The sequence below is a fragment of the Leptodactylus fuscus genome, chromosome 3, assembly GCF_031893055.1.
Source record: "Leptodactylus fuscus isolate aLepFus1 chromosome 3, aLepFus1.hap2, whole genome shotgun sequence".
Classification (NCBI taxonomy): domain Eukaryota; kingdom Metazoa; phylum Chordata; class Amphibia; order Anura; family Leptodactylidae; genus Leptodactylus; species Leptodactylus fuscus.
The window spans coordinates 8,987,213-9,228,735 of NC_134267.1; the positions used below are offsets into that span (position 1 = coordinate 8,987,213).

General features: G+C 43.1%; 2 protein-coding genes across 4 annotated transcripts in view; both read left to right on the forward strand.

Moving 5' to 3' along the window:
- PRKCE (protein kinase C epsilon) overlaps positions 1-28,694 on the forward strand; it is a 273,352-nt gene extending 244,658 nt beyond the window's left edge. The window contains exons 12-15 of the mRNA XM_075267024.1: positions 5,460-5,598; positions 6,503-6,691; positions 16,125-16,271; positions 28,295-28,694. Coding sequence (XP_075123125.1) covers positions 5,460-5,598; positions 6,503-6,691; positions 16,125-16,271; positions 28,295-28,441 — 622 coding nt within the window. The 3' untranslated portion in view covers positions 28,442-28,694. The remainder of the gene's footprint in view (positions 1-5,459; positions 5,599-6,502; positions 6,692-16,124; positions 16,272-28,294) is intronic.
- A 73,110-nt stretch (positions 28,695-101,804) lies between these two features.
- Positions 101,805-213,842, forward strand: EPAS1 (endothelial PAS domain protein 1). Of its 3 annotated transcripts, XR_012715288.1 has the most exons (17): positions 101,805-102,194; positions 171,845-172,035; positions 184,700-184,851; positions 185,531-185,615; positions 186,889-187,007; positions 187,092-187,294; positions 191,855-191,961; positions 194,636-194,783; positions 196,214-196,419; positions 196,898-197,085; positions 199,581-199,691; positions 200,701-201,188; positions 203,157-203,280; positions 204,499-204,616; positions 205,890-206,063; positions 206,670-207,543; positions 207,635-213,842. XR_012715288.1 is itself a non-coding variant. In XM_075267021.1 (16 exons), exons 1-16 carry the CDS (start codon positions 102,169-102,171, stop codon positions 206,819-206,821), a joined length of 2,592 nt encoding a protein of 863 aa, XP_075123122.1. In that variant the 5' UTR covers positions 101,805-102,168; the 3' UTR covers positions 206,822-213,842. The 3 variants fall into 3 exon arrangements, 2 of the variants coding, with proteins under 2 accessions (XP_075123122.1, XP_075123123.1); XM_075267021.1 differs by having other exon boundaries at positions 206,670-213,842; XM_075267022.1 differs by lacking the exon at positions 101,805-102,194 and adding an exon at positions 147,317-147,463 and having other exon boundaries at positions 206,670-213,842.
- The last annotated feature ends 27,681 nt before the right edge of the window (positions 213,843-241,523 follow it).

Genomic DNA, 241,523 nt, shown 5'->3' on the forward strand with positions numbered 1-241,523 from the left:
CAGGCCTTAGATTGTTCTTTAGCTGGTCATCTCATGCCACTTATCTCAGGATATCTTGAAACATGAGAAAGGACAACTCTGCTCGTCCACACGGGGCGGATTATGGCGCTGAATCCACGTCATAATCTGCCCCTTCACAATGGAGGTCTATGTAGACCGCTAGCGCTCTTTTTCATTTTTCATTTATTTGGGCCTAATACAGAGTGGAGAGCCGCAACGAGATCCCATGCGCTGCACTGGCATCCCGTAGCGGCAGCTGCGACGCAATATGTCACGTGGAATCCCCGTGTGAACTAGACCTAAAGCAACTCCAACTATTTTTGTGAATGTTTCCCAACATTGAGCCAATGTTCCCTTGCCCATTAGTATAAATAAACCTGCGCTCCACTCTCCATCCATACAACACATGGCCATCCATTTTTCATTGGCTCTTTGTTTTCATTGCACACACAAGATATTTGATCAATGACCTCATCCCGTAAGGATAAGAACATGGTGACAAGAGATTGGCTCCATATGGGGTTGTCTTCTGTTGCATGGGACTTCTGGAGGCTCTTCTGGTTATTGGTTGTACATTTTTGTAGGATACATACAGACTACTTGTATCTAGTTTATGTTTTTGTTATTTTCATTCTTTGTATTGCCATATGCCCGATTCAAGGATAAGGAAGACATTGCAATATACTTATAACCCCTTTCCCTCAGTTCCTCGGACTACGGGGCCTCTTTACGAGTCTTGGCCTGGCGGCCCCTCTCGCCGGACATGTACACTATAGAGACTGATACCACATGGACCGGATGTATTGGTTGAAAAATAATTTGGAAGTGATGCGGAGCCTTAACTGATATATGAAAGCAAAATATTTAACTTAGATGAACCTCAGAACACACAAAACGCCGGAGGGAGAATGACATCACCAACAGCTTGTTGACATTTTTGTAGCATTCAACCATCAAGGCTTGATCTGACTCGAAGCCTACTAATGCCATTGGTTCCTTCTTTCATCTTGTATTTTTATCTAATAAATGATTTTACTTAAGCGGATTAAGAACACACAGAAGGTCCCTTTACATTCACAGTTCACTGACGATGGTACAAAGGCCACTTTATTATTAGGTCTCTTAATATATTGTTTTCTTTGCTCTTTTTTGCCATTGAAACTGTAAACGTGCAGGATAAAGTATCGTGTGGGATCGAGAGCGATAAGGAATTCATATGACCAGCATAAACCCCGAAGAGAAGATTGTATGGCCTCCACGGTGGGGAACGTGTTCTTAATGCACGTACTAGGCTTTACTCATTTACGTGTTGTATTCTAAGGTCTTCTTAGACTCCTAATATACATGATTTCTATCTTTACAGCCCCCTTACGTCTAGAACTCCTTATAGTCAATCTGCTCCTGTCTATATACCCTATTAGGTTATAGGTATATCATGGAGTGTGGTCAACCTCTTGGACAATCGGGGTGGTCATCACAATTCCCTCTTTCCTTCTGAGATGGATATTCTTATGCAGCCTACATTTCCTCTGACGTTGCAGAGATGAAGATGGCAGGGTGTCATCATGTTGCACTTACTCTGCTCTGAGCAGCAAGGAACAGATCATTGACATACAGTAGAACTGAGAGTCTCAGTGTATCCGATGTCTCTGCTGTCTCCTATGTGTGAGAGGTTCCTCCCCATCAGATCTTACAAGCAGGAGGCAAGGTAGAACACTGTGAGACGGCAGGAGTACACTGGAGACTCTGCACACAGCACACACAGATAGCATAGGCAGATAACATAGACATGCCTCCAGTTCTTCTCCGTGTAGTGCCCCAGCTTATGTTTGGACACATGACATTGTTCAGCTTCTGGACATATTATACCACGGCAGGCTGGCGCTAAAGAGGAAATGGCCCCTTGCAGGATTGGGGATCAGTGGCATTATTCTGTCAGGGGTCACTAAGGGAAGGGGGCGTAACTACTGTTGGGTAGTAGTGGTAGTGGCTGCCACAGAGCCTGGGATATTAGGGGGCCTGGCAGACACTTAACATTTGTTTTTTTTTTAATTGTTACCGAATCTCCCTCCTGCTCCCGGCCGCCATTGCTTCTCCTTCTGTGGATGAGGAGAGGGGATCAGTAAGTGGGACTGCGAGCCCGTGAACCCCACCAACACTGTCATCATTATACTCTTTTCATACCCCCAAGTATAATGATCGAAGGGCTAGGAGAGGTGAGGAAACCTAAAAAACGCCCGGCATTATACTATGTGCAACATTCCTATGTAAAGATTAAAGGGATGGAACAGAACAGGGAGCCTGACATTGTAGCAGACAAGATAACGCTGCATGCTTTTACATTACATGTAACAAAAAAAAAAAGTAGGATCATTGTGACACAAATGACATTGTGCTGTGTATGTAGGAACGTAGCAGAATGTCCAGTAGGGGGCACTGGGACAAACTCCAGTCAGTTTTGGAGTCTTTGCTATTTTTGTATCTCTATTGTCACCAAATAACGATGTTTGCTAAGAAAAAGGTGACTCTGTAATAGAGGAATGTGCAAGGTCGAGGAAATTTCCTACACGGCAGCTGTAAGTTATCGCTGGAAAGCCAAACCTGTAAGAGGAGCAAATCCAATAATCACTCGTGTTTGGGAAATAGCGCCGGAGCTTTGCATTGGAGCTAAAAAGTTTTCAAAATTCTAAAGTTTTTACATCTTTATTAAAAATTTCAGGTTTTGATATTTTGTTTTATTATTTGGGGTTCATGCCTAGCTTTCCCTTAAAGGGGATGATTTATAAGTAGAGATTTTTGGCACAATTTGCAGGCACAAAATCTGGCCAAGTCCACGACAATTCTAAGAATTTTCACCCCGGCTTTTCTTTCTTCAATAGGGTGACAACCACAGGAAATCGGCCACAAAATCCATTGCTAAATGTTGCAGAAAGTTTTACATCCCGTTTGGACATAACCTATCAGCTGGGGTCAATTGGGAAATTAAACAGCATGTCCTCTCTTAAAGGGGTTGTCCAACATTTTTATTTTTAATGGGGCTGATGAAAGGGGTGTGAACATAAAATCTTACTCACCTCTCCCCGATCCTCCATCTCCAGCATCGGCAACTCCAGTCTTCTATTGACAGCTACCCTGACTTTTTGTGGTAGGTGACCACCACAGCTAATCGTAGGCCTCAGCGGTGACCTCTTCGCGAACGGCTGTCATTGTAGTCATGTGTGAAGAGGTCACCGCTGAGGCCTATGATTGGCATAAACGGGACATCAACCAGGGAACCTCTAACCCAAATATTGGACTTGCCACTGCTAGAAACAGAGGATCGGCGAGAGGTGAGTTAAAAAATTTTTTTATGTTCATGGCCCCATCAGACAGCCCCTTTAATTTCTTCCTGGTTATGTCATCCTACTATCCTATCCTATCCTTCCTATCCTATCCTATCCTCCTATCCTATCCTACTATAAATGTAAATGTTTGGATGTTTGTTCCTCAATCATGCAAAAACGGCTGAATGGATTGGAATGAAATTTGGCACATAGATAGTTTGTAACCTCGATTAAAACACAGGCTACTTGTTATCCCTGTAAATGACATGGCTTCACGACTGTTATGAATTTATGTTCACGTACTATATTACACTGCTCCTGCAACAGCTTATCTCAGCCAGGGCTGTTATCTCTCTGTGTAAACGCACGCTAACCCTCAGTGTACATGCATTTGCATATTATCTGATCTGCTCCAGGCAGTGCTAACAAACTGACATGGGCAAAGACCTTTAATCCAAATTGGCAGTTTGTCAATTTTAAACATGCCTGGAAAAAGAACATCTAATTTGTTGGAAACAACGAGCGCTAAGAAGGCAGCCAGAAGTCAACAGAGTTCTCCTCAAGCGGAGCTGAAGGAGATCATCGACGTCAACAACACATGCATTATATCCAACAATCACGGGTACAGCGCGAGGAACGAGTTCAGCGGCAGGGCAGCTTGAGAGTACCCAAAACGCCGGAGCAGGCGGATCATCGACGCTAACAACACGCTCATTATATGGCTTCCCAGCGAGCTGCTGAGATGCTGGAACAATCACAGGAACAGTGTGAGGAACAAAACGCTGGAGCAGCCAAACCATTAACGGCAGCAATTTGCTGAATATAGGCGGATCATCGACGCCAACAACCGGCAGACGAAGTCGCGGGCAGAGGCGCGTGATATATAAGTAAGACATACATCACCCGGGAGGATGAGGAAATCGTCACCTTTTTTACTCATCTTTTACTAGAAACAGACCTAGTTGTCGTAAAAATAACTTCTTTTTATTGTGACTTTTTCTTCCATATCTGATAGAATACAGGATATGAGAAATGTCTGCTGTCGTAACGTCTTGTGCCGGAGTTTATGTGTAATAAGACACAACGACAAGTCTCTTAGTAAGGAAATGAACTATACCGGCAGGTGTCCCATTCAGTGGGCTCCTCGCCTTATACTGTAAGACTGGGCTCTGTTATGGACGCGGCTTTAAGCCGGAGCACACAGAAAAGCCAATGTGTTCCGTCTCATCATTTCTGCATTTGCACGGGCACTAAAGGTCAAACCGTTTGGCAGCGTCTGACGTGCCAAGAGAAAGGACCTTGAAAGCTGCAGAGGATTTACTAGACGTAACTGATCTTAAAGGATCCTTTTATCTGTAGAGAAAATATTTTGGGTTATGGCATTTATAACATGATCTCATGTTAACATGATGTTGACTTTTTCTGATGCCGTGGCCACTGTGCCAGTAAGGTGCGTACACTGGCCCTTTAAGTAACTGCAATCAAACAACAAATGTTACGATACTTGTTTGTCATTTGCATTTATTGTATCTTTCTTAAGGGTCAAAATATTCCTTAAGAGACAATTCTGGAATCCCAAGAACAGCAGCTACTATATGTGTGGGATACTAAGTATGAACACTGTCTAAAGCCAGAATAAACAATGAACAGACTGCAGCTCCCACAGAAGCCCCCGACCCTCTCAAACAGTCGATCAGCCGAAAGTCAAGACCCCATTAAACTAATAATAAGTTTTATGTTTTTTTGTTTTTTGTATTTTTTCTTGGAATTCTGCTAACGCACATCAGCTAACCAGACTCCTCCGATAGGAACATGCGACTGCCTACATGTCATCTGAAATAATTCGGGAGAACCTTTTCTTTAGAAATTTACAATTGTCAAGTTATTCGTATATATTTCCAAGAGGAATAACAGGAATGGAAGGCTTAAAAAAGAAATTCCAAAATTGATATTTTTTATGGGAAAGTATTTTCAAAAACAGTCGGGAGATCGACCAGGTCTATGATATATAGAAGATCCTAATGGATAAACCAAATGTGACACTGAATCCCCGTATGGTGTGATATACTAACATAATACAAATATTGTTACATATTATTAGGTGTGAATAATCCGTTGTTCTTATTCCTTTCACAGGGATCTTAAACTGGACAATATACTCTTGGACGCCGAAGGCCACTGTAAGCTGGCAGACTTTGGGATGTGTAAAGAAGGCATCCTGAATGGCGTGACTACGACAACTTTCTGTGGTACACCAGACTACATCGCTCCTGAGGTAGGTCCTGGCCGCGTGACATTCTAGAGAAGGACATACAATCTTGTGGCTTTATCCATCCTTACCGTTACTCAAATTTGGTTAAAGGGAGTCTATCACCAGATCCTGCATATCAATTCAGCTCCGAAATAGATAGTCTAGGGTCGCCTAAATCAAATGATAAAAAAACACGAAATTTCAGCAATGGAGGCAGTGATTCACAATGGAAAAAGAACATTTGATTGAGGTGACCTTAACCTATCGATAAGCTCTGTTGGGTTGATACGATGAGTTCTGGTGACAGACTCCAATTCTTGCAAAGCAAATTCAATATAAAATATTGCAACATGCTAGCAAAACCCTTGGCTGGCTGCAACGGACATCACAACAACTGGGTGACCATAGATAGACACATATGGGATAGGTATCTCTTGGCAGAGTATCGCAAAATCGCAACTATCATGTTTTTGGGGCTGATTTATGGTGTTGGGGGACGTAAGATTGGACATGTTTAATTTCTATATGTCTTATCCTTTGCTCTCAGGGGGGGTTAAGCCTTCCCCAGAGGTGTCTGGCATCGGGTGACTTTACTCTTCTCATTGATAACACATATATGCTCTACCAAACCTAGTATTTCTGAAGGTCTTGAGGAATAGCTCAGGCATTTGGCCAATATTTAGTCTTTCTTAGTCCATTACTAAATCCTATTATAACAGATCTTTAAGAATTTATGGTATATAAATGCCATTTGAAGGCCAGCGCTTCGTCTAGAACCATCAGTACGGTATGTTTTCACCATGAGGTCACCATTACACGTCTTTAATGGCATCACTCCATCTTCTGAAGTCCTCCCGATGTCGAGATTTTTAATGATGTCACCTGAGACTTCATATTAATGTCAATGATACAAATGTGTTTGTTCCAGATATTACAAGAGTTGGAGTATGGGCCCTCGGTGGATTGGTGGGCACTGGGAGTCTTGATGTACGAGATGATGGCAGGTCAACCACCATTCGAGGCCGACAATGAAGATGACCTCTTTGAATCCATCCTTCACGATGATGTCCTGTACCCCGTGTGGCTGAGTAAGGAAGCCGTCAGCATCTTGAAAGCAGTAAGTCTCGCGTTACATTTTTTATTTTTTTCCCAAAAACTGAAATTGACTAATAGAGAGCAGCCACCCTCTGGGAGTTCACGTGCAGTTCATAGTGGCACTGGTTGGATAATGGAGCCTGGGATAAATTACACTTCTTGTGGGAAAGGAACATAATGTTTGTGTTCTGTGCGCTTGTATGAAGTATGAACCGGAGCGCTGGAGAATTGTATTAAACAGGAAAATTCTGCTACGTAAACCCTGTGTTATCTGCCTGACGCTTTACAGCTTGCTGTGCCCCTGCCAGGCTGCAGGGCTCAAACTTGGTGGATAGATTGACTAAGCTCCTACTATAGTAGTCACCATGAAATGTAGGTGAAAGCCGATTTTATTCATTGGACTGAATATGTTACTGAGCGGATTACAGTTCCTAGAAATGTGTTGTGTACCCAAATATGCCAAGAAAGCAAGCGTGTCAACTTCATGCACCCCTCTGTGAAGGAGCAGCAGCAGACGAGTAGCTAAAACTCCTGAGGCCGATTGCAAAATCTGGAACCTGCGTGATTTATATTACTGGTGTCTTCTTATATGGCGGATGGGACCAGTACCTGGGAATGGCATTAACCTTTGCACTACTGTAGAAAAATTATTCTTTGTTTATTTCACTCCCTCCAGCCCCTGCATTGATCGCTATCTCTGAATCTGATCAAATCTGTACACAGTGTAAAGCCCCAGCCCTGTAAAGCCTATCGAGAGTGGAGGGGAAGGAGGTGGACAAGTGGCTACAGCATCGAGTAAGGGTTTTATCTCACCGCATAGCTGGATTATCTGGTGAAATATTATCCAATTTTGTCTTGAGATAAAACTCTCACTAGATACTGCAGCCCTGTCTCAGTGTCTTCCAGACCTCTTCCTGCCTCAGCAGCTTGTCATCCTGCTCGCCCACCTCTCTCCAAAGAGTTCAATTGGCCTGATTTGTACGCTGACCCTAAAAAAGGTTATTGTTAATTGTATTGTCTCAAGAATCTATCTAGAAAAAGTGGACATGTAAAGAACTATTAGGTAACTTTTAAATACATGTTCATAAATCAGTAGCAGTGTGTGTATATGAGGATTAACATGAGCTCTGGCCCTCACCCCATTCATAGACTTCAATTGTAAGCTGCAATATGGCAATTCTGTAACCTTCAGTTCATCTTGATTCCGCAATGTGGATTTCTTCGTGCCTAGATTTGAGAGTAATTGATCATTTAGGGTCCATTCACACAGACACAGAGGGGGCGGATTATGGCGCGTAATCCATGTCATAGTCCGTCCCCTCACAATGGTGGTCTATGGAGAGCGCCAGGCTACTTTTTTCCGTGAGCAGCATGCTGCCCCTTCTTCAGGCCAATTCCGTGGCTCAGTGAGCCGTGGCAGTTGCCTGGCGGCAGCAACCTCCGGGGTCAACCCATTCATTTGAGCCGACTCCGTGTCACTCTCGGTGCCAAAGTCCGCCCCCCGTGTGAACTTAGCTTTGGAAGGGGGGTAGGTTTGCAGGGAAAGAATCTGATAAGTGGAGAAAGAGGCATTTTTCTCTGATAAAATATATTACAAAGTTTCTTAGATTTGCTTGTGCCATTGCTTTATGCAAAGTTTTTTTCATAGTGACCATTAACAATATTTTTTGTGCAAAATTTTAAAAATAAAAAGCACATGGACCCCATTATAGTCTATGGGGTCCATGTGCTTTCACTGGCACATTGCTTGCAGTTGCGTTCGGTGTTCGGGGGGGGGGGGGGGGTCCTCATGCGGATACCAATGCAGATGTGAACGGAACAAGGCCTTACCCCATGTTGATACTGCGGGGAGGCGGTAATGTGTAGTCTCACCGGACATCATAACTAGTGCGGTAGCATCTAAAAGTTGGTCATGTGATCCAACTGAGCGAAAGATCTCAGGACTAATTGACATCATATGGAAAGTGATTCTCACACCGGACACTGGCTTTAATTTAATTTTCCGCCACTTTGTAAATTCTGTATTTTGGCTGTTTTATTGAAAACCAGTTCAAGGGTCAAAATCTGCATCCGATTATTTTATCCCACATCAAATAATGAGACTAAATGAGACTGAGAAGAGGCCCCAAAAATTCTGTCCATATTTTTTACATCATTTGGCTTATTTAGGGACAGGAATAACATATTTAGCAAAGTCATTTCTGTTCCTGGAAATATTTCATCCAACTTTCACTGGAGTAATTTCATCTGCAATAAAAAGATGTTTGTTCTGCTTTGTATTATCATGCGAATCTGTAAGATATAAAAGTTAAAGTGGTATTCCGGTATCTATTTTATTCAATTTGCCAACCAAGTCAGAAATTCCCACTGATCACCAAACTTTTATTCATCTATATTAAAATGATTCCATATTGAATAGATCCGTCCGATATTATCCTTCCAGTGTATGTCAGTGTATGTAACTAAATACAGACTCACTAAGGCTAATTCACTGTCTCTTTAAAGGGATCCTATCATTAAAAGTCAATTTTTTTGTCCCTAACACATAGGACTAGCCTTAAGAAAGGCTATTCGTCTCCTACCTTTAGATGCCCTCTCCGTGCCGCCGTTCGGTGTATAATCTGTTTTTTGTCAGTATGCAAATAAGTTCTCTCACAGCACTAGAGGCGGTCCCCAGCGCTCAAACAGCACTGGGGGCGTCCCCAATGCTGCGAGAGAACTCTCCAGTGCCGCCTCCATCTTCTTCAGGAACACGTTTTCTTCATGTCTCCTTCCAGCGGTGGCTTCAAACTTCTAGGCCTCAGGCCTAGGGCAAAGCCGACTGCGCATGACTACCGGCCACAGGAAATACTGTGCAAGTGGCCATTTACTTGTGGCCGGCAAGCATGCGCAGTCGGCTTTGCCCTAGGCCCGAGGCCTAGAAGTTTGAAGCGTGAAGACCCCGTTTCTGAGGAAGATTGAGGCAGCGCTGGAGAGTTCTTTTGCACCATTGGGGACGCCCCCAGTGCTGTTTGAGTGCTGGGACCTGCCCCCAGTGCTGCCAGAGAACTCAATTGCATACTGACGAACACCGGATTATATACACAACGGCAGCCCGGAGAAGACATCTAAAGGTAGGAGAAGAATAGCCTTTCTGAAGGCTATTCCTACGTGTTAGGGACAAAAAAAATGACTTTTAATGATAGGACCTCTTTAAGACAAAGGTCTCCCATAACGAGTCACTGCCAAAAACCGTGGCAGAAAAAAAATGCAAACATTCTAGAATAGAAATCGCCGCGTTCCCACTCTGGATCTTTTTCTGCAATGTGTGGATGGGATTAGCCAGAATCCCATCTACTTTGCAAGTAATATAAAACGTTGTGTGGTCGTAACGTGGGGCCTCGGCCTAAATCAGTCCCATTGATCATTTTATAATGACCAACCATTGATACCTCCAAAGCAAAGCAGCATTGTCTAAATTTTTACATAGTGACATAGTAGATGAGGACCAAGACAACTGTCCATCAAGTCCAACCTATAACCCTACGGAGCTGACCCAGATCCATTTTGGAATATCTTGGATTTTCACACCCTCCTTACATAAAATGAACCCTTTGCCATGGTAGTAAATCTGACCCGCTGAAAAGAAAGGCGTGGAGGGAGTAACTCAGTAATGATACATCGAGCTTGTAAACAGGAGGATTATTTCTGGATTTAAAGCCATTGAATATTTTGGACTCCTGGGGTTTGGAGGTAAGCCAGAGCGCGGTGTAATCTTCAGGCTTGTGAAATCTCTGCTGTCTGTAATGGAGAAATATAAGGTCAGTTTGTATTTTAAGCGCCTAATTCTCAATAACCGGGTCACATCTGAGCCTATCAACGTACTATTATAATCCATGGTATCAATTATTACTATACGTAGTATACGGTAACCATACACATACATGGGGCAGGTTTATTTAGGAATTTGCCACTGATTTGGGGACGGATTCCACCCCTGAATCTGCCTCCAATGTTATCAATGGAAGCAGAGCACTGAGACAATAAGATTCCCTACTGAATAGGCCCATTCATCTATACAGAGGCCGAACATGGCGGCGGAAAAGGAAGAGGGATTTGTCTTCCTTTTCTGTTGTGTGAACACACCCTAAGGGTCCATTCACACAGAGTTTTTGAGCGCTGATTTTGGCGCTGAATCCGCCTCACAATCCACGTGGAAAAATCACCTTCCCATAGAGTTCTATGGGTTCGGCTCCCTTTATTTTGCCACTCACGGAATTTTTCCACTAGCGGAAAAAAAAAAGCTTCCTACCGCCTGCAAAAAGCAATGCAGTCAATGGGAGGCGGAAAATCCACGTTACGTTTTTTGGCAAAAACCGCGTGGTTTTTTTCAAGGTCCGTACACTGTGCTGGAGGAAAAAAACTAAAAAAGCCTCAAAAAATGCTCCAAAAACCGCTTCAAAAAAAATTTCCTAATTCCTGAAGCGGATTTTTTTTCTCGCTAAAAAAAGTCAGTGTGAATGGACCCTTAGGCCCCGTTCATGCAGGGCACGGGACCGCGTATTTTGGTCCTGATTATGATGCAGGAAGCCATGTCAGAATAGGACCAAAATGCGCCTGTCGTGGTTTCCGACAGTCGCAGCTTCCCGCTCCGGAGTAGGCCCAAATGAATGGGTCTAGTCCGGAGGATGCTGTCGCGAGGTGGACGCCGGAGCTGACTGAATTGCGGAATCCGCCTGAAGAAAGGGCAGCTCGCTTCTTTTTTCCGTGAGCCGGAACATACCGCTCACGGAAAAAATGGAAGCTAACGGTCTGCATAGACCTCCATTGTGAGGGAGCGGATTCTGAGCTGGATTCGGCGTCAGAATCCTCCCCCTCTTGCCCCGTGTGAACAAACCCTTAGACTGACGTATCATACACTAGTCTGAGGTGCTGGACACAGCTGATTTACAAAGAGGAATGGAAATTTACGCCAGGTAGGATACGGCCTAGATTTCCAGGTCAGAAAACCGTCATCCGTTGTAATAAATGTGACGTTTCGAATGAGAGACCTGATTGGTTGCTATGGGCAACTGCACCCAGGGGCAGAGTAAACATCAGTGGGCAAAGGCCTCTCTATAACATAAGGCACCATTATTATAAATAGCACATGATAATATGGGGACCCCATTAAATATTTTGGTTTTGGGCCCAGGACATTCAAGTTACGCCTCTATCTGCACCACTTTTCCCTTGCAATGGCAGATTTATGAAGACGGGTGTTACTCACGGCACTCTTCATAGCCCCATAGCTGCATAAATGAGCGCACCCTCTGGTGGGCTGGGGAAAAATGGACGCCACTTTGTAGCTGCCGTACCTATCCCCTATCATGTATGACGTATTTCTGGTGTAAATGATGATAAATTTGGAGAAGCTGACGGCCTAACACTCTGCATGTCCTTGTCATGTCAAAGGTGCCCGAGAGGTAAAGAAAAAAATTAAAAAAAATTTTTCAAGACCATGTTTTGCATAAAAAAATTGCAATTTTGTATGCCTTGTATGGAGAAAAACTAGGATAGAAGGTAGAATAAAGGTAAGTTCACACGGGGAGCGTAAAGGCGGATTTTGGCACTGAGAGTGACGCGGCTTCCCCCTCCGACTGTCGTGGCTTCTGACAGTCACAGCTTCCCCCTCCAGAGTAGGTTCAAATGTATGGTCCGACTCCGGAGGTTGCTGCTGCGACCCCGCGGCTCAACGAGCAAAGGCAACATGCCGTTCACGGAAAAAAGTAGCCTGGCGGTCTCCATAGACCACCATTGTGAGGGGGCGGATTATGACGTGGATCCATAATCTGCCCCCTCTGTGCCCGTGTGAACGGGCCCTAAATCTACCCCACAGCCATCTGTAGAAAGTTGGCAATTAAAGATGCCCCAGAAATATCTGAGCGAGGACCTTTTATGTCTCCCCCCGCCTTGTCTGTAAATGATTGTATATTTGCCATAATATAACAATTCTGGAGCACCTTCTCTTTGGACTCTCCCATTCCTTTGTTGAACCTTCTAGAAATACAAATAAATTGACAAATGGGTGTTACCAGTTAGAGGGTGTCCCTGACTCTGTCCAATCAGTGCTGACTGTGTAGGGACACACCCCTTTGACATAGTAGGCAACAATTTGTTTTCTGTATTTCTCGGAGGAATAACAGAGGAACAGCCCAGAGTTCTAAACGTCTTTGCTGAAATAGACACATCAAAAATTCCCCGATATATTTCGTAGAATTATCCGTCACCTTCTACGAGAAGATCCTTTAGCTCGTACAATTTATCATCTGCAATGCCTAGAAATCTGTTGTCTCCCAATTATTAATAGCAGAGGAGCCGCTCGCGCTGTGCTCCAAGTCACATAGGCCAGTTATGTTGTTGTGTTCTACAGGAAAGGCAGCGGAAGCTCCAAGGCGTCTGTGCAGTTTACTGGAGAATGCTAACAAGGGATTAGACTTGGAACCCTTGATTTCCTTACATTGTGCGAGCAGACACTGGTTTGACTTTCTTTAGCCAGAAACAAGTCATTTAAGGCGGAATTTTGTACAATGTAAAAATTGCATTTGCTCGTTGCCAAGTCGCGCGTGCGTCCACCGTTATATCACTAGAATCCTGTCTGCATTGTATCTGCTGTGATGGAGGAAAATAGGGGGGAAAGACTTAGAGAATCTATTGACTCTAGAATTTCTTAAAGGGGTTGTCCAGGAATGGAACAGATGCCTGCGGAGGTGTAACACAAAAAAATCATACTCACCTGTCCCTGGTGCTAGACTGTTCGTTGTCGCTGTCCGTATAATCGTGTGCCGTGTCTTGGAACGAGACGGTTCGCCAATCTCTAGACATAGTAACTTTGCAAACACTTTAGGTTCTCCGCTGATTTTGGCTCCTTGTCTCATCATCCATGGCTTAGAGTTCATCTGATTTTTTTGTAGTCCTGAGTTCACATCTTGTTGCGTCCCCTGCTGGTTCAGTGTCTGTATGCAGCATAATGGTGTCTTATCGATAACTGGCGCGCTACAATAAATTGGTTACTTTTTATATTATTGTGTAATATGATGTCGGCTTGTTGGTTCTTCTTGTCTCGCAGACTCTGCTACTAAATTATATTATCATGTTTGTCAGCAAGGAATGGCAGCCCTGCTTTACTGTAGTTGTCATCGCTTATGGAGACGTAGAGCTTTCCTGCTGAGGGAAGCAGAATCTTGACGTTACATCAGTACGGAGCCATTGCCAAGCTTTGCCTTTTTTTTGTAATGTGCAGATTTTGATCCTTGTTTTCGATTTTTTTTAAAAAATGTAGTGTTTCATATGTTATATACAGTACTGTGCAAATGTATTGGGCAAAATTCTTCAACGTAAGAAAGCTTTCAGAAATAGCGTCAGGTAACAAAGAGAATGAAAAAATTTTAAATTTAAAAAAAACAAAATTCTACAATAATTTACGGCAAATTTATAAAATTTATACAATGCAATGTGATTTTCTGGATTTTCTTTTTGATATTTTAGCTCTCACTGTTAAAATTAACCTACCCTTAAAATTATACACTGTTCATGTCTTTGTTAGAGGGCAAACTTACAAAATCAGCAACGGATCAAATAATTATTTCCTTCACTGTAGATAGGTTAAGGTCATCAGAACCAGCATATCACCCCAGCCCTGCAGATAGATAGGTTATTGTCACCAGACCCAGCATATCACCCCAGCCCTGCAGATAGATAGGTTACTGTCACCAGAACCAGCATATCACCCCAGCCCTGCAGATAGATAGGTTATTGTCACCAGAACCAGCATATCACCCCAGCCCTGCAGATAGATAGGTTACTGTCACCAGAACCAGCATATCACCCCAGCCCTGCAGATAGATAGGTTATTGTCACCAGACCCAGCATATCACCCCAGCCCTGCAGATAGATAGGTTACTGTCACCAGCACCAGCATATCACCCCAGCCCTGCAGATAGATAGGTTACTGTCACCAGAACCAGCATATCACCCCAGCCCTGCAGATAGATAGGTTACTGTCACCAGAACCAGCATATCACCCCAGCCCTGCAGATAGATAGGTTATTGTCACCAGAACCAGCATATCACCCCAGCCCTGCAGATAGATAGGTTACTGTCATCAGAACCAGCATATCACCCCAGCCCTGCAGATAGATAGGTTACTGTCACCAGACCCAGCATATCACCCCAGTCCTGCAGATAGATAGGTTACTGTCACCAGAACCAGTATATCACCCCAGCCCTGCAGATAGATAGGTTACTGTCACCAGAACCAGCATATCACCCCAGCCCTGCAGATAGATAGGTTACTGTCACCAGAACCAGCATATCACCCCAGCCCTGCAGATAGATAGGTTACTGTCACCAGAACCAGCATATCACCCCAGCCCTGCAGATAGATAGGTTACTGTAACCGGAACCAGCATATCACCCCAGTCCTGCAGATAGATAGGTTAGTGTCACCAGAACCAGTATATCCCCCCAGCCCTGCAGATAGATAGGTTACTGTCACCAGACCCAGCATATCACCCCAGTCCTGCAGATAGATAGGTTACTGTCACCAGTACCAGCATATCACCCCAGTCCTGCAGATAGATAGGTTACTGTAACCGGAACCAGCATATCACCCCAGTCCTGCAGATAGATAGGTTAGTGTCACCAGAACCAGTATATCCCCCCAGCCCTGCAGATAGATAGGTTACTGTCACCAGACCCAGCATATCACCCCAGCCCTGCAGATAGATAGGTTACTGTCACCAGAACCAGCATATCACCCCAGCCCTGCAGATAGATAGGTTACTGTCACCAGAACCAGCATATTACCCCAGTCCTGCAGATAGATAGGTTACTGTCACCAGACCCAGCATATCACCCCAGCCCTGCAGATAGATAGGTTACTGTCACCAGAACCAGCATATCACCCCAGCCCTGCAGATAGATAGGTTACTGTCACTGAATCAAATGGTGTTCTCCCCTTGTAAATCGCTGTCTCCATGGTTGAGACATCACTATGCAAATGAGCTCTTTGGAGCAATGTGGACATCACCAATTATGTCTTTGGAGCACTGACAACGCCATCATTGCTCCAAAGAGCTCATTTGTATGTTGATACAAAAAGCAATATCTTGGCAACCAAGGATGCGATTCACAAGGGAAAAAAAAACGATTGATTCACGTGACCCTAACCTCTCTGTCTGCAGTGCTGGGTTGACATGCCGGGCTCTGGAGACAGACTCTCTTTAAGTATCATACATCTCATCCATGGGCTTTGGTATGTGTAGTATAGGGATACTATAGGGATCTGTGTGTGACTATACACAGCCTAGACTGTACATTTGCCACTCACCCGCTTTTATAGAGTTTCATAGTTTGGTTTTCTTACTGGTGTTCCAGGGTTTACCATTAAAATCCAATATACAGGGACTAATGATGGAAATATTTTCTCTCCATAGTTTATGACAAAGAATCCAAACAAGAGGCTTGGATGTGTGCCGTCCCAGGGGCTAGAAGAAGCCATTAAGCAGCATCCGTTCTTCAAGGAAATCGACTGGGTACTTCTAGAACAGAGGAAAATCAAACCGCCATTTAAACCACGAATTGTGAGTAGACGCAAAGCGGTCTGTGATGGGCGCTATGAATTACTGGGAGGCTGGAACCGCTGTGTAGCGCTCTTGTGCCGGATCCCTCCCTTTATTGATACATTGATATGTATGGAATTCTATATGCAAATCCCAATGGGCGGTACCACTGTGGTTACTTTGGGGGCGGTGTCTCTGAGTGCTGTATTTCATGCAATGTTACCACCCACTTGACTAATAGGCCCTAATATACATCAACACTATATGGGCTTATATCATTGGAATGGATTTGGATAAACAAAATGCTCAGGGTGACAGCTCCAATCCTAAAAAAAAGCTCATTAACATGGCTGTAAGACCAACAAAAGGGAAATGTATATGGATCTCTCTTAAGAATAAAGCATGGTACATGTTGCAACTCAGTATCTGCCATTGGGTACCAAGGAGTCAGGACTCACCAGCTCCAAAAATCGGTGAGTTCAGCCAATCTTCATCTAACGTGTATAGCCGACTCAAGCCTATGTTTACACTATTGGTTATAGCAACGGTTTGGAGATTGACTTATTGTATGTTGGATCCAAATGGCATCCAACGGACCCCCATTGGCTTATAATGACGTCCACCCATGTCCTGTTTCCCTGATTTTGACAGTAGAATAGGACTGCCATGTTCCCAAATATTGGTCATACCCACTGGTGTCCTCCGGTGACTTACTGATACAACATGGCAAGCTTCTCCATGGCATCCTCTTGTTTTGTTGCCGTAAGCGACGTGTTTCAACTGCGCGAGTGGCCGTTAATTTACTATTCTCCTTGTTGTGATGATATAATCTGTAGAGCTCCGCACATGATGTAATATTCCTGTTATTGTACCCTTAATCCTCCTGATATTTTATACTCTTCTCCACTGTTGTTCACAAATGAGAACAGCCCGAAGCATGCCAGTTTCGGCTGGGCACTGCCAGGGATTGTTTTGGCACAATGCCTTGGATATGATTAATGTTTCTTTTAATTGCATTTTGCGTTTGACAGATTTTTGATCTCATTGGACTGTACCAGGTGTTTAGTTATGAAGTGAGGTATGAGGCTGAGTGCTACATCTAAGGACTGGATATAGACCCCTCGGAAGGCCGATTTCTCATGGTCCAGTTCTGGGCCATATATTGATTGGCCGGATTTACGGATCTGAACTCGTCCTATCATTTTAGATCTGGTAAACCGTGTTTGGGCCAATTTGGGCTTACCCTGAAGCTCCTGGGCTCCAGCGCATTATATGCAATGATATGTAAACTAATATCTGGTAGAAAGACATGTGGGGGTCCCAGAGGGTCCAGGGCCCAGTAGCGACTGCTACTACTGCACCCTTAGCTATGCCCCTGAATTCGGCCGTGTGAAACCAGTCTAAGGCGTCTTCAAGGAAAGCCCATAAGTGCAGCCCCTCTCTGATATCCTGAACCAATGGTATGTCCAATTACAAAACTCCAGTATAATGGTGCACTTAAGGGGGGGAATCATCCCCCTGATGATAAACTGGAAACATGGAGCAACCCCGGCCATAAGTTTTTGCCTAGAGTAACCTTGTAGTAAGTGTTCTATATTGCTGTAGTGCCTCTACAGGTGAAATAAAGCATTGTATGGCGCCTATTAAAATCAATGGGCATTTGGGGGTCCAAAACCCAGATTCTGTACAGATCAGCCTCCAGGAACCGGAATCTGCTGCAGTAGTTGGGGAGCCGCAGCTCTGCTTCTATGACTGCAAAAGCCATGAGTTGTAATAAATTTTTTGGGCTGAGACATCCTTGTTCCGCCCCCCTTAGGTCCTGGCGTGCTACGCCCACTTTCTTAAAATGTCAAGCAGTTCGCAGAACCAAGTGCCACATCTTTAGCGACAATTGTGGCCACATCTGCCTCCGTGTACACCAGAGCCATTCTCAGCAGCTGACACACAGAGAATGGAGCAGGAAGCAGACAGCGCTGTTCTCTGTGTAGTGGTGGAACTAGGTCACTGCCGCTTAGCTCCCTTACAAATGAATAGGAGCCGATCTGCACTATCTTATCTGACCACTACACTCAGAACGGCGCTGTCTACTTTCGTCTCCATTCTCTGTGTATCGGCTGCTGATCTGTGGGGGTGCCAGGTTTCATACCCCTTTAAGCCTTTAATTCTATAATATAATTAAGGGCGATTATTCTTTATAACACTGCTTATAAAAATATATCACGTTGTTACAAATAAGCAATTCAGATGGAACATTGTAACTCGGAGCCGATGCACATGGCATGCCTGTTTCTACATGTTTGCATTCCTCGAACTATACATCTGCATTATCTGTTGTGTTATTATGTGCCGTGCCCAGTTGGGCAGGTTTTGTAGCCCTGGCACATAAAGTTTGTTTTTTGCAAACATCGATACATCTAATAATGTTACAGAATTCTATATTTGTATCGTACATCACACAGAAGTCTATGCAATATGGCTTACATACAGTAATGTTGTCATTCATTGTGTAAATTGAATGGGATCGAGAACTCAACCAAGTTATGAGATTTATTAGTTTTATTTTGAGCTTTTAAATTGGTGCAAATTAAAGGGGTTGTCTAAAATCATTTCCCTTTTTTTATACCAAAATAATGGCACCCTTGTCCACGGGTTTTGTCTTTGCGAATGGGGCTGTGCTGCAACACCTGACATAACCCTTGTACAAAAATCATTATGTTAGACAACCTCTATAAGATACAATAAGATATTTGGTTCCAAAGGTGGAACTTCCAGACTCAGCCCCTTGCAGTCGACCGATCGGAGAGTTTCCTAGATAGCACACTGACCCGTTCATTTCTATGGGCCCATACACGTGACCGTGAATTACATGGTCCTGTGTCCAGGCCGACAGTCCGCGCTGCAAAATACGGAACAGGTCCTATTTTCTGCCTTGCTTCTGTGGCTCATTCTGTTCATTCACGGTCACCAGTCGTGTGCAATCGGCTCAAGGCTAAGGTCCCACGCAGCAAATCCCTGCCAAAAAATGCTGTGGAAAAGATTGCGGCAGAAGCGTATTGTAGGTTTTTATAGAGAGTTTTTTGCAGAAAGTTCACAGAGATTTTCTCTCTGGACGTTCTGCCTCTATTATACCTATACGGAATACCCCAGTGTTTCTATAGGTGTAATGGTCATGCTGCCATTGGAAAATACGCTAACATTTTTGCAGAATTTCCAGTGTGGATTTTTTTCTGCAATTTCTGGATGGGATTAGCCAGAATCCCAATTAATGTAATATGCAGCGTTTTTTTTGCCACAGTGTTTTCTGCCATGTCGCGCAGCTCAGTAATAGTACGGCACTGTAATGCTGTCCGCAAAGAAGCTGTACCTGCGGCATTACATCCTGCTGTAGGCGATATTACACAATGGTGATCACAGCTTCCAGGGGGTTAATCCGCTGGAATCTCAGATCCCCTATGCAATGTCCGGCAATACATAATATTGCAGAACATTGCACAATAGTTAGTATGGGAACTGTGCAAAGGCAGTCAGGCCATGGCAGCCCCTTGGCACCGGCGATCTTATCTCAGGGGTCTGAAGGGTGACAGAGGGGGGCAATCTTGACCCTGGAACCTCCTTGATAAGATTGCGGATTCCGAGGAGCTGTCATGGCAGCCAGGAGGCCGGGCTACGCTCTCCTGACTGTCCATGCATAGTTTCCAAAGGAACTATTGTGCGATGTTATGCAATACATAGGACATTGCACAGAGGATCTGAGGTCCCAGCGCTAGTCAGGGAAAAAGTGAAAAAAATGCAAAAGAACATAGAAAAAAAATACACAGAAATAATAAAAATTAAAGAAAACCCTCCTTTATAGTCCAAAAATATAGAATGTAAATAAAAGTAGACAAACATTTTCGGTTTATATATATATATATATATATATATATATATATATATATATATATATATAATGCGTTGCGCAAATTAATAAATTTTGGTCACTTTGCTTTCCCCAAAAAATAACAATAAAAAGTGATCAGAAAGTCCTATATACACCGGGGCCACACGGTGGCTCAGTGGTTAGCATTGCAGCGCTGGAGTCCTGGTGTTCAAATCCCGCCAAGGGCAAAAAACCATCTGAAAGGAGTTTGTATGTTCTCCCCGTGTTTGCATGGATTTCCATCCCATATTCCAAAAAAAGACATACTGATAGGGGAAAATGTACATTGTGAGCTCTATGTGGAGCTCACAATCTTTCTCATAGATTGTAAGCCCTCGCGGGCAGGGCCCTCTATCCCACTGTGCCAGTCAGTCATTGTTAGTATTATATCTACCTGTATATTCTGTGTATTGTATGTAACCCCCAAATGTAAAGCACCATGGAATTAATGGTGCTATATAAATAAACAATAATAATAATAATACATTTAAGAAAAAAAAAAAAAAAAAAAAAGAAAGTCCTATATACCAAACACTGGTACCAATAAAAATTACAACTTCGTCCTGCAAATAAAGAGCCCTGACATATCTCCCGTCAACCGTACAGTAAAAAAAAGTTCTAGGTGTCAGAATACGGTGACCCCAGGAAAATCATTCAGCTTCAAAAAATGATGTTTTATTTGTAAAAGTCGTAAAACGTAATAAAAAACGATATATATATATAAAGAAAAATCAACGAACATTAACCTACAAACTACCGTGTGTCCTTAAGGGGTTAAATCAACTCCGTCCCCCGAGAGCTATTTCCCATATGATTTCTGTCTCTCTTGAATCTTCCACCTTGTGGTCGGTTCTTAAGACTCCTCCATGTGATGATTGCTGTATCCGACCCCCGGTTCCCGGACATGTTGCATCTACTATAAGTTTAGTAACGTGTCAAGCTTTATTTTGTAGGTGAACTTTTTCTCTTCTCTTCCCCTCTGTTCCATGATTCACGCATTATCTAAGCGCTCTAGATATTTGTTTGTGGTGAAGGTTTTACTGGAGAGATCTAGGCCAAGAATCTCGGTGATGTCACTACTTGTAATTTCTAAGACCCAAATTCTCATGAAGCTGATTCAAACCCAGCAATGGTTGTGGTTAGTCGACTATTGTAGGCTAGTCCGATGGAAAAGGGCCAGAATCTCATCACAAGGTAACGTAGAATGTGGAAATGGCTGCTGACGTCTGTAGCTACGTCCAACTGGACAAGGACCAATCCAACTGGGTCACGGATGGGTTTGACTTGGGACTAAACCAAGGAGAGAAGTCTACAAAATTATAATCCGTATAAAGTGTGGGGACCGTCATGTCTCCAGTACTTGAGATAAAGAGGTTGTGCTATGGTGTCTACGTAGACAAGATCACTGGCATTGGTTATAGTTTATATACTGCCCCCTCTACCCAATGACCTCTGCACAAGACAAGGGTTAAGTGTTCAATGCGCTTGCTTGACTGGCGCTCCATTAACTTCTATGGGGCTCGGGGCGCTTATGAACCCTGGGGTACTTAGGCATTGATTGAAGGTAGGGTGACCAGTGCCCAATGGTCCTCTAAGAGACCGTGACCATGTGCATGACCCAGGGCAGAGTAGCATGATGCAGGATACCCAGACAGGTAAGCTGTGACAACATGTACATCTAATGAGAGATAATTGGAATTAGGCATTGACTCAGGAAATACACACTGCATTAGCTATGTCTAGACCCAAGAGCACTTCTGGCCTGCAAGCAATACCAAGGTAAATCTAGGAAATCTGGGTCATCTTCATTGTATGTAGCAATTAGTGATATACAGTGTTGCAATGGCCTCCACACCTCTGTATTTTGGCCCCAAGGCTTCTTCCCAGCCTACAAAACAAGACTCTTCATGTTCACTCAGAAGGCGAATACTGAGAATTATTGTAAACATCCGCTGGTGGCATGCGATGAAACAGGAAAAATCTATAAACTATTTCATGTAGATAGCACTGATATCACATTGATAGACGGTGCACCCTGTATCCTCTATGGCCCCTGTCGCGTGTAGCCCTGTTCTCAGTCAGAGGTCAGGTCACTGGAACCCACAAGGTCAACACCGTCCTCTCCTGCTGCGGTCGTCATCCTCACATAGTGGTTGGCTCGGAAGTAATGTGCCCCCTTAAATCTACTGTGTCTATGGTCCAAGTGTCTGACCATCTTAGAGTTTGCAAGAGTTATAATTGAAGGATTTTTAGATTTTTTTATAAAGCCTGCTTCCTATTATAAAACAACTTTACATGAATGAATAGTACAGGTGAATAGAAGAAACTTTGTAATATATTATAATATAGAAAAATGTTTCCTTCTATCAGGCTGAGTTACTTTTAACATAGAAGTCTATGAAGAGGGGAGGTGGAGGAGGAGTCTGTTGGAAAAGACATACTAATAACTGCAGCTGTTATACTGTGAGTGAGAACCCTGACTCTGCTGTGTATTCAAGATAACATACAGCTTCCTCCTCCATCTCCATAGACTTCTGTGTTTGAGGCTAAGGAAGGTCCAGCCGGTCTGAATGAAGATAAGGAGAAGGAGACCAGTTTGATAAGTGGAGAAGGAAACAGATTTCTTTATTAGGTTATCCCCTATTACGTTGGAAAATCTAAGCTACTTTTGAACAAACGTTACGTAAATGAATAGATGATTATAAAATAATGTTATAATATACTCTGTCAGAGGAAAGTTCTTCTTCTTCCTCTTATTAGGCTTTTTCCCTGTTCCCTCTCCCTCTGATAAACTGAGTTTCACTTTGAAAATCACTGCTATATCCATCTCAAGACAGACTGCAGGTCACAGGACTTGGATTACACATCTGTAGAAGTCTGTGAAGGGGAGGAGTGAGCAGAAAGTGCAGGAGATAAGAAAGACAGAATAATCTGGTGCTGGAGCTAATTAGGAGCTTTCTATTGCATCCAAAGTCCGTTATTGGCATCTACCAGCAGGACAACGCGACGTGTCATAAAACTCGCCATGTACGTGCGTGGTTCGAGGAGCACCAGGATGAGTTTACCGTACTCCCTTGGCCAGCAAATTCCCCAGCCTTGAACCCAATCGAGAATCTGTGGGATCACCTCGATCGGGTTGTTCGTGCCATGGATGCTCAACCACGTAACCTAGCGCAGCTTGCCACGGCACTGTAGTCGGCATGGCTCAACATCCCAGTAACCATCATCACAGCATCCCCTCTCTTCCTGCACGTCTCGTGGCGGTCCGCTCTGCCAAAGGGGGTTACTCTGGATTTTGACAGGTAGTCACATTAATGGGACTGGACTGTTTATGTTGGGTCTAAAGTTCCAAAAGTGCTCATGTGCATAGTCCATGTGGATCTTCTCAACTCCATTTCAGTTGAGATGAGAAGAGTTGGACTTAATCTGGATCCGTCCACAAACCCATCGCCCTATCCACTGCGAGAAGCATGATACCATTGTGCATGTTAGTCCGTCCCTTTAGCGCTGTCCCCGGACACATGCATTCCCACATAACAATGCTCTGTCTCTCCCAAGAAGACAGAAATAGGTCTGTAATTGTCCTCATGTGGCACATTCTGCAGCTCGGGATTTCAAGTGTTCAATAAGAACAAAAAGGTCATGTTTCACATTCCTTTCCCGTTTGAGAAAAAAAAAATGGGCACTTTCATGTGGTTTGGCTGATTTAGACCAAATTCTCAACAAGTTAAAGGAAATCTCCATCTTTGGCTGAATACAAAATAATAAGTAGTCTGTTGTATGTCCATGCGAGACCTCAAGGTTGTTACGACAGGTTGAGTTCAGTCAACCAACCAATTCCTTCCTTCCAGTGCAGGTTGAAGATGAAAGTGTAACTCCCATTTTATGTATTTATTTGCTATTGTGTCAGGGAATGTGCGATGGAATTTGTTATATTATTTATAACCTAACTTCCTTTTAATAGAAAACAGGCTGTAAAGTTCCAGTACACCTGTACTCAATGTAGTATGTAGAGCTGAAGCATTTACCAAAGTGGGTTGGTCACTTCCACTGGCCGTATCTCTGGTTTTATACCGGCTAGAAAAATCCTATTAATATTATAAAGGTGAAAGTTTGTGAGTTTGGATGTTTGTGGGTTTGTGTGTTTGGGTGTTTGTTCCTCAATCACAGCCAAATGGCTGAATGGATTTTGGGGAAATTTCACACACACACACATATTTGCCAGGAAAAGGTAGTAGGCTACTTAAATGTGGGTCACTCACCCCAAATCGCCACCGTGACCCTCCAAAGACCCCTCCGGGCTCAGCTATAGGAGCAGGCATTCCGCCAGCGCTGGTCTGTCCACGCACCTCCTATTGGTGCATGGCAGGCTGTGGGCGGGCTATAGAGCCAGGGCTGCGGCACCATAGGTTGGGGGCTGAATGTGGGCGTGCCGATTGAGCAGGGACACAGTGAACAAGATGGCGGCAGCCCACATCGTCCCGGAGCCGCAGCTATACTAGGCCACCTGCACACATCGCGGACGGAGGAGACTGCTGCACCCGACACTCCACAAACAGGTCAGTGCAGCGGGGGGAGAAGGTGTCCTGGGGAGCGGGGTGTCCCGGGGGGGGGGAGGGGGTGTCCCCAGGGATCAACCACATTCCCCAGCTTCATGTTCCCCTCTTACATCGGCCCCAGTGTAGTAGCACTCACCTTGGCCATGCTCCCCCGAAACTAGGGGGAAGAGATGGGGGGGGACAAGGAACTGGGGGCAGAGATGGGGGGACAACACATATAAGCGGTTCAACGCCACCGCCAACCCGCAGACGAAGTCGCAGGTAACTGCTAGTGGTTTCATAAGTTAAAAACACAGTCGGAAATGCGATTTTTATATGAAACATGAACTGTTGTGAATAACATACAAATAACCTACAAGCAATATCTCACGTTATTCTATGGCTTAGAACATCAATCTTGGCCGCATATGAAAGCTGAGAACCTTAGCTTTCTTGTGATACCATGGTATAAAACCAGAGATACAGCCATTTGAAGTAAGCCTCCCCTTTCGTAAATGCTTCAGCTCTGCATATTCGCAACACAAAGGTGTACAGACTTTCCCTAGTAACAGTTGCATTGCTTTGGAGAATGTTACCGCCTGTTTTCTATTAAAAAGGAAGTTATATAGGTTAATAAAGTAAAAATGTGTATGAGGGTGGGAGGATGTTAGGAAGAGCGGTTAGGTCTACAGCTATAGCTTTAGCTTCAACAGGACCTTATGGGTGCTAACCTCACCTGTGCAATATCCTTCTTAAAATCTGATGGGAACAATGTCAGGTCTGGAATGATCGGGTAACGGTGCGTGGAACCGGCATAGATACATACTAAGACACCGCCATGCAGTTTCTGTGCACAGAACCTTACCTTGTGCATGGTATGATACATTTCTATACTGCGGTGAAGGACGGAGTCAAGGGCTGTGGTGCAAACTAAAGCAGGATGGGGACAAGCCCAGAAGATGTCATGGAAGAACACGGACCTCTAGCAATGCCACTACTTTGGGTCAGCTTAGTCTCTGACTACTATATGGATAAATGCTAGGTGTCCTAGGTGTCGCCACCTAGTAATGCGAGAAAGGCAAGCGTAACACTGTGATTCCATCAGCCATGGCTATACCTTACATATACGTGTAGCTACTGCATATGGATCCTTTATATAGTAACAACAGGCCTCGTATTTACTCTAGACTTGATTCACTTTCCTTATTCCGCAAACAATGGAGTGAGATGTTTACCCGTGTGATGATTGATGAGACTATAGCCTGGTGTGTTCTCCAGTGTCACTTTCCTTACATAAGATCCCGCCTGCGGTATGTTGTAAATGCAATATGGCGGTGATATATATATATATAAGCCACAGTAACATGTGGCAACTATGTAAAGGGATTGGCCACTTTATACCTGGATAGAAGAGTCCCTGAAAATAAGATGATTGCAGGGATCCCAAGGATCAGCTGTAATCTGGTGGGGGAAGGGGATGGCATTAAGTGTCTTATTTATGTCCAGAGCCCCCAATGGTGAAATTAGGCATTGCACATGCATAGGACAAGTTAGATCCTCCAAGAGAACATCACATATGTCTTCATGCTCTTTGTGTTCACTGTTTATACTGTTTGCTTATTTATCTTACCCATAGCTATGAGACCATAGTTGCCGACAGTCCTGAAAATGTAACCTGTCCTGAAAAGGACACCCAAAGTGAATGCTCCCGACCTGATGATTAATGGACTCCTGGCCCTGCCACAGCAGTAGCTTGAGCCGTAGAACAGCAGGTTTATAAGATGGTCTTCTCTATAGTTCAGTAAGATCAGTTCTATTGAACAAGGTTCGATGTATTAAATCAAATATAATTCTAAAGGCACAAAACATAATTTGTCCACAAGGGGCGCTGGTGAGCTATTGTAAAATGTATGACATTGTGGAGCATTTAGGCACCAAACACGAGCCCTGCCTCGTGTACAAAGTATAACAAGAGTCCTTGTAGGTTTTCCAGTGTTCTCCAGGTGCCCACGTTCTTGCAGGAGTTGCTCATGGCGCAGTCACCGGTGGAGCCCCGGACACTACAGGTGGCAGCGCCTTGGTGTTGCCGATCCCTGGACCAGTTTACTTAGTGAGGCTTCATTTTGGATGCTCATGTTATATATTTTGCATAAACATGTTGTTTTTGTCTCTTTATGCATTGACTTTGGGAGGGAAAGACACCTGAGGGAAAAGTGAGGAAGTCTAGGATCTGTGCATGAAAATAGCCTAAAATATCAGGGCGACAGTCAGTGTATAAAGGAGATACATACTGTGACATTCTAGAATATTCTGCACACTCACTGGAACCTAATAAGATCTATCTATCTATCTATCTATCTATCTATCTATCTATCTATCTGTCTGTCTATCATCTATCTATCTATCTCCTATCTATCTATCTATCTATCTATCTATCTATCTATCTCCTATCTATCTATCTATCTATCTATCTATCTATCTCCTATCTATCTATCTATCTCCTATCTATCTATCTATCTATCTATCTATCTATCTCCTATCTATCTATCTATCTATCTATCTCCTATCTATCTATCTATCTATCTATCTATCTATCTCCTATCTATCTATCTATCTATCTATCTATCTATCTATCTCCTATCTATCTATCTATCTATCTATCTATCTCCTATCTATCTATCTATCTATCTATCTATCTATCTCCTATCTATCTATCTATCTATCTATCTATCTATCTATCTATCTATCTCCTATCTATCTATCTATCTATCTATCTATCTCCTATCTATCTATCTCCTATCTATCTATCTATCTATCTCCTATCTATCTATCTCCTATCTATCTATCTAACTATCTATCTGTCTATCTTATATATATATCTATCTATCTCTATCTCTGTCTAATCGGTGGGGTCCGAATACTGAAACCCCCACCCATCAATGGTACAGGGGTCCTAAGAATTCCATTGTACACGAAGCCGTCACACATTTGCTGCCATTCCGTTCCTCTCTTTGAGATTGCAGCAGACATTTGCAGTCCAGCACTTATTTACCTTCATCAGCCCCACAGTATTGAATGGAGCGGAACTGCACATGCATGACCACCACTTTACTCAGAGACTCGGTCAGGACTCCCATCAGACACTTCTTGTGGATAGGGGGATACATTTTTGGCTCAATCCCCTTAATGTCATAACTTTATTGGGGTTAGAGCTCCATTTTTTCTCTTACAGATCCTTCCAAAGGGTTACATAATAAAACATGTTTCTGTCCATAGCCACCACTAGGGGAGCTCATGAGCTGACTGCATACAGATTTATTACTGAGTCAATGGAAGCTGTATAAACCTTTCTTAAAGGCGTTGTCCCATATGTTGTGTTTCTTGTTTGACTGGTGCACTGGTCTCACAGCTCCATTCAGAGTTTATGGGACTAAGGTAACTGAGCGAAGTACTCGACTATCTCACTACATTGTATATTGTGGCATTGTTTGGTATTGCAGCTTATGTAAGGCTCCCCCAGTGGACGTCACTGGAGCTACACCTTAACGTCCTCTTTAAATACCAATTTTTCTCCTTATTTTTTCCAGAAAACCAAGCGTGACGTAAACAACTTTGACCAGGATTTTACTCGAGAAGAACCTGTTCTGACACTGGTGGATGAAGCCATAGTGAAACAAATCAATCAGGGCGAATTTGAAGGATTCTCCTATTTCGGAGAGGAACCTCTGGCCTGAAGGAACGGGCGCGGTGGAATTTGGCCCTCATGCAGTAGTCCTATGGAGACATAATACGTGACTGAGATTCAGTGGATCCTTACAAACTTGTTTTATTATGAGCCTGCTACTTGTGTAAAGATACTATTTATTGTTGCTATTGTTTTTTTTTAACTTGAGGGCACTCCTACCTTCTGTTATACGGAGCGATGCGACGTTGCAGTTTGTACCTGTCGCTGTAACATTCTGCCTGGTTTGGCGACCACAAAAATACTAGACAATCTTAGAAAAAAGGTTTTTATTTATTTTTATTATTTTATTTTTTACTTGCAGAATGTGTACAATAGGAAAGCAATGCAGGGTGAGTTTTAGGTATTTTAAGTATTTTTTTAAGTTATTTTAACCCTTTCCTGCTTAGACACTGTTCCCTTTCAACCACTGAGACAGATGGACGTAACTTGTCGTCTGAAAAAAACAAACAAAAAAAACTTGGAATGAGGTCTGCAAAACCTGTAAATATTGGGGAAAGGTGGACGCTCTCTTAAGGCACCACCTTAATGTCTTCTTACAGAGCCCCCCGTCTTCATGCGTCTTCCCGTAAGAACGTAGGACATGCAAATGTCTCTTAAAGGGGTTTTATGAAATTAGAAAAACATGGCTGATTTTTATAGTACGTAGATACCCGGTACTCACCACTCACTAATAGGACCTAAATTCCCTATCAGTATGTTTTTGTAAAGATGGGGAGAACGTCCAACCTCCATGTAGATGTGCCCTTTGCTGGACTGGAACATAGGACCCCAATGCTATCCATTGAGCCACCATGTTGCCCTTAATAACACGATTTTTTAGTCAATATTTTTTGCAAAAAAATGGCCCAATTTATGAGAAAAATCAGTCTTGTTTTCTTATCTTATACAACCCCAGGTTGTCTTGGATTAGAAAAAACTTGCAACAATAGCACCACGCCTGTCCATAGGTTGTATCTAGTATTGCAGCTAAGCAAACTGGGAATACGGACCAGAACATTTGGAAATTTGCCAGATTTACCAACCTGGACCCAGTCAGAAGATTCAGACTCCAAGCAACATAGTGTGACCTATGCCATGAGTCCCTGCCTCCGATCAGCTCTTCTGTCCTGTGCAGGGACTTCAAGATAACTATTTGGCTTGGAGTCCGGGTCACCAGACTGGGATTGGGCCAAAGAATCTGGTCCTCTGTGTGAAGAAGACCATAAGTGAACGGGGCTGAGCTGTAATACCATAGACAACCTGTGAACAGTCATGTTTGCCAACTCTAGAAAATGTATCCAAATTTTTTGTAAACAATCCAAGCCCATGGCTTTTATTACCTGTGCCCATAAGGTTGGCCATTCCACTAGATTTCTGAGCAGCATTAGTGGTGCTGTTTTGGGAGAAAGCAGCCATGTTTTTCTAATCCCAGACAACCCCTTTAAGTTTGTCTTGGTCTTAATGGTGGGTGTTCCATTGGGTTTTCTGCTCCAATGGTGAAGGGCGTTCCAATGGAAGAGAAACCCCCCACGTTGCATCTATAGAAGTAGGGGCTGTACTATAAAGAGGACTCCTATAAAGGTGTAAATATCAGTGCCATGTGTTTCAGTAGAAGTAGTCACCAAGTTTTTAAGGGCTAAATTATTTTAGCAGTCGGCTAAGGTTTAGTGACAACTCATGAATCTTCCTTTTCGATCGATTATAGCCATGATCACTCCAAAGGACGGACACTCCACAAATCCTATAGAATAGTACTGTACAATAGTATATCCCCTTCCCCAGGATCAGAGCTTAAAGGAAAGTATTACTAGGATGGATTCAATAGCCATTGAGTAGTCTCCCATCCATATATCCCAGCATTCCCCATCAGCGATGGCGGACACGTCCTACTGATACCTTCACTCCTACAAGTTCCATATAAGAGTCTCTTTAGTGTGTTTCAGTCTTTTGTATGGGAAGAAATGGCTACCTTGGATATAAATCTTAATCCACGTGAATGTCCACATCCTTACTGAGACTATTTAAGCTTATGAGGACATTGTTATAGGGTGAATCTGGATTCAAAGTCTCTAGGACAACACTGATCAGTAGTGGAGCCAGGGAAGAAGTCTTGTCACTGTACCCGCATTCTCAACCCAGAAACAAGGTATCCATTTTTAATGGGTCTGACCACCCCTGTTCATATGCTTGACTAGGCCTTATGGACGTCATAAAGAGGACCCCCAGCCTTTTTAGTCAGTATGATTGCTGCTCTGTAGGACTCTAAACGACCGTGTATTATGAGAGTGGCCATCATGGGAATTGCTTGACGGGTGACAACTTTCCCTGGCAAAATCCGTTATTTGCTGGGGTCCAAGAGTTCGATCCAGGGTGATTATCCTGGGGGCCACATTCTGCAAGTGGTTGACTATGATCGTTCCACCCCTTTAGCTTCAGTGTTGTGTGATGCCTACAGAGTTCCTACATCTCCAATACGATGTAATGACGTGCCAACATATGGTGCATGTATATGGTGCCATATTATGCAGTTCTTTCCATCCAGAAGCAATGCTGATAGGTGTGAATTTCCCCATAATATGGCATCCAAAAGACCATGGGACAATTGTATCTCCTTGATTAAAATCATAGAAAAAAAATATATCCCACAGTATGAATTGATGGACTGCTGGGTTTCAATATGACAATGGGATACAACATGGTGCCATTATATGACTGTATACATGACGTCACCTTTCACTACCTTCACCGACTCCAGCTCTTTGCATCCTTTAATAGGCACCGCTCTGCTGATTCTGGCGCAGTTGGAATTTTTCCTCTAGCCCCCACCATTCCCGAGCAATCAGAGCAGATATTTTAGCATCCAGTATTAGACTTTCTCAGGTGGGCGGTCCTAGACTATCTGTTACAGTCTTGCACCTCCCACCTGATAGTAGAGAACATATTGGGAGCTGAAATTAACAACACTGATTGCTCGGGAATAGTGAGGGCTAGAGTAAAAATTCCAACTGCGCTGAAATCAGTGGAGAGGCACCTATTGAAGGACGCAAAGAGCTGTCGTTTTTGGAGGGGGTGAAAGGTCCCCTTTAAGGAACTTTTAGGACTTGTAGGAGTGTCCCTATCTCCAGTCCTCCATCTGACCCACCCCTCATCTTAACCTTATGATTTTTACGTATGAAACATCTCCCTAACCTCGAAAACCTCCATCCTGCACTCCTGTTGCCCTTGCACACGTTCATGAAACTAGAGCACTACTGTCCTGTTTTTTCTTCGATTTGTCTACTATCACCAATGTGACGTGCAGAAATGAAATCCGATTGATGGCACTTGGGGAATAAGTGTCAACGATCAAACTTCGTAAAAACTGACCTTCACGACCGATGTACATTGAAAAAAAAAAAAAAGTTCCGACAACGGAGACAAAAACCGTACCGCCATAGTTCAGTTACCTTGTTGTAAACGTGCTGACAGTGTTACTTATGTTTTCATTTGCAGAGTACCCTGTGTATTTGTGTATACCTGTATTGCAATTTCTGATGTATTTTACTGGACTGATTTTTTTTGTTTGTTTTTTTTAAAGGGGCGGCCGGGATTCATTTTAAGTGACAAAACGTGAATCCCTCCGCTTCTTGGAAAAAAGTATATATATATATATATATATAAATATATATAAAAATCAAAAATACTTGTGAGTGACGACGTGGCACTAAGGAAGCTTTATTTGCCTTTTGTACAGGTGAGATTTTGTAAATAGTGTTTGCGGCGAAGCCTGTGGAGTCTTATTCATTATAAAGGTATCAACTGCTGCATGTACCGGAAAAAAATAGAAAATGCTAGTCCATAAAGAATTTATTCTAATAAGGTCAATGTGCAATACTCTGTATGTGTATTGGTTCAAGTTTCTGTGAGAGATTATTATTTTTTTTATAATTATTATAATTATTATTATTATTATTGTTTCTTTTTCAGAGATGTAACAGATATTACGCTCTACTAGATCTATTGTATAGTATTTCAGAACTTTGTAACGAAATAGGAAGGAGCATTGGCTTGAAGCAACAGTGCTAGCACACACACGCACGGCATCGGTTTCGTTTCTTTGTTTTTACTACTCCCCGGTGGGCTATTTATACGAGTTTTTGGGTTGTTTTATTTTCGTTTTTTTTTAGAGCTTCATGTTCTGGCCTTGAAATTCCCATCTTTCTATCGCTTCTTGAATGGTTAGGTTTGAAGGGGTATCGCTTTATGATGGGTGGGGGCTCGGGCTTTGGAACCTTCACCGATCCTGATGAAGGGGCTGCAGTGTTGATTTCGATTTTTGGCCCCTTCGGTATCATGATCGGTGGTGGTCCCCATCAATCATTGAAGGATGGGATGACACGAGGTAGCCAGGGTTAGTTGCGGCTTTACTTGTTGATGGCCAGAAATCCCAGCGCTAAACGAAAGAGAACCTATAGTGTAACCAAGTATCTTTAACGGGTCCGGTAATATATGGGCAGTTAGCGTACCATTGGTGACGATGAATTTCTAAGCGTATTCAGCTATCTCCATCGGTCCCATAGGCTTTCAGTGGACAAGATACATTCACGACCAGCGCCGCACCTCCCATGAGGCGACCTGAAGCAACCGCTTCAGGCGGTGCTATACCAGGGCCTCAGGGAGGGCTGTCCTGGACTGGCTTAGCACCGAGCGGTGGATTGGGGAGGCCGCTGGAGCAGCGCTGCTCCAGCAGCCTCTCCTCACGCTCAGGCAGAGAGCAGGTCCTCTCCGTTCCTGCTCTCTGTCTGCGAATGCCGCTAAGCCCCGCCCCTTCGCTCCGCCACACACCCTCTGCTCCGCCCCCTCCTCCCGGGGGGGGGGGGAGGCTTTCTGTCATTCACCTCGGGCGGCGATAGGCGCAGGTTCGCCCCTGCTCACGACCATGTCTCCTTTTAAAGGGTGGACACAGAACCGGTGTTCTCGTAGACGTGGGACCCCCAGTTATTCTAAAGCTAAAAAATTTTTTACAGGCCCCATTTGATACATGTCACACCCTTTTTTTGTGACATGGGCAAACAAATGTCTTTTTGTGACCCGACAGGCCCATGTCACATAATGACCAATCCACTGGGACCACTCTCTGGGCATACGGGAGGTCGTCACCCCTCTTAGACCTTTTGGGAAAGTTGGCAAATACTTTCCTGAAGGGCAAGGGTCTGAAAGCAAGAACTAGTCAAGATGAAAACCGGCTGATCTAGGAAAACTTTTCGAAAAGTAAAGCCTGCCTTTGTTGCCCATAGTGCCAAGTCCAAATTCTGAGTTGTGATTGGTCGCCATGGGCCAGACGGGTTTTCCTTGAGACAGTTTCCATGTATTACCGGTGACGCTTTATTATTGCACATATATGGTACCATTATATTGGGTTCTGCTAGCACTGCTGCTGCTATGGTAGGACATCTTCTTCTTCTTGTTGTCCGCCATGAGGTGGGCCGCTTGCCCCAGCCTGTAGTAAGGTGGCAATACTTGTGCACTATTAGTATTAGCACTAAACCATTTCATCTACCAGATCTCCAACATGGCAATATGACTGGCCCGCACCATCCTACTGGCCTTACAATTCCGTCCTGTCCAATGACCACCTACCCACCATAGGCCTCGTCTTCAGTGCATTAACCTTTTCCACCCTTGTTCCCACACTACCACTGTTTTGGGGTGTCCCGATGGATTTCAGACAACGGGTCATGGAAAGCGGTATCTTTCTCCATTCTTTGCCATCCACCATGCTTTCCATGTAGGCCACCATCCTAGCACCTTCCTCCTGAACTACCCATACCTATGGATGCTCACCAATGTTGTAGTTGGTTGGTAAACTAGGGACATTTAAAGTCCCGTCCTTAGATCAGAAGGAGCTCCGGTAGCCACTTATGTCAGAATTGTCTCCTTTTGCCCCAAATTAGTGACTGTTCCGGCAAATTCATGGTTGGCTTGGCTGAGTTAAGTATGAGTTCTCAGTGGGCAAAAAAATCCCAGACAAAAAATTTCAGCAAGCCCAACTTTTTTGTCCAGCGATGGCTGTGAAAGAATAGCGGACACCCAATAGACCCCATTGTAGTCATTGGGGTCCATTGGGATCCATTGTTGGCCATCATTAGACAGACCTTTTTTTCATTCTTGTAATCCTGCAAAGGATCAGAAGAATCGAGGCAATGGTGTAGATGTGAACGCACAAGGATTGGGCATGTTGAAATTGAACATGCCCGATCCTTTTTTCCCCAGACATCTTTGGAGGAGACTTGGGACATCCCTATACATATTAGGCCCTGGTGAAATCAGCGGGTTCAGTTGACACTAATTTAATGTGAATGGGCACCTTAAGGGAAGGTTCACATCTGCGCCCGGGTCTCTGGTTTAGCCAATCCGGTCGGTTTCCATCTTCTGCCCCTGTGAAACTGGACAGGAGACGGAAACCTGGCAGTCAGTAACTGACAAAAAAAACCGCCTGACCTCTAGGTTTCTATTTCCTGTGCAGTTTCGTGCGGCAGAAGACGGAAACTGACCGGATTGGCTAAATCGGAGAATGGCCGCAGATGTGAACCCGCCCTAACCAGTGTCTGTCCAAGGGCAATTACCAGTTCATCAGGCCAGTACTTTACTAAGTGGAGGTATCTTACAATGGTGAATGCCCACATGGGCCGATGATACAATTCCAGTTCACATTATTTTATTTTTTTCATTTTTGTGTTATCTCAGGTGTTATATATCGTTATAATGGTTTTAAATATGGAATATTTTACCACGTCTTGGGTTGGCAGATGGGTCACGGGTTAGAATTCATTAAGAAATACTTAAAGGGATTCTACCCTTAAAACCTTTTTTTTTTTGTAGATAAGACGTCGGAATAGTCTTTAGAAAGTCTATTCGTCTCTTACCTTTAGACATGGTCCCCGTTGCGCCGTTCCTTAGAGATACTGGTTTTTACCGGTATGCAAATGAGTTCTCTCACAGCAATGGGGGCGGGCCACAGCGTTCAAAAAGCGAAGCGGACGTCCCCACCGCTGTCAGAGAATTGTCTCCAAGCACCGCCGCCTCCTTCTTCCTCCGCAGTGTCATCTTCAGTGTCTTCTTCCCGCGCAGACTCGTAACTTCTAGGCTTCGGGCCTTGAGCAGAGCAGACTGCGCAGGCGTATAGGCCACGGGAAAATGGCAGTTTGCACAGTATTGTTAGCGGCCATTTTCCCATGGCCTGTGCGCCTGCGCCGCCTGCTCTGCTCAAGGCCCGACGCCTAGAAGTTACGAGCCTGCACCGGAAGAAGACATTGAAGATGACGCTGCGGACGAAGAAGGAGGCGGCGCTGGAGACAATTCTCTGGCAGCGGTGGGGACGCCCTCATTGCTGTTTGAGTGCTGGGGCCCGCCCCCATTGCTGCGAGAGAACTTATTCGCATACCGGTAAAAACCGGTATTTCTAAGGAACGGCGCGGCGGAGACCACGTCTAAAGGTAAGAGACGAATAGCCTTTCTAAATACTATTCCAAAGTCTTATCCACAAAAAAAAAAAGTTTTTAATGGTAGAATCCCTTTAATTTATAAAATCCTGACATGCTTAGCTCAGATCAACTGAGCTGGGTTGGGACCGGAAAATCCAGTTGACACATGAACCAAGGTTCCCAGTCTGAACTCGGCCATGTGAACTTTGTATTAAAGGGGTTCTCCAGGGAATCTATTTTTTTCTTACTTCTTCTGAGGTTTTATAGATGTTGTATCGAGGAGTTCCAGCCTGATTCAGACTCCGGTTCATGTGATCTTAACCTACCATCGGCCCGCTCTGACTCCTTTCTACTCTTCCATGTTGGGCCAGACCAATGGTAAACATGGAATAGGACGGAGGAGGAGTATCCTGGGACCTGTGGCCCAGGTCGGAACCAGCCCGGGATCCCTGGGTACAGCATCTAAATTCCCAGAGGAAGTAAGTCAAAATAAGATTCCCTGGAGAGCCCCTTTAAGGAGACTTGTTCCTGGAATTGAGGGCAATGTCAGAAACGACTATTAAATTGTATCATCTCAATAAGATGGAGAATAGGGGTCATGGCTGGACTCTTGTCAGTGGGCGCCCATTAGGCGTTCAACAGGTCCCATGCAGTGGAAAAATCAAAAATTCCAGAAGACATTGTATCAGGATAAAGGTTGTTAAAACTGGACCTCCCCTTAAAAACAAAATAGGGATATCAATGTGACACTACTGGTTCTGTATTCTTCTTGGTCAGTTTAGTGCTGGGCTGCCAGGCCACCAACTCATAATGATGCCAAGTGCCCCTTCCCATAGTAGACCTACAAGCAAATATCGGCATAGACTGGAGGCCTTGTTATACCACCATGGAGATGATAGTGTGGCATTCCTAATGTCATAGTATGAGATAGCATGGACCCATTGGGTGTGTTGGCCTCACGTGACTGCTCCGACCTACATACATCACTCATTTCCATAGGATTAGTGTATTCTATAGGACAAGCCTAAGCTTTTGTATGGGCGGATGCTACATAGAACGCATACAGTTCATGTCATCTGCCTAACAAGTTTACACAAAGTTTTTTTTTTTCTATTAGGCTCCTACTATATTAGATTTGCCAAATCTCTTCTTGTCAGTAAGGCCATGATACATATATAAAGTATACGGACAATTCCTTTAATCCGGCATTCATAGGACCTGTCAGTGTATCAAACGTTGGACAAAAATAGAGAAGCTACGTAATGTTTTAGGCTTATTAATGGGTCACTCGACCTTTAGACTACACTGTAACGGCCATCTATACAGCTGCATGCAAGATGGCGCCCACAGCCTTCCATCCATGCTCCATTGGTTGGCGTATTATGGCGGTATTCTTCCCTCGGAAGCTCAGGGTGAGTCTTGTCTCATGTACACACCATTGGATATGGAGTTCCTACGGGTTTGTAATATGGAACTATGGGAAGTCTGTGTGTTGCCATACCGGCTCATATTGTAGTAAACGTTAGGGTTTCGATCCCATTATCTCAGTTTTACCTCTGGAATAATGGCGGGGAATACTTTGTTTAAAAAGTTGTCCTTCCGCCATGACAGAAGCTCCTTAGAGCCCAAATCCAACTTTAGGAACCATCCCTGGATAGATTGCCTGGTCCTCATCGCGTGTTACAGTCTGTGTTATAGATGAGAGATGCATTCACTATGTTGCAGGCTTCAGAGCTGAACTCTTCCAGAATTCTTTGCTGTCTTAGTATCTGGACAGATCATTCAAAGAAGTGTCAAAAGTAAACTATGATCTGTACAAGAACCTGGTGTTCACGCTGCGTTATAGGGGCTCAGCCATGCAGTTGGCGGCGTGTCTGTCAACAAGCTTGCTGACGGTTTCCAATAACGATTAGTTACTTTATAATTCAGGATCAAACCTTAAGTTATTCAATGTGAACATAGGAGTTTCTAGGCGTCTTCTCAGTCTTCCACATTCCTGTGAAATTGGGAACTTCCAGGCCGTTCTAATAAAACCTTATATCGCGAAGTATCAGAATTGCCAGATTAAAGGAATTGTCCATACCCACACAATGTGCCGTCTACGTGGGTGTGTGCGTTTACTATGGCTGTGATGGACGTGCTGTTACACCTAATCTACATTTCCTCCCATATTGTTGCATTCTAATAAAACTGCCAAAAACAAAGGAGAGGAACGAGCTAAACCCCCGTCACGTGTTCCTACAGATTTATAATGCAATCCCGTGTCATGAGAAAAATCCAGGACCTTTCCAAAAAAAAAAAAAAGCTGAGAATTACCTCTAATATGTGCAAATAGTTCTGGCTATATATAAATATATAAATAGTAAAGGTATTCCGTTTTTGTATTGTGATGCTTTATTTGTACAGGACACTTTTTTTTTTCTTATTGATGTGTTTTAAATCTATTGCCATTCATTTGTGTTACTTCATTGTAAACATTATTACTGTGCCAAATGTACTGTACTCGAGAGGATGTGAATGTGTATTTGTTTCAGAACCCAATAAATACAACAATATTAAATGGATACAAGGCTGAGTGTCGTCTCTTTATCAGGAAGAATCTAGAAGAGAATACGTCATCGATAGATAGATAGAATGATAGATAGATAGATAGATAGATAGATAGATAGGAGATAGATAGATAGATAGATAGATAGATAGGAGATAGATAGATAGATAGATAGATAGATAGATAGGAGATAGATAGATAGATAGATAGAAGATAGATAGATAGATAGATAGATAGAATAGGAGATAGATAGATAGATAGATAGATAGATAGATAGATAGGAGATAGATAGATAGGAGATAGATAGATAGAATGATAGATAGATAGGAGATAGATAGATAGATAGATAGATAGATAGATAGATAGATAGGAGATAGATAGATAGATAGATAGATAGATAGAAGATAGATAGATAGATAGATAGATAGATAGAATAGGAGATAGATAGATAGATAGATAGATAGATAGATAGATAGATAGGAGATAGATAGATAGATAGATAGATAGATAGGAGATAGATAGATAGATAGATAGATAGATAGATAGATAGGAGATAGATAGATAGATAGAAGATAGATAGATAGATAGATAGATAGAATAGGAGATAGATAGATAGATAGATAGATAGATAGATAGGAGATAGATAGATAGGAGATAGATAGATAGAATGATAGATAGATAGGAGATAGATAGATAGATAGATAGATAGATAGATAGATAGATAGATAGGAGATAGATAGATAGATAGATAGATAGATAGATAGATAGGAGATAGATAGATAGATAGATAGATAGAATAGGAGATAGATAGATAGATAGATAGATAGATAGATAGATAGATAGGAGATAGATAGATAGGAGATAGATAGATAGATAGATAGATAGATAGATAGATAGGAGATAGAGAGATAGATAGATAGATAGATAGATAGATAGATAGATAGGAGATAGATAGATAGATAGATAGATAGATAGGAGATAGATAGATAGATAGATAGATAGATAGGAGATAGATAGATAGGAGATAGATAGATAGATAGATAGATAGATAGGAGATAGATAGATAGATAGATAGATAGATAGATAGATAGAAGATAGATAGATAGATAGATAGAATAGGAGATAGATAGATAGATAGATAGATAGGAGATAGATAGATAGGAGATAGATAGATAGATAGATAGATAGATAGGAGATAGATAGATAGATAGATAGATAGATAGATAGAATAGGAGATAGATAGATAGATAGAAGATAGATAGATAGATGATAGATAGATAGGAGATAGATAGATAGATAGATAGATAGATAGATAGGAGATAGATAGACAGACAGATAGGTAGATAGGAGATAGATAGATAGGAGATAGATAGATAGATAGATAGATAGATAGATAGGAGAGAGATAGATAGATAGATAGATAGATAGATAGATAGATAGATAGATACATAGATAGGAGATAGATAGATAGATAGACAGACAGACAGATAGATAGATAGGAGATAGATAGATAGATAGATAGATAGATAGATAGATAGGAGATAGATAGATAGATAGATAGATAGATAGATAGATAGATAGGAGATAGATAGATAGATAGATAGATAGATAGATAGATAGATAGGAGATAGATAGATAGATACATAGATAGGAGATAGATAGATAGATAGATAGACAGACAGACAGACAGACAGACAGACAGACAGATAGATAGATAGATAGATAGATAGATAGGAGATAGATAGATAGATAGATAGATAGATAGGAGATAGATAGATAGATAGATAGATAGATAGATAGATAGATAGGAGATAGATAGATAGATAGATAGATAGATAGATAGGAGATAGATAGATAGATAGATAGGAGATAGATAGATAGATAGATAGATAGATAGATATTCCCTAGAAGCGATGTTTTGGTTAAATACAATCCAGACAACATGTATACAAGTGATTGAGGAGGATATCAATGGGACAGTCCATCGTATACAGTGTATGGTGCACAAGATACAATATTACAAGGATCCATATAATTGGATGGTTTTCAATCTGAAATATACATCATAGGTCTTGTACAATTTTATTAGTCCTTGACCCCGGTCTACAGTCTCTCACCCTGCCAAATTAATATCCCTATGCTGTGCTCATGAGATCCAACAGATCAAAACATTGCTGTCCACAGCTGGGAATTTGTTCCTTTTGGAATAGAAATACTAGTTGGGCAATATCCCCGCATTATGGTATTAGGGGATCTAAAAAGTCATACATGATGTATAAGGGGGCTGTCCCAGTGAGCAGAGACATTGTTTTCCTAATTACATCCTGGAAAACAGATTTGCATATTCCCCAGAATCCCCCAGTGGAGTAAAAATATCTTGTAAGTCTCCATATCTTGTAAGGCACGCTCCTTAAGGAGTTTTCTTAGTGCTTGACTGCAATAACTTTATTACATTTCTGGGGTTCGGGGCTCTGTTAGCAAATGCAAAAAACATATTCCAGTTTCCATGTGAATGAAAAAGTAATCCGAAAATAAATTTGAAACTTTTTAGCAAATATTTCACATTCTGTCCCAATGGCCAACTAGTTCTAGGTAAACGTCATAATAACAGTAATAGCTGGTTAAGTACAAAATCGGGTTGAACTCTGACCTCTCCTCAGCCCACGGCAAGCCCTGAAGACCCAAGTACACAAAGGAACAATCCGGGTAATAACAGAATATTCACAATTTACAGCTGTTTTTGCTATGAAGGTGTCAGGAATGTTAAATGAGACCCGACACAATCCAGAATGAAACTGGTTTTATGACTCGAGATTTGGAAGATTTGACAGATCAAATAGAAAAACACGTTGTTATCGCTGTCCCGATGACACTTAGAACATTTAAGAGATTCCTAAAACAGCAACAAATGAGTTCTAGAACGTGACCTCATAGCCAGGGCGTGGCCAGGGACGTGGTTATAGGGCAGGGGTCTCAAACTCAGACAGGTAAATAGACCGACATAGAAAAGATTTGGGGTTTATGGGTTGAATTACATCCATATTCTATACCATACAAATTGGCTGTTAAACAACTCAAGCAATGGCCCCATATACTCTAATGTCCCCCAACAGTGGCCTCATATACTGTAATGTCCCCTAGGACTAGCCCCCATACACTTTAATGTCCCCCAACAGTGGCCTCATATACTTTAATGTCCCCTAGGACTAGCCCCCATACACTTTAATGTCCCCCAACAGTGGCCTCATATACTTTAATGTCCCCTAGGACTAGCCCCCATACACTTTAATGTCCCCCAACAGTGGCCCCATATATTTTAATGTCTCCCGACAGTGGTCCATATACTTTAATGTCTCCCAGCAGTGGCCCCATATACTTTAATGTCCCACAACAGTGGCCCCATATACTTTAATGTCCCCCAACAGTGGCCTCATATACTTTAATGTCCCCCAACAGTGGCCTCATATACTTTAATGTTCCCCAACAGTGGCCCATATACTTTAATGTCTCCTGACAGTGGCCCCGTACACTCTAATGTCTCCCAGCAGTGGCCCCGTACACATTAATGTCCCCCAGCAGTGGCCCTGTACACATTAATGTCCCCCACAGTGGCCCCGTACACTTTAATATCCCCCACCAGTGACCCTGCATAGTTTAATGTCCCCCCAACAGTGGCCCCATAATAGCTTATTGTCGCCCACAAGTGGCCACCGGCCAGTACTACATCACCGCTCTCTTCCCCTGTTCCAGGGGCACATACATCACAGACCTAAATCAGAAATAGGGGAAGAGAGAGGGAGGTGCCAGGGAGCGGAGAGGTAAGTATATACACCGAAGCTGCTCCACGTTTCTAATCCACCTACATGCTTGAGACACTTTAGAACCGGGTCACAGATTGCAGCCTCAGGGTTTGCACACAATCCACAGGCCACGTAACTGAGACCCCAGTTATAGGGTTAGAGAGGTAGCGATCACTGCCAAAGTACTCACTACAGCACCTGAAGACACCAGTGTTATAGGTCACACATGGTAAGATGGTCCCCCCCTACAGATCTTACATTGGGGCCAGGACCTGGGGTGGAGTCGGTGGAGGAAAATAGTCACCAACTCCATCCGCAAAAGCAAATGATTCATTATTTTTAATTCTATAATATTATTGTTAATATTCTATAATGAATTAGATGTAAAGTTTATTGTATATTGTATTCATAGGAATAAATTACAACTTTTTAATTCATTGGAGGATCTTTACTGGTTGTGCCTGACCACGGCCGACACGTCAGTAGAGATGGGCAAAGATGAGAATTCTTTTCAACGAATATTCGTGGGTTTGCATTCGTGTTCCAGTTCGCGGCAAACAAGTTGATCCCAAAATGAAGCTGCTATTATTATACTCTGGGTTCTCTTCGGACCCAAGAATATAATAAGTGGAGACTTGGTGGACATAGGATAAAATAACAAACATTTACTCTTACGTTACTTCACTCCTTGGTGGTATCTGGTGGTACATCGGTGTCTTCTTCCAGTCTCTGGGCTCAAATCACGCGTCTCAGAGGACCTATGATACCTGTGATTGTCAAACGGGCGTGTCCCCACGTAATCTAATACTCTCAGCTCTCATTGGACGATATCACAGTCAAGTTATTCAAAAATCGTGTCAATTCCTTCATAAATTTTAGTAGCGGCACAATGCAGATTTCTAAGAAAATGGGAGACAGAATTGTAATACAATTATGTTCACATTTGCAACATTGTCTCGAGTCCAATGAAGAACCAGAAGAACAACAAAATTCATCTAATAACAAGGGATCCTGAGTGACACCATTGACTATAACAGGATCCCTACACCGGCTGGATCTCTGCAAGGCGATCTAGTTTCAAAAATTATAACAAAAACCATCCAGAAGAGTCTCAAGGATCGGTCGGCCACTAGATATACATAATATGATTTCCTTAAGCCAACATTCAGACGGAAGAGGACTTCTTATTTTTAAATACCGGTTTCCTCCGGTCTCCAAGTGACAACTTAATAAAAAGTTATATTTAGTATCGATGTTATTATGTTCTATAAGTCCTTCCATAGGACATTAGAAATCTGCTGAGACGGAACTTTCAGAAGTGACTGTTTCCTGTCCACGGCTACAAATTCACATTGACTGCTACATTCAGAAGCCGAAGAGGAAAAGGAATATCCGCTGAGTCTAAATTTATTTTGGTCGTTTTGGATTTTTATGGGAAGGTATCTAGAAGGTTCTGGGCTACTATGAATGATTGGGTCAGATTATCAGATTATCCCAATGCAGTCTAGAATTCGGACGTGTCCCATTTCTTAAGAAGCAAAAAATTGTCTACAATTCTGTCAGTTTTTTTGGTAGTAGTAGTGTACACACAGTGACAACAATACAACCTACTTTGGCTGAATGGCAAATATTTGTAGTTACGCTTTGATAATTCCCCTCTTTCTAATATACCTGCAATATTAAGTATGCTTACCTTTAAGGAGCTTTGGAAAGCTGAGTAACAACCAATGGGGAGGCATTCTGAATACAAGACCTCACTATTGCCCTGATACTATATATATATATATATATATATATATATATATATATATATATATATATATATATACTGTATATATATATATATATGTATATATATATATATATATATATATATATATATACACTCACCGGCCACTTTATTAGGTACACCTGTCCAACTGCTCGTTAACACTTAATTTCTAATCAGCCAATCACATGGCGGCAACTCAGTACATTTAGGCATGTAGACATGGTCAAGACAATTTCCTGCAGTTCAAACCGAGCATCAGTATGGGGAAGAAAGGTGATTTGAGTGCCTTTGAACGTGGCATGGTTGTTGGTGCCAGAAGGGCTGGTCTGAGTATTTCAGAAACTGCTGATCTACTGGGATTTTCACGCACAACCATCTCTAGGGTTTACAGAGAATGGTCCGAAAAAGAAAAAACATCCAGTGAGCGGCAGTTCTGTGGGGGGCGGAAATGCGTTGTTGATGCCAGAGGTCAGAGGAGAATGGCCAGACTGGTTCGAGCTGATAGAAAGGCAACAGTGACTCAAATAGCCACCCGTTACAACCAAGGTAGCCAGAAGAGCATCTCTGAACGCCGCACAGTACGTCCAACTTTGAGGCTACAGATGGGCTACAGCAGCAGAAGACCACACCGGGTGCCACTCCTTTCAGCTAAGAACAGGAAACTGAGGCTACAATTTGCACAAGCTCATCGAAATTGGACAATTGAAGATTGGAAAAACGTTGCCTGGTCTGATGAGTCTCGATTTCTGCTGCGACATTCGGATGGCAGGGTCAGAATTTGGCGTCAACAACATGAAAGCATGGATCCATCCTGCCTTGTATCGGTAACGGTTCAGGCTGGTGGTGGTGGTGTCACGGTGTGGGGAATATTTTCTTGGCACTCTTTGGGCCCCTTGGTACCAATTGAGCATCGTTGCAACGCCAAAGCCTACCTGAGTATTGTTGCTGACCATGTCCATCCCTTTATGACCACAATGTACCCAACATCTGATGGCTACTTTCAGCAGGATAATGCAATGCCATGTCATAAAGCTGGAATCATCTCAGACTGGTTTCTTGAACATGACAATGAGTTCACTGTACTCCAATGGCCTCCACAGTCACCAGATCTCAATCCAATAGAGGAGCATCTTTGGGATGTGGTGGAACGGGAGATTCGCATCATGGATGTGCAGCCGACAAATCTGCGGCAACTGTGTGATGCCATCATGTCAATATGGACCAAAATCTCTGAGGAATGCTTCCAGCACCTTGTTGTATCTATGCCACGAAGAATTGAGGCAGTTCTGAAGGCAAAAGGGGGTCCAACCCGTTACTAGCATGGTGTACCTAATAAAGTGGCCGGTGAGTGTATATATATATATATATATATATATATATATATATATATATATATATATATATATAGTACTAAATAGTAAGGCAAACCATACTGGTTTTTCTTTTCTGGGTCCCAGGAAATCTAGGTAGCATAGCAGGTAATAGGGACTGCTGAATAATAAATGAAGTTATATAATCTAAAATAACTATCATTGTTCTGGAGCAGGGGTAGGGAACGTACGTTTCTCCAGCTGTTGCAAAACTACAGCTCCCAGCATGCATACTTGCTCTGCTGTTCTTGGAACCCCCATGGAAGTGAATGGAGCATGTTGGGAGTTGTAGTTTCACAGCATTTGGAGAGCTGGAGGTTCCCTACCCCAGGGCCGCCATCAGGAATTTTGGGGCCCCATACAGCCTAAGTGTCTGCCCCCCCCCCCCCCCCCCCCGCTGCCGCCATTTTAAAGCTACTTTATTTTGCGACATACCAATTCTGTATTACATTTACCTTTATTTAGCAGCTTTACAAGGCCCCAGTTCCCTCTCCGCAGTGCCGCACACCCGATGCCCCAACAATCCCCCTTCCCCCCCCGTCCACCTTCTAACATCTTTCCACTGCCCCCTGTACCCATACCTCCCAACTTTTGAAGAACTAAAAGAGGGATCAAATGTGCGGCGCGCTTTGCGCGCCGCGGCAAATTTAGCCCCACCCACCGTTATGTTGACTCCACCCATTCTCATTAATTTTTCATGTGCCCGCACACAGTATAATCCTCCTACAGTCACCCGTACATTATATGTCCCCCCTCTATCTCTCCCCCAGCTTCATATACACCCTTCATCTGCCCCCAGTTTCATGTCTCCCACCCAATCTCTGCCCCCAGATTCATGTCCGCCCATCCATTTCTGCCCCCAGTTTCATGTCCCCCCCCTCCATCTCTGCCCCCAGTTTCATGTTCCCCCCTCCATCTCTGCCCCCAGATTCATGTCCCCTCCATCTCTGCCCCCATATTCATGTCTCCTCCATCTCTGCCCCCAGATTCATGTCCCCTCCATCTCTGCCCCCATATTCATGTCCTCTCCATCTCTGCCCCCATATTCATGTCCCCTCCATCTCTGCCCCCATTGTCATGCCGTCCTCTCTCTGCCCCCAGTTTCACGTTCCACATTACACTGACTGACTTACCTTCTCCTTCGCTCCCTCGCAGCTCTCTGCACGCCTCTGTCTCACTGGCGCACAGTTATAAACGCGATGTGACGTCATCACATCGCGTCTACAAGCCAGTAGCGGAGGCGGCAAAGCGAGGAGCTGACACAGGTCATCTCCTCGCTGCAGCCACATATGTGTCAGGGAGAGAGGCGCGCAGCGGCGAAGCGAGGAGCTGACCTGTGTCAGCTCCTCGCTTCGCTGCCGCCGCTGCTACTGGCTTGTAGACGCGATGGCTGAAGCGAGGAGCTGACCTGTGTCAGCTCCTCGCTTCGCCGGCTACTGGCTTGTAGACGCGATGTGATCAGCTTCAGCTGCATATGTGTCAGGGAGAGAGGCGCGCAGCAGCGAAGCGAGAAGCTGACCTGTGTCAGCTCCTTGCTTCAGCCGCATATGTCTTCAACTCAGATCTGCGTCCTCTGGATGCAGATCTGAGTTGAAATAGGACATACACAATGACTGCTACGGGCGCCAGGGGGCCGGCACACGGTGGCGGGCCAAAACCGGGCCCCCCCCATTTTTCAATTTGGCCGGGCCCCTGACGCCAGTACCAGTAGTACTGCCCTATCGGCGGCCCTGCCCTACCCCCAGTCTAGAGCGTGTCAGACTTCTGTGAAAGCTGGGTAACATGTAGAGCTGTTATAAGGAATACTGTATACTATATTTACTTACACAATTATACCTCCTTGCTCTATAGTATTACAGTAGTTTGACAGGATTGACCTTTCAGGTTTCTGGAAAAGCAGGTAATGTAGTAATGGAGACTGCTGAATGCTAAATAAATCCACCAGCTTGCTCCCAGATCATTCCAAAGCTTGCTTGATTTGCATTTCAGGGTCCTGGGAAAGCTTAACAGCAAAGCAATAAATAAATCCCACTCCTTGCCTCATCATTGTGCCGTATAGTACCGACACATTTCATTTAAATTATTTCACCTACAGTTTAGACAAGGGCATGGCTTAGAGAAGAGCAGCAAGACTTGAATGCACCAATGTGGGACAAAATTTGCCAATAATTTGGAGCAAACTATTGGCACAAGGTAAGCCATCCAAGAGGCGGCAAGGGGAAGTTAACGTGTCTGATGTGGAGTAATTCAATCTATTTGCATTGCAAAATAACCCTTATTTTGCAATGCAAATCGATTGGCTACTGTAGCAACCTCTACCTGTGCGAGGGGATGTTTCTGTGTAGAAGATTTACCAAATTTATCATATCGTGTGCACCACGGCATTGGAGACAATTATCCTTGGAAGGGCCGATGCGATATTTAGTATTTTGCTTCTGATTCAGACTATCTTTAGTTGAAGTGTGTAACCTGCACCCTGGTGTAGCTATAAGGAGAAGAGTGAAAACGTGCAAGGAAACAAGTTCAACAGTGCAAGAATCCCAAGGAGTTACTCAGTTACTATGTGAGGAGACACCTCAACATCTTCATGGTCACATTTTGTTTGTTGGCACATCCCATCACTCTACAGCATTGAGACATAACTTTACAGAAGGCCGTCCATAGCCGATGACATCACTATTCACTATTCACTATCAAAGAATAGTGATGGCCTTTTATGAGAATTAGGGGTTTGCATGTTCTCCCCATGTTTTGTGGGTTTCTTCCGGGGACTCTGGTTTCCTCCCACACTCCAAAAACATGCACATAGGGAACGTAGATTGTGAGTCCTATATGGGACAGGGATTGATATAAAACGCTGTGTGAGTATGCAAAATAAATAAAAGGCCACACTTACCCAATACCAGAGGAAACAGGGCTCTGAGCAGGGTGCAGATGGGCCTCAGTATATGACAAGCACAGGTGCAAAACATCTACAATCCATAAGGGTGGGGGCAGCATCTGCACACATAGGTAAGTCATACAGGGCTCCTCGTGCTGTTGTGGGTCTACTAGGATGGTCCTGTTATATTTGCAGGGTGCATGTATGGAGGTGCTGGACAACCTACCTGACTAATAGGTTCTATGAAACTGCATGCCTCAGATTATCATGTGAATGGCGCCATATGTGAGTTGTCTCTGTGTGTATGTGATATACTGGCGTCCTCCCCTATCATGGAGTGTAAGTCTGTGACTAGATGTTTTATTAGCAATTCCACCTGAGCTTTCCATACACTGCAATACGGCTTGTCTGCATCCTGCACAGCCATATATCATCTGCTATGGGGTAAGTGTGGACTTTATGCTGTGATATGGTGTTTGTATGTTATGGTCTTTGTTAGTAGATAGATAAAGAGAAATATGATGAATAGATAGATAGATAGATAGATAGATAGATAAGAGATAGATAGATAGATAGATAGATAGATAGATAGATCCCTACAAAGGGACTACACCATGGCCACCTACCTGGAGAGAATACGCCACCCCAAACACAGACAGACCCTGAGCCGGTACAGACTGAGCGCCCCCAACCTAGAGATAGAGACGGGGCGATACAGGCAGACGTACAAGCCACGGGAGAAGAGACTGTGCCAGCACTGTGACCAGGGGGCCCTAGAAGACGAGACCCACTTCCTGCTACACTGCACCAAATACTCAGCTGTGAGGGCTGTCTACTACCAAAGACTCTCTGCCCACATCCCAGACTTCATATCTGCAGACGAGAAGAGGAAACTCTACATCCTACTGGGAGAAGAAGAGGCCACTGTGGAGATCACTGCCCAATACGTGTCCAGCTGTCACCAAACCAGAGGAAGATGAGACTCCATGGACTGTTATATTTATCCCAATACACCCGCCCCACCCCACCCCCACCTCCCCATATAGCGGTCACCAACGAAGAGGAAGATGAGACTCCATGGACTGTTTTAACCCAAACCACCCCCCATACCCACCACCCACCCAACCCAACTCCCCCCCCCCCCGCCCACTTTACTAGCTTTGGCAATGCCAAATACCTATTCGGACGTGCCAATAAAGCTTTTTTGATTTGATTTGATAGATAGATAGATAGATAGATAGATAGATAGGAGATAGATAGATAGATAGATAGATAGATAGATAGATAGGAGATAGATAGATAGGAGATAGATAGATAGATAGATAGATAGGAGATAGATAGATAGATAGATAGATAGGAGATAGATAGATAGATAGATAGATAGATAGATAGGAGATAGATAGATAGATAGATAGATAGATAGATAGATAGATAGATAGGAGATAGATAGATAGATAGATAGATAGATAGATAGATAGGAGATAGATAGATAGATAGATAGATAGATAGATAGATAGATAGATACCGTAATTCAGTGAGACTGGCTGCAGGTTATGAGCAGACAGTAGGATAATGACTTTGTGTCTCCTGGATAATGTAGATCTTTATCTCACCTGGAAGCCGCGGATGTCTCAGTTATTACTCAGGTACATTCATTGTAAACATGATTTTTAGCCTCTGGAAAATTCCTGACGTCCCCACGGATGATGGAAAGTGTCAGAAAAACAATGACTCAGAAAAAAAGAAAGTGGAGATGTGTATGGTGACAAGGTAAAGAAAAACAATAAATTTATCACCAATATTATCATATTGACAAAAACAGCGACATCTCAGCAACAGAGGCAGCGATTTACAAGGGGAAGGTAATAAATGGTGCACCTGTGTACATCACATGACCATGGACTGTCTATCACATGACCATGGACTATATATCACATGACCTGGATTGTATATCACATGACCATGGACTGTATAACACATGACCATGGACTGTATATCACATGACCTGGATTGTATATCACATGACCATGGACTGTATATCACATGACCATGGACTGTATATCACATGACCTGGACTGTATATCACATGACCATGGACTGTATATCACATGACCTGGACTGTATATCACATGACCATGGACTGTATATCACATGACCTGGACTGTATATCACATGACCTGGACTGTATATCACGTGACCTGGACTGTATATCACGTGACCTGGACTGTATATCACGTGACCTGGACTGTATATCACATGACCTGGACTGTATATCACGTGACCTGGACTGTATATCACGTGACCTGGACTGTATATCACGTGACCTGGACTGTATATCACGTGACCTGGACTGTATATCACGTGACCATGGACTAATTTTTATGCCCTGGAAGTGAATAGAATGAATGACATCCAGCAGAGATTTAGGACATTGCGAGTAACTGATACAGAAAGTAGATTGGAAAATTGTACAACTTTTTATTATACGAAAAATTACATTTGTCTCTCAATATTGGTGTCTAATAAGGGGGGTTTTACGATATTTTTATGATTGACTGTATGTTTTAGGTAATGTGTCAATTAGGGATTACCATCTAACACACCTATGTACCTGCAGCCCAGTAGACAGTAGGATGAACCACAATTTTTGTTGGACCATAAGCCCCCCCCCCGTGCACAGTATAGTGAAGATATTCCAGGGACTATGTAGGCAAGTCAGAAACCATTCCAATAATAGCCGACCTGTCACCGAGCACCATCAATAATCGCGCTGTCAGGTAAGGCGGAGGTGATCGCACACAGGGAGAGCGACATTGTGCTGTCATGTCAGGCTTTACCCCGGACACGCACGACTCAGCACTATTTGGAGCATGACTGTGCATTTTCCTTTACGAACAAATCACAGTTTACAATTGTAAAAGTCAGTGGAGCGGAAACGACTCTGATGCTGCAAATCCCTGATCAAACACTCTGAAGACTCTCCATGTTTTAGAAACTATAACTTTTTCTAAGTTTGCAAAGCTGGTACAATCTTATTCATTTAAGACACAGGCCTCTTAAAGAGGACCTGTCACCATTTCCGAAAAGCCCAAAGACATACATGAACTGATTGCTGTCACCCTGAACGTTTCGGTGTTTTGTTTATTGAAATATGTTCGGCTATTCCAACATTATAAGCCCTTGATGCAAATTAAGGTATGGTAGTGGGCGGTCACACTGTGGTTTCCCTGGGGGCGCGGTCTCTGTGTGCGGTTTGCCATTCAATGTTACTGCCCACTAATTGACATAAACAATAAAAGGGCTTATAACTTTGGAATAGCTGAACACATCTCAAGAAACAAAACACCAAAATACTTGTGCGTAGACCATGCAGAAAGCACACGGACCCCATTATAGTCTATAGTCTTTCACTGCACACCACTTGCCAATGCGTTCGGTAGTCCATTCAGAGGGGTCCCCATGCAGACTCCCCGAATACAGATGTGAAGGAGGCCTCCTAATCTTAGGATCTTCAAGCACAAGCAGTATGGCCAAGGACATAGCTATAGGGGGTATACAGTCCCTGCTGGGCCTTGGACCCTGAAGGGGCCCAAAGATCCATCTGCAACATAAAATATACCACTATTCTAAATGGCCCAAAATAGGGACCTCTTTAAATATTGCATTGGGGCCCAGGAGCTTCAAGTTACACCCTTGAGTACTGCCTAAAATCCTACTCTGTGAGGAAGTTAACCTCATTTACACCAACATGGTGTCCCTGCATCTCTGGCCCAGAGTCCACTGCAAATAATCCCCTCCAAATGTGGCATCTAGGGCCGTATTACATGAGCCATAGGCCAAGGAAGATCCACCAATATATATAAACACAGCCATAAGAATATAAAACATTGTACAGTCTGTACCACTTCTGGGGGGTTCCTCCGCGCTTTACAAAATTTTACTATTACCAGAAGAAGAAAAAAAAGTAACTGTAGCCAACACGAGAATCGCGGTGACATTTATGATGGAATATAAACTGAAGCCCATGTTGTATATGTAACGTCCAGATTCCATGTATGTATGTGGTCGGCTCCCAGCAAGCTCTGCAGGAAATAGGAGATCATTCGTTAATGTGGGATACTGACATCTGGACTCTCTCCAAGGTTTCCCTCACAGCTGGACTTTGGGTTCTGGATAAAATGTGGACGTGTGGGTCAAATAGATTTGTGTTATAATGAGATTATCAGAGACTGAAGAATGCAAGAACAGTCCCAGAATTCTACAAAAACGAAAGACAAAAACGCAAGGGGCCACACGGTGGCTCAGTGGTTAGCACTGCAGCCTTGCAGCGCTGGAGTCCTGGTGTTCAAATCCCGCCATGGGTATAAAACCATCTGCAAGGAGTTTGTATGTTCTCCCCGTGTTTGCATGGATTTCCATCCCATATTCCGAAAAAAGACATACTGATAGGGAAAAATGTGCGTTGTGAGCTCTATGTGGGGCTCACAATCTACATTTAAAAAAAAAAAAAAAAAGAAAGACAAAAACGCTCAACCTTGTCCAGTTTGTAGGGGGAGTATCGGGATATGGGACCTTCTATAGGGACTCATCTTCTTGAGGCAAACACTTACCAATGGGCCACTGTGGGGATAGGTTGTAGTTGGTAATTTCCAGTATCTGCCTTCTCTACAGAAACACAAAGTCCACCCTCTTTGAATATTTTTGGTTTTACGTATCGGAAGATAATAAAAAAAATCTCTGGTCCTTAGAAGGTGTTAAAGTGAGATAAATCCAACCTGAAGAAGAACAACCTTTCTCCGGGCAACTCTTCCAAACAAGCCCTACTTGTCTAATTGTATTGTCAAGAGCTTGAACTTTTAATATGCTATCTTGAGACCTGTAGAGACTTGTACTGTAGATTATAGATTCAGCCCTTGGGAATTTTTGCAACTTATCTGAGCCTTGCACAGTCTGACCTCAGGGTGAATTTGTCCAACCGTCCACTCATGGGAGGATTGTCCACTGTCTTAAATGGCTTCCACTTGTGAATAATCTTTCTCACTGTAGAATGATGGACTTTAAATTGTTGGGAAATTGCCTCATAACCCTTTGTAGATTGATCGGCAACAACAATTACTTCTCTAAGATCATTGCTGATGTCTTTCCTCCTTGGAATTGTGTTAACACATGCCTGAATGCTACAGACCTGTAAACTGCCAAAACATCTGCTGAAATATCAGAAATTTAGTTAGGAAACTGTGGAACATATTCTGCATTAGGGATCATACACTACCATGTCATGTCCACATGTCTCTTTTTGGGAGTTGGTGCTGGGCTGTCACTAGGGTTGAGCGATCGTGCTTGGAAAAGAACGGATTCCGATCGGCGATCGAGAAAATTTCACGATCGCCATCAGAATTCCGAACACGATCTTTTTAAGTGGGATCAAGATCGGTGATTATTTCCCACAATGCTTTGCTACTGGGCAAGCATTGTGGGAAAAGCTAACAATGTTAGCCTTCACACTGAGTATACGCTCTGCTCATTCTGAGCGGAGTGTATACTCAGTGTGAAGGCTCCGCTGCAGTGTCATAGGAATGAATGGAAGCAGCCGGCAGACAGCCTTAACCTCCTGCGCGCCGGCTGCATCCATTCATTCTAATGGCAGACTAGCTAACATCTCTAGTAGCTACTTACCTTAAGAGATGGCTGGTCCGGTGCCCAGTGTTCTCGTTCTTCTTCGCCTCGCTGCCCCCGCCTCCCAGGTTAGTATTAAAGAGCTAGGAAGAAGGCGGGGCTTGTGGCTTAGGAGAGTGTGGGAGGGGAGACGTTATGTCTCCCCGCCCTGTACCCGCCCACACTCTCTTAACCCGCCCACACTCTCCTAACCTGGGAAGCGGGGGCAGCGAGGCGAAGAAGACCAAGAACACCGGGCACGGCACCAGCCATCTCTGCAGGTAAGTGGACACCAGGGGGGACTAAGTAGCCAGAGGATTAATAAAAAAATCCTCTGGCTACTTATTGATTCACTACACAGTGTGGATTCTAACAATTAAAGCGTTCAATTGTTAGATTCCATGCTGTGTAGTGAATAGGATTGTTTTAAAAATCCAATCTCCGATTAGTAAAAAAAATCCCATTGACTTGCATTGGGATCGGAATTGGGATCGAGATCGGGTTCGAATGAAAAATGATCGGAAATCGGATTTCAAAATCGATCCTGAAAAGTCAAGATCGGCTCAACCCCAGCTGTCACCCAAGGTGTCCAATACCAATGCTGAGAAGTTTTGCACCAACAGGTCCAAGTATTTTCAATGGGAATAGACAGCATGTGCCACAGTGTGGGAACCATTGCTGGGTCCATGTGGAATGTGGAAGGGCCAGTCCAGAGTTTTAGAGACAGGCTAGTGGCTAGTAAGAGACTGGTTGTCCTGAGGCCTAACGAAAGGATTGTTTATTCAAGTCCTGAAGAGTAAGGAGGCCGATATGGTCCCAATGAAGAGCGACAAGCCTAGGGGGTTCTTGAAGCTGTTTTGGGTGCTTCCCCATTCTAACGAGGATTTGGACTAAGACAGTATTGGGTAGTCCATGGTCACATCCCCTTTGACCCCTATGAACCTATCTGGTCATGTGATCGCTGCCCAGCAGAATTGTCATCAGTTCTGGAACTCCAGTTTTGGCAGCAGAGTTTGCACTTATATTGAAGCAGGTCTTGCCTAGAGGGTCGCCTCTCAAAGATTCACAGCAGCACAACAGGATGGCGCTGGTAGTCCTAGTGGTGTATCTCACGGTCCTCGGTCCTGGTGTGAGGACCTCTCTGAACAGTTCTCACCTCCAAGTCCTGCCTGGTCTCGTGTCATCGTCTGGGAAGCATTTGTACCAAGTGGGCAGTGAAGGGTCCCAGAGCCCTCGCTATACTCCAACCTTCACCAGTTACTGTCCAACTATACCCTTGTTTGTCTTCGTCAGTGAGTGACGGTACTTTGGAGATTTGACCTCTTTATGGGTCTTTGCTTGGATATTTTAGCAATTAATCAATTCAATTCAATTAATCAATTAAAATCAGTTTATTTGCAATCAGACTTCTTATGTTAATACTGTAATATAATAACACATCGCTCGATAATAATATCGATTGCATAATACCTTCAGCTTATAGTTACGGCTCAGTCAGTCCTTGTGATGACGGAGGATCCATAAATCACATTTCAGTAATTGCTAATGCAACGTACAGTATTTGTGACCAAAGCCGCCCAGCTAATCTATTGGTGTCATCACCACCAGCATATGGAACTAAATCATGTCATGGAGGAGCGGCCCGGGCTTCAGTTACAGCACGCCTGTACAGAGCAATGGACCAACACTCAAAACTTGGCACCTCCAAGACTGTTTACAAAAGGACTTTCAGGGTTACGTTACCAGATGGTAAATCAACTCCTGGGAACCTTATTCTTTTATAGGGAGAAGGAAATTAAAACGATTCCTTTAGTATGCAAATGGATTGACCAAGGTGTTGAAAGGCTCTATGGGGTTTTCCTAAAAATTGACACTCTGGGTCACCTGCTTTGGGTAATTCTATTTTTTTTTTTAGAAATAAGCCAAAAAATGGTTTCAGTGATAAGCTACAATCTGCAGGGGACCTTGGTGGTTAGAGCTCCATTCCCCTGCAGCACCAGCGTGGGGAAAATGGAAGTATTACACAATGGAGAAATCAATGACAAGATATCCATGTAGAGCATGAACAGGCTGAGATGCGGTCCTCTCCAGGTGGAAGTCACACATGAAAGACGTCTATCAATGCAAAAATATCAGCAAAAGAATATGCAAACAAGTTCTTATTCTTGGAAAAAGGGAAAGTAACTCTAGCGCCATCTTTTGGAAGGTAACACCCTGTAGATCAATACCCAACATGCTAATAAATCTTGAGACTGCCTGAGATTACAACTAAATCAATACACAACCTCCAAAAGTGAGGAAGACCCATCCGTCAACAGCTGTTTCAGGGATAACGCCTCTCATCAGTAAGATGCAGGGTACTGATTTGGCCAGGGGAGAGATCATAGATGTGGATCAAAAGAGGTACTATGTCACCTTAGGTAGATATTGCCCTTATCAGACCACCTTGCAGTGTCTGGTCTTACAGACCATACATGTTCTACTAGAGGAATCTGGGAAACAGATTTGCAAATAAGTCCTCCTTGATAGATAAAAGAAAACTCACTCTAGCACCACCTTTCAGAATGAAGCTTAATATTGATTTTCTACGAAACCTAAAAACACTGGACGGAATTTATTAAGACTGGCGTTTCCTACAGTTATGAGGCTCTGGCGTCTTAGTAAATCAGGTGCACCAAAATTGTAACCTAATAAATAATTTCTCCCAGATGTTTCTAGGTTTCTTTGTAAACTAGGCATTGATCTCTAGGGAGTTACCTTCCAAAAGGTGGAGCTAGAGTAAGCTTTCCTTTTTCCATCAAGGAAAACTTGTTTGCATATTTCTGCCCCAGAATTCCTGATAGGGCATGTATGATCTGTAAGACTCTACACACCACAAGTTGGCCTTTAAAGGCGATGTCTCCTTAAAGAGGACCTTTGATGTGAATGGGCAGTTTTATACAGTACTGGAAAGCTGACCGTACATTGAATTCAGCACACTGGTATATAATACTGCGGGGGCCAGAGGACGTGAAAGGTTCTCTTTTGGTACACATAGACATGGCTACTATGACCTCTCATCCAGCCAAATGAGTCCCCTGTTTTGCATTGATGAGCAGCAATAACCCTGAAATAGTTGGCGGTGCATGAGCTTCCTTTTGGAGATGTTCTAGTTTGGCTTTTATCCCAGGCAATGTTTTTAGGTTTCATAGAAAACCAATTGTTGATCTATAGGAAGCTTTCGGTTTCCCGTCAAGAACAATCTATTTGCCTATGTCTTTCCTAGAACTCAATAGAACGTGTACAGAAGACTCTACACAATAAAAGGAGGGCTCATCACATCTCCCTAAGGTGACACAATCCTCCTTACCCAATGGATGCACCCTAACAGGTTACTTAACAATGAAAGGCTGAAGCCCCATATTGCAAGAGCGTTGCATTCTACAGTACCTGTAAAGTGATGGGACCCTGGCTAATCCCACTTACACATTGCAGAAAAAAACCCGCAGCATAGATTCCCATTCTGGCCCCTGATTTGTTACGAGACCGCCAGTCAAGGACTTTCTTGCTGTTTCCAGTCTTAATAATTCCCCCCATTATATCTGACCTTTGATATTTTGTCTTATTCTATGTGTCATTGCCTTGCATTATGAAAGACTCCAAGAGATACAAAGTAACGTCAGCAGATTGATTGTTTCACACCTCGGATTATGTAAATGTGATGGATGTGATTTGCATATGATTAGTTACATAATGCTTATACATAGGTAAGTGTTATATAATAACGCCTATAGGACAATAGCCCTCTGTATGTTCTAGGAGTCGGATACTACAGAGGTGTTTTCAGGACATGCGGTATAAACGTGTTCTGCAGGTTGTGGGTGTGCCATGATCATTGTATTCTACACCGACTACCCCCTACACACAAACAGCCCCTGGGCGAGAGTAGCTCTGTCCCCGCAAAACGGCAGCAGTTACTTTATAATGTCATACATGTGCCTTAAAGGGGTTTTGTGGGACTGAATAATTGATGATGTATCCTTGGGATAGCCCAATATGTGATCGGTGGGGACAGGATAGTTGGCACCCCGCCCTACACATCTTCCCTGTGCTCATGACATCACGTTCATCAGTCACATGGTATAGCAGCAGCTCAGTCCCATTCAACCATATCTTATACACAACATAGAACGCTGTCGTCCGTCAGGTATACATAGAGCTCAGCAGACCATATGGACTATAATGATGTCTGTCGGGTAGCCATCCTTTTAAAACTGACACCATCGGAGGAAAAAGTCCCTTGTGCAACACTTTTTCCTCCACCAACTTTCATGCTTTATTGATAGTGCAGACATTATGTAACAGGGCTCAGAACAGGGAAGAAATATGTTACTGACCCGGGATAATGATTGGGCATATCCAAGTTAAATATCTTCCCAGCTGTCACTAAATGTATTTACATGGATAATACTGGGTTCATCCAGTGGGATGAGTTGGGGCCACGACAAGTACTGGTTCATCAGTATGAGTTATCATCGGGATTGTGGAGTCGGAGTCGTGGAGTCAAGGTCTGTATTCGGTGGAGAAGGAAGTTGGAGAAAAGATATCAACTGCAGCTTTAAAATATAATGATTATTTTTATATTATACAATTATTAACATTGTATAATTCATTAGATATATAGATTGTTACATATTTACTTTCACAGGAATTACAAATTTTTTCAAACTTAGAGAATCCTTACCGCTTCTGTCTGACTATGGCCTGTTGCTGCTTTGGCCTACCAACTTCCAATTCACCCGGTGGGCGACCGGGTCACTGGAGTCGCAGCAATGCCGGTATACTGTATATATAGAAGGGACACACTTGCTTCAGGCATTTAGAACAACTCTTCGGTCCACCCTTTATAATTTGGTGATCTGTCAGGACATTCAGGTTATGTGACCACAAGCTTGGACTGATCGATCACACAGATGATTACTGTACTGTAGCATTGTCCTGGAACGACAAGGCCTTCATTATCCTTCATTATCTACCTGCCCATGTGCTAACTGCATGCACAAGGTGTATGAGAGGTGTCAGGTCCGATGAGCCGTGTCACATATACAGTATACACTCCAGACGCATTGTGTAAACTTATACATTTATAGTTATATATATTCGATTGACTAGGAGCTGATTTGCAGTACCTGGTCTGGCCACTACAGAGAACGGTGCTGTCTGCTTCCTGCTCTGTTTTCTGTATATCAGGTGCTGAAATTTTATGATTGTCATTATCTATTTGGGGGGTCAGGGGCGCACATTTTGCGTGGCAGCTTATGAGATTGACCATCTGTTACGGTGATAGAAAGCAGAAACCTCTGGGCGCACTTTCTTTTTTTTTGTTCCATTGACAGTTCAAGGAAAATTTCTATCAGAGATTCCGCTTCTGCCGAGGCCATTTCAGGTAAACAAGTAAAAGTCCACAAACCAAATGGAGTCAATGGAGGGTTTGACTGACAGGAAGGTCGGGGTTGTCAGCCAATGCCAAATATAATAGGGAGGAAAATACTTCTCGCATGTGAAAGCGATCTGGACTTTTTTTCATTATAAGTAGCAGGAAATAGACGCAGGAAATCGAACTTTATATAGATTACAAAGAAAAGCAAGAAAAATAGGAAAAGTCTGTATTGTGAGAAGATTGTAGGACAAGGTGGAATAGATTAATGAGTCACCCGGAGAATACAGAAAGCAATGACATGGGCTTGGGGCAGCGAAGGGCAATGATATACATTTATTATTGCTACATAATTATTGCCCTATGTAACCAGTGCAGAGACCAGACCAAAAACTGATCACTTCAGCAGCACAACTTCCCATGCAAATAAGATGTGGTGTCAGTAATACACAAAGGTTATGGGACAAGACCATCAGATTAAAGGGGTTTCCAGGCTAAATATACTGATGGCCTTAGAATAGGTCATCAATATCAGAATGGAGGATGTCTTACATCCGGCACCCCCTGTTCTCTGTAGCTTATACTCACAAATTGAGCAGGAAGCAGTCAGCACTGGGGTCAGCGCAACTTACTGCTCTGCAGTACCTGGCCTGACCACTAAACAAGAACAGCGCTGTCTGCTTCCTGCTCAATTCTCTGTGTATCAGTTGCTTAGATCAGCTGAACTATGGGAGGTGCCAGATGTCAGAACCCCACCAATCTGATATTGATGACCTATCCTTAGGAGTATAATGCTTTAGCAAACGAGCAAACGCTCATCCTCTATATGGTTTGCATCAGCCTGTGCACAATCCCATTTTATATCATCTTATTATGACCAAACATTGGACGATGTAAAAACAACATTCATTTAGCCATATGGAACCTCTACGGACTTTCTTTGAAAAGTGCTGTGGGAAAAACCGCAATGTGTTGCTGCCACAGTGTTTCCTGCAGCACTATTTTGCTGCAGCTCACTATGTGGGGCCTTTGCCGTAAAGCGGTTGTCCAGGCAGTGGCAGCAGAGGTACAGTGTTGGCCAAAAGTATTGGCCCCCCTGCAATTCTGTCAGATAATCCTCGGTGTCCCCCAGATAATGATTACAAGCACAAACTCTTCGGTGATATCTTCATTTATTTTGCTTGCAATGAAAAAACACAAAAGAGAATGAAAAAAAAGTCACATCATTGATCATTTTACACAAAACTCCAAAACTGGTGCGGACAGAAGTATTGGCGCCCTCAGCCTAATACTTGGTAGCGCAACCTTTAGACACAATAACTGCGCACAACCGCTTCCGCTAACCAGCAATGAGTTTCTTACAAGGCTCTGCTGGAATCTTAGACCCTTCTTCTTTGGCTCCTGCTCGCGGTCCCCCCTGAGATGTGAAGGGGGCCTTCTCCAAACTGCCACCAAGAGATCTCCCCTCCCCCACAGGTGTTCTATGGGATTCAGGGCTGGACTCATTGCTGCCACTTTACAAGTCTCCAGGGCTTTCTCTCACCACCATTTTCTAGTGCTGACCTGAAGTGTGTTTTGGGTCCTTGTCCTGCTGGAAGAGCCCTGACCTCTGAGGGAGACCCAGCTTTCTCACACTGGGCCCTACATGATGCTGCACAATGTGTTGGTCGTCTTCAGACTTCATAATGCCATGCACACGGTCAAGCAGTCCAGTGCCAGAGGCAGCAAAGCAACCCCAAACCATCAGGGACCTCCGCCATGTCTGACTGTAGGGGGCGTCTTCTTCTCTTTTTTCCCTGTAATCTCTATGTTGAGGCCTTCTCCTACTTTTGTCTCCTCTGACCAGAGAACATTCTTCCAGAATGGTTGTGGCTTTCTCAGGTAAGTTTTGGCAAACTCCAGCCTGGCTTCTGTCTGTGGGTAAGAAGTGGGGTCTTCCTGGGTCTCCTACCATACAGTCCTTTCTCATTCAGACGCTGACGCTGGATAGTACGGGGTGACACTGTTGTACCCTCGGACTGCAGGGTAGCTCGGACTTGTTTGGATGTTAGTCGAGGTTCTTTATCCGCCATCCGCACAATCTTGCATTGAAATCTCTCGTCCATGTTTCTTTTGCGTCCACATCTAGGGAGGTTAGCCACAGGGCCATGGGCTTTACACTTCTTGATGACACTGCGCACGGTAGACACAGGAACATTCAGGTCTTTGGAGATGGACTTGTAGCCTTGAGATTGCTCAGGCTTCCTCACAATTTTGCTTCTCAAGTCCTCAGACAGTTCTTTGGTCTTCTTTCTTTTCTCCATGCTCAATGTGGTCACACAAGGACACAGGACAGAGGTGGAGTCAACTTTAATCCATTTTAACTGTGCATGTAACCTTGCTGTGCACCACTTATTACATGACTTATTTTCTGACCAAAAAAATTAATACTTTTTGACACATTTCTTAGTGCACAGTGTTGCATATTAAATCCCGCCTGCTTTTAGCAAACCCCACCCACTTGTTGGTCAAGGTGTAGAGACTGTTAAACCCCCTGCTGAACGGGCACTACAGACAGCAAAGACCAATGTTAGTGCCTATGATCAGTGCCTGTACTGATTGTGGGCATTAAAGCCCCCGGTGCTAAATCTGGGGTCAGCAATCTGTTGCCGTGACTGCTCACAACGCTATGAAAGGCTCCCTGGCTTGTCTGGCAGTCTGTCATATAAATGCCAGTATTTTGCAATGCATTCGTGATCAGATCCCCTGGAGGTCTAATAATTACAATATAAAAAAATAGAAAAGTTAAAAAAAAATTATAAAAAAAAAATTAATAAGAATTAAAAATTTGAATCACCCCCTTAGAATACATAAAAAAATAAAAAACTACTATGAAACACATGCACATTAGGTATCCCTGTGTTCAAAAATACCCGGTCTAAAAATGTGTAAAAATATTTTTCCATATGGTGAACGCTATAGCAGAAAGAAAAAATTCAAAAGTGCCGGACCGCCGTTTCGCATCTGATAAACATTTGAATATAAAGTGATCAACGCGATAGACATTCCCCAAAATAGTACAACTAAAAAGTACACCTGACCCGGCCAGAACAAGACGCTCTATATATCCCCGTACACAGAAACACAAAAAGTTACGGCTGTCGGAATATGGCGACTTTAAGAAAAAAATTTGGGGGCAAAATTTGATTTTTGTTAAAGAATTAAAATGTAAATAAAACTAAATAAATTTGGTATCCCAAGAATCACAGCGAGGCATAAAACACAGGAGATGTGTCATTTCTGCTGCTCAGTGAACCCTGTAAAAAAGAAGCCTGTAAGAATGTAGTATAGTATAGTAAGTATAGTATTCTGTATTGTGTGCACTGTGTATAGTATACTGTATTGTGTGCACTATGTATAGTATAGTATTGTGTGCACTGTCGATAGTATACTGTATTGTGTGCACTGTGTATAGTATTCTGTATTGTGTGCACTGTGTATAGTATACTGTATTGTGTGCACTGTGTATAGTATAGTATTGTGTGCACTGTGTATAGTATACTGTATTGTGTGCACTGTGTATAGTATTCTGTATTGTGTGCACTGTGTATAGTATAGTATTGTGTGCACTGTGTATAGTATACTGTATTGTGTGCACTGTGTATAGTATACTGTATTGTGTGCACTATGTATAGTATACTGTATTGTGTGCACTATGTATAGTATACTGTATTGTGTGCACTGTGTATAGTATACTGTATTGTGTGCACTATGTATAGTATACTGTATGGTGTGCACTATGTATAGTATACTGTATTGTGTGCACTATGTATAGTATACTGTATTGTGTGCACTATGTATAGTATACTGTATTGTGTGCACTATGTATAGTATACTGTATTGTGTGCACTATGTATAGTATACTGTATTGTGTGCACTATGTATAGTATACTGTATTGTGTGCACTATGTATAGTATACTGTATTGTGTGCACTGTGTATAGTATACTGTATGGTGTGCACTATGTATAGTATACTGTATTGTGTGCACTATGTATAGTATACTGTATTGTGTGCACTGTCTATAGTATTCTGTATTGTGTGCACTGTGTATAGTATAGTATTGTGTGCACTGTGTATAGTATACTGTATTGTGTGCACTGTGTATAGTATACTGTATTGTGTGCACTATGTATAGTATACTGTATTGTGTGCACTATGTATAGTATACTGTATTGTGTGCACTATGTATAGTATACTGTATGGTGTGCACTATGTATAGTATACTGTATTGTGTGCACTATGTATAGTATACTGTATTGTGTGCACTGTGTATAGTATACTGTATTGTGTGCACTGTCTATAGTATACTGTATTGTGTGCACTATGTATAGTATACTGTATTGTGTGCACTATGTGTAGTATACTGTATTGTGTGCACTATGTATAGTATACTGTATTGTGTGCACTGTCTATAGTATACTGTATTGTGTGCACTATGTATAGTATACTGTATTGTGTGCACTATGTGTAGTATACTGTATTGTGTGCACTATGTATAGTATACTGTATTGTGTGCACTATGTATAGTATACTGTATTGTGTGCACTATGTGTAGTATACTGTATTGTGTGCACTGTGTATAGTATACTGTATTGTGTGCACTATGTATAGTATACTGTATTGTGTGCACTATGTATAGTATACTGTATTGTGTGCACTGTGTATAGTATACTGTATTGTGTGCACTATGTATAGTATACTGTATTGTGTGCACTATGTATAGTATACTGTATTGTGTGCACTGTGTATAGTATACTGTATTGTGTGCACTATGTATAGTATACTGTATGGTGTGCACTATGTATAGTATACTGTATTGTGTGCACTATGTATAGTATACTGTATTGTGTGCACTATGTATAGTATACTGTATTGTGTGCACTATGTATAGTATACTGTATTGTGTGCACTATGTATAGTATACTGTATGGTGTGCACTATGTATAGTATACTGTATTGTGTGCACTATGTGTAGTATACTGTATTGTGTGCACTATGTATAGTATACTGTATTGTGTGCACTGTCTATAGTATACTGTATTGTGTGCACTATGTATAGTATACTGTATTGTGTGCACTATGTGTAGTATACTGTATTGTGTGCACTATGTATAGTATACTGTATTGTGTGCACTGTCTATAGTATACTGTATTGTGTGCACTATGTATAGTATACTGTATTGTGTGCACTATGTGTAGTATACTGTATTGTGTGCACTATGTATAGTATACTGTATTGTGTGCACTATGTATAGTATACTGTATTGTGTGCACTATGTATAGTATACTGTATTGTGTGCACTGTGTATAGTATACTGTATTGTGTGCACTATGTATAGTATACTGTATTGTGTGCACTATGTATAGTATACTGTATTGTGTGCACTGTGTATAGTATACTGTATTGTGTGCACTATGTATAGTATACTGTATGGTGTGCACTATGTATAGTATACTGTATTGTGTGCACTATGTATAGTATACTGTATTGTGTGCACTATGTATAGTATACTGTATTGTGTGCACTGTCTATAGTATACTGTATTGTGTGCACTATGTATAGTATACTGTATGGTGTGCACTATGTATAGTATACTGTATTGTGTGCACTATGTATAGTATACTGTATTGTGTGCACTATGTATAGTATACTGTATTGTGTGCACTGTCTATAGTATACTGTATTGTGTGCACTATGTATAGTATACTGTATGGTGTGCACTATGTATAGTATACTGTATTGTGTGCACTATGTATAGTATACTGTATTGTGTGCACTATGTATAGTATACTGTATTGTGTGCACTGTCTATAGTATACTGTATTGTGTGCACTATGTATAGTATACTGTATGGTGTGCACTATGTATAGTATACTGTATTGTGTGCACTATGTATATACTGTATTGTGTGCACTATGTATAGTATACTGTATTGTGTGCACTATGTATAGTATACTGTATTGTGTGCACTATGTATAGTATACTGTATGGTGTGCATTCTCTATAGTATACTGTATTATGTGCACTATGTATAGTATACTGTATTGTGTGCACTGTCTATAGTATACTGTATTGTGTGCACTATGTATAGTATACTGTATGGTGTGCACTATGTATAGTATACTGTATTGTGTGCACTATGTATAGTATACTGTATTGTGTGCACTGTCTATAGTATACTGTATTGTGTGCACTATGTATAGTATACTGTATGGTGTGCACTATGTATAGTATACTGTATTGTGTGCACTATGTATAGTATACTGTATTGTGTGCACTATGTATAGTATACTGTATTGTGTGCACTGTCTATAGTATACTGTATTGTGTGCACTATGTATAGTATACTGTATGGTGTGCACTATGTATAGTATACTGTATTGTGTGCACTATGTATATACTGTATTGTGTGCACTATGTATAGTATACTGTATTGTGTGCACTATGTATAGTATACTGTATTGTGTGCACTATGTATAGTATACTGTATTGTGTGCACTATGTATAGTATACTGTATTGTGTGCACTGTGTATAGTATACTGTATTGTGTGCACTATGTATAGTATACTGTATTGTGTGCACTATGTATAGTATACTGTATTGTGTGCACTGTGTATAGTATACTGTATTGTGTGCACTATGTATAGTATACTGTATGGTGTGCACTATGTATAGTATACTGTATTGTGTGCACTATGTATAGTATACTGTATTGTGTGCACTATGTATAGTATACTGTATTGTGTGCACTATGTATAGTATACTGTATTGTGTGCACTATGTATAGTATACTGTATTGTGTGCACTATGTATAGTATACTGTATTGTGTGCACTATGTATAGTATACTGTATTGTGTGCACTGTGTATAGTATACTGTATGGTGTGCACTATGTATAGTATACTGTATTGTGTGCACTATGTATAGTATACTGTATTGTGTGCACTGTCTATAGTATTCTGTATTGTGTGCACTGTGTATAGTATAGTATTGTGTGCACTGTGTATAGTATACTGTATTGTGTGCACTGTGTATAGTATACTGTATTGTGTGCACTATGTATAGTATACTGTATTGTGTGCACTATGTATAGTATACTGTATTGTGTGCACTATGTATAGTATACTGTATGGTGTGCACTATGTATAGTATACTGTATTGTGTGCACTATGTATAGTATACTGTATTGTGTGCACTGTGTATAGTATACTGTATTGTGTGCACTGTCTATAGTATACTGTATTGTGTGCACTATGTATAGTATACTGTATTGTGTGCACTGTCTATAGTATACTGTATTGTGTGCACTATGTATAGTATACTGTATTGTGTGCACTGTCTATAGTATACTGTATTGTGTGCACTATGTATAGTATACTGTATTGTGTGCACTATGTGTAGTATACTGTATTGTGTGCACTATGTATAGTATACTGTATTGTGTGCACTATGTATAGTATACTGTATTGTGTGCACTATGTGTAGTATACTGTATTGTGTGCACTGTGTATAGTATACTGTATTGTGTGCACTATGTATAGTATACTGTATTGTGTGCACTATGTATAGTATACTGTATTGTGTGCACTGTGTATAGTATACTGTATTGTGTGCACTATGTATAGTATACTGTATTGTGTGCACTATGTATAGTATACTGTATTGTGTGCACTGTGTATAGTATACTGTATTGTGTGCACTATGTATAGTATACTGTATGGTGTGCACTATGTATAGTATACTGTATTGTGTGCACTATGTATAGTATACTGTATTGTGTGCACTATGTATAGTATACTGTATTGTGTGCACTATGTATAGTATACTGTATTGTGTGCACTATGTATAGTATACTGTATGGTGTGCACTATGTATAGTATACTGTATTGTGTGCACTATGTGTAGTATACTGTATTGTGTGCACTATGTATAGTATACTGTATTGTGTGCACTGTCTATAGTATACTGTATTGTGTGCACTATGTATAGTATACTGTATTGTGTGCACTATGTGTAGTATACTGTATTGTGTGCACTATGTATAGTATACTGTATTGTGTGCACTGTCTATAGTATACTGTATTGTGTGCACTATGTATAGTATACTGTATTGTGTGCACTATGTGTAGTATACTGTATTGTGTGCACTATGTATAGTATACTGTATTGTGTGCACTATGTATAGTATACTGTATTGTGTGCACTATGTATAGTATACTGTATTGTGTGCACTGTGTATAGTATACTGTATTGTGTGCACTATGTATAGTATACTGTATTGTGTGCACTATGTATAGTATACTGTATTGTGTGCACTGTGTATAGTATACTGTATTGTGTGCACTATGTATAGTATACTGTATGGTGTGCACTATGTATAGTATACTGTATTGTGTGCACTATGTATAGTATACTGTATTGTGTGCACTATGTATAGTATACTGTATTGTGTGCACTGTCTATAGTATACTGTATTGTGTGCACTATGTATAGTATACTGTATGGTGTGCACTATGTATAGTATACTGTATTGTGTGCACTATGTATAGTATACTGTATTGTGTGCACTATGTATAGTATACTGTATTGTGTGCACTGTCTATAGTATACTGTATTGTGTGCACTATGTATAGTATACTGTATGGTGTGCACTATGTATAGTATACTGTATTGTGTGCACTATGTATAGTATACTGTATTGTGTGCACTATGTATAGTATACTGTATTGTGTGCACTGTCTATAGTATACTGTATTGTGTGCACTATGTATAGTATACTGTATGGTGTGCACTATGTATAGTATACTGTATTGTGTGCACTATGTATATACTGTATTGTGTGCACTATGTATAGTATACTGTATTGTGTGCACTATGTATAGTATACTGTATTGTGTGCACTATGTATAGTATACTGTATGGTGTGCATTCTCTATAGTATACTGTATTATGTGCACTATGTATAGTATACTGTATTGTGTGCACTGTCTATAGTATACTGTATTGTGTGCACTATGTATAGTATACTGTATGGTGTGCACTATGTATAGTATACTGTATTGTGTGCACTATGTATAGTATACTGTATTGTGTGCACTGTCTATAGTATACTGTATTGTGTGCACTATGTATAGTATACTGTATGGTGTGCACTATGTATAGTATACTGTATTGTGTGCACTATGTATAGTATACTGTATTGTGTGCACTATGTATAGTATACTGTATTGTGTGCACTGTCTATAGTATACTGTATTGTGTGCACTATGTATAGTATACTGTATGGTGTGCACTATGTATAGTATACTGTATTGTGTGCACTATGTATATACTGTATTGTGTGCACTATGTATAGTATACTGTCACGGAGCAAAGGTATACGTCTTCCTCCGGATGGTCTTTTGAATCAACACGGACGCAAGAGGTCGGGAGACAACAGCAATTTATTGTAATCCACAAAGTTAGTAGCCGGCGGCGGTCACATCAACCGTAATAACAATAAGTCCACAGAAGTCACAATCCAATGATAACTTTGGTTCCTTGGTCCTGTAACTATATCCTGGCTCTCTGCAGAGCTGTGCACAGGCCGGCTAACACATACTAACTCCAGCTACATCTATATACTAAACTGTTACTTCCTATATCTGTGGGTGGGAAGGGCTGAGTCACAGATCCTTCCCCCCTCACCTATACCAAGGAGAGCAGACTCCCTGTCTACTATGGACAATGCACCATCCAACATCTTCTTGGAGACACTGATCAGATTATCTCCACCCATTGTCCTCACTGGTCCTCACTAGTTAGAGGTATTTGCATACAATGTGCTAACACACTAGACCCTAATCAGCCAACTACACACTGATGTTTACAACAGGTTAGAGAATACATTCCACATGAAATATATATTACACATGGCCTATAGTATAGACTCTAACCATCCCGTGACAACCCCTCCCCCTCTCAAAACATGTGCATGACACAATTGGCCTACACAGGTAAATTGGGGAATGCACATCAGTCTCTATAGCTCATATGTCCTCCTGCCGGGATAACCCATCTGCGTTCTGGTGTTGGTTCCCTCGGCGGTACTGAATGGTAAAGTTGTAGGTTTGAAGGGCTGGCATCTGGCAGAAAATCCGGTCGATCCATGTTGGCGTCTCTCTGAGCTTGGCTTCGGGTCACTGCTCCCACAAAGTGGCACTGTAGATTTCCAACATCGTTGCCTAACAGAACATCGGCCGGCAGCCCGCTCATCACACCAATTGTGCATCGTTTTGGTCCATAACCATAGTCGAGTTCCACGGTAGCTTTAGGAATACGTCTTTGAGTACCCCCTGCCAACTTGATAGAAATGCCAGGGCCCTCCTCTAGGGCCTCGGGTCGCACAACTCGGGGGTCCGCTACCGTTAGGAAAGCTCCCGAGTCCCGGAATCCAACAACTGTTCGGCCATCCAGTAGGACCTCCTGCAAGTGCTTCCTCTGAAGGTTTGCGGGATGTGTGGCGGAAGGCTGAATCCCATAGACCCCTGGAGGTGGAACAGATGGGTCATTCATGGAGTCATCTGGAAATGGGGCCAAACTTTCTGTCCTAGGGGTGGTTCCCAGGTAGTGAATAGGCCGGGATGCCACGGTGGCCCGTGCCCCCATGTTAGCAGGGCAACTAGCTTGCAAATGTCCAGGCCGCCCGCACCCAAAACATCTGCGCTCTAGCATTCTTCCAGTGGGTCGTTGTCTAGGGACAGGGTTGTTCATAGCTGGAGGCCGATGGGCTGGGGCAGGGGTAGAGGGGGAATTGTAATCCTGAGGCCGGACACGAAAGGTGGGTGGCTGGCTGAAGGGTGTCTGGCGGACTGTGGTAGTTTTCCGCTCCTCTGCAAACAACCTCTTCCACTGCGGCTTGATGGTCAGGCCCTCATCTGCAAGAGAAGCAGCTTGCTCCACTGTGGCTGGGTTCCGTTCCAGCACCCACTCACGGATCTCAGCGGGGCACTGGGAAAAGAACTGTTCCTTAAGTATGACTTGGAGGATCTTATCGACTGTGACAGCCTCCTCTCCTTCTAGCCAGCGCTTGCATGCTTGCTTCAACTTGTGGGCAAACATGTGGAAGGAGCTTCCCCCATTGTAAGACAAAGAGCGGAACTGAACTCGGTAGGTCTCTGGAGTGACTGCATAATACTTCTGCACCGCTCTTTTAATGGCCTCATAGTCCCGCTGATCACTAGGGTCCATGGCTCTGAGAGCTTCCGCAGCCCCATCTCGTAGGTGCCCCACCAGATACCGGACCCAATCCTTCTCTGGGACTTCCATCAGGTGGCACTGGTGTTCGAAGTCCTGAAAATATCCATCAACATCCCCAGCCGCTTCATCAAAGGTCTTGAAGTGTTTCTGGGAGACATATGGTGGTTCTCTCACTGTTGGGCTGGGGGTCGGCGTTTGATTATAATTCCTCTTAGTTATCTCAGCCATTCGCCTTTCATGCGCCATTCTTTCCTTTTCATGCGCCATTCTCTGTTCCTCCTTCTCCGTTTCCTGAGCCCTCTGTAACGCTCTACTCCTTTGCTCTGCAGTTGCTTCTAGCCCCAGCACTGCCAATTCCTCCTCATACAAAACAACCCATCTGCTCTTTTGGGTCTGTACCTGCCACTCCCGTATCTCTCCAGTCTCCTGGGGGCAGCCCTCCTCATGGTCGCTTTGCAGGGTCATCTCCTCCAGTGCCTCGATCAGTTGCTCTTTCGTTCTTCCCTGGTAACTCAGGTTTAGTTCCCGGGCCCTTACTTGTAGACTTGCCATAGTCCAGTTCCTGTATTCTGAGGTTGTGGCTCCATTAATCGCTGAGCTGCTGTAGTCCATCTCGCTGTCCGCTGTTGATCCCACTGCTGCCAACCAGTTGTCACGGAGCAAAGGTATACGTCTTCCTCCGGATGGTCTTTTGAATCAACACGGACGCAAGAGGTCGGGAGACAACAGCAATTTATTGTAATCCACAAAGTTAGTAGCCGGCGGCGGTCACATCAACCGTAATAACAATAAGTCCACAGAAGTCACAATCCAATGATAACTTTGGTTCCTTGGTCCTGTAACTATATCCTGGCTCTCTGCAGAGCTGTGCACAGGCCGGCTAACACATACTAACTCCAGCTACATCTATATACTAAACTGTTACTTCCTATATCTGTGGGTGGGAAGGGCTGAGTCACAGATCCTTCCCCCCTCACCTATACCAAGGAGAGCAGACTCCCTGTCTACTATGGACAATGCACCATCCAACATCTTCTTGGAGACACTGATCAGATTATCTCCACCCATTGTCCTCACTGGTCCTCACTAGTTAGAGGTATTTGCATACAATGTGCTAACACACTAGACCCTAATCAGCCAACTACACACTGATGTTTACAACAGGTTAGAGAATACATTCCACATGAAATATATATTACACATGGCCTATAGTATAGACTCTAACCATCCCGTGACATATACTGTATTGTGTGCACTATGTATAGTATACTGTATTGTGTGCACTATGTATAGTATACTGTATTGTGTGCACTATGTATAGTATACTGTATTGTGTGCACTATGTATAGTATACTGTATTGTGTGCACTGTCTATAGTAGTGTATACTGTATTGTGTGCACTATGTATAGTATACTGTATTGTGTGCACTGTCTATAGTACTGTATACTGTATTGTGTGCACTATGTATAGTATACTGTATTGTGTGTGCACTATGTATAGTACACTGTATTGTGTGCACTATGTATAGTATACTGTATTGTGTGCACTATGTATAGTATACTGTATTGTGTGCACTATGTATAGTATACTGTATTGTGTGCACTATGTATAGTATACTGTATGGTGTGCATTCTCTATAGTATACTGTATTGTGTGCACTATGTATAGTATACTGTATTGTGTGCACTATGTATAGTATACTGTATTGTGTGCACTATGTATAGTATACTGTATTGTGTGCACTATGTATAGTATACTGTATGGTGTGCACTATGTATAGTATACTGTATTGTGTGCACTATGTATAGTATACTGTATGGTGTGCATTCTCTATAGTATACTGTATTATGTGCACTATGTATAGTATACTGTATTGTGTGCACTGTATATAGTATACTGTATGGTGTGCACTATGTATAGTATACTGTATTGTGTGCACTATGTATAGTATACTGTATGGTGTGCATTCTCTATAGTATACTGTATTATGTGCACTATGTATAGTATACTGTATTGTGTGCACTGTCTATAGTATACTGTATTGTGTGCACTGTCTATAGTACTGTATACTGTATTGTGTGCACTGTCTATAGTATACTGTATTGTGTGCACTATGTATAGTATACTGTATTGTGTGCACTATGTATAGTATACTGTATTGTGTGCACTATGTATATACTGTATTGTGTGCACTGTGTATAGTATACTCTATTGTGTGCACTATGTATAGTATACTGTATGGTGTGCACTATGTATAGTATACTGTATTGTGTGCACTATGTATAGTATACTGTATTGTGTGCACTGTCTATAGTATACTGTATTGTGTGCACTATGTATAGTATACTGTATTGTGTGCACTATGTATAGTATACTGTATGGTGTGCACTATGTATAGTATACTGTATTGTGTGCACTGTCTATAGTATACTGTATTGTGTGCACTATGTATAGTATACTGTATTGTGTGCACTGTGTATAGTATACTGTATTGTGTGCACTGTGTATAGTATACTGTATTGTGTGCACTGTCTATAGTATACTGTATTGTGTGCACTATGTATAGTATACTGTATGGTGTGCACTGTCTATAGTATACTGTATGGTGTGCACTGTGTATAGTATACTGTATTGTGTGCACTGTCTATAGTATACTGTATTGTGTGCACTGTCTATAGTACTGTATACTGTATTGTGTGCACTGTCTATAGTATACTGTATTGTGTGCACTATGTATAGTATACTGTATTGTGTGCACTATGTATAGTATACTGTATTGTGTGCACTATGTATATACTGTATTGTGTGCACTGTGTATAGTATACTGTATTGTGTGCACTATGTATAGTATACTGTATGGTGTGCACTATGTATAGTATACTGTATTGTGTGCACTATGTATAGTATACTGTATTGTGTGCACTGTCTATAGTATACTGTATTGTGTGCACTATGTATAGTATACTGTATTGTGTGCACTATGTATAGTATACTGTATGGTGTGCACTATGTATAGTATACTGTATTGTGTGCACTGTCTATAGTATACTGTATTGTGTGCACTATGTATAGTATACTGTATTGTGTGCACTGTGTATAGTATACTGTATTGTGTGCACTGTCTATAGTATACTGTATTGTGTGCACTATGTATAGTATACTGTATGGTGTGCACTATGTATAGTATACTGTATTGTGTGCACTGTCTATAGTATACTGTATGGTGTGCACTGTGTATAGTATACTGTATTGTGTGCACTGTCTATAGTATACTGTATGGTGTGCACTATGTATAGTATACTGTATTGTGTGCACTATGTATAGTATACTGTATGGTGTGCACTATGTATAGTATACTGTATGGTGTGCACTATGTATAGTATACTGTATTGTGTGCACTATGTATAGTATACTGTATTGTGTGCACTGTCTATAGTATACTGTATTGTGTGCACTATGTATAGTATACTGTATGGTGTTCACTATGTATAGTATACTGTATTATGTGCACTATGTATAGTATACTGTATTGTGTGCACTGTCTATAGTATACTGTATTGTGTGCACTATGTATAGTATACTGTATTGTGTGCACTATGTATAGTATACTGTATGGTGTTCACTATGTATAGTATACTGTATTGTGTGCACTGTCTATAGTATACTGTATTGTGTGCACTGTCTATAGTATACTGTATTGTGTGCACTATGTATAGTATACTGTATTGTGTGCACTATGTATAGTATACTGTATTGTGTGCACTGTGTATAGTATACTGTATTGTGTGCACTGTCTATAGTATACTGTATTGTGTGCACTATGTATAGTATACTGTATTGTGTGCACTGTCTATAGTATACTGTATTGTGTGCACTATGTATAGTATACTGTATTGTGTGCACTGTGTATAGTATACTGTATTGTGTGCACTGTCTATAGTATACTGTATTGTGTGCACTATGTATAGTATACTGTATGGTGTGCACTATGTATAGTATACTGTATGGTGTGCACTGTGTATAGTATACTGTATTGTGTGCACTATGTATAGTATACTGTATTGTGTGCACTATGTATAGTATACTGTATTGTGTGCACTGTGTATAGTATACTGTATTGTGTGCACTGTCTATAGTATACTGTATGGTGTGCACTATGTATAGTATACTGTATGGTGTGCACTATGTATAGTGTCACGGAGCAAAGGTATACGTCTTCCTCCGGATGGTCTTTTGAATCAACACGGACGCAAGAGGTCGGGAGACAACAGCAATTTATTGTAATCCACAAAGTTAGTAGCCGGCAGCGGTCACATCAACCGTAATAACAATAAGTCCACAGAAGTCACAATCCAATGATAACTTTGGTTCCTTGGTCCTGTAACTATATCCTGGCTCTCTGCAGAGCTGTGCACAGGCCGGCTAACACATACTAACTCCAGCTACAACTATATACTAAAACTGTTACACCTATATCTGTGGGTGGGAAGGGCTGAGTCACAGATCCTTCCCCCCTCACCTATACCAAGGAGAGCAGACTCCCTGTCTACTATGGACAATGCACCATCCAACATCTTCTTGGAGACACTGATCAGATTATCTCCACCCATTGTCCTCACTAGTTAGAGGTATTTGCATACAATGTGCTAACACACTAGACCCGAATCAGCCAACTACACACTGATGTTTACAACAGGTTAGAGAATACATTCCACATGAAATATATATTACACATTGCCTATAGTATAGACTCTAACCATCCCGTGACAACCCCTCCCCCTCTCAAAACATGTGCATGACACAATTGGCCTACACAGGTAAATTGGGGAATGCACATCAGTCTCTATAGCTCATATGTCCTCCTGCCGGGATAACCCATCCGCGTTCTGGTGTTGGTTCCCTCGGCGGTACTGAATGGTAAAGTTGTAGGGTTGAAGGGCTGGCATCTGTCAGAAAATCCGGTGGATCCATGTTGGCTTCTCCCTGAGCTTGGCTTCGGGTCACTGCTCCCACAAAGTGGCACTGTAGATTTCCAACATCGTTGCCTAACAGAACATCGGCCGGCAGCCCGCTCATCACACCAATTGTGCATCGTTTTGGTCCATAACCATAGTCGAGTTCCACGGTAGCTTTAGGAATACGTCTTTGAGTACCCCCTGCCAACTTGATAGAAATGCCAGGACCCTCCTCTAGGGCCTCGGGTCGCACAACTCGGGGGTCCGCTACCGTTAGGAAAGCTCCCGAGTCCCGGAATCCAACAACTGTTCGGCCATCCAGTAGGACCTCCTGCAAGTGCTTCCTCTGAAGGTTTGCGGGATGTGTGGCGGAAGGCTGAATCCCATAGACCCCTGGAGGTGGAACAGATGTGTCATTCATGGAGTCATCTGGAAATGGGGCCAAACTTTCTGTCCTAGGAGTGGTTCCCAGGTAGTGAATAGGCCGGGATGCCACGGTGGCCCGTGCCCCCATGTTAACAGGGCAACTAGCTTGCAAATGTCCAGGCCGCCCGCACCCAAAACATCTGCGCTCTAGCATTCTTCCAGTAGGTCGTTGTCTAGGGACAGGGTTGTTCATAGCTGGAGGCCGATGGGCTGGGGCAGGGGTAGAGGGGGAATTGTAATCCTGAGGCCGGGCACGAAAGGTGGTTGGCTGGCTGAAGGGTGTCTGGCGGACTGTGGTAGTTTTCCGCTCCTCTGCAAACAACCTCTTCCACTGCGGCTTGATGGTCAGGCCCTCATCTGCAAGAGAAGCAGCTTGCTCAACTGTGGCTGGGTTCCGTTCCAGCACCCACTCACGGATCTCAGCGGGGCACTGGGAAAAGAACTGTTCCTTAAGTATGACTTGGAGGATCTTATCGACTGTGACAGCCTCCTCTCCTTCTAGCCAGCGCTTGCATGCTTGCTTCAACTTGTGGGCGAACATGTGGAAGGAGCTTCCCCCATTGTAAGACAAAGAGCGGAACTGAACTCGGTAGGTCTCTGGAGTGACTGCATAATACTTCTGCACCGCTCTTTTAATGGCCTCATAGTCCCGCTGATCACTAGGGTCCATGGCTCTGAGAGCTTCCGCAGCCCCATCTCGTAGGTGCCCCACCAGATACCGGACCCAATCCTTCTCTGGGACTTCCATCAGGTGGCACTGGTGTTCGAAGTCCTGAAAATATCCATCAACATCCCCAGCCGCTTCCTCAAAGGTCTTGAAGTGTTTATGGGAGACATATGGTGGTTCTCTCACTGTTGGGCTGGGGGTCGACGTTTGATTATAATTCCTCATAGTTATCTCAGCCATTCGCATTTCATGCGCCATTCTTTCCTTTTCATGCGCCATTCTCTGTTCCTCCTTCTCCGTTTCCTGAGCCCTCTGTAATGCTCTACTCCTTTGCTCTGCAGTTGCTCCTAGCCCCAGCACTGCCAATTCCTCCTCATACAAAACAACCCATCTGCTCTTTTGGGTCTGTACCTGCCACTCCTGTATCTCTACTGTCTCCTGGGGGCAGCCCTCCTCATGGTCGCTTTGCAGGGTCATCTCCTCCAGTGCCTCGATCAGTTGCTCTTTCGTTCTTCCCTGGTAACTCAGGTTTAGTTCCCGGGCCCTTACTTGTAGACTTGCCATAGTCCAGTTCCTGTATTCTGAGGTTGTGGCTCCATTAATCGCTGGGCTGCTGTAGTCCATCTCGCTATCCGCTGTTGATCCCACCGCTGCCAACCAGTTGTCACGGAGCAAAGGTATACGTCTTCCTCCGGATGGTCTTTTGAATCAACACGGACGCAAGAGGTCGGGAGACAACAGCAATTTATTGTAATCCACAAAGTTAGTAGCCGGCAGCGGTCACATCAACCGTAATAACAATAAGTCCACAGAAGTCACAATCCAATGATAACTTTGGTTCCTTGGTCCTGTAACTATATCCTGGCTCTCTGCAGAGCTGTGCACAGGCCGGCTAACACATACTAACTCCAGCTACAACTATATACTAAAACTGTTACACCTATATCTGTGGGTGGGAAGGGCTGAGTCACAGATCCTTCCCCCCTCACCTATACCAAGGAGAGCAGACTCCCTGTCTACTATGGACAATGCACCATCCAACATCTTCTTGGAGACACTGATCAGATTATCTCCACCCATTGTCCTCACTAGTTAGAGGTATTTGCATACAATGTGCTAACACACTAGACCCGAATCAGCCAACTACACACTGATGTTTACAACAGGTTAGAGAATACATTCCACATGAAATATATATTACACATTGCCTATAGTATAGACTCTAACCATCCCGTGACATATAGTATACTGTATTGTGTGCACTATGTATAGTATACTGTATTGTGTGCACTGTCTATAGTATACTGTATTGTGTGCACTATGTATAGTATACTGTATTGTGTGCACTGTCTATAGTATACTGTATTGTGTGCACTATGTATAGTATACTGTATTGTGTGCACTATGTATAGTATACTGTATGGTGTTCACTATGTATAGTATACTGTATTGTGTGCACTGTCTATAGTATACTGTATTGTGTGCACTGTCTATAGTATACTGTATTGTGTGCACTATGTATAGTATACTGTATTGTGTGCACTATGTATAGTATACTGTATTGTGTGCACTGTGTATAGTATACTGTATTGTGTGCACTGTCTATAGTATACTGTATTGTGTGCACTATGTATAGTATACTGTATTGTGTGCACTGTCTATAGTATACTGTATTGTGTGCACTATGTATAGTATACTGTATTGTGTGCACTGTGTATAGTATACTGTATTGTGTGCACTGTCTATAGTATACTGTATTGTGTGCACTATGTATAGTATACTGTATGGTGTGCACTATGTATAGTATACTGTATGGTGTGCACTGTGTATAGTATACTGTATAGTGTGCACTATGTATAGTATACTGTATTGTGTGCACTATGTATAGTATACTGTATTGTGTGCACTGTGTATAGTATACTGTATTGTGTGCACTGTCTATAGTATACTGTATGGTGTGCACTATGTATAGTATACTGTATTGTGTGCACTATGTATAGTATACTGTATGGTGTGCACTATGTATAGTATACTGTATGGTGTGCACTATGTATAGTATACTGTATTGTGTGCACTATGTATAGTATACTGTATTGTGTGCACTGTCTATAGTATACTGTATTGTGTGCACTATGTATAGTATACTGTATGGTGTTCACTATGTATAGTATACTGTATTATGTGCACTATGTATAGTATACTGTATTGTGTGCACTGTCTATAGTATACTGTATTGTGTGCACTATGTATAGTATACTGTATTGTGTGCACTATGTATAGTATACTGTATGGTGTTCACTATGTATAGTATACTGTATTGTGTGCACTGTCTATAGTATACTGTATTGTGTGCACTGTCTATAGTATACTGTATTGTGTGCACTATGTATAGTATACTGTATTGTGTGCACTATGTATAGTATACTGTATTGTGTGCACTGTGTATAGTATACTGTATTGTGTGCACTGTCTATAGTATACTGTATTGTGTGCACTATGTATAGTATACTGTATTGTGTGCACTGTGTATAGTATACTGTATTGTGTGCACTGTCTATAGTATACTGTATGGTGTGCACTATGTATAGTATACTGTATAGTATACTTCACTACCCCGAAACACATTGTCATACACACAGGCACAGAAGATCTCTCTGACCAGCCCCAACAGACAGCGGGCCAACTGGTCCAACTAGCAGAGAAAGCAAAGCAACAGTTCCCAGACAGTAGTATCATCCTGTCATCTCTGCTCCCACGAGAAGACATCTCTGAAGCTACCATCATAGGGATCAACAAAGAGCTGGCGACCAGAATCAGACAAACACCAGGCATCACCCTGGCACAACACCCCTCCATAGATAAGCGTCACCTATATGATGACAAACACCTCAATAAACATGGCGTCAGCCTCCTAGCGAAGGAATTCAAAGACTTAGTGCTCAACAGAGCCCCCGGGCCTAGACAACAAACAAGACAAAGAACCATGGAAATAATACCCGACAACCGCCAATATCCAAGACAGAACCCCCCAAAGATGTCACCTATCAAGAAAAAGCCAACCAGAGCAACCCAGAGCACCGACATAGAGACAATAAAGAGAATAGAGCATGCGGTCACTACAATGGCCACAACAGCAATGCACATAAACCAATACCTGGCCACACTGCAACCAACCAAGAACCCAGCCCGTCCTCTGCAGGACAGCTCATTACAAGGTTTACACACCGAAGATGAAATCACTAACTATCAGTAGTTGGAACATACAAGGGCTGAACGCCTCAGCCTATAGATCTAAATCAAAAGATCCAGACTTCATAGACAGACTAAAAAACATAGACATTCAAATCCTCCTAGAGACATGGACCCGGGCAGATGACGAGTCCCTAACACCCATGGGCTACAAGGAATTCTCAGTGCCCGCCCAGAAAAATAAGACCACCAAACATGGCCGCCACTCAGGAGGCATACTAATATGGTACAAGGAGGAGCTCAAAGAACACGTAAAAGCTACCAAACGTGGAACTAATCACATATGGATAAAAATAAGCAGCTCCATCCTCAGCGGCCAGCAGGACATCTATCTCTGTGCAGTATATATGCCCCCACCAGGGTCCCCCTACCACCACCCCGACACTTACGAGGTCCTACAAAGGGAAGCTGTCCACTTCCAACCCAAAGGCAGAGTACTAATATGCGGAGACCTGAATGCAAGGACAGGCACAGAGATAGACTACCTGCCCCCTGACGACAACCCACATACGCACGGTAGTGAGATCCACCACCCAGAACCCACACAGACAAGAAGAAACAGCCAAGACAGAATTGTCAACAAGAGTGGGAGACAACTGCTGAACATGTGCCGAAGCCTAGGACTGTACATAATAAACGGACGTACCACAGGCGATCCCAGAGGACGCTTCACACTAAACTCTCAAGTGGGCAACAGCGTGGTGGACTATGCCATTACAGACGCAGACCTGTCAGACATTGAAGACTTCACAATCGCACCTGACTCCCATCTATCAGACCACAACCAGATCCTACTATACATGAGAACCAGGAACAAAACACCCACACATGAGCCCCAACAGTCCGGCCTCTACAACCTACCAAGACATTTCAAATGGGCCAACCAACAGGCCATAGAATATAGCAACGCAACCAACCGACCCGAAATCAAGACACTGCTCACAAACTTCCATACAAACAACTATCAGCCAGACCAACAGGGAGTCACCAGAGCTGTGAAGGATCTCAAGTACATCCTACAGACCACAGCAGAACTAGCAGGCCTGAAACGAACCAAACCCATAAGACAAACCAACAAACAGTCCCACAAATGGTTCGACAGCGACTGCAGAGCACTACGCCATACCCTAAGAACAGCCTCCAACCAAAAACACAGGGACCCCAACAACAAGGAGGTGAGGGAAGCCTACAGCAATCTATGCAAGCAATACAAGGGCACCCTCAGAGAGAAGAAACAGAGGGACCTCTCCCACAAAATACAGCAACTAGAGGACTCCCTCCAGGACAGCTCATTCTGGGAGACCTGGCACCACATGGGCATAAAGCCCAAGAAAAACTCTCTCCACATCCAAAATGGCAATATCTGGCTCAACTACTTCAGAGGTCTCTACAAAAACATCCCAGAAGAAGAACTAACTCCAGAACAGCAACAGATAATCACCAAACTGAGGGACATGGAGAAAGTCATCAAAGACTTCCAGAACCCTCTGGACTCGCCAATCACCATAAAAGATATACAGGAAAGAATTGCCCTGCTGAAAGGCAAAAAGGCCAGTGGCCCTGACGGCATCCTACCAGAGATGATCAAATACAGCCCTCCAGCAATACACGCGGCACTGGCAAAGCTATTCACCCTCGTGCTCAATGCTGGACACTTCCCCGAAGACTGGAACAAAGGGCTCATAACCCCCATCTACAAGAATGGGGACCAATACGACCCCAACAACTACAGAGGGATCTGCGTCAGCAGCACATAGCTAGGGAAACTGTTCAACAGCATCATCAATAACAGAATCCTCACCTTCCTCACACAACACGGGGTCCTCAGCAAGAGCCAAGCAGGGTTCATGCCAAACCACCGCACCACAGACCATATCTACACCCTGCACAGCCTCATCAAGACGCACGTCCACAACACCAGAAGAGGCAAGATATTCGCCTGCTTCGTGGACTTTAAGAAGGCGTTTGATTCAGTATGGCACCCAGGCCTACTCCTAAAACTCCTAGAGAGTGGAATAGGAGGAAGAACGTACGACGTCATCAAGAGCTCCTACACCGGAAACCAGTGCAGTGTGAAGGTGAATGGGAAAAGGACCGCATACTTCCAACAGGCCCGAGGGGTCAGACAAGGCTGTAGCCTGAGCCCAACGCTCTTCAACATCTATATCAATGAACTGGCTACAGCCCTGGAGACCTCACCAACCCCAGGCCTCACCCTGAACAATCGAGAGGTGAAGTTCCTGCTGTATGCCGATGACCTCCTACTCCTGGCCCCCACCGAGAAAGACCTCCAAGAAAGCCTGTCAGTGCTGGAAAAATTCAGCACCACATGGGCCCTACCCATCAACCAGAAGAAGACCAAAATCATGGTATTTCAGAAGAAGGGCCACAATAAAGCCTCCACCACCCCACAATTCACACTGAACGGCTCCACACTGGAGAAAACCAACAGCTACACCTACCTGGGGCTGGAGCTCAGCCAATCAGGAAGCTTCAAAGCAGCAATAGAAACCCTGAAAGCAAAAGCCTGCAGAACCTTCTACGCCATCAGAAGACAACTGTACCACCTCAAACCATCGGTGAGGGTCTGGCTGAAGATATTTGACGCAGTCATCACCCCGATCCTTCTCTATGGCAGTGAAGTTTGGGGCCCAGCCACCTACCCAGACCAGTCAAAGTGGGATTCCAGCCCAACAGAGAACTTCCACCTGGAGTTCTGCAAATACCTGCTCCATGTCCATCGCAACACCACCAACATGGCCTGCAGGGCAGAGCTAGGCAGACTCCCCCTATGGCTCACCATACAGAAGAGGGCGCTAGCTTTCCAGGCACACATCCAGGTGAGCAAGCCCGACTCCTACCACCACCAAGCCTGGCTAAGCCACCTGAGCAAACCAGACACCCACCAACCAAACAACAGCCAACCACCAAACCAAAAACTCCAACAGATGATAACCAAGGCCGAAATAAAGGCGACCACAGAGGCAAACAGAGAGTGGTACATTGAAGAATGGAGAAATGAAATAAATAACTCCAAGAAACTCACCGTGTGCCAATCCCTACAAAGGGACTACACCATGGCCACCTACCTGGAGAGAATACGCCACCCCAAGCACAGACAGACCCTGAGCCGATACAGACTGAGCGCCCACAACCTAGAGATAGAGACGGGGCGATACAGGCAGACGTACAAGCCACGGGAGAAGAGACTGTGCCAGCACTGTGACCAGGGGGCCCTAGAAGACCAGACCCACTTCCTGCTACACTGCACCAAATACTCAGCTGTGAGGGCCGTCTACTACCAAAGACTCTCTGCCCACATCCCAGACTGGGAGAAGAGGAAACTCTACATCCTACTGGGAGAAGAAGAAGCCACTGTGGAGATCGCTGCCCAATACGTGTCCAGCTGTCACCAAACAAGAGGAAGATGAGACTCCATGGACTGTTATATTTATCCCAAAACACCCGCCCCACCCACCCCCACCTCCCCATATAGCAGCCACCAACGAAGAGGAAGATGAGACTCCATGGACTGTTATATTTATCCCAATACACCCGCCCCGCCCCCACCTCCCCATATAGCAGTCACCAACGAAGAGGAAGACGAGACTCCACGGACTGTTATACCCCAAACCAACCGCCCTGTCCCACCCCACCTCCAACCCCCCCCCCATATAGCAGTCACCAACGAAGAGGAAGATGAGACTCCATGGACTGTTATAACCCAACTCCCCCCCACACACACTTTACTAGCTTTGGCAATGCCAAATACCTATTCGGACGTGCCAATAAAGCATTTTTTGATTTGATTTGATTTGATTTGTATACTGTATGGTGTGCATTCTCTATAGTATACTGTATTATGTGCACTATGTATAGTATACTGTATTGTGTGCACTGTCTATAGTATACTGTATTGTGTGCACTATGTATAGTATACTGTATTGTGTGCACTATGTATAGTATACTGTATTGTGTGCACTATGTATAGTATACTGTATTGTGTGCACTGTGTATAGTATACTGTATTGTGTGCACTATGTATAGTATACTGTATGGTGTGCACTGTGTATAGTATACTGTATTGTGTGCACTATGTATAGTATACTGTATTGTGTGCACTATGTATAGTATACTGTATTGTGTGCACTATGTATAGTATACTGTATTGTGTGCACTATGTATAGTATACTGTATTGTGTGCACTATGTATAGTATACTGTATGGTGTGCACTATGTATAGTATACTGTATTGTGTGCACTATGTATAGTATACTGTATTGTGTGCACTGTCTATAGTATACTGTATTGTGTGCACTATGTATAGTATACTGTATTGTGTGCACTATGTGTAGTATAATGTATTGTGTGTGCACTGTCTATAGTATACTGTATTGTGTGCACTGTGTATAGTATACTGTATTGTGTGCACTGTCTATAGTATACTGTATTGTGTGCACTATGTATAGTATACTGTATGGTGTGCACTATGTATAGTATACTGTATTTGTGTGCACTATGTATAGTATACTGTATTGTGTGCACTGTCTATAGTATACTGTATTGTGTGCACTATGTATAGTATACTGTATTGTGTGCACTATGTATAGTATACTGTATTGTGTGCACTGTGTATAGTATACTGTATTGTGTGCACTATGTATAGTATACTGTATGGTGTGCACTGTGTATAGTATACTGTATTGTGTGCACTATGTATAGTATACTGTATTGTGTGCACTATGTATAGTATACTGTATGGTGTGCACTATGTATAGTATACTGTATTGTGTGCACTATGTATAGTATACTGTATTGTGTGCACTGTCTATAGTACTGTATACTGTATTGTGTGCACTGTCTATAGTATACTGTATGGTGTGCACTATGTATAGTATACTGTATTATGTGCACTATGTATAGTATACTGTATTGTGTGCACTATGTATAGTATACTGTATGGTGTGCACTATGTATAGTATACTGTATTGTGTGCACTATGTATAGTATACTGTATTGTGTGCACTATGTATAGTATACTGTATTGTGTGCACTATGTATAGTATACTGTATTGTGTGCACTATGTATAGTATACTGTATTGTGTGCACTATGTATAGTATACTGTATTGTGTGCACTGTCTATAGTATACTGTATTGTGTGCACTATGTATAGTATACTGTATTGTGTGCACTATGTATAGTATACTGTATTGTGTGCACTGTGTATAGTATACTGTATTGTGTGCACTGTGTATAGTATACTGTATTGTGTGCACTATGTATAGTATACTGTATTGTGTGCACTATGTATAGTATACTGTATTGTGTGCACTGTGTATAGTATACTGTATTGTGTGCACTATGTATAGTATACTGTATGGTGTGCACTGTGTATAGTATACTGTATTGTGTGCACTATGTATAGTATACTGTATTGTGTGCACTATGTATAGTATACTGTATGGTGTGCACTATGTATAGTATACTGTATGGTGTGCACTGTGTATAACATACTGTATTGTGTGCACTATGTATAGTATACTGTATTGTGTGCACTATGTATAGTATACTGTATTGTGTGCACTGTCTATAGTATACTGTATTGTGTGCACTATGTATAGTATACTGTATGGTGTGCACTATGTATAGTATACTGTATGGTGTACACTGTGTATAATATACTGTATTGTGTGCACTATGTATAGTATACTGTATTGTGTGCACTATGTATAGTATACTGTATTGTGTGCACTATGTATAGTATACTGTATGGTGTGCACTATGTATAGTATACTGTATTGTGTGCACTATGTATAGTATACTGTATGGTGTGCACTATGTATAGTATACTGTATTGTGTGCACTATGTATAGTATACTGTATTGTGTGCACTATGTATAGTATACTGTATGGTGTGCATTCTCTATAGTATACTGTATTATGTGCACTATGTATAGTATACTGTATTGTGTGCACTGTCTATAGTATACTGTATTGTGTGCACTATGTATAGTATACTGTATTGTGTGCACTATGTATAGTATACTGTATTGTGTGCACTATGTATAGTATACTGTATTGTGTGCACTATGTATAGTATACTGTATTGTGTGCACTATGTATAGTATAGTATACTGTATGGTGTGCACTATGTATAGTATACTGTATGGTGTGCATTCTCTATAGTATACTGTATTATGTGCACTATGTATAGTATACTGTATTGTGTGCACTGTCTATAGTACTGTATACTGTATTGTGTGCACTGTCTATAGTATACTGTATGGTGTGCACTATGTATAGTATACTGTATTGTGTGCACTATGTATAGTATACTGTATTGTGTGCACTGTCTATAGTATACTGTATTGTGTGCACTATGTATAGTATACTGTATGGTGTGCACTATGTATAGTATACTGTATTATGTGCACTATGTATAGTATAATGTATTGTGTGCACTGTCTATAGTATACTGTATTGTGTGCACTATGTATAGTATACTGTATTGTGTGCACTATGTGTAGTATAATGTATTGTGTGTGCACTGTCTATAGTATACTGTATTGTGTGCACTGTGTATAGTATACTGTATTGTGTGCACTATGTATAGTATACTGTATGGTGTGCACTATGTATAGTATACTGTATGGTGTGCATTCTCTATAGTATACTGTATTGTGTGCACTGTGTATAGTATACTGTATTGTGTGCACTATGTATAGTATACTGTATGGTGTGCACTGTGTATAGTATACTGTATTGTGTGCACTATGTATAGTATACTGTATTGTGTGCACTATGTATAGTATACTGTATTGTGTGCACTATGTATAGTATACTGTATTGTGTGCACTATGTATAGTATACTGTATTGTGTGCACTATGTATAGTATACTGTATTGTGTGCACTGTGTATAGTATACTGTATTGTGTGCACTATGTATAGTATACTGTATGGTGTGCACTATGTATAGTATACTGTATGGTGTGCATTCTCTATAGTATACTGTATTGTGTGCACTGTGTATAGTATACTGTATTGTGTGCACTATGTATAGTATACTGTATGGTGTGCACTGTGTATAGTATACTGTATTGTGTGCACTATGTATAGTATACTGTATTGTGTGCACTATGTATAGTATACTGTATTGTGTGCACTATGTATAGTATACTGTATTGTGTGCACTATGTATAGTATACTGTATTGTGTGCACTATGTATAGTATACTGTATTGTGTGCACTATGTATAGTATACTGTATTGTGTGCACTATGTATAGTATACTGTATTGTGTGCACTATGTATAGTATACTGTATTGTGTGCACTATGTATAGTATACTGTATTGTGTGCACTATGTATAGTATACTGTATGGTGTGCACTATGTATAGTATACTGTATTGTGTGCACTATGTATAGTATACTGTATGGTGTGCACTATGTATAGTATACTGTATTGTGTGCACTATGTATAGTATACTGTATGGTGTGCACTATGTATAGTATACTGTATTGTGTGCACTATGTATAGTATACTGTATTGTGTGCACTGTCTATAGTATACTGTATTGTGTGCACTATGTATAGTATACTGTATGGTGTGCACTATGTATAGTATACTGTATGGTGTGCACTGTGTATAATATACTGTATTGTGTGCACTATGTATAGTATACTGTATTGTGTGCACTATGTATAGTATACTGTATTGTGTGCACTATGTATAGTATACTGTATGGTGTGCACTATGTATAGTATACTGTATTGTGTGCACTATGTATAGTATACTGTATGGTGTGCACTATGTATAGTATACTGTATGGTGTGCACTATGTATAGTATACTGTATTGTGTGCACTATGTATAGTATACTGTATTGTGTGCACTATGTATAGTATACTGTATGGTGTGCACTATGTATAGTATACTGTATTGTGTGCACTATGTATAGTATACTGTATGGTGTGCACTATGTATAGTATACTGTATGGTGTGCATTCTCTATAGTATACTGTATTATGTGCACTATGTATAGTATACTGTATTGTGTGCACTGTCTATAGTACTGTATACTGTATTGTGTGCACTGTCTATAGTATACTGTATGGTGTGCACTATGTATAGTATACTGTATTGTGTGCACTATGTATAGTATACTGTATTGTGTGCACTGTCTATAGTATACTGTATTGTGTGCACTATGTATAGTATACTGTATGGTGTGCACTATGTATAGTATACTGTATTATGTGCACTATGTATAGTATACTGTATTGTGTGCACTGTCTATAGTATACTGTATTGTGTGCACTATGTATAGTATACTGTATTGTGTGCACTATGTGTAGTATAATGTATTGTGTGTGCACTGTCTATAGTATACTGTATTGTGTGCACTGTGTATAGTATACTGTATTGTGTGCACTATGTATAGTATACTGTATGGTGTGCACTATGTATAGTATACTGTATGGTGTGCATTCTCTATAGTATACTGTATTGTGTGCACTGTGTATAGTATACTGTATTGTGTGCACTATGTATAGTATACTGTATGGTGTGCACTGTGTATAGTATACTGTATTGTGTGCACTATGTATAGTATACTGTATTGTGTGCACTATGTATAGTATACTGTATTGTGTGCACTATGTATAGTATACTGTATTGTGTGCACTATGTATAGTATACTGTATTGTGTGCACTATGTATAGTATACTGTATTGTGTGCACTATGTATAGTATACTGTACGGCTCCACACTGGAGAAAACCAACAGCTACACCTACCTGGGGCTGGAGCTCAGCCAATCAGGAAGCTTCAAAGCAGCAATAGAAACCCTGAAAGCAAAAGCCTGCAGAACCTTCTACGCCATCAGAAGACAACTGTACCACCTCAAACCACCGGTGAGGGTCTGGATGAAGATATTTGACGCTGTCATCTCCCCGATCCTTCTCTATGGCAGTGAGGTTTGGGGCCCAGCCACCTACCCAGACCAGTCAAGGTGGGATTCCAGCCCAACAGAGAACTTCCACCTGGAGTTCTGCAAATACCTGCTACATGTCCATCGCAACACCACCAACATAGCCTGCAGGGCAGAGCTAGGCAGACTCCCCCTATGGCTCACCATACAGAAGAGGACGCTAGCTTTCCAGGCACACATCCAGGTGAGCAAGCCCGACTCCTACCACCACCAAGCATGGCTAAGCCACCTGAGCAAACCAGACACTCACCAACCAAACAACAGCCAACCACCAAACCAAAAACACCAACAGATGATAACCAAGGCCGAAATAAAGGCGACCACAGAGGCAAACAGAGAGCGGTACATTGAAGAATGGAGAAACGAAATAAATAACTCCAAGAAACTCACCGTGTACCAATCCCTACAAAGGGACTACACCATGGCCACCTACCTGGAGAGAATACGCCACCCCAAGCACAGACAGACCCTGAGCCGATACAGACTGAGCGCCCACAACCTAGAGATAGAGACGGGGCGATACAGGCAGACGTACAAGCCACGGGAGAAGAGACTGTGCCAGCACTGTGACCAGGGGGCCCTAGAAGACGAGATCCACTTCCTGCTACACTGCACCAAATACTCAGATATGAGGGCCGTCTACTACCAAAGACTCTCTGCCCACATCCCAGACTTCATATCTGCAGACGAGAAGAGGAAACTCTACATCCTACTGGGAGAAGAAGAGGCCACTGTGGAGATCGCTGCCCAATACGTGTCCAGCTGTCACCAAACAAGAGGAAGATGAGACTCCATGGACTGTTATATTTATCCCAATACACCCGCCCCACCCCCACCCCCACCCACCCCCACCCCCACCTCCCCATATAGCAGCCACCAACGAAGAGGAAGATGAGACTCCATGGACTGTTATATTTATCCCAATACACCCGCCCCGCCCCCACCTCCCCATATAGCAATCACCAACGAAGAGGAAGATGAGACTCCATGGACTGTTATAACCGAACCCCCCCCCCCATACCCACCAGCCACCCACCACCCACCCAACCCAACTCCCCCCCCCCCCCACCCACCCACTTTACTAGCTTTGGCAATGCCAAATACCTATTCGGACGTGCCAATAAAGCATTTTTTGATTTGATTTGATTTGTATTATGTGCACTATGTATAGTATACTGTATTGTGTGCACTGTCTATAGTACTGTATACTGTATTGTGTGCACTGTCTATAGTATACTGTATTGTGTGCACTATGTATAGTATACTGTATTGTGTGCACTATGTATAGTATACTGTATTGTGTGCACTATGTATAGTATACTGTATGGTGTGCACTATGTATAGTATACTGTATTGTGTGCACTATGTATAGTATACTGTATTGTGTGCACTGTCTATAGTATACTGTATTGTGTGCACTATGTATAGTATACTGTATTGTGTGCACTATGTATAGTATACTGTATTGTGTGCACTATGTATAGTATACTGTATTATGTGCACTATGTATAGTATACTGTATTGTGTGCACTGTCTATAGTATACTGTATTGTGTGCACTATGTATAGTATACTGTATTGTGTGCACTATGTATAGTATACTGTATTGTGTGCACTGTCTATAGTATACTGTATTGTGTGCACTATGTATAGTATACTGTATTGTGTGCACTATGTGTAGTATAATGTATTGTGTGTGCACTGTCTATAGTATACTGTATTGTGTGCACTGTGTATAGTATACTGTATTGTGTGCACTGTCTATAGTATACTGTATTGTGTGCACTATGTATAGTATACTGTATGGTGTGCACTATGTATAGTATACTGTATGGTGTGCACTATGTATAGTATACTGTATGGTGTGCACTATGTATAGTATACTGTATTGTGTGCACTATGTATAGTATACTGTATGGTGTGCACTATGTATAGTATACTGTATTGTGTGCACTGTCTATGGTATACTGTATTGTGTGCACTATGTATAGTATACTGTATTGTGTGCACTGTGTATAGTATACTGTATTATGTGCACTATGTATAGTATACTGTATTGTGTGCACTGTCTATAGTATACTGTATTGTGTGCACTATGTATAGTATACTGTATTGTGTGCACTATGTGTAGTATAATGTATTGTGTGCACTATGTATAGTATACTGTATGGTGTGCACTATGTATAGTATACTGTATTGTGTGCACTATGTATAGTATACTGTATTGTGTGCACTATGTATAGTATACTGTATTGTGTGCACTATGTATAGTATACTGTATTGTGTGCACTATGTATAGTATACTGTATTGTGTGCACTATGTATAGTATACTGTATTGTGTGCACTATGTATAGTATACTGTATTGTGTGCACTATGTATAGTATACTGTATTGTGTGCACTATGTATAGTATACTGTATGGTGTGCACTATGTATAGTATACTGTATGGTGTGCACTGTATATAGTATACTGTATTGTGTGCACTATGTATAGTATACTGTATTGTGTGCACTATGTATAGTATACTGTATTGTGTGCACTATGTATAGTATACTGTATTGTGTGCACTATGTATAGTATACTGTATTGTGTGCACTGTGTATAGTATACTGTATTGTGTGCACTGTGTATAATATACTGTATTGTGTGCACTGTGTATAGTATACTGTATTGTGTGCACTATGTATAGTATACTGTATTGTGTGCACTATGTATAGTATACTGTTTTGTGTGTGCACTATGTATAGTATACTGTATTGTGTGCACTATGTATAGTATACTGTATTGTGTGTGCACTATGTATAGTATACTGTATTGTGTGCACTATGTTTAGTATACTGTATTGTGTGCACTATGTATAGTATACTGTATTGTGTGCACTATGTATAGTATACTGTATTGTGTGCACTGTGTATAGTATACTGTATTGTGTGCACTGTGTATAGTATACTGTATTGTGTGTGCACTATCTATAGTATACTGTATTGTGTGCACTGTGTATAGTATACTGTATTGTGTGTGCACTATGTATAGTATACTGTATTGTGTGCACTGTGTATAGTATACTGTATGGTGTGCACTATGTATAGTATACTGTATGGTGTGCACTATGTATAGTACTGTATACTGTATTGTGTGCACTATGTATAGTATACTGTATTGTGTGCACTATGTATAGTATACTGTATTGTGTGCACTGTCTATAGTATACTGTATTGTGTGCACTGTCTATAGTACTGTATACTGTATTGTGTGCACTATCTATAGTACTGTATACTGTATTGTGTGCACTATGTATAGTATACTGTATTGTGTGCACTATGTATAGTATACTGTATTGTGTGCACTGTGTATAGTATACTGTATTGTGTGCACTGTATATAGTATACTGTATTGTGTGTGCACTATGTATAGTATACTGTATTGTGTGCACTGTGTATAGTATACTGTATGGTGTGCACTATGTATAGTACTGTATACTGTATTGTGTGCACTATGTATAGTATACTGTATTGTGTGTGCACTGTCTATAGTATACTGTATTGTGTGCACTGTCTATAGTACTGTATACTGTATTGTGTGCACTGTCTATAGTACTGTATACTGTATTGTGTGCACTATGTATAGTATACTGTATTGTGTGCACTGTGTATAGTATACTGTATTGTGTGCACTGTGTATAGTATACTGTACTGTGTGCACTGTGTATAGTATACTGTATTGTGTGCACTGTGTATAGTATACTGTATTGTGTGCACTATGTATAGTATACTGTATTGTGTGCACTGTGTATAGTATACTGTATGGTGTGCACTATGTATAGTACTGTATACTGTATTGTGTGCACTATGTACAGTATATTGTATTGTGTGTGCACTGTCTATAGTATACTGTATTGTGTGCACTATGTATAGTATACTGTATGGTGTGCACTATGTATAGTACTGTATACTGTATTGTGTGCACTATGTACAGTATATTGTATTGTGTGTGCACTGTCTATAGTATACTGTATTGTGTGCACTATGTATAGTATACTGTATTGTGTGCACTATGTATAGTATACTGTATTGTGTGCACTGTCTATAGTACTGTATACTGTATTGTGTGCACTATGTATAGTATACTGTATTGTGTGCACTGTCTATAGTACTGTATACTGTATTGTGTGCACTGTCTATAGTACTGTATACTGTATTGTGTGCACTATGTATAGTATACTGTATTGTGTGCACTATGTATAGTGTACTGTATTGTGTGCACTATGTATAGTATACTGTATTGTGTGCACTGTGTATAGTATACTGTATGGTGTGCACTATGTATAGTATACTGTATTGTGTGCACTGTGTATAGTATACTGTATTGTGTGCACTATGTATAGTACTGTATACTTTATTGTGTGCACTATGTATAGTATACTGTATGGTGTGCACTATGTATAGTATACTGTATTGTGTGCACTATGTATAGTATACTGTATTGTGTGCACTATGTATAGTATACTGTATGGTGTGCACTGTGTATAGTATACTGTATGGTGTGCACTATGTATAGTATACTGTATTGTGTGCACTATGTATAGTATACTGTATTGTGTGCACTGTCTATAGTATACTGTATTGTGTGCACTATGTATAGTATACTGTATTGTGTGCACTGTCTATAGTATACTGTATGGTGTGCACTGTGTATAGTATACTGTATGGTGTGCACTATGTATAGTATACTGTATTGTGTGCACTATGTATAGTATACTGTATGGTGTGCACTGTGTATAGTATACTGTATGGTGTGCACTATGTATAGTATACTGTATTGTGTGCACTGTGTATAGTATACTGTATTGTGTGCACTATGTATAGTATACTGTATTGTGTGCACTGTGTATAGTATACTGTATGGTGTGCACTATGTATAGTACTGTATACTGTATTGTGTGCACTATGTATAGTATACTGTATGGTGTGCACTATGTATAGTACTGTATACTGTATTGTGTGCACTATGTACAGTATATTGTATTGTGTGTGCACTGTCTATAGTATACTGTATTGTGTGCACTATGTATAGTATACTGTATTGTGTGCACTATGTATAGTATACTGTATTGTGTGCACTGTCTATAGTACTGTATACTGTATTGTGTGCACTATGTATAGTATACTGTATTGTGTGCACTGTCTATAGTACTGTATACTGTATTGTGTGCACTGTCTATAGTACTGTATACTGTATTGTGTGCACTATGTATAGTATACTGTATTGTGTGCACTATGTATAGTATACTGTATTGTGTGCACTATGTATAGTATACTGTATTGTGTGCACTGTGTATAGTATACTGTATGGTGTGCACTATGTATAGTATACTGTATTGTGTGCACTGTGTATAGTATACTGTATTGTGTGCACTATGTATAGTACTGTATACTGTATTGTGTGCACTATGTATAGTATACTGTATGGTGTGCACTATGTATAGTATACTGTATTGTGTGCACTATGTATAGTATACTGTATTGTGTGTGCACTGTCTATAGTATACTGTATTGTGTGTACTGTCTATAGTACTGTATACTGTATTGTGTGCACTATGTATAGTATACTGTATTGTGTGTGCACTGTCTATAGTATACTGTATTGTGTGCACTGTCTATAGTACTGTATACTGTATTGTGTTCACTATGTATAGTATACTGTATTGTGTGCACTATGTATAGTATACTGTATTGTGTGCACTATGTATAGTATACTGTATTGTGTGCACTGTCTATAGTACTGTATACTGTATTGTGTGCACTGTCTATAGTATACTGTATTGTGTGCACTGTCTATAGTACTGTATACTGTATTGTGTGCACTGTGTATAGTACTGTATACTGTATTGTGTGCACTGTGTATAGTACTGTATACTGTATTGTGTGCACTGTGTATAGTACTGTATACTGTATTGTGTGCACTGTCTATAGTACTGTATACTGTATTGTGTGCACTGTCTATAGTACTGTATACTGTATTGTGTGCACTGTGTATAGTACTGTATACTGTATTGTGTGCACTGTCTATAGTACTGTATACTGTATTGTGTGCACTGTATATAGTACTGTATACTGTATTGTGTGCACTGTCTATAGTACTGTATACTGTATTGTGTGCACTGTCTATAGTACTGTATACTGTATTGTGTGCACTGTGTATAGTACTGTATACTGTATTGTGTGCACTGTCTATAGTACTGTATACTGTATTGTGTGCACTGTCTATAGTACTGTATACTGTATTGTGTGCACTGTGTATAGTACTGTATACTGTATTGTGTGCACTGTCTATAGTACTGTATACTGTATTGTGTGCACTGTGTATAGTACTGTATACTGTATTGTGTGCACTGTCTATAGTACTGTATACTGTATTGTGTGCACTGTCTATAGTACTGTATACTGTATTGTGTGCACTGTCTATAGTACTGTATACTGTATTGTGTGCACTGTGTATAGTACTGTATACTGTATTGTGTGCACTGTGTATAGTACTGTATACTGTATTGTGTGCACTGTGTATAGTACTGTATACTGTATTGTGTGCACTGTGTATAGTACTGTATACTGTATTGTGTGCACTGTGTATAGTACTGTATACTGTATTGTGTGCACTGTGTATAGTACTGTATACTGTATTGTGTGCACTGTGTATAGTACTGTATACTGTATTGTGTGCACTGTGTATAGTACTGTATACTGTATTGTGTGCACTGTGTATAGTACTGTATACTGTATTGTGTGCACTGTGTATAGTACTGTATACTGTATTGTGTGCACTGTGTATAGTACTGTATACTGTATTGTGTGCACTGTGTATAGTACTGTATACTGTATTGTGTGCACTGTGTATAGTACTGTATACTGTATTGTGTGCACTGTGTATAGTACTGTATACTGTATTGTGTGCACTGTGTATAGTACTGTATACTGTATTGTGTGCACTGTGTATAGTACTGTATACTGTATTGTGTGCACTGTGTATAGTACTGTATACTGTATTGTGTGCACTGTGTATAGTACTGTATACTGTATTGTGTGCACTGTCTATAGTACTGTATACTGTATTGTGTGCACTGTGTATAGTACTGTATATTGTATTGTGTGCACTGTGTATAGTACTGTATACTGTATTGTGTGCACTGTGTATAGTACTGTATACTGTATTGTGTGCACTGTGTATAGTACTGTATACTGTATTGTGTGCACTGTCTATAGTACTGTATACTGTATTGTGTGCACTATGTATAGTATACTGTATTGTGTGCACTATGTATAGTATACTGTATTGTGTGCACTATGTATAGTATACTGTATGGTGTGCACTATGTATAGTATACTGTATGGTGTGCACTGTATATAGTATACTGTATTGTGTGCACTATGTATAGTATACTGTATTGTGTGCACTATGTATAGTATACTGTATTGTGTGCACTATGTATAGTATACTGTATTGTGTGCACTATGTATAGTATACTGTATTGTGTGCACTGTGTATAGTATACTGTATTGTGTGCACTGTGTATAATATACTGTATTGTGTGCACTGTGTATAGTATACTGTATTGTGTGCACTATGTATAGTATACTGTATTGTGTGCACTATGTATAGTATACTGTTTTGTGTGTGCACTATGTATAGTATACTGTATTGTGTGCACTATGTATAGTATACTGTATTGTGTGTGCACTATGTATAGTATACTGTATTGTGTGCACTATGTTTAGTATACTGTATTGTGTGCACTATGTATAGTATACTGTATTGTGTGCACTATGTATAGTATACTGTATTGTGTGCACTGTGTATAGTATACTGTATTGTGTGCACTGTGTATAGTATACTGTATTGTGTGTGCACTATCTATAGTATACTGTATTGTGTGCACTGTGTATAGTATACTGTATTGTGTGTGCACTATGTATAGTATACTGTATTGTGTGCACTGTGTATAGTATACTGTATGGTGTGCACTATGTATAGTATACTGTATGGTGTGCACTATGTATAGTACTGTATACTGTATTGTGTGCACTATGTATAGTATACTGTATTGTGTGCACTATGTATAGTATACTGTATTGTGTGCACTGTCTATAGTATACTGTATTGTGTGCACTGTCTATAGTACTGTATACTGTATTGTGTGCACTATCTATAGTACTGTATACTGTATTGTGTGCACTATGTATAGTATACTGTATTGTGTGCACTATGTATAGTATACTGTATTGTGTGCACTGTGTATAGTATACTGTATTGTGTGCACTGTATATAGTATACTGTATTGTGTGTGCACTATGTATAGTATACTGTATTGTGTGCACTGTGTATAGTATACTGTATGGTGTGCACTATGTATAGTACTGTATACTGTATTGTGTGCACTATGTATAGTATACTGTATTGTGTGTGCACTGTCTATAGTATACTGTATTGTGTGCACTGTCTATAGTACTGTATACTGTATTGTGTGCACTGTCTATAGTACTGTATACTGTATTGTGTGCACTATGTATAGTATACTGTATTGTGTGCACTGTGTATAGTATACTGTATTGTGTGCACTGTGTATAGTATACTGTACTGTGTGCACTGTGTATAGTATACTGTATTGTGTGCACTGTGTATAGTATACTGTATTGTGTGCACTATGTATAGTATACTGTATTGTGTGCACTGTGTATAGTATACTGTATGGTGTGCACTATGTATAGTACTGTATACTGTATTGTGTGCACTATGTACAGTATATTGTATTGTGTGTGCACTGTCTATAGTATACTGTATTGTGTGCACTATGTATAGTATACTGTATGGTGTGCACTATGTATAGTACTGTATACTGTATTGTGTGCACTATGTACAGTATATTGTATTGTGTGTGCACTGTCTATAGTATACTGTATTGTGTGCACTATGTATAGTATACTGTATTGTGTGCACTATGTATAGTATACTGTATTGTGTGCACTGTCTATAGTACTGTATACTGTATTGTGTGCACTATGTATAGTATACTGTATTGTGTGCACTGTCTATAGTACTGTATACTGTATTGTGTGCACTGTCTATAGTACTGTATACTGTATTGTGTGCACTATGTATAGTATACTGTATTGTGTGCACTATGTATAGTGTACTGTATTGTGTGCACTATGTATAGTATACTGTATTGTGTGCACTGTGTATAGTATACTGTATGGTGTGCACTATGTATAGTATACTGTATTGTGTGCACTGTGTATAGTATACTGTATTGTGTGCACTATGTATAGTACTGTATACTTTATTGTGTGCACTATGTATAGTATACTGTATGGTGTGCACTATGTATAGTATACTGTATTGTGTGCACTATGTATAGTATACTGTATTGTGTGCACTATGTATAGTATACTGTATGGTGTGCACTGTGTATAGTATACTGTATGGTGTGCACTATGTATAGTATACTGTATTGTGTGCACTATGTATAGTATACTGTATTGTGTGCACTGTCTATAGTATACTGTATTGTGTGCACTATGTATAGTATACTGTATTGTGTGCACTGTCTATAGTATACTGTATGGTGTGCACTGTGTATAGTATACTGTATGGTGTGCACTATGTATAGTATACTGTATTGTGTGCACTATGTATAGTATACTGTATGGTGTGCACTGTGTATAGTATACTGTATGGTGTGCACTATGTATAGTATACTGTATTGTGTGCACTGTGTATAGTATACTGTATTGTGTGCACTATGTATAGTATACTGTATTGTGTGCACTGTGTATAGTATACTGTATGGTGTGCACTATGTATAGTACTGTATACTGTATTGTGTGCACTATGTATAGTATACTGTATGGTGTGCACTATGTATAGTACTGTATACTGTATTGTGTGCACTATGTACAGTATATTGTATTGTGTGTGCACTGTCTATAGTATACTGTATTGTGTGCACTATGTATAGTATACTGTATTGTGTGCACTATGTATAGTATACTGTATTGTGTGCACTGTCTATAGTACTGTATACTGTATTGTGTGCACTATGTATAGTATACTGTATTGTGTGCACTGTCTATAGTACTGTATACTGTATTGTGTGCACTGTCTATAGTACTGTATACTGTATTGTGTGCACTATGTATAGTATACTGTATTGTGTGCACTATGTATAGTATACTGTATTGTGTGCACTATGTATAGTATACTGTATTGTGTGCACTGTGTATAGTATACTGTATGGTGTGCACTATGTATAGTATACTGTATTGTGTGCACTGTGTATAGTATACTGTATTGTGTGCACTATGTATAGTACTGTATACTGTATTGTGTGCACTATGTATAGTATACTGTATGGTGTGCACTATGTATAGTATACTGTATTGTGTGCACTATGTATAGTATACTGTATTGTGTGTGCACTGTCTATAGTATACTGTATTGTGTGTACTGTCTATAGTACTGTATACTGTATTGTGTGCACTATGTATAGTATACTGTATTGTGTGTGCACTGTCTATAGTATACTGTATTGTGTGCACTGTCTATAGTACTGTATACTGTATTGTGTTCACTATGTATAGTATACTGTATTGTGTGCACTATGTATAGTATACTGTATTGTGTGCACTATGTATAGTATACTGTATTGTGTGCACTGTCTATAGTACTGTATACTGTATTGTGTGCACTGTCTATAGTATACTGTATTGTGTGCACTGTCTATAGTACTGTATACTGTATTGTGTGCACTGTGTATAGTACTGTATACTGTATTGTGTGCACTGTGTATAGTACTGTATACTGTATTGTGTGCACTGTGTATAGTACTGTATACTGTATTGTGTGCACTGTCTATAGTACTGTATACTGTATTGTGTGCACTGTCTATAGTACTGTATACTGTATTGTGTGCACTGTGTATAGTACTGTATACTGTATTGTGTGCACTGTCTATAGTACTGTATACTGTATTGTGTGCACTGTATATAGTACTGTATACTGTATTGTGTGCACTGTCTATAGTACTGTATACTGTATTGTGTGCACTGTCTATAGTACTGTATACTGTATTGTGTGCACTGTGTATAGTACTGTATACTGTATTGTGTGCACTGTCTATAGTACTGTATACTGTATTGTGTGCACTGTCTATAGTACTGTATACTGTATTGTGTGCACTGTGTATAGTACTGTATACTGTATTGTGTGCACTGTCTATAGTACTGTATACTGTATTGTGTGCACTGTGTATAGTACTGTATACTGTATTGTGTGCACTGTCTATAGTACTGTATACTGTATTGTGTGCACTGTCTATAGTACTGTATACTGTATTGTGTGCACTGTCTATAGTACTGTATACTGTATTGTGTGCACTGTGTATAGTACTGTATACTGTATTGTGTGCACTGTGTATAGTACTGTATACTGTATTGTGTGCACTGTGTATAGTACTGTATACTGTATTGTGTGCACTGTGTATAGTACTGTATACTGTATTGTGTGCACTGTGTATAGTACTGTATACTGTATTGTGTGCACTGTGTATAGTACTGTATACTGTATTGTGTGCACTGTGTATAGTACTGTATACTGTATTGTGTGCACTGTGTATAGTACTGTATACTGTATTGTGTGCACTGTGTATAGTACTGTATACTGTATTGTGTGCACTGTGTATAGTACTGTATACTGTATTGTGTGCACTGTGTATAGTACTGTATACTGTATTGTGTGCACTGTGTATAGTACTGTATACTGTATTGTGTGCACTGTGTATAGTACTGTATACTGTATTGTGTGCACTGTGTATAGTACTGTATACTGTATTGTGTGCACTGTGTATAGTACTGTATACTGTATTGTGTGCACTGTGTATAGTACTGTATACTGTATTGTGTGCACTGTGTATAGTACTGTATACTGTATTGTGTGCACTGTCTATAGTACTGTATACTGTATTGTGTGCACTGTGTATAGTACTGTATATTGTATTGTGTGCACTGTGTATAGTACTGTATACTGTATTGTGTGCACTGTGTATAGTACTGTATACTGTATTGTGTGCACTGTGTATAGTACTGTATACTGTATTGTGTGCACTGTCTATAGTACTGTATACTGTATTGTGTGCACTGTGTATAGTACTGTATACTGTATTGTGTGCACTGTGTATAGTACTGTATACTGTATTGTGTGCACTGTCTATAGTACTGTATACTGTATTGTGTGCACTGTGTATAGTACTGTATACTGTATTGTGTGCACTGTCTATAGTACTGTATACTGTATTGTGTGCACTGTGTATAGTACTGTATATTGTATTGTGTGCACTGTGTATAGTACTGTATACTGTATTGTGTGCACTGTGTATAGTACTGTATACTGTATTGTGTGCACTGTCTATAGTACTGTATACTGTATTGTGTGCACTGTGTATAGTACTGTATACTGTATTGTGTGCACTGTGTATAGTACTGTATACTGTATTGTGTGCACTGTCTATAGTACTGTATACTGTATTGTGTGCACTGTGTATAGTACTGTATACTGTATTGTGTGCACTGTGTATAGTACTGTATACTGTATTGTGTGTGCACTATTTATAGGTCTAGTCTTTAGTGTGCTGTTTGCTCGGTGTGACCTCTGCCCCTGCACCCCTCGTCCAGGAATAGTCCGGGAAGGTATATAGAGGCTTCTCTCGCGTCCGCTGTCAACTTGCTTGACCCTGACAAGCAGTGCGGTCGGGGGAGGGGCAGCAGGTGGGCGGGGCATCGCATGTAAGTTGTGTCTTCTCTTAGATCAGGGCAAGTTCCCGAGAGCCAGAGCTCCTCCACCCACCCAGAGCAGGGGCAGCTCCAGCCTTGCTCCCAGCCTGCTGCCGTCTCCTCTCAGGATACTTCGTGCATTGGTCTCTTCCTGCTCCCCCCCGAGCGCCCCCTGCCCTCCCCCGGGCGGCTATACAATCCTCAGCAGTGACCTGAGACTGTATAGCAGCCCCGGCACCGCACACACCGCACACACCTCGCTCTGTTTTGCTTTTATATTTTTTGTTACTTTTTATTTTTATTATTTGTATTTTTGTGTGTTAACCCCTTCCCCTCCCCGGACCCCCCGACTACAGGTGCTTATACCTCTCCATTCACTCTGCTACAAACTGTCAGGAACTATCTGTAACATTGTGGCAATCTGAACAGCTGACAAGTCACTATGACTGCGGACAAGGAGAAGAAAAGGTAAGCTGATCCCTGCGATCCCTACACATGACCCTATAGGACTGTACTGGGGGTGTATAGGCGATGGTGGCGACCCCTCCAATTCCTAGACATGACCCTATAGGACTGTCCTGGGGGTGTATAGGCGACTCTGTCATATGTGGCGATGGTGGCGACCCCTCCAATCCCTACACATGACCCTATAGGACTCTCCTGGGGGTGTATATGCGATGGTGGCGATCCCTCCGATCCCTACACATGACCCTATAGGACTCTCCTGGGGGTGTTTAGGTGACTGTCATATGTGGCGATGATGGCGACCGCTTACACCGTATGATTGCTGAAATCTTTTCGGATGTGTGTGATGTTTCTCTTTGGTTTGGAATTTCCCATATGGGTTAATACAAAAATATCAATTCCATGGGGATATTGCCCCGATGATCGCCAAATATCTTTACGTAAATGCGATGATAATAAAATATTGTCCTAGTAATCTGACCTATGACTGTCTGTGATGATTATTGTACATGGAGTTCAGTCATTGACCCCACTAAGTAACATAACTCTGAAACATAACAGATGTAGCAGAGGCGAATTTGTCACTTAACTGTTTTGTTTGAGAATAATCGGAGTAGTGGCTTTACCGCCGGTCCTGTGTAAAATCTCTGCCTATGACAGGAGAGGTGTTGCAGCTTACAAACTCGGGTCTGCTACATCTGACTAGGAAGTGTCAAAACTTTCTGAATGATGCACCGTGTGATAATGCGTGAAATATAAAGCAGCGCTATATCTAATGCTGGAAATAGAATATGGATATAGAAGGCACATCATGTTCTGTAGATAAAGCTCTATATATAACATACTCTGTACATATAATACAGATAGTGTACTATATATAGTGTCCTGCAGATAACATATGTAATATACTGTATATAATATACTATATGTAGTACACTGTATGTAATATCCTGTATATAATATACTATATGTAGTATACTGTATGTAATATGCTGTATATAATATACTATATGTAGTATACTGTATGTAATATGCTGTATATAATATACTATATGTAGTATACTGTATGTAATATCCTGTATATAATATACTGTATGTAGTATACTGTATATAATATACTATATGTAGTATACTCTGTGTAATATACTGTATATAATATACTATATGTAGTACACTGTATGTAATATACTGTATATAATATACTATATGTAGTATACTCTGTGTAATATACTGTATATAATATACTATATGTAGTACACTGTATGTAATATACTGTATATAATATACTATATGTAGTATACTCTGTGTAATATACTGTATATAATATACTATATGTAGTATACTCTGTGTAATATACTGTATATAATATACTATATGTAGTACACTGTATGTAATATACTGTATGTAATATACTATATGTAGTACACTGTATGTAGTATACTGTATGTAATATACTGTATATAATATACTATATGTAGTAGACTGTATATAATATACTATATGTAGTATACTGTATGTACTATATTATAAGCTATATTGTACGCTATATAGAGCGCTATTGGTGACATATTGCGCTATAAATAATGCGTTATAATGCACCATATATAATATACTATTATACCTATATATAGTGCAGCAACATGTGTATGATATATTGTGCTATAAATGATGTGCTATAACCTTTCCACCTGCTTGGTTTAGCTGGTTTGTTTTGCAAAATAATATTGCATTTTTTCACCAAATTTGTATCTTTACCTATATATTTGTATTGTTTTGTCTCTTATTGAGTTTTTGTGGATGTCGCAGGGTGTCCAGGAGTGTGACGTCATCTTATGTTGTGTATCTTGTGTATTTGGTATTCCTAGACATACATCATTCTTTTTTTGATGTATTGCAGATCTGGGTTTGTCATTTGGCATCACTCATTATTTTAGTTACTTTAAGAACAAATTCAGCTCTGCTACATCTGTACTCATCACAAGCCGTATACTCAATACATATACAGCACTGAAGGGAAAGGGAGATAAGAAACTGGAAAGAAAAGTTGTTGTTTGTCATAGAAATGACACATGAATGGGCCAGCGCCTGCTCTCTGTTATCAGCAGGCGCTCAGAAGGTGCTGGCTTGTTGCTGTGACCGCCGCGCTCATTTGTTTTTGGCAGGGGTGATTATTATCTGTACAGACAAGTTCTTTCTTGATGGGGTTGATTCCACCCTGACAAAAGATGTAAATGGTGTGTACATGAGGGTGACGGACTGCCATAAGGGCGATGAGACAGGAATAAAAACACCCCTTACCCTCATTATGGTCTGGGCAGGTCGGATGGAGAAGGTGGGATGTTTATTGACTAGTCTTAGGTCTAAGTGGAATATACTATAACTCCCATCTTCCTCGTAGTAATGGATATACAGTCGGAGCTATTACCTTATCGTAGGATGCAGCAGAGGTGAACTTGCCACTTATCGCCTTGGGCTTCATTGTTTGATAACTTTGAGTTACAAGCTCAGCTCTGCTGCATCTGCAAATTCTATAGTGGATTCCAAGAGGAAAATAAATAAAAAATGCTATGGCTTTATCTTTATTTCAGCGATGTACACGTCTCTGCTGCTCCTATAGGTACTGGGTGATGCAAAGGCCTATAGGAAAACATCAAATTTTGTGGCGGTGTCTCTATAACCCTTAAATACTATCAAGGTGTCTATCATACACCGCTATCATACCCATATCATTATGATAGCACTTAAGGGTTAATATTCATGTTATTGCAACAGTGTAACAGAGTTCTAGTTCTAGTACAGTTGTGTCTTGCATGTAGTAGTGCAGAGCTGTCCTATGTAGCAGAGCTGATCACGCCATTACAAGGCGCCGTGTGATTTTACAAGGTTTCGCCTCCTTCCACCTAATGTTTTATCTTCTATCTCAACTCATCCTCCAAAAAAAAACTTAATGGCGAATCCAACTCTGCTACATCGACAGAGCGGTTCTTTCACTTCAGCCTTTTTGGGAATCGTTTTCTGATGCATACCTAGAAAATATGTGAACCCCACACCCTTTTAGTCATAATAAAGGAAGCCGGCTATTGGGAGTCTTTCCTTTGGGGCAGTTTCTTTCACAGAGACTGAAGTCTGCTGCAGGAAGACTTTGCTGCTCGCTCCGATAGCTTATTTCCTTCTATTGAGACCTGCCAAGCCAAGTCAGAGCGCAACGCGTATTCTGTCCCAGCTAGACCTGCTCTATATCATTGCATTAGCACAGAATAAACCCTCGCTCTGCCGTGATCTTTGTGCATTTAACAAATATGTTGTTGCCCATTGCAACCAAACATTACAATGTATCATTTGGCCTAAAAGGCAGTCTTTGAAATAGACAGTTATAGTGTTCATTACTTAGCGGGGTGTCTTATTTGGCCACCCTGTCACTACATGAGAACTTGATGATGACCATCTGGTTGCAACTGAAATCCTGGCGATCAGCTGCGATCGCTGGAGACAGCTGGACCTTTTTCTTGCAGTGGCCTCTACTGTAGAAATGTGGTATTACAAGGTGTCCATTGAACTGAATGGACAACTGCTAACTAGGAGTCCTCCAGTGCGGGAGCTGCTCTTTACTAGGTTCATGGAGGGGGCTACTATGCCGGTGACCCTACTTCTATGTCCTTATTAGTCGCTTTGCCAGTTTGCAAGAGAAGATTCCTTAATCTTGTATTAGATTCCAGTAGGCCAAGAAAGTGAGACATGTACTTGGAGGTGTAGAACTTGGCCTTTACTTGAAAATGGATGTAACCATGAATCTTTAAATGGGATAGACCAATATTTGACCAGTTGAGGTTTCCCGGGCACTGCCCTCTCCCACAATTAGCTGATCCTATGGGTGGCAGGATTTGGACCCCCACCAATCTGATATTGACAACCTATCTTCCTACTTACCAAGAATTCTCAGGGAACGTCTTTGAGATGTGCACATTGGGCCCTTTGGAAATTTTGGCCCCCATTTGTGACACCACGCCCCTTTTGAGATATGTGAAAGTGTGCTGGCCGTGGCCCTTATTTGTGACGTGACCGCCATGTAAGACCCTCACGTCACAAATGAAGTGACAGCCCCTGGATGTGGGAGAATCCCACCGGGCCTGGGAGACCTGACCACTCTTCTGGAAATCTGAGACATCATCCCTATTTTTGGGAGCGTCCCCAATGTTCTGGGACATATGGCATGTATGGCTATCCTAAGAATAGGTCAAACGATATTAGTCTTGGAAATCCCCTTTAAGCACTTGATACAAGGACCTATACAGAGGAATCTACCAATCAGAGAGCAGCTTTCATTTTTCAAGAGCACTGTATGTAATGTAAGCTTTGCTGTGATTGGTTGCTAGGAACAATAAAGACGCAAATTTCTTATTGCGTATAACAACCAATCACAGCACAGCTCTTATGTTGTATTTTGCCTTTGAAAAATGAAAGCTGCTCTGTGATTGGTTGCTTTGGATAATAAAGGCCGTTTTCCTTTTACATAGGATGATATATGGTATAGTACGGTATAGTATAGTATAGTGTGGTATAGTATAGTATATAGTGGTATGGTATGGTATAGTATATAGTGGTATGGTATGGTATAGTATAGTATGGTACGGTACAGTATAGTGTGGTATGGTATAGTATGGTACGGTATGGTATAATATAGTATGGTACGGTATAGTATGGTGTGGTATAATATAGTATGGTACGGTATGGTATAGTATGGTGTGGTATAATATAGTATGGTATGGTATAGTATGGTGTGGTATAATATAGTATGGTACGGTATGGTATAATATAGTATGGTACGGTACAGTATAGTGTGGTATAGTATAGTATGGTACGGTACAGTATAGTGTGGTATAGTATGGTACGGTATGGTATAATATAGTATGGTACGGTATAGTATAGTATGGTGTGGTATAGTATAGTTTTGTGACATGAGTGTATTACGTAAGGGGATAGCGGCTGACGTGACGTCCTCTGTCTTATATTATCGCGTACTTTATAAGGGTTACATGCGGGGCAGGACTGGCCCACCAGAGCAGCAAATAAATCTGACCTGGACTCAGGTTCTGATACAATACTGAACACCAAAGACCCAGCAGAAGACAATCTCCTCTAGTGATGACTTTAGAGCGGGTCACTTGTCAATAGGGTCTCTATACGGGATTATTTACATGTAACCTATTACAGTATATATTCTGTGTGTACAATGGTGGCTGCAAAGATGACAAAGATACTAAAAAATGGACATGGCCATGTTCTGTATACTGTAGATGGAGGGTCTGATGGTGGTTATAGTAATAATACATCTTATTTATGTAGCGCCAACATATTCCGCAGCACTTCACACAATGTATACGGATTCATCTTATATCCTGGAATCCGGTCACTAGTAAATATGTGTCTGCTGTCGCCTCTTATATGCTACAATATAACATTATATGTATGACGTACTACAGATTAATATCATGTACTGCTATACTGCTTTACCATAGTATGTATTATAATAGAACAACATTGTATAATATTATACTTCATACATTCTACTACTACACCTCACTATATACTTTATACTCCAACACTAAACTGTACTATTACACTATAACATGTACTATTATACCACTATTCAAGACACAACGGTTTTTCAGAAAACTATAACTTATACCACTATTCTCTTTACTATTATACTGCTACACTTTATTATGCACTATTATACTGCTATACTATTATACTACTATACTATATACTATTATACTGCTATACTATGTACTATTATACTACTACACTATGTTCTATTATACTACTACACTATGTTCTATTATACTGCTATACTATTATACTACTATACTATATACTATTATACTGCTATACTATGTACTATTATACTACTACACGATGTTCTATTATACTGCTATACTATTATACTACTATACTATATACTATTATACTGCTATACTATGTACTATTATACTACTACACTATGTTCTATTATACTGCTATACTATTATACTACTATACTATATACTATTATACTACTATACTATATACTATTATACTGCTATTCTATGTACTATTATACTACTACACTATGTTCTATTATACTACTACACTATGTTCTATTATACTGCTATACTATTATACTACTATACTATATACTATTATACTACTATACTATATACTATTATACTGCTATACTATGTACTATTATACTACTACACTATGTTCTATTATACAGCTATACTATTATACTATATACTACTATACTGCTATACTATGTACTATTATACTACTATACTATGTACTATTATACTACTACACTATGTTCTATTATACAGCTATACTATGTACTATTATACTACTATACTATTATACTGTTATACTATTATACTGTTATACTATTATACTACTATACTATATACTGTTATACTATATACTATTATACTGCTATACTATGTACTATTATACTACTATGCTATATACTATTATACTATGTACTATTATACTGCTATACTATGTACTATTATACTATACTACACTATATACTACTATATAGTATAGTAGTCCTATTCTTCTTCTCCGCTATGCTATGTACTATTATACTATATACTATGTACTATTATACTATTATACTGCTATACTATCTACTATTATACTACTATGCTATGTACTATTATTATTCTTCTACTCTGTAGTATGTCCTATTCTTCTCCTCCGCTATGCTATGTACTATTATACTACTATACTATGTACTATTATACTACCGTACTATACTATTATATTGCTATACTATGTACTATTATACTACTATACTATGTACTATTATACTACTATACTATACTATTATGCTACTATACTATGTACTATTATACTACTATACTATTATACTACTATACTATATACTATTATACTACTATACTATGTTCTATTATACTGCTATACTATGTACTTTTATACTGCTATACTATGTACTATTATTATTATTCTACTCTATAGCATGTCCTATTCTTCTCCTCCGCTATGCTATGTACTATTATGGTAACAGATACGTTCCTCGCTGCTGCGTTACTCCCGATAACCTCCCATTTCATGGAATCTGCTCTATGACCGTGTGATTAATTCATGTCCTTATAAAAACTTGGACAGCAGTGATGGGACCGTTCCAGCTGAACTGGATCCCAATAGAAGTTATAAGGCTGAGTCTCCAGAAACATAAACACTATTAAGTAGATGTTGTAATGTAATTAGGAAACAATCTGATAGAAATCATTAGTATTCATGAGATGTAGCAGAGGTGAACGCGTACTCTCATTTTTTTGGCATTATGTTGTATGTGATGTTAGATAACCTGTGTATAGCAGACTATAGTCAAAGGTCTTAATCCTACAAATTTCCAGGATTATTCTCCGTACCATAAGGAGTATAAAATAAAACCTACAATATTAATCACATAAATAATCATCACCAAAATGACAGAAATAATCGATTATTAATTTGTGAATAAAATCCATAGAATTCCTATGAAGGGAGGAAGGTCGTGGCCGTCAATACTCAGTCCTATATGGCAAAGCTGAGCTTGTAACTTGGCACAACTCATAGTGATATCATACCGTATTCTGCAGCAGGTAAATGCACAACTCATGGCGATATCATACCGTATTCTGCAGCAGGTAAATGAACTGCGTTATCTTATCTCACTGTCATTACACTGCACAAACAAGTCTTAGGTGACACATTCAGCTCTGCTACATCTGTATTCACTAGTTATAAAAAAAAAAATTCCACATCTTAAAATTGGCCCTACGTATTAGATAAATGTATGCGGTGTCCGCTGACCGTCTGATGTATATGGGGGCCGTCAACAGCAGACGTAAGTGGAGGATATAATGGAGTAGTTGGATTAGAACATCCTGAATCTTATGTTCTTGGGAGATAAACTGGAGGTGTCTGCCAGCGACTCTGTCCCTTCTCTGCATGTAGAATATTAGGGATGGCAGAGATAACATTGTATCTCCTCTGTAACGTCGGGATCATTGTACAATGTAACATTTGATTCCATATTACAGATTTACCCTCCCTAGGAGAGACCGCGGTAATCTATGGAGGCCCCGTATGGCAGAGGACTTACACCTCTGCTGTATAGTCACAGAAGATTTTATTTTACATAGATTGTGAGCCCCATATAGGGATATATTATATAGGGATCACAATGTACATTTTATTTCCTATCAGTATGTCTTTTGTAGAATGGGAGGAAATCCACGCAAACACAGGGAGAATATACAAACTCCTGGCAGATGTTGTTCCTGGTGGGATTCGAACCCAGGACTCAAGTGCTGCTGTGCTAACCACTGAGCCACTGCGTTGCCCCTTGGCGATTCCATTTTGGTATGGTCGTCCAGCCCTCCAATGTGTATAGGACCCTCCATCCACAGAAGATATCAGGAGTTTTGCTGGATTTTGTCTTGACCTACCTAAGCCTTGCTCAGACGATATGTCCACCAAGCCGAGTGTGCATGTGTAATGGGGATCATGCGAAGGAACCTTAGGGTCTTACTCAAGAGGAAAAGAAGGATTGAAGCTGTGAAAAGAATAGGAAGCTGCGGAGGTGACGTGGACTTTGGTTGTTTTGATAAGCCGTAGTGTATAATATCTATCTGGATACAACCTGCCTTGTTTTCTCTGCCAGACTGTGTATTCCTGTGTGACCAGGGAGGTTCGGCGATCGGATTATTTATTATCCATTGGATACCCGGACCCCACCTTTGTATTTCATTGCGACAGTCTGATAACTAGTACTATTTGTGTTGTCATTTTTATTTTTGGGTGGTGGCCGGGACTTGTTATTAGTCTCAACAGATAACCCGGCCGCATCTGTCACGCTATATGTTCCTCTAAGCAGATGGCATAAGAGATGTGTAATTAGTGGCCAGACAGATTTATGCTTTTCTTCCATGACACTCGCCGTGGAAAATTGTTATGTAAGAAGTAACCTGCGGTCAACACGTAGGGCGGCCATTACACCCGGCACAATAGCAAGGCCATAGATACTATAGAGGCAATGGGCCACGTAGGCAGGGCTGTAGAGTCGTCAGAAAACAAAATTACCAACTTTCAAGAATTCTAAGATTTTTATTTCTCCTGACTGACCTTTATGAAGGAGTTGGAGTCTGACTATGGAGAAATAAAGTGGGAGTCAATGCTTTGGCCTGAGGGGGCTGTTATCTCCCCCTTTGTAATGATACTAAAAATCTGTGCGGCCCTTCCCTTTTCTAAACGACTACATTGCAAATAGGGGCGGAGAACTGGCCCAAGGGTCATGGAAACGGAGTGGGTGGGAGAAGACAATCACTAGGCCCGTCTGTCCTAGGTAGTCAAACCCTGCACCACAATTGGGGGTCCCATTCTGATGACTACTATGAGGTCCCCCCTCTGCCGTGTCCCCCATAGCACAACATTCTGATTATTTTTTCTTCTATTCCTTCCGTGATGAGTTCTCTCTGTGTTTGTGTTTTTGCTGATGGCCTAGACAACGACGGCTTCTTCATCGTATAAAACAAATACACAAGCATGAGGAAAGGGTATAAAAGATCAATAATTGACACATCTAGTGAGAATACCCAGTATGAGGTCATAGTATGCATGCATTTTCAAGCCCAACACATGGAGTAAACAAAAGAAACGGAAAGAAAATGCTACCAATAATCATAAAATTTATTATTTATTAATTACAAGGGACAACATGTTAAAAAGTGACAGGACATATTCTACCAACAGGTAGGTATGAGGGCAGGTTCAGTAAGTAAAGAGTGTGTATACATCAAACAATGGGTTAAATGCTCCAATGCATCTGAAAAAGTTTGGCAAAGTAAAAAATAATTAGATAATCCCTAACATATGTCATAAAGTGACAAATTCATGGCTAGTGCAAAAAGGGACAATCCAATTTTTATAGAATATGTCAGATATCAGATGTATCCACAGTCATATCTATATACTCATAGCTGGCTTGTCCAGCCAGCAAGGGTGGAATAGTCATAAAGCAAATGCATATGGTCAATCAAAACACCAGTAAGGGATAGACTGCATGGAGCAGGAAACATAATAGCTGAAAAGTTTTTCTACATACCCATAGATACAGCATGCATGTATGCTGACCAGCCCACACACCAGGCCCCTTTTAAATTTTATGATTATTGGTAGCATTTTCTTTCCGTTTCTATCGTATAAAACAATAAGATTATGGTTTTACAGTAAACATATTCCGTTTTATAACCTGTATTTTATGGCTATGTTATAGTGTGGCCGATGTGTGAGAGGTGAAGAAGGATCTAAGATGGGGCCAAGCTCTATAAGATGTGATCTATAAGAGACGGTATCGGAGCACAGTCAGAAAGAATATACAATGGATTGTTCTGTTTGTAGCTATTTTGTAACAATTATGAATCAAGATAAAAACTGTAAGAATTGTCCACAGCAACCAAATCCCAACTCTATCTATCTTTCTATCTCCTATCTATCTATCTATCTATCTATCTATCTATCTATCTATCTATCTATCTATCTCATATCTCCCTATCTATCTATCTCCCTATCTATCTATCTCCCTATCTATCTATCTCCCTATCTATCTATCTCCCTATCTATCTATCTCCCTATCTATCTATCTATCTATCTATCTATCTATCTATCTATCTATCTATCTATCTATCTCCTATCTATCTATCTATCTATCTATCTATCTATCTATCTCCTATCTTCTATCTCCCTATCTATCTATCTATCTATCTATCTATCTATCTATCTATCTGTTATCATTCTATATAATATTATTTATACTAATAAAGTTTAATAAACCCTTCATTTTCAGCCTCAGGAATATTCGACATTTGACTTAGTTTTTCTCCTGCTGGAGATGGTTTTGTGTTGCTTAGTAAATCCACATGAATGCATTTTATTTCAGTCTTGCTGATCCTTTAATCTTCGGGCTAGTGTTATGTAAGAGCTCAGTGTGAATAGAGTCCGGACACCTGGCTGACATGCGACCTGCGGGGAGTCTGCTGTCATTTTCTAAAAATCCCTGAACAAGTCCATCGAGTTGTTGCTCTGGGAACTGTGGACTCAATGGCTGCAGATAAGAGAGACCATTGAGAGCGGTGTAACCAGTTATCCCAGGACGGCTCGTGTGAGACCTGCTTGGTGGTGACCAAAAATACCTTTGTTTTTAGGGTTGCCTTCAGAAATATCTGGGCCTTGTATGGGAAATATGTCTTAATAAGGTCTTATGAGCTTCTAGCTTGCATGCAGCCTCTCAATCCCATACTACAGAATACTATCCACTTTTGTGAAACTAAAGGCACCCTATTGGGAACCAGGTTTGCTCATTATTACCCTTTAAAGAGGTTTTCCAGGACTTTATATCAATGACCAATCTTTAAGATAGATCATCAATATGGGATCACGCGGACTTGGCACCTAAGATACCCTCAGATCAGCTGCTTGAAGAAGCTGTTCCAATAATAGATGGTAGAGCAGCAACTCAGTCCCATTCAAGTGAATGGGGCTGTGTATGGTAATACTAAACATAGCCTGTATAACCAATACAGTGCTGGAAGATGTCAAGGTTGCAGTGTTCAATGTGAACACCATGGCCCCATCACCCTGCTGATCGGCGGGGTTCCCAGGTATCAGATTTATATATCCATCATGGAATACCTATGCATTACTTTTGTTAAATTTCTGGGGAGCAGGTGGCTGGCACCCCACTATTTAGTTCAGGTTCCCAATTGTCCAGGGCCCTGATATCATTACTATCTGTATTACTTTCTTTCCCCTGAAATGCACATAATCCAAGCCTTGCAGTCCCAGAACACTTGCTTTTTCAGACTCTGCTTTCAGCTATTTTATATGGCATGGCTTGTTCCCCATTTTCAAGCAGTTTTCTATGTCCGTCTGCATTCTGCGCGTTGCACTTTTTTTTTTTCTTCTTAGGACAAGATGATCTGCAGTGATGATGATCTTAATAAGAGCGGCTGCCACTTTTGATGCGCGCCCTAATGGCTTTGTGAAGCTAATTGACGCTGTGCTGCATTGACTTATGACAGGGAGCTGCTTAGTGTTTCATTTACATTTGCAGTAAAATGCAGGCAAAGTGTTTCCCAGGACACATATTCAATTACATCTGTTTGATTTTACAATGATCCTTCAATGGAGAAGTCACTTTGACACAGCGCAGGTGTCTCTGGCCTGCGCCACTCACATATGACACAAGGCAGCTGCACGGGGGCCGTGATTGCCTGAACATTGGTCAGACTCATCGGACGAAAATTAGTACGTAGATTTACAGACAGGAAGACGGTGCGCTCATGTGCAAAGGGGCATTGTGAGGCTCCTGGAGCCCAATGCAAATTTTTGATAGTGACCTTTGCAGCCACACCAGGACCAGATATATCTCTGCACCCCTTATCATTACACACGTAATCCATTATTGGGTTTGCAAAGTTTCTTTACGTTGAGGAAGAACCTGTGATACGATCACAATTCTTCCTCGTGGCAAGAACAGTCACAAGTGACCTTACAACTATCACAAAAATTTACAGTCGTGTCACAGGGACTATTACAAGGTGCTTTGTAACTGCCCCATAATGATGGAATTTATTAGGATTGTTTATGGAACTTCCTAGCAGTAGAGCGCCCCCTTTAGGCTGGGTTTGTACCGCCTAAGGCTATATTCACACTGGCATCATGACTTATAATCATACTTGCCAACTCTTCTGGAATGTCTGGTAGAATCCTCCAAAAGCGGTGACGCATCAGTCCTGGGCAGCGATTGCAGAGGAGAGCCAAAGCACTTGGAGCTGTCTGTAGGTAAATCAGCTCCGCCTCCAATGCACTTGCAGCTGTCTGTAGGTAAAGCCAGTAAACTAGCTCCGCCTACAATGCACTTGCAGCTGTCTGTACGTAAATCCAGTAAATTAGCTCCACCTCCAATGCACTTGCTGCTATCTGTAGGTAAAGCCAGTAAATTAGCTCCACCTCCAATGCACTTGCTGCTATCTGTAGGTAAATCCAGTAAATTAGCTCCACCTCCAATGCACTTGCAGCTGTCTGTACGTAAATCCAGTAAATTAGCTCCGCCTCCAATGCACTTGCTGCTGTCTGTAGGTAAATCCAGTAAATTAGCTCCGCCTCCGATGCACTTGTGGGCTGATTTGCATATTCATAATAAGATGATTTTCTCTGCGTGGTATGTTTCTGCTCTTATTAAAGGCACTGTTATTGGTTTGGGAGACATTTTGGACCTGGCAGATATCCTTTAAGTCTTTCCACTTAACTCCTTCCGTATTAAGCCATAAGATATGAGGTTTGATCTTGAAGGGATTGTCCACATTGATATATCCTTTTCAGTACAATAACAAGGGTAGTCTCTGTCCTGGATTATTATATTGCTCTCGCTCTGGATGACCTGTCCTTTGCAGCATCACACAACTCATTTATTATAATTGTCCTTTAGTAATACTCAGTTTCTCCTGTGGTGGCGCTGTAGAGCAGTTAGAGCTTGGTTTCTCCACAGATTGTAATGAATCAGGAGCAAAATGGCGGCTCAGTGGTTAGTACTGCAGCCTTGCAATGCTCAAGTCCTGGTTTTGAATCCTGCCAAAGTCAACATCTGCAAGAAGTTTGTATGTTTTCCCCGTGTTATAGCGTGGATTTCCTCCCATACTCTAAAGACATACTGATAGGGAAAAAAACGAAGGTTGCAGTGAATCACTGGGGATCTAACTTTGTAGGGATTAGAATGGACATTTTCCAAAGTGGACGCCCCTTTAAAGTGAAACGCAAGTCTCCTAGCAAAATTATTGGATGATGCAACATTGTAGCTGTGGTTACCGAATGTATACGTTGTATATCTGAAGATGTTTTATTATACCTCACTTTTGGAAATTGATTATTTGGTTTTTTTTTTTTGGTATTGCTCTGCTGCATCATCTTTGCAGTATCTTTTACGAAAAGACAATGGGGGGGGTTTCCATAACCTTTTCCCTGTAATATCAATCTATCCTTAGACAAGGTCATCAATATCAGATTAGTGGCGGCCCAACCCTCGGCACCCCTACAGATTAGCTGATTCAAGAGGCTATGGCGCTCCGGTGCAGGCACAGCCCAATCTGTACATTGCATAGTGGCCGCAATTGGTACTGCAGCGCTTTCCAACTATAGATAGATAGATAGATAGATAGATAGATAGATAGATAGATAGATAGATAGATATATGTAATCTCTTAGGTAAATTAAAAAAAATTTATTTGACATAATATATTTGATTGTAGCGCAGATATGAATATTTATTTTTCATGGTTACATTGCAATATTTATTTTAAAATCTATATATGTAGAATGTTGTAGTATAGTGTAGAGTATTTAATGGAGAACGCTGACTTGATATAAATGCAAATGATATTGTATGATTATTTTTATGGTTACAATATAATATTTTTATGTAGAATATTGTAGTGTATTGTGCAGTATATTTAATAGTGGATACTGACTATTGATTTTAACTCGGATTATATTTCTATGAGTATTTGTAAGGTTACACTACAATTATATATATATATATATATATATATATATATATATATATATGTACTGTATTAGTTGTGTGTAGAGTATGTAATGGAGGATATTGATGTGATTTTAATACACATTATATTTAGAGATGAGCGAACACTAAAATGTTCGAGGTTCGAAATTCGATTCGAACAGCCGCTCAATGTTCGTGTGTTCGAACGGGTTTCGAACCCCATTATAGTCTATGGGGAACAGATACTCGTTAAGGGGGAAACCCAAATCCGTGTCTGGAGGGTCACCAAGTCCACTATGACACCCCAGGAAATGATGCCAACACCTCTGGAATGACACTGGGACAGCAGGGGAAGCATGTCTGGGGGCATCTAACACACCAAAGACCCTCTATTACCCCAACATCACAGCCTAACAACTACACACTTTACACACTCAATACCACCTCTCTGACAGTAGGAAAACACCTTGAAACATGTGTATTTGGCACTTGCAGTGAGGAGAGCTTGTCACCAGCAGTGAATTTGGCCCTTGTAGTAAGTTGAGGTTGGCACCAACATTTGTTTTGAAAATCAGGGTGGATTGAGCCTCTAACCAGCAGAGTTTGGGCAAATTCATGGTGGAGGGAGCCTCTAAAAACCCCAGTTTGGACCAATTCATGGTGGAGGGAGACTCTAAAAACCCCAGTTTGGACCAATTCATGGTGGAGGGAGCCTCTAAAAACCCCAGTTTGGACCAATTCATGGTGGAGGGAGCCTCTAACCAGCCCAGTTTGGGCAAATTCATGGTGGAGGGAGCCTCTAACCAGCCCAGTTTGGACCAATTAATGGTGGAGGGAGCCTCTAACCAGCCCAGTTTGGACCAATTAATGGTGGAGGGAGCCTCTAACCACCCCAGTTTGGACCAATTCATGGTGGAGGGAGCCTCTAAACAGCCAAGTTTGGACCAATTCATGGTGAAGGGAGCCTCTAAAAACCCGTTTGGACCAATTCATGGTGGAGGGAGCCTCTAACCAGCCCAGTTTGGGCAAATTCATGGTGGAGGGAGCCTCTAAACAGCCCAGTTTGGGCAAATTCATGGTGGAGGGAGCCTCTAACCAGCCCAGTTTGGACCAATTCATGGTGGAGGGAGCCTCTAACCAGCCCAGTTTGGGCAAATTCATGGTGGAGGGAGCCTCTAAACAGCCCAGTTTGGGCAAATTCATGGTGGAGGGAGCCTCTAACCAGCCCAGTTTGGACCAATTAATGGTGGAGGGAGCCTCTAAACAGCCAAGTTTTGGGAAATTCATGGTGGAGGGAGCCTCTAACCAGCCCAGTTTGGACCAATTAATGGTGGAGGGAGCCTCTAAACAGCCAAGTTTGGACCAATTCATGGTGGAGGGAGCCTCTAACCAGCCCAATTTGGACCAATTAATGGTGGAGGGAGACTCTAAACAGCCAAGTTTTGGGAAATTCATGGTGGAGGGAGCCTCTAACCAGCCCAGTGTGGGCAAATTCATGGTGGAGGGAGCCTCTAACCAGCCCAGTTTGGGCAAATTCATGGTGGAGGGAGCCTCTAAACAGCCCAGTTTGGGCAAATTCATGGTGGAGGGAGCCTCTAACCAGCCCAGTTTGGACCAATTCATGGTGGAGGGAGCCTCTAACCAGCCCAGTTTGGACCAATTCATGGTGGAGGGAGCCTCTAACCAGCCCAGTTTGGACCAATTCATGGTGGAGGGAGCCTCTAACCAGCCCAGTTTGGACCAATTCATGGTGGAGGGAGCCTCTAAAAAACCCAGTTTGGACCAATTCATGGTGGAGGGAGCCTCTAATTAGCCCAGTTTGGACCAATTAATTGTGGAGGGAGCCTCTAACCAGCCCAGTTTGGACCAATTAATGGTGGAGGGAGCCTCTAACCACCCCAGTTTGGACCAATTAATGGTGGAGGGAGCCTCTAACCACCCCAGTTTGGACCAATTCATGGTGGAGGGAGCCTCTAACCAGCCCAGTTTGGACCAATTCATGGTGGAGGGAGCCTCTAAAAAACCCAGTTTGGACCAATTCATGGTGGAGGGAGCCTCTAAACAGCCCAGTTTGGGCAAATTCATGGTGGAGGGAGCCTCTAACCACCCCAGTTTGGACCAATTCATGGTGGAGGGAGCCTCTAAACAGCCAAGTTTGGACCAATTCATGGTGAAGGGAGCCTCTAAAAACCCGTTTGGACCAATTCATGGTGGAGGGAGCCTCTAACCAGCCCAGTTTGGGCAAATTCATGGTGGAGGGAGCCTCTAAACAGCCCAGTTTGGGCAAATTCATGGTGGAGGGAGCCTCTAACCAGCCCAGTTTGGACCAATTCATGGTGGAGGGAGCCTCTAACCAGCCCAGTTTGGACCAATTCATGGTGGAGGGAGCCTCTAAACAGCCCAGTTTGGGCAAATTCATGGTGGAGGGAGCCTCTAATTAGCCCAGTTTGGACCAATTAATTGTGGAGGGAGCCTCTAACCAGCCCAGTTTGGACCAATTAATGGTGGAGGGAGCCTCTAACCACCCCAGTTTGGACCAATTAATGGTGGAGGGAGCCTCTAACCACCCCAGTTTGGGCAAATTCATGGTGGAGGGAGCCTCTAACCAGCCCAGTTTGGACCAATTAATGGTGGAGGGAGCCTCTAAACAGCCAAGTTTTGGGAAATTCATGGTGGAGGGAGCCTCTAACCAGCCCAGTTTGGACCAATTCATGGTGGAGGGAGCCTCTAAACAGCCCAGTTTGGGCAAATTCATGGTGGAGGGAGCCTCTAAACAGCCCAGTTTGGGCAAATTCATGGTGGAGGGAGCCTCTAACCAGCCCAGTTTGGACCAATTAATGGTGGAGGGAGCCTCTAAACAGCCAAGTTTTGGGAAATTCATGGTGGAGGGAGCCTCTAACCAGCCCAGTTTGGACCAATTAATGGTGGAGGGAGCCTCTAACCACCCCAGTTTGGACCAATTCATGGTGGAGGGAGCCTCTAAACAGCCAAGTTTGGACCAATTCATGGTGGAGGGAGCCTCTAAAAACCCCAGTTTGGACCAATTCATGGTGGAGGGAGCCTCTAACCAGCCCAGTTTGGGCAAATTCATGGTGGAGGGAGCCTCTAAAAAACCCAGTTTGGACCAATTCATGGTGGAGGGAGCCTCTAATTAGCCCAGTTTGGACCAATTAATTGTGGAGGGAGCCTCTAACCAGCCCAGTTTGGACCAATTAATGGTGGAGGGAGCCTCTAACCACCCCAGTTTGGACCAATTAATGGTGGAGGGAGCCTCTAACCACCCCAGTTTGGACCAATTCATGGTGGAGGGAGCCTCTAACCAGCCCAGTTTGGACCAATTCATGGTGGAGGGAGCCTCTAATTAGCCCAGTTTGGACCAATTAATTGTGGAGGGAGCCTCTAACCAGCCCAGTTTGGACCAATTAATGGTGGAGGGAGCCTCTAACCACCCCAGTTTGGGCAAATTCATGGTGGAGGGAGCCTCTAACCAGCCCAGTTTGGACCAATTAATGGTGGAGGGAGCCTCTAAACAGCCAAGTTTTGGGAAATTCATGGTGGAGGGAGCCTCTAACCAGCCCAGTTTGGACCAATTCATGGTGGAGGGAGCCTCTAAAAACCCCAGTTTGGACCAATTCATGGTGGAGGGAGCCTCTAAACAGCCCAGTTTGGGCAAATTCATGGTGGAGGGAGCCTCTAACCAGCAGAGTTGGTGGAAATCAGGGTGGAGGGAGCCTCTAACCAGCAGAGTTGGGGGAAATCAGGGTGGAGGGAGCCTAGTATTAGCAGAATTGTGCAACGCTTATGGTGGATGAGTATGAGGATGCGGAGGAATTGGAGAGGTTGAGTACAGACATGGAGTTTCATGTTGGGGTGCTTTACACAGGTGGGCACAAAAATGACGGCTCTACCCAGTGGTGGTTCATTTTTATCAAAGTGAGCCGGTCGGCACTCTCAGCTGACAGACGGGTGCGCTTGTCAGTGATGATGCCACCGGCTGCACTGAACACCCTCTCAGATAGGACGCTGGCGGCAGGACAGGACAGCACCTCCAAGGCATATAGGGCAAGTTCAAGCCCCAGGTCCAACTTCGACACCCAATACGTGTAGGGCGCAGAGGGGTCGGAGAGGACAGGGCTGTGGTCGGAAAGGTATTCCCGCAACATGCGCCTATACTTCTCACGCCTGGTGACACTAGGACCCTCCGTGGCGGCACTTTGGCGAGGGGGTGCCATCAAGGTGTCCCAGACCTTAGACAGTGTGCCCCTCGTTTGTGTGGACCGGTGAGAACTTGGTTGCCTACTGGAGGAACTGCCCTCCCTGCCGCCAACGTCACATGCTGGAAACATCTCCATCATATTCTGCACCAATTGCCTGTGGCAAGCATTGATGCGATTGGCCCTCCCCTCTACCGGAATAAAAGACGAGATGTTGTTTTTATACCGGGGGTCAAGGATAGCAAAGATCCAGTACTGGTTGTCCTCCATGATTTTGACAATACGCTTGTCGGTTGTAAAGCACCCCAACATGAACTCAGCCATGTCTGCCACAGTGTTAGTTGGCATGACTCCTCTGGCCCCACCGGAAAGTTCAATCTCCATTTCCTCCTCATCCTCCATGTCTACCCATCCGCGCTGCAACAATGGGACGATTCGAAGTTGCCCGGAAGCCTCCTGTATCACCATCACATCATCGGACAACTCTTCTTCCTCCTCCTCCTCCTCCTCCTCCTCCATTAAACGCAGTGAAGCGGACAGATGTGTGGACCTACTCTCCAGCTGTGACGGATCGGATGCTATCCCTAACTCCTCTGTGTGATCTGAGTTATCCCTGATGTCAATCAGGGATTCTCTCAGAACACACAAGAGCGGGATTGTAAGGCTCACCATCGCATCCTCAGAGCTCACCCTCCTTGTGGACTCCTCAAAGACCCGTAGGATGTCACAAAGGTCTCTCATCCATGGCCACTCATGGATGTGAAACTGAGGCAGCTGACTTTGTGGCACCCTAGGGTTTTGTAGCTGGTATTCCATCAAAGGTCTCTGCTGCTCAACCACTCTATTCAACATCTGAAACGTTGAGTTCCAGCGTGTGGGGACGTCGCACAAAAGCCGGTGTTGTGGCACATGCAGGCGTTGCTGGAGAGATTTTAAGCTAGCAGCGGCTACTGTCGACTTGCGAAAGTGGGCGCACATGCGCCGCACTTTCACCAGTAGCTCTGGAACATTGGGGTAGCTCTTTAGGAAACGTTGCACCACTAGGTTGAAGACGTGGGCCAGGCATGGAACATGTTGGAGTCCGGCAAGCTCCAGAGCTGCTACCAGGTTCCGGCCGTTATCACAAACGACCATGCCTGGGCCCAGGTGCAGCGGCTCAAACCATATTGCCGTCTCATCGAGGAGGGCATCCCTCACCTCGGAGGCAGTGTGCTGTCTGTCCCCCAAGCTGATCAGCTTCAGCACAGCCTGCTGACGTCTACCAACGCCAGTGCTGCAACGTTTCCAACTCGTAGCTGGGGTCAATCTAACAGCGGAGGAGGAGGCGGTGGCGGAGGAGGAGGCGGTGGCGGAGGAGGAGGCGGTAGAGGAGGAGGAGGAGGGGGGTGTTCTTCTCGTGTCCCTGCCAGGAATGTTAGGCGGGGAGACGAGGTACACCGGGCCAGTTTGGGAAGCAGTCCCAGCCTCAACTACATTCACCCAGTGTGCCGTCAGTGAAATGTAGCGTCCCTGTCCGCATGCACTTGTCCACGCGTCGGTGGTCAAGTGGACCTTTGTGCAAAGCGCGGAACTAAGGGCCCGCCTGATGTTGAGTGACACGTGCTGGTGCAAGGCGGGGACGGCACACCGGGAGAAGTAGTGACGGCTAGGGACGGCATAGCGAGGTGCCGCAGTTGCCATCAGGTCCAGGAAGGCGGGAGTTTCAACAAGCCGGAACGCCAACATCTCCTGGGCCAGCAGTTTAGCGATGTTGGCGTTCAAGGCTTGCGCGTGTGGGTGGTTAGCAGTGTATTTCTGCCGCCGCTCCAATGTCTGAGAGATGGTGGGTTGTTGTAAAGAAACGCCTGATGGTGCCTTTGATGGTGCAGGAGAAGGAGATAAGACAGGACCAGGGGAGGATGAGGTAGAAGTCAACAAAGTGGCGGAGGCAGATGAAGTGGTGTCCTGGCTCGTCCTCTGGAGTGCATCGCCAGCACAGTCAGCAGTGGCAGTGGCAGAGGCAGTGGCAGTGGCGTGAACGGCAGGCGGCCTTTGTCCTGCCGTTGCTGCCTGCCACTGATTCCAGTGCTTGGATTCCAAATGACGGCGCATTGAAGTGGTGGACAGGTTGCTCTTCTCAGAGCCCCTAATCAATTTCGAGAGGCAAATTGTGCAGACAACACTATATCTGTCCTCGGCGCATTCCTTGAAAAAACTCCACACCTTCGAGAAACGTGCCCTCGAGGTGGGAGTTTTTCGGGGCTGGGTACGAACTGGAACATCTTGGGAGATTCCGGGTGTGGCCTGGCTTCGCCTAAGCTGCTGACCTCTGCCTCTGCCTCTAGCTACCCTTTTTGGTGCTGCACCTGCCTCAACATCCACACTACTTTCCCCGCTTGACATCCCCCCTGTCCAGGTCGGGTCAGTGTCCTCATCATCCACCACTTCCTCTTCCAACTCCTGTCTCATCTCCTCCTCCCGCACAATGCGCCGGTCAACTGGATGCCCTGACGGCAACTGCGTCACATCATCGTCGATGAGGGTGGGTTGCTGGTCATCCACCACCAAATCGAACGGAGATGGAGGAGACTCTAGTGTTTGAGCATCTGGACACAGATGCTCCTCTGTTAGGTTCGTGGAATCGTGACGTGGAGAGGCAGGTTGAGGGACAATGAAAGGAGCGGAGAACAGCTCTGGGGAGCAGGGACAGTTTGGGTTATTGTTCTGTAAAGCTTCGGAATTTTGGGAGGAAGGAAGACAAGACTGTTGGGTAATAGGAGGAGAGGAGGCAGAGTCTGACTGGCTGCTGGACAATGTGCTGTAAGCGTTCTCTGACAGCCATTGCAAGACCTGTTCCTGGTTCTCGGGCCTACTAAGGTTTGTACCCTGCAGTTTAGTTAATGTGGCAAGCAACCCTGGCACTGTGGAGTGGCGCAATGCTTGCTGCCCCACAGGAGTAGGCACGGGACGCCCTGTGGCTTCACTGCTACCTTGCTCCCCAGAACCATTCCCCCGACCTCGCCCACGGCCTCGTCCACGTCCCTTTCCGGGAGCCTTGCGCATTTTGAATTCCTAGTTAGAAATTGGCACTGTATACCAGTAGTAAAAATTGTGGGTGCACGTAACCCCAATATATTCTTTGAATTCCCAGTCAGAAACTGGCACTATATGGCAGTAGCAAGAAATGAGGGTATTTGTATTCCCAATATACTCTTTGAATTCCCAGTCAGACAATGGCACTGTATACCAGTAGTAAAAATTGTGGGTGCACGTAACCCCAATATATTCTTTGAATTACCAGTCAGAAACTGGCACTATATGGCAGTAGCAAGAAATGAGGGTATTTATAACCCCAATATATTCTTTGAATTCCCAGTCAGACAATGGCACTGTATACCAGTAGTAAAAATTGTGGGTGCACGTAACCCCAATATATTCTTTGAATTCCCAGTCAGAAACTGGCACTATATGGCAGTAGCAAGAAATGAGGGTATTTATAACCCCAATATATTCTTTGAATTCCCAGTCAGACAATGGCACTGTATACCAGTAGTAAAAATTGTGGGTGCACGTAACCCCAATATATTCTTTGAATTACCAGTCAGAAACTGGCACTATATGGCAGTAGCAAGAAATGAGGGTATTTGTATTCCCAATATATTCTTTGAATTCCCAGTCAGACAATGGCACTGTATACCAGTAGTAAAAATTGTGGGTGTATATAGCCCCAATTCTATTGCTAGGGGACTTGCAGGGTATTTCTGGGGTGAAGGTGGGGGGGCACACCGTTGGAACGGGTATCGGGGTATATATCGGGTATACGGGAATACACTGACAGTGTATTCCATTCAGGATCCTGGGAAAGCTGGGTTGCGGCGATTGAGCCCGTCAGTGCCACGTTACACTGACAAGCTTCTCCCTGGAATTTAGCTCTTACAAGAGCTGTTGGTTGTCTTCTCCTTCCTATCCTAGCCTGTCCCTGCCTACCCAGAATCTAAGCCCTAGCTAGCTGGACGGAAACCTCCGTCCTCGGTGAATTGCAAGCTCAGAATGACGCGAAGCTGGGCGTCGCTGTTCTTTTAAATTAGAGGTCACATGTTTTCGGCAGCCAATGGGTTTTGCCTACTTTTTTCAATGCCCCCAGTGTCGTAGTTCCTGTCCCACCTACCCTGCGCTGTTATTGGAGCAAAAAAGGCGCCAGGGAAGGTGGGAGGGGAATCGAGTAATGGCGCACTTTACCACGCGGTGTTCGATTCGATTCGAACATGCCGAACAGCCTAATATCCGATCGAACATGAGTTCGATAGAACACTGTTCGCTCATCTCTAATTATATTATATAATTATTTTTATGGTTACACTACAATATTTATTGATTTTCTTTACATATATGTAGAATATTGCACTTTAGATTATTTAACGGAGGATACAGACTTGATAGTGATGCAAATTACATTATAGGATTATTGTTATGGTTACATAACTATTAATGTTTTCACAAATATATGCAGACTATTGTAGGGTATTTTATGGTGGATACTGATTTGATTTTAATACAGATTATATTATAGGATTATTTTTTTGGTTACAATATACCGTAATATTTAAAAATATATATGTAGAATTTTGCGTTGGTGCAGTATGCAGAATATTTAATTTAAAATATTTAATAAAAAAAAAAATAAAATAAAAAAAATTAAGAATGTATTTAATGAAGGATACTGAATTGATATGAATGCAGATTATATTATATGATTATTTTACACGGTCTACTACATTAAAATATTTATTTTAAAAGATATATATATTCAGATTATATTTGTTGGAAGACTTTAATGCAGATATGATTATTTTTATGGTCCGCTACACTAGTTATTTTTCCATATATTCAGGATTTATCTATCTATATATATATATATATATATATATATATATATATATATATATATATATATATATAATATCATGTATTATAAGCTATCATAATATATCATGTACAATATACAGTATATACATATATTCTATTGGAGTATACTGGACATCTAACGCTTGGCCTGGAATTCAGAGTATCGGCGCAGTCATGTGATTTTATTCCATTGTGCTGCTCTGTTACATGACACAGCGAATGTCCTCTCCCCCCCCCCCCCCTCTATAGAAGCCTATCAGACGGTTTGTCTGACAAGAAGCAAAGTTGCTTTAGTTGAATTTTTCTGTCTGAACTTCAGTCAAAGAGGTGCCCCAGTCTTGACCCTCCCCGCTTCTATGAATGTGTGCAGTCAGCATTATCACTCACCAAATGTTTTAGGAGTCCCCTCGGTGAAGTCTAGAAACAGTTGTGTGTTTTAATTGCGTGGGTAACTTTCAGGATTAAAGGCTGGCGAGTTAATGCGTCGTGTCAAATGCATCACATCATCTGTGCCATGGCGGCGGCGGCACCGCTGCACACAAAGGGTTAATGCCGACAGACTAGTTTAGACTAATAGTTCTGAATAGGACAAATTGGTTTTAATGGAGGATACAAAGTATCTAGGAAAGTAACTTGTAACTAGTTTTTGTTTTAAATTTTTAGATTACAAATTAGATTTTCTTAAATTATATTTTCTCTCATTTTAGTCGATTTATTATTTTGTTTTGCTGGAATAATTTTTCATGGAAAATATTCACCTTGACTTTCCCAATATCGCTCAGGACAGGAGGGGCGAAACTTAGGTTATGTGGGTAATGTAACGTAATGCTGATGGTGAAACGTACAGTCATCTACTTCACAGCGTAGGCGGGACCATCACTGAACCCCATTGTCAGGAGTATGGTGGTGCTAGTGATGTCATACTAGTGGTGGCTCTGGTGCTGGTGATGTCATACTGGTGGTGTCTCAGCGGTGTTAGTGATGTCATACTGGTGATGGCTCTGATGCTGGTGATATCATACTGGTGGTGCTAGTGATGTCATACTGGTGGTGTCTCAGCGGTGCTAGTGATGTCATACTAGTGGTGTCTCAGCGGTGCTAGTGATGTCATACTGGTGGTTTCTCAGTGGTGCTGGTGATGTCATACTGGTGGTGTCTCAGTGGTGCTAGTGATGTCATACTGGTGGTGTCTCAGTGGTGCTAGTGATGTCATACTGGTGGTGCCTCAGTGGTGCTGGTGATATCATACTGGTGGTGCCTCAGTGGTGCTGGTGATATCATACTGGTGGTGCTGCTGATGTCATGCTTGTGGTGGTTTTTGTATTGGTGATATCATACTGGTGATGCCGTTGATGTCACACTGGTGGTGGCTCATGGGTGCTGGTGATGTCATACTGGTTGAGGCTCAGGGTTGCTGGTGATGTTCCAGTGCCGGTGATATCATACTGGTGGTGGCCCAGTAGTACTACTAGTGATATTACACTGGTGATAGTGATGGATCGGTGGTGCTGGTGATATCATACTGCTGGTGATGTTGGTGCAGCTGGGCGTTGGTTGTGTGTTGGTGTTGACCTGGTATCAGTGGTATCACCCTGGCACTGGTGGCAGTACTGGCTCAGTGGAGTGACAGTGTTTCAGTCATACTATCTCAGCCTAGCACGTCCATCACTAGACCATCATGAAACATAACAATAGAACAATTCATATAATACACCAATATCCTTGCACCTTCCATCCGATGCCAACACCAGATCTCAATCTACATAACCAGCACAGCCCGAAAGGTAGAACAAGCAGTGCGGCAGGTACGTCTTGGCTGAATAAGTTGGAAATATGACAGATCATACACATTAAGCATGTAATAACCAAAAAATCTCCCTGTGTAAATGTAACCGTAACCCTCCACGCTTCCTGCAAGTCATCCCAGGTCTTGGTTTGCTTCTGTTTGTAATTTAGATAATATGCAGCACATATATCATGACGGCTTCACTTAGATGACACATTAACAACTACTACTCCATCCTCCATCAACTACTACTCCATCATCTATCAACTACTACTCCGTCATCCATCAACTACTACTCCATCATCTATCAACTACTACTCCGTCATCCTTTCCCTCTGTCACAAGTGATCTGGAAGCAGAATGCATTGTATAGAGCGGTTACATTACAGTTCTGAGCCATGTTTGTTTCCTTGATGAATGGCCGCACTCTCCCCTATAGCAATGACACTGGGAAAGAATCGCAACCCTACTGCCGCCAGTCTGTATAGCTGTGAATAAAATCAGAGTTACAGTATGGGTCCATAGTCTATAGGGGCAGTTTATCGGCGCCACTACTTTCTTACGTATCCTTATAGCGGGAATCCTATCATGCTATTAACTATTGACTTTGCTTCCTATTGGTTTCTGATGTGACAAGTTGATCTGACCAATCTGACTAATATCCGTAGATGATGTGGTGATACAGGCCGCAGTGTGAGATGTGTGATGTAACGCCATAGAGATCCACAAGCCTTCCTCCTCCATGCGGTTTTACATAAGACGAAACCCGGTCAGGAATCGGTAGCCTGTCGTCCCCCACTGTCCCTGTGGCCTTGGGCCTAGCGCCTGCCGCCTTTGGTTTGCAATTCTTAAGTCAAGAAAAGACTTGTATTGATGTGTTTAAAACAGTAGAAGGAAAAAGAAGCCCTTAAAGGTGGAAGATGGCATCCAGAGAACAAGAGGCGGCATCCAGAGAAGGAGAGTCGGCGTCCAGAGAAGGAGAGTCGGCGTCCAGAGAAGGAGAGTCGGCGTCCAGAGAAGGAGAGTCGGCGTCCAGAGAGCGAGAGTCGGCGTCCAGAGAGCGAGAGTCGGCGTCCAGAGAGCGAGAGTCGGCGTCCAGAGAGCGAGAGTCGGCGTCCAGAGAGCGAGAGTCGGCGTCCAGAGAGCGAGAGTCGGCGTCCAGAGAGCGAGAGTCGGCGTCCAGAGAGCGAGAGTCGGCGTCCAGAGAACAAGAGGCGGCATCCAGAGAACAAGAGGCGGCATCCAGAGAACAAGAGGCGGCATGCATGTTTTGGCTAAGACCTGTGTGTTCTGTGGAATTCTTGCACACCTCGGCCTGCGATAAGACCATCTCCTTCACTAATGTTTCGTCTCATAAGTTACTTGGAATCTTTCTGTTCTATGTACTTTGTTTTCTGCTTATAAGCCATAGGGCTAAGCTATAAGATTGGTGACTGTTTTCTTTGAGGGGTCTCCGCAGTACTGTATGGGGTGGTGCTGAGGCGCTATATGGCAGTGTTATGTACTGGTTGGCACTATTATGTTGGAAGTGATACTATATTTCGGTCTGGGGGCAACAAACATAAAATGGTATTCTCTTCTAAGACACTTGCACTTCTGGTTTTTTGTGAGCGCCATGTTTTCCTGGAGCACTGGGGCGCTGACAGGCAAGTCTGTGTTCAGATATTTGGGGTCTGCACAGAATGGCATCTCCAGTCCGGTTGTGCACCCCTGCAGGCATTCTACCTTTATATAGGGGAAATGGGAAGATTGGTTTGTAATAACTGTATGGCATCATAATATGTTATCAGTAGGGCACAAATGTATGTTCACTATGTGGCACTATTATGTGTTCACTTTATGGCATTATAATGTGTTTACTGTAAGGCACTCGACTATATGTTCACTGTACAGCATCCACAGTACGGCACTATTATGTCTACATTTTAAGGCATTGCACTTTATTTACTTTAAGGCACACATTAATGTTCACTGTATGGCATTATTATGTGTCTACTGTAAGGCACAATTGTATGTTCAGCACTATTATAGGTTCACTGTTTGGCACTATTATGTGTTCACTGTATAGCACTGCTACAGTATGTGTTCATTATTCAGCGCTATTATGTGCCTTCTGTGCAGTGCTATTATGTGTTCAGCGTATGGCACTATCTAGGCTTAGTACCGTTAAGTATTATATGGGCACAGTTTGGCAGTATTCTGTAGACTTTGTATGATACTATTTGTACATAATACTGTTTGGGAAGTATATTATCCTTTACAAGAAGTGACAGCTCGCCCCCACGTGTGTTCTCCCCGGGGGCTTCCATACAATATGATCTGACTTGTTTCCTTACACATATGTATAGATAAGTTTCCCAGGCCTCTGTGTATGAATCTGGTTAGACATACGCTAGCCTATATGACACAGTGTACGACATACTGACACATAAAGTGCAGCTCCCACAGTACTGTGACGTATTCGGCAGGGCGCACGCTGACTTTTTGTATCTGTATTACTTCATTTTAACTATTGAGCTACTGATACAGGGCAAACGCATGCAATGAGTTATCTGCAGTCTTGTGCGGAGCCGAGTGTTACTCAAGAGTTAAAAATCAAGTAGCGCTAGAGAAAGTCTCAGTGTGGTCTTGGCCTAATAATGAGGTTTTCTTATAGGTTTAGATTTCAGGGTAGGCATTTTACCAATCTGTGCGATGCCACAAACCATATCTAGTAAACTTTTTTTTTTTTTTTACTGCTTGGCGCTATTATGGGACTAGTACACTACAACTGTATGACACTAGTATGATGCAACTGTATGGCACTATTATATAGGCACTCTTATGCTACAACTGTATGGCACTAGTATGATGCAACTGTATGGCACTATTATATAGGCACTCTTATGCTACAACTGTATGGCACTAGTATGATGCAACTGTATGGCACTTATGCTACAACTATATGGCACTATTATATAGGCACTAGTATGATGCAACTGTATGGCACTATTATATAGGCACTCTTATGCTACAACTGTATGGCACTAGTATGATGCAACTGTATGGCACTTATGCTACAACTATATGGCACTATTATATAGGCACTAGTATGATGCAACTGTATGGCACTATTATATAGGCACTATTATGCTACATTTGTATGGCACTATTATATAGGCACTATTATGCTACAACTGTATGGCACTATTATATAGGCACTATTATGCTACAAATGTATGGCACTATTATGCTACAACTATATGGCACTATTATATAGGCACTAGTATGATGCAACTGTATGGCACTATTATATAGGCACTATTATGCTACAACTGTATGGCACTATTATATAGGCACTATTATGCTACAAATGTATGGCACTATTATGCTACAACTATATGGCACTATTATATAGGCACTAGTATGATGCAACTGTATGGCACTATTATATAGGCACTATTATGCTACAAATGTATGGCACTATTATATAGGCACTATTAGGCTACAACTGTATGGCACTATTATATAGGCACTATTATGCTACAAATGTATGGCACTATTATGCTACAACTGTATGGCAGTATTATATAGGCACTAGTATTATGCAACTGTATGGCACTATTATATAGGCACTATTATGCTACAACTGTATGGCACTATTATATAGGCACTTTATGCTACAACTGTATGGCACTATTATATAGGCACTATTATGCTACAAATGTATGGCACTATTATGCTACAACTGTATGGCACTATTATATAGGCACTATTATGCTACAACTGTATGGCACTATTATATAGGCACTTTATGCTACTATTATATAGGCTTGACGTTTCAGCTGTTTTTGTGGCTAGCTATCAATTTCACGGCAATTGTGTCATACAAAATGTGGGTTTCAACCTGACGAAGATTTCCTAAGAGGCTCCTGACCCCACAAAGGATTTGTCTGCGCCTTGTCGTGAAGCTGGCGAATCCTCCGCTCTTGCAGGCATGTAATACGCAGTCCTTGGTGAACGTGCACAAATCTGTGTTGGAGATTTGAGTAGGTTTTAATCCTACAATTATTAGACTTTTTTCCCATTAGTCTCGATGACCCCTTGTACTTGTGTCCACGCTTGTAATTAACTTGATTTTTTTTTTCTTTAGGCAATTGCATAACATCCCGAGGTCATTAGTCTGGATGGGTTAATTCAGTTATGTGGCTGAGGCTAGGGGACATATTGCTATTAGTGAGTCATTCCATAGGCATAGTTGTGTGACGTTTGATGAATGGCCAGCTCCTGACATTGGTGCCAGATCCCACTGCGACATTTTTGTCCAGTCCTGTTCTTATGCAATAGTTCCATATTTGCTGATCCTTTATTATCAAAAATTACAGAAAACCTGATGTAACCCCGATGGACACAATTAGATCCAGTGGAGGGAATTTATTAACCCCTTCTGGTACTCTCCTTGCTCTACACCAGGGGTAGGGAACGTACGGCTCTCCAACTGTTGCAAAACTACAACTCCCAGCATGCATACTTTCTTCAGTTCTTGGAACACCCATGGAAGTGAATGGAGCATGCTGGGAGTTGTAGTTTCACAGCAGCTGGAGAGCCGAAGGTTCCCTACCCCTGGTCTACACTTTTTGCAAAAATTGGTGGAGCAGGAAGAGAGTAAAGTGAACCAGGGTGGTGAAGCCTCTGCCCAACAAACTTATTAGAACTCCCACCACATAACTGGAGCCTTGTAATAATTCCTTGCACCAGCCACAGTCTATATTAATCCCGGCATAAGAACTCAATTGTGGGACATACCTTTCTATCATGTCCAGGGCGGGGGAACGGTCTCATTGTGGATATATATTTGATAATATTGAGTTCCGTAGTGACAATTACCAAAATATGTCATCTGTCTCAGTTAATAAATAAAGAACATGTGCCCAGAGATATTCTCTAGAGATGAGCGAACAGTGTTCTATCGAACTCATGTTCGATCGGATATTAGGCTGTTCGGCATGTTCGAATCGAATCGAACACCGCGTGGTAAAGTGCGCCATTACTCGATTCCCCTCCCACCTTCCCTGGCGCCTTTTTTGCTCCAATAACAGCGCAGGGTAGGTGGGACAGGAACTACGACACCGGTGACGTTGAAAAAAGTAGGCAAAACCCATTGGCTGCCGAAAACATGTGACCTCTAATTTAAAAGAACAGCGCCGCCCAGCTTCGCGTCATTCTGAGCTTGCAATTCACCGAGGACGGAGGTTTCCGTCCAGCTAGCTAGGGCTTAGATTCTGGGTAGGCAGGGACAGGCTAGGATAGGAAGGAGAAGACAACCAACAGCTCTTGTAAGAGCTAAATTCCAGGGAGAAGCTTGTCAGTGTAACGTGGCACTGACGGGCTCAATCGCCGCAACCCAGCTTTCCCAGGATCCTGAATGGAATACACTGTCAGTGTATTCCCGTATACCCGATATATACCCCGATACCCGTTCCAACGGTGTGCCCCCCCACCTTCACCCCAGAAATACCCTGCAAGTCCCCTAGCAATAGAATTGGGGCTATATACACCCACAATTTTTACTACTGGTATACAGTGCCATTGTCTGACTGGGAATTCAAAGAATATATTGGGAATACAAATACCCTCATTTCTTGCTACTGCCATATAGTGCCAGTGTCTGACTGGGAATTCAAAGAATATATTGGGGTTACGTGCACCCACAATTTTTACTACTGGTATACAGTGCCATTGTGTGACTGGGAATTCAAAGAATATATTGGGGTTATAAATACCCTCATTTCTTGCTACTGCCATATAGTGCCAGTTTCTGACTGGTAATTCAAAGAATATATTGGGGTTACGTGCACCCACAATTTTTACTACTGGTATACAGTGCCATTGTCTGACTGGGAATTCAAAGAGTATATTGGGGTTATAAATACCCTCATTTCTTGCTACTGCCATATAGTGCCAGTTTCTGACTGGTAATTCAAAGAATATATTGGGGTTACGTGCACCCACAATTTTTACTACTGGTATACAGTGCCATTGTCTGACTGGGAATTCAAAGAATATATTGGGAATACAAATACCCTCATTTCTTGCTACTGCCATATAGTGCCAGTGTCTGACTGGGAATTCAAAGAATATATTGGGGTTACGTGCACCCACAATTTTTACTACTGGTATACAGTGCCATTGTCTGACTGGGAATTCAAAGAGTATATTGGGAATACAAATACCCTCATTTCTTGCTACTGCCATATAGTGCCAGTTTCTGACTGGGAATTCAAAGAATATATTGGGGTTACGTGCACCCACAATTTTTACTACTGGTATACAGTGCCATTGTCTGACTGGGAATTCAAAGAATATATTGGGGTTATAAATACCCTCATTTCTTGCTACTGCCATATAGTGCCAGTTTCTGACTGGTAATTCAAAGAATATATTGGGGTTACGTGCACCCACAATTTTTACTACTGGTATACAGTGCCATTGTCTGACTGGGAATTCAAAGAGTATATTGGGAATACAAATACCCTCATTTCTTGCTACTGCCATATAGTGCCAGTTTCTGACTGGTAATTCAAAGAATATATTGGGGTTACGTGCACCCACAATTTTTACTACTGGTATACAGTGCCATTGTCTGACTGGGAATTCAAAGAATATATTGGGGTTATAAATACCCTCATTTCTTGCTACTGCCATATAGTGCCAGTTTCTGACTGGTAATTCAAAGAATATATTGGGGTTACGTGCACCCACAATTTTTACTACTGGTATACAGTGCCATTGTCTGACTGGGAATTCAAAGAATATATTGGGAATACAAATACCCTCATTTCTTGCTACTGCCATATAGTGCCAGTGTCTGACTGGGAATTCAAAGAATATATTGGGGTTACGTGCACCCACAATTTTTACTACTGGTATACAGTGCCAATTTCTAACTAGGAATTCAAAATGCGCAAGGCTCCCGGAAAGGGACGTGGACGAGGCCGTGGGCGAGGTCGGGGGAATGGTTCTGGGGAGCAAGGTAGCAGTGAAGCCACAGGGCGTCCCGTGCCTACTCCTGTGGGGCAGCAAGCATTGCGCCACTCCACAGTGCCAGGGTTGCTTGCCACATTAACTAAACTGCAGGGTACAAACCTTAGTAGGCCCGAGAACCAGGAACAGGTCTTGCAATGGCTGTCAGAGAACGCTTACAGCACATTGTCCAGCAGCCAGTCAGACTCTGCCTCCTCTCCTCCTATTACCCAACAGTCTTGTCTTCCTTCCTCCCAAAATTCCGAAGCTTTACAGAACAATAACCCAAACTGTCCCTGCTCCCCAGAGCTGTTCTCCGCTCCTTTCATTGTCCCTCAACCTGCCTCTCCACGTCACGATTCCACGAACCTAACAGAGGAGCATCTGTGTCCAGATGCTCAAACACTAGAGTCTCCTCCATCTCCGTTCGATTTGGTGGTGGATGACCAGCAACCCACCCTCATCGACGATGATGTGACGCAGTTGCCGTCAGGGCATCCAGTTGACCGGCGCATTGTGCGGGAGGAGGAGATGAGACAGGAGTTGGAAGAGGAAGTGGTGGATGATGAGGACACTGACCCGACCTGGACAGGGGGGATGTCAAGCGGGGAAAGTAGTGTGGATGTTGAGGCAGGTGCAGCACCAAAAAGGGTAGCTAGAGGCAGAGGCAGAGGTCAGCAGCTTAGGCGAAGCCAGGCCACACCCGGAATCTCCCAAGATGTTCCAGTTCGTACCCAGCCCCGAAAAACTCCCACCTCGAGGGCACGTTTCTCGAAGGTGTGGAGTTTTTTCAAGGAATGCGCCGAGGACAGATATAGTGTTGTCTGCACAATTTGCCTCTCGAAATTGATTAGGGGCTCTGAGAAGAGCAACCTGTCCACCACTTCAATGCGCCGTCATTTGGAATCCAAGCACTGGAATCAGTGGCAGGCAGCAACGGCAGGACAAAGGCCGCCTGCCGTTCACGCCACTGCCACTGCCTCTGCCACTGCCTCTGCCTCTGCCACTGCCACTGCTGACTGTGCTGGCGATGCACTCCAGAGGACGAGCCAGGACACCACTTCATCTGCCTCCGCCACTTTGTTGACTTCTACCTCATCCTCCCCTGGTCCTGTCTTATCTCCTTCTCCTGCACCATCAAAGGCACCATCAGGCGTTTCTTTACAACAACCCACCATCTCTCAGACATTGGAGCGGCGGCAGAAATACACTGCTAACCACCCACACGCGCAAGCCTTGAACGCCAACATCGCTAAACTGCTGGCCCAGGAGATGTTGGCGTTCCGGCTTGTTGAAACTCCCGCCTTCCTGGACCTGATGGCAACTGCGGCACCTCGCTATGCCGTCCCTAGCCGTCACTACTTCTCCCGGTGTGCCGTCCCCGCCTTGCACCAGCACGTGTCACTCAACATCAGGCGGGCCCTTAGTTCCGCGCTTTGCACAAAGGTCCACTTGACCACCGACGCGTGGACAAGTGCATGCGGACAGGGACGCTACATTTCACTGACGGCACACTGGGTGAATGTAGTTGAGGCTGGGACTGCTTCCCAAACTGGCCCGGTGTACCTCGTCTCCCCGCCTAACATTCCTGGCAGGGACACGAGAAGAACACCCCCCTCCTCCTCCTCCTCTACCGCCTCCTCCTCCGCCACCGCCTCCTCCTCCGCCACCGCCTCCTCCTCCGCTGTTAGATTGACCCCAGCTACGAGTTGGAAACGTTGCAGCACTGGCGTTGGTAGACGTCAGCAGGCTGTGCTGAAGCTGATCAGCTTGGGGGACAGACAGCACACTGCCTCCGAGGTGAGGGATGCCCTCCTCGATGAGACGGCAATATGGTTTGAGCCGCTGCACCTGGGCCCAGGCATGGTCGTTTGTGATAACGGCCGGAACCTGGTAGCAGCTCTGGAGCTTGCCGGACTCCAACATGTTCCATGCCTGGCCCACGTCTTCAACCTAGTGGTGCAACGTTTCCTAAAGAGCTACCCCAATGTTCCAGAGCTACTGGTGAAAGTGCGGCGCATGTGCGCCCACTTTCGCAAGTCGACAGTAGCCGCTGCTAGCTTAAAATCTCTCCAGCAACGCCTGCATGTGCCACAACACCGGCTTTTGTGCGACGTCCCCACACGCTGGAACTCAACGTTTCAGATGTTGAATAGAGTGGTTGAGCAGCAGAGACCTTTGATGGAATACCAGCTACAAAACCCTAGGGTGCCACAAAGTCAGCTGCCTCAGTTTCACATCCATGAGTGGCCATGGATGAGAGACCTTTGTGACATCCTACGGGTCTTTGAGGAGTCCACAAGGAGGGTGAGCTCTGAGGATGCGATGGTGAGCCTTACAATCCCGCTCTTGTGTGTTCTGAGAGAATCCCTGATTGACATCAGGGATAACTCAGATCACACAGAGGAGTTAGGGATAGCATCCGATCCGTCACAGCTGGAGAGTAGGTCCACACATCTGTCCGCTTCACTGCGTTTAATGGAGGAGGAGGAGGAGGAGGAGGAGGAAGAAGAGTTGTCCGATGATGTGATGGTGATACAGGAGGCTTCCGGGCAACTTCGAATCGTCCCATTGTTGCAGCGCGGATGGGTAGACATGGAGGATGAGGAGGAAATGGAGATTGAACTTTCCGGTGGGGCCAGAGGAGTCATGCCAACTAACACTGTGGCAGACATGGCTGAGTTCATGTTGGGGTGCTTTACAACCGACAAGCGTATTGTCAAAATCATGGAGGACAACCAGTACTGGATCTTTGCTATCCTTGACCCCCGGTATAAAAACAACATCTCGTCTTTTATTCCGGTAGAGGGGAGGGCCAATCGCATCAATGCTTGCCACAGGCAATTGGTGCAGAATATGATGGAGATGTTTCCAGCATGTGACGTTGGCGGCAGGGAGGGCAGTTCCTCCAGTAGGCAACCAAGTTCTCACCGGTCCACACAAACGAGGGGCACACTGTCTAAGGTCTGGGACACCTTGATGGCACCCCCTCGCCAAAGTGCCGCCACGGAGGGTCCTAGTGTCACCAGGCGTGAGAAGTATAGGCGCATGTTGCGGGAATACCTTTCCGACCACAGCCCTGTCCTCTCCGACCCCTCTGCGCCCTACACGTATTGGGTGTCGAAGTTGGACCTGTGGCTTGAACTTGCCCTATATGCCTTGGAGGTGCTGTCCTGTCCTGCCGCCAGCGTCCTATCTGAGAGGGTGTTCAGTGCAGCCGGTGGCATCATCACTGACAAGCGCACCCGTCTGTCAGCTGAGAGTGCCGACCGGCTCACTTTGATAAAAATGAACCACCACTGGGTAGAGCCGTCATTTTTGTGCCCACCTGTGTAAAGCACCCCAACATGAAACTCCATGTCTGTACTCAACCTCTCCAATTCCTCCGCATCCTCATACTCATCCACCATAAGCGTTGCACAATTCTGCTAATACTAGGCTCCCTCCAACATGATTTCCCCCAACTCTGCTGGTTAGAGGCTCCCTCCACCCTGATTTCCACCAACTCTGCTGGTTAGAGGCTCCCTCCACCCTGCTTTCCCACAACTCTGCTGGTTAGAGGCTCCTTCCACCATGAATTTGCCCAAACTGGGCTGTTTAGAGGCTCCCTCCACCATGAATTGGTCCAAACTGGGTTTTTTAGAGGCTCCCTCCACCATTAATTGGTCCAAACTGGGCTGGTTAGAGGCTCCCTCCACCATGAATTTGCCCAAACTGGGCTGTTTAGAGGCTCCCTCCACCATGAATTTGCCCAAACTGGGCTGGTTAGAGGCTCCCTCCACCATGAATTGGTCCAAACTGGGTTTTTTAGAGGCTCCCTCCACCATTAATTGGTCCAAACTGGGCTGGTTAGAGGCTCCCTCCACCATGAATTTGCCCAAACTGGGCTGTTTAGAGGCTCCCTCCACCATGAATTTGCCCAAACTGGGCTGGTTAGAGGCTCCCTCCACCATGAATTGGTCCAAACTGGGTTTTTTAGAGGCTCCCTCCACCATTAATTGGTCCAAACTGGGCTGGTTAGAGGCTCCCTCCACCATGAATTTGCCCAAACTGGGCTGTTTAGAGGCTCCCTCCACCATGAATTTGCCCAAACTGGGCTGGTTAGAGGCTCCCTCCACCATGAATTGGTCCAAACGGGTTTTTAGAGGCTCCCTTCACCATGAATTGGTCCAAACTTGGCTGTTTAGAGGCTCCCTCCACCATGAATTGGTCCAAACTGGGGTGGTTAGAGGCTCCCTCCACCATTAATTGGTCCAAACTGGGCTGGTTAGAGGCTCCCTCCACCATTAATTGGTCCAAACTGGGCTGGTTAGAGGCTCCCTCCACCATGAATTTGCCCAAACTGGGCTGGTTAGAGGCTCCCTCCACCATGAATTGGTCCAAACTGGGGTGGTTAGAGGCTCCCTCCACCATTAATTGGTCCAAACTGGGCTGGTTAGAGGCTCCCTCCACCATTAATTGGTCCAAACTGGGCTGGTTAGAGGCTCCCTCCACCATTAATTGGTCCAAACTGGGCTGGTTAGAGGCTCCCTCCACCATGAATTTGCCCAAACTGGGCTGTTTAGAGGCTCCCTCCACCATGAATTTGCCCAAACTGGGCTGGTTAGAGGCTCCCTCCACCATGAATTGGTCCAAACGGGTTTTTAGAGGCTCCCTTCACCATGAATTGGTCCAAACTTGGCTGTTTAGAGGCTCCCTCCACCATGAATTGGTCCAAACTTGGCTGTTTAGAGGCTCCCTCCACCATGAATTGGTCCAAACTGGGTTTTTTAGAGGCTCCCTCCACCATGAATTTGCCCAAACTGGGCTGTTTAGAGGCTCCCTCCACCATGAATTTGCCCAAACTGGGCTGGTTAGAGGCTCCCTCCACCATGAATTGGTCCAAACTGGGGTTTTTAGAGGCTCCCTCCACCATGAATTGGTCCAAACTTGGCTGTTTAGAGGCTCCCTCCACCATGAATTGGTCCAAACTGGGGTGGTTAGAGGCTCCCTCCACCATTAATTGGTCCAAACTGGGCTGGTTAGAGGCTCCCTCCACCATTAATTGGTCCAAACTGGGCTGTTTAGAGGCTCCCTCCACCATGAATTTGCCCAAACTGGGCTGTTTAGAGGCTCCCTCCACCATGAATTGGTCCAAACTGGGTTTTTTAGAGGCTCCCTCCACCATGAATTGGTCCAAACTGGGGTGGTTAGAGGCTCCCTCCACCATGAATTGGTCCAAACTGGGGTGGTTAGAGGCTCCCTCCACCATTAATTGGTCCAAACTGGGCTGGTTAGAGGCTCCCTCCACCATTAATTGGTCCAAACTGGGCTGGTTAGAGGCTCCCTCCACCATGAATTTGCCCAAACTGGGCTGTTTAGAGGCTCCCTCCACCATGAATTTGCCCAAACTGGGCTGGTTAGAGGCTCCCTCCACCATGAATTGGTCCAAACTGGGGTTTTTAGAGGCTCCCTCCACCATGAATTGGTCCAAACTTGGCTGTTTAGAGGCTCCCTCCACCATGAATTGGTCCAAACTGGGGTGGTTAGAGGCTCCCTCCACCATTAATTGGTCCAAACTGGGCTGGTTAGAGGCTCCCTCCACCATTAATTGGTCCAAACTGGGCTGGTTAGAGGCTCCCTCCACCATGAATTTGCCCAAACTGGGCTGTTTAGAGGCTCCCTCCACCATGAATTTGCCCAAACTGGGCTGGTTAGAGGTTCCCTCCACCATGAATTTGCCCAAACTGGGCTGGTTAGAGGCTCCCTCCACCATGAATTGGTCCAAACTGGGGTTTTTAGAGGCTCCCTCCACCATGAATTGGTCCAAACTTGGCTGTTTAGAGGCTCCCTCCACCATGAATTGGTCCAAACTGGGGTGGTTAGAGGCTCCCTCCACCATTAATTGGTCCAAACTGGGCTGGTTAGAGGCTCCCTCCACCATTAATTGGTCCAAACTGGGCTGGTTAGAGGCTCCCTCCACCATGAATTTGCCCAAACTGGGCTGTTTAGAGGCTCCCTCCACCATGAATTTGCCCAAACTGGGCTGTTTAGAGGCTCCCTCCACCATGAATTGGTCCAAACTGGGTTTTTTAGAGGCTCCCTCCACCATGAATTGGTCCAAACTGGGCTGGTTAGAGGCTCCCTCCACCATGAATTGGTCCAAACTGGGGTGGTTAGAGGCTCCCTCCACCATTAATTGGTCCAAACTGGGCTGGTTAGAGGCTCCCTCCACCATTAATTGGTCCAAACTGGGCTGGTTAGAGGCTCCCTCCACCATGAATTTGCCCAAACTGGGCTGTTTAGAGGCTCCCTCCACCATGAATTTGCCCAAACTGGGCTGGTTAGAGGCTCCCTCCACCATGAATTGGTCCAAACTGGGGTTTTTAGAGGCTCCCTCCACCATGAATTGGTCCAAACTTGGCTGTTTAGAGGCTCCCTCCACCATGAATTGGTCCAAACTGGGGTGGTTAGAGGCTCCCTCCACCATTAATTGGTCCAAACTGGGCTGGTTAGAGGCTCCCTCCACCATTAATTGGTCCAAACTGGGCTGGTTAGAGGCTCCCTCCACCATGAATTTGCCCAAACTGGGCTGGTTAGAGGCTCCCTCCACCATGAATTGGTCCAAACTGGGGTGGTTAGAGGCTCCCTCCACCATTAATTGGTCCAAACTGGGCTGGTTAGAGGCTCCCTCCACCATTAATTGGTCCAAACTGGGCTGGTTAGAGGCTCCCTCCACCATTAATTGGTCCAAACTGGGCTGGTTAGAGGCTCCCTCCACCATGAATTTGCCCAAACTGGGCTGTTTAGAGGCTCCCTCCACCATGAATTTGCCCAAACTGGGCTGGTTAGAGGCTCCCTCCACCATGAATTGGTCCAAACGGGTTTTTAGAGGCTCCCTTCACCATGAATTGGTCCAAACTTGGCTGTTTAGAGGCTCCCTCCACCATGAATTGGTCCAAACTTGGCTGTTTAGAGGCTCCCTCCACCATGAATTGGTCCAAACTGGGTTTTTTAGAGGCTCCCTCCACCATGAATTTGCCCAAACTGGGCTGTTTAGAGGCTCCCTCCACCATGAATTTGCCCAAACTGGGCTGGTTAGAGGCTCCCTCCACCATGAATTGGTCCAAACTGGGGTTTTTAGAGGCTCCCTCCACCATGAATTGGTCCAAACTTGGCTGTTTAGAGGCTCCCTCCACCATGAATTGGTCCAAACTGGGGTGGTTAGAGGCTCCCTCCACCATTAATTGGTCCAAACTGGGCTGGTTAGAGGCTCCCTCCACCATTAATTGGTCCAAACTGGGCTGGTTAGAGGCTCCCTCCACCATGAATTTGCCCAAACTGGGCTGTTTAGAGGCTCCCTCCACCATGAATTTGCCCAAACTGGGCTGTTTAGAGGCTCCCTCCACCATGAATTGGTCCAAACTGGGTTTTTTAGAGGCTCCCTCCACCATGAATTGGTCCAAACTGGGCTGGTTAGAGGCTCCCTCCACCATGAATTGGTCCAAACTGGGGTGGTTAGAGGCTCCCTCCACCATTAATTGGTCCAAACTGGGCTGGTTAGAGGCTCCCTCCACCATTAATTGGTCCAAACTGGGCTGGTTAGAGGCTCCCTCCACCATTAATTGGTCTAAACTGGGCTGGTTAGAGGCTCCCTCCACCATGAATTTGCCCAAACTGGGCTGTTTAGAGGCTCCCTCCACCATGAATTTGCCCAAACTGGGCTGGTTAGAGGCTCCCTCCACCATGAATTGGTCCAAACTGGGGTTTTTAGAGGCTCCCTCCACCATGAATTGGTCCAAACTTGGCTGTTTAGAGGCTCCCTCCACCATTAATTGGTCCAAACTGGGCTGGTTAGAGGCTCCCTCCACCATGAATTGGTCCAAACTGGGTTTTTTAGAGGCTCCCTCCACCATGAATTTGCCCAAACTGGGCTGTTTAGAGGCTCCCTCCACCATGAATTGGTCCAAACTGGGGTGGTTAGAGGCTCCCTCCACCATTAATTGGTCCAAACTGGGCTGGTTAGAGGCTCCCTCCACCATTAATTGGTCCAAACTGGGCTGGTTAGAGGCTCCCTCCACCATGAATTTGCCCAAACTGGGCTGGTTAGAGGCTCCCTCCACCATGAATTGGTCCAAACTGGGTTTTTTAGAGGCTCCCTCCACCATGAATTTGCCCAAACTGGGCTGGTTAGAGGCTCCCTCCACCATGAATTGGTCCAAACTGGGGTTTTTAGAGGCTCCCTCCACCATGAATTTGCCCAAACTCTGCTGGTTAGAGGCTCAATCCACCCTGATTTTCAAAACAAATGTTGGTGCCAACCTCAACTTACTACAAGGGCCAAATTCACTGCTGGTGACAAGCTCTCCTCACTGCAAGTGCCAAATACACATGTTTCAAGGTGTTTTCCTACTGTCAGAGAGGTGGTATTGAGTGTGTAAAGTGTGTAGTTGTTAGGCTGTGATGTTGGGGTAATAGAGGGTCTTTGGTGTGTTAGATGCCCCCAGACATGCTTCCCCTGCTGTCCCAGTGTCATTCCAGAGGTGTTGGCATCATTTCCTGGGGTGTCATAGTGGACTTGGTGACCCTCCAGACACGGATTTGGGTTTCCCCCTTAACGAGTATCTGTTCCCCATAGACTATAATGGGGTTCGAAACCCGTTCGAACACACGAACATTGAGCGGCTGTTCGAATCGAATTTCGAACCTCGAACATTTTAGTGTTCGCTCATCTCTAATATTCTCCATTCTCTGATCTAGGTGTATAGCTGGTGGCAGCTATGGAAATTCTGGAGTGTAGCTGCCATCTGCCGTGGCACAGAACTAAGACAATAACTATTGTGTATTTCCAGTGCCAGGAGCAGGATACATTGTATAGCACTGGACTAGTTTGTTCCATTGCATAATTTTATAGAGTCGGTGATGGGTCTTGGGTTGGGACTGGTTGTGATCTAGTTGGATCTAATGGGTTCCAATGGTCCTTTTGTCTATGGGAGAAAGATTTGCTGGCCCATGAGGCACTGATGACCAATGATTAAAGTATTCTGACATTTCTAGATAATTTTTAGCCCTGTAGTGAGCAGTCACCTTCTTTTTAGCTGTTTCCTCCTATATTTGGACAGAAAATGGGAAGAATTACATGAATGGAGCCAATATCTCTCTGTATTACTGCTACTATGTATAGAACTCATGCAGTGGGCGGGCAAAACAGGAAGTCTGTGAGGTGCAGCTTCAGCCAATGGCTGCACAGCAGGAAGTGATGTCAGAGATGAGCCAACATCTACTGTACAGCCCAGGAACATGGAGCCTTTAGTGTAAAGGAACTATAGCTTATTGAGCAGATCACAGACTAAATGTTAACTGACCGCAGTAGCTCCAAGCCACGAATTATAAACATTTCCCTGAATTTCAGTAAAGCTGCTTTTTCTGTTTTGTTCCACCCAAAGCCAAGAGTGGCTTCAAAAGGAATAAGGAATATAGGAAGTTCTTCTACTTCTCCCTTCTGTCAAATCCACTCCTGGCTTTGGCTCAAAAAAGCTCTGCAAAAACTGCAACAAGAAACGCAACGTGTGGCCTCAGACTGAGATGGTAAAATGCTGCTCGGAGTCTACGGCTCCTTGGCAAAATTAAGTTGCATGAGAATTACTGCAATGCAACCTTAGTTGTCCCCTAAGGAGGGAAAAAATTCACAGACGACCGTGTCGGTCATTTTGTTGGTAATTGTAGTTTTAACACGAGCCCTTGAGATTTTACTGTGATTTGCACATAAATTTACCAAGTAGCAGAAAGGGGAAGTCTCCAAGATGTCTTGTATAATTGAGGAACCTTGTTCATATCTCTGGAGTAAAGTAGAAAAATAGAAGGAAACTTTGCCGTGTGAAATATTTTAATGTATTAGGTGTCCTGAAGGGGTTAGAATTAACATTCCTGTGCGTCATGGAGGCGAGCGGGTATGAGGGAAGCGGGCATGGGCAGAGACATAACTTTACTCATACCCTGCCATTAAAGATGACCTGTACAACCTGTGACTTTGAAGTCTTTACTGTAGATACTATGATGGCTTTTCTATTTTGTCTTCTTACGTTAAGTTCTTTGTTTGCATTGTCTTAGTTATATCTACTGTATTTCTGCAAAAGCAAGAACCCAACTGATATGGTGGTAGTGGGAACCTTTATCCCTCCAACATAGTAAATCCCGCTTCAGGGACCCTTGGAATCTGTGAAGGAACTTTGCAACAAGTGTGTAGTTTCTCTACAGCACCTCCACAGGAAAAATGAAGTATTACACGGTTCTCCTCCAAATCAGCTGCTTGTGTATTGCATATGGTATGATGGGTCCTCCAGACAGTGAGGCGCTCGTTGTAGCCAGTTTTTTATAGAGGATGGTCCTGGACAGTGGATCTTCTCTATTAAATCTGAATTTCCTTATCATGGACTTGTGAATAGGTCTGATATTTCTTAACTAGGGAGACTTGTTATTCAGGACCTCATACTGGTTTCTACCCAGCTAACAGAAGAAGGTGTAACAGAGAAGTGGACGCCCTGTGGGGGGTGACTAAAATCCCAATAAAACTCTTATAGGTTGGCATTGTATACAGAGTTTTAGTGGTTGTTCCTAGAACTTAGGTGCAGTCCCTGTTAAATTCTTAGGCCTCATTCACATGTGGTGTCTGTGATTATCACGGACATGTCCCTGCTTATTTTTGGGCCACGTGCTCTTTGTGGTCGATCTGTGGTTGAACTTTTTTCACTTCCTATTCTTTTTTTTTTTTTTTTTTTTATGTCAGAAATGGATGATGCACAGATGCCATGTATTTTTTATTTTTACAGACCGATAGATTTGCATTGGTGTGATGCATCCATAGTGCATATGTATCCAGAGAAAAAACAGACAGATGTATGTGAAAAAGTCACATATAAATACTGAACCAGAACCAGAACCCAGCATGACAACCAAGCTCAGTGGATAGATAGGTTAGAGTCACCCTCATTGTTACAAAGAGCTCATTTGCAGATGGACACAAATGGGAATATTTTGGCAATGGAGGCACAAACTCCAAAAAGGGAAGGACACCATTCAGGTCACCCTAACCTATCTATCTGCAGGGCTGGGGTGATATGCTGGTTCTGGTGACAGTAACCTATCTATCTGCAGGGCTGGGGTGATATGCTGGGTCTGGTGACAGTAACCTATCTATCTGCAGGGCTGGGGTGATATACTGGGGTCTGGTGACAGTAACCTATCTATCTGCAGGACTGGGGTGATATGCTGGGGTCTGGTGACAGTAACCTATCTATCTGAAGGGCTGGGGTGATATGCTGGGTCTGGTGACAGTAACCTATCTATCTGCAGGGCTGGGGTGATATGCTGGTTCTGGTGACAGTAACCTATCTATCTGCAGGGCTGGGGTGATATGCTGGGTCTGGTGACAGTAACCTATCTATCTGCAGGGCTGGGGTGATATGCTGGTTCTGGTGACAGTAACCTATCTATCTGCAGGGCTGGGGTGATATGCTGGGTCTGGTGACAGTAACCTATCTATCTGCAGGGCTGGGGTGATATACTGGGGTCTGGTGACAGTAACCTATCTATCTGCAGGACTGGGGTGATATGCTGGGGTCTGGTGACAGTAACCTATCTATCTGAAGGGCTGGGGTGATATGCTGGGTCTGGTGACAGTAACCTATCTATCTGCAGGGCTGGGGTGATATGCTGGTTCTGGTGACAGTAACCTATCTATCTGCAGGGCTGGGGTGATATGCTGGGTCTGGTGACAGTAACCTATCTATCTGCAGGGCTGGGGTGATATGCTGGGTCTGGTGACAGTAACCTATCTATCTGCAGAGATGGGGTGATATGCTGGGTCTGGTGACAGTAACCTATCTATCTGCAGAGATGTGGTGATATGCTGGGTCTGGTGACAGTAACCTATCTATCTGCAGGGCTGGGGTGATATGCTGGGTCTGGTGACAGTAACCTATCTATCTGCAGAGATGGGGTGATATGCTGGGTCTGGTGACAGTAACCTATCTATCTGCAGGGCTGAGGTGATATGCTGGGTCTGGTGACAGTAACCTATCTATCTGCAGGGCTGGGGTGATATGCTGGGTCTGGTGACAGTAACCTATCTATCTGCAGAGATGGGGTGATATGCTGGGTCTGGTGACAGTAACCTATCTATCTGCAGAGATGGGGTGATATGCTGGGTCTGGTGTCAGTAACCTATCTATCTGCAGGACTGGGGTGATATGCTGGGTCTGGTGACAGTAACCTATCTATCTGCAGGGCTGGGGTGATATGCTGGGTCTGGTGACAGTAACCTATCTATCTGCAGAGATGGGGTGATATGCTGGGTCTGGTGACAGTAACCTATCTATCTGCAGGGCTGGGGTGACACTTCTGGGAACGCTCTACAGATCAGGATCACTCTGGATATGTATTCTAATGATTTCTAATATGAAATGTACATGACATTTTCCGTATATCAGAGAAGCTTCTGTAAGATTCTGATTCCACTCGCATAATCCCAGATTTCTTGAATAGTCTTGGGCTGCGTCTTAATGTGTAAGAATATCTGATGAATAAGACTTGTGACGCACTAAGTAGTGAAGTTGCTGCGGGCTTTCTTATTGGAGTTGTTTTTCTGGCCGGGGTCAGGACTTTAAAGGTAAACAGCTGTGTACAAATGGAAATTTTAAGGAATGTGAATGTCATTGACTTGAAGAACAGGTCTGGCTGCCAGGAGCGTGTGGTGAATATATGGAGGAACAATCAGCTGCCCATTAGCAGATACTAATCCGTGCAGGTATTGTGCTGCAAACTCTCACTGTATATGTATAAGCAGGTTGGGATTAGCAATAACAAATTTCATGTACCGTCCATCTAGTTGGCAGAGATTACTTTTGGCTCCATTACAGGGTGCACAGAAGTCTTCCAGGTTTCATACATGGTGGATTTACTGGAGTTCCATTTTACTAATTGTTGTTTGCAGAAATCCATGTGTGGGCAAATCAAGCACATGCACATGAATTTTCAGTAATAGATTTGCTTTATGTGAATGTAACCTAACTCTGAGCAGTTATTTGGTGATACATTTGCCAACCCAGTATGTATGAGCAATGCAATATTTGCTGCTCAACTATCTGGGGAATTTGGGTGACTGGACGGCTCCTGTCATAGCTGAAGAGAAGTCATGGAGGAATCCTGGTTTCCTGTGACTTCCCTCTGCAGAATACAGACTGTTACATGGTTGCTTGAAGTCTATGGATAAATGAGGAAGATTTGTGATTCTGATAGTGATGGCGTTCCTATGTCGAGAGGGGGACAAACATTTGGTGGACACCTCTGCCGATGCTTATCATGGAAATAATAGGATCCCACGTGTGAAAATCAAACCGATCCTGTGTTTCTGCTATGTTAGGCATAAGTCATAACGATCAGATTGGTGGGGGCCTGACAACTGGCACCCTTACAGATCAGCTGTTTACATGGCAGAGGTATTGAGTGCACAATACAGAAGCCATAGTGTTAGGCTGAGGCCCCCATGTTGTTGAGCCAGAGCCAGGCGTGGATTTAGCATAAGGTAGAAGTATAATAATGTCCTATATATTTCCCATTTCTATTGTAGCCATTCTTGGCTGTGGCTCAAAAAATAGCAACAAAATCTGCAACAAAAAAAGCTGCATTTACACAACGTGGGGCCTCAGCCTTTAATGGTGTCCCTGGAAAGGGTGTCCATGTAGTACAGAGTCCTCCAGAGTCACTCTTTACAATGGCTCTCCTATTGCAATTGCAACCCCCTTAGAAGCTGTGTAGACAGAAGTTGTTAAAAAATCCGGGGTTCAGGGAAGTCGAGGCTTGTGGGGACCTGGCGAGCACAATAATTCTAATCAAAATAATAATCATAATAATATTAGTAATAATAATAACCATAATAAAAGTGAATGTGCTGAGGTTTTGCTCCTAGTCTGACTTCTGCCCAGACCATGCTATATTAGGAGGTGTGCGTGGCCGCGCTCTTATAGTGAACATTCAGTACATTTTGTGCTTCCACTTGAACCTTCACATTCCAGCTCTGCTGTGAGTGACAGGTGAGTGACGGGCGTACGATCTATCATGACCACAGGCTGGATCTCTCCTGTGAGATCCAAACAATGCAAAAATTTACAAAAATACGACAGGTGCTAAAAATATCTCTACTCATCCAGTAATACACGGGAGCAGGAGGCTATTCTTGGAAGAATTCTGTTTTCTTAGCATCGTTCAGTAGGTGCTTAAGGGGACCCCAGAATATCACATCATAGATAGATAGATAGATAGATAGATAGATAGATAGGAGACAGATAGATAGATAGATAGGAGACAGATAGATAGATAGATAGATAGATAGATAGATAGATAGATAGATAGATGATAGACAGATAGGAGATAGATAGATAGGAGATAGATAGATGGATAGATAGATAGATAGGAGGGAGATAGATAGATAGATAGATAGGAGACAGATAGATAGATAGATAGATAGATAGATAGATAGGAGACAGATAGATATTAGATAGATAGATAGATAGATAGATAGATAGATAGATAGATAGAGTCACCTGAATCATGTGAATTGCTGCCTTTATTACAGATCGCACCCAAGCAATCGGCTGTAATTTGGCAGCAAGCGCTAGATTTCCCTGCAGTGCCTCCACAGGAGAAATGAAGCATTACACAGTTCTCTGCCTGCCCATTCATTGAATGTGTATCCTTATCGTGGCCATTGTCCAGGATGGTTAGTGGATGAAGGTCCTTAATGTTGATTTCTTAACTGCTAATTCGATTTGCTAAACTAAACAACTCCTTTAAGATAGCGCCTTAGGCTTAACAGGAATTGCATTTAGATAAGGAGGGGCTTAAAGGGAGTCTGTCAAGTCCAAAATTCCTCCGAAAGCAATAATAATGCTGTGTAGGGTCCTTTAATAGGAGCAGAAACCCCTGAGACCACAAACTGCTGAAGCAATGCAGAGATAATCCTCTTTTTATGGATATGCAACTCGACCTGTAAGTGCATCAAGGGCGGGGCTTGATCTATCAGATTTGCCTTTAGCCTGTTGCAAATACTCTGACTGTCTTCTGGAATTGGTGCCCAATATCTCCCCTTCAGTAGTGATCGACACTTCAGTCTCTGTCTCTGTATCACATTTATCTATAGGCAATAAATCTGGTAAATCCGACCCACCCCCAGTGCACTTAAAGGCTGATTTGCATATGTATTAAACAATGATTATCTCTGTATTCCATCCTTATGTATGGACAGGAGATCAGTTTCTCCACTCGTTCCGATCACATCGAGGCTCTCATAGCACATTGTGCATGTCCATAGAGCGGTGCTCGTAGCTCGCCCGTATAGTCCTCTCGCCTGAGACCTCCTCTCTGGGGCCGAACTTGTAATAAAAGTAAATGGAGCGTTTTTACATCCTATTAAAACCATTGCACCCCTTTCCCTAATCCCTTTATTTACAGACTTGGAGGGAATGTTTAGCACAGGCAGGACTTGCTTTTATTATATTGACCTTTCACCCTTCAGATGAAATCTTTGCAGTATTGGTGGCGTCTCTGATTCATCAGCGTCTTTGTCCTGGGTAGACTGAAGATTGCTTACCGGGCTACTTTACTGCTTCTGCTTCTTCTTGTGTTGCAGCCACCATTATGGCACCAAGTCTAAGTCTACAAGGGAAGTCAAATGTTGAGCACAACAAAATACGTTATTTTTTTCTGCTGGCAGATCTTTTCTATGGTGGGTGGAGAGTCAGCATTAAAGGGATAGTCCCTAGCCCCTATCCACTTGTCCAATGGCTGGGTGATTGATTACTGGGTCCACTAGTGATCAGGAGGGTATGGGGCCCAATATTGGTGTGCTTGGGTGACCATCGCTTTGTTCACTTCTATAGGACGCCAAATGCTATTGGAGATCACGGTCCCGGCAACGTCACAGAAGCGTCTTATCGAACCACTCAATGGTTGCTTGGTTTTATACAAATTTGTATCATGGCGTCAATTCCAGGTTATTGGACCATTCCTGGGCAAAGTGAGATTTATAGCGTCCCAAAATTTGGGAGTCCATGGCATGGCTTTAGGGGTTTTACTTTCCACCTATTATATATTGGCATGCAGGAGAGTCACTGTGTGAGGGGGCTGCAAAAATTTAGCAGTGGCCTTGCCCCTTTTTGGAAAAAAAAAATCACATATAATATGGCCAGGAGCCCAACAGATGCAGGAGTGTTTTGCCAGACCCGGAGATTTGTCCACTTTTTTGGACTCCGGGAGGTCACCCCATTATTCCAAAAGTTCAGAACGTTAGACCAGGGATTGGTCCATAGCAGCAACGCTGAGAGAACATCTTGTGACCACTTCTTATACGTGTACAGCACAGGCGGTCACTCAGACAGCAAACCCAGTGGTTACCTACCAATCTAAAGTGCCATCAAGGCCTACAAGAAGAGATATCCGGATTCTTCCAAGTGTTTATATCGCATGTATTCCTATCGTTAGGTGTCATACACGTCACACCTAATAATATAATCGTTCTCATTACTAATTATGCAAATAGCTGTGATTAATGTTTTAGATGATTGACTTATTAGGGACATACCATTAGTGACAAGCGGAGGTGCAGCCTGGATTCCCAGCCCTTATATAAATCATGGCCCAATTTCTCATCTAAGCTCATGCCACTGATAACAGGGGCGTAACCAGAACCTCCTGCAAAATCTATAACCAGTCCCTATCACAATACGGTGTGTATTATAATGGTTTCTTATTAGGCTACAAAGAGGCTCTTGGGCCCCCTCCGCCTCCAGGGCCCGGTAGTGTCTTAACCTCCGCAACCCCTATAGCGACATAGTTGGGTGCCGGTAGGTTCCCACATTGAATGCACTGATAGGACGGTACGCGGTAAGCCGCTGGGCTCCCTCTGGCGTTGGCTGCAGACAATGTATCTTTTTGCAGGACATGTAGAACTTTGTATAACGGGGCGTTGACGGCTACAAAGTTGCATTAAATAATACACCACCACAAAATGAAAAATGGCCGTTCACTTCAAAGCCGCTGCATACAATAAAGTCCTCCATCCTCCTGCCGCCCAACATCTAACCTGGCACTTGGAGTTATTACAAGTCTTTTCATGTTCTGTTTACAGATTAATTTCCTATCGTCGATCTTTAAGAAACAAGAAGAGGGTTGATGAAACGCAGTAGGGCAGTTTCCTACAACAGGACGATGCTGGGCTGTCCGGGCAATGGAGCTGGTGACAGGAGAAAGATGCCAATCTTATCTTCCCCTTGCACAAGTTACATGTTTACTGTATCCGGACAATATTTATGATGGGTGGTACCAGGGATCTTACGCCATCGGGAGCAGAAATAGGAAATGGCACCACTAAACCCCTTTACCAAGTAACCTTTTGCCGGAGGTGTTTTCCCTTCTGCTTACTGGCCATTGGTTCGTGTAATATCAACAATGAGTCCAAACCGGATGATACCCTAATTACAGGGCAGATGTTTACAGATGGTAAAAGGTGGTGCCAGGCAGTGAGGATGTAGAAGACATTTCCTCCTCTCGTCTTCTGTACAGCTGACGGCCCTTTCAGTCTCAGGGGCAAGACTCGGAATAGAAGGAAAAAATAATCATTCACTGTAAAGATATTAGGGGTTTCTGGGCTCGAAATATTGACCTAAGGATAGGCCATCAATATAACATTGGTGGGGTCCAACATCAGGGACCCCTACAGATCAGCCGTGTAGTGGCTGGTCAGAATCAGTGAATAGTAATTGATCTGTAGTACCTGGTCTGACCACTACATGGAGTACGGCGCTGTCTGCATCCTGTTCTATTCTCTGTGTATCAGGCTATGTCACACCTGCATTTGATGATCATTTAGGGATTCCTTCCCCCATTCTGCTTGAAAAATTTGGAATGTAAAATCCTACAAGCATAGTCTATAGCAGGGGTAGGGAATATACATCTCTCCAGCTGTTGCAAAACTACAACTCCCAGCATGCATACTTGCTCTGCTGTTCATGGAAGTGAATGGAGCATGCTGGGAGTTGTAGTTTCACAGTAGCTATAGACCCCTGGTCTATGGGGTCCGCGGGTTTTTGTTGGATATGTAAACTTGATGCAAATTGATACAAAACCAGACATGTGAATACACCCATTGACTTTAATAGGTTTTATCTGACCATTTGATTTCATGTGGCCAAAATGTACCAAAATATCTGTTTTTCATGGACGTAAGGTCCTAAGTTCTCCTGTCCATGGTGGTTAGGATTGCATCACTGGAATCGGCTCCACTTTTACGCTTTCCTCTGGTGCCCCATTGTGATAAATGAGATTTAATTACCCGTTTCCATAAAAAAAACCTTGAAATCAAAAAAGTTACCAAGTGACAACATTAGCTCTGCTATATCTGTACTGCTATAACGAAGCGTGTGCCTTACTGAGCTAGTGTACATGTGGTGTCCTCGGTTCGGCTCGTGTATTATGTCTTCTATAACCTGTATCTCTATGTGCTGGGTCTTTGGTTATTGTCTTTCTTTTGTTTCGGAGCTGGTGGGTTGTCAGGTTTAGGAAAGAATGCGAAGTTCTCGGCATGTGAAATGTCTGACATGTTCAGATTCTTTAGATAGTGATCTATTTCTGTACATTTGTAAACTGCAACATTGTAGCACGAAACGTTGTCATTTCTGCTGGTTGCCCTTGGAAACAGACTACAGTTCAGCTCCCCCTCTGTTGTCAGACGTGTGACAGCTCTGCCATTTGGCTTCCCATTGTGTTATGGTCACGAGAGAACATCATGTATCTCTAAATCAGGACAAGATATAGATTGTATCTGTAGAGAATTGTCAATCGTTGCCTGAGCTTTCCTTAAAGGGATGGTGCAGGATTAGAAAACATGGCTGATTCCTGTTTCTCCGGAAGTTACATCACATTCATTGGTCATATGGCCATGCTGTAGTTCCATCTCGTTCATGTGACCAACACACGTAAGGTCAATTCCTGACAACGAGAGCAGCCATGTTTTCTAATCCTGCACAACCCCTTTAATGGGTTATTCTTATCTTAGAATCACTGCCGAAATGGGAATCCCTACTCCTAAATCCCGATCCCTAAGACAAGGCCACTCTTCTCTGTTCCCATAATTCCTATAGCGGCGAATGAGAGCTACAGAAACAGCGCAACACATCTAGCGACCCTGTTTCCGTAACTTCACCAATTGGATTTTGTAGCTAAATGTGTTACATTGTTTCGATAGAGTTCCCATTCACCACTATGGGAGTTACAGGGACAATGTAGAGCAGCATCATTGGCTGATCCCATAAATCCCGTCCTAGTGACTGGGACTGGGGAGCAGGAAATTGCTGCTGATTTGGGAATATCCATTTTAAAGGGGTTGAAGATTTATGGTCCTTCATGTAATACATGGACTGCCTGAGTTCCACAGAGTAAAGATTGATGCCCCGCTGTGCTATCCTACTGGGGCTATTAAAGACCAGGGGTATAATTTATGCGTCCCATAGCAAAATTAGCTGGAGTCCTCCACTTTACAACAGAAAACGGACAGCCTTGGTATCAATTATAGGTTGGGCCATTGGGCCCATCCGAAAAAGATTTGACCTATATGGTTTATATTCGAAAGTAAAGTAGATGAAAAAATTTGGACCTTTGATTTGCCTCCACTGACCCTATGGAAATAGTTAACGTGATGGCAGTAAATCAAGTTGATTTGGGATTATCTCCTGTCCATCAGGTACAGAGCGTTCCAGAGGAAAGGCTGCCAACAGCAAAACATACGCAGCAGTGAGAAAGTTCTGTCATGGATTTGGCCTCGGTGACCGCGTTGTGCTCGCTCGCTGCAGTTCACACAGACTGTTTGCCAGGCCTGCCCAGAATACTGTCTCCTCTGACTTCCTGTGGTCTTGGATAATATTTCCTTGCTCCTTGAATTATTGTGTATTTAGCTTGGTCACTACCCAGTTATAATTGAAGGAGGAGAAAAGATCTGCACGGCTGCGAATGGTCAGACCCCGACCATTGTGTGTCCTGCACTGTGCGGCATGTACGTAGTAATGGGGGCTGCAGACGCTCGGGGCCACGGCCATATTGTAGTCAGAATGCTCTGCGGACTCCATGCTGGATTTTATAAGGATAAGATTTTATTTGGGTTGAGGAAGGGGAATTTATTATTGTTATTAATAATAATAATAATATAAAATTATAATTTATTTTATTTGTATAATATCTTAACTTTCTACAGTGGGCCAAACCCAAGGATGTGTGCGGTGCCCATAAGTGTAATCTCTTGCACATTTTGCAAATCATAGTGGCCTGAAAGCACTCAAAAATTTTTTTTTTTTAAGGGCCCGTTCCCATAATCTAATGCGGCGCTCATTCTGACCCGTAAACACGTGTCAGAGTTAAGCGCTTCAAAACAGAATCCCATTGACTTCAATGGGTTCCGTGTAATGCGCGTAACACATTGAAATCAATGGGTTAAAAAGCCTCCCTTTGATTTCAATGTGTAGCGCGCGCAAGACGTCACCCATTGAAGTCAATGGGATTCTGTTTTGAAGCGCTCACTCTGACACGTGCTTACGTGTCAGAATGAGCGCCACGTTACATCGTGGGAAGGGGCCCTAATTTTTTTTTTTTTAATGGATAGCGCTCCGACCATTACAGACACAGCTCTGGTTTTGGTCCTCAACTGTTATTTCAAGATCTAATAATAATAATAATAATAATAATAATTAATACATTTTATTTTGAATTAATAAATTATATTATATATTTACACATATATGTATCATTTATTATTTATATATATTTATTATAATTTATTATTATTATTAGATATTTACATGTATCATTTATTATTAATTATTTATTATATTAGATATTTATATATGCATGTATCATTTATTATTTTTATATTATTGTATATTTACACATACTGTATATGTGTCATTTATTAAATTATAATATATTTCCATACACATGTATCCTCAATATCTGCATCTATGCTAAATATAACATAAACTGTAATAAATGAATACATAATAAATTAATTTACTATTGATAGATTTATATAATTTATTATTGTTTTTTCTAATAATTTTTATAATAATATAAATTTTGATATTTTCTAGTTTTATTTATTTTTATTTTTTATTATTTGTAACTTCAGTTAAAAATAAACAAACCAACGCTGGACTATTCTGTTTTTAGTCTTATTTATAAAAATAAAATTAGGTTGCCACGGAATTTTTGGAACTTTACATCTTTTTGATTTGTTATCTTACTTGTTTGGAATAGTGAAGAAAAAAAAGTAAAAAGCTAATATAATAATAATGAGTCTCTACAGTGACGTATGCCTGCACAACACGGCTGTTTTCTTATATAGCGCCATCGTATTCCGCAGCTCTTTACAAGTATGGTCAACACTGTCCCATATCGGGCTCACAATCTTCATTCCCTATCAGTAGGTCTTTGGAGTGGGGGAGGAAACTCAAGAACATACAAGCTCCTTGGCTGGTCTCCATCACTGCAAGGCCATAGTGCTAACCACTGAGTCACCATGATGTCCATCTTATAGAAGTTGGGATGAAGGGGCTCTAAACATAAGGGCAAAGTTGGGTAGACAAGTTGGCTATCTTATGAGAGTTGTCTGGTAGCATCTTATTCTCTTCTGCCCACTGAGCCAAGCATGCATGTGCATTGGGGGACACGAGGAATAGATTTAGCTGCATAAGTGTTCCTTTGCCAGCTGTTGAGGGTTTATGACCAGCTTTAGCTTTTACCATGGGGGAAACAATGGACAAAGGATTGGATAAGTAGACGTCGGGGACCTCTTAAAGGGTCAAAGGATTTCATAGAAATTGGTGGAGTTTCCTGTTACAGATCCATTGTCTATGGCCATAGAAGGTTGAATATAATGACAGCAGGTGATGAGATGTCTCTTCTTGGTTAGAAGAAGGTGATAATTACAAGAAACATTGTGATAAGTCATATCTACGAGGATTGAGGTACAGAGATAGGCACACCTTGCTGTTATGGAGTTGTAGGCACTTGGGGTACCCCAATATGGCGCTCCACTACAAAGTATTTCTCCCCTGGGTTGCTGATGTTACTACAGGACAATTGCTTGCTATAAGGCCATAGCCCAGTAATAAACCGACATAATCCTCTATAGGATGTGATCCTGTTTTTTAGGAAACCTTTATCTATTTTTGCCCCTGCGTATTGATAGCTGATCCTCATGACTTATATCTAAGCAGTCGTATCCACTGTCAGATGCATTCAATGATCTACTTAGAGATTAAATCACTTGTTTTTTGGAAAGCTGGGTGCCAAGTTCATGCAGAATCTGACATGCAAAGGTTGCACAAAAATCTTTTGAGATTTGGCTCAAAAAGTAAAGTCAAATCTGCAACAACCAATAAAACCTGCTTTTCTGCCAGTAAGGGCCGTGGACTAAAAAGCACTCTGTACCAAGCTTTTCCAGGCTCTTGAATGGCAAATGTATAGAAATGCAACTATGTCTGTATCCATAGGTTTAGTGTTGCCTATGAGAAGAGCTATAGTGATACTGTGGATATATCACTGGCTACCCAGCTTTCCCAGTAACAGAAATGACACTGATACAATAAACCCTAAATAGATTTCCCTTGTAATAATAGACTTCTATATAGTAATATAATTCATGAGTCTGGGAAAGCTGGGTGACCATCCCAGGCTTGTCATGTTATAAGGGAATATCCCGACCAATGTCACATAAGAGGATAAGGATACATAGTAATCTCATGTCTGCTGATACAATGTATCTGTGATGTCTCTGGAGCTCGGAATTGTCAGTAAGTGTTTAACCCTTATCAGCCAATACATCAGAAGAACAAGTAGTGACAACACTGCCCAGAGCTCCAGATAAGAGAACTTACAGTTTACAATGATAAGACATCTAAAGTCATCTCCACATAATCTTCTGCTCAGTCCAGGCTCAGATGCCAAGAAATTCTTATCCTAAATTATCTAAAATGTGAACAATGCCCGAGGTTTGTGACTTGAAGAGGTTTAATACTGATACACACAAAAGAAAGCCTGTCCGCTAAACCAGACACCCCTGGACCCCACAGACCATAAAGGGGTCCGCCGGTTGTGTGGGGGGGTTTCCACCATTTTTATACTGAAACTTGAGAGAAAAGGTGGAAACTGCAGTGGGAGACTCAGACACAGATGTGACCCTAAAAAATAAGGACTCAGCGTCTATAACAAGTCGGGCACAGAGGTGAAATCTTGTTAGTTGTAACTGTCAGGCTCAGTATAGAGATAATACACACAGTGATGTCACAGTGCAGGATAATACACACAGTGATGTCACAGTACAGAAATAATACACACAGTGATGTCACAGTACAGAGATAATACACACAGTGATGTCACAGTACATAGATAATACACACAGTGATGTCACAGTACAGAGATAATACACACAGTGATGTCACAGTACAGAGATAATACACACAGTGATGTCACAGTACAGAGATAATACACACAGTGATGTCACAGGACAGAGATAATACACACAGTGATGTCACAGTACAGAGATAATACACACAGTGATGTCACAGTACAGGGATAATACACACAGTGATGTCACAGTACAGAGATAATACACACAGTGATGTCACAGTACAGGATAATACACACAGTGATGTCACAGTACAGAGATAATACACACAGTGATGTCACAGTACAGGATAATACACACAGTGATGTCACAGTACAGGGATAATACACACAGTGATGTCACAGTACAGGATAATACACACAGTGATGTCACAGTACAGAGATAATACACACAGTGATGTCACAGTACAGGGATAATACACACAGTGATGTCACAGTACAGGATAATATACACAGTGATGTCACAGTACAGGATAATATACACAGTAATCCTTGCATACACATCTGATGTAACTCTCCATAGTATAACATAGTACGCGGTGACATTTTATTCTCTTCCATCTTCTCCTTATTACCTGCTTGTCGCCCCCTTCATTATTTTGCCTTGTTGCAGCTCCTGTCTCTGCTCTTCTTGCGCCCGTGGTCCTTGTTGTATTTTGCACAGGAGTTGATGATTTTGTGATTTACTTATTTTGTGACACTCTGTGACATTTCGGGTTTTATTTCACTTCCTTTATGTATTAGGTGTTGACAAACGAATTTCTACATCAAAATTGTCTACAAAAAGTGAACTGATTTGTCGCGTTCCCGTCGTGTTTACTTACAGGTTTTGGGTCTGTTGATTTTCTCTTGCAAACCAAATACTAATTTAGTTTAATTGGTTTCCGAGCCTCTTGTGTACGGGGGGCCAGGAGGGGTCAGAGGGCTGTCGGGGGGTTGAGAGCTACACATAGACTTTGGCCGCACGCCATGAACATCGCAAGGTCACATTACAACATTGCGAGTATTGACTGTGAATAAGATCTAGTTGCGACATGCGACACAACACAAGTGTGACCTGCTGGAGTTTGGGATTAGGCCATGTCAGCACAAGTGTGAATTGTGTTCAATCGTGGCACATACAACATGTCTACCATTTTTTTTTGTTGTGAGACCTTTGGTGACACAACATAAGATTGCATAAAGGGGGATACAAATTCTAAATATTGCAAATCACAACATAAAAAGCAAGTAGGAGACAGATCGCACGACCCATCTGTCACTGTCACCAGGCCAAAGCCACCATGTAGCCCTGGTCTTAAAGGGGCGTTCCAGGAGTTACACACTGATGACCTGTCCATAGTCGAGATAATTTACATCTGAACTGGTTATTATTACACTTTGTGATCTCTCAAACAGCTCATACTCACCTCTCCAGGGCTCTGGTCTTCTTCCTTGGAGTCTCCTTTCCTCTTCCAGCCTCTTGGTTGTCATCATCAGCTTTGGATCAATGATGAGACCTGGGATTGGACCTCAGTGGTCATCTTGGCATGTCAACATCATGACGCTTTTGCCAAAGTGGAATGACATGGACGTGCCTCACGTCACTGCTGTAGGTCAATCTGAAGCCTCTGCAGTGACCTGGGGCAACATATGTCCCCCAGGTAGGCTGGAAGACCCTGAGAAGAAGACCATGGCGGAACCCCAGACTGGTGAGAATAGGATTTTTTCCGCTCCTTTCCTGAGCTTCTGGCTATTATTCTGGTATCTCTTCGTACGATTTGGGCAGACCCCCCAAAATATCAGGTTTGGTCCAACCTGGTTCGTTGCGAGGACGAACATGACAAGATGTGGGAAGAGTATAACTTTTTGTTACGTTTGCTCACCTTCCCTGGGCCTCCACTTAGTATAGTGTATTCATGGGCTACAATATTTTTGGAAAATTTGTGTAAAATCTGGTTCTAACCAAATTGGTTCTCTCACCCCTCTATGTGACCCATGTATAACACAACACAACCTGAGTCAGCCGTATACCGATTCTCCGGGATTTGTAGGTCCACAGCTCAGAGATGTCTGTATTCTTAGGTCCGTCATGCTCTCTAGACAGTGAAAACCTATTAATGTCATGAGGTTTTATGGCGGCGTTCACATTTTCTTTGCACTTCTCCATCTTTTGAAAGCATTTCTCTTGTCTGCGGCTTTGACTCATGAAAACACATTTTACACATAAGTGAACTCATACGAGGATTTGTATAAATAAAGGCTCCGGCACCTACAGTACAGTAAAAAGAAAAAAATTGCGTCTGTATTCGGCTGAAATCACACATGCAGATAGTGATGCAGATTTTGAGTCGGAGCCAGAAGAGAATCCAGCAGGGGGGAGAAGTGGAATCGCTTTCCTTGTGTTTCCTTGCGTTTCCTTTTATTTCCTTCTTTCACAATATTTCCCGTTGCTATTGTATCCAATCCTGTCTTTCAATCAAAAAACTGCAACAAAATTGCACTAAACATTGCCTGTGTGACTTCAGCCTAGGAATTCTTCTGCCAGTAATGACAGCTTTTGGTGGACTGTCTGCATAGATTAAAGGGGTATTCTGCTAACAGTCAGCTATAGCATATGCATAAGATAAGCCCTTCATTCCTTATACTTGGGGGATCCAACTTTGGGTCCTTAAAGGGATTTCCAAGCCTATAACATTGAGCTCCACTTCATCTTCTCAGACCAGTGACCTCACACCCATTGATCACATGGCCACGCTGCATCTCCGTCCCATTCAAGCTAACTGCAATACCAGACCCCGCCACTATACAATGGATGGCGCTATTCTTGGTAAATGGTGAAATAGTCGTGTCAATCAATGCATATGCATGATGGGTAGAGATGATCAAACCTGATTCAAGCTGTATTTTCCAAAAGTTTCAACCTCGACCTGAACCCAAATCTTTTTGAGCTGAGATCTCCCAGAATACCTTGGGTCAATATCTTCACAGGGCTTGATCATGTGGATTGCATTCTGGTATCATCTTTAGGGTATATCCATATGGGTCGTAAATGCACTGAATCATGTTTTTCATGCGGATTTTGCAAATTTCACCCTTTGCATTGCAATTCTGTGGCAGAAAATGTGCAGCATCAATGTCCCATGTGGACATACCCTTGGGGTAAATGCAGATGTCATGGATATTTTTTTCTGCAGATTTTGCCATAAATGTTACATGTGGATTGCTGAATTCCAACAATAGAAATCTGATACATGAATTAACCCAGAATTGGTTGAAAATCAGTAAATCTAAGAAATTCCACAGGGACCAAAGGTAAAAATAATTTCTGATATCTTTGCGGCCTTGTTGCCTTTCCAGTTTGGCCGGGGTAAGATGAAGGCGATGCTGGAACAATACTCGCCCTTGTTTTTCTGCAGAGTGTCATTGTTAGTGCAGGCGTGTTAATTGTTTCAGCAGCGGTTCCCCCACACTTCTGCAGCTTCACACAGTTTGGAGGATTTCCTCTTGTCCTAGAGGATGTTTTCTTGTCTTGACATTTTGCTGAAGACTGTTCAGAGGGGGAGAGATGATTTACTTAGTATCTTACAGGCTAAGTGGTTTTGCAGATTTATGTTAAAAAAGCATAGCCTATGTGTGGATTGCATTCAGATGCATGAGGCTGCCACTAACCTATCTATCTGCAGGGCTGTGGTGATATGCTGGCTCTGGTGACAGTAACCTATCTATCTGCAGGACTGGGGTGATATGCTGGCTCTGGTGACAGTAACCTATCTATCTGCAGGGCTGGGGTGATATACTGGGGTCTGGTGACAGTAACCTATCTATCTGCAGGGCTGGGGTGATATGCTGGCTCTGGTGACAGTAACCTATCTATCTGCAGGGCTGGGGTGATATACTGGGGTCTGGTGACAGTAGCCTATCTATCTGCAGGGCTGGGGTGATATGCTGGTTCTGGTGACAGTAACCTATCTATCTGCAGGGCTGGGGTGATATGCTGGTTCTGGTGACAGTAACCTATCTATCTGCAGGGCTGAGGTGATATGCTGGTTCTGGTGACAGTAACCTATCTATCTGCAGGGCCGGGGTGATATGCTGGGTCTGGTGACAGTAACCTATCTATCTGCAGGGCTGGGGTGATATGCTGGTTCTGGTGACAGTAACCTATCTATCTGCAGGGCTGGGGTGATATGCTGGTTCTGGTGACAGTAACCTATCTATCTGCAGGGCTGGGGTGATATGCTGGGTCTGGTGACAGTAACCTATCTATCTGCAGGGCTGGGGTGATATGCTGGTTCTGATGACAGTAACCTATCTATCTGCAGGGCCGGGGTGATATGCTGGGTCTGGTGACAGTAACCTATCTATCTGCAGGGCTGGGGTGATATGCTGGTTCTGATGACAGTAACCTATCTATCTGCAGGGCTGGGGTGATATGCTGGCTCTGGTGACAGTAACCTATCTATCTGCAGGGCTGGGGTGATATACTGGGGTCTGGTGACAGTAGCCTATCTATCTGCAGGGCTGGGGTGATATGCTGGTTCTGGTGACAGTAACCTATCTATCTGCAGGGCTGAGGTGATATGCTGGTTCTGGTGACAGTAACCTATCTATCTGCAGGGCCGGGGTGATATGCTGGGTCTGGTGACAGTAACCTATCTATCTGCAGGGCTGGGGTGATATGCTGGGTCTGGTGACAGTAACCTATCTATCTGCAGGACTGGGGTGATATGCTGGTTCTGGTGACAGTAACCTATCTATCTGCAGGGCCGGGGTGATATGCTGGTTCTGGTGACAGTAACCTATCTATCTGCAGGGCTGGGGTGATATGCTGGTTCTGGTGACAGTAACCTATCTATCTGCAGGGCTGGGGTGATATGCTGGTTCTGATGACAGTAACCTATCTATCTGCAGGGCTGAGGTGATATGCTGGTTCTGGTGACAGTAACCTATCTATCTGCAGGGCTGGGGTGATATGCTGGGTCTGGTGATACTAACCTATCTATCTGCAGGGCCGGGGTGATATGCTGGTTCTGGTGACAGTAACCTATCTATCTGCAGGGCTGGGGTGATATGCTGGTTCTGGTGACAGTAACCTATCTATCTGCAGGGCTGGGGTGATATGCTGGTTCTGGTGACAGTAACCTATCTATCTGCAGGGCTGGGGTGATATACTGGGGTCTGGTGACAGTAACCTATCTATCTGCAGGGCTGGGGTGATATGCTGGGTCTGGTGACAGTAACCTATCTATCTGCAGGGCTGGGGTGATATGCTGGTTCTGGTGACAGACTCCCTTTAAGGTCTCCCAGGTTGCCATGTTTGGTGGATACCCATGGTTACTTTCACAAGTTGGAGTAAGACATTTCTCTCCTGTCACCAAGTGTGAATTGGCGCTGGGCAGAGGTTGTCCTCTCCTATATTTGAGTGTTGTTCTTTTTTTCTTTCCCGTTTTCCTTGTTTTCCGTCTTGTGCTCTGATGCAATTCCAGTTGCGCACTATGAGGTTAATCATTGACTGGCGTGAGATAGTCGCAGCTCTGGGAATACAGAAGTGCAGCTTTATGGAGGGGAGGGGGGGGGGGGGCGGATCTGCTGCAGGATGACAACTTCAGTAAACTCTTGCTGGAATGCTATTGCATTTTTCATGGAGAGCCTGATAAGAACTTGGGAGAATTTCCAGAGACTTGTAACACAATGCTGGTGCTCACTGCTCCTGCTTACTAGTAGCTGCGGATATTGCTTAGTACTGTCTGTTATACTCATATTACACAGCAATCACTTTCTATATGATGTGCTAGGACACCCGAATGTTTTGGACCACCCTTTGCATGCCAGAATGGAGTAGCTCCACTCTAACGTACCCAGGCTCATACTGGAAATGTTTGGTTAGCTAAAGCTTCTCTCTGCTGTTTGCCATAGACTTGTCCACCAGAACCAGCATATCAATCCAGCCCAACAGATATATAGGTTACGGTCAAATGAATCATATAGTTTTTTCCCTAGTGAGTCGCTGCCTCCATTACTGAGCTATCGATGTGCTTGTCAATCCGTAGGTTAGCAAAAACTTGTCAATAGAGGCACTCACAAGAGGACAGTGTAATTTGATTCTGGTGACAGTAACCTATCTATCTGCAGGGCTGGGGTGATATGCTGGTTCTGGTGACAGTAACCTATCTATCTGCAGGGCTGGGGTGATATGCTGGTTCTGGTGACACTAACCTATCTATCTGCAGGGCTGGGGTGATATGCTGGTTCTGGTGACAGTAACCTATCTATCTGCAGGACTGGGGTGATATGCTGGTTCTGGTGACAGTAACCTATCTATCTGTAGGGCTGGGGTGATATGCTGGTTCTGGTGACAGTAACCTATCTATCTGCAGGACTGGGGTGATATGCTGGTTCTGGTGACAGTAACCTATCTATCTGCAGGGCTGGGGTGATATGCTGGTTCTGGGGACAGTAACCTATCTATCTGCAGGACTGGGGTGATATGTTGGTCCTGGTGACAGTAACCTATCTATCTGCAGGGCTGGGGTGATATGCTGGTTCTGGTGACAGTAACCTATCTATCTGCAGGGCTGGGGTGATATGCTGGTTCTGGTGACAGTAACCTATCTATCTGCAGGGCTGGGGTGATATGTTGGACTCTGGAGACAAATTTCCTTTATGTGCAATGGTCAGAACTGTGCTCCCTTAAAGGGGTTGTCTAGGAAATATATGGCTGTTTTCTTCCAAAAAGAGCACCACAGCTGTGCACCGGTTACATATCAGCCTTGTTCACTTTTTAATAGATTAGTGATACTTGACAACTCTCCGAGAAAGTCCTGGCGGCTCCTACAAATAAGGGCCGACCTCCTAGACTTCAGGAAGAGCTGTTGAAACTCATTGACCCCGGTGACTTTACTGTTCTGTATATGACATCGGCCACCCATGTCATAGAGAGGGACAGGACCAGAATGTTTTCACGTTCATGTCACATTAAGGGAGCCATGTAATGGGAAGGGACCATGTGAGCCCCCGACACACTGTGTTTCTTAAACATCTGTTTGAATATTGGACACAACCATATACAGGTTCGGTGTAATTATTTTGCAAGAAATCAGCCATATTTATTTAAGTTAGTCTCATATATAATAGTTACCTCCATCATATATACTGTACATCCCTTTAAGAGCCACAGCAGACACAGGTTGTTTATATCAAGTCCACCCTGAGCAGAATACTGGCATCAGACAGAACATAGGGCTGATTTTTCTATGTTAAAGTTGCAGGAGGGCGTTCACACGTCAAGGAATTAGTCATAGGGAGGTATTTTCTGCAGGGTCATGGGGGTCCTATTGATATTTTGTTTATCCGGGCCTGTAATATATACCTGGGGGACGAAGAACTTTTACATCCTGTCCCAGAATATCATAACTAAGGACTAGCTGGGAGTCAGAATGATGTCACACCCCAGGGTCAAAGGGCTTTCTGAAGATGTGTGGCTGTGATGCAATCATCCAATACCTTTACTAGATTTATGATTTTTGGCCGCCTCTACATTTCTCGTGTTTATTTGCTCATTCATTATTATTTCCCCATAAACCTGTAGGAAAAGTTTAAAAAAAGTTGCAGGTTGTTCTAGTAACAGATTAGAAACCTTATTGGAATTAATTTTGGTATTCAAAAACAAAACATTTTTTGGAATTTTTTTTTTTTTAAGTGCTCAGTTTGTCTTTTGCAGCATGCATGTTACTATAGACCGAGCTGTGTACAAGTTGTAGGCAGGCGTATAAATGAAGCAACTCCAGCCTGTTGCTGCACATTACAGTATACGACAACAGTCCGTATGTCCGTATGTGGTTATGTAATGTGCAGAGCCCCCTAGTGGCCAAAGTGGAGGTGGCCATGGACAGGAGAGAGGAGGAGAACATGAATATTGGAGTAATGGTCTACTTAAAGGGATTCTACCATTAAAAACCTTTTTTTTTTCTCGTTGACACAATGGAATAGCCTTAAGAAAAGCTATTCTTTCTCCTACCTTTAGTTGTCTTCTCTGTCCCGCCGTTCAGTTAACACCCTGTTTTCCGCCGGTATGCAAATGAGTTCTCTCGCAGCACTGGGGGCAGGTCCCAACGCTCAAACAGCACTGAGGGCGTCCCCAATGCTGCGAGAGAACTCTCCATCTTCTTCAGGAACGGGTCTTCTTCTAGGCCTCGGGCAGCCAACTGCGCTTGCCTGCCGGCCACAAGAGAATGGCCGCTTACACTACTGTGTAAGCGGCCGTTTTCTTGTGGCCGGCGGGCCTGTGCAGTCGACTTTGCCCAAGGCCCGAGACCTAGAAGTTTATAGGCCAACCTTCGTGAGAAGACGTGTGAAGAGGCCGTTCCTGAAGAAGATAGAGGCGGCGCTGGAGAGTTCTCTCGCAGCATGGGGGACGCCCCCAGTGCTGTTTGAGCACTGGGGTCCACCCCCAGTACTGTGAGAAAACTCATTTGCATACCAGCGGAAAACGGGATTTTAACTGAACTCCAGGGCGGAGAAGACATCTAAAGGTAGGAGAAGAATAGCCTTTCTTAAGGCTATTCCGTGATGTCAACGAGAAAAAAAAAGGTTTTTAATGGTAGAATCCCTTTAATAACAACACCCCCTAATTTCAAGGCTCCCTTACCGCGACTGCTACAGGATTAGTTCCACCACCAAAACATCAGGGCTCTTCTTGGGCCATATCATCACTTCTAGGACGTCAAAGGTCACACCAAATATTAGATTTCTGGTAACACCCAGTTGTCACATACAGAAGAGACGTATAGCAGGAGAGGAGACGGCTCATCTATGGTCCATATATTGCTAATCCCACGGATCGAGGCGTGAATAGTGCGGAGATCTCTGCGTGTTTGTGGGCCGGTTCCCGCCTCTCGGGGTAACACAGGAGTGATCTGTCTCACACTTTTAGCCGGATCCAGACATTCCTTAGAGATTTATTCTCAGCATTTACATGATTTAGTCGGGTCTTATGATTTGGCTCACAAGTCCCCATAAGAGGAGGCACATGAGGAATTGTCCACAGATCTGGATTTTATGACCGTCCGGGACAAACTCCATGCCAAAGCAGTCACATTTATATCCACATGGTTCACCCTAGAGCTACCCGTACACTTGGACCGTGTTTACATGGCAACAATATTGCCCCCAACCAAAATCACAGAGCCCTTCTGCGGCCAGGCTGCTAATACACTGTGACGAACAATAACAGAACATGCTGCGAAAAGAAGTCTGGTCATGAAGGGGCTATGGCTATTATACCTTATCCACATGATAGGGGACAACTTGCAGATCGCTGCACATTTCCAACCTGCTGCACTATTGTCTTTATGATGGCGGTCCCCCAAATATAGTGGTTGAATCTCTAGATACAGATCTCCAAATATCCTGCACAGACATAAGGTTAGATTGTGAAAATTTGATTACCTTCAACTACCACTAGAGGGAGCTTACTGTACACTGTGTTACTATAGCAGTTCAATGTGCAGTATACAGTAAGCTCTGAAGCCCCCTCTACTGGTGACGGCAGGTAGCCTGAGTTTTATCTTATAAACCTATGTTAATGCAGTGGGCTTGGAGCTCCGGATCACAATAATAATCCCAGAAGGTAAACTAAGAAAGTAGAGTGTTGGGTATTTGTAGGTTGCGGTCCGGGTGGAACACGTGGAATTTATGTAGGTGTTTTGCTTGATCAGATTGCACAATGTCAGAGCACAGATACATGTACGTCGTCCAAACAGCAATAGGAATGTCCAAGTATCTTCTATTGTCTGCAGAATAGAAATAATCAGGAGAAAACATTTCTGCTCCAAAATACGAGCTGGAATGTGCAGGGAAGAACAAGAATCTGCGTGGAATGTGAACGTGAGCCAACAAGGCAGTGTCCATCATGGCAGGCCAGTTATAAGCTGGACATTAAGTGTTTTATAGTATAGAAGCCACGTATAACTGCAGTATGTGACCGGCTGTCACTATATTCTCCTCTTCCTTCATTGCCGCTTGTGTGATGTCTCTGCCCCTTATGTCTGTCTCTTATTACCTCTGCAGTCTCTTCTTCTTGTCTTTCCTTTGCTCTCTGCACATTCCCAGCTCTCTCCTCTCTTCTATCTTTCTTGTCCTCGCTCTTTCTCATTCTTTCTTACACTGTCTTGCCTTTCTTCTCTTCTTCAGGCTACACTATACCCCCCTCCCCCTACTGCCCCCCCATATCACACACATTCTTCTCTCTTCTCTTTCCATCTTTTATATCCTCTTTATTTCCTTCCCCCATTTCTTATGTTCTTTTTTTTTATTTTCCTCCCAAATCTAATGTCTTTTTTTATTTCTTGTCCCCTCATCTTCTATGTCCTTCTCCCCATCAATCTTTCTTGCCCTCTCATGACTTTTGTCCTCTTACTTTCTTGCCCCCTTTGCCTCTCATGCCCAGCTTCTTTTTACCCTCTTGTAATTTGTCCATCATCTCTTTTGCCCTCTCCTATCTCATGTCATTACACCTCTATTTACCCCTTATCCTTCATGCCCTGTTTTTTTTTTGCCCTGTGACCTCTTATGACCTGCTCCTGTTCTGCCCCCTCAAACCTGATGCCCTTCTTCCTCTTTGCCTTCTCACCCCCCCTGCCCTTCTTCCGTCTTGCCCTCTCACTCCTCCTGCCCTTCTTCTTTCTTGCCCTTTTAACCCTCCTGCCCTTCTTCTTTCTTGCCCTCTCACCCCTTCTCCACTTCTTTCTTCTTGCCCTTTTACCCCTCTTGCCCCTCTTCTTTTTTGCCCTCTAGTCTTTCTTGCCCCCTTTTTTCTTGCCTCCTTATCTTTATTTCTTGGCTTCTTGTCTCTCTTTCCATCTTTCTATCTTCTTCCATCTTTCTTCAGAACCTGATGTGTTTTCTTTAGAACTGTCTTCTTTACGTCACCTTCTCCCTCTCTCTCGTCTTCTCCTTCAGCTTCTGCCCCACTTCCTCCGTCTTGCCCTCTCCTTCTCGTCATCTATCGCTCCGTATCTTCCCATCAGTCCACATTTCCACTTCCTACTTGTTTGTGACTATTTTTAGACAGATTTTTTATAAGATGTGATCTCACAAACATATAATCCCGTTCATTTTATGATGTGACCCTATAGAGGACTTTATAGGATTGGGTTACACATTAGCAGAACATAAAGACTTCAGGATACAGAAGACAATGTGCAGATACGAAGACATTGGCTCCTGAGCCATCCCTGGCCGGCAGCATCTCGGGGCAGGTTCTCATGACACTGCATATTATTTTTGGCTACATTATATTGCTCCCTTGGTAATATAATATTGTCCTCCAGCCCATGGCCCTCTGATGCCTTCTTAAGAACACACTGTGCAGATCAATGAGTCGCAGGCTTTTCCTGTTGTGCCTCCCTCAAGAAACATTTGCTTCCTCTTCTTGAATAAAGTAAACACGGTTTATATCGGGCTCTATGAAGTTCTAGTTAATACATAAAAGTTCTGCTAAGACGTCACAGATTGTTTCGTAAGTTGCGCAAGAGCGAAGCACAACCTCGGCTGGCACCTTGTGACTGTATACATCTACTCATAGTATATACTGCACATACCATAGCAGGAGCCCTGTATAGAGGGGACCCCAGGGTGTGCCCATACATTGTGAGACGTCTTAGGGCTTCCTCTCTCTACAGGAATCACAGAACTAGCAAACAAGGGGAAGGGGAACTGGCACATGGTCAACCCATACAAGAGATGGGAAGGGGAAAAGCACCGGACCACAGTGAATATGTAGAAGTGTGGGGTTAAGGTATCGTATATTGGGGCCACTGGAGGAAATGTAATGATAACACTCCATCACAGAGCTCTACCCCTATATATCACACAGCTCAGCTTCTCTCCTCTATCCTATAACCCTATATATCACACAGCTCAGCTTCTCTCCTCTATCATATAACCCTATATATCACACAGCTCAGCTTCTCTCCTCTATCATATACCCCTATATATCATACAGCTCAGCTTCTCTCTTCTGTCCTATAACACTATATATCACACAGCTCAGCTTCTCTCCTCTATCATATAACCCTATATATCACACAGCTCAGCTTCTCTCCTCTATCATATACCCCTATATATCACAGAGCTCAGCTTCTCTCCTCTATCCTATAACCCTATATATCACAGAGCTCAGCTTCTCTCCTCTATCCTATAACCCTATATATCACACAGCTCAGCTTCTCTCTTCTGTCCTATAACACTATATATCACACAGCTCAGCTTCTCTCCTCTATCATATAACCCTATATATCACACAGCTCAGCTCCTCTCCTCTATCCTATAACACTATATATCACACAGCTCAGCTTCTCTCCTCTATCATATAACCCTATATATCACACAGCTCAGCTCCTCTCCTCTATCCTATAACCCTATATATCACATAGCTCAGCTTCTCTCCTCTATCATATAACCCTATATATCACACAGCTCAGCTTCTCTCCTCTATCCTATACCCCTATATATCACACAGCTCAGCTTCTCTCCTCTATCCTATACCCCTATATATCACACAGCTCAGCTTTTCTCCTCTATCCTATACCCCTATATATCACACAGCTCAGCTTCTTTCCTCTATCATATACCCCTATATATCACACAGCTCAGCTTCTCCTCCATTATATTGTACGCTGCTCTCCGATAGGTTCACTTTGCAGGCAGACAAGCGTGTCTTATGGGTAACATATTATTAACCTGCCCGTTATGTAATAGATTCCTCTGGACAAGCGCTCATACTGGTCACCAGGCTGGAGTTATTGAGCGCCTTCTCAGCACATTGTTAGAATTATCTTGGGTCTCTTAGGAATCTAATTGTTATTTTGGCTCTAGAAATTTTATGAATAAACACACAAACAAGGCGAGGAACGCGGACGCTTGTGCAACTCAGTGACACCATTTTGTGCACTGACGCATTATTTAGTTTATTGATTCCTAGGATTGCCTTACGTCATAGAGTTGTTGGCTTCAAAAATAAAATGACAGGATAGAATTATTAATATCCTGGAATGAGAAGTTTAGTTTGTTACATATTTACTATCCTAAGAATCAATCACTGGTTGGATCTAACCGTGACTGGCAGCCATGTATCACGGAGGGTCGTAATCTGTAGTTTGGCATACCGAGTGGTGGGGACCTCACAGAGATAAGGTATAATGGATAGGTTTGTACCTGTTCTGGGTTTTTTGACCCAATCCTGGTTTTAGCTTAGAAATACTGTTGCAAAACGTTGCGAATATGGCCTAACCCTCACCAGTCAACGGGTATTGTAATGGGAAGCCATACTGGGCAAATGTTGGCCACCTTGGAATATACAGACAGGATGGACTCTCCTTTGGCTTTGGCGGAGGACGTCTCTATGATCCAAATGAAAGATTTACGTGTTAATTACAGTGAAACCTCCTGAAGACCACCACTCAAAATTGCTTTGAAAACTTGCTTTTCGGGGTGTGGTCTCAATGAGGATGACCGGTGTGCAAATACAAGGTGAAACTGATTAGATACGCGGGTGTCTCCTCAAACTATAGCATAGTGATGCCCAGAGGTGGACATAGTCATGATGACATCAAACTATGGACTGTAGGTTAAGTGGTGGGATGACCGAGATCCAACCATTTTAATCCCATTCCTAATCTGAGTTGTTTTTTTTTCCCAGGAGCAGCTCAGAGAGAAGGAAGGAGAAGTCTCGAGATGCCGCCAGGTGCCGGAGAAGTAAAGAGACTGAGGTCTTCTATGAGTTGGCTCATCAGCTTCCTTTGCCTCAGAACATCAGCTCACATTTGGACAAGGCCTCCATCATGCGCCTGACCATCAGTTTCCTCCGCACACAAAAACTACTCTCTTCAGGTCTGTCCCGGTTATTTGTCTTTGTTCCATGCTCATGTTATGTCACGTGACGATGACTAGATTTCGTCGGAACCGAGCAATGTTTTATTCTCACGATCACGATCTAGGTGGCCGCGTTGCAATGCATATAGAAATGTTTCTGTTTTCTTTTAAAGAATGCAGATTGTCAGGAACAAAGTTCTGAGATGTGAATGGAATGAGAATCCATCAGTAGACAATGACATTAGGTTCAAAGGGGCAACTCCTTACAGTGTATCTCCCAGTTTTATGTTTTTGCTACTTTGTTGGGGGTTGTTTGGTGAATATTTTTTGGAATGTAGTTGATTAACCTATCTAACTTACTTTTTCATAGAAAACAGACTCTAAGTGAGCTAAGGGAACGCCGCATACATTTGTATTGCCAGTATGTAGAACTCTAGTTCTGGTCGCCTCCAATGGCTGTCTCTTTGATTGTATACAATGTTTTTGGTGATGTGAGAGCTAAGATTCTCATCTAGATACAAGTTTGCAGTGCTAGCTATAAATGAACCTGAGATATCACTGGTCACACTTTATATACATCGGCTCCTGCTGCCTATAAAATCACATTCCCGATTGAGTTTTCAACTAGTGATATCTCCGTTTTTCTTATAGCTAGCACTGCAAACTTGTATCCAGATGACAATCATATATTTGCTACCAAAACCAGAGATAAAGCCATTTGGCAAAGGTTAGAGCTCTACATACTGGCGATACAAATGTGTACGGATTTCCTTGGTAACAGCTCAGTGAGAGAGTTTCTATGTTGAATTTTAGAGTCTGTTTTTTTATTAGAAGTAAGTTAGATAGGTTAATTAACTATATTACAGAAAACAAACAAGTATAATGACGGTGATACTAGGTTATGTTATACTGTGTTTGCACAATAAAATCACTTATTTGCCAAAAATAATTTGCTTTAGTGTCATCATATTCTGAGAGCCAGAACTTTTTATTTTTTCCATTATTAGAGCTGCATTGGGCTTTTTAATTTTTTTTTGCAGCATCAGTTGTGGTTTCTGTTGGTATCATTTTGGGTTATGTGTGATTATTTTTTTTTTTTTATTTTTTATAATTTTTTTAATATAATTTTATAATTTTTATAAAAAAATTTTTAAGACAATGTGACCAAATTAAATTTTATAAAAAATATGTCTTATTATTATTATTATTATTATTATTATTATTATTAATATTATTATTCTGTTACAAAAAAACTGAAAAAAAGGGCTACTTATGTTTTTTTTATTTTTGTATTTGATACTTTACAGTATCTTATTTTTTTTCTAACATTTCCACTTGGTCTCCTACTGGAACTTGAGCACTGTGCGGAGAGAGTGTCGGTATAATACATTGCAATACTTTGGTATTGCAATGTATTATACTTTACTAGGTAAAAGTGAATTATAACACCATTCCTCTGGCGGGTTCTTAGGCTAGGTTGCAATGAACTCTCCACTGGAAGACTCCTTTAACTATAATGGTGTCCTTTTCATACTGAAATCAGTGGAGGGTGAAGTCTTTCTTGACGATGGGGAGGCAAACGCAAGGAGACTAGTTCACATGGAGTAAAGTGGCGCTGATTCTGGAACGATAACTCTCGTAAGAATCAGCGCTGAAAAAAAGACTTCCATTGACGTCAATGGGTTCCGTTTTCCGTGGAAAGTGCCGGCGTATTGCTGATGTCCAACCCCTACTTATTGTATTTATCGTATAAGAGTCTGTATTCAGATGTATACAGTGCTTTATTAGAACTAGAACTAGGGATTTTTTAAGCTAAAAGCATTGACTAATCTATTCTACGCTATGCTATCAATACCATAATTTTGGGGATCCAATACCGCCATTGATACATAGTGAATGGAGAAGGAAGCAGATAGCTCTGTTCTCTGTGTAGTGGCCAGATCTGGTATTGCAGGTCAGCTCCATTCACTCAGTGCTGTCTGCTTCCTGCTCTATTCTCTGTGTATCAGCTACTGTGAACAGCTGATCGGTGGGGGTGCTGGATGTTGGACCTCCATAAGTCTAATATTTATGACTTAGGATAGATCAATGGCCAAGAAATCCCCTTAAATCCAGGATTACATGTAGGATAGTGGCAGGATGTCCGGAGGCTAATCTGCTGCGATATACAGTACCAGTGCAGTGAATGGGATTTAAACCTGAATCTAAATCTGAATCTACAAAATTTTTTTTAGATTTTGAACCCACAGCAGTTAAAATTTTTGCAATTTTTTTGCAATATAAAGGTTAAAAAAAACGGTCTAACCCACCAGTGAAAACCAGCCAAACGGCTCTACTGGGGGATGACGGACATCCCATCATGGACCTGACACCGGTCGCCTTAGCTTTGAACCATCCCTATATAAATTGGTCATCTACAAATTATATTATTTTGATCTTTTTACATATTTTTTCGTGCCCTGAACCCATTAAACAATCAGAAACCCAAACCGTCCCAAATCTACTGACGTGCATCGGTTAATCCCATTGCCTACGAACCATGTAAAATGAATGTTTTCTCAAAGTATTATTCTAATATGTTCTTTGCGGTTCATCATCTGTCCCAGACTTTTCCAAGTCGCGGCTTTGCGAAAGATTAATTGGGTTTGTTTAGTAAATATAATGGATGGAGATTATAAGGCCGCCATTTAGATGGCAGATAGCCGGCAGCTATTTATCTCTGATGCTTCCCAGAGACTTGCTGTCAGATAAGACCAAAGACAACTAAACATTAGGTAATAAAACCCATTTCCCAAATCCGAACAGTCTGCGCACGTGTCACGCCGATTATTGCAAACTTAGGGGTTATCGTAGGATATTATGGATGGACAGTAAAAGGGGTTGAGCAATTGTTCTAAATAAGATTGTCCTGGAGGAGGGAAATGGTTTCTCGGGGTTTCCCTTTAAATTTGCAAAATAGTTATCCTGTAGGAGGAAGAAAACGGTTTCTATAGTGCCCCCTATAGGTGACGATCTAATAAAATATCCCCATGTTATACTGTAGGCGCTATAAGGGCAGCCATGACCGATCTCTCTATAGTAAATGTATACAATGTTTCCATTCTAGGAGTTACAATATAATATACAATTCTTTCTTCTGGCTTTAAAGGGGTTTCCCAGACTCTGTTCTGTATTTTCTACGACCTTTCAATAATCCAGAACATTCCCCTTAAAGGAATTTTCCAGTTTTTTTCTGTTATTGACTAGAGTTAGGATAGGCCGAAGGTCATCAATAGCTGACCAGTGGAGGGCTAGCACCGTGTACAGGACAGCTCCTGGGCCTGATACTATGGTATACAGTGTACAGAGCTGGAAGTAGGGGTGTAGCGGGTGTATGGTCAGTAGCAGACAGATAAAATAATTCCCACCTTCCAAAATATCTAGGAAATAGTATTATATCGTACCATACTACCCTTCAAATATGGGTGCTTTTTGCTAACCCAGTACTGGACCCTCCAGAAGGTTCCCTGGTACTCAAATGGGCCAGTCTGAGCTGTAATACTGCAATTTGGTCATTATACAGTGTAAGGAGCCATCTACTGCCGGTTCCTTACACTGTATAGTACTGCCCCTGGCAGCAGTCCCACATATATGAGAGGTTTGGGGACCCCACAGATATCAATGATCGATCTTGGCAAAAATATAAAAAAATCAAAAACCCCTTTAAGGGGACCTGATAACCAGATGTTCTGGATTGTTGGAAAGTCCTACAAAACAGAGAAAAGCCTGATGAGAGGGCTGGGGCTCCATTCACTTTTATGGGGTTCCATATCAATGAATGGAGCGCCAGTGGTTCATAGGAACTTCATTCACAAGGAGGATTCAGGGGACTTTCACGTCCCCATTCTCCCGATGGCTGGGGGTCCCAATGGTCGACCCCCAGCGATCTGACACTCATCTCCTGCCCTGTGTATAGATAATAACCGTTTGTAATGACACAACCCCTTTAACTGACATTATTGAGAGAATGTCCCATAAACATTTAGACATTTGTAGATTAAATTTCCTTCTGCCATCATCGGACACGTTACGAGCTTTATCTCCGTTTGCCTTCTTATAATGTTTTGCAGCAGTTTGTACTTTGTGTTGGTTCTCCAGACAGTGCAGGAAATGCACCATGGGAAAAATCTATGCAAATGACCTCTGCAGCCTCTCTACTGCCACCTATAGGTAGCTACCCTATAAGTCAATGTTGGACCTATAAAAGATGACTAGGGATATTAGACCAGCTAGACACCCTTCTCTGCGAGACACATGATCAGAAGAACCTCTTGGCTTGTAGGGTAACATACCGGATTCATCAGAACCTGATGAGTAATACGGCTCTCGGACTGGATTGGCTGAGCCATATGGCATAATTTATTACACCACCAATAAATCATCCCTTCCGTCTTACACAGATAGACCATCATGAAGATCGTAACATTTTGCTGCAATGATGTTTTTCCCACTAAATTTTTTCCATAGAAATTTCAAGAGAAAAGATCTTATTTCCAGGCAATATGTTGAAATAATGGGAAACAGAATAAGCGAGTCGTCCCCTAGGAGGGATAAGTTTTCCCCAGTTTTCGTCTTCTGTCAGGTATTCTGTTGACTCAATCAGTCCAGTCAATGATGTGAATGGAAAATGTGCAATGTTTCTCTTCACCTGCGGAGGCGCTGTAGGGAAACGGAATGGTTTTGACGACGTTGTTCCATCACAGAGTCGTTATTTTTATTATAGAATTACTAACATTATATCATTCATTAGATACAAAGTTTGTTACATTACTTTCAATCACTTTTTACTGCTTCGGACTGTTCATGGCTGGCGGCCATTGGTGAGTCGGGATGTGATAATATGGAGGACTCGGAGTCGGTGGATGCAGGATTACAGCCCAGCCTGGTCCACTTGTCTCTCAATATTGGTCTGAAAGTGACAAAACCTTTAAAGAGAAGATTTTTTTTTGGTTGCTTTTATATATTTCTTATGATTTCAACATCGTCCAAAAAAAAAAATATGACACAATCGCTTCTGCTGCAGTTTTTATGCACAGATTGGAGAAGTTCTCTTCGGATACATAGGGATCTTGTATTTTGTGTTAGTTGGCCTCATGCAGACCCTATTCATGTTCCTCGTCGACTGGTTGCAAAGATTTTATCAACTACATTTTATCATTATTACAAGATTGTTCAGGACGGGGCAGGAGCTTATGCCAATCTATGGGGTGTGCGCTACCAGGCGTAATATCTATAGGGGCTGCTACACCAGGAATAATATGTATAGGGTCTGCTATACCAGGCATAGTATCTATAGGCATAGAACAAAAGTTGAAATGCAGCCCACTTACTTTGTGAATCTTCAAATAGCGTTCTTTACTGGGAGTTCTATATGGTGTCATAGGCTCAAGGACGGAAAAAGCTCGGAATTCAACCCCACCGGCTATGGGTCACGTAACAAGAGAATCCAAAGAAAGTAAAAGAATCCAGCTTTCATCCACGGTCCTTGTAAAACGTAGCGTTTATTCCAATATTAAAAAACACACATGTTCACAAGCAATGTCGTCTCGTAAGCATATCCATTCCTTACATAGACTCGCTGACGCGTTTCGAAGACATTTAGTCTTCTTAGTCGTAGCCACTAAATGTCTTCGAAACGCGTCAGCGAGTCTATGTAAGGAATGGATATGCTTACGAGACGACATTGCTTGTGAACATGTGTGTTTTTTAATATTGGAATAAACGCTACGTTTTACAAGGACCGTGGATGAAATCTGGATTCTTTTACTTTCTTTGGATTCTATAGTATCTATAGGGGCTGCTGTACCAGGCATAATATCTATAGGGGCTGCACTACCAGGAATAATATCTATGGGGTCTGCGCTACCAGGCATAATATCTATAGGGGCTGCTATACCAGGAATAATATCTATAGGGGCTGCTCTATCAGGAATAATATCTATGGGGTCTGCGCTACCAGGCATAATATCTATAGGGGCTGCTATACCAGGCATAATATCTATAGGGGCTGCTATACCAGGAATAATATCTATAGGGGCTGCTCTATCAGGAATAATATCTATGGGGTCTGCGCTACCAGGCATAATATCTATAGGGGCTGCTCTACGATCCATAATATCTATAGGGGCTGATATACCTGGCATAATATCTATAGGGGCTGTTATACCTGGCATAATATCTATAGGGGCTGCTCTACGATCCATAATATCTATAGGGGCTGCTATACCAGGCATAATATCTATAGGGGCTGCACTACCAGGAATAATATCTATGGGGTCTGCGCTACCAGGCATAATATTTATAGGGGCTGCTATACCAGCCATAATATCTATAGGGGCTGCTTTACTAGAAAACTGACCATATATATATTATTTATTAGGCTGTCCATCAGTCGGATCATTTGTGACCGTCTGGGTCAGCTCCAATCATGATCTTGGGGGTTATTCTGGTGTAACTCTCTACCGCCTCTAGATATTACATGGCACCTGCCAAAAAGTTTTAAGGGGTATTCTGGTAACAAGGAATTACCTTAATAGTTACCTCCTGAGGTTCCCATCAAAACTCCCAATCTCAAATTTTGTTGCCAAATGTATCGAAAGGCCGGGACTCAGGATGTAGCCATAATCTCTAGATTGCCAATCAGCTGGTGATGTTTTGATGGCATATGGCAATGTTACTTGGGAAACGTATGGTCATATTTTTTTTGGGCTAAGCTATTTAGGGAGGAGCATCAAATGTCTCAACAAACCCAAGGCTGGAAAGAGGTGCCAAGGCAGATCGTGACATCGCTGTCCTAGTTGTCGTGGATTATGTCATGAAGCAGATCAATTTAACAAGATTTTGGTTGTGATGTTAGATCGACCAAAGGAAGAACCGACTTTCACACTTTTTGGGTCACTTATCAGGATCCGTCCTGCTTTACTGCCATTCCTTAATATTTTGGCACCCATGGTTGGAGACAGACAAGGTTAACCATTAATTCAGACTACTACATAAAGCGATGATGTCAGCTTGGCACTGAAAGAGTGTAGTGTCATATTGTCATATCAGCCTTTACAACCATCAATAAAATATAGTGTCAGGACTTCTGTTATGTTCTTTATTGGCTTCTTACAATGAGCTTATATTGCCCTTGGTTTGTCGCTCTTTACCCACTGGCTAGTTGTAAAGATGCCCATAGATGGAACGTTATTGCCCCCACAATACATGAGCTTCAGTTGACTGCCATTTCATGTGATAAAAGCTCAGGGGTCGTAGAAGTCGGACTCGATGACTTGATCAGATGGGGGACACAAGGACATAATGTCTGCTCCTATGTAGGGGGATTGCAGTTTTGTACTGACATGGCTTGAGTGTCATTTCATTTCCCATTAATTATGGCGTCCTTATGCCTGATTTTTCAGTGTCATGTCACTTGCTCCCCATTATGGTGCTCCTGTGCCAGTTTGCTCCCATGCTGGTATTACATGACTGTCATGTCATTGTCCAACAATTATGGCACTCCTACACCTGGGTGCTCCTATACTGGCATGGCTTGAGTGTTATGTCCTTCTCCAGCAACTATGGCGCCCTTACTCCTGTGTGCACCCAAGCTGGTATGGCTTGAATGTCATGTCATCCTCTCCCAATTATGACATCCTAAGTCTGTTTGCTTCCACGATGGCATGGCTTGAGTGTCATGTCATTACCCAACAATTATGGCACCCCTACACCTATGCGCTTCCATACTGCCATCACTTCAGTGTTGTATCATTGCCCAGCGATTATGGCACCCCTATGCCTGTAGGCTCCCTTATTGGCTTGAGTGTCATCCATTCACCACCAATATTGCCATCTGGGTCTCACTATCCCAGTGCATGGAGACAGCAGAACCAACTGCAAAAATAAGAGAGAACACAACAGGATAACAAGAGTTGCAGTAATAAAACCTCTTGTCTATCACAACTGTGCACATATAGTAATACCGTAATACCAGGCTTATAGTCCTAAGTACAACAGGCATCAATGGTGCTATACAGATTCCGGGGTGGGTCTCCCCAATATTATCACACCTGTGACGTACATTATGGCCAGGTCCGGTATATATCAGACAGTATGACTCTCCCAATGTCAGTATGACTCCGTACTAAACCTGTGGTGACTCAGGGATTATGCAATAAACCTTCTCTTCCTCATTCTACGCTGGCGATGGCGTAAAATTTACAAGAGAAGCTTCTGTAAACAAGAATCATGTAGTAACATTCAGACTAGCTGATATATATGGTGATATCCTATCTATTGGCTTCTAACCTGCCCATTTTCCTAATAGATAAGCGGCGCCAGAGATGGCGGGTAGCTGCTTATTTCTCTTCCCCAATTGAAATGACCTGACTGTTTAACCAGGGCATGTTCATGGAGGAATCTGGGAGCCAAATGACCTCATGGGCCCCTTTAGGGTCCTGAGTCGGGTGGCCCCCTTGCCCTCTGCCCCCTGGCACAATCTATGTGTGACTGTAATATCCAGTGTTTGTGTCCCAGGATCTCCATATAACCTATAAAGTGGTTTATAGACCGTATCAGATCTCACTTCGGTTATCAGCACTTTGGGGTCACTCATGACTAGTTGTGCACATGACGAGCGTCACATGAGAAGTCTTATCAGCGTCAGAACATCTAAGAATGTAGGTCAGTGGAAGATACAATAACCAAATCAAACCGATTACAAGAGCCCAAGATGAAGGCAGAATCCTGTACGGCAGAAAACAAGTCCCAGCGCTGAGCTCACTTTCACTACTTGCACTGAGAGCTTTGCTTGTGCGTCGTAGGTTGAGACCAAAGTCATTGGATTTGCCTTATGTCAGCCTGCGGCGTCTGGGGTACTGCTATGGGCTCACTATTATGTACGTACTATGTGGCCATATTATGTCATCTGTTATGTATAAGGAATTATAACATGGATGAATTATCCTTAGCCGTTGCAATCGGCTTCTGCCGATGTCGCGTTCACTGGTCCCGTGATCTGTTTGCAGCTCAGTCCCATTCATGTGAATGGGGCTGAGCTACAATCCTAAGCAGAGCCCTTTTGTAAGCAGTGAAGTTGGTGCAGTGAGAAGGCGAACATGGCGGCGCTGAGGCTTAGACCCTTATGATTAACCTTAAGTCCCAGAAAACCCCTTTAGGCAGTGGCCCCTTGTTATCAAAATGCACCTTTTTTTTTTTTTTTTTTTTTTTTTTGAGCCAAGTCCAGGAGTAGGTTGAGCAGAAAGCAGAGCTACAAAGACTTACTTTATATTTCCCATTCCTTTTGTAGCCGCTCCTAGGTTTGGCTCAAAAAGCTGCAGCAAAATCTGCAACAAAAAAAGCTGCGTTTCCGCAATGTGGAGCCTTAAACTTACCATAAAAGTAAGAGGTCTTGTTGTTGTATCCTCAAGAAGCTAGGTGTAGAAGCTATATACGGAGGTATACAGTCTTACCAGGACCATAAAACACTTGTTTACCCAACAGCCCTTCCCCCTGACACCCCCCCCCCCTCATACATACTTGTCTTGTCTGAGTGTGCATGTGTTTTTAATGGGGGGGGAGGTGATTAAGCCACCGCTAGACTCCATGAGTGTGGCCTTATCTCCTCCAAGAACAAAGCAAGTGGCATGTTACAGTCCAGTCTAACATCTGGGAAGGGTCAAGATGTCTGCACTTACCGATGGTCAGACAGTCTAGTGGAGATGGTGCCGCAGCCCAGGGCGTCTTCTCATATGAGAGGGTTTATATGCAGGCGCGCTTTTACCTTAAATACTTTTTTTAACATCTTTATGGAGGCCACACTGGTTGTCACCCAGTTTCTCGAGATATAGACATGTATCAATGACCTTTTAGAACTTTGTGTATTTTTTTTTGTTCTATTTTCAAAGAAATTTCCATTTTTTTAAAAATTAATTCCTTGTCCCTTTATAGTAACTAAAGCCACTTATTAAGAGCAGTCCGAGTACTAACACTCCTCCTGACCCTGAAGATTAAGGAAAGCTTGTCTGCCGGGTGTATTTTTAGCCCCAGAGGCATTTAAGCCTAAGTGTTGCCTAGAAGAGAACTTGCATTTCTTTCGCGGTTGCGCTGCTGTTATTTCGAGTTCGCTTTCTATACAAATAAAGTGCGTTTCCGTAATTTGGGGCCTTAGGTCTCGCAATGTTACAATGTATCACATTCACCTGTATAAGTTGCAATAAGGACAGTGATACACATATAACATCCATGTGTTTGTGCAAAGAACAATCTCATTTCCATTCCATTCTGATGAAAAGTAAAATTCTGTTTTGTCAGACCCCTGATAATATATAACCACGGGGCGATTGCCACACATGATACAACAATGTCAGCTTCTAGGAAACAGAACTTTTTAGAATTTATGCATGTTGAAATAATGTTTGCCGGGGTGAGCACCTGATGGCTCCTCACCAGCTATCCCCGGCCAACATCCTCCTCCGCCAACGTAGGGACTAGATCACCTTCAGATGTCACTCGGATGTTATATGTGTATCACTGTCCTTATTGCAACTTATACAGGTGAATGTGATACATTGTAACATTGTAAGACCTAAAGCCCCAAATTACGGAAACGCACTTTATTTGTTGCAGATTTTGCTGCAGTTTTTTGAGCCAAAGTCAAGAATGGCAATAAAAGGAATAGGAAATATATAAGAATTTATTAGACTTCTACCTTCTGCTCAATCCACTCCTGGCTTTGGCTCAAAAACTACAACAAAATTTGCAACAAAAAAAATTTGCATTTCTGCAACGTGGGGCTTCAGTCTGAGACTCCTTTACTAATGTTAATGAACGGAATCGCATTGTGACCCCCTGGGGCGCCATGGCCACGACGTTCTAGTGTCAGACAAACTGAGCAGTGTTCGTTTTACGACTAGGGGTTGCAATGTGACTCCATTCACTAACATTAGCGAAGGCGTCGTAGGGCGAAAGTAAAAGTTGCCGTCTAGCCTTAGCCTAAATCTCCTCTTTAGTGAGAACCAATACCCACACTTGCTCACTTTGTGTACTGTATATTCTGTACGCTAGCAAGCAGAGAACTAGTGATTAATGGTGACGACTCCGCAAAGTTTGTTTGTAGTCTGTAACCCTGGAGACACATGGTCCTGTGCAGGAGCTGTACACACAAAATGGGAGGAAATTTATAATGAAGATAATTTGCAACACTGCTTTTTTATTCTATATGTATTGGAATAATAGGATAGTCTTTAAAAAAAAAAAAATGAAGTGCATTCCCGGGTGCTTTAAGAATGACTGCACAGTAATCCATAGTCTGCAGCATGTTCCAGTTTGCAGAGAACTGGATGTGCTATGGGAAGCAGGATGCAGATCGCTTCATTTCAGGTCATGGCGGTGACCTCAGCTGAGCAGCTCATTTTCTTCTGGAAACAGTAAATGTCCTTGAAGTTTTGTAAGAGCAATTAATAATAATCCCCTGGGAGTGGAAGAGGTCACATTCATAACCAAGACCATAAATCTCCCAGCACTGCGTCCACTTAAAGGGGCAGATCAGCATGCTGTGACCGTTCACATGTCCAATTAGCAAACTGCTTCCGTATACTCTTGTGTAAGGGTTACAATCTTTAATGCAAGAAACAAAAATTTCAACGGTGCTGTAAAGTGTCCATTCATGTCCGGACGCTCCACAATGACTCAATATTAGGACATTTTATAGAAATTAAAATGGATTGCAACCCAAGATAAAAAATGCATCTTATATTAGCAAATCAGAAGTTACAACAGAAGCCAAAATGTTGTTGTTATGTTTTATATACACTCAGAGATATTGAAACAGGAAGTGGCAGGGTGGGGATATGGCTGCACTTCCTGTTGCAAAAATGGCTGCCACGATTGAAAATAGAAGATCCCGTGTGTCTGAGTCAATAAAATATTAATACCATTTTAGGCTGACTTGCCAATTCTCCTGGAAGGTCTGGGAGGTTCCCCAAAAAAATGGATTCCCACAAGAGAAGGCAAATCTCCCAGCCCACTGTAGAAGCAATCCGATTATATATGACGGTGCGCTGTAGGTGACTCTCATGTCCAAAAAGGGGTAATGGCCAGTGCATTTGCTGCCCAAAGAGGGCGTGGGGACAGAAAAGTGGCATGGTAATGTCCCAAAGGGTCGTGGTCGTATCCTTAGACGCCATGACTTTTCCCAAGCGTGCAGCAAAATGTTGGCAAGTAGGTTTACCGGGGAATTATCCAGAACCACAATCTGATCGGTGGGATCCCAATTTGGGAGAAAGAGGGTTCGCAGACGTCTACGACACACCAATGTCTTCATTCCTTATGCGCCTTGCTGCAAAATGTAACTCTACTGGCAGAAATGAATGAAGTGACCCCTCCCCTGGTGTTCTTATAAGTGGGGGTCTCAGGGATAGAATAATTTCCTAATATGTGCCAATATCTAAGCTGGGAAAGTCCAATTATAACCCCGCGTGAAGCTTTGTCAGAATTGTCACACTGGATTATTCTCATGTCGATTATTATTGGATACAATTGTACTTTTTTGTTGCAGCTTTTCATGTGTTTTATAACAGACTGAACACGTGATCTGACATGTATGATGTGTGTCGTGTTTTATGTAACCTGCCTCACTCACGACGATTGTGTTTTCTTACAGTATGTGCAGAGGCCGACCTGGACACAGACTCTGAAAACCAGATCGACAATTTGTATCTGAAGGCTATGGAAGGATTTGTTGCTGTCGTGACTCAGGATGGTGACATGATCTTCCTGTCTGAAAACATTAACAAGTACATGGGTCTAACACAGGTGAGATGGCATTATATCTACACCCCATATTGTACGTATGGAGGTTTATGGAGGGTTTTTTGGTTTTTTTTTTTTAACAGCGGGCATATCTAGATTTTTTTTGCATAGCAATCATTCCCAGAGTGGGGTAGATGTGGGCAGGGTGGTGTGTAATGCTCCCCTTAGTGCCCCCACACCATAATAACATTACCCTAATAATACACAATATGGAACCCAGGAAGTGAGTGGCGAGTACAATTCTCACTTCCTCTCGGTCTTGGGACTCCCGACTCCTTGTCTGGTCCTGGCGGCCACGTCAGATGGATGCCAGCGCACAGAAGGAACAGGGAGTCAAAGGGGAGGTAAAGACTGGGAATCCCACTCACCGCTTACTCCCAGGACCAGGGATGTGGAGTCGGTAACTTTATTCCAACTCAAGCCAAAATTGGTTAAGACCCCCCCGGCTTTAACTCCACAACTCCGACTCCACATCCTTGCCCCGACCCCACAAGTAACCAATGTTTACTTCCATCACTACTGATACAAGCGCACATTAGTTATAATACATAATTTATGGAGACAGGTTGGACTTGATGGATCTGTATCTTTTTTCACCCCATGTAACTATGTCTGTAGCCCTAAAGCCAGCCCGGCCGAGACGACGCCCCAATCTTACATCATGTCCCTATTTGTGTTCTAGGTGGAACTCACAGGACACAGCATCTTTGACTTCACCCATCCATGTGATCATGATGAGATAAGAGAGAATTTAAGCCTGAAGTGTGGTAGGAAATCTCTTTGACGTTACACTTTTGTCATGTTCCTTGGATTATGTCCATAGACTTTTACCATGTCGTGGTGATGAACCACCGATCTGTAACAAGTTCAGCGATCAGTCCCCAAAACCTCGATGTCCACCGATCAAACTGCTGGCATATCATTATTACGTGTCAAAAATGTTTCCCTCATTTTTCATTTTGGATGAGCCATGGGGAACAATTTTGGAAGAAGGTGGACAATTTAGTTTCTACATTCTTTCAATGTAGGCTTTGAAAATTTTAAGACCTCACCTGCTCCATTTTGGTTTTACCTATAAGGAGATGTTAGGGGTCCACCAAGGGTTGGTTCTCACTAACATTTGGGGATTCCGTCCCCGTTACACTTAAAACAGGTTTCAAGTGGAAACCCATTGGACAACGTTAGTCTATGGGGCACCCAGGTTTCCGTGGTTAACCGCTTTTAAGCAGATAGGGGTTTCTATTTTTGGGGATTCTAGGCACAGGAATGTTTTCAGAGCTCGTGTCTTCGTCATGTCTCGCTTCTTCAGCCAGGTTACCTTTCCTCTACCCACAATTTCAGAACTTCCTTGTGGTGTTGCTGTTTTTCTCACTTGCCATTGGATAGTAAAACTTTTCCCTAGTTGTTTTTGTCCCATGAATCTCTTGCGTGACATTTGTTTCCTTTAGTGTCTTTATTTGTCACATAGAACGCCTCTCTGTTGTATCAAGTCATTGTCTCATCTCTTTACACAAAGTGAATCTTTTCCGGAAACAGAATAAACTTTGTCGCTACATTGTATTCTAAAATCTCTAATCCGTACAGTCGTGTAGTCACACAACCTATATAGTAAGTATAGAACTGTCAAACCAGATACCTTTCCATAAGGGACAAGAAAAGCATGGGAAAGCTGGATGACAACCATTATTATGGGCTATCACCAAGCTTTCCATGGTCCACTGCTTAGCTATGCAATAACATAGGAAGGAATCACTCTCGATATAGCATGCTCGCTTCTGAAAACATGGTTGACAAGTCTTGTAGGGTGCAGTAACCTAAGTCATATGCCCTGCAGGTTCTGTATTCTGTATACAGCAATGTGTATGACCGTCCAGTGGCCTCCTAAGCATAGTAGGAGTAGATGATTCAAGGAATAAATGAGAAGTTACATTCAACATTTTTCCATAACCCTATACATCTATCTGTTCTATAACAAGCTGCATTTTCAACATGACATGATCCCTTATAGCAATTCCTAATTATTTGTCTCTTTCTACCAAGGCGCCGGCATCGGAAAGAAGAACAAGGATTCCAATACAGAGCGGGATTTCTTCATGAGAATGAAATGCACCGTCACCAACAGGGGCAGAACCGTCAATCTCAAATCTGCCACCTGGAAGGTAAGTGTGTGAGTGAGTCCTGGCCAATGATTGGGAAGACTTCATGCATCTGGAAGGATTTTCAGCATTTTCCAATATTCCCAGGTGTTGCATTGCACTGGTCACGTCAAGACGTACAACTCCTACAACCTGCACAGTCTCTGTGGCTACAAGGAACCAATGCTCAACTGCCTGGTGATGATGTGCCAGCCCATACAGCACCCCTCCAACATTGACATCCCGCTGGACAGCAAAACCTTCCTGAGCCGCCACAGCATGGACATGAAGTTCACCTACTGCGATGACAGGTGAGACCTTCTTGGAGAGCGAGCATAGCCGGAATTTATTTCTTTACACTTCTATTACTTTGGACACAGCGGAGGTAGGGTCATAACGTGGGACTATGAGGCCATGAGACCAATATGGAATGGGCCCGACTTCAACATGGCCATCGTAGGAAGCAAGAGAGTTTAGGACATGGTAGCCCCCTTAGCTGCTGCTGCTTTGTTCGCTACCCTGTTTCTCGCTGCTCGTAGGGTGTAGATGCATCTTGTAATTAGTAACGCAACCTTGTAATGTAAAGAGATCCTTCCATCACCGTCCACCAACTGCAACTCTTTGCATCCTTCAATAGGCACCGCTCCACTTGGAATTTTTTCTGTAGCCCCTACCATTTCCGAATAGTCACTTCTGTTACTTTCAGCTCAGTCGTGCTCTCAGTTGTCAGGTGGGCGGCCCTTGGCTGGAACAAACAGACAAGGACCACCCACCTGACAGTAGAGAGCAGAACTGTGTGGAAGGTAACAGAAAGGATTGCTCAGGAATGGTGGGGGCTAGAGAAAAAATTCCAACAGCACCTATTGAAGGATGCAAAGAGTTGGCGTTGGTGAAAGGTCATCTTTAACAATGAGGTTTGTGTATATTCCATCCCGTTTGACTATTGTTACAAAATATCTAAGAATTTAGGCAATCCGTCCCCATTATGGCATTTTTCTTAATTTCGTCTCTTTATATGTTTTCTGAGATTACGTGAACTTTTCCACATACGTATTGATCGAATGACATTTGTAATGTTTTTCTACGATCTACCCACAATGCCCTACGCTAGAGAAAGTCAACCGCAATTCTTATCGCCATAATGACCCTGTAAAGATAGAGGGCAGCGGCAGAGGGAAGAGCGTCCACGTCCGATTACAGCAGCCAATAAAGTTGCGCTTCAGACCGGGGCTTTACAATGTAAAACAAAGGTTCACGATTTATGGAGTCGTATACTTACATTTGACACACTGATGGTTAAGTGAACGTTATGTGAGTAAATACGACCTATGACCCCGGCGTGGTGAGCGCAGCCGCTACCGTATACTACAACACTTCACTTTCACTTTGTGTTTACTATGGCTGACAACCAGTATGGATGCCGTTACGGCTGTAGCAGGAGTTGTCAGCCAGCCTGGTTATGTATTACTGTAAGGTATGGAGCATTGATAGGCAACAAGTCAAAGTTTGCTGATAAATCATCAATCCTGATTAACCCTTCGCACCGCAGTCCTTTTACGATTTTTGTTTTTCGCTTTTTGCTCCCTGTATATAGGACAGCCCTCCCTGTATGTGACCGCCCTATATGTGGTTATGTAACTGCATTTCTTTAGAAAAAATGAGAAATTCCTACGTTCTACTTCCTGAGTAGTGGATTCCTGTTTGTACCACTATACGGTGCTTTTTATAGTTATTCTAAAGCTACGTAGGACGCGATCACGTGTTTGCCGCCATGGCAGTGTGAGAACTGTGAGGGTTGTACAGGAATGTCTTATATATACAGCACTTGACATACTGAACTCCAGCTCCTGATATATATGCGCTGCTGCAGAGATACATTTACAAGACCTACAAGAAGAAGAACTGTTTATTTGTAAAACATCTTCCAGTCCTTATAATCCCCTTACATGTGTGTATACCCGAGTGTGTACTGGACCTTAGCACTGATAGGTTACTGACATCAGTACCAGCATATCACCCCAGCCCTGCAGATAGATAGGTTACTGTCACCAGAACCAGCATATCACCCCATCCCTGCAGATAGATAGGATACTGTCACCAGAACCAGCATATCACCCCAGCCCTGCAGATAGATAGGTTACTGTCACCAGGACCAACATATCATCCCAGCACTGCAGATAGATAGGTTAGTGTCACCAGAACCAGCATATCACCCCAGCCCTGCAGATAGATAGGTTACTGTCACCAGACCCAGCATATCACCCCAGTCCTGCAGATAGATAGGTTAGTGTCACCAGAACCAGCATATCACCCCAGCCCTGCAGATAGATAGGTTACTGTCACCAGACCCAGCATATCACCCCAGTCCTGCAGATAGATAGGTTAGTGTCACCAGAACCAGCATATCACCCCAGCCCTGCAGATAGATAGGTTACTGTCACCAGACCCAGCATATCACCCCAGCCCTACAGATAGATAGGTTACTGTCACCAGAACCAGCATATCACCCCAGTCCTGCAGATAGATAGGTTACTGTCACCAGAACCAGCATATCACCCCAGTCCTGCAGATAGATAGGTTAGTGTCACCAGACCCAGCATAACACCCCAGCCCTGCAGATAGATAGGTTACTGTCACCAGACCCAGCATATCACCCCAGTCCTGCAGATAGATAGGTTAGTGTCACCAGACCCAGCATATCACCCCAGTCCTGCAGATAGATAGGTTACTGTCACCAGACCCACCATATCACCCCAGCCCTGCAGATAGATAGGTTATTGTCACCAGAACCAGCATATCACCCCAGCCCTGCAGATAGATAGGTTACTGTCACCAGACCCACCATATCACCCCAGCCCTGCAGATAGATAGGTTACTGTCACCAGACCCAGCATATCACCCCAGTCCTGCAGATAGATAGGTTACTGTAACCGGAACCAGCATATCACCCCAGCCCTGCAGATAGATAGGTTACTGTCACCAGACCCAGTATATCACCCCAGCCCTGCAGATAGATAGGTTACTGTCACCAGAACCAGTATATCACCCCAGCCCTGCAGATAGATAGGTTACTGTCACCAGACCCAGCATATCACCCCAGCCCTGCAGATAGATAGGTTAGTGTCACCAGACCCAGCATATCACCCCAGCCCTGCAGATAGATAGGTTAGTGTCACCAGACCCAGCATATCACCCCAGCCCTGCAGATAGATAGGTTAGTGTCACCAGAACCAGCATATCACCCCAGCCCTGCAGATAGATAGGTTACTGTCACCAGAACCAGCATATCACCCCAGCCCTGCAGATAGATAGGTTACTGTCACCAGAACCAGCATATCACCCCAGCCCTGCAGATAGATAGGTTACTGTCACCAGAACCAGCATATCACCCCAGCCCTGCAGATAGATAGGTTACTGTCACCAGAACCAGCATATCACCCCAGCCCTGCAGATAGATAGGTTACTGTCACCAGAACCAGCATATCACCCCAGCCCTGCAGATAGATAGGTTACTGTCACCAGAACCAGCATATCACCCCAGCCCTGCAGATAGATAGGTTACTGTCACCAGAACCAGCATATCACCCCAGCCCTGCAGATAGATAGGTTACTGTCACCAGAACCAGCATATCACCCCAGCCCTGCAGATAGATAGGTTACTGTCACCAGACCCAGCATATCACCCCAGCCCTGCAGATAGATAGGTTACTGTCACCAGAACCAGCATATCACCCACTTACCACTTTGGAGTAATGACAACACTTTGTTGCTCCAAAAAGCTGACAAAAACAGCGATATCTTAGTAATGGAGGCAGCTATTCTAGTGTGATGATAGACTTCTGTGCGCACAGACATGTTGCAAACCAGTCGTCTTGGAGGTCTGGGCCCAAACATAGAAGGAAATGTAAATGCTGATCAATTATACAGATAAGATTCATCCCCCCTCACCCAAACATGTCAGACACTTTGGTATCACTTCTTTGGGTAGTAAAACTCATTCTCTAACAACCTATTCGGCCATTCTGAGTTGACAGAGGAGGTTCCTTTTGGTGGAGACCTCCATTAGTCGCTAGAAATGGAGGAACCGTACATCAAACATACCGTACATCTGAATGAGCACAATGTAATACTTAGTTTTGCCTATGGTGGCGCTGTAAGACAATCCTGTAATAGATTTATTTCCAAGTGACCCTTCCAGTATAAAGGGATTGCAAAAAGGAATAGCCCAGTGAGAAAATTCTAGAAGCCCATCTTGTGACCAGGCTGAGGGATACAGTATAATAAAATGCACTGTATCCACTCGTGACCAAACATGAGCCATGTTTTCTGTGTTTGTCCTCATTGCGGAGTGAATTTTACCGCAGGGCTACATCATGTGGAAAAGATATTTTAATGAGATTTATAATTGACATGGTTTCCAGGCTTGTATGTGTTTCAACATATCTGGTGGCTTGGCACCCGGTAAACATTCGATGTGTCCTAATGTAGTAGGTTTGTTTTTATAGTAGAGTAGGAAGCTCCTGAGAACAAGGCCGGTAGTCCTCTGTATACAGTCCAGAGCGGCCCATAGGAAGCCAGAGAGCCTGAAAGGGGTTACCCTGGCAAAGTAAAACGTCGCTGGTGGAATCCTATGGAATGGCAGCGTTTTATCTATAGGTTTAATAAGGGAAGAAAATTCCATAATGGAATGGTGGTCACATGTCCACTACCGTCCCACTCATGCAAGAACATCAGGACCGAGATTGGTGGGTCCCCATAGTCAGACCCCATTGATCATACATCTATGATCTACCTATAGGATAGGTGATACATATCTTGCTATGGTCGAACCCATCGATTAAACTTTGTATTTTTCTATTTTCTATCTGAAGAATTACGGAATTGATCGGATATCACCCAGAGGAGCTCCTTGGGCGCTCGGCCTATGAGTTTTATCATGCCTTGGATTCAGAAAGTATGACTAAAAGCCACCAGAATTGTAAGTATTAAGCAAGAGGTTCTGGGATGACGTATCTGGGTACAAGATGTGAGGAACATGATTTAGAGATACAATAGATGGATTAGAAGAGTCGTAAATACTTGGATCACTTTGTTACCAGCAGCGGTCAGGTTGGCTTGGCCAGTTGGTGTTCCATTTTTTCGAAACACTTTCAATTTCTTTATAATTTCCCAATCCCTTACAATCTAATTAGGGGAGGGCTTTAAGGTAGATGAAGCTCAAATATACCATGAAGTCTATAGACCTGTTTGACCTCTTAATGTTGTTTGTAGGGTTGAGCGATCAGGATCGGATCCCGATCAGCGATCACGCAAATTTCACGATCGGGATCGGCTGGAAAATGATCAAAAATTGGATTTTAAAAACGATCCTGAAATCTCCAGATCGGCTCAACCCTACCTATCTTATTGCATTTAGGATCAGGAAAGATTGGATCCCGATCGGCGATTTAGCAAATTTCATGATCGGGATCAGCTGGAAAATGATCGAAAATAAGATTTTAAAACCGATCCTGAAATCTCAAGATCGTCTCAACCCTAGTTGTTTGTCAATATCTGATCTAAATAACAATACATATAAACAGAGTGTAATACCTAAATTCTCCTGTGGGGGCACTGCAGGAAAATAGTTGCCTTGATCCTGAGAGATCACAACTGATCACTGGGAGATCCATCCAACAAAAAGACCTAGAAGTAGAAGTTATCGGCCCAACCTTGCCGTATTTAAGGGTGTGGATTGACAAATGTATCGCCTACAGATCTGAGTATCAATATGGAGTGTGTACACGGCGGCTACGGTAATTAGTCAATGGAGACTAAAGTCATTACACTTCATTTGTTTTGCACAATGTTGCAATGTTTGACATGGAGGTGAGGTTATTGTCCTGAAGAGTCCCGGCAATGTGTTATTGAAGTGTACATTTCCAGCGTCTAAATCCTTAATTGGGCTGAGATCATTTGGAAGCGAAGTCCTTCATTTGGCAGAGGACGCGGTACATAGTGTTTCTTGTGTGCATGAGACAGTGTTTAATTTACCTTTTATTATCGGTGTGGTGTGCACAATGCGAAACATTTACTTTGCTAAACGATTGGAAATCATTCCTGACAAAGGCGTCATTTGTGGTTTTCCATGTAATGTCTTAAGCTGCGTCGTGTAATGTGATTTGCAGATTGTGGCGCTAGACACAAATAGGATGATTAGACGTGACGGGGCGGCGTGGAAGTGTAACAAAGCGAGTGGAACCAAATGGTTCTACTAAACGAATGAGAAACAAAAAGTTTTATGGAAAAGTCATATCTATAGGACGGTGTTTATACACGGAGAGCAAAAGTGGCCTTGACATCCTGCATGTGAAAGTTGGGTCAAATGTGACAAAGTGCCCATACACTATGTCTAAACTGTATTCAAGATGGCTGAATTATGGCAGATACTTAGTAGAAATGATTTAAGAGGGTTATCCCATTATATCCCTCCGAGACCAGTGGTGGGAATTCCAGTTGTCTGATCTGTTGGTGACAAATCCGAAGAAGAGGCCATCAATATAAAAGTTAGGCTGAAGCCCAACGTTGCGGAAACGCAGCGTTTTTTTGTTGCAGATTTTGTTGCGGTTTTTTGATCCAAAGCCAAGAGTGGATTGAGTAGAAGATAGATTTATAAGTTCTACTTATATGTTCCCCCTTCCTTTTCCTTTCCTTTTTTTTGGGTTTGGCTCAAAAACCCGCAACAATTTCTGCAACTAAACATGCTGCGTTTCTGCAATGTGGGCCTTCACCTCCTCCAGTTCTTTACAACCCACAGTAGGTGCCGCTCCACTGATTCCTCCCCTGGAATTTTTTCTATAGCTCCTACTATTCGAGGCCAATCAGATCTATTATTTTCATCTAATTTGGCTCACTACTACAGTCAGGTGGGCGGTCCTGGGCTGCAAAGGACAGACAGAGACCTGACAATGGAAAACCTAATTAGCATATTGGGTAATGAAACGAACAACACTGATGGCTCAGGATCGGTTAGGACTAGGGAAAAAATTTCAACTGCACCAGAATCAGTGAAGTGTCGCCTAGAGATAAACAGAACGAGATGATATTGGTGAAGAGTCCTCCAAAGAGTCCCACTAGTCCACCAAAGTGTGCAATAGTACAATGTGTCGAATTTCGGTGTCTATCAGAGTCTGTATGTGTCCCAGTGAAGCAAAGCTATAGATTTGCAACATAGTTCATGGTTCACACCTGTGCCCGCTCTCATTTGGGGATTCCATCCGCGAATCAGCTTGAAAAGTGCAGAAACCCGGTGGACTTCTATAACTGCTTTTTAAGCGGATTGGGGGTCAATTTTTTGGGTCCCCAAGTGAATATGAAGAACGAAAACCCAAACATAATTTATGGAATATTTGTTGGACTGCAATCATCACGGGATCTGCAAATCAAGCTGTAAATTTTAGCTCAAGTTTTTCATGCACCGAACTATGTGACTTTTTAAGTCCAGGAAATTGGTGTCAGTCGGTTTGCACCCCCATCCAACCCCCCAATGTTACTTTTCGTTCACACTGTAGTTCTGCTTCACTTGCATTCTATCCTTGCTTGGTAGTAAATGTATCTGTGAATACAATTATTGGTGTTTGTAATGTTTCTCATGTTTCGGTTTGATTTACTAGTGTGCACTAAAGGTCAAGTGGTCAGTGGTCAGTACCGGATGCTTGCCAAGCATGGTGGCTATGTCTGGGTGGAGAGTCACGGCACAGTCATCTACAACACACGCAACTCTCAACCACAATGCATTGTCTGCGTGAACTATGTTCTGAGGTAAGGAAGCCAAAAAATATCCTAATTTCTGTGACGAATACTATGGTCGCTTCAGTCTCTTGTCCTCTGAAGAACATGTAATGGATCTACCATAGCATTGTGACTCCATGATGGATGGTGTATAGAGACAAGCATCTGCTGACATCAACTATTGCTTAAGAACTAATCCCTCCACCTTAAGTTACATTCAGATTAGGAATTGTCCTCTTCTTTCTTCAAAAACATTTGGTGTGGTTTTCATCTGGTCAGCCAAGTTGGCCAATGTTCTTTTTCCTTTGAAATTTTTGAAAGTAGAATCTTTTGAAGAGCTTATTTCTTATACATGAGGTTTGTATCCATAAGGTGCTACAAGATTTATTTCTGGTGAGTTCTGGTGATCGATGAAGATTCCAACCACCACCTTCTAGTCATCCCTGGAAATATGAGCAAAGTTGAAATAATTCTGCTAAATTCTACTATTAGATCCTAATCTTATCATCGTTGGATGGTCAAGTTGATTACATATAGTCAACGTAAGGTGGCTAGCGTCTCCTATTGAGGCATGTTCAATATTGGAGGAGAAATTATGCAAACAGAGATGAATATCTCTTAGATTTTTTAAAACGCAACAGAATCTACTTAAAGACGACCTTTCACCACCTCCACCAACTCTTACAATAGGTGCTGATTCCTGGTTGCTGGAATTTTTTCTCTAGCCCACACCATTCCTGAGCCATCAGTACCGTTAGTTACAGCGAATTAGACTTTCTACTGTCAGGAGGGAGGTCCTGAGCTGGAGTAGACACACAGGGACCGCCCACCTGACAGTACAGAACCTAATTAGCATACTAGGTGCTGAAACTAACCGCACCAATTGTTCAGGAATGGAAGGGAGAAAAAATTCCAACAGGAATCAGAGAATCATAGGCGCCACCTATTTAAAGATACAAATTGGTCATTTTGGTACCTCTCATTTTTTACAAATTTTCGATTTGTTGTAAGGACATGGCAGATGATTTGTGGAGTTGGGATGCTAAAACAAGTAAAGTCAATAGATGTTTTATGCGCACTCCAAGGAAAGTGACCAAGGCCGCGTCAGAAATAGATTTGGTTATGCCGCACCCTGTCCAGAACTCCAAAGTCTCAAATTGGAGAATCTGTCAACAAAACTAATTGAAACATTTTTTTAATCCGCTGCAACCAAACTGGAGGGAAACGACCCCAAATTTTCAGAGGTGTAAACTCGCCCGTATTCTTTACAACTCCTGTAACTTAGTTGAAACCTATTTTTCCCTTCCCCGATGGAACAAATCCCAATGAACAGAAACTTAGTTACAGATTTGCTATAATCTATTTATTTGTGGTGAAATTTTCTTCAGTAAATAATTGTCCTTTGTAAGAAATCTTATGGTCCGTGTCATTTCATTTTCCTTTTGATCCTTTCTCCGCAGTGAGATTGAAAAAAACAATATTGTATTTTCCATGGACCAAACAGAGTCTCTATTCAAACCGCATCCGATGTCCATGAACTCCATCTTTAGCAGCGCGGTCTCTGATAAGACAAGCGACTTCTTGTTTGCCAAACTGAAGGAAGAGCCAGAAGAGTTGGCACAACTCGCTCCCACCCCAGGGGATGAGATCATCTCTTTGGACTTTGGTGAGTGGTTCTATCCCTGTCCATTTGTAGATTCGGTTGACATTACTACATTGCTTTTCAAGAGTAATAAAATTGTCAATTTACTAATATTTCCAAAGAAATAATCATAGTTGTTCTTTTAAAGAGAACCTTTCACCAAATCCACCAACTCCAGCTCTAGAGTTCCCAAACAATCAACGTAGTTGGTTTTGTTACCAGGTAGATCAACGAGACCTTCTAATGGCAAGTGGGTGTTGTATCTCTGGATCAAGCCCCTTGACTGACACCACCAATGTGACAATAGAGTCAGCCTATCAGGCAGCAAACATCACTGCATTGATTTCCTGGGAACCATGGGGCTAGAGGAAAAATTCCAAATGCACTGGCATCGGGCCAGGAGTTGGAGTTGGAGGACATTATGATTTCACAATTATTACTATTAAAATTACACACCCCGTACACATTAACATCCCATTAATAGTAGTTTATGCTCCTGCAGGTGCTCAGACGTATGAGGAATCATCAACTTACAATGGAGGTGCCCAGACCAGCCCAAGCAAGTGGCCACTGGAAGTCAAGAGCCACAATTCCCAGGCTGAAATTATTAACCTTCCGTCCTTCACAGCTCCTCAGGTGGCACCAGGAAGCAGCACTCCAAGTGCCAGCAGTAACAGTGGCTCCTCTACGGTAAGGCTGTGATCACATTGAAGAACCTTTTCCCAAAAATTAAAATCTCCCGAGCCATTCTGTTACGTGATGGTGTTCATATGTTTAACCGTTATCTCAAGACCCTAAACGGGTGACAAATGCCGGGGTGAGGGAGACAGAGGAACGATCAACTTGGTAAACAGCTGTGACCCTGTGACAGAGTTATGGCCATTGACTCATAAACATGACAGGACCAGTGTCACATAAGTCAGAAAGAGGTCAGAAGCAACCAATGACAAGAGTTCTCACAAGCAAAGTTTTCCAGCAGCGGCCTACCCATAGCGAGAAGCCAATGCAGGGCTTATTTTTTGTGTGCGGCTGCGATCTCGGTCTCCCATTGGAAACAACAGAAATCTGCCGCTGATTCGAGGGTGGAATCTTCCGCAAGTCCACAACAAATTCCTCCATATGAACTTACCCAAAGTCTACGCTGTCTTAAACTGAGACTGGATTACCTGTGTGATTGACAGCCTATCTGCCAATCAAGCCTGGGGAAGGGGAAGTCTGGTCTTCCTTAAATAGGTCATCTGCCCAAACATGTTTGCTGGCTATTACACTCTGTCCTTGCTAAGCTGTTCTCTTTGCTTTTGTATTGTATTGTATTTATTGACTTCTGACCTTTGTCTTTTCTTGTTATTACTCTTTTGGATTACGCCTTGGTACTGCTTTGTCTCTCTGACTTTGGCACTTGACTTGCTGACTCCTCTTTTGTCTTGTCTTGTCTGCGTTCTGTGTTTACACTTATCTAGAGAAGGGACTGTCGCCCAGTTGTCCCTGTCATTGGAACAGTTAAGGCAAGTAGGTAGGGACAGGCTCTGGGTCAAGTTTAGGACTCACTGTCTCTGTCTGTCCCTTCCTGACAGGTTTCAGCAGCAGCACTGGAGAATTGCTCAACTGGCAATTTCCTTACACCCTTTAACTTTTTGTGTAACTGTAATATGTTTTTGGAATTTCTCAAGCAACTTGACCTCAATGGTGATCTTTTTTTACTGTACATAAGATAGTTTGAGTTTACCTACTGGAGACCTGATGGACATTGTGCCAAGCGTCTGTTAAGTTGTCTCCAAAACACTATGAGACAAACATACATCAAATTTTACTACTGGCACATTCTGGGAAGGCTGCCCAAAACACATACCCGACTCCAGAGTCTTTAGGTATTTCACCTGTAACTAAGTGGATCAAGGTTAACAGGTTAAAATCACAATTGGCAGGAGAGGCGTCCTTACAAATGTACCCGTGACTGTGCCATGGACTTGATGTTCTTCACAGTTTTCACCTCCGATTTGATCAAACAGGATGTCTGACAACCACAAGGACGGTTTATTGCTTTAGTATTTAAGTCTAACTCATGGCTTTGTTTCTTCAAAAAAACGTAAATCCATTTAGAGTATTGACATAGGGATCTGATTTGAGTCAACACTTGACTGTAAAATTTGACAATAGGCAACTGGCACCTCCCAGGTGTACAACGCCAGTATACATACAGAAACAATCTACAGGAAATATTCGAGTATCCTTGCCAATATATTACATAGTTACCCCCGCACCATTCCTGAAGTGTCTGTCATTGGAGTTCAAACCTTTACCTTCCTCTCCATCAGCTTGTTAGGGTGATAGGTTGGAGTTGATGGACTTGTGTCTTCTTTAGCCATCCTTAGGAAATATGTTACAATGTTGCTATGTAATCTCTCACATTCCGAAGTCTCCATTGGTTCTTCAGGGTTCCTTTCAACCCACAGAATATGAGGGCACAGCCAAGGGATTGACTGAGGGGTCATTTTTGTGTGCCCAGAGACTCCGGGAAGACCGAGGAAGTATCAGTAAGGGAGCAGTAGGGAATCGTCATCTTTTATTATTTATGCCAATCTGACCTGTTTGATCAAATAAAATTCCTGCCAGACATCCCATTTACTGTTTGATGTAGGAGATGCATTACATAAGGGCATTGTATAGCTTATATAAACTATTGGTGGTGTGTCTGATAACAAGCTTGATGACTGTTTCCAAAAACAAACAGCAGCATTATGAATTCAGCTCTGGAGTATAACACAGGCTTAAATTAAAGGGATTGTTTTAGACCCAAAAGTATTGGATACTGATAACCTATCCACATATCTGATCGGTGGGGTCCTCCTTGTACTAATCAGCTGATCTGGCTGCTGTATACATGGAGACAGAGCTCTGGCACCAGCACTACGGTGTATAGGGTGTATGTACATTATAGTGGTGGCATCAGGGGATCTGCAGCTTTGTTCCCATTCACTTGACTAGGAGTAAAGCTACTTACAGCTATAAGACAGTTTCCAACACACCTGCTGATCAGCGTGGGACCCACACTGATAGGTCATCAATACCTTAGTGATATGTCATCAGTATCCAATACCCTTAGGTCTTCAAAGTTAGAAAAAATGTGATAAAGGAAACATAAGTGTTACCAGCATGAACTAACCATCATCCTATTCTTATAACAGCCAAGCAGTCCAGGAGAATACTACACAACCTTAGAAGAAGATCTCAAGATCGAGCTGATCGAGAAGCTGTTTGCTATGGATACAGAGACAAAGAATAAATGTACTACCCAGGTATGTTGATTATAGGGAGGAATTTTTTGCTTCTAGCAGTAATGAGAAGTTCATTGCCCATACTTGGAAGAAAACCAGTTGGCAAAGCGTGTGCGTGTTGATTATGTGCTAATATATGTCACAAGTATGTGCGGTGTGGAGATGTAAGGAGATGTGTGCAGAGAGCTGGGGCTAAACAGGGTGCAGAGGTGCAACTGGACCCAACTACGTGAGAGCACAGCAGCCCTGCATGCTAAGTGTATCCATATACATGCTACAATGTATACAATGTATAGATTATACGGAATGTTCTCACTGCAGAATTTTGCTTTTCACATGGATTTTGTCGCTGGAATGCATCTTATTATTTTAATAGGCATTATACTGCCAAGGATTGTATTGTTCGTGTGGCTATGGACTTATTAAAGGGCATTTAGGGTTCCGCACATGGCCAACATTGAATCCTGTTTGCATCTGTGGCACATCAAATTGCAAATCCGCTGCAGAAATCCAAGGGTCATCCATGACTTTGTGTTGCAGATTCTGCAGCAGATTTTTCAGAAATCAATGTGATTGTGAACCTATTTTGTTACTAATTCCAGTAGAGAGAGAGAGTGGTGTGAAAATTTTTTTGGATTAGGTCACGTCCCCTTTTGTTTGTGCTCCTTTGGGGTCCTGTTCAGTTGTCTTTTGGCCTCCTCGGTGATTATATGAAACTCGGACTACTGAGCCTTGTGATTTGCTTTCAGCCGTCATGTGGGTTGTCCATGGCGCTTTAATGCGAGCATCATGATGTCTGCACCACATGACCTATGATTGGACCCCAAGGAGGATGTAAGAGGGCCACAAGGGAGCCCAGGAGAGGCGAGGGCACCTCTAATAGACCTCTCCTTATTACTCTTTGGGGACAGGGTGGTTGAGGCCAAATTTTTTTTGTTCGGTTCAACCTGAAATTTTTGAAAAATTCAGCACAAATCTGATACATTTCCTGCAGTCATGTAGCAATGCATTGTATTTTTTCTTTCCATAGAATGACTTTAACGAATTGGATCTCGAAACTCTTGCTCCATACATTCCCATGGATGGTGAAGATTTCCAGTTGAATCCCATATGTCAGGATGAGTGCCCCCTTAATGACAGCACACAGCCCCCCCAGCAGAACCTGGGTAGCATGAACACACTATTCCAGTCCGGCGCTCCTCCAGCACAGAGCCAGTTCCTTCATCAGAACTTTTGTCAACCTATGGCAGCTAAAGGTAGTAATCCCAACCAGGAGGGCCTGCCCAACGGGCTGTTCAATGGTGAGAGAAAATCGCCACCATTACCAGGATATCATGCTGGTGGTAGTACTCCACTGTCCTCAATGGGAGGGCGGCCTAACGTACAATGGCCTCCGGATCCACCCGTCAGTTATATGCACACAAAGTGGAGATTGATGGATCAGTACAACGAAAGGCCATCCCATTCTCCGTCAGGACGCCCATTACATTTACATGGCATGCCATTATATAAACAAAGGTGAGAAGAGAGTCAAGGAAATCTATCTATCTATCTATCTATCTATCTATCTATCTATCTATCTCCTATCTATCTATCTATCTATCTATCTATCTATCTATCTATCTATCTCCTATCTATCTATCTATCTCCTATCTATCTATCTATCTATCTATCTATCTATCTATCTCCTATCTATCTATCTATCTATCTATCTATCTCCTATCTATCTATCTATCTATCTATCTATCTATCTATCTATCTCCTATCTATCTCTTATCTATCTATCTCCTATCTATCTATCTATCTATCTATCTATCTATCTCCTATCTATCTATCTATCTATCTATCTCCTATCTATCTATCTATCTATCTATCTATCTCCTATCTATCTATCTATCTATCTATCTATCTATCTATCTCCTATCTATCTATCTATCTATCTATCTATCATCTATCTCCTATCTATCTATCTATCTATCTATCTCCTATCTATCTATCTCCTATCTATCTATCTCCTATCTATCTATCTCCTATCTATCTATCTATCTATCTATCTATCTATCTATCTATCTATCTATCATCTATCTCCTATCTATCTATCTATCTATCTATCTATCTCCTATCTATCTATCTATCTATCTCCTATCTATCTATCATCTATCTCCTATCTATCTATCTATCTATCTATCTATCTATCTATCTATCTATCTCCTATCTATCTATCTCCTATCTATCTATCTATCTATCTATCTATCTATCTATCTATCTATCATCTGTCTCCTATCTATCTATCTATCTATCTATCTATCTATCTATCTATCTATCTCCTATCTATCTATCTATCTATCTATCTATCTATCTATCTATCATCTATCTCCTATCTATCTATCTATCTATCTATCTATCTATCTATCATCTATCTATCTATCTCCTATCTATCTATCTATCTATCTATCTCCTATCTATCTATCTATCTATCTATCTATCTATCTATCTATCTATCTCCTATCTATCTATCTATCTATCTATCTATCTCCTATCTATCTATCTATCTCCTATCTATCTATCTATCTATCTATCCATCTATCTATCTATCTATCTATCTATCTCCTATCTATCTATCTATCTATCTATCTATCTATCTATCTATCTATCATCTATCTCCTATCTATCTATCTATCTATCTATCTCCTATCTATCTATCTCCTATCTATCTATCTCCTATCTATCTATCTCCTATCTATCTATCTATCTATCTATCTATCTATCTATCTATCTATCTATCATCTATCTCCTATCTATCTATCTATCTATCTATCTATCTCCTATCTATCTATCTATCTATCTATCTCCTATCTATCTATCATCTATCTCCTATCTATCTATCTATCTATCTATCTATCTATCTATCTATCTATCTATCTCCTATCTATCTATCTCCTATCTATCTATCTATCTATCTATCTATCTATCTATCTATCTATCATCTGTCTCCTATCTATCTATCTATCTATCTATCTCCTATCTATCTATCTATCTATCTATCTATCTATCTATCTATCTATCTATCTATCTATCATCTATCTCCTATCTATCTATCTATCTATCTATCTATCTATCTATCTATCTCCTATCTATCTATCTATCTATCTATCTATCTATCTATCTATCTATCATCTATCATCTATCTATCTATCTATCTATCTATCTATCTATCTATCTCCTATCTATCTATCTATCTATCTATCTATCTCCTATCTATCTATCTATCTATCTATCTATCTATCTATCTATCTATCTATCTATCTATCCATCCATTACCCCCTTGTCTTATTAGAAGATCTAGTAACATGTATGGTCTTTGTGTATAATATATAACTGAATGAGTATTTAGAAGGTTACACAATAAACACAACTTATCAATGTAACATTTTAATAAATAGTAACGATGCAGAATGTAAATACATCTGGAACTCTTGTTTACAGATCACTTGAGAGTTTTGGTCAGCGGGGCAAAGATTTACACCCCAGCGATGTCCCATTCTGCAGCAGCATGAAGAGGAAGCGGCAGCTTGACTACGGAGATCAGGGATATCCACAGCTCAACGTGGTAAGGAACAATATAGGGAATGGATGAGGTTGGAGGAAGACGCAGGTCCATTGAGTCCAAACTTCTGACAGTGGTTATTAAATAGTAACTAAGGGCGCTCCTTCTGAGCTTAGACGCCGAAAAAAAGCCTTTGACCGCATTAACTGGTTATTTATGCAGGAAACTCTGAAGGCTTTCGGGTATTCGGGACCTTTTTTTGGCGGCTATCCCGGTCCTCTATTCCTACCCCTCGGTGGCGATCAGCCTTCCCCACGCTTCCTTCTCCTCTTTCTCCATCTAGAATGGCACTCGCCAGGGGTGTCCTCTTTCCCCTTTGATCTTTGCCCTGGGCATAGAGCCCTTGGCGGCCAAAATTCGCCGTGATCCTGATGTTAAAGGGATACGGGTCTGGGACAGGGAATTTAAAGTGTCTCTCTTCGCTGACGACGTTCTCCTTACTCTCTCCTCGCCTCACACCATTCTTCCCAATCCTCTGCACCTTCTAACGACATATGGCGACCTCTCGGGGTATAAGGTGAACCCTTCAAAAACTGAAGCGCTCCCTCTCAACATCCCGCACGGCGACCTTGTGCCCCTTCGTTCTAATTTTGACTTTCAGTGGTGAACGTCTTCCATCCGCTATTTGGGGATTCAGATATCTCCCTCCTATCATACGCCTTACTCGGCGAATTACCCACAGATGGGAACCCCCCATTAGGCATTGAATTACTGAATTACATCAAAGATGTTAGGAGTCTCGAGTTTCTCACTGCTAGCCTTAATAATACCCTGGACTATTTCCCCTCTGTCTGGTCTCCCTGGGATGCTCATTGTGCATTACGTGGCCTCTGATCTTGGACTTTCTCCCCCCTATTCCTCCGCCCCCCCCCCCCTTCTGTTCCTATGTGTCCCCCTTTTTATTATTGTGATGCTGAATTGTATATTGTTCTTGGTTTTGGCCTTTATTTGCCTTGACTATTGTTTGTATTGTTTTACCTGTTTGAAAACTCAATAAAAAAAAAATAGTAACTAAGTAGCTAAAGAGGACCTGACCGTGCTGACATGTTTATTACAACGCCTCTGTTATTACTCCTGGAAATGTATGAATATATTGACCACTGGGTGTTACCCTTCCCCTTGTCAGAGGGCTTTGATCCCCAATATATTATATGTCCCTGTATTGCAGCTTTCAGGACATACTTCTCATACATTTCTCACATTGTGTGTTTTTATTTTTAGGGGGAGTTACCGGATAACCCCATACATTCAATAATGTGGAAACGGATGAAATCTCTGAAATCAGATATGTGCCCACTTGTATCAGAAAAGAAATCCTTGAGTACAAGTGTTCTTACTGGTAAGAGGAAAATCTTCCCAATGTATATCTGAAGGCAGATGTTCAATGTAGCCCATAGTAACATGTTGTAGTCGAGTCTGGACAGTATGGTATATACCTGATATGGCTGTTCCTGTAGGGTTCCAGTCTGGACATTGGATATATATCTGGTATGGCCGGTCTTGTAGGGTTCCAGTCTGGACATTAGATATACAGCATATACCTGTTATGGCTGGTCTTGTAGGGTTCCAGTCTGGACATTAAACATATAACTGGTATGACTGGTCTTGTAGGGTTCCAGTCTGGACATTAGATATATACCTGGTATGGTCGGTCTTGTAGGGTTCCAGTCTGGACATTAGATATATACCTTGTATGACTGGTCTTGTAGGGTTCCAGTATGGACATTAAACATGTAACTGGTATGGCTGGTCCTGTAGGGTTCCAGTCTGGACATTAGATATATACCTGGTATGGTCGGTCTTGTAGGGTTCCAGTCTGGACATTAAACATATAACTGGTATGACTGGTCTTGTAGGGTTCCAGTCTGGACATTAGATATATAACTGGTATGGCTGGTCTTGTAGGGTTCCAGTCTGGACATTAGATATATACCTGATATGGCTGGTCTTGTAGGGTTCCAGTCTGGACATTAGATATATACCTGATATGGCTGGTCTTGTAGGGTTCCAATCTGGACATTAGATATATACCTGATATGGTCGGTCTTGTAGGGTTCCAGTCTGGACATTAAACATATAACTGGTATGACTGGTCTTGTAGGGTTCCAGTCTGGACATTAGATATATACCTGGTATGGCTGGTCTTGTAGGGTTCCAGTCTGGACATTAAACATGTAACTGGTATGGCTGGTCCTGTAGGGTTCCAGTCTGGACATTGGATATATACCTGGTATGGCTGGTCTTGTAGGGTTCCAGTCTGGACATTAGATATATACCTGATATGGTCGGTCTTGTAGGGTTCCAGTCTGGACATTAGATATATACCTTGTATGACTGGTCTTGTAGGGTTCCAGTCTGGACATTAGATATACACAGGCACCTGATATTCTGAGTCCTGTTGTATTCTAGGCTGAGAAGTAGTTGTTATACACCTGATATAACTTGTCCCAATGTATTCCAGCTTGGATAGTAGTAATATAAACCCGGTCTATCTGGCCATGTTGTTTTCTAGTTGCATGGTGGCCATACTATATATTCCTTCTATTCTTCATCATATTGTGTCCCATCATTTATACCATCTAATATTAACTCTTATACTTTTCTGATCCTAGACGAGTACATCTGTAATCGGCATCGGGGAATAAGTCCTCATATGTCGGAGCATTCGCAGTCACAACAACAATGTGCAACACACTCAAGAGAGGAAAGGAAAACCCCGTACCCGGGCCCGTTCTTCAGCTGTAACTACCATGAATACAACATGCCACAGTCCCAAAAAGCAAAAGGTATATTTTTGATTCCTAAGTTTTGGTTGAAGTTCCAGAAGGCCAGAAAATATTTAGATTCATGTATTTAAGGCCCACCAGGGAAATGGTTCCGGCTGAGGATCCACTATCAATAACTTTGAGGAGTAAACCTTGTTATCGTTATATAGACCCTGGCCAGGTCATCGAAATGGTTTGATCCAGTCCAAAAATTCATGAGCAGTGTAGTAAGGTGTGCTGGCCTTGGCTTCATCTGTGTAGGGTGCCTATGATAGATGGCTGAAGTTCTTTGGGTCCATTGATAATATGATTATGGGAGCCATCTGCTAACAATCCTAGGAAATAGACTGTAGTATCCGTGTCTTCTGCTGGACCATTGTGTTAGAGCTTGGACCCAACAGAGATACTTTGGGGGGCCAGTCTGACACCGATTGGAGATGGCTTGTGATGATGTACCTAGCCTGAAGAACATCGGTCAAGTCCAAGGTGGTGGACTGGCAAGCATGACTTCTAAGAGGAATTGTTCCATCATTAATTGTAAATTTTCTTCGTAAAAACCCATCTCTGATGCCGTAGATCACGGGATTCAAGTCCCAATTATTGATTCTTGCCTTTGTCCTATTACAGCTCTGACCAACCGTCTCATCGGGCCATCCTACGAGCCTTACCTGTTGCCAGAATTGACAAGATATGACTGTGAGGTCAATGTGCCAGTACTGGGCAATTCCAACCTCCTGCAAGGCGGGGACCTACTCAGAGCACTGGACCAGACCACCTGAAGACAGACAAATTCTTCCTCGACTTGTAAACTCTTCATATCCAAGGCTTCAGTTTTTCAACCTATTTTTTTTTTTTCAAGTAGACAGTCTCTATCACTGATAAGAATTTTACCGAATTTGTTCACAACTACGGAACTCTGTTCACATTACCAAATAGTGGCCTTACTGAAGTGGCATCATATTAAAAGATAAGATATGCATATATGTTTTTACCTGCTGTATTTTTCTTTATTTTAATAACAAATTGTATAGTATAGTATGTTTTACACACGCTTATACCCGTGTAAAATTAACTTATATTTTTGTAAGTGGCCACAGTTGATCCGATGGTGCATATATCGTGTTTATCGTACAAAATTCCTAGAGAAGATGGAATTTGTTACTGTTGCTAATAGGAAAATTCTAATTTTTGCAATTATGTATTGTTTATGCCATACTAGCAAAGTTATAGCACATCTGACATTCCCGTAAACATTGTGACCAATAAAAAAACAGCCATTTTCTGGTGTTGAAGTCCCCACCACGATCCCGGGTCCTTTCCCTATCTGAGTACAACAAAGAGCAGCGTAGAGATTAAAAGAGGACCCGTCACCACTCGTTCACCTCCATATATTCCAAATTCGGATCATCATGTCTCGATGTGTAGCCGTTCCTCTGTAATTCCTCCTAAAAATGAATGAATAAATGGACAACTGGGTGCTAATATTCTCCTTGTTAGAGGGGTGAGTTCCTCTCCCCAACTGGAAACACCCATGAGGAATTATAGAGGGATGGTACATTCCCAACTGGTAACACCCATGAGGAATTATAGAGGGATGGTACATTCCCAACTGGTAACACCCACGAGGAGCTACAACCTAAAACTCTAAGTAACAAATGGTTATTTGGAGAGGATCCTCCTGCTGGTGCGTCCTCTTTAATCTACGGACACCAAGAAGTAGACTGGTCTTGCCTGAATATAGTAGGGGACCAGGGATTGGTTATCTATATGGTACCTCTTTTCACAGCATCCTGACCACCATATTAAAGGGACACTAAAATTGGAAAGAAAGAAATAACAAACCTTGTTGGAAAGGTCTCAAACTACAAGTCGATCTAGTTGTGCCTTCTTGTCTGTGCAGGGTTTACCTTGCTTGGTCACCAATGTAGCCAAAGCCCTTCTTACTTCCCAAACATCCAGTTTTACACACTAGGGTGTCAGAGAAGAAGACCAAGTAGAATATTTGGTTTGATATCAAATCTTTGGCCCCTCATCATGTGAGTTGACCCATTAGGGTCTGGTGTTCAGGATCCTCTTCTCTTGGGTTTCAAGAGAGTATCTATCACTCTGGAGGGTCCTGTCCTGCATTACACCAATTGATTTGAATGGGCAATGCCTTCTTTATCCAGTGGTGGCGCTGCAGGGAACATGTACACTTGCTGATCCCACAGATGACAGTCGATCATTGTGGATTCCTGTAAGCTTATTGTAAAGGGACCCTTGTAACAAGTAGGCATTATCCAAAGCAGAGAACCCCTTTAAGGAAGCGTTCCTGGTTACTTGTATTTCTTTTGATGTTCCAACTTTAGCGTCCCTTTAAGCTTGCCTATATATATATATATATATATATATATATATATATATATATATATATATATATATTTACAATATAAAACTGACTATTACATAGGAACACTTGGAGACATGTATAAAAACTAGTCTAAATAAAATGTGGAACCGAGTGCAACCAATGGAAGATGAAACCTGCAATGTGATTGGTGGCTGTTGCACAAAATTTTTTCCAAAAAGTTGGCAAATGACCAATCACTTTGCTGTATATGATTCGCATTGACAGACCCGTGTTTTATTTTCTATACTATTTAGCTACTATCCCATTGTTACTAATGTAGCGGTCTACGGGGGAGGGGGTCAGCGATGATCTACAGGGGACGTGTAACATTGCACAATTGACCATGACTATCCTTATATGATCTGTATGTATAGACTGTTAACATATATTGCGTTTTAACCCTTAATCTTGTAGGTAAAGCTTCTTTTTATTGGTACAGTACTTTTATTGTTTGTTTTTTGTTTCTTTGTACATTTTATTTTTTCATGCGACAGGATGTTTTTGGTTTTATTTTTGGTAAATGTAGCAGCGGCGGTTATTGTTCGGCTGATGTATGAGGCATTATACAGTCTATCCAAAGGAATTTACTAATGACGTTAATCACACCTTATAGCGGCAATCTTTCTGTTTACCACGCAGTTAATCCTAAAACACGTCCTTCATGTACAATTCGAGGGTGGCCATTGACTACTCTTGTGGTGGGATAGCCTATAGAATGGCCGACTACCCTCGTTGTAAGTGACGGATATACTTTGCCATGCAATATACTGAATACCCTTTATGACTGCATGATGCTATCAATCTCTTTTTTTTATTATATGAGTATATCTACCTATATACAGTGTATACACCTACGTGATTCAGGGTCTCGGAACTGTTTTATAGCTTAACCTGTATCAGTTGATAGCTCTTCAAGTGCAAATAGTTGGGTCGTACAGCAATAGTTTAGCAAGGGCGTTGTATTCAGCATTTAGCAGTACCATTTGGTGGCCAATTCCCAGATAGCCTCATGGCCCTTGGCATTCTCAGGAACCGGCCCTAGCTGGGTCTTACCAGTCAACGTGCCGATGTATAAAGCAATAGTATGCCCGCTCCTTAACTCCGCATGATCTAATTCAGGGTGGATTTTGCTCATCCTCAGGGGTCTTTTAAGGGGTGATAGACCCGAATGTTGCCTTAACTGCAGTGGTCTCCAATCTGAAGGCTATCGGAGTTGGAGACTTTGTCCTCAATGTAAAGTTCACCTGAAGTTTGTAAATAATTGAAAATAAGGGGTTCACTTTGTTCTAGACCATTGAAACCCACCAAGCTCATTTTTTATTGTCTGTTATTAGGCTTAGTGGTAAGTGTTAGCACTTGGCAAAACTGGTGCATCATAGATGGCTCGAAAATCTGAGCAAGTGGGTGCCGTTACTAAGACCTACGACTTTGTAGAGTGGGACCGTACGATCTCTCAGCCAATCCGCTGTGAAGGACACAATGACTAGAATACAAGATATGTTTGGGTTTTTTTTCATTGACCCCTTAAATATGACAAGGTGCAGGTTTTAGGTTCAGTACCAGTTGCCAACTTTCCCAAATTTACCAGCACGGTCCCAAATTTTTTAAAGCAATCCTGGAAAATTCAGCATGTCCCACTCTGGAAAGTTGTATTACCTGCAGTGGGTGGTCTAACCCTATTGGGGGCGCTAACAGGCCCGGTCACAGGACTTCTATATACATTTTGCCATTGTAATTGTTGTTAGATTTGGGATTCAGGAATTTCCTCAACGGCTCTATAAAATTGATGGCATCTGCTAAGAATAGGGATCATTTTAAGATTGGTAGGGGTCCGCTCCCTTAGCTTTATACCAGTCACAGTCCGTACTTTTAGTAGTGGTTGTGCCTGGTATCACAGCTCTGTTCCATTCATAGGTATGGGACTGAGTAAGGGTCCATTCCCACGATGTAACGCGGCGCTGATTCTGACATGTAAATTCGTGTCAGAGTCAGTGCTGCAAAACAGAATCCCATTGACTTCCGTTTAGCACGTGTAACACATTGAAGTCAATGGGTTAAAAAACCTCCCATTGATTTCAATGTGTTCCGCGCGCTAAACGGAACCCATTGAAGTCAATGGGATTCTGTTTTGCAGCGCTGACTCCGACACGGGTTTACATGTCAGAATCAGCGCCGCGTTACATCGTGGGAACGGACCCTAATGGTACCAGACACAGCCGCTACCAAAAGTACCGAGCTGTAAGGGGCGTACAGAGCCAAGGCCTGGCGCCTACCAATCTGATTTTGAAGGCCTATCTTAAAGGGGTTATCCAGGGTTATAAAATGAGGCTTCTTTTCAGATAGACCTCCATTTCCTCTTCTCAGGTAGTGACATCAAATCCAAAAGCCGCTTAGGGACCCGAAAAACCGAAACCCAATCCGCTTAAAAAGCAGTTAGCCGAGGTACCCATAGACCATAATGGGGTCCGGCTTTTTATCAAGCAGAATGGGGGACGAAATCCACCAACTCAAAGGTCTGAATACAGCCTGAGCTGCACCATGGCCATGTGACCAACAGATATGATGTCACTGCCTGAAAAGAGGAAGTTGAGATCTGGCTTTCTAATCCTGGAGGACCCCTTTAAGTATCCACCATTCACTTAGTAGTCTGGGAGAAACCCTTTAATTTAACAATCATGTTTTATTTCTTTCCCAAGAATCATCAAGGTCACTGCGCAACATTGTAATAAGGGTTTTTAGAATAATTGTATGTTACACTATGCCGGACTCCATATTGTTCCAGTGCATCCAAAATATAAACTAGAGCTCGTATGCAAAGCTATGTATCGCAATGGTAACAGACTGCAAAACAAACCCTGTGTCGTCAGAGCCTGGAATCTTATTTTCTTACTCACTTTTTCCCTATATAGTAGAATCTTCATGAAACTTTACCCTGGAAACAACTCTATAGATTCTATATCGGATACATATAATAGATAAAGTAATATATATATTAGTACAGTCGCCTTGTAGATTATTGGGTAATTATATTGTTGCACTTTGATGTCTTAGTTACTTTATATCGGGACTTGTTAGTTTGTGTCTTTTACTTCTATAAGTTGCATTATGTTACATGTCACACGTGGAGATGTAGCTGCACATTTGTTAGAGAGGTGCAGGTTCCCTTCCATTGTCCTCAAACATAATTTGACATATTTTTGCTAAAAATTAAAATCCCCCATTTGTAAGAGGAGATTAAATAAAGACAAGGTCCCAATAAGGAGAATTACATGGCTGGGGCTAAATGGAGACTTTGGCCAGGACTCCCATAGCGCGACCAAAGATCTTCAGGTCGCACTTTTTGTTACAATGTCCATAGTGCCTTAGGCTCTATGGACATGACAGTGGCGGGTGAATCACTGTATGAGCCGGGATGGAGATCCGCCAACAAGTAGCAGTTCTCATGGACTCAAAAATTTTGGAAAATGAGCAATTCTGATAAAATGGAAGGCCAAATGTAGTACTACCTGCCACCCATTCATCTGAATGGTCGATCATGTCATGCATGGGCGGGCGGAGTAAGCTGTTTGGCAGCAGATCTCCCCTTAGGCTATAGTCACACAACCATGCTGATTCTCGGCCATGTTTTTTTGCCGCCTAGAGTGGCATCCTTTTTTTTTCCATTGACCCATTGGAGTTGAGTCCATTAAAACGGAGCTGTGTTTCCAAGTCGCGAAAAAGTGCAGTGTACTCTACCTTTTTATGGATCATGGACACCATTTGGGTAGAGCCTTAGGATAATAGATTGTGACTAGAGATGAACAAATAGTATTCAAGACTCTAGTTTCGAAGATCTCGCTCCATAGGAATGAATGGGAGCGGCCGGCACTTAACCCCTTGCTTTTCGCTGGCTCCCATTCATTCCTATGGGAGCGAGGTATTCGAAACTATGTTTCGAATACTATTCGAATCAACACTAATGGTGACCCATGACATCCCTATGCCCCAATAGACAGTCCCTGGTAACGATACAATTGTAGCCTTTGCACAGTTGTTGTATCTGGAGATCTATGGGCATTGACACTAAATTTCCAATAACAATACAATTTCTAAAAATGGTGAAAAATTATTCTAGTCGTTTTTTTGGAAAGTATGGTCCTTTAACAAACGTATGGTCAGATTGGGGGCAAACCCAGAATTTGTCAAGCCCATAGTTTGTGAGCCCCAACTTTTAGTTCCAGCGTAACACATGTATTATGTAGCAATTTTTGGACAATTGTAGATGTTTTTGACCATTTTGTGTGTCTTGACGTTAACCTACCTATCTTTCTTTTTTAAATTAAAGTTGTTTAATAAAAGTTTATATAGAATTTTTTTTCTTTTTTTTTTTTTTACCTTTGTAATATGTGCCTTCAGATTCTATAAGGGAGGGGTGGGAACGAGGTGTCCTAGCAATAGGTTTTATGCACTACCTGGTCAAGAGGAAATTGAAGGCTAACGTAATCCCATAGTGCAAGGAGTAGAGGTGCGCAGTGTCGGACTGAGGTTCCTTGGGCCCAACAGATCTCACGATTCCAACAACGTCTTGGAATTTGACCATAGTACTCTTCAAATATGGGTGTCTGTTGTTAGACCCTTATTGTGTTAGGTCCTGGGCCTATTGGAGGACCCTCAGTCGGTGCTGTGCCAGGCTGGGATTTTATGGTTTATGCTGTATTTTTTTCCCTTTTGACACTTAAGCCTTAAATCTCCATTCTCAGGCCAGGCTTTAAAGATCAGGTAACTATGTATAGAAATCGCTCACTGGAGTCCAATATTAACCACAGGACTTATGTACTTCACTTTTATATATACTTGTTAGCCCCGAAAGTAGAGGCAGTCAGTATATGGACAATACAAATAATATTGGACCTGTCTGAAAATTTGCAAAGCTATTTTTTTTTTAAACTATAACAATTACAATGGAAGGGAGTCTGACCAGAACCAATATATCATCCGGTCCTGCAGATAGATGGGTTAGGGTCATCTGAATCAAACACTGTTTCCCCCTTGTGAATCGCTGCCACTATTGCAGAGATATCACCGTTTGTGTCAATATTGAACTGAACTCTACGGAGCAATGAGGGTGTTGCTGCTTATGTCTTAGAAGCAATGACAACGCCCTTATTGCTCCAAAGTGCTCATTTGCATGGTGACAAAAACTAAGTTATCTCTGCAATAGAGGCAGCGATTCACTAGGGGAAAACACTATTTGATTCAGTTAACCTATCTATCTGTGCCGCTGGTGTGATATGCTGGTGACAGTAACCAATCTATCTGCAGGGCTGGGGTGATATGCTGGGTCTGGTGACAGTAACCTATCTATCTGCAGGGCTGGGGTGATATGCTGGTTCTGGTGACAGTAACCTATCTATCTGCAGGACTGGGGTGATATGCTGGTTCTGGTGACAGTAACCTATCTATCTGCAGGGCTGGGGTGATATACTGGTTCTGGAGACAGTAACCTATCTATCTGCAGGGCTGGGGTGATATGCTGGTTCTGGTGACAGTAACCTATCTATCTGCAGGGCTGGGGTGATATGCTGGTTCTGGTGACAGTAACCTATCTATCTGCAGGGCTGGGGTGATATGCTGATTCTGGTGACAGTAACCTATCTATCTGCAGGACTGGGGTGATATGCTGGGTCTGGTGACAGTAACCTATCTATCTGCAGGGCTGGGGTGATATGCTGGGTCTGGTGACAGTAACCTATCTATCCCAGGTGTGGCCTTATCTTGGGAAGAAATAAGCTATTTTTTAAAAAAAATTTGGAACACTCCCTTTAAGGCTCAGGCCCATTACTGTATTCTATTTATGTTGTATGGATACATAATACAATTCTATGGGCTGAAACGTAACCTTGTTCCTAAGACTTTGTTCACGGATTTTGGTGCATAACACGCTGCTATTACACTAAAGGAAACCTGAACTACAAACCCAAACTGTGTCCCATTGACTTGGGAATTCGGAATGGCCCGAACGCAGATGTGAATCGGCCCTAAGGTCCTCCTTAATAACATGAGGATTTAATGAGCCCCCCCCCCCCCCGGTGAAACCATTGGCTACATCTCCGTACATAGGACTCTGTGGGCAGGAGACAGGCACTATATACTGTAATATATCCTTTAGTCTATATTTTTATGTGGCGCCTCAATGTCTTACTTCGTCTCTATTGACACCTTTTAGCGTCTTGAACGTCCTTGTGCCTTTTTTTTCCCAGCAAAAGGATTGTTGTGAGATTAAACCAAATGAATTGTGTGTAACGCTACGTCCGCTGAATCTTGTCACCGAGAGGTGTAGTGTCCTTAGCAGGTTAGTGGGGTTATTGGTGTAAGCACTTGAAGGGTTAATCAAACTTGAATAATGTTGTTTTCCCGTCTGTTTCGTTAAGTATCGAGCACATGGATATCCACAGCGGTTTACTAAGCGACAGCAGACAATCTGAGCGCTGGTTTTTCGCCTGACGTCAGACTTTGTGATTTCTTAAACACTATCTGGCTACATTTGATGCGATTTTCACTGTATGGAAAGTGATTGATACAGAAATGTATTCTGACACTGATACAATATTAAAGTATACTGATCTTTCATTGTGGGCTGTGAGTCTTTCGTAGATTCGAGTCAATGACTGCGCTGAAATGTTTATGAGAGTATGAACCTGCACGTACCCAAAATAGGCAAGACTAAGTCATAGGGAAAATGTCCTAAAAATCAAGAGAGCCCTCATATACCTGCTAAATCCCCATCACCTTAATCTTCCCTGCTGGTCTCTGCTCACTGGGCTGTCTATATCTCTTATACAGGGGCATCGAATGTAACAAAGGACGCAATAGCGCAGGTTGGATTGGGGACTCATTCCATCACTACAAGAGTTTGGTGTCAACAAGAAAGGCAAATGGTTAACATAATACACACAGTGATGTCACAGTACAGAGATAATACACACAGTGATGTCACAGTACAGAGATAATACACACAGTGATGTCACAGTACAGAGATAATACGCACAGTGATGTCACAGTACAGGATAATACACACAGTGATGTCACAGTACAGAGCTAATACACACAGTGATGTCACAGTACAGAGATAATACGCACAGTGATGTCACAGTACAGAGATAATACACACAGTGATGTCACAGTACAGGGATAATACACACAGTGATGTCACAGTACAGGGATAATACACACAGTGATGTCACAGTACAGAGATAATACACACAGTGATGTCACAGTACAGGGATAATACACACAGTGATGTCACAGTACAGGGATAATACACACAGTGATGTCACAGTACAGAGATAATACACACAGTGATGTCACAGTACAGGGATAATACACACAGTGATGTCACAGTACAGAGCTAATACACACAGTGATGTCACAGTACAGAGATAATACACACAGTGATGTCACAGTACAGGATAATACACACAGTGATGTCACAGTACAGGGATAATACACACAGTGATGTCACAGTACAGAGATAATACACACAGTGATGTCACAGTACAGGGATAATACACACAGTGATGTCACAGTACAGGATAATACACACAGTGATGTCACAGTACAGGATAATACACACAGTGATGTCACAGTACAGGATAATACACACAGTGATGTCACAGAAATAATTTACATAAAAAGATGACTGTACACAATGACAGCATAGGGAAGAAAACATATAATGATGTCACATGCAGAAATAAAGCAGAGAAGTGCTAATGCTCCCAGCACAGGTAACCATGGGACACATCTCCATTAGAGATGAGCGAACACTAAAATGTTCGAGGTTCGAAATTCGATTCGAACAGCCGCTCACTGTTCGAGTGTTCGAATGGGTTTCGAACCCCATTATAGTCTATGGGGAACATAAACTCGTTAAGGGGGAAACCCAAATTCGTGTCTGGAGGGTCACCAAGTCCACTATGACACCCCAGGAAATGATACCAACACCCTGGAATGACACTGGGACAGCAGGGGAAGCATGTCTGGGGGCATAAAAGTCACTTTATTTCATGGAAATCCCTGTCAGTTTGCGATTTTCGCAAGCTAACTTTTCCCCATAGAAATGCATTGGCCAGTGCTGATTGGCCAGAGTACGGAACTCGACCAATCAGCGCTGGCTCTGCTGGAGGAGGCGGAGTCTAAGATAGCTCCACACCAGTCTCCATTCAGGTCCGACCTTAGACTCCGCCTCCTCCGGCAGAGCCAGCGCTGATTGGCCGAAGGCTGGCCAATGCATTCCTATGCGAATGCAGACTTAGCAGTGCTGAGTCAGTTTTGCTCAACTACACATCTGATGCACACTCGGCACTGCTACATCAGATGTAGCAATCTGATGTAGCAGAGCCGAGGGTGCACTAGAACCCCTGTGCAAACTCAGTTCACGCTAATAGAATGCATTGGCCAGCGCTGATTGGCCAATGCATTCTATTAGCCCGATGAAGTAGAGCTGAATGTGTGTGCTAAGCACACACATTCAGCACTGCTTCATCAAGCCAATACAATGCATTAGCCAGTGCTGATTGGCCAGAGTACGGAATTCGGCCAATCAGCGCTGGCTCTGCTGGAGGAGGCGGAGTCTAAGGTCGCTCCACACCAGTCTCCATTCAGGTCCGACCTTAGACTCCGCCTCCTCCGGCAGAGCCAGCGCTGATTGGCCGAAGGCTGGCCAATGCATTCCTATGCGAATGCAGACTTAGCAGTGCTGAGTCAGTTTTGCTCAACTACACATCTGATGCACACTCGGCACTGCTACATCAGATGTAGCAATCTGATGTAGCAGAGCCGAGGGTGCACTAGAACCCCTGTGCAAACTCAGTTCACGCTAATAGAATGCATTGGCCAGCGCTGATTGGCCAATGCATTCTATTAGCCCGATGAAGTAGAGCTGAATGTGTGTGCTAAGCACACACATTCAGCACTGCTTCATCAAGCCAATACAATGCATTAGCCAGTGCTGATTGGCCAGAGTACGGAATTCGGCCAATCAGCGCTGGCCAATGCATTCTATTAGCCCGATGAAGTAGAGCTGAATGTGTGTGCTAAGCACACACATTCAGCTCTACTTCATCGGGCTAATAGAATGCATTGGCCAGCGCTGATTGGCCAGAGTACGGAACTCGACCAATCAGCGCTGGCTCTGCTGGAGGAGGCGGAGTCTAAGATCGCTCCACACCAGTCTCCATTCAGGTCCGACCTTAGACTCCGCCTCCTCCAGCAGAGCCAGCGCTGATTGGCCGAATTCCGTACTCTGGCCAATCAGCACTGGCTAATGCATTGTATTGGCTTGATGAAGCAGTGCTGAATGTGTGTGCTTAGCACACACATTCAGCTCTACTTCATCGGGCTAATAGAATGCATTGGCCAATCAGCGCTGGCCAATGCATTCTATTAGCGTGAACTGAGTTTGCACAGGGGTTCTAGTGCACCCTCGGCTCTGCTACATCAGATTGCTACATCTGATGTAGCAGTGCCGAGTGTGCATCAGATGTGTAGTTGAGCAAAACTGACTCAGCACTGCTAAGTATGCATTCGCATAGGAATGCATTGGCCAGCCTTCGGCCAATCAGCGCTGGCTCTGCCGGAGGAGGCGGAGTCTAAGGTCGGACCTGAATGGAGACTGGTGTGGAGCGACCTTAGACTCCGCCTCCTCCAGCAGAGCCAGCGCTGATTGGCCGAATTCCGTACTCTGGCCAATCAGCACTGGCTAATGCATTGTATTGGCTTGATGAAGCAGTGCTGAATGTGTGTGCTTAGCACACACATTCAGCTCTACTTCATCGGGCTAATAGAATGCATTGGCCAATCAGCGCTGGCCAATGCATTCTATTAGCGTGAACTGAGTTTGCACAGGGGTTCTAGTGCACCCTCGGCTCTGCTACATCAGATTGCTACATCTGATGTAGCAGTGCCGAGTGTGCATCAGATGTGTAGTTGAGCAAAACTGACTCAGCACTGCTAAGTCTCTGCATTCGCATAGGAATGCATTGGCCAGCCTTCGGCCAATCAGCGCTGGCTCTGCCGGAGGAGGCGGAGTCTAAGGTCGGACCTGAATGGAGACTGGTGTGGAGCGATCTTAGACTCCGCCTCCTCCAGCAGAGCCAGCGCTGATTGGTCGAGTTCCGTACTCTGGCCAATCAGCGCTGGCCAATGCATTCTATTAGCTTGATGAAGCAGAGTGTGCACAAGGGTTCAAGCGCACCCTCGGCTCTGATGTAGCAGAGCTGAGGGTGCACAAGGGTTCAAGTGCACCCTCGGCTCTCCTACATCAGAGCCGAGGGTGCGCTTGAACCCTTGTGCAGCCTCGGCTCTGCTACATCAGAGCCGAGGGTGCGCTTGAACCCTTGTGCACACTCTGCTTCATCAAGCTAATAGAATGCATTGGCCAGCACTGATTGGCCAGAGTACGGAATTCGGCCAATCAGCGCTGGCCAATGCATCCCTATGGGAAAAAGTTTATCTCACAAAAATCACAATTACACACCCGATAGAGCCCCAAAAAGTTATTTTTAATAACATTCCCCCCTAAATAAAGGTTATCCCTAGCTATCCCTGCCTGTACAGCTATCCCTGTCTCATAGTCACAAAGTTCACATTCTCATATGACCCGGATTTGAAATCCACTATTCGTCTAAAATGGAGGTCACCTGATTTCGGCAGCCAATGACTTTTTCCAATTTTTTTCAATGCCCCCAGTGTCGTAGTTCCTGTCCCACCTCCCCTGCGCTGTTATTGGTGCAAAAAAGGCGCCAGGGAAGGTGGGAGGGGAATCGAATTTTGGCGCACTTTACCACGTGGTGTTCGATTCGATTCGAACATGGCGAACACCCTGATATCCGATCGAACATGTGTTCGATAGAACACTGTTCGCTCATCTCTAATCTCCATCACTAACTGTAACTTTTCTCTGAGTGGAAATTGGCCACTTAGTCTTTGGGCATGTTCAATATCAAGGGGATTATCTATCTATCTATCTATCTATCTATCTATCTATCTATCTATCTATCTATCGATCTCCTATCTATCTATCTATCTATCTATCTATCTATCTATCTATCTATGTATCTCCTATCTATCTATCTATCTATCTATCTATCTATCTATCTCCTATCTATCTATCTATCTATCTATCTATCTATCTTCTATCTATCTATCTATCTATCTATCTATCTATCTATCTCCTATCTATCTATCTATCTATCTATCTATCTATCTATCTTCTATCTATCTATCTATCTATCTATCTATCTATCTATCTATCTCCTATCTATCTATCTATCTATCTATCTATCTATCTATCTTCTATCTATCTATCTATCTATCTATCTATCTATATATCTATCTATCGATCTCCTATCTATCTATCTATCTATCTATCTATCTATCTATCTATCTATCTATCTTCTATCTATCTATCTATCTATCTATCTATCTATCTCCTATCTATCTATCTATCTATCTATCTATCTATCTATCTATCTATCTATCTATCATGTATTCTATTATTACCCAGTAACACCTTACAGACATCCATAGACCCCACGTATGATACAGACCCCCATGATGTGAATGTGCTGGGGGTGGCAGCTGGGTAGATGATGGGAGATGTATCTTGCTCTAGTTATTGCTTGGCATTAGCATTCCCGCTCTGAGCTTCATGTGGAATCATTTCAGGGGAGACAATTCCTTCTGTGTTTGCTTTGCCAGTTCTCGCTCTGTGAATTAACAAGCAAATCACGGCAGACAGCGCAGCCACGTGAATGGACAAGTGCGGGCTTTCTTCACTCTTGGATCGGGCGCTCGCTGCTGCCGAATTTTGTCTGGAAAAGGTTTCTCTATGGGTCAGTTCACACGTGAAAACCGCCTAGCTTATTTGTGCGAGGTAAAAAACCTCGAGGAGTTTTTTTGACGCTGTTTTTTGCATTCCACGAGGTTTTTGACGAGGTTTTTGACGCGGTTTTCGCTAGCGGTTTTCGCTAGGGTTTTTTTTTCCTATATGTGCTATAGAAACTGCAGGCGAAATCCGCGCGGTTTTTTGCAAAAAACCGCGCGGTTTTCTGTGCAAAAAACCGCGCGGTTTTGTACCGCGCGGTTTTCGCCTCCCATTCACTTCTATGCAATTCTTCAGGCGTTTTCCGCCTGAAGAAAGGTCATGTCGCTTCTTCAGGCGGAAAACGCTAGGAGGAAAAAAAAAGCTAGTGGTCTACATAGACTACCATGTTAAAGGAGAGGTTTTTGAAGCGAATTCCGCTGTCAAAAACCTCCCCTTTGCCCACGTGTGAACTAGCCCTATCTGTGACACTTTTATGAGTGCAAATAAAGCCAATGCACCTGTTCCCCAAAATCCGTCTTCTCTCCTGGACTCTCATTACAGAAACTATGTACCTGAGAGGTGCAAAAATCTTAAAAGAAATGATGGTCAAAAAATAAAGAGAATCTGACGCTGCTGTTTCTGAGCTCCATTATTCAATAATTGTAAGTATACTGTAAGTTTCCTACAGTGCTGTGCAAAAGTTTTAGGCAAGTGTGGCAAAAATGCTGCAAAGTAAGAATGCGTTCAGAAATAAAAGGGTTAATTGACAAACCAAAGTGAACAAGGAATCGAGTCAATATTTGGTGTGACCTTTGCCCTTTGGAGGAGGAGTCCTGGAAGGGATGATCCGGGCCCCCACAGATAGAGCCCTGATCTCATCATCATCCAGTCTGTCTGGGATGACATGAAGAGACAGACGGATTGGAGCGAGCAACATCCACAGAAGATCCGGGCTTAGTTCTCCAAGATTGCGGCGGGAACAACCTACCTGCCCAGTTCTGCCAAAAACTGTTTGCAAGTACCGAGAAGAACTGATGGAATGCAAAGGGCAAAGGTCACACCGAATATTGATACAATTTACATTTCTCTTTTCTTCTTTGGGTATTGGAGGTATTGGAGGTTTGCCTATTCCTCTAATATTCTGCAGTTATTATTTAGGTTGCAGTCGCCCTCATCTAGTTTTTTGCTGCGAACACTATAAAACCAAAAACTTTGTAGGATTAAGGTAAAATGTTTTTTCCAAGTGTTAGATACAATAATCCCTCGTATCTTTTGTTTCGGCTGAAGGGCGGCCTGAAGCAACGCTCCAAACCCCAGCTGGAGGTAATGTGAACACAAAACAAGTACAACAGTCATGCCAAGCATCCCGGCTCATCTGGTTTGTTAGATTCTGATCTAGGCGGCTGCGGAGAGAACTCGGGGATTTCCAAAGAGAAAGAAAAATCAACAGATCAGAGCACGGATAAGGCTGCGTTCACACCATAGGATACAATGTATGCTGATCTGCCCATAGGCAACATTTATGGCATAGTGTCAGAATAGTGCATAATGCCCTCACAGCTACATGTCCTATCTTTGGATGTACATTTAGACCTGGGGGTCTACTGGCAACTGGTGTAGAAGATTCCACCAATGGTCAAACTGGGATGGGTAGATGATTGGATCAGAACATCTCCAATGTGGCAGGTTTTATGGGGTTTTCTCAGCATACAGTGGGTATTACCTACCAAAAGTGCTTCAAGGAAGGCTAGTCGGTGAACTGGGGACATTATCATGGGGGTCAGTGATGGGGCTAAGGAGTGAATACTGGTCTTCCATGAGGAAGGGACACGTTTTGTCCTGAAACGCGTAGCCAATTTATGTGTTCCATCTATTGCCTCCTCCTTGTTACGATGTAACATTTTATCTGGACCTGCAATAAAAGCCATGTTTTATTGAAGATTGATTCTACTGCCGGGTTTGACGCTGGATTTTCTACCACTTTTTTACCCAATGAATCAAGTTCTCATTTACATTATGTGTATACAATGTGTCTAGCTGGGGAAAAGATGCCACCAGGACCAGAAGCAGTGTCTGTCCTGGTGTGGGAAATGTCCTGCTGGAAAACATTGGATCCTGTCATTGATATGGATATTACTACTGATGGATGAAGCTTGTGAGATTTGTTTCACAAATATTTGTAAGGTTCGCCCCAGTGGTGTCACTAGAAATGGCGGAGCCCCATGGCGAACTTTAGACTTTTCAGACCACATAAAAAACACTGTTACTTACGTCTCCTGGGCCCCAGAGCCTTTCCTGCTGATGTTGGCCATCTTCAATGATGGAGGAGACGTCACTTGAGCCGAGGCTTGCGTCACGACCAGAAGCATGCCAGAACCAGGAGAGGTAAGTCTTGTCTCATCTCCTCTCCTCTCCTCTCCCATCATTATACACAGGGGTCTGAAAAGACCCCCCCCCCCCTTGAGTATAATGATAGTGTTTTGGAGGTTCACGGGCCCACGGCCTTACTTACCGATCTCGGCTCCTGTTCATAGTGGCATCTGCTATAGGAGAAGCTCCGGTGGCTGTGAGCAGGAGCCGGGATCGGTAAGTAAATAGGGCCTGTTACCTAAAATAAAATCCACCAAAAAAATAAATCTCCACAGTGGTAGTCCCTGATGTCCTGGGCCCTGTGGCAGTCGCTACCCCGGTCGTTACGTCCCCTGGTTCGCCCACAAGTTTTAGATCAAACTAAACTTGTTGAGTCCAAAATGGAAATGCTACTATTGTACTCTGAGGCCTCTTCAAGCATCTTTACCGACAACCTCATAACGCTGGATCAAAGAGTGAAGACCGGACGCTGAGGAAGAAGCCCAGATACCCAGGAGAGACAGAGAGGTGAGTATCTGATTTTTATTTAATCCAACTCCACTTTTTAGACTAGACTATGATAATGGTTCGTGAGTAGGGTTGAGCCGATCTTGACTTTTCAGGATCGATTTTGAAATCCGATTTCCGATCATTTTTCATTCGAACCCGATCTCGATCCCAATTCCAATCCCAATACAAGTCAATGGGATTTTTTTTACTAATCGGAGATCGGATTTTAAAAACAATTCTATTCACTATACGGCATGGAATCTAACAATTGAACGCTTTAATTGTTAGAATCCACGCTGTGTAGTGATTTTTTATTAATCCTCTGGCTACTTAGTCCCCCCTGGTGTCCACTTACCTGCAGAGATGGCTGGTCCGGTGCCCGATGTTCTCGTTCTTCTTCGCCTCGCTGCCCCCGCCTCCCAGGTTACAAGAGTGTGGGCAGGTACTGGCAGGGGAGATATCACGTCTCCCTGCCCTGTACCCTCCCATACTCTCCTAAGCCACAAGCCCCACCTTCTTCCTAGCTCTTTAACACTAACCTGGGAGGCGGGGGCAGCGAGGCGAAGAAGAACGAGAACACGGGGCACCGGACCAGCCATCTCTGCAGGTAAGTAGCTACTAGAGATGTTAGCTAGTCTCCCATTAGAATGAATGGACGCAGCCGGCGCGCAGGGGGTTAAGGCTGTGTGCCGGCTGCTTCCATTCATTCCTATGGAATTGCAGCGGCGCCTTCACACTGAGTATACAATACTCAGTGTGAAGGCTAACATTGTTAGCTTTTCCCACAATGCTTGGCCAGTAGCAAAGCATTGTGGGAAATAATCACCGATCTCGATCCCACCTAAAAAGATCACACACGACCGTGCAACCCTATTCGTGAATGGTAAAACCCCAAATTTTGGTAAATTCTTTACAAACCCATTTCGTTGTGAACTCGATCCCTCATCTCTAGATGTTACTCAGGCACAGCTCTTCCTAAACATTGCTCGGATCGAGTAGACCCTTCATGGGAGCAGTACTCTCTAATATAGTGGCCGCTTTCCACAAGATGATGCCTCCTGCCACACGGCAAATGGAGGAAGTCAAACTGCAGGACCTGACTACACAGTTACTTTGTAGTCTGTTAAAATGGAGACGTATTCTACGCTTAGGAATTGCAGATACAAATCGGAAAAACTGATTAAGTTGCCAACTAAATTTGCAGAACGGTCCCTAATTTTCAGCAATGATCTTGGCAAATATAAGCAGTCATGATCCGACCCAATAAAGGGGACATGGATAAATTAACCCAGCAGATCCAGGTGAGATGGGCAGGACGTAAACATCCTAATTTTACCTATTTCACAGATGATAAGTATGGAAGGATATTATTTTATTTTGCATTTTGTGGACACTGGAACAACAAAAGAATTGGGTGTGAACATGGAACTTCCCTTTAATTATTTTGGAACAATTTATTTCTGTCGTAGCAGAGCGACGTTGTTGTCGTGTACTGGCCATAATAATCCCAATGACAAAAGGCTCAGAAATAGAAACCACTGTACAAAGTGTCCACGGATAAGCCGATGATCCGCTTATGTTTATTCCCCAAATGTTCACACAGCAAAAAGCTTATACCTTACTGATGATGATGGTGACGATGATGACGGTGACTGATTTCCAGTCCTGACCATCACTTTGCCTCTTACCTGTCCGCCTGGCAGGGCTTCTATGTCACTGCTTACACTGGTGTCAGAGGTAGGATTCATTACTGTCATGTCACATCAATCTCAGCTTCGTTACCCCATGCGCATAATTGGACTAATGAGGTTTACAGTTAACAAAGCCTTTGTGTTGTTTTGGCAACTTAGCAACTCAAGCTGTGCAATCCAGGTTTCTCTGCAAATCTATTACCTTTACAGATTGAGATCAGATGACCTTGTATCACACCAGGAGGAGTAACATGGGGACACTGGGAAGGGCTGTGTATGGGAAGCTCCTCCGCTGGCTTTCAGGGGGCTTTGTATATAGGCTTGTATTATTCATATAGGAAGAATGTAATGCATATAATAAAGAACAGCCTCCATGAATATGGTTATAGATATATAGAAGTTATCATCTGTCATAAAATTAGTTGGTTAAAACATAACATCATAAATTCTAGAAACTGAGATGAACTGGTTTGTTACAAATTTTACTAAAATCTCAGGTTCAGCCAAACCCTAACTTTTAGGGGTTCATACTCACAAATCACTAGTATACTATTTCTTCAGACTAGAGATGAGCATGGTTCAGCGCACACTCAGCTCTGCTGCATCTCTGTGTGTGCTGAGCTCTGCCGCTTCTCCGTGTAGCAGTGCTGTGTCAGCACTGCTACATCTGAGATCGGACCACAATGGACACTGCTTTTAGAGTCTTAGACTCCACCTCCTCCGGCAGAACCAGCGTTGATTGGCCGAATGCTGTACACTGGCCAATGCATTCCTATGACGAGATGTAGCAGAGCTGGCTGCGCGCTCAGCTCGACTACTCCGAAGATGCTATATCGGAGATGAAGCAGTGCTGGCCGTGCTCTCAGCAAGGCTACTCCGAAGATGCAGATGAGCTGAGTGCATGGCCAGCACTACTACATCTCCACAGTGCTGCACACTCAGCTCAGCTGCATCTGATGTAGCAGTGCTGAGTGTGCGCTGAACCATGCTGCACACTGGCCAATCAACGCTGGTCGATGCATTCCTATGGGAAAAAGTCAGCTACCACATATTGCAAGCTGAGCTGGGCTTGTTAGATGCCCCCAGACATGCTTCCCCTGCTGTCCCAGTTGCATTCCAGGGTGTTGGCATCATTTCCTGGGACTTGGTGACTCTCCTGAGTCGAATGGTGGGATCCCCTGAAACGAAGCATTTTTCCCCATAGACTATAATGGGGTTCGATATTCGTTCGAATAGTCGAATATTGAGTGGCTATTTGAAACGAATATCGAATATTTTACTATTCACTCATCTCTAGTTCAGACCCCAGAGAATGTGGAGGAGCAAGGGAGATGCAGAAACATATAAATCTTGATGAATCTGGCTCGCCATCTCCAATGGGTGACATTATAGACTGTAATTGGGTTTCAGCGGTCACATAGGGCGATGCTTTGACACAAGCTCCATGACATTCATGCACCCAAACTAGTGGGAAAACCTTGCAAATATTTGCAAAACAAATCTCACAATGTTTGCCCATCTATACTTAGAACCTTAAGCTGACCACATGGCTTCGATAGCTGTCCATCAAAGCTCTTCAGTTCCTATACACATGCACACACTGCTTGGCTTAGCATGCATGTGTCCTCAATGAAAAAAAAGGGGTAAAATCCATTGCCAGACACCTCTGAGGCTTGGGCTTATCTCCCTAAAGAATATTAAGGCCAGGTTCACATGCGCCACAGATTCCATTTACAATCGGCAGAGAGAAAAGCCCTGCACAGAGGACGTCTCTCCACCAGTTCCAATATAAAACAATCGGAAACTCCATGTTATGGGGTCCACAAGTAAATGTTTTTTTAGCGGATGGGCTCTCTATCTTTTGGGTCCCCATGTGGAACCAAACAATGGAGAGACAAACACTAGTGTGAACCTAGCGTCAAACTCAGTCGTAACATATTGCACCTCTCTCGATGGTTTGCAGGTCCATGGCCATACACATTAGAAGAAAGTTGTCCGGGAAGAAGCAGTTGGGAGACCATTATCCCCTAGCCAATGGCTGATGACATGGTTGAGCTTCTAAGTCCTCCACGTGTGTGACATTTAAGGAAACACAATATAAGATTTTGATGCACTGGTATCATACCTTACCCTCCGACACTCCTTAAACCCTGCAATTCCCTCTGAATGCTGGCAATGCCCTTCTGCAGCGTGTACGGTCTACCACATCTTCTGGACCTGCCCCTTAATATTGGGTTTCTGGAGGAAGGTGAGGGATATGACTAGAGCCCCGGACCCCCTTACTTTCATGCCTAACCTGAAATAGTCTTCTAGATTTTCTTAATTTGTGGTCAGTGGCCAAGACTCTCATAGCACTGCACTGGAAACGTGTCAACCCTCCATCAAGCACCGCATTTCCGAATAACACAATGGAGGCATTCCAGTCAGTATGGGACCCCTGGGACACCTAATACTTTCTGCAAGGTCTCTGAGAGCCCCACTTTTTTCTCCCTGCCTCCCCATCTTTTCCTTTATGTGTTACCCCCTCCCAGTCTGTTGTCTTTATAGGTTATGCCATTCACTATCTGTTGTTGTTGCCATCTACATTTTTGCACCTTGTTTATTCTACTTTTTTACTAAAAAGCAAAAAAAAATACAGTTAAAAAAAAAGAAGCAAGTTGTCCAAACCTAACCACTTTGGAAGGATCAACCGTCACGTATTAGGTCCTTGGTCTTCCTCGGTGGTATTGGTTGGACAAAGGACAATTGGGCACAGGGCCGGCTCCAGGTTTTTATGGGCCCTTGGGCGACAGAGCCTCAGTGGGCCCCCTTGTAAAGGAGGTGGGGTAGTCGAGACACTGTGCGTTGCAGATGAAGCGAGTTACGTCATGCAGGAGTGTGGCGTCACCAACGCCATACCTCCCAATCTTTTAAAGAGTAGAAAGAGGGGCAAAATGTGTGGCCTCTGCGCGCCGCTGCAAATTTGGCTCCACCCACTTTTATGTTGATTCCACCCATTCTCATTCATTTATCATGTGCTCCCACACAGTATAATCCTCCTACAGTCACCCGTAAATTATATGCCTCCCCTCCATCTCTCCCCCAGTGTCATATACACCCTTCCTCTGCCCCCAGTTTCATGTCCCCCCCTCCATCTCTGTCCCCAGTTTCATCACGTTCTCTCCCTTCATCTGCCCACAGTTTCATGTCCCCCGTCTCTGCCCCAGTGTCATGCTGTTCCACCCCTCCCCTTCATTTGCCCCCTCAGTTTCATTGGGCCCCCTCCATCTCTGTCCCCAGTTTCATGCCGTTCTCTCCCCACCCCCTTCATCTTCCCCAGTGTCATGCCGTTCCCCCCCCTCCCCTTCATTTGCCCCCCAGTTTCATGGGCCCCCTTCATTATGTTTCACCTTAATATTTAATACAAAACAAACACTTACACTCACCTTCTATCACTCACCTTCCCTCGTTCCCCCGACGCTCCTCTCTCTCTCTCCAGTCACATACGCGATGCAGGAGCTGTGACCTCAGCTCCTGCTTAGCTACGGCCCGGCTTGCGTGTGTAAGCGTGATGTGATGACGTCATCGCGCCTACACACACAAGCCGGGCCGGAGCTTTAAAGCAGGAGCTGATCTCACAGCTCCTGCATCGCGTATGTATTCAGCTCATCGGCGGACGGACGCCGATGAGCTGAAATTGTGACAGGCAAGTGCCGGGGGGCCCCCAGAGGCTCTGGCCCCGGCACTTGCCCGACTATGCCGTGCGCTGACGCCGGCCCTGATTGGGCATGTTGGATTTCAGCATGTCCAATCCTTGATATTTTATGAAGGGACTAGCTTGTACCCGCGACTTCGTCTGCGGTGATTGTAGAAGTGGGTATATACAGGCGCGGGTAAGGTTTTCGTACTGTGTATAAGGTATGGGATATGAAATGTAACTTTGTATCTTGTTTTTGCTGTAATTCAGAGAATACATGAGACTTTTGTGTTGAAGTTCATTTGTATTTGAGCTGCTATACGGTGTTGGTATAAACTGTACATAGTGTCTTTGGGACAGAGATATTTCAGGTTAATATACTTTGATATACGATATTGTATGCTTTGTTATTTTCTGCCAGTAGTGTGTTGACATTTTTTTGTTTTTAAAAGTTGCCATATTCTGACAGCAGTCTCTTTGTTATTTGTCTGTGTCGGCGGATGTCTTTTTTTGCAGGGCCGGGTGTAGTTTTTAGTTGTTGCATTTTTGGGAAATGCTATTGGTTTGATCACTTTTGATTGATATTTGTATGAGAATGAAAATAGTGAAAAAACAGCGGTTTTGGACTTTTCAGTATGTTTGCCGCTACGGCGTTAAGCGTCCAGGCAAAATATTTGTATAGCTTTGTATAGCTTTGTAGAGCGGGCGATTTCGGACGCGGGGATACCTAACATGTATGTGTTTCACAGTATTTAACTACTTTTATATGTGTTCTAGTGAAAGGGCGGTATTTGAAATACCTTTTATTTTGTATTTTATTTTTTTTCCTTTTTTTTGTTTTTGCATTTATTAGACCGCCTAGGGGTATTGACATGGGTGGGCGGTGTCGCGGATTGTCAGAGCGGTGGGGGTTGGCAAACATGGCTGCTCCGGAGCGTTAAAGAGAGCCTCCTGGAGTATCGTTAAGGTGAGGGGCAAAGTGGTAAAGTATATGTATATGTGATTGTGTGGGGTTAGGGGCGAGGCTGTAGAGGGCAATATGAATTTTGGGGCTTGCTATGGTCCAAAGTGTGTGAGATTGCAGAGATGGTGGTGTGAGTTTGGGTTTTGTGGGGGTCCTGGCACAAACGTATGTGCGCTATTGTGACGAAAAGTAACCTATTGCGCAATCGGGTGTATTAACTATGTTTGTGGAAACTTTCAGCCAAATCGGTGGAGCGGGTTTTGCATGATTGAGGAACAAACATCCGAACATCCAAACACACAAACTCACAAACCCACAAACTCACAAACTTTCACATTTATAATATTAATAGGATATTATGGCCTATATTAGGGCCTATATGGTAATATCCCAGACCACGTGACGTCTGACACATTACCATATAGGCCCGAAGCCTGCTAGGAGTAACATCAGATCCCGGAGAGGTGAGTAACACTGTTTATTATGTTCCCTCACCTCCCCTGGGGCTCCGATTATTATACTCAGGGTCTGAAAAGACCCCTGAGTATAATAATAGTTCATGGCTGTGCAACTGTGGCGCATAATAGAGCTTGAAGGGTCCACTGTGGCCCCTGTAACCTCTATTATGCCCTACAGTGGCCCCCCTGCAACCTCTATTAAGCCCCACAGTCTATTGTGCCACTGTGGGGCATAATATAGGCTGCAGGGGCTGCTGTGAGATATATATATATATATATATATATATATATATATATATATAGGGGTTGGGTGCATTGAGAAGTGAGGAGTCAAAGATGTCTGTGTTTCAAACTTTACAGAGTCAAGTCACAGCTGGAAGAAGTGGTCATGGCGGTCCAAAGGAGAGAGACGGGAAATGTGGGAAGACGTCTCCTGTGAGTATTACTGCACAAAATATCACATTGCATTGTATTTATTGCAATGTTGTGGTTCATTGTAATGGTACTGCTAGCACCCCCAATCCCCCCGCTGTCTGAGGCGGACGATCAAAAGATGAACAAGCTCCCCCCCCCCCTTCCCGAACTCAATACGGGGGGGGGCGTCTTTTGATCGTCCGCCTCAGGCAGCAGAGAGGCTAGGTTCACCACTGCCATCAGGGCCTTGTCTTGGCAATCTGACACCACCCTGCAGAAAGAGCGCAGTCGCCACCTGATTGAGCATGGCCATGGCTGTTACTGGAGCAGAAGAGGCCATTGGTTGGACGTTTGGTCCCACCACAGACTCGCCATTTTTGGAAACATAACATCATAGACTTTACACTTAAACCCCAATTCTCCACTGTTCACCATTTAACACAACTGAAGACATTTTACAAGCAATAAATATTTGAACAATGTTTATCAGCAGCACCTCGTGCTCCGGAGCTGCCAGTAGGACGATGGAGCCAAAAACCATCAGTACTTCCTTATTGCCAAAGATCAATTTTGCCGGCTGCAAATTATGAAACAAGTTATTGCAAAACTTTAGAGGAAACTTGGTTCAACAAAACAAGCGCCTTTGTTCATAGGGCTCCAGTTGTTTGCGCCGCTGATCCCTGATGTTACCAGAAAAGCAGAGACTCCACCAGTGAACTTCAGTCTGGGGGCCCATAACACTGTACTGGCACACATTGTGGTAGCCCGTTGACTGTCTCTTACCTTGAACTTGGGCCCTCTAAGTTCTGTGAGCCTGGGATACCTATTCATACATCGGGACGCTATTAGAGAATGAGTGATTGTGGCGCCCACAGGGTGGGTGAGATGGGGCAGTTTTTGGAGGGAGATATTGGTCTAGATGTAAGGTTGGACTGGCTTCTAACATACAGAGGTAATATTGAGTTTGGAGTGTGTAGTTGATAGGCTGTGATGGTGGGGTAATCCTGGGACTTGGGTGTGTTAGATGCCCCCAGACATGCTTCCCCTGATGTCCCAGTTGCATTGCAGAGGTGTTGGCATCATCTCCTGAGGTGTCATTGTGGACTTGGTGACTCCAATTGGTCGAATTTTGGTTTCCCTGAAACGAGCATGTTTTTCCCATAGACTATAATGGGATTTGATTTTCGATTTTTACTCGAAACGAATATCGAATATTTCACTACTCACTCATCTCTAGTTACAAAGTACAATTTGGCCTGCAAATATTAAAGGGATACTGCCATTAGAGTCCTTTTCTTCAGTTCTACCACGTTGGAATCGCCTTAAGAAAGGCTATTCTTCCCCTACCTTTAGATGTCTTATCCGCGCTGCCGTTCCGTTGATATTCACGGTTTTCACCATATGCAAATGAGTCTCTAGAAAGCACTGTGGGCGTCCCCTGTGCTGCCTGCAGACTCTCCAGTGACGACCTCCATCTTCTCCTCGAGACAGCCTTTTCTCCTCTTCTTCAACCGAAAGCGCTGTCTGCACATGAGCGGCCGCCATTTTCTTGTGGCCAAATGAACAATCGCATGAAGAAGATGGAGGGCGTCACTGGAGAGTCCACAGGCAGCACAGGGAACACCCCCAGTGCTGTTTGAGCACATGCGGACCGCCCCTAGTGCTGTATGGAGACTCATTTGCATATGGTGAAAACTATGAATATCACTGGAATGGCGGCGCGAAGAAGACATCTAAAGGTAGGGGAAGAATAGCCTTTCTTAAGGTGATTCCAACGTGGTAGGCCTGAAAAAAGGATTCTAATGCTAGAATCCCTTTAGGTTGTGAATGAAAAAAAATTAAAAAAACGAAAGGGGTTAAAGAAGGGAAAGGGGAAGAAGGGTGTATAAGGGTATGCTTACAGGCCGGAGTTTGCATATAAAAAAAACAAAAAACTTTATAGTCTTCAGTAGTTGATCTTTGTAATGGCTAACTAATAATGATGACAGATTACAACGTTTCGGAACACTCGGCTCCTTTCTCAAGTAAATTTAAAACCATTTCTGAAGGAGCAGATTTATGTACAACAGGACACATAGGGATAGAATTCTAGGAGGAAGGGGGGTAGAGGGTTTTTAGTAATTGGTAGAAACAATGTAAACACTTACAGGTCCTTATCAGTTCTCAGGGTCTCAGGTCAGTGATTTCTGTAAAATGACATAAACCCATGTGACAAATTTAGCCCCCTCTCCAGTGTTTGAAGCAGGGTCATAAATTTATACTCATAAATGCGTCGTTCTACCTTTGATTTGAAATTCCCTCCCAAAACCAAAATTTTCATGCGATCAGTGATATTATGATCCTCATTGCAGAAATGTTTTGACACGGCAAGGTCCATTCTTCTTTCTCTAATTGTATGGCGATGTGAATTCATCTGCATTCTAAGTTGCTGTCCGGTCTCTCCAACATACAGATTATCAGTGGGACACTTGGTGCACATTATTACATACACTACATTGGGTGTGCTGCAGGTGAACGTACCTGGGATTTTATATTCCCTGTTAGAGTTTGGTATCTCTATCCTGTCAGTGGTCAGTATGTGAGGGCAGGTTTTGCACCCCGCATGGAAAAGCGAGAACGATGCATTTATGAGTGTAAATTTATGACCCTGCTTCAAACACTGGAGAGGGGGCTAAATTTGTCACATGGTTTTATGTCATTTTACAGAAATCACTGACCTGAGACCCTGAGAACTGATAAGGACCTGTAAGTGTTTACATTGTTTCTACCAATTACTAACAACCCTCTGCCCCTCTTCCTCCTGGAATTCTATCCCTATGTGTCCTTTTGTACATAAATCTGCTCCTTCGGAAATGGTTTTAAATTTACTTGAGAAAGGAGCCCAGAGTTCTGAAACATTGTAATCTGTCATCATTATTAGCTAGCCATTAAAAAGGTATCAACTACTGAAGACTATCAAGTTTTTTGTTTTTTTATATTCCCATTCCTTATATTGTAAGTGTAAAGAATCCTAAATACATTTCTGGTCAATTTTCTGATCATCCTTCTTGCAGTATATATTAATCTGGGGTTAATTATAGGGAGTCGCTACTAGGCCCTAGACCCTGAGGGGGGCCCCCAAAATATACCACTATCCTAAACGGGACAAGGTAAGTAGGGGCGCCATGGGGTCCTGGGAACTTGACGCTACGCCTCTGATGTGAACAACCTGAAATAAGCAGTGACACCTAAAACACAGTAATAGCTGCGGTATGTGCAAGAGGCCAAGACCAATGTTTGAGAATTAGAGGGAAGTGAGATATTATCTCCTACTAATAGTGAGAAAAGCCTGAAGGTTCATCTTCCACAATCCAGAGGAGATTATCCCGCCACAGAACCAATTGGCTCACCCCATTGCTTTGTATGCCAACTGTGAATCATGGAGCTGTGCCCAAAGGGTGTTTTCCTACCCACTTTGCTGATTTGTCTCCGAGGGCAAGCGTTTAGTTTTTTTTTTTGTTACTTGGCTCTTTGATGACTGATGATCGCTACGTACACATTAATGTTATTCCATATTTTGACATACTTGTATTGCATGAGGTGCCAAAATCACTTAGAGGCCCATTAACTAGTTTCTTCTCTTGGGCGATAATAGGTTTATCTGTGAACACCTGCCTGGCACCCGTGCCAGCTGCAATGAATGGCTCTCTGTCCTCGGTAGCTCACGTACACATTTACCGCTCAGGCTGCCATAATTGAGTTACGCTATTCTGAATCATGTTTCGCCATCCTTGTCAATATTACACTATTAATCCCCTCAACCCCAAAACAACTCCCCTTTCATCGGCTGTCTTCTCTTCTCTTCTCCATTCAGATGACTTCAATCGCTGTTGACAACATTACACTTTTTGGCGCCCGTGACTTCACCGGTCAGACAATGTCATGTTTCCTTTTTTGTTTTGCAGCACGACCTATGGAAACGGGTGAGGTCGTCGAGAAGCGAGATTTTTTTTAAAGTTATACAAGGTCTTTTCCGTAGCAGTAACGACAGGTTGCTGTGTAAGGCCCCGCTCACACGGGGAGCGGATTGGTGGATCTTGTCAACGAGACGTACGCGGGAAGCAACTCTTGGGCCAAAATGCGTCTGCCACGACTATCGCGGCTTCTGACAGTCGCGGCTTAGCCCTCCGGAGTAGGCTCAAATGAATAGGAACACTCAGGAGGGTGCTGTGGCGAGGCGGATGCCGGGGCTGAATCAGCCTCAAGAAAGGATAGCTGGTGGTCTTCATAGACCTCCATTGTGAAGGGGCGGATTATGATGTGGATTCAGTGCCATAATCCGCCCCCTCTTGGTCCTAAGGTGGTGGAAGTCATCCCCTTCTCCTTTCCTAGGACCTTACTAGAGATGGATGATAAAAAAGTTATATTTTAGCTACTCCCTCAGTGACACTATTATTATACCCTGTAGGCCCAGGAGAGGTGCAATAGACAGTCATACTCATGTTCCCTCACCTCTCCTGGGTTCCCTTGTGACATCCAATCCTTGGTCCTTGGTCCTTCTTCCAACATCCTTGGTCCTCTTCCAACATCCCCGGTGACGTCAGCAGGACTGTTGAGGTCTGTGATAGGGTCGTAGTGGTCCCATGGGTGGACAAGCATCATGACGGTGGCATATCCCACAAGAATGGCCTCAGATATCCCCCAGGAGGCCAGAAGAGGCTCGTGAAGGTGCAACAGAGGCGGCGAGGGAGCCCAGGAGAGCTGAGGAAAGGGGAGTATAACTTTTTTTCTGCAACATCCCTAAGTCTCTTCAGATTCGTGGCTGGCCAACCCAAAAAATCTCAGATGTGGCTGAACCTGATATTTTTGGAAAATTTGTAACATACTCTGCTAGATGTGTCATACCCAATATTGGCTTATGGAACTGCTTAGTACGTCCTTCTTGCACCACCCAAAGTGCAGCCTTCGCACGCTACACCCCTTTTGGTGTACCATCCAAAGATCCATTGTGGCTACCTGTTCACGTGTTGTGATTCGGAAAACGATCCCCAATTGTATCTGAAGTGAAGCAAACCTAACCTGAACCGGGACCTCTAGGAGCTGAACACAACTGGGCAATTGCTATGTGTTGGGACTCGGGACTGTGACTCTCAAGGTGAGAAAGGCTGCTGTGCATACAAGGATCATTGCCAAGTTGGTTCGTTGAGTCTCGCTACAACTGAGCAATTGCTGTGAACATCTTTGTGGCTGAAGAATGTCTACCTCTGGGAACCGCTGGTGACTGCGAACCCCGCGGAAATTGAGTACAAGTTGCCGTGTTCATGGCTATGTAATGGGCATACTTTGCCTTGTACAATCTGTTGTTGCAGTTGGTTGTATCATTGTATACTCTATTTCACAAAACAATCTAACCTTACTAGATTAGTTTCATGCTGCGCATTGCCGCCATGTTTGAGGTTCCCTTGAAACGAATGGAGATTGGTTTCAGGCAGAATTTGGAGCTGATTTTGAGGCAGAAACCACCTCAAATTCTGCACCAAATTCCTATAACAGTCCCAGCAAATTTGGGAGGTACGACATGAAAAGGAGGCATGACTAATGAAAATCCACATGAAAGTGGGTGGCTGTGTCCATGGGTCTGGGTGGGGATGGGGCATTTGGAGGCAGGACTTTAAATATCCCTATTTTACCAACTGCAAAGTGGGTAAGTACGGGTGTTATGGGGGCCAGGTCAGTTTAACACATACTAGTCAACTCTCTCAGAAACTCCAGGAGGCTCTCGAAATAAGGGGAGACCTCCCAGACTTCTATTATTGTCTATGTGACATGGATGACATCACAAAAAAGGGGTATAGTCAACGTCTTTTCATGCTTGTGTCACAACAAGAAGGACTGGTCTCATAGATAGGGGTGGTGGTCGCCATGAATGCTCTGTCACAACCTGATAATTGCCTGCAAATATTGATTGCTATGGTTTAACTGATTTACAGGGGTTTTCCACTAATGGTTCTTATTTCCTATTCAACTATTTCATAAGCAATCACTGAGGGTCTGATGGTGGGGACCCCCATGTTAATGACACCATTAAATTTACTATTACATGTGTGGTACCACCATGGGGTATTCAGGGACCCCAGTTCCCACAATTTTTGGGGATCTCAGCAGACACTTAAGCCCTATTTTATGGACAAGGGATAGGAGCCATTAGTAAGGAAACCCTATAAATGTTTTGCTATTTGTTGGCCATGTCCAGTCACTCTTTGTTAGCAACCATTGTAGTCACCATGGGGTCCTGATATTTGAGAAGCATCCTAGGAAATATTTGGGTTAATACTGGAGTCAGTTGTAGAGTGGGATGGACATACCCGTCAGTCCATGCCCTAAAAAATCTTACCCTAAAATATCTTCATGGGTCATGGAAACCAGTGGCATAACTACCGCCATAGCAGCGGAGGCAGCTGCCACAGGGACCGGAACATTAGGGGCCCGGTGACAGCCACTACCACTGCTATCATTATACTCGGGGGTCTTTGATGATCGTTGGCCCGCGGGAGGTAAGAAACATAAAAAACACTGTTACTTACCTCTCCAAGATCCGTGCAGGCTTCGGCCTAGTCGTCCGACATCACGTCAGACGTCATTGTAGAGCAACTACTTCGGAGGCCGACAGCTCAGAGATTTTTTTTTAATGTTTTTTTCCCCCTGGGTCTCCGATTATTATACTCTAGGGTCTGAAAAGACCCCAGAGTATAATAATTGTTTATGGGTGTTCATTATGTGGCATAATACTGTATGCAGGGGCCACTATGGGGGATAATACTGTGTGCAGGAGCCACTATGGGACATAATACTGTGTGCAGGAGCCACTATGGGACATAATAATGTGTGCAGGGGCCACTATGGGGCATAATACTGTGTGCAGGGGCCATTATGGGGCATAATACTGTGTGCAGGGGCCATTATGGGGCATAATACTGTGTGCAGGGGCCATTATGGGGCATAATACTGTGTGCAGGGGCCATTATGGGGCATAATACTGTGTGCAGGGGCCACTATGGGACATAATACTGTGTGCAGGGGCCACTATGGGGGATAATACTGTGTGCAGGGGCCACTATGGGACATAATACTGTGTGCAGGGGTCACTATGGCGCATAATACTGTGTGCAGGGGCCACTATGGGGGATAATACTGTGCGGAGGGGCCACTATGGGACATAATACTGTGTGCAGGGGTCACTATGGCGCATAATACTGTGTGCAGGGGTCACTATGGGACATAATACTGTGTGCAGGGGCCACTATGGGACATAATACTGTGTGCAGGGGCCACTATGGGGGATAATACTGTGTGCAGGGGCCACTATGGGGCATAATACTGTGTGCAGGGGCCACTATGGGACATAATACTGTGTGCAGGGGCCACTATGGGGCATAATACTGTGTGCAGGGGCCATTATGGGGCATAATACTGTGTGCAGGGGTCACTATGGCGCATAATACTGTGTGCAGGGGCCACTATGGGACATAATACTGTGTGCAGGGGCCACTATGGGACATTATACTGTGTGCAGAGGCCACTATGGGGGATAATACTGTGTGCAGGGGCCACTATATGGGATAATACTGTGTGCAGGGGCCACTGAGGGACATAATAGTGTTTGCATGGGCCACTATGGGACATAATACTGTGTGCAGGGGCCACTATGGGGCATAATACTGTGTGCAGGGGTCACTATGGGACATAATACTGTGTGCAGGGGCCACTATGGGGTATAATACTGTGTGCAGGGACCACTATGGGGCATAATACTGTGTGCAGGGGCCACTATGGGGGATAATACTGTGTGCAGGGGCCACTATGGGGGATAATACTGTGTGCAGGGGCCACTATGGGTCATAATACTGTGTGCAGGGGCCACTATGGGGGATAATACTGTGTGCAGGGGCCACTATGGGACATAATACTGTGTGCAGGGGCCACTATGGGGGATAATACTGTGTGCAGGGGCCACTATGGGGGATAATACTGTGTGCAGGGGCCACTATGGGGGATAATACTGTGTGCAGGGGCCACTATGGGGCATAATACTGTGTGCAGGAGCCACTATGGGACATAATACTGTGTGCAGGGGCCACTATGGGACATAATACTGTGTGCAGGGGCCACTATGGGGCATAATACTGTGTGCAGGGGCCACTATGAGGCATAATACTGTGTGCAGGGGCCACTATGGGACATAATACTGTGTGCAGGGGCCACTATGGGGCATAATACTGTGTGCAGAGGCCACTATGGGGGATAATACTGTGTGCAGGGGCCACTATGGGACATAATACTGTGTGCAGGGGCCACTATGGGACATGATACTGTGTGCAGGGGCCACTATGGGGGATAACACTGTGCAGAAGGGCCACTGAGGGACCTAATAGTGTTTGCATGGGCCACTAAGGGACATAATACTGTGTACAGGGGCCACTATGGGGCATAATAGAGTGCGCAGGAATGCGTAGGAGGGGGTCGGCCGAGGTCATCGGTGTCGGTCAGTCGGGGAGGGGGGGGGCCATGTCAAAAGTTCGCCATGGGGCCCCGCCATTCCTAGTTACGCCACTGATGGAAACGGTAACAGTGATGTCCAATGAAGTTATCTCTGCAGGACAGAATATTAGAATTATTTGCACTTCTTACTGGGTAAAGCACTTTGGCCCAAAACACACATGTAAAGAGCGGAGGAATTATTACAGGTGTGTCACTTAATAGGGTACACAGACAACACAAGTGTGTGGGAACGGATACTAGATTATGTAACGTCTGCCCAGATACTTATGTATATATTACTAAAAGGGATAAAGGCAAAAATGTGCAAAGTAAATAGAAATAACGTCAAGCTTCAGTGGATTAGAGATGTTCCCTTCACAAGAACTGGAAACGATGATGAGTCTTCTCAATGACAAAAAGCTATAGATGCAATAGGTCTTTTGTTATCAAGTTTTCCAGCGTGTAGGAAACATCACATCATGCAGTTGCCATTTTTTTCCATCCAAAAAATTCCTCCTGAGTTGTTCCTGTCCTTACGACCACCATCACCTAACTCAGGAGAAGAGAAGACTCCTAATAACTGGAAGTGTCCCTGGGGAAACTACCAACCCCACCAGGTACATCGCAGGCCCCCTCAACATTACCCCAACTTTGGAGGTCGTCTAGAGGAGTCAGTGGAGAGTCCTCAGTCTACCATTGACCACATTGTAACTACTACTCCAATCTCTTCTGAGTTGTGGCATATACATTTATGTAAAGATTACAAATGTTTTCTTCACCTTCTACTAATCCCCCCCCCCCCCAGGTCCTTGTCATGCAATGTTGTTTCCTTTAGTTTGATTCTACGATAGTAAAGATATAAATAGATCTTGTAGTTCTACCCTGCGCTGACGCTTTGTGGCCTGACCACATCGTATGTCACAGTGTTCATAGATGTCTGAACTGTTAAAAACATAAATGTCACAGTTTTTTACGAGCGGTTTGGTTCGGGTCACAACCTTCTTTTTACTTATTTTATACATAATATACAAGGTAATCCTTCGTTATTTTGCACGTTCAGTGCTGCATAAAGAAAAGTAGATCACCATCATGGCTGCACCTCATACCGCCCAAGTAATCTGCAACGTGAGCTGCGTGCCTTGGCAAATTTAGTTATTACAAGCCCCTTCCTACGTATTCCTAATCATACCTCCATTATTGAAGGGTCCTGTCTTCTGCTCCCTGCGGGGATCGCTCATGGTCTCAACCTATTGTGCCACGGTGGGTACTGTGGTTTCCAGTGGGATTGCAGTGTGGATTCTGCAACCAAATTTCTGCAACCAGTATACAACGTGTAAACTATGTCTTATTTTCTGACATGTCCTATGGTCTTCTGCATGCTAGATAAATATTTGGGGAGATTCATCATTTCTTGCATCTGCTGAACACCATTTGCAACCAAAACAGAACTGGGGCCACCGTAGGTTTGCACCTAGGCACAAGGAATGCCCCTGATTCATACTGGGGTACAGTCTCACCATGAATTAAGCGCTCCCTGCACTGCCACAGGAGACATCAAGACTGGCATAAAATACGCCAGTCTTGATGAATCCCTCCCATTGTCTGGACAGTCTAATATGAAGATATTCTCATGTGTATGAGGGCACCCCACCATCTGACAACTATCTTATGTGTATGGGGGCAGTTGACTGTCCCCGGGTGAGATTTTGTCCAACATAACCATGTCCTGTTGTTATAGTATAGGACTGTACAAGTACCAAACAGAAGGTTCAGACTTAAAACTTATGCACTTAGTAAGTACATAGTCCCTACATGTTAATGTGACCTATATGTGACCCGCAGCGCCTGCGCTGATCTGCCCAGTTTGGTTACACGGTTTCCTCGGGCCGGGCACCTGCTGTATTTGCTGGTGTGTGCGTTGCTCTCGCAGTCAGTGTTGCTCCATTGTTTACCACTACCTTGTCTATGTTGCTACTTGTCGCTTCCTTCAAAAACCACAAGAACACAGATTCTCGTGGGAAAAAGAAAATCTGAAACAAGATGTGTCTAAGCAGAAAGTGTGATAGCAGAGATAGCGGCGAGGACCCGGCCGCCTGTAATGGTGCAGATACCAGGAATCTTACAATCTTCATTTAATTTCTTTGTGGTTTATACATTTTAGTAGAGATACAAGTTATTTGATATAAGTTTTCTGCAGAAACACCCCCAGATATGACCCTGTATAAGGTCATGCACTTTGTGACCCACCTACACAGCGCCGTGGCCACGTGGGGGAGGATATATCAAAAAAACGTTAGATCTGAATGAACTTAGAGGAGGGTATCAACATGGAAATAATTGTAATATCCAGGCAGTCCAAGGCTTTATCACACTCATACAACCTGCAAGCACACAAGTCCCCTATAAAAATCCTAACAAGGGGATATGGAAAAGTTTGATTTATATGCAGGCGTATATTGGAAATGTAAGGCTCCGATATGGGGTGACCCGCGACATACGGGCAGGAAAATAATAAGTCATTGGTGCCACCTGCTGGTACAGATTAAGAATGACATTACATCAAATTAAAAGAGTGAAATTGATCACTTTTCTTCTAATCTCTTGTTATTGACTGATTTTCGACGTATTAATTATAAGGGCGGCCATCTTGTCTGAGTCTGACTATCCC

Bases quoted from the DNA above. Each gene is read 5' to 3' on its own strand.
- EPAS1 (XM_075267021.1), top strand. From the start codon at position 102,169: ATGACTGCGGACAAGGAGAAGAAAAG. The intron at 187,008-187,091 runs GTAAGTGTGTGA...CAATATTCCCAG, and splicing joins TCAAATCTGCCACCTGGAAG to GTGTTGCATTGCACTGGTCA. The intron at 197,086-199,580 runs GTAAGGCTGTGA...TTCTTATAACAG, and splicing joins GTAACAGTGGCTCCTCTACG to CCAAGCAGTCCAGGAGAATA.